Source organism: Cyrtonyx montezumae, unplaced genomic scaffold (genome assembly GCF_038088225.1).
Source record: "Cyrtonyx montezumae isolate F1298 unplaced genomic scaffold, pur_monq_1.0 scaffold_13, whole genome shotgun sequence".
Lineage (NCBI taxonomy): Eukaryota > Metazoa > Chordata > Aves > Galliformes > Odontophoridae > Cyrtonyx > Cyrtonyx montezumae.
In genome coordinates, this window is record NW_027071859.1 from 6071877 (window position 1) to 6292751 (window position 220875).

A 220875-nucleotide genomic window follows, 5' to 3' on the forward strand; every position below is an offset into this window, starting at 1 on the left:
TGCAGGAGGGCACAGGGCGGCTGGTGCTGTGCTGAGCGCAGGGATGCTGCGGTGGCGTGATGGTGCTGGTGACCGTCATGGTCACGGTCATCGTCACGATGACAGAGACAATGGCGGTCATGGTCTTGGTGGCGATTGTGGTCGCGGTGACAGTGATGGTCATGGCCATGATCATGGTTGTGGTCAGACTTGACAGACGTGGTGACAGGCAGTGGTGGACATGGTCATGGTTATGGTCATGGTGACATTGATGGTCATGATCATGGTTATGGTCACAGTGCTGGGCATGGTGACAAAGGCAGTGATAGTCATGGTGATGGTCATGGTCTTGGTGGTGATCATGGTCATGGTGTCGGTGATGGTCATGGCCATGATCATGGTTATGGTCACAGTGACAGTCATGATGGAAACGGTGACAGTCACGGTGTTGCTCTTGGTCTTGGTGGCGGTCACGGTTATGGTGATGGTCATGGTAATTGACGGTCATGGGGACGATGACAGTCACGGTGATGGTCACACTGATGGTGGTGGTCCTGAGGACAGCGATGGTTGTGGTCATTGTTGTGGTCACAGTTGTGGTCATAGTGACAGTTATCATGTCAGTGATAATCATGGTGACGATCATGGTGATGGTCATGGTCTTGTTGACAGTGATGGTGACAGTGATAGTCATGGTCATAGTCATGATCATGCTGGTGGTCATCGTGATGGTTGCGATGATGGTCATGATGATGGTGACGGTCGTGGTGACAGTCACAGTGGCAGTGACAGTGGCGAGGATGGCAGCCTGGCGGCAGAGTTCCGGAGCCGGGTGCGTTCAGCGGTGCTGCGGTGCGGATGGTGCTCAGCGCTCGGGAGTCGGGTGCGGTGCGCGGGGAGAGCGCAGGGACTGGTGCTAAGGCACGGGGGGGCCCCGTTGCCGTCTCTTCCTGTAACTGTGAAAGGGGGGGTCCCGTGCGTGGGGTGGGGGCCAAGACACCCCCAGCCCCCCCGTGCCACCACCGCCGCTGGCAGCTCGGTGCAGGGTGCTGGCTAATGCGCAGCGAGCCGGCTGGCGGCGTTGCGGGGTGCTCGGAGAGGTGCTCGTGGCAGGGGGTCCCCATGGTGCTAGGAGGGGGCCGAGCCGCAGGGCTGGGGCAGTGCTGCAGGTCCTGTATGGTGCTGGGTGCAGGGCTTGCGTGGTGCATGCCTGCAGCATGGCTGCAAAGCCCGCGTGGCACAAGTCCTGCGCCACTCTTCAATGCTGGGTGCAAATCCAGAAGCACCAAATGCAAACTGCGTGGCCCTGTAGCACTGTTTGTCCATCCCACATTGCACTGCAGCGCCACATGCAAGCCGTGCATGGCCCTGCAGTGTAGGGTGCCAATTTTGCAGGGTCCTGCAGTGCTGATCGCAGGTCCTGCACGACCCTGCAGCACCGTATGCAAACCTGGCATAGCCCGGCAGCATAGGGTGCAAGCTTTGCATGGTGCTGCAGCGCTGTTTGCCAGTTGTGCATGATCCTGCAGCAGCAGGTGCAGAGCAATGCATAGCCCTGCAGTGTAGGCTCCAAACTTCGCATGGCCCTGCAGCACTGCTTGCAGGCCCTGCTTGGCCCAGCAGCAGATGGTGCACAATTTGCACAGCCCTGCAGCACTGCTTGCAGGTCGTGCACGGCACTGCAACACCCGATGCAAGCCATGCACGGCCCTGCAACTTAGGGTGCAAACTTTGCACCAGAGCAAGCGATGCGTGGCCCTGCAGCATGCATTGCAATGCAGCACAGGGAAGCAGCAGCTCCTCCATTGCAGCACAACTGGAAGGCGCCCGCGGCAGCGGCCCCCACTACGGGGGATACGTGGGGAAAGAGTTCTGTTTTTAAACGTCCCCGACCCACAGCTTTTTTTAAGACAAACAGACACCTTTTGTTGCACAGCCCTAGATTTAAAAAATAAAAAAAATAAAAAAATAAAGAAAAAATAATAAAAATAAAAAAATAAAAAAACCGAAACCTAAATTCCTTAAGATCTGCCGAGGGATAGGTGACAAACACGGTGCTAAAACGTTTTATTAAGAATATATATTGTTAACTTAAGTCTGCTGTCTGGACAATGACTGTTTGTTTCGTTTTCTCGTAGTGGAGTTTCAAAGAGCACTATAATTTTACTCTGATATATTATTATTAAAAAAGTAAAAGGCAAAAAAAAAAATCATTTAAAAAAAAACGGAAAAAAAGAAAAAAACAAAAACGGGAGAAATGAACGAGAGGAAAAACAAAAAAAAATAAAAGAAAGAAAAAATGAAAGGAAAATAGAAAAAAAAAGAAAAAATAAGGGGAAAAAAAAAGGAAAAAAAAAAGAAAAAAAAAAGAAAAAAGCAAACTAACAAAAAAAAAGGCGTTCTAACGTTGTACTTGAAGCCAGCCGCGCTCGCGTGTTTCCGCCCCGCGCCGTGGAAGCAGCCGCAGCCGCAGCCGCAGTGCGGGAACGCCGCGTGCTCACCCCGAGGGATCGCCGCGTCGAGTTGGGACCGCTCCTCCTGCGGGCGCTGCCGCCCGCGCCACATTCCGCCCCGCGCCCGCGCCCTTCCCCCCTCCTCCTCCTCATCCTCTCTCTCTCTCTCTCTCACTCTCGGTTCGTTCCTTTCGTTTTTGCGTTGTTTTGGGTTTTTTTTTTTTTTTGTTTGGGGTTTTTTTTTTGTTCTGTTTTTGTTTCGTTTTTTTCTCGGTTTGTTTTTTTTTTAGGGTCGCTTCTCTATTTATTGCCGGGAGCTGTGTACATTTCACCGTACGGTTCGCCCGCGGCCGCTGCCCGGCGCTCTGTTGTATCTGTGTGAGTATTGCTCGTGACATTGCTGTTCTGAACTAATTAAGAGGTCAAATGCGTGCAGCAGGTGTAGGAAGTCTGTCCGTCCCGCTCCCATCCCATCCGCCTTTTTATTTTTTCTCTGGTGCCCATTAAGACGAGCTCCTTTCTAATGTACTTGTGCTGGAGAACACTTGAATAAATGTACTGTTTTTGTGCAAAAAAAAAAAAAAAGGAGAAAAAAAAGAGGAAAAAAAAAGAGAAAAATGGGTCTACGCGTGGTTCCGTGCGGCGCAGAGGGACGGGGACCAGCGCGTGTGGGGATCCAGCAGTGATGGAGAGCTTAATTGGTGGTGGGATCCCAGTGGGTGATGGGATCACAGTGAGTGATGGAAACCTCAGTGGGTGTTGGTGGTGGGATCCCAAAGGGTTGTGGCACTCCCATTGGTGATGGGATCCCATCGCATAGCAAGATCCCAAGGGGTGATGGAGTCCCAGTGTGTGATGGAGACCTCGGTGTGGGTAGTGGGATCCCAATGGGTGTTAGTGTCCCAATGGGTGATGGGATCCCAATGGGTGTTAGTGTCCCAATGGGTGATGGGATCCCATTGCATGGCTAGATCTTAAAGGGTGATGAAGTCCCAGTGTGTGATTGAGACCTCAATGGGTGTAGGTAGTGGGATCCCAATGGGATATGGGGTCCCAAAGGGTTGTGGCACTCCCACTGGTGATGGGATCTCAGTGGGTGATGGAGATCTCAACAGGTAATGGGATCCCAATGGGTGCTGGAGTCCCAGTGTGTGATGGAGACCTCAATGGGTGTGGTTGGTGGGATCTCAAGGGGTAGTGGCACTCCCATTGATGATGATGTCCAAATGGGTGATGGGGTCCCAGTATGTGATGGAGACCTCAGTGAGTATGGGTGATGGGATCCCAGTGGGTGATGGGGTCTCAGTGGGTCGTGGAATTCCCATTGGTCTTGGTGTCCAAATGGGTGATAGGATCCCATCACATAGTGGGGTCCTAATGGGTGGTGGAGTCCCATTGTGTGATGGAGACCTCAGAGGGTGTGGGTGGTGGGATCCCAATGGGTCATGGCACTCCCATTTGTGATGGTGTCCAAATGGGTGATGGGATCCCATTGCATAGTAGGATCCCAATGGGCGATGGAGTTTCACTGTGTGATGGAGACCTCAGAGTGTGGGTGGTGGGATCCCAATGGGAATGTTGTCCCAATGGGTAGTGGCACTTCCATTGGTGGTAGGGTCCAAACGGGTGATGGGATCCCCAGTCAGTGATAGGACCTCAGTGAGGAATGGAGACCTCAGTGGGTGATGACTTGCATTGAGGGATCCCAATGGGTGATGGGATGTCAAAGGGTGATGGAGTCCCAACAATGTGTGATGGAGACTTCAGTGGGTGTGGGTGGTGGGATCCCAAAGGCTGATGGGGCCCAATGGGTTGTGGAATTCCCATTGGTGATGCTGTCCAAATGGGTGATGGGAGTCCTAACGTGTGACAGAGACCTCAGTGGGTATGGTTGGTGGTATCCCGAGGGATAATGGCACTCCCATTGGTGATGGGGTCTGAATAGGTGATGGGATCCCAGTTAGTGATAGGACCTCAATGAGTGATGGAGACCTCAGTTTGTGATGGGATCTCCTTGGGTGATAGGGTCCCCTAGTAGGGGACTTCAGTGGCTGATGGGGTCCCAGTGGGTGATGGAAACTTCAGTGGGTAGTGGCATCCCAGTGGATGGTGAAATCTCAATGGGTGATGGGGGTCTCAGTAGGTTATGGGTTCTCAATGGGTGATGGGGTCCCACTGGGTAGCAGCGTTCCCCATCAGTGAGTGGGTGTCAATGAGTGATAGAAACCTCAGTGGATGATGAGATCCCAATGGGTGATGGAGACCTCGATAGATGATGGGATCCCAACAGATGATGGGGGTCACAATGGGTGATGGGGTCCCAATGGTTCATGCAGTCTCAATGGGTGGTGGGGCCCTACAGATTATCAATGGGTGATATGTTGCCATTGGACAGTGGAGTCCCAATGAGTGGAGGGCTCTCAGTGGATTATAGATTCCCATGGGAAGTGGAGTCTTGGTGGGTCCAATTAGGTAGTGACATTCACATTGGTGACAGGGTCCCAGTAGTGGTGGGGTTCCAATGGGTGGCAGGGTCCTTGTGGGGATCTCAATGATTGATGGAAACCTCAGTGAGTAAAGGGATCCCAAATGATAATGGAAAACCTCAGCGTATGATTGGGTCCTAGAGGGTTACAGGATCCTAATAAGTGAAGGAGACCATAATGAGTGAGGGAGACCTTAATGGCTAATGTGCTCTCAATAGGTGATGGGGTCCTATTGGGTAGTATTGTTACCATTGCTGATGGGATTTCAATGGATGACAGAGACTTCAGTGGGTTGATGGGATCCTGATGGGTGCTGAGATCTCAATGAGTGATGAGGTCACTTCAGATGGTGGGGTCTCAACGGGTGGTTGGGTCCCAATGAATGGCGGGGACCTCAGTGGGTGATGGATCTTCAATGGGTGTTGGTATTCCATCCAGTTATGGGATCCCAATGGGTGATAGAGACCTCCATAGGTGATGGTGTTCTAGTGAGTGGTGAGGTTTCTGTAGATGACAGATTCCTATTGGATGGTGGGGTCACTGTAGGTGATGGGATCCCTCCCAGTAGGTGGTGGGGTTCCACTGGTGATGAGGATCTCCATAGGTGATGGGATCCCAATGGGTGATAGGGACTTCAGTGGATGACGGGATTCCAACAGACTGTGGGATCCTAATGGGAGATGAGGGCCTCAATGGGTGGTAGTATCCCAATGAGTGGTGGGATCCTTATAGGAGGTGCAGCCCCAATGCTGGGTATCAGAGGAGGCAGTCTGAGCTCAGTCCCATGGGAAGAATATGTCAGAACACTGCTCTTGCAGCAAAAGACTGTGGGGCCCTGCACTGTCTCCCCACAAGTTGTGGGTCAAAAATCACCTGGCACAGCACCTCGCTCAGTTTTCTCTATAGGGTCTATAGGGAACTCTACAAGGAGCTACAGGAGGCTGTAGAGGACTTTAGGGTCTATAGGATATCTATAGAAGACTACAGAGGTATATAGGGGGCTATGGGAATCTGCAGGGGGCTTGGAGGCTATAGGGTCTATGGGGGGGCTACAGGGGGCTGCCAAGGTCTACAGGGGCTGTAGAGGGTTGGATGGGGCCATAAAGGATCTGTAAAGGACATGGAGTCTATAGGGAGCTATAGGGGGTGTATAGAGTGTTACAGGGGTCTGTAGGGTCTACATAGTCCACAGGAGCTATAGATCCACTAAGGAGCTGTAGGGAGGGTCAATAGGAGGCTATAGGATCTATGGGGGTCTATAGGAGTCTATAGAGGGCTATGGGGGCTATAGGGGGCTATGGGGGGGGCTATAGGAGGATGAATGGTCTATAGGGTCTGTTTGATATCTATTGCCTCTATAGGGTGTAAAGGGGCACAGGTCTGCCTAAGGGGCAATGGCACTGGGCCTTCCGGGGCGGGGCGACCGATGGGGGTGAGCTCAACCAATGAGATGCCGAGGGAGCTGTGTAGAGCCAATGGGATTCCGCGAGGCGCTGCCATCAGCCAATGGCATTTTACGTAGGACCCTGTGGGCGGGGCCCTCGGAGCCATCCCCACGGCAACGACAGGTGCCGCCGGGTGGGCGTGGTCTCACCTCCAGGTCCCGCCCATTACACCTGCCCATCAGCAGTCCCCGCCCACCAGTGCAAAATGTGGACCATGATTGGGCCAACGCCCGGAGGGACCCGCCCCTGGGGGCGTGGCTTGGGAGATAGCGAAGCGGAGCGGAGGGTGCGGCGGGAGCGGAGCGGAGCGGAGAGCGGAGGTACGGGCGGGATGCTCGGGGTGCTATTATGGGATGCTCGGGTGTTATTATGGGATGCGACGGGTGTTATTATGGGATGCGACGGGATTCTGTGGGAGATGGCATTTCTGCTCCCGTCGGGCCACGTTTGTCTCTCCCATATCGCGACAGGCGGAGCCTGATCGCGACAGGTGCGCGTATCGCGATGGGGAGGGGCTGTCGCGATATGCCCCGGGGTCACCCTCGCGCCCCGCACACTCTCTCCCTCGGGCGGCCGCGTCGCGACGGGGCCGAGGGTGGGCGCGGGGTATCGCGATAGGGCGGGGAACAATGGGGCTTTGTCTGCGGGGCGGTACCGGGGGGGTCAGGGGGAGGGGAGCGGCGGCGGTACCGGAGCGGGGGGGGGGACCCCCGGGCGTGGCCGCAGCACCGCCGCCTTTGTCCTCCGCGGGGCCGCGGCACAAAGCGGGGAGAGGGTGGGAGGGGGGGGACGGGCGGGGCTGCGTGGGATTTGGGGCCGGGACGTGCCCGGGGCGGTGCCCGTAGGGTACCGCTGTGGGATCGGGGGCCGGGGCGGCGCGGAGCCGTCGGTATCCGCTGATGGGGAGATGGGATTCGGGGCCGAGCTGTGTCTTGGGGTCGCACTCCGTGGATCCCACGCGCGGATGGGGACCGCTGCACACACACGCGTCCCACCCGCGCCGCCTCCCCCCCGTGGGTCGGATCCTGTCGGCCCCATCGCGCGGTGCTGCTGCAGGGCGGTGCCTCTCCCCGACGCCCCAAATCCGTCACCGCCGTCTCTTTCATCTCTGGGGTGCGACGCAGCAGCCGCTGCCACCCCGGGCGTCCCCACGTCCCCACCGTCTGCTCCTAAGGGTCTGCCCCCAGAGCAGCTGTGTGGGTAATGGCATTCCCGGTGCTATGGGGCGTGGGTCGGCCCCCCGTGCCCCCCACCCGTGGCCCCACCCCGGGCAGCTGCTGGAGTCACGGTGCTGGGATGCTCAGCTGCTGCAGGCTGTGGGGCTGGGGGCTATGGGGCAGCGCGCTGGGCATTCCCGTGGCAGGAGGCAGAGTTGTCCCATCGGATGTGGACCCATGGCTTATGGGGTTTGCATGGGGTTGGGGCTGCACGCGGGTGGTGCTGGCCCTACGGAGCTCCCCACTGACCCCCGGGGCACCCCGCTGCCCCGCGCCGTGCCCGCAGCGCCATGCTCGCCAACGCGGCCTCGGTGCGGATCCTGATCAAGGGGGGGAAGGTGGTGAACGACGACTGCTCGATGGAGGCCGACGTCTACATCGAGAACGGCATCATCCAGCAAGTGGGGCGCGAGCTGATGATCCCCGGCGGCGCCAAAGTGATCGACGCCAGCGGCAAGCTGGTCATCCCTGGAGGCATCGACACCAGCACCCACTTCCACCAGACCTTCATGAACGCCACCTGCCTCGATGACTTCTACCACGGCACCAAGGTGGGGCGCGCCATGGGGCTGAAGGGGGTGGGGTGGGGTTGGGGAGGGTCTGCTGGAGCCGTGTGGGTCGCAGCTGTGTAGAGATCACTGTTGGATCCTGCACCTGGCTGTGCCGTGCGTCTTGGTCATGCCCTGGCTCCCAGCTGTGGGTCCTAACCATACCGTGGGTCCCGATTGTGCTGTGCCATGTGTCCCAGCCATGCCACGGGTCCCACGTGTGCCATGGGTCCTGGCCGTGCTGCGTGCCCCAGCCTTGCCTTGGATTCCACCCACAGCAGTGCTGCGGGTCCCACCCCAGCCCCACTCCTCCCGGCACAGCCCCATCCCCGGCACAGAGCTGCATTGTGTGGGGCAGCGCCGTCTGTCCCTGTCCCTGTCCCCGCGGCGCACAATGACAGCGGTGACACCCGGCGCGGTGCTGCCGCCAAAGCAGCTTTGTGGCTTTGTGGCTTAGCTGCGGGGTGACGCGGGGCCATCGCCCCATCGTCTCCCCCACCATGTCCCCGCAGGCGGCGCTGGTGGGGGGCACGACGATGGTGCTGGGCCACGTGCTGCCCGCCAAGGAGCGCTCGCTGGTGGACGCCTTCGAGCGGTGCCGCGCGCTCGCAGACCCCCAGGTGTGCTGCGACTACGCCCTGCATGTGGGAGTCACCTGGTGGGCGCCGCAGGTGGGTGATAGCCCCTCCCCAAAAGCTGGGTTCGACCCCCACTGTACCCCCCCCCCGTGCCATCTGCACCCATCCTGTAGCGAGGGGGACCCCGCAGCACCGGTGTGCACCTCGATGCCGCTGTAAGCCCTGTGCCAGGGGGTGACGTGGGTCCTCACTGTGCCCACCCGCAACTGCATCCCACCCCATGGATGAGCTCCGACCCTATTCCAGTGCCCCCAGCTGCAGGTCCCCACCTGTGCCTCCCCCATAGCTCCACGTGCCCCAGAGCCACTCTGCCCCCATCCCACGGGGAGACATGTGGGTGCTGCCCCGTATGGCGGTGCCCGCAGCCGCTGTGCCCCCGCTGCAGGTGAAGGCAGAGATGGAGACGCTGGTGCGGGAGAAGGGGGTGAACTCCTTCCAGCTGTTCCTGGCCTACAAGGAGCTGTACATGCTGCGGGACGGGGAGCTGTACCAGGCCCTGCGCGCCTGCCGGGACATCGGGGCCATCGCCCGCGTGCACGCCGAGAACGGGGACCTGGTGGCCGAGGTGGGCGAGGGGGCATCATGGGGACGGGGTGGCACAGCGACATGGTGACCCCGTGACGCTGTGCTGTGCCCTGCAGGGAGCAAAGGAAGCTCTGGAGCTGGGAATCACCGGGCCTGAGGGCATTGAGATCAGCCGGCCTGAGGAGGTGGGTGTGGGGACGGGAGGGGGGGATGGGGGCCATCCCCGCTCTGTGCTCTGTTCCCATTTGGTGCCATACCCCACACCTTCTCCGCACAGCTGGAGGCGGAGGCCACGCACCGTGCCATCACCATCGCCAACAGGGTGAGTGCCGCGCACCGTGGGGGCTGCGGGCAGTGTCCCCGACCTGGGGTGGGGATCCCCGTGTCCCCGTGTCACCCCGTGGTGGCACTGCCTGCAGACGCACTGCCCCGTGTACCTGGTGAACGTCTCCAGCATGGCGGCGGGGGACGTCATCGCGGCTGCCAAGATGCAGGGTACGCCGGGGGGGCTGCGGCGGGGATGGGGGGTTGGGACACACGTGTGTAAGGATGTGGGCACACACGTCCCCGTGTCCTCCTCCCCCCCCCCCGCAGGGAAGGCGGTGTATGCGGAGACGACGACAGCTCACGCCACGCTGACGGGGCTGCACTACTACCACCAGGACTGGTTCCACGCCGCCGCCTACGTCACCGTGCCCCCGCTGCGCCTCGACACCAACACCTCTGCGCACCTCCTCAGCCTGCTCGCCAGGTACCCACCCCGTGTCCTTCAGGCACCTTGGGGTGTCCTGACCCCAGCCCCTGAGTGCCCTGCTGCCCAAGCACCATGCTCCGTGGGTCCTGAGCGCCCCTCTTATGGATGCCCCGTTCCCAGAGCACTTCGATGTGTGGGTGTCCCAATCCATGAGCGCCCCATTCCCCAAGCACCCTGCTCCCCACTGCACGAGTGTCCTCCTCCCCAGCCACCCCATTGCATAGGTGTCTCCCTCCCCAGGAACCCACTGCACACGAGCCCAGCTCCCCAGGCACCCCACTCCATGGAACCCCCACTCCCTGAGCACCTCAACACATGGGTGCCCCCCTCATTGATCCCACAGCCCCGCCAGGCACCCCTCTGCACGTCTCCCAAGCCCCCCATTGCACGGACCCCCTCTCCCCATGCCCCCCTCCGCCCGTGTCGGCCCCCAGCCCTGCCGTCCCCGTTCCCTACAGTGACACCCTGAACGTGGTGGCCTCGGACCACCGCCCGTTCAGCGCCAAGCAGAAGGCGATGGGCCGCGAGGACTTCACCAAGATCCCGCACGGCGTCAGCGGGGTGCAGGACCGCATGAACATCATCTGGGAGCGCGGCGTGGTGCGTGCGGGGGCCGCGGCCCCACGGGTGGCACACGGCCCCGTCACCTTGGGGAGGAGCATCCTCACCGCGCTCCCACCCCACAGGTGGGGGGGAAAATGGACGAGAACCGCTTCGTGGCCGTCACCAGCTCCAACGCGGCCAAGCTGCACAACCTGTACCCCCGCAAGGGCCGCATCGTGCCCGGCGCCGACGCCGACGTGGTGGTGTGGGACCCCGAGGCCACCAGGTCGGTGTGGGGCACGGCGATGGGGCCGGCAGCGAGGGGTGTCGCTCAGCATCCCGCTTCTCGCCCGTCAGGACCATCTCGGCCAGCACCCAAGTGCAGGGAGGGGACATCAACCTGTACGAGAACATGCGGTGCCACGGCGTGCCGCTGGTCACCATCAGCCGTGGGCGCGTGGTCTACGAGAACGGCGTCTTCATGTGCGCCGAGGGCACCGGGCGCTTCTGCCCGCTGCGCTCCTTCCCCGACTGCGTCTACAAGAAGCTGGTGCAGCGCGAGAAGGTGCGGGAGCATGCAGGATGGCACAGACCCATTCCGTTCCCATCATCTCTGTCCCCATCTCCATCCCCATCATCTGATCTCCATCCCCAGCGTCTCCATCTTCATCTTCATCTCCATCATCCCTGTCATCTCCATTCCTCTCATTTCCTTCCCCATCTCCATCCCCATCATCCCCATCTTCATCTTCATCCCATCGTCTCCATCCCATCTCATCTCCATCTCCATCCCCATCATACCAATCCCCATAATCTCCATCCTCATCCCCATCATCTCCATCCCTGTCTCCATCCCCATCATCTCCATCTCCATCCCCATCATCTCCATCCCCATCTCATCTCCATCCTCATCCCCATCATCTCCATCCCCATCTCCATCCCCATCATCTCCATCTTCATCTCCATCCCCATCTCATCTCCATCTCCATCCCTATAATCTCCATCCCCATCCCTATCCATCTCCCCCGTGTGTCCCCTGCCATGGCACCAGGACCATTGCTGTGGGGCGTGGGTTGGCGTTGTTGTGGGGGATGGCATCGCAGGGGGGCACGGGGCAGCACCACCGGGGCCGTCCATCTCCTCCTCATAAACCACCGACCACCCCCTCCCCCATCCATCTCCATCCCATGCCAAGGGGCACCCCATGCCCACCCCATGGCTGCAGGGAGACCCCGCAACCCCACGCCCACCCCGCATCCCCACGCCCACCACACTGCCCCCAGCCCCACGCCCACCCCATAGCTTCCCAGATGGGCGCAGCTCACGCCTCCCCCTGCTTTGTGCTTCCCCCCCCCCTCCCCAAATCTCCCGGCAGAGCTTAAAGCCGAAGGCCGTGGACCGCAGCCCGTACCTGGGGGACGTGGCAGCGGTGGTCCACACGGGGAAAAAAGAGACGGGGACGCCCCTGGCTGATACGCCCACCCGTCCCGCCACGCGCCACGGGGGCATGAGGGACCTGCACGAGTCCAGCTTCAGCCTGTCCGGTAAGAGGGGCCCGGCACCCCCAGGGCACCCCAATATAACCCAGGAGCTCCCCAGCCACCTCACACAACCAACCTGGAGCATCCCAGAACAGCCCAGTAGAGCCCTGAGCATCGCAGCGCGTCCTGAGAGTCCCAGTTTGCCCCAGTGCGCCCCCCCAGCACCCCATGCACCTCCTGTCCCCCCACCCCTCCCCTGTGTGCAGCACCCACAGCTCCTGGGCCGGGCAGGGGCTGACCCCACCCCCATCCCATCCCCATTCCCATGCCCATCCCATGGTGTTGGGGGGGTTGGGGCGAGGTGGGGCCGCGCTGCGGGGCCGGTCCACGCGTCCATCCGTCCGTCCCACGCAGGTTCGCAGATCGATGATCACGTCCCCAAGCGCGCCTCGGCCCGGATCCTCGCCCCCCCCGGAGGGCGATCGAGCGGCATTTGGTAACGCCGAGGGGCTGCCCCCTAAGTGAGGATGCAGGCAGCCTTCCGGCGGGGCCCCCCCCCCGTGCCCCGGGCCCCCCCTCTCAGCCGAGACGTGGCCCCTCCCGAGGAGTGCCTCGGTGGATGGGGGGACACCCTGGAGCTGTGCTGTAGGGCCGTGGGTCCGAGCCCCCACGCTGGGGCCGGGGCTGGGGGGGGGGAGGGGGTCGGGGCAGGAGGAGGGCCCCCCCACCCCCCCCCTCCCGCCCTATCCCCGTCCCTTTTCTGTTTGCACGTCGGGTTTGGATCAGTGAGCATTTTTTTGCCTCCTTTGTGCATCGCGTGGAAATGCCCCCAATAATGGTTCGTGTCGATAGCGGGAGGGGACGCACCGCAGGGCCCCCCACCTCCCCCCACCGCACCCAGCCCCCCCACACACGCGCGCACACACACGCGCGTGACCTCCCCACCCCCACCCCACCATCCCCCCTCACGCCATGGTGCTATGGGGCCGCCCCTGCCCCCGTCCCCCCCCGGGGTAGTGTGAGATGTGAAATGTGGCTTCGTGCACTTTGTCCCCGTAGATGTCCCCGTAGGCGAGGGGGGGCCGCTCCCGTCGCATTAAAACTGTTCTCACCGCAGTGCTGTCTGATGGGAGGGGCTGGGGGGGGGACACCGGGATCGGGGGACGTGGGGACACAAATGGGGAGGTGGGGACACAGAAATGGGGACACAGGGACATGGAGATGGGGACATGGGAGTGTGGGGACACAGCGGCTCAAGGGTGTGGGGATGTGGGGACTTAGAGCAGGGGGACAGCCGGATGTGGGGACGTGGGGATGCAGACATGAGGACGTGGGATGTAGGGACACAGAGCAGAGGCGACGTGGGGACATGAGGACAATGGAGGCACAGGGACGGGGACACGGGGAGGTGGGGACATAAATATAGGGACACAGAAATGAGGACATGGGGATGGGGACATGGGAGTGTGGAGACACAGGGACACAAGGACATGGGATGTAGGGACGTAGAGGGGACATGGGGACACAAATTGGGACGTGACATGGGGACATGGAGATGTGGGGACACCTGGATGTGGGGACATGGGGACACAAATGAGAACATGGAGACACAGGGACATGGGGACGTGGAGATGTCAGAATGCAGACACAAGGACGTGGGGATGTAGGGTCACAGAGCGGGGGGACATGAGGACACAGGGATGTGGGAACACCTGGATATGGGGACACGGGGACATGGATATTGGAATGTGGGGACACAGGGACACAGAGATGCGGGGACACAGATGCAAGGATGTGGGGATGCAGTGACACAAATGGAAATGTGATATGGGGACAGTGGAGACACAAGGATGGGGGCATGGCGTTATGGGGACACAGGGATGTGGGAACACAGCGAGAGGGGATACAGGGACTTGGGTACACAGAAATGAGGACATGAGGAGAGGGGAGTGTGGAAACACGGGGACATGGGGACATGAAGACGCGGGGATACGAGGACAGGGGACACGGGGACATGTGGACTTGGAGATGGGGATGTGAGAGAGTGAGGATGGGGATGCAAGCATGTGGACGTAACACCGTAAGAACACGGGGATGTAGGGACACGAAGGCACAGAGGGATGGGGATACAGGAACATGCGGGTGTGAGGAGCTGAGGACACCGGGGACACGGGGAGCAGCCCACGCGGGGCCGTGGAGCACTCCGCACCACCCGCACACTTTGGCGGACTCCCAGCGCTTCCCGCAGTCCTCCACTACCGCCGGCCGCCGGGGGGCGCTGTGCCGGAAGCAGCGGCGTAGAGAAGGGGGCGGTCCCTCCGCCCGTCGCCGCGGCGACGTGGGCGTGGTCAGTGCGGCCCCACCCCGCAGCGGTCGGGGGGGGGAAGAGACAGCGACGGCGGCGCACGCGCAGTGCCCGCCCGGTGCCGGCCCGGTCCCTAGAGCGCTGCGGGCGGCGGAGAGCGGCGGGGGCGGCCCCGAGCGGTGAGCGGCGGGGCGGGACGGGGCGGGGCGGGGGGATGCGGGGGGAGGGGGTATGGGGGGTCCGAACGGCCCCCAGGGATGGGGGCTTAAGGCGACCGTTGTGACACTGCGGGTTGGGGAGGGGGGGGGTGTAGCGGCGGCACCGGGGATCCCCGCGGTTCGGGGGTGGCACAGCGTCGTCGCTCCCCGTGACAGCGTCCCCCTCCGGTGCCACCTCCGCCACGCGGGGCACCGCCGGGAGCGGAGTGACGTGAGCTGTGTCCGCTCGCGTTTGTCCGTCCCGTCCCGCACCGCGTCCCGCACCGCGCGTCCTCCGTCCGTCCGTCCGTCCCGCCCCGCACCCCGCACCCCGCACCCTCCCGTTCCCGTCCCGCCGCTCTCCCCGGTGTTTTTCTGAGCTGTGCCACAATTGAAATGCAGAGGTAAGCGCTCGGCCTGCCCGCCCCATAGCGCGGCCGCGCTGCCGCAGGGCCACGGCGGTGGGGGGGCTCGGGGTTGGGGGGGGGAGGGGGAACGGAATGGATCCTGGGGTCTCCCCTGCTCCGGGAGTCCCCGATTCTGAGATCCTTCTGCCCCCGGGGTCCCCGATCCGGGTGTCTTACACCTTCTGGGGTCTCGCTGATCAAAGGAGCCCTCTTCCTGGGGTACCTGGTCCTGAGGTTCCCCCCTTCACCCCCCCGTCTCCTGAGGTCTCTGTTTCTGGGGGCTCTGATCCTGAGGTCCATCTGTTCTGGGGGTTCCTCCATTCCTGGGGGTCCCCCTGATCATGGGGATCTCCCGGGGTTCCCTCTATTCCTGGGATCCTTCCCAGCTCCTGTGGGCCTCGCTGCTGGGATCCCCCTGGTCGCAGGACCCCTCCTCCTGAGGTCCTCCTCCAATCTTGAGGTCCCTCCAGTCCTGACATCCCCCCAATCCGGAGTTCCCCCCCTCTCTCTTGGGGTCTCTGCTCCCCATCTCCCCTCCGCTCCCGGGCTCCCCACTCCTCCCCCAGTCGCAGCGTTCCCCCTTTCCCCCAGTTTTGGCGTGGGGTCAGCTCCGCACCGGAGGGCACCACTTGACCGGGACCCCTTCAGCCCCGGCACGGCGGCGGTGCCCACCCCGGTCTGTCACGCGTGGCACCGCGTCTGACGCGGGGTTGACCTGGATTCGCCGCCGCCGCGGTTGCGAGAGAAGTCCTTGGCTCATTTAAAACCGAAAAGGAGAGATGCAGCGTTCTCCCCACGCCGGGCATCCCCGGGGCACGGACGTGCCGTGTGCATCCCGGGGCCGTGGGGGTGTCCCGGTCGGGTCGGTGTGCCGGCAGCGCGGCGGCACCGCAGTGCGTGTGGCTCAGTGCCGTGCATGACTCAGCTCCGCTCCCCCCTGCGCCAACAGCTCCGGCCTGGGGGGACCCAGCGGGGCGGCAACAACCCCGGGTGATGGGGAGGAGGTGGCTCTGCTCCCCCCCCCCCCCACCCCAGCCCCTCCCGGCGGAGCGTGGCTCGCAGCTGGCCCCTAAGCCGTGATCTCTGATCTGCGCCGCGGAGTGAAAGCGGATTAATGCCTGGGGATGGGGGTTTGGGGGCTGCATGGGGAGGGAGGGGACCCCCACACCACCACCCAGCGCTGTTAGGGTTGCTTTCCAACGCCTTCAGCCGCTGCCGGCGTGATGATGGCTGCGTGTCCCCGCCCCAGCAGAGGGCGTGGGGTGGGAGTGCAGCACCGCGGCCTCCCCCCCCCTCGTACCCAGTGCTGTGCGGTGGGGCTGGGGGCTGCGCCCTGCCTCACATCCCATCGCCATCTGGGCACGGGATCTCTCGGCAGATGTTGCCCCTCTAAGCCTGGCTCCAGTGCACCCCGGGCAGATTAGGATGCAATCGAGGGCTGGGCCGGGCCGGGGGGGCTGTAAGCTGCTTATGGGGTTGGCGGCACACCCACAGCCCCCCGGCACCGTGTTTGTGGTTGGGGCATTGTGATGGTACCAGGCTGCATCCTGCACCCTCTGCCCCTTAACCAGGGGGTGGGACATCCCAATGGTTGTCCCAAGTCACATCCTGCTTTTCCTCCCCCACAGCTGTGCCCCCAGAGGGAGGGTCCCAGTGGCACTGGGCTGCATCCTGCCCCACAGCTGTGCCCCCAGAAAACAGGGGTCCCAACGGCACCAGCTCAGTACTCAGCAGGGATGGTCACGTCCTGCCCCACGTAGACAAATCTCCATGGGGAGGATCACATCCTGCCCCACAGCTGTGCCCTGCAGAGGGGGGTTCCTGATGGGAAAGGCTACTTCCTGCCCCACAGCCGTGCCCTATGGAGGGTTGGGGTGGTCCCACATGACTCCCCATCTCTCTGCAGCTGGGGCATGGCCGTCAATGTGTACTCCACCTCGGTGACCAGCGAGAACCTGAGCCGCCATGACATGCTGGCCTGGGTCAACGACTCCCTGCAGCTCAACTACACCAAGATCGAGCAGCTCTGCTCAGGTGGGGATGTGCCACACCCTGCGGTGTCCCCCTGGGGGTGTCACAGCCAGTTGACACCTGTCCCCCCTCCCCCCCAGGGGCTGCCTACTGCCAGTTCATGGACATGCTGTTCCCTGGCTGTGTGCACCTGCGGAAGGTGAAGTTCCAGGCCAAGCTGGAGCACGAGTACATCCACAACTTCAAGGTGCTGCAGGCCGCATTCAAGAAGATGGGAGTGGATAAGGTAGGTCTTGGGGTGGGCTGGGGTGGGATACCTAGGGGTCTGGGGCGGGGAGGGCGGCCCCCAGCCCATGTGTCCCCACAGATCATCGCAGTGGAGAGGCTGGTGAAGGGAAAGTTCCAGGACAACTTCGAGTTCATCCAATGGTTCAAGAAGTTCTTTGATGCCAACTACGACGGGAAGGAGTACAACCCGCTGCTGGCGCGGCAGGGCCAGGACGCGGCGCCCGCCCCTAACCCAGGTGATCACAGCTTCAACAAACCCAAGAAACTCATTGGCACAGCAGGTAATGCCCGGGACCCCCGCCTCCCGCGCCCCACATCGCTCTCACTGCGCTCAGTGTGCCCCCCCACCCTGCCCTGCCTGCGCTCTGCTGCCTGCGACCATTGGGGACAGGCAGGGGACACCGTGGTGGCAGGGGGATGGTGCCAGAACCCAGGGATAGCACCGTGACCCACGGGCGAGCTCCTGCTGGCTGCCTGCATGGCAAAGCCCCCCCCCAATCACAAGCACCACCTGCACAGGGGCTGCGGGCAGCAGGGGAGGGCTCTGCCTGGGGAAACTGAGGCACAGGGGCAGCTCAGCCTGCTGCTGCCGGGTGGGGGTTTTCTGCCATTAATGCTGCTCTCTGGCCCCCCCAAGTCCCACAGAGGACCTCCCCCACGGGCCCCAAGAACACGCAGCACCCGGCACGCCTGGGCAACGTCCCCAGCGGCATCCTGCGGAAAAACTCACCCGCTGCTCGCAACGGGGGCCCCGAGGCTGACGCACAGATCCTGGAGCTCAACCAGCAGGTACTGGGGAGGCAAGGGGGTGTAACACAGAACATGGAACGAGGGGAGCCCCCCCCACCCCCACCCCACACACACACACGTGGTGCTGACGTTCCCATCCGCCCGCAGCTGATGGACCTGAAGCTGACGGTGGACGGCCTGGAGAAGGAGCGGGATTTCTACTTCAGCAAACTGCGGGACATCGAGCTCATCTGCCAGGAGCACGAGAACGAGAACAGCCCCATCATCAGCGGCATCGTCAGCGTGCTCTACGCCACCGAGGTGCGGGCCGGGCCCCACTCCCTCCCCGGCTTGGTTTGGTGCCACGTGCCGTGCTGACGGTGTCATTGTCCCCACGCAGGAGGGCTTTGCTCCACCGGAGGACGACGAACTGGAAGAGCAGCAGCCAGAGGAGCAGGACGAGTACTGAGCCGCCACGTCCCACCCCATGTCCGACCCCTCCATAGACATTGAGGTCTGAGCCCCCGCACCCCACTGCCATCGCAGCTCCGTGGGACAGCGCCGATCTCCATAATAAACCAATGTCACCGCACAGTGGAGCGGGGCCGTGCGTCCGCCGGGGGGGGGGGGACGCGCCCCAGCCCCACCCCTCGCCCCTTTCACCCCATATTTATTTCAGTTCCTCTCCTCCCCCACTGTGCCATGGCTTTGCGAGGGGGTGGGGGGCGACCCGGTGCCCCCACTCTGAGACGGGGGTCCGTGCAGGGCCCGCAGCCCTGACAGGAAGAGGAAGAGGAGGAGGAAGAGGAGGAAGGCCCCGGCCCGGTGGGGACAGCGCGGGTCCGGGCGCTGGGGGGAGGGGGGAGGGAAAGGGTACCGAGAGCGGCCCGGCCCGGCCTTCCCCCTCGCTGCATCGCTTTCAGCGCCGTCACCGCGGTTGCACAGCGCGCATCTGTGTTCGGTTTTATTTAAAATAAACTTCGCGTGGTACAACGCTGCGCGCCCGCGTCTCCTTACGGGGCGGCACCGCGCAACGGGCACGGAAACAGCGGAAGTGAGGGGGCGGGAGGAGGCGAGGCGGAAGTGGGCGGGGTTATATAGAACGGAGCACGGCGCGGGAAATGGCCGCTGGTGGGCGTGGACATGCAGATTAGATGAGTGCGCGGCATGCCGGGAGTGCGACGTACCGGGAAAGGAACGCTCGTGGAGCCCCATGAAACACGCGTGGGTCGCGATGAGAGCTCAAGGAGCAGCGCGGGGCACAGGGCGTGGCGAAGGCTTCGGTGCACTTGGAGCCGTGGATCGCCGTGCGGTGCAGGCTGGTGTCGGGGCGTCTGGGTAGGGTCGGGTGTGGAGCAAAGCATACTTACCTGGCAGGGGAGACACCATGATCAGGCAGGTGGTTTTCCCAGGGCGAGGCTCATCCCCTGCACTCCGGGTGTGCTGACCCCTGCGATTTCCCCAAATGCGGGAAACTCGACTGCATAATTTGTGGTAGTGGGGGACTGCGTTCGCGCTCTCCCCTGGCTTTGCTGGTACAATAACAGAATGTTGCATCCAATGCAGTCCAGCGCATGCGAGCGGTGCGCCCCAGGGCTCGGGACCGGGGCCGCTCCTATTGACCGCCTCCGTCAGCGGTTGGATGAGGGATCGGTGCACCCTCGGTCAGTTGGTGGACGGCGCCGAGTTGGGAGGGAGCGCTGATTTGCTGGAGGGCAGAACGTGCTACAGAGGGATCTGGGCAGACTGGATCGATGGGCCGAGGTAAACTGTGTGAGTTTCAATGGAGCCGAGTGTCGGGTCCTGCTCTTCGGTCGCAGCACCCCCAGGCACCCTACAGGCTTCGGGAGGAGCGGCTGGAAAGCTGCCTGATGGACAGAGACCTCGGTGTGCTGACGGGCAGTTGGCTGAGCGTGAGCCAGCAGCGTGCCCGGGTGGCCAAGAAGGCCAACGGCATCCTGTCCTGCATCAGGAAAGGTGCTGAGCAGGGCTTGGGAAGTAATCCTGCCCCTGTACTCGGCCCCAGTTGAGGCCCCACCTCGAGTACTGTGTTCAGTTTGGGGCACCTCAGTACAGAAAGGACGTGGAGGTGCTGGAGCAGGTCCTGAGAAGGGCAGCAAGGCTGGGGAAGGGCCTGGAGAACGTGCCCTGTGAGGAGCGACTGAATGAGCCGGGGCTGCTCAGTGTGGGGAAGAGGCCGAAGGGTGACCCCCCTGATCTCTTCAAATACCCGAGAGGCGACTGCAGCGAGAGCGGGGTTGGGCTCTTCTCACTGGTGACAGTGACGGGAGGAGGGCACACGGCATCAAGCTGTGCCGGGCAGGTTGGGTTCGGTATCGGGAAGAACTTCAGAAGGAGCTGTTCAGCAGCGAGCTGTGCGAGTGGGGGCAGCAGCGTGGTCTTGGGTTGGAGGTTGGATCACGGGTGGTCGTGAACGCTTTTTCCAACGTAAGTGATGCTGCACAATCCTAGGGAGAACTGATGGATTCCTGATGCATTCAATCTGCTTTTGTGCTCTGCTCCCGCCGGGATGCACAGCAGCGGCTGCAGCGCGTGTGCGAGCAGGGATCGGTGTGGGCGGGGCCATGCAGATCAGCACGCAGATCGCCCCGCGCGTGGCATGCCGGGAGCGCGCCGCCCCGGGAATGAAATGCGCGTGGAGCCCCGTGGGACGCGCGTGGGTCGCGGTGCGGGGCTCTGAAGGGACGCAGAGCGGATCGGGGCGCGGGGAGTAGGTTGGAGCCGTGGGTCGCCGTGCGGTGCAGGCTGGTGTCGGGGTGTCCGGGTCGGGTCTGGTGCAAAGCAAAGCATACTTACCTGGCAGGGGAGACACCATGATCAGGCAGGTGGTTTTCCCAGGGCGAGGCTCATCCCCTGCACTCCGGGTGTGCTGACCCCTGCGATTTCCCCAAATGCGGGAAACTCGACTGCATAATTTGTGGTAGTGGGGGACTGCGTTCGCGCTCTCCCCTGGCTTTGCTGGTTCAAAAAGTAGAGTAAATTTACGCGTTATTGCCTTCCTCTTGATGCTCTGTGCCTTTAGCCTCTGCCCCTACTCGGAGGCCCCGCACCACGTCCCGGGCCCAGCCCCCCACCGTTCCTCCGTGCGCAACCACACCTTTCGTGCTCCGTTTTCTCGGCCGCAACGCGGAGTGCGGAGAACCGCGGCTGCCCCCAGAACTCGCCCTTCCCCGCCCCACCGCCTCCGGGGACGTCCCGAATCGATCGCGGCCGAGCGCTGCGTCCTCCTCTACCCCAGAGAGCAAACACTGCGCACACGAAAGGAGATGAGCGCCACTCCTCGGGCGCAGGATGCGGAGCAACATGTACGAAAACCGACTACTGCCTGTTATTGTACCAGCAAAGCCAGGGGAGAGCGCGAACGCAGTCCCCCACTACCACAAATTATGCAGTCGAGTTTCCCGCATTTGGGGAAATCGCAGGGGTCAGCACACCCGGAGTGCAGGGGATGAGCCTCGCCCTGGGAAAACCACCTGCCTGATCATGGTGTCTCCCCTGCCAGGTAAGTATGCTTTGCTTCGCACCCGACCCGCTCCCCACGCCCCGACACCAGCCTGCACCGCACGGCGATCCACGATCCTAATGTCTATCGCGCCCCGCCAACTCCGTCCCCATCCCTATGCCCCGCGCTGAGACCCACGCGCATCCTTCGGGGCTCCACGCGTGTTTCGCTCCCAGGGTAGCTCGCTCCCGGCATGCCGCGCGCGGCTCAATTTGCATATCCCCTCCCCCAAACTCCGGCCGCGGGCGCTCCGCTCGGGACCCCTCCATCCCCGCCCCCATGCAGCCCCAGCAGCAGGACGCACAGCAGGCATCGCGGCCGCACACTTTATTCAGCCCGTGCCCCGCCGTCCAGCCGCATCCCACAGCCCCGCAGCGTGCCGGCGCTGGGTGCCCCACAGTGCCAGGCTCAGCGCGGCTGTCACGGTCCCCAGCACGCTGCAGAAGAGTGACACCGGGAAGGCACCCTGTAAGGTGAGCACGGTGAGGACGCTGCCCCCTCTGAGCCCCCCCCCCCCCCCGTGCACTGCTGGCCCTATGCACGCACCTGCCGCAGGCACTTGTAGCCGTGGAAGGAGCCTGCACAGACGCACTGCGAGAGGCCGGGGCCATCCGGGGCACAGACAGCATTCTCAGGGCACAGTGGGGCTGGGGAGCAGCATGAGGGTCACGAGCTGCCCTGCCCCGTGCTGTGCGATGTCCCCACGAGGGGCCGTGGCTGAAGCAGGGAGAGCCCCCCTGCCCACCTACCCAACTCCTCAGAGCCGTTGCAGGGGTTCCTCTGGCTCTGGCACAGGCGGCTGCTGCCGTACGTTGTCACCTCCTCCCACGCTCTGCTGCCACCTGGGCACTGCACAGCCTGCGGCACCGCGCTGCGAACCGGAGCTCAGCACCGGGCACGGCCTCATCCCCCCCCCCCCACACACACACACACCCCTCCCATACTCACAGTTGCTGCAGATGTGTGAAACCCAGGAAGGAGCCATCAGGGAGTGCCGCCAGCGGGTTCTCCGTCAGGTCCCTACCAACGCACCACGGGCAGTGACCCCAGGAGCAGCACCGACACCCCGGGGTGGGATGGGCGGCCGTGCCCCACCCGCACACCTCCCCGTGCCCCCCCCACTCACAGCACGACGGCATCTGCTGCCTCACCAAAGGCGCTGGGGAGGGTCTGCAGGGAACAGTCGCTCAGGTCCAACCTGAGGGGACAGCACCGGGAAGCCCGCGTTCCCCCGCACCGTTCCCATTCCCCGTGCCCACGCCCCGTACCGTACCCAGTACCCATAGCACACCCTGCTCCCGTACCCGTTCCCCCTGCCCCTATTACCCATACCCCAGCAGGTGCTGCCGCCCGGACCCCCGCCCCACGCAGCAGCGGCCCCACAGCTCCGCATCGGCCCTGGACGCGCAGTACTGTGCCACGACGGAGCCGTTGCGCGGCGGCCCCGGGCAGCTCCCGCACATCCGTGGGGGGGTTCCCCCGGCCCCGGGCGGCGGCAGCAGGAGGAGGAGGAGGGAGACCACGGCCCCGCTTCCGGCAGCCCCGCCCCGCCCCGAGGCCGCTCCCGGACGGGCTCCTCCTGGCAGCGGGGCGGGGCGCGGCGGGGCGGAACGACCGCGCGGGGCGGTCAATGGCTCAGCCATTAACGGAGCTCCGCGGCCTGCACGCGCCGAGCCGCGGCGACCCGGGTCCAGCGGTGCCACGTGACGCGTTCCCGCGCACGGGATTGGTCGAAAGGGAGCTGACGGCCTCGGGAAGTCGGGCTGGAGGTGAGGGCAGCGCTCGGCATCGTGACGTCATCGGCGTGCGCCGCGGGGCTGTCAGGCGCACGTGGGCTGAGCCGGGCGACCGCCCGGTGAGTGGCGGGAGGGGGGGGGTGTGCGGGGCCGTGTTGCTACGGGGAACCGGGAGATCGGGGCTCGGGCAGCGGTCACCGGGGACGAGGCAGGGGATGAGGACAGGGCGGTGGGATGGGGGGCACGGCTGGGGTCGGTGGGGAACTTCACGCTGGGGGGGGCAGCGGGGGGAGAGGTTAAGGACGCCTTGTGTCGTTGGCCTGGGGTCGCGGCGGGCACCGGGACACAGGGAGCGGTGCTGGGACGTGGGAATACTGGAGGGTAGTGACGGGACACGGAAACACAGAGGCACCGGGAGCAGAGCTGTGGCGTGGGGTCACGGGGGCACCGGGACACAGGAAGCCGAGCGAGGACATGGGGACACCGGGGGAGTAGTGCGGGGACACGGGTACACCGTGAGTCGCTGCTGCCGGCGCGGGACACAGGTGGGACCCAGAGCCCGGGAGCGGCACTCCGGGGGGGGGGATGCCGGGGCTTTGCGCCAGGAACGCGGCGGGATGGTGCGACCCGTGTTGCGTCTCGGCACGCGGTGGGTGACCTTGGACCATGCCCGCTGTGCGGGCGGGGCGGGCAACGCTGCCCTCTCGCCTCCTTTCAACACCACCAACCCCCGCTCCTCGCTCCGGGCACGGCGGCGTAGGGTTAATCCCGCCGCATTCCTGCGGGGATCGGCGCTGCCCGCCCCGTCGTCGCGAGGCCCCATCCGGGGCTGTGCCTGCCCAGGTGCGGGGAGGGCGGCGAGTTCGGCACCCGCGGAGCCCGCCTGTCCCACGCTGAGCCCGTCCGTCCGGCTCCAGCCGTGCCGGTCTTGCCGGCTGCGGGGCCGGGGTCGGCGCCGGGCGGGGCCGCCGTGTTTTCCTTGGCCCGGGGACGAGCTGCTGGGGAGCGGGGAGGGGAAAGCTGCGGTGACCCCCCACCGGGTGCGTCCCCCCCCTCCAGGTCCTTGAGGCGGGCCGAGAGCTCCGGAGCGAAGGTCCCCGCGAGGACGAGCGGGGCCGGATCCGCCGTCGCCACCTCCCGCAGCGCCGGGCGCTGCCGGCCGGGCTCCTCCGCCCATGAGCCGGAAAAGTGGGGGCGGCGGTGGGGCGGCGGCGGACACTTGCCATGGAGTTCTCAACGGCGGACTACAGCATCTTCGTGCTGCTGCTGGTGCTGTCGGCGGCCATCGGGCTGTTCTATGCTCTGAGCGGCGGGCGGCAGCGCACGGTGCAGGAGTTCCTGCTGGCCAACCGCAGCATGAGCTTCCTGCCCGTTGCCCTGTCCCTGCTGGCCACCTTCCAGTCGGCGGTGGCCATCCTCGGGGTGCCTGCCGAGATCTATCGCTTCGGCACCGAGTACTGGTTCCTAGGCTGCTCCTATTTCCTGGGGCTGCTCATCCCTGCGCACATCTTCATCCCCGTCTTCTACCGTCTGCAGATCACCAGCACCTACGAGGTGAGCGGCGACGGGGTCCCCCGCCCCTCCTCGTGCCCCACATCGGGGTGGGGATGCATCCCTGACCCCATCCTTTTTCTCCCCCCCTCACTTCCCTCCAGTACTTGGAGCTACGCTTCAACAAGACCGTGCGCATCTTTGGCACCATCACTTTCATCTTCCAGATGGTGAGGGCTGGGTTTGGGGCCCCAGGGAGGGGGCACACTGTGGGGCTGCAGCACTCTGTCCCCGCAGGTCATCTACATGGGAGTGGTGCTCTATGCACCCGCGCTGGCGCTCAATGCAGGTAAGGGCTCCAGGGGTTGGTAGGGGGCCCCGTGGCGTGCTGGCCACCATCCTCATCCCTCCTTATTGGCACCCAGTGACGGGCTTTGACCTCTGGAGCGCAGTGCTCACCATCGGGCTGGTCTGCACGCTGTACACTACACTGGTGAGTGCTGTCACGGTGCCGCACGACCGCTCACTGTGTGTGTCCCTCCCCCCCACCCCCACAGGGCAGCCATGACAGGTGTGTCCTTCTGCAGGGGGGGCTGAAGGCCGTCATCTGGACCGACGTGTTTCAGACGCTGGTCATGTTCGCGGGGCAGCTGGCCGTCATTGTGGTGGGGGCACGCCGTGTAGGGGGCATGGCCCGCGTGTGGCACCTGGCTGAGGAGCAGGGCAAGATCTCTGGCATCGAGTGAGCGCTCCTGGGACCGCCCTGCAGGGCTGGGACGGGGCCAGCAGCACAGCTGGGACATTCACAGGGGAGGGAGATGGGATGCTGGCATGGCCGTGACTGTATGTGACCCCGCAGCCTGGACCCCGACCCCTACGTGCGACACACCTTCTGGACGCTGGCCTTCGGGGGGGTCTTCATGATGCTGTCGCTGTACGGTGTGAACCAGGCGCAGGTGCAGCGCTACCTGAGCTCCCGCAGCGAGAGGCAGGCAGTGCTGTGAGTGGGGCAGGGGTGTGCGGGGACCCCCCCGCTCTGCCCACCTCTGACGCTCCCGCGGTGCCCGCAGCTCCTGCTACGCCGTCTTCCCCTGCCAGCAGATCGTGCTGTGCCTCAGCTGCCTCACCGGCCTCGTCATGTTCGTCTACGATCGTGAGCATCCTCTGGCCCCCAGCGGCACCCACATCTCCCCCGACCAGGTGGGCGCAGTGCTCCTCCACCCCACAGCCCCCACCCCCCAGTGCCATGCTCACCCCGTGCCCCCTCCCCCACAGCTAGTGCTGTACTTCGTGATGGACGTGCTGCGGGACCTGCCGGGGCTGCCTGGCCTCTTTGTCGCCTGTCTCTTCAGCGGTTCCCTCAGGTGGGTGCCATCATGGGGGACAGTGGGCTGGGGGCATGGCTGAGCTCCTCTGCTGCTCCCCTCCCTCCCCGCAGCACCATCTCCTCCGCCTTCAACTCGCTGGCGACGGTGACGATGGAGGACCTGGTGCGGCCACACTTCCCTGGGCTGTCGGAGTCACGTGCCACGCTGCTCTCCAAGCTCCTGGGTGAGTGGGGTGCATAGGGTGGGGGAGGTGGGGGCAGAGTGGTCCTCTTAGGGCCCTGAACCCCCTCCATCCATCCATCCATCCATCCATCCATCCATCCATCCATCCATCCGTCCATCCTCAGCTTTCGGCTATGGGCTGCTGTGCCTGGGGATGGCCTACGTGTCCTCCATGCTGGGCCCTGTGCTGCAGGTAGGGGATGGGTTGCTGGGGACACCCCTGGCCACGCAGACCCTTTTTCTACCCCTTGGCCCCCAAACGGTGCCATCTCCCTCCAGGCAGCCATCAGTATCTTCGGCATGGTGGGGGGGCCGCTGCTGGGGCTCTTCTGCCTGGGGATGTTCTTTCCTTGTGCCAATCCCACTGTGAGTACCCCAGTCCCCTCCCCCCCCCTCATAGATACCCTGTTGGGTGCCGCCAAGGGGCTGAGCACCTCTCCCTCCGCAGGGCGCAGTGGTGGGGCTGCTGACAGGACTGGCCATGGCCTTCTGGGTGGGCATCGGCAGCCTGGTGGCCAGCATGGGGGGGGCTGCCCCCTTGGCCAACAGCACCGTGACCCCCCTCACCAACCTGACCACACCAGCCATGCTTGCCACCACACTGCTCACCCCCACGATACCCCCACCGAGGTGAGCACCGTGGGGCTGATGGGGGGGGGGGGTGTTGTGCGGGGGTCCAGCTCGGCCCGCCCCCCTCACTGCTTCTCCCCTCCCCCCTCTTTCCCCCTTCAGCCCCACCGGCCTGCAGAAGTTCTACCGCCTCTCCTACATGTGGTACAGCGCCCACAACTCCACCACGGTCATCGCGGTCGGGCTCCTGGTCAGCCTGCTCACGGGTGGGTGCAGGACGCGGGGCAGGGTGCTGACACCCCCCCCCCCCGGGTCCCACTCATCCCTGTAACCCCCCCCAGGCCCCACTCCACCCTCGGCTGTGGACCCCCGCACCATTTTCCCGGTGCTGCCGCGGCTGCTGCGCTGCCTGCCCGCCCGCTACCGCCAGCGGTTGTGCTGCGGGGTGCGCTTCCCCACGCAGGTTTGCACCTCGCAGCGGGACAAGGGGCTGTGTGTGGGAAGGGGGAGGGGCGGGCCACGCACAGCCCCGCTGCCCCCCACCCTCCGTGTGCCCGCAGGATGCCCCACAGCCGTCCCCCACGGCCGAGAAGCGTGTTCCCAACGGCGTGGGCGCTGCGCCGCGGGACAGCGCAGAGGAGCAGGGCTACGGGCCGCCTGCCTACGCGCTGCAGGAGACGGCCTTCTGAACACGGCCCGGGGGGGGGGGCACGAGACCCCCGCAGGGACGATGCTGCCCGTGGGGGGCCGTGGGACCACGATGCGGAGCGGTGCCACGCTGTTCGCTCCCCCACACACACCTCAATAAACCGTTCTGGAGAGCAGCGGCGGTCTGCGCGCAGGCGGGGTTGTGGGTGGGCGGGGCAAACGGTGGGCGGGGACTGACGTAATAGGCGGGGTCTAAAGATGGGCGTGGTATTGGGGGCGTGGCCAGAGGTGGGTGTGGCCGTGACGCGGCGCGCCGTTCCCGCAATGGCGCCGCGCCCGACGGAGCTGTACCGGGCGCCTTTCCCGCTGTACACCGTGCGGCTGCACCCGCGCCGCGGCCTGGCCATCACCGCTGGAGGCGGAGGAGCGGCCAAAACCGGGATCGGCAATGGAGTGGTGCGGAGCGGCGCGGCTCGGGGGGTGCGCGGGGCTCCCGGTGCGCGGGGCTGAGCGGCGGTGTCCCCGCAGCACTTCCTGCAGCTGGAGCAGATCGGGGGCCGGCTGAGCGCGTCGCTGCTGCACTGCCACGACACCGAGACCCGCGCCACCATGAGCATGGCGCTGAGCGGGGACATCATCGCGGCGGGGCAGGACCACAGCTGCCACATCCTGCGGCTCTGCGTGCCGGCTGCCGGAGCGGGCGGCGGAGGCGGTGAGAGAGGGGGTCTGAGGGAATGTGCGGGGCCACGGGAGCCGCGTGCGGGGCGCTCACTCCGTCCACGCACAGCGGCGGCGGAGAAGGGCCCACGCAGGAGGAAGGGAGCCGGCCCCGCGGAGCGCGGGGACACGCGGAGCGCCGGCGGAGAGATGACGGTGGAGAGCCTGCACCGCGTGCGCACCGATTTCAGCCCCGACGCGCTGCAGAAGGCCGTGCGCTTCAGCGCCGACGGCACGCTGCTCGTCACCGGCGGTGCCGATGGATTCCTGCGGCTCTGGGAGGTGGGAGTGGGGCAGGAAGGCCCGGGGGGGGGGGGTCGGTCACCCGCCGGGGACCTGCTGACAGCTGCCGCAGTTCCCCAGCATGAAGAAGGCGCTAGAGTTCAAGGCGCACGATGGGGAGATCGAGGACATCACGCTGGGCCCCGACAATAAGGTGAGTGGGGGATGGGGGCTGGGGGCACGCAGCCCTGCACGGCCCCTTGAGCTGCAGGGATGTGTGCCCGCAGGTGGTGACGGCAGGACGGGACCTGCAATGCCGCGTGTGGCAGCGGGACCAGCTGGTGACAGGGCTGCAGTGGAACGAGAACCTGCCCGGCATCCCCAGCACTGCGTACCGCTACCAGGCCTGCCGGTGGGTGCGGGGCGGGGGATGGCCCCGGGGCTGTGCTGTGGGACGGTGGCAGTGACCCCATGGGGCGGTCCCCTGGCAGCACGGCCACAGCTCACCCTTCTGCCCCATGGCAGCTTCGGGGTGGTGGAGGATGACTGCCGGGCGCTGCGGCTCTACACGGTGCAGGTGCCCCACAAGCGGGAGCGCCGCCCGCCGCCCTGCTACCTGACCAAGTGGGACGGGGGCACCTTCCTGCCGCTGCTGACACGGCCCTGTGGCTCCGAGGTCATCTCCTGCCTCTCCATCAGGTATGCGGGGAGCTTCCCCACCCCACACCCTGCTCCCAGCCCCGCTCACCACCCCCTTTCCCTGCAGTGACTCGGGCACCTTCCTGGGGCTGGGCACCGTCACCGGCTCTGTTGCTGTGCACATCGCCTTCTCGCTGCAGGTGAGCATGGCACAGGGAGGGCACAGGGGCCACTGGGGTCACCCAACCTCATGTCCCTGTCCTCCCACCCTCAGAGGCTGTACTACGTGAAGGAGGCACATGGCATTGTCGTCACTGACGTGGCCTTCGTCCCTGAGAGCGAGCGGGGACGGGAGCTGCTGGCAGGGAATGAGGCAGCACTGCTCAGCGTGGCTGTGGACAGCCGCTGCAAGCTGCACCTGCTGCCTGCCCGCCGTACGTGTGCAGGGCTGTGGGGCTGGGGCCCCCCCAGGACCCCACACCTCAGCTTCCTCTCCTCCCACCCCAGGCTCGCTGCCTGTGTGGATGCTGCTGCTGCTCTGCGCCGGGCTCATCGTGGGCAGCATTGTGGTGCTACAGCTCGCCTTCCCTGGCTTCCTCTAGGCACCCACCCTGCTGCACTGGGAGGGCGGATGGACCTGGCCCCAAGCACACTGCAGGAGTGGGACTGCCTTGGAATGCAGCACTGGGATGGCAATGGGATGCAGCATGCCAGGAGCTGGGCTGGAGCTGCTCCTTGGTCCCCACCATTAAACCCAGAGCATGAAGGCGTTGTCTGTGCTGGGGCCGTGGGGGTCTGACCTCCCCATGCACATACTTCCTCCTCCATGCCCCACTGCTGGCCGTGCTGCTGGGGCAGGAAAAGGGAAAGGGGCTATAGGGGTAGGAGAGGGATCAGAGGGGCTGGGAATGGGTTTATTGGAGTTTGGAGGGGGGTTCACGTGGGACATCAAGTGCTGACATCCTCGGCAGCCCCCTCCCCCTGCAGCCCCTGCAGCTCCTCTCCGTGCTGGAACACAGCAGTGACAAACTGCAGGAAGAGGCGCTCCATGAAGCCGCCGTGCCGCGGCAACATCCCCTCCAGGAATCCGATGTGGCCGCCGTGCGTCGTCACCAGCAGCGCCATGTGGGGCAGGTTCCAGGCGGCCGCCACGGGGATGGCTGCAAGGGGACACACGGGTTAACCCCCCATCCTGCAACACCACGGGGGTGGGTACGGCCCTCCCCAACCCCCCCCTCCCCCCAGCCCCACTCACCGTGCAGGGGGGAGAAAGGGTCATCGGCAGCGTTGAGGCACAGTGTGGGCACACGGATGTGGTGCATGCTGCTGGTGGGGCTGGCAGCACGGTAGTACTCCGTGGAGGAGCCGTATCCGAAGGCGGGTGCGGTGTAACGCTCATCAAACTCACGGATGGTGCGAGCCTGGGGTGGGGGGGCAGGGGTTAGCGGGTGGCACTCGGTGCAAGGGGGACTGGGGGGGGGGGCACGGGGGTGGCTGCTACCTGCAGGACGTGCTCCACGTCCACCATGTCCCCAATCATCGCACGGTGCCTGCAAGGACCCCAGGTCAGGGTGCGGTGATGCCCGCGGTGGAGGTGCACCCCCTCCCCACCTGGAGACCCGGGGTCAGGGTGGGGTGACCCCCCCACCTAGGTGTGCCCCCACCTGCGGACAAGGTAGCGCAGCCCAGCAGCCAGGTGGCGGTTGAAGAGCCACGTGTTGAGCGGCTGCTCCAGAGACACCATTGACTCCATAGGGTCCCAGCTCGGGGAAATGGCCATGGCGGCCACCAGCCCTGCTTCGTGTCCCATACGTGCCAGGTAGTTCAGCAGCTGCATCCTGCAGGGGAGGGAGCAGGGATGGGGGGGCTCTGCCGTGCCACTCCCCGGCAATCCCCCACTCAGTCCCATACCCTCCCAGGGATACACCAACAGCCAGCAGGGGGGCACGCGGGTACTTGCGGTGAATGTGGGCGATGGCCATCTCCAGATCCTCAGTATTACTGGCACAGAAGGTCCTGGGGGTCTGGGGAAGGCAGAGCCGTTTGGAGCCCCGCTGAGCCCAGCTACGGGGAAGGGATTTGGGGTTGGGGGGGAGGGGGGGCTGTCTCACCAGCAGCTCCTCGCCGCGGCAGCCCCGGTTGTTGAGCACGACGGCCCTAAAGGGAGGAAAGTGGCATCAGCGAGGGCGGTGGGTTGTGTTGACCCTCGCCCCGCCCCCAGTGCTCACCTGTAGCCGGCATCGCACGTCTCACGCACCAGCTGCAGTATGTAGGCGGCCTGGCTGTTCCCCGTCAGCCCCGGCAGCAGCAGCACCGTGGGGCACTCGTCGGTGCCGTCGTTAATGGCCCAGTCCAGAATGAACTGCCCGCCGTCGGGCGTGCGAATGGCCTCGGTGCTGGGGGAGGGGGCGAGATGAGGACAGGAGCACTGTGGCCGTGGCACCACCCGTCCCTACCCACCCTATCCCGTCTTCAAGCCCCGTCCTCACCCACCCCAGTCGCGCTCCACCCGTCCCGTCCGCAGTCCGTCCCCATTCCCATCCCCGTGCCACCCTCGGTCCCCTTACCCCCCTCCCCGTCCCCGTCCTCGCCCCACCTGCGGTACCCGAAGCGGGGCCGGCTCTGCAGCAGTACGCGGCCCACGGTCTGCAGCCGTCCCCCGCAGCACCACGCGGTGGGGCGGAACGGCTCCCGCACGGCCGGGCAGTGCCGCCGCAGGAAGGAGCGGAGCCGCGGGCCGCCGGCCAGCACGGGCGGCAACGGGGAACGGCGCGGGGATCGCGCCCAGAGGCAGCCGAGCAGCGCGGCGGCGGCCGCCAGCAGCAGCAACAGCGGCGGGGAAAGCGGGGAAAGCGGGAGCAGCGCGGAGGCCCGCGGCCCCCCCTCGCCCATCGCCGCCGCCGGGAGAGCGGCCCCGCCCGCCCCCGCGTGTCCGCGCCCCTATCCGGGCGGGAGCGGCGCCGGCGGCCATCTTGGTTCCGGGCAGAGCGGCCATCTTTGTGCCGGGCACAGCGGCGGGCGGACGCCGGTTAACCCCCTCGCTGCCGGCAGCAGTGAAGCCGCCGGTCGCGTCGCGAGGCGGGGCCGGCCACGTGGCCCGGGGTGGGGCGGGGAAGGCCGCCGTGTGTGCGTGTCCCGTGGCGTCCGTGTGCGAGTCGCGGCGTCGCCGAGAATCCTTCCCCGAGTGTGCGCGCGTGGCAGTTCCGCGCGTGGGTCCGCGCCGGCTGCGGGATGAGAGCCCCGCGGGCCACCCCATCGCCGCCGCTGCTGCTGCTGAGGCTGCTGCTGCTCGGCCCCGCGCTGCGGGCGGCTCCCAGGGACGGGACGCTCCGGTACGGGGCGCGGGAGAGGCTGCGGGGCTGCGGGCGGGCACGGGCGGGGCCGCGCGGGGAAGGGTCTTACGGTGCGGGATGACAGGTGCGGGTGTGACGCTGGTTGCACGCAGGTGCGGGATTGCACAACGGCAACGCTTGCACTTAGGTGCGGGGCTTACACAATCGCGGGCTTGCGTAAAGCTGCTGGGGGTCCGGGCTGCTGTGCGGGGACGTCAGAGGAAGGACTGCGGGGCCGGCGGGGGCGGGAGGTGCCCCGGTAATCCCCTCCCCCATCTCCTATTCGCCGTCCAGATCTGAGTCCCCTGCGGTCGTAGGAACGGATGCCGGCCCCGACCCGCTGAGCCCGGAGCACCCCGCTCTGCAGTGAGTGCCCGACCCTGGGGATGGGAGGGGGGGGGCGGAGGTGCCTGGAGGAGTGGGTGAAAGGACCCCCCCGGGGTATTTGGGGATCCCGTGGGTGACTGCGGGGCGGGCGAGCCGGGTCTGGTCGTGGGGCAGGAGCGGTGCGAGCCCCCTCCCCAGCCCCGCTGTTCCCAGGTTGCTCCGCAGCGCTGTGCGGAGTTTGGGACCATCGCGGCGGGACGTGGACGAGATGACACGGGAGCAGGGTAAGGCCGTGCGGCGGGAGAGGGAAGAGTGGCCGCTTTCTGGGGAGGGAGCAAGTCCTAATCCCTCACCCCTCGCCTCCTGCCCGTAGCTCTGCTCTTCCTCTTCGCGATGCACGACCACGACCGGAGCGGGCAGCTGGACCGACTGGAGCTGCTGCAGCTGCTGGGGGCAGTGCTGGCCCAGGGGGGAGCGGGGCAGCCCAGCCCCGAGGCGGTGCGTGCGGGGATTCGCGAGCCGCGGGGTTCCTGCGCTGAGCTCCGCTCTGTGTTCCCATCCATCTCCGTCCCTGCAGGTCGCCGTGCTGGTGGACCGCGCTCTGCAGCAGCGGGACCGCGGTGGGGACGGGCTGCTGGACCCTCCTGAGCTGCTGCTGCCCGCCCCGGCACGGGGACCTCCGCGGGGAGGCGGCGGTGCCCCCGAGTGGACGGCAGGGGGGCACACTGGAGAGGAGGAGGGGATGCCCGCAGTATGGGAAGAGACGCCGGGAGGGGACGCGAGGACGAGCAGCCCCCCAGAGGGTCAGAGTCTGCAGGGGGATGGCGGTGCCCAGGCAGAGGAGCAGGGAATCCCCGGGGCCGGAGCCCCCCCGGAAGAGGAGGTGGTGGTGGAATTGGAGACGGCCGTCGAGGACCCCCGGCTTGAGCCCCCCGAGGCTCCGGCAGCCCCCGTCTGGGAGGATCTTGGGGAGATGTAGGCGCGGCAGGGGGCTGCGGGCTGTTCCTCGCCCCACGGTTATTGGGGGCTGGGGGCCTCTCCACGTGTCTCCCCCCCGCAGCGAGCCCCGTGTGGGGGGAGGTTCAGGACACGCGAGTTCGCGCTGTGACGCGAGGGCGAGTAATACAGCCACTGCCACCCACAGTGTAAACAGAGCGGGGTGGGGGGGACACGCGGGGCTCCGGCAGGAGGCAGCGGCGGGGATCAGCGAGCTTTATTGGGCGCGGGGTGGGGGGCACCGTGCGGCTCAGACGATGCCGTCGTAGCCCTGCATCCCGCACTTCTTCCCTGCGATGCGGCAGCCGAAGGTGAGCGCGTCCCGCACGCTCTGCCCTGGGAGTGAGTGATAGACAACGGGGGAGAGGGGGGAGTTGGGGGAGGGGGGGTTCGCTCGTGAGACGCCGCGGGGAAGTGCGGGGCCGCGCCCACCTCCTGACAGCGCGAAGATGACGGCGGCGTTGAAGGTGTCTCCGGCCCCCAGCGTGTCCACCAGCCGCTCCGGTGGGAACGCGTCGACGTGCACCAGGGTCCCGTCTGGTTCCAGCGCGTCGGCGCCTTCCTCGGCCCACGCGCAGATCATGGTCGCGCTGCGGGGCGACAGCTGGGGCGGAGGCGGGCACGGCACGGCCCCGCAGCACGCCCCGCTCCGTCGCCGTCCCTTCCCCACACCTTACCCCGGCCGCACGCGGCCCCGCAGCCCCCGCAGCGCCTCGGCCGCCGTCCCGTAGCCGAAGTGCTTGGCCAGGTCCTTGCTGATGAACACCTGCGGGGCGGGGCGGGCCGGCGTTCCCCCGCGCCCCCACGGACAACCGCGGCTCAGCCCCCGCCCCCTCCGCGCCACACCCGAGCGTGACCACGCCCCCTATGTCGTTTTGTCCCGCCCCCCGTCCCCGCCCATCCAATCGCCGTCGGGGCGTGGCGCGGCGGGCGTGTCCGGGCCGTACCACGTCGCCGTGGGCCAGGAGCGGCAGCAGCTCGTCCCGCGGCTTCTCCACCTCCACCGACGTGCGGACGCGCTGTGCGGGCGGCAGCGCGCTGTTGTGCCGCTCCACGCGGAGCATCATCCGCTCCTGCTCCGCTGCGTTGCGGGCCTGTGCGGAGAGGGGCGTGGTGACGCCAAGCCACTCCCCCCCACCCGGAGCCCTCCCCGCACCGCCCCGCACCTCCCAGTGGATCCACTTGTACTGAGCCAGGTCGACCCGCGCGAAGTCGCGCTCGGTGACGTCGGGCAGGTTCCTGCGGGCGAAGGGCAGCCCCGCGCCTCGCCTCTGCCCCGGGCACCGGGCACGGGGCCCCGGGCAGGCGGGGAATGATTAAAGGGGTCGCCCCGCAGCCCTGAGGGAGAGCCGCTGATCACGGCGGGGATCTCGGGGGGAGGGGACCCACGTGTCGTGCAGCACGATGGTCCTCGAGCCGCTGGCGGCGCTGACCACGCAGCAGGCGCAGGGCACGTCCCCGTGGGGCTGCCACGCCACGTGGGTCACGTCCACGCCGCGGCGCTGGAAATCCGCCACGATGAAGCTGGGGGGCACGTACGGGGTCGGGGGGGGGAGCGCGGGGCGCCGAGGGGCTGCGGGCACCCGGCACCGCGTCCCACGGCTCCCCCGCCCGCCCCGCCGTCCCCACTCACTCGGCCGCGTGTCCTGGTGCCAGGGAGCCCATGAAGGCGCAGGGAGCACCCAGCAGCGCCAGCACCGTGCACGAGTTGGACGCGTTCCCCCCGCGCTGCCACCGCTGCGTCAGGCACCTGCGGGGGGACGGGGTCAGCGTGCGGGACGCCGTGCGGGACGCCGCGCGGGGCGCCGCGTGGGGCAGTACCTCGTGTCGCTGTCCTCGGCAGGGTACGCGTCCACCACGCTGATCACGTCGAGGCACACCAGCCCCACGCACAGGATCCGCTTCTCACCTCCCGCCCCCGCCGCCATGCCGCGATCCGCGCAGCGCTCCGCTCCTTTCCGCTCTGCCCCGGGCGACAGGGGGGACAGGGGGTGGCACCCCGCAGGCCCCGCCCCACTCCGGTGGCTTCCCGCAGCCCCGGCACCCCGCGCCGCCGCTGCTCGTCCATCGCTCCCACCCGCACGGCCCCCACGGGAACGCGGAGCTTGCGGGATGAGCTCGCGGTGCGCGCAGGACGGGTGCGGGTCACCGCGGGCTGGGAGCGCGGTGGGTGCGGGATGGATGAGCGGGGCTCGGGGCGGGCTCGGGGCAGGGTGGCTGCGGGCACGGGTCAGCACGTGCCCGGGGAGAGGTGGGGCGGGTTAATGTGTCACCGCGCGGGGTGCGGGGCGCTGCGGTGCTCCGCGAGAGGAACCGGTGCTCAACGCGGGGCCGGAGGTGAGGAAGGGCTGTGCGGGTGGGGAGAGCGGGGCCATGTCCGCGGCCGGGTCAGGGGGGGCCGGTAGTGCTGCTGGCGGCGAGGGGGGGGTGAGCACCGGGTCTTTTCCCGTCCCGTTCGGTCCCGTCCCCGCGGGGCGACCTTTGCTCGGGCACAGAGCTCCCTCGCAGCCCTCCCCGTGCCGCGGAGCTGTGCAGACACCGCTGGTGCCAGGTGGCCCCGTGCCCAGAACTACCGTTCCTCGCTCCGCGGGGCCGTCCCACACCCTCCCGCAGCCACTACCGGAGCGGCACCGGGTGACCCCGCATCTCCGCCGTCCCACTCCCGCAGGGATACACGATGGAGCGGCAGCTGCGGGAGCTGCGGCTGCAGGAGGAGCGCGCCTTCCTTCAGCGTGCGGCGCGGGGACCGGGTGACAGAGGGGACCTCCCGGACACCGAGCACCCCCCCAACTCCCCGCACCTCCGCGCCCCCGCCATCGTACCCGAGCCCCTCCAGGGCGACGCCGCCACGCCCCCGCCCCCCCCGGGAACCCACTCGCAGAGGTACCCGAGTGGGAAGGGGGGAGGGGGCTGGGTGGCCGAGAGTGGGTGCCACCCCACCGCCGTCCCCGCGCCCGCAGGGACCTGGCCCTGATGGCGGAGGCCGTACGGCGCAGCGATTTCTTGCGGCGTTTGGGCGAGGGCTGCCCCGAGGCGCTGGCGCGGAGCTTCGTGACCGTGCGGCGAGAGGACGGCGACGCGGTGGTGGCCGAGGGCGACGAGGGGACCGCCATGTACATCGTGGCAGGTGAGGGGAGGGCAGCGAGAGCCGGGCTGAGCGGCCGTGTGCGCACCCACGTGCGAGGCCGCCGCCCGCTCGCCCGCAGCCCCGCAGCCCCGCGCGCGCGTGTGCGTGTGCGTGTCTGCCGCGGTGCACGAGGGCGCCCGCACCCCGCAGAGGGACGGCTGAGCGTGACGCAGCGGGGCCGCCAGCTCCGCACGTTGGGACCCGGCGACGTTTTCGGCGAGCTGGCCATCCTCTACCACTGCCGCCGCACCGCCACCGTGCGGGGTAAGCGCTGTCCCCCCCGCTCCCCGCGTCCGGCCCCGCTCCCCACATCACCCCGCTCACCCCGCTCTGTCCCAGCGCTCGGCCCCGTGCGGCTCTGGGCTATCGACCGGCAGCGGTTCCGTGCCATCGCGACCGACTACGCCCGGCAGCGGCGGGCCGAAGTGCTGCGGGTCCTGAGAGCGTGAGTCCGGCCTCGGCCGGCAGGGGGGGGCACCGAGCGCGGGAGGGGTGTGGGAGGGATGCGGGAGGGATGCAGAAGTGCGGGTGGACTGCAGCACGCACAGGAGCTGTGCCCTCGCACAGGGTGCACTGGCTGCAGGAGCTGTCGGACAGCCACCTCTCTAAGCTGCTTGACGCCATGGAGGAGGTACAGATGCAGGCAGGGGCTGTGGGACAGGGCCCCCCACCCAGCACAGCCCCGAGCGCCCGTCTGTGCCCGTAGTGCTCCTTCCCACCTGGCCGTGTCATCATCCGTGAGGGTGACGAAGGGAAGAGCTTCTATATCATCCTGAAGGGCGAGGTGGGTGCTGCGCTGTGGGGCAGTGCCATGGGGCAGCACTGGGTGTCCCCCTCGCCCCACTCAGCCCCACATCCCCGCAGGTGCGGGTCAGCCGGTGCGAGGACGGGCAGGAGAAGCTGCTGCGGGTGCTGGGTGCAGGCGAGCACTTCGGGGAGCTCTCACTGCTGCAGTAGGTGCCCCGCAGGGCCGTGGTGCAGCACAGGATGTGTGCAGCTCCTGTGCACACGCATGCACCGGCTCTCATGTGCACAGGGCAATTCACACCTGCTCCTCCATGCAGGAACATCCGCCGCACAGCGTCGTGCCAAGCACAGGGACATGTCACCTGCATCACCGTGGCCAAGGAGTGGGTGTCCCTGTGTTCTCATGTCCCTGTATCCTCATGTCCTTATGTCCCCTTGCCCTCAAATCACCATGTCCCTGTGTCCCCGTGTCCCTGCATGGCACTGAAGCCTGCTCTGCCTCACAGGGACTTCTTGGAGATCATTCCCTTCTGTCCCCGTCACGACTCAGACGTGTGAGTGTCCCCATGGGGACGCATTGGCCCCAAGGTCCCCGTGTGCATCGCTGCATGGGTGGGTGCTGGGCACGGTGACGTGGCACTGGCAGCGGGTCCTGGACTCTGCCCCGGGAACACAGCACAGCCCCAGCACGTGCTTGGCATGGACTGCACTTGGCCCTGCACAGCGGAGCCAGAACCCCAGAACCCAGAACCCACCCTGTGCCCATCCGAGCCACCCTGTGCAGCTCTGGGGGCTGGGGGGGGCTGAGCTGGGGCTGCTTCCCTTTGCAGAAATGTGTCTGCAACAGAAGTGCCCTCCCCAGCAGAATCCAGGCGGTCAGTGTGGGATGGGTGGGGATGGGATGGGGGCAGGAATAGGGATGGATGGGAATGGGATAGGGATGGGATGGAAATGGGGATGGTGATGGGATAGGGATGGGGATGGGATGGGATGGAAATGGGATGGGGATGGGCATAGGATGGGATGGAAATAGGGATAAGATGAAAATGGGGAAAGGGGTGGGAATGGGATGAGATGGGATGGGGCTGGAAATGGAGACAAGGATTGGGGTGGGGATGGGATGACGTAGTGATGGGGACAGGCACTCTGAGTACAGGCTCTGCAGGGCAGTGCTCTCCCCACAGGAGCTGGGCTTCTCCCCGCTTGGCACGGCCCTGCCCAGCAGTGCAGCTGGAGGAGCTGGTGGCCGTGCACTATGAGGAGGGGCAGAAGCAGGGGCAGCGCGTCGTGCTGGGCACCGGCGGCTTCGGCAGGGTGGAGCTGGTGAGAGCCGTGGCCCATCCCGCGGGCTCCCCTTGTGCCATTACTGTCCCCATCCCGGTGCCCTCCTCCAGGTGCGGTGCCGTGAGCAGCTCTTCGCGCTGAAGCGGATCCGCAAGGACTGGGTGGTGCGGACACGGCAGCAGGAGCACATGCGCACAGAGCGACGGGTGCTGGCCCGCAGCCACTGCCCCTTCATTGTGGGGTGAGCGTGGGGCTGGGGGCTGTGCGGGGTTGGGGGGCTGTGCTGGGCACTGAGCTGCTCCCACCTGCAGGTTTTTCGGCTCCTTTCGTGATGCACGGCACATCTACCTGCTGCTGGAGTTCTGCCAGGGTGGAGAGCTGTGGACGAAGCTGCGTGAGGTGTACGGGGCCGGGGCACGGGGTGGGCAGCCACGTGCATGCTGCAGCTCTGGGTAATGCCATGCTGAATGCTGGTCCCACTCTGCAGGCGCTGCTTTGAGGAACCGCTGGCGGTGTTCTGCTCCGCCTGTGTGGTGGAGGGCCTGGAGTACCTGCACGGCCACGGCATCGTCTACCGGGACCTGAAGCCTGAGAACCTGATGCTGGACCAGCTGGGTTATGTCAAGCTGGTACTGAGGCTCGGGGGCAGCACTATGGGGCCTGATACCTGTGTGGGGATCTGGGCCTGGGGGGCTGAGGGGTGCTGTGCTGTAGGTGGACTTCGGCTTCGCCAAGGAGCTGGAGCGTGGGGAGAAGACGTTCTCCTTCTGCGGGACACCCGAGTACCTGGCCCCTGAGATGCTGCGCCACGAGGGACACGACTTCGCCGTTGACTTCTGGATGCTGGGCATCCTGGTGTTCGAGATGCTGGTGGGCAGGTGAGCCTGTGCCCTGGGGCCGAGCCTGACCCATGCCTCTGGCCAACTGTGACTCTCCCATGTCGTGCAGGCCTCCCTTCCACAGTGCCGACCCCCAGAAGATCTACAGCCGCATCCTGGATGGCATCTTCTCCTTCCCTGCCTTCCTCAGCGAGGCTGCTTGCTCCCTCATTTCCAAGCTCTGCAGGTCCAGCTCCACCCCCAGCCCACCCCCACCCCCACCCCCATCCCCAGCCCACCCCCACCCCATCACATCCCTTCACAGGAGGCGCCCAGGGCAGCGCCTTGGCAACACAGCCAGTGGTATCCGTGGCATTAAGAAGCACAGGTGAGGAGAGAATGAGGTGGAGTGGGGTATCTCATGTCACCCCTCTCCCCTGGCCCTTCCTGTAGCCCCCCCGTCCCCAGGTGGTTCGGGGCCATCCGATGGAAGCGACTCGCACTGCGGCAGATGGAGGCACCCACTGTGCAGCTGCTGAAGGAGGTGAGGATGGGGTGGGGGTGTGGGGTACTGGTGGGGGTGGGGAGCCTGGCACTAACCCCACCTCCCAGGGCCCCCCCTATGCCAACTTCAAGCGGTTCTCGGTTGATTCGACACCCGTGGAGGATGAGCTTTCAGGATGGGATGAGGAGTTCTGATGGCAGTGGGACAGCAGTGAGACCCCCTCCCCCCCGGAGAAGCAATAAATCGACGGAGCAAGAAGCAGGCAGGAGACGGGGGTACAAAACCCGGTGTCGCATCTTTATTGGGTGGGATGGGGCGTGGGGGGGCGGCGTGGGGCACGTGGCAGCGTGGGCTCGGGGACGGGGGTGCTGATAAATAACGGGGTGTGGAGGGGTCTGCGTGGTGGGGCAGGGGATCCTTACGGGGTGTCGTAGAGCAGCGCAGCGCTGAACACGGTGAGGGGCTCGTCGGGCGCGTGGGCCAGCCGCCCTGCCACCAGGTCGACGCACAGCGTCTCGCCCACCTCCAGTGGCACAATGAGGCTGAAGACCCCCAGCGAGCCGGGGCTGGGCTGCAGCTCGGCGATGGGTTGGTTCTCCAGACCCTCGGGCTGGAAGCCCCCCGAGTCCAGGCGCGCTATGCCCTGGTTGGAGCGCGACAGCACCGCCTCCAGCTTCTCGCCCTTGTGCCCTGTCAGCACCGCGCTCACCAGGTAGCGCCCGCTCACTGGCGCCGTGAAGGTCCCTGGGGGGGCAACAGCAGTGGGTGGTGGCCCCCACGGTGCCACAGGGATGGGCTCAGCCCCGCGGCCCTAATGGCCTCCTGCCCCACTCACCCGTCTCGGGGTCGTAGGCTCCGCCGTCGTTGAGCAGCACCCTGTCGAAGGGCACGGTGCCCGGCTCCGTGCGCTGCGTGCTCAGGGCGGCCGAGAAGGCGATGTGGGGCACAGAGCCCGGCTCCCCCACCGGGCCTGGGCAGTGTGTCAGCACGGGATCCTTGGTGCCCTCCATCCCCACCCCCACCCCCCACATTGTGCCCCCATACCTCTCTCTCCTGGCAGACCTGAAAGAGAAGGGACAGAATGGCACTGTGGGCACAGCCATGCCAACACAGGGCTGGGAGGGAATGGGGATTGCTCCCTACCTGGGGGGCCCACAGGGCCCTGCTCTCCATCCTTGCCAGGAGGCCCAGAGGGGCCAGAAGGGCCCATCTCCCCCGGGGGACCCATGGGTCCTGGAGGTCCCGGGGGACCTGAGGAGAAGGAGGAGCTTTAGGGCCCTTTGTCCCCATTAAGAGTCCCCACAGACCACATCCCTTGTCTCACACATCCCACACCCACAGGCTGCAGCTTCCCATCCCTGTGCTCCCACATCCCCTCGCACCCACATCCCCTCGCTCCTGACACCCCACAGCCGTGCCCCCATCCCTGTACCTCACGTCCTCCCACACCCACAAGCTCTGCGGCCATCTCCACGCTCCGTCCTCAAACCCACAAACCCCCACACACTTCACGGCCCCGCTTCCCCCAACCCCGCCTCCTTTTCCCCATCCGGAGGCCCACCTCATCCCTCCCTACATCCCCTTTTCTCCAACCCCGCATCCCTCTTCCTCCCTCTCCCAACCCCGGGTCCTTTCCCAGCCCCTCCCCCCGCCCCCTCCCCGCCGTCCTTGTGCCCCCTCCCGCACCGCCCCGCACCCACCAGCCGCGTGCTGCCTCCCTCCGCCGAGCACCTCGCTGCGCAGCTGCTGCACGCTGCCGTCGAGAGCCGCGAAGCGACGCGGGAGCTGCGCCTGCAGCTTCTCCAGCAGCGCCTCGTGGGTGCGGGCGGTGCCGTTCAGCTCCCGCACCGCCCCCCACAGCCCCGCCACGTGCCGGCCCAGCCCCTCCCGCACTGCCCGCAGTCCCCCGGCCACCGCCTCCAGCTGCTCGCAGACTCCCTCCAGTTTGGCCACTCGCGGTTCCAGGGCCGCCCCGCACTCGGCCGCGTTGTCCCCGCGTTCCTCGCTCCGCGCCGCGCGTTCCGCCGCTTCGGCCACGAGGCGGTCCAGCTCCGCGGTGAGGCTCTGCCTCGCGGCGTTCAGGTCCCGCAGCCGCGCGTCGTGCTGCTCTGTGGTGTCCTGCAGGCCCTGCACCGTGCCGTTCAGCTGCCCGAAAGCCAGCAGCGCGTCCGTCAGCTCCTCCCGCAGCTCCCGCAGCTCCCAGGGCGCGGTCCCGCCGCCGAACACGCTGAATCCCTCCAGCGGCACCTCCTCCTCCTCGCCGAGGTCGGTGGGCTCCCGCAGCCGCTCCTCGTGCTCCCGCAGCCGCCCCTCCAGCCCCTCCAGCGCTCGGCTCAGGTTGGCCACGTGGCCCCGCAGCACCGCATCCCCGTCGGGCGGTCCGGAGGCGCGGGACGCGTTCAGCCGCCCCTCCAGCTCCGTCAGCCGCCGCGCCAGCGTCGGGCCCGAGCCTGGCCCCGCTCCTCGTGCGGCCTCCAGCGCTCCCACGCGGCGCTCCAGCTCTGCCGTGCGGCGGAGCAGCTCGTCGGGGGCCGCGGACGGGGCCAGGCGGGAGCTCAGGGCGCTGACGTGCCGCTGCACCGTCTCCACCGCGTCGCGGTTGCGCTGGTCCACCGAGCCCACCAGCTTCTCCAGCGCCCGCATGCGCTCACGGTCCTCCGTCTGCTGCCGCCGCAGCCCCTCGGTGCCGGCCGCGCACGCCGCGCACATCTCCCGCAGCCGCTCCTCCTCCTCCGGCAGCGCGATCCCCCCCGGGACCCCCCCTCCCCCGGCGCCGTCCCGCGCCTCCTCCAGGAGCTGCAGCCGCTGCTGGATGTGGACGAGAGCTTCCCGCACGTCGGGGGGAGCGGCGTCGGCCGGGGGGGTCCCGCCGTCGGCCCCGCGTTGCGCGTCCCGCAGCTGCTTCTGCTGCTCCTCCAGCTGCCGGCTCAGCCGCTGCACCGCCTCCTCCAACCGCCGCACCTTCTCGGCCTCGTCCGGGCTCCGCGGGGCCGCCGATCCCCCCCGTCCCCCCCCTCCCCCGCCCTCGCCCCCCAGCCCGCTCAGCGCGCTGCCGAAGCCGGAGAGCGTGGGGCGGCCGGGCCGGGGCCGGGGGTGAGCGGTGGGTTGGGGGGGACCCGGCAGCGGCCCCTCGGAGCAGTCCTCCCCCGAGTAGCCCTGGCAGCACCGCCACTCGAGGTCCGACACCGTCTTCTGGGCCACTTTGTAGCGGGGCCGTAGGAAGCTGCGGTACCTGCGGGCACAGCGGTGCGGGGAAGTCCCGCGGCCGTGACCTCTCCACGCACCCCAGCGCCGGTCTGCGGCTCGGGGCCGGGAGGGACGCAGTAATCCGAGGCTACGGGCATGCCGCACAGCCGGACGGATTTGCCGCCGCCCCTTGCATGGTCTGGACCCCCCCCCCCTCCCCGCCCCACACACCCCGCGGCTGCCCCATAAGCGCGGGTGGAGCTCCCCGAGCTCCCGCATCGGTGCGGTGCGGGAAGAGCCGGACCGGGGCAGATCAGGCGCCGCTGCGACCGCGTTCTTGCGAAAAAGTAAACAGCGTTCCCAGGGCGAATAAACACGGCTGCCGGCCCCGAGCCTCCCCCAGCCCCGCGGCACTCACGCCAGGACGCGGGGACACTGCAGCTGCCCCCAGGCGCACGGCTGGAAGTCGGCCTTGACGAAGCTCTCCACGCCGTCCTCCACCACGCAGCTCACCGTGCGCGTCACCACGAAGGCGCACCAGTTCCTGCGGGGAGGGGGTCGGCACCGTAACGGCACCCTCGGGCTCCGCAACCCCCCTCCGCATCCCCCTTCCCCACCCCCCCCTCCCCCACGGTAGCGCCGTCACGGCCCGGTGCTGCGGGTTAATGGGCCGCATCCCGGCCCGCCGACGCCCTCTCCCGCCGGTGCCAACCCCGCAGCCCCGAGGGCACACCGCATCCGCGCCCGCGTACGGGGCCAGGGATGTGGAGGAAGAGGAACCCCACCCCGAGCTGCTCCTAGGTGAGGCGGCGGTGCTGCTGGGACCCGCAGACGGCACACAGAGCCGCGCTGTGCGGGCATCCCCGGTACCATCCCGCATCGGGGTTCTGCCGTCCCGCAGGGGCTCACCCCGCCCCGAAGTACACGATCGGGGGGCACAGACCTCGCCCCATCCAGCCCCGACGGCACGGAGCGAAGATGAGATCCGCGCCGCCCCCCTCCTCCCCCCGCTCCCATCCCACTCGAGCGAAGAGACGAGGCTCAGCCCCCCTTCCCCCGGCTCCGGGCAGGGCCCCCCGCCCGCCCCCCGCCGCAGGACCCCGGCCCGGCCCCGAGCTGCGCACGGCCATATATGGTCCGAGCCCTGCGCGGCCCCCCCTCGCCCCCCCCGGGCCGCCCCACAACCCCGCGGCCGTTCCCGTCAGCCCGGCTGGTTCCCCTCAGCCCGCGGCCGGATTCCAGCTCCTCCCCGGGGGCCGCCGGGAATTCCTGCGCCGAGGGCCGCGCCGAGGGCCCCCCCCCCCGCTTCCCCCCACCCCCATCCCGAGCCGACGCCGCCCGCGGAGCTGTGCCCGCACGCCGGTGCCGTGGGGACGTGGGCAGCGCCCGCACCGCTGGGATAGGGCTCCGCATCCCGCAGCCGCGGGATCGGGGAGCGGTGCACCCCCGGGACCCCCCCCCTGCGGTCTCACAGCCGCAGGTGAATGCCCCCCGGTGCGGCGCGGGGCCCGGGAGGCCCAGCCCGTATTTCCCTTTCAGCTCCGCAACCATATCCCGCGTGGAATGCGGTCCCCCGTGCACCCGCTCTTCCGAGGAGCCGGCGCTGGACACACGGCGCTGCTCCCCCCCCCCACACCCACTACAGTCCCGCACGGCCCCGCAGCTGCGTGCTGATGTGGCTGCGGAGAACGGAGGACCGCAACCCCGCACCGCCCGACCCCACAGCTGCCCCGCGCCCGTCCCGCCGCCGCACGGGGACCTCCCGGCGCCCCGCGCGGACGGGACCTCCCGGCGCCCCGCACCCGGCGCCGGGCCCACCCCGCCACGCTCCCGCACCCCGCGCCCTCCACGTGCTCCTCCGGCGCGGGACGGCCGCACCGAGCCCCGCACCGCCCCGCAGCCGTCGGAGAGGCACCGCGCGGGACGGCTCCTACCTGTGCCTGCTGGCGGCCCGCGCGGGGCCGTGCGGGGCGGCCCCCCCGGTGTAGAGGCTGTAGCGCGGGGGGAAGTTGGCGGCCAGGGCCTGAGCGGCCACGAGCCACGGCCACAGCCACGGGGCCATGCCGTCCCGTCCCGTCCGGTCCCGTCCCTCGGCTCTGCCCCGCGCTCGGCTCCGCGCTCCCCTCCCCTCGGCCAACCCCCGCCGCGGGGCCGCCCCACCGCAGCCGCCCGACGGCGTCCCCGGGGCCCCCCGCTTCCTGCCCGCCCCGCGCTGCCGATCCGCCGGGCACCGCGCACCTCCCCCGCCCCCGCCGCCACCGCCGCCGCCGCCGCACATCTGCTCCTCGTTAAGGCCCGGCGGTGGGGGGGGGGGGCGAGGGGCCGGGCAGGGGGCAGCGCGCGGAGTTCGGCCCCGGGCGGCCCCGCACCGCAACCGCACCGCCCCGCGGGGGTGTCCCGCACCTCGGGGACGTGGCACCGCTCGGCGGGCTCTCCCCCCAACCCCCGCCCCCCACCGGCGCCGCGCGGTGCCACGTCCCCGCGGTGACCCCGCGGTGACGTCACGGGCAGCTCCGGCCCCGCCGGGACACCGCGTTGCCCCCGGGCGCCGGCTGGCCGTGACGTCACGCCTCGACCCCCCCCCCCAATGCCCAACGGTGACGTCACATCGCGTGGGCGCGGAACCCCGCGGGTGGGGGCTCCCCGCGGCCCCGCCACGCCCCGCGCTATATTTGGCCGCCGCCGCCCGTCGGGGCGCGGCCCACGTGGGGCACAGCTGGCGGTGTGCCCGCGGCCGTGACGTCACGCCACCGACCGTGACGTCATCGGAGCGACGCCCCCTCTAGCCCCGCCCCCTCACCGTGGCTCCGCCCCTCGCGATCCCGCGGTGCCCCGCGACCGGAAGTGGCGGCCGGAAGTGGCGCGCGGAGACGTGGAGGCGGTGGCGGAGCGTGAGCGGCTGGAGGGTACGGGCCGGGACCGCGGGGCGGGCTCCGGGCAGCGGTACCGGGTTGGGGGAGGGTGGGGTCTCGGTGCCCATTGCCCATTGCCGCTGCCCGCAGGATGGTGACGGACGTGCAGCTCGCCATCTTCGCCAACATGCTGGGCGTGTCGCTCTTCCTGCTCGTCGTGCTCTACCACTACGTGGCCGTTAACAACCCCAAGCGGCAGGAGTGAGCCCCGAGCTGCACCGGTACCGCGCTCCCCCCGGCCCCGCTCCCCATCCCCATCCCAGGCCCTGGCTCGATCCCCGTTCTGCTCCCCAGCCCTGGCCCCATCCTCATCCTGCTCCCTGTTCACGTTCTCATCCATCTCCGTCACACGTGCCCCCATCTTGTCCTTGTCTCCGTCCCTTCACCCTCACACACCTTAGCCTTCATCTGTATGCTGTCACCATCCCCTGTCCTGATCCTCCCTTTGTCCCCATCCTGTCCCTATTCCTGACACCCCGTGTCCTGTCCTCATCCCGATCTCCATCCCACCCCCATCACTGCCCCTATGCCACCCTGCTCACAGTGCTCTCTCCCCCCAGGGCTGCACGGCACGGAGCCGCACCCCCCGCACCGATCAGCAGCACACCATGCCGGCTATGGAGAACCCCCCCTGCCCTCACCCCTGTGACACCCCTCCCTGTGCCAGCTCTGAGCGGGCTTTGACAGAAACATGATATGAGACAAAACCGTGTTATGTAAAAACGCCTCGGGGCTGAGCAGGGCGGCCCCCATCCCTCACGCTCGACCCCAGATGCAGTGCTGACAGCAGCTGTGGTTTTGCCATGCGGTGGCTCCTGGGTTGGGCACACAGCTGTGGTACGTGTGGGTCCGGTGCCTGCGGCCACACTCAGGCCTCAGCACAGAAGGACAGGAGCCGGTGGTAGGAGTGCAGCACGGGGCGGGCGGTGCTGAGGTGCTGTGGGCACTGCAAAGCAAGACAGCGGGTGGGGGGAGGTTGGAGGCGGAGCCCTCTGCATGTGCCACGCTCCCCCGCCATACCTGGGGCCGTACCTGGCTGTGCAGACCCTCGACCAGCAGCTGCTCCACGCTGGGTGCCCTGGTGCCAGGGACCGGGGCCTCCACGCAGGGTGCTGGGGACACAGGGAGTGAGGTTGGGGCTGGTGCCGCGCTGCTGTCCTGCACTCGGGCAGTCGGGACGGGTGCAGCTGGGGTAGACTGCATGGTGGAGGGGGCAGTGCAGCTGTGCACTGGGGCTCGGAGGGCTGCAATGCTGCTGGAACTGAGCTCAGGCAAGCTTGGGGTTGCTGCTGCCTTCCTCCGCACTGGGATCCTGCTGGGGCGGGTGGCGAGCCTCGCCGGGCTGCAGGGTACCACACAGGGTAGTGAGGGGCTTAGCAGTGTGCTGGGGAAGGGGTTGCTGTGGGCTGGGTCGGCACCATGGCTGTGCCAGCACCTACCCGGGCTGCTCCAGGGCCTTCCTGATATTCAGCTTCTTTGGGAACACCTGTGGGGAAGAGCACAGAACATTAGGGCTCATCCCTTCCCCGTGCAGCCCCAGCCCCACATTGCTCCAAGCCCGCTTTTACACAGCCATACCTGCAGCAGCACGGTGCTGTGTGCGGCCCCTGCCTTGCTGCCACCACCGTGTGGAGCCTCCCGCCGTCTGTAGCTGGCACCCAGCACCAACCCCTCACAGGCACCTGCCTGCAGGGACCCTGTGGGATGGAGGAGATGGCTGATTGCAGAGCTGCACAGCACTGGGGCCAGATCTCCCCGCTGCATGGAGAGCACGGAGCCCCTGGCACGGGATGCAGGGCAGGGCTTTGGCACGGGATCAGCCCCTGTGCCTGGAGGACTTTTTGGCAGCAGAGCCGCACTGGCTGCTGCCAAAGCTTTAGCAGCTGCTGGAACGCCGGCAGCGGGAGGGAGGGAACCGGCACAGTGCAGCTAATGGGAAACAGGACGCTGGAGAGAGAAGAAAGCCTTACAGCCACGCGGCCCCGCACCGCAGGGACAGGCTGCGGCCACAGACAAAGCCCTGGGCCTGCGCTGCATGTCGGCAGCCGTGATGGAGGAGTGCTGCTAATGAGTGCCTGCCTGCGGCAGCGGGCACCACCGACAGCAGGATGAGCCTGCTGGGGGTCAGGGCCAGCGGTGCAGGATGTCCCTGTATCCTGTGGCACAGGACACACAGGCTTGAGCCCTGACCCCCACATCCTGTGCAGGAGGCAGCATCTGGCCCCTTTCCACACAGCACGCAGCTGTGTGGGCAGGAAGGGGATGTGCCAGGGCAGCACCCTCATCCTGTGCCACCCTGCACCCCTGGATCTGAGTGCTTCCGTTTCGCAGCTGCATGGAGAAGGAAGAAGTAGCAGCAGCATCTTGGGCCCACGAGAGGACGGCAGCGAGGAGGCAGGTGGTGGTGGTAGTGGGGAGGGGTTGGCACGGTGCGGCCAGGGCCGGGCAGCCTACAGCCACGCTTCCAACAGACCCTGCACAAACACCAAAGTTGTCACCGTCCCTGTCCCAAGAGCGGTTCAACTGAAACCCCCCCAGCATCCCCCTGCCGTTGTGCTGGCCCTGGGGCCCTGCAGGCTGCTGTGGGCAGGCAGCACGTGAACGGCAGAAGGAACAGACGCCACAAGGTGCCCACGGGAACACAAACCTTTTATTTCCTCCCCGCTGCGCTCCTGCAGCAGAGGAGAACCACTACAGAACACCAGAAAAGCAACCACGGAGGAGGAAGCGATACGTGCAATGCGTGCAACACACGTAGAGCATGAGGACACACCAACAGAAACACAGTGGCACAAAGCCTGGACCCGAGTTCCATGCACACCCAGCTGCACCCGCAGCCCTCCTGTCCCAGCCCCACGGCCACATGCCTGCGGGGCTGGGAGCCCTCCAGCAGCCCTGGGCTGCAGCCAGGCCCTGCTGGGCCACGCACTGCTGCAGTACTGCAGCTCTGCTTTTTGCAGCACCCTGTGGCAAGGGGCATGGCCACCACCTTGCTTTGTTACCCCACGGCAGGGCTGTGGCTGCACCTCCTGGGCAGGTACCGAGCTGCCTGCACACCTGCAGCACCCTTGGCAGAACCCACTGCTGCCTGGGGCGCAGAAAGGCACTTCGGTGTATCTCCAGGAGTAATCTGGGTGGCAGAGGCTGTGGGGTGGGTTTTCACACTGCTCTGCCCTCTGCACAGTGACACTGCAAGCCCAGGGCACGGCGGGGCTGCGGCAGCGGGCAGCGAGCGCGGCCCAGATGTGGGGCTGGGCACTGTGCTGGCCCTGCAGCCCCATAAGATGCTGCTGTCTGGAGTCTCTCACTGCACGTCCAGGGCCCTTCCAAGGGGATGGGGCGGCTGCTCTCACACACACTTCTTCCACGCAAACCCACTTTTGTCACATCAAACCAAAGCGTTACGCCGGCACCGAGCGCTCCTCGGGTCAGGGCTGCGGTTGGGCGCAGCAGCTCGGCAGGCACTGCAGCATGTGCGCGAGCGGCCCCCAGCCCGGCTTACCTCGGAGCGGTGCCAGGGGTTGCATGCCACCCTTCTGCAGCCCCGGGGCATCCACAGCAGCAGCAGGGAAGCTGGGCGAGGCTCTGATGCGGGGCAAGTCCTGCTGGACGCTGTGGCTGCAGCCGTGCACGCGGGACAGGGCGCTCTCTGAGGCCGAGGTCGGGAGCCCGCTGCCAGGGGAGGAGAAGCAGACTTCAGCACAACACCGGGGGCCCAGCCCTGCCCCTGCAGCTGCAGCCCCCCCCCTCCCCAGGCCCTTACCTGATACTCCTGGGTGGACTGCAGCCACCTCTCCTCCGGGTGCAGCCTTCGTTGCCCCGCATGCCGCGCACGTGCTTCAGCATCCAGGCCCGCAGGTTGCTGAGGCAGCTGTGCTCTGACAGCACGATGCGCGGCCACGGGTTGCACTCTGCCATGTCCAGTGCCGCCACGGCCAGCGCTCTGCCCACCTGCGGGGGGAAAGGCCGTGAGACGTGGGCCCACTGCACGGCCCCACCACCTCGCAGCAGTTCTCACCTGCTCGAAGAGCTCCACGGTGTATTTGGAGGGGAAGGTGGGCATGGGCGGGGGGCTGGCACGCCCGTTGTCGTGGCAGGCCAGTGGGATGCTGTTCACCAAGCGGCCTGTGTTGTAGTTGCACTCCAGCGTGTAGCTGCAGGGCAGAAGGGAATGCAGCCATTAGTAAAGAGGGCCACAATGTAGGGGCTCGGGAGCGCAACAAAAGGGAGCAGAGCAGACAGCACAAGCACGGCCCTGGGAAGGGGAGAGCCTTCAGCATCTGTACAGGGGACACCTCGGGCCTCAGCCATGACAGGAGGTGTCCAGGAGGTTACGTTTGCCTTTTGAGCAGCTACAGAGGAACGAGCGTGGCTCTTTTCACAGCAGAGAATAAAAAGGGAGACTTCACGGGAAGACCTCCAGTGCTTTCCCCCATCCTCTGCCTCATTCTGCATTCTCAAGAAGTCTGCAACAACTTTTCCATTTGCCACATTATTGTTCTTTGTTCCAAGGTCTGACCTTTCTGTGCCCTCAGCATTTCCGAGCTCCGTGTAGAAGTAATGGCTTTTAATCAATGATTAACATGGCCACAGGCAGTACTCTGCATCTCTTGTACAGTACAAGAAATTAATTCATGCTCTGCAGCGACAGAAAAATAACTGATAGAAACGCTCAATGAGTTCTGTTTCTGTCCCAGGAGAGTGCTGGGGAACACCTTCCTGGGACAAGTACAGAGATGGGTAGCTGCCCCAGGTGATGCTCTAAAGAGAAGATGCCCATTAGCTGCGATACCTAGGGAGTGGGGGATCTGCTAAGGAAGTGTTGCACACTCGACTTCTTACTGCCCTTCCTTGGCAGCTCCTGGCAGCCCTCCCTTGGTTCCCAGCAACCACAATAGAAACAGTCCAAAAATACCACATTGCTGCTAAACAGAGGCATGTGGCTGCCACGGAGCAGAAAAATGCCCTCAGTTTGCATACCACAGCCATCTCGTGCGTGAGATCTGCAAACTGAACCTCTATAATAAGCTTTAATCGCAGCTAAATGCAAACAACGTCTACTTGGGAAAGAGGTCTCACTCTGGAAAGCAGCGAACATACACTACAAGTGCTTGGACAAGAACTGGGTAACAGAAATTCTTCCCAGCTGAAGCCATGCTGTAGGAAGCCAGAAGAGCTGCGGGAGGGACACAGAAGCAAGGAGAAAAAAAGCATAGGGGCTGCTGGCAGGATGCACCTGCATTGTGTCAGCGCTCCCCCATCTCCCTCCGGCAAACCCATCTCCTTGCCTGGACTTGGAGCCAGATCCATCTGCTGGAGGCCAGCCTGGCTGGCACAGCACTGCGCGATGCAGAGCTCTGCCCACCTGTGGATGATCCCCAGTGCTTTGTAGACGGCCACGCGCCCGCTGCCCTCCTTGGACTGCCCGTCCCGCTTGTCTTTGGCATACATGTTCTTCTCCGAGAAGTTGCAGCCCATGAAGTCAAAGTGAGGTGAGTTCAAGGAGATGAGCTTCGGGAACAGCATGTTCTCCACCTGCGGCACAGAGGGCAAGAGGTGAAGCTGTGCTCCAGCACCACCACAGGGGTGAGGTATCCCTGCAGGACGTGTGACCCCTGCACACAGCCAGCAGCAGGCACGGCTCACCCCACTGCCTTCATCCCTTACAGGGCACAGGGGCAGCTCCCATCCTTCCCATGCCAAGGTTACAGGTGGCTACAGGTCCCAGCACCGTGAGCACACCCCAGGGAAACCACAGCCCCAGGGCAGCTCTCCTGCCCTCACCTGATCATTCTCATCACTGAAGCTGTTGCCATACATGAAGCAGCCACGCTTGGAGGCGTGCCCGTGCAGGTCGACGTAGTACGCCAGCCCACTGTGCTGGGGCAGGATGGCTTCGGGCAGTGGCGGCGGCTGCCCTGCCTCCTCCTTACAGCGCTGTGCTGGGAGGATCAGCTCCACGGGGGGCTCACGAGAAGGGCCCCGGCTCCACGTGCCAGGCACATTGCGGAGGTTTTTGCTTTTCTCCAGCTCCGACAGCTTTGCCTCCAGGATGGAACGGTTGGAAGATCTGGTGCTGAGCACACCGGTGCTGAGTGGTGAGACGTAGGTCCTCCAGTCCGGGCTGCCCGGCAGCACACGGCTGTGCACGTGGTGGTAGAGCAGCACCGCCTTGGCCCCATACACGGCGGGGTGCAGCTCGGCGTCGGGGTTGAGGTACTGCCGGTTCAGGTTGACCCCACGAGAGTCAGTCCTGCAAAGGGCCGTGCTGCACTCAGCCAGAGGTCACCACGGCTCCTCCTGCAAACAGCCAGAGCTGTACGAGCCCCGGGATGGGACAGGAGAGCCCAGGCAGAGCCGCTCACCGGTAGTGGCCTCGCACCACTCCGTCCGGGTTCAGCATGGGAATGAGCTTAAAGACGAACATGCGGCGCAGCATCTGGGCACGGGGGTCCTCCTCACGCAGGATGAAGTGCAGGAAGCCGTTGAAGACGAAGCTGGAGGGCGTCTCACCGGGGTGCACACGGCTGCTCAGGAAGAACACCTGCAGGCCAGCAGAGGGGGGATGGGCAGCACTCCCACCTGAGCCCATTGCAGCTCCAATCCGGAGCAGCGGGCCACACCCTGGGGCCGTGCTCCCATGCCTTCGTGCAGCTGCTCACCCTCTTCCCTGTGAAGCAGCGTGGCCGCGGGGTGGCTGTGTCTGGGAAGAGCTTGTCGAGCCGTGGCTCGCGCCGCTCCTGCATGCCGTGGCAGGAGGTGACGGTCAGCAGGTCAACGCGCAGCTTGTCCAGCGAGTGGCACAGCAGCTCCCGGTGGTAATAGACAGAGTCCGGAGGGCTGTGGGGAGAGAGGAGTTCAGGGGACGTGGCCCCAAATCCTCAGTGCCAGGCTCTCGGGGCTCTCCATTCAGCTGAGCATCGCGGGGATGGGAATCAGAATCGCAGAGGGAGTGGTGGAACAGAGACAACCACACTTTCCCGCGGGCAGGGAGCAGAAAGGAAGCGAGGCTTTGCCTGAGAGAGCGCTCAGGAGAACCCCTTCTTCAAACACAGAAAGCAGTTGTGCTCCAGCCTGCAGCTCCCCAGCCCCAGCCCCAACCTGGAAGCACATGCAAGGCAGTGTGTGCTGGGGAGCGCCGTGCCTGCACCTGCTGGGAGCCATGTGCCGGCACTCCTCAAAGCGGCCATCCAGCTGCGCCAGCATCTCCTGGCACTCCGTGTACGAGAAAGGGTAGCAGAAGGCAAAGTACGTGGTGGTGCCGCGGTGCTCCAGGAAGCGATGCACAAAGGACAGCACAAACTGGGTCTCCACCATCTGGGAGAGACACAAAGCAGAGCCGAGCGGGCAGCAGCGAGCCATGCAGAGCCGCTTCCCGCGGCCGGGAGCCGGCCCACCCCGGCCCGCGTCCCCTCCCCGCCGCACCTGGAAGCAGGGCCGCTCTCGGACGCGCTCCCAGCGGGGCCGCCCGGGCACGGTGCGCACGAAGGGCGCCATGCCGTGCGCGTACAGCCGGCTCTGCCGGTTCATGTTGAGGATGTGCAGCTTGATCAGCTTCCCGGGCGCGCCGCCGCGCACGCTGAAGTAGAACCACGACCTGCGGGGAACCGGCAGTGCGGTCGGGGGAGGGCGGGCGCGGGGCGACGCGATGCGATCGCGCCCCGCCCGTTACCTGTTGCCGTTCTCGTACTCGGTGTGCGCGCAGTCGGGCCGCGTCCACACGTTGAACTCGTAGTCGGCGGCGGGAAGCGCGGCCCCGCCGGGCGCGGCGCGGCCCTCGGGCGGCCCCACCTGCTCCACTCGCTCCAGGTTGCCCGAGTCGAAGCGGGAGCTGAACAGCAGCCCGCCGCAACGCACCTCCATGGCCACCGCCGGCGCCCCGCAGCAACGCGGCCGCCCGTTGGACACCGCCCACCTAGCAACGCGGCCGCCCGTTGGAGGGCGCCACGGCAACGGCAACGCTGCTGGCCACGCCCACTCCGCTCGACCACGCCCACGGCGGTTGGCCCTCGCCCGCGGCCGTTTCCGGGGGTCTCCCGCCCCCGCGGCGCGAGGCGAAGCGCGGGAACACGCGTGCGTACGCCGGGGCGCATACGTACGGCTGCAACAAAAACTGGAGGATGCGGGCATCGATCCCGCTACCTCTCGCATGCTAAGCGAGCGCTCTACCATTTGAGCTAATCCCCCGCGCTGCTAGTCGTGTTTCACACTACCGCCCTTATCCCTGCGCTGCAGCGGATCGGGCACATCGCACGCAGTCCCACCTGCCCTTCATTCTCTGCGCCGCCCCCAGCAGCCCTAGGAAACAGAATGGGACAGCGAGCGCGGTCCCAGTGGCACTGATCTATGCCTCCATCAAATCCCTCTCTGTCTTTCCCCTTCAACCACCCCTCCATTCCCTCCCATCCCCACCACAGCAGCCACATAGAACAAAGGCACACAGACACAGGAGTTGTAGAGCCCAGTCATTGCTCCATGTTATTGGGGGAAACACCCCAACATCGCTCACCCCACAGGATGGGGATACCCACTGACACCTGCCCGCGCGCCTCCAGGACCCCCACCGTGGCCCCAGAGGGACAGGAAGCAGTCCTGGGTGGCAGCAAGCAGCAGCTGCACCACCCCCCCCCACTCGAGGGGCAGCTCAATGTCCAGAAATCATGGCCAGGGCCCATTTCTTGAGGGCAAGGGTTGTGTTCCTCAGGTAGATCCAGGAGGAATAGGTAAAGCTGCTCAGGTGCTCCCTCATGCAGTCCCACGACACTTCTCCACTGCCGGAGGGAGCAGAATGGTTACACGTGAGGCAGCACCTTAGCCACAGAAGACAGTACTCCCCACCCCCCCGGTAAGAGGTGGGCTGCAACCACACAGCCCTGTGCCCCAGTGCACCCAGCCCAGGAGCAGGACTGAAGGGCAGTGCTCACCTGCAGGCATTCACACAGTGCTCCCATCCCCGCTGCAGAGCAGCAGCCACGTGCTCCAGCAGCGGCAGCAGGCAGCTCCGCAGCAGGAAGAGCAGCAGCTCCCGCATGCACTCAGCCACGTGCAGAACAGCATCGGGGACCCGGGACTGGAGCTGTGGGGAGAGAGAGGAGGTCAAAGGCTCAGATGGGGCCTCGGAGCACAGCAGCCCCACCCTCCCTCCACCCCAGGGACACTGCTCATCCTCTCCCATCCTCACCCATTCCAGCAGCCAGGGCAGCCGTTCCCCGAGCCAGGAGAAGTAGGTGGAGCACTGCTTGCTGATGTGCAGGGCCAGCTCGGCCGCCTTCGCCCAGAGTGGCTGCAGTGTGGGCTGCACGAGAGCCACGGCATGGGAGCAGCAGGCGGGCAGCGTCCTCTCCAGCCACCTGCAAGGGAACGCAGGCTGAGGCCGCGCCGGGCGCGCCGGCACCGACGGCAAAGCCACGGGAGCACACGTGTACCTGGAGACCGCTGCCGCAGCCAAGGGAACGGGAGAACTCAAGAGCTGAGCAGAAAAGCACTTCCAGGAGCACCCGGGGAACGCTTCCCGAGCAAAAAGGGCTCCCTACAGAAATCACTTGGTGCTGCGATAGCCACTTCACACCGCTCAGTCGCACCGCTGCCGAGCGCCGGGGACACTGACCTGTAGCCCTCCAGGGAGAAGTGGGCTGCCTTGTGCCAGGCGAGCTGCCAGGCGGGCAGGATGCCGGAGGAACGGAGCACGTGGGCAGAGATGGAGGCTGCAAGAAGAGACAGCCCCTGAGCACACTGTGGTGCCCATAGGCGGCCACAGCTCTGCCCCGTGTAGTTTCTCTCTGGGGCGGTTCAGAGGGAAGCTCCTGCTCCCTGGCCATACCCTGCAGAGAGCCATGTGTCTGGATATCGTGTATGAGAAAACCAGCAGTGAACACCAGGACGATGAGCAGCAGCCGGGACCAGGGGAAGCCCCGGCCCTTCATCTTCTGCAGCAGCAGCTGGGAAAGAACAGAACAGCCCCATCACACTGCGCCTGCAGCTCTGGTGGGGAGTGAGCAGCCCCAGCCTAGCACAGAGGCACCACCCCTCGCCTACCTTGCAGGCAGTGTCACATGCAGCCACGTCCTGCCGGCTGCCAGGTCCCTTCGCAACCAGCTCCTCATTGGTCACCTTGAAGGAGTGAACGGTCTCCTGCAGGGCCTGGCGTGCCTGGGGACAGCGGAGCTGCAGTGGTCAACAGGAGCTCAGCACTGGGCAACCCAGCCCCTTGTGGCTCACTCCTACCTTCCTGCTGCTGTTGTCCCAGGACTCCAGCAGATGGTTCAGGAGCAAGCTGTAAGGCAGAAGGGAAGCAGGACACAGCTGGCACTGAGCGGCAACGCATGTGCTCCCCAGTGCTGTGCCAAAGCAGCCAGGCTGGATGTGGCAAGAGCCTGGAGTGCTGCCCACTGCATCCACCTGGACTGGGATAGGTGCTTGGTATAGAGCTGCCTCCAGACGCTGAAGCTCAGCGGGTCCACGCTCAGGCACTGGTTCATGGAGGTGAGGAGCTGCAGGGAGAACCATACCAGCTGCCATCACAGCACCCACAGGATGTAGAGACCGGGCACCCCCAGCCCTAAACCCCACTCACCTCCTTCCTCATGGCAGGCGGACAGCTCGGCGTGGCACGGGACAGGAAGGAGGGGAAGTAAGTGTGCAGCGTTGTCTCCGGCCTTGCTCCCAGTGCCAGCACCTTCAAGCGTGGGTACAGCCGCCGCAGCTGCTCCTGCAGGCTGGGAGAGGTGCTGCCTGTAGCCTCTGGCCCCATCCCCACACTGCCCCCCCATGTGCTCCCCACAGCATGACTCGTCTGAGCTGTCCCAGAATGTGACAGAACAGTGCAACATTCCCATCTCACCCTGCACTGAGTGGGAGCTCAGACTCAACCAGCTCCAGGAGCACCTGACACACTGAATGCTGCAGAAGCACTGAGGGTTGGCTGGGGACAGTCAGCTCCACCACGTGCAGTTAGCTGCCAGCTCCTCCCTCCCCGGTGCCAATGATTTTCTCCCACCTCCTGATTTTCCCACTACCATCTCACACCCATTCCACCCAGTCTTGCTCTGTCTCCCCCAGAGGCACTGGGAGCTACATGTCCCACACAGCCCCACTACAATATGGACAAGCAATGGCATTGGGATGCTGTCCCCACACTGCGCAGGGCTCTGCACGTCTCTGGGTGGCACAGCCCTACCTCGGTGACAGCGAATTGTTGGGCATGAAGGCAAAGTCCAGGAGGGGAAAGAAATCCTTGGGTCCAATCATGCCAAAGCCTTTTGTCAGATTTGGGTGCATCCTGCAAAGCAGAATGAACACATGCACGCTCCATGAGCAGAGCTGCAGCCCAGCAGGATCTGCCCTTGTCCAAACACAAACCCAAGGGGTAACTCACATCAGTAGGCGGTCCAGGTAGGAGACAGCATATGGGGACAGTGCCTTGATGCCGAGCACAGGGAGCATCACACCGAGCCACACTGTGGAGAGAAGTATCAGCCCAGTACTGGCAGTGCCAGGACTGCAGCCAGTGTGAGAGCCGGGTGTGCTCCGCTGTCAGCAATGGGCTCTGCTGGCTGAGCTCCAGCAGCAGGAAAATAATAAAGCACTTCTCAGTGTTTACAGTGGGGACACTGAATAGCTCTGTGTGTTTACACATCTATAAACATGCTCCCTCCACAATGGCAGTAGCAGCTAATGTTTGACGTATACGGCCAAGACACAGACAGCACGCAATGAGCCACTCCGGGCAGACAAAACCCCATCAGGCCACACGAGCTCTCACCTCTCAAGCCCTCAGCCAGGTCAGTGAAGCCAGCTTGCCCCAGCGCCCACAGGATGGTCAGGCACTTTGCTGGCCGGTTCTGGTGTGAACGCAGCAGCTCCAGGTACTGGGGAAGCAAGGAGGGGTGGCTCAGTGGGATGGCTGTCCATCTGTCCCACCCCAGCACTGCGCTGTGACGCTCGGGGACATGGCCACAGGGACTGGTGGAAGTGGGCAGAGCTGAACTGCCCAGGATCTCAGGTGGGCAGTGTGGATCCAGCTCACCTTGCTCAGGTTGGCAGTGGCAATTTTAGGCCGTTCCAGCAACATGGCCTGGATGCAGATCCTGTACCCGTGTAAGGATTCCCCTGGGACAGCAAAGGGATGAGGTTAAGCTTCTCCCCAGTAGTTGTCCACAGCCCCACTGCTGTGGATTCCTGTTGTCCCAGGAATGCTGCAGCTGCTCTGGACACCAGCTAAATGCCACTGGGCACTGGGATGGTGACCATGGTGACTCTGCCCCCAGAGTACCCTCAGGAAGTGTCTGCACCAAGTTCTCCACAACAGCACTGCAGGGCTCTCATCTTGCACCCACTGTGCCTGAACCAACAAGTCTGGCCCACAGCTTCCCTCCTCACCCCACACAGAAATGCCACTCTCAGCACAGGCGTGAGCAGCAAAAGCATTCCCACATCAGAGCTGCCACCAGCGCTGGGCTGTGCTGCAGAAAGCGCACTCACCATGGGTCTTGTCCAGCTCCTGCAGCATGGTGTAAATGCAATGATCAAAGAAGAGCTCCAGCACTCCAGAGGACTTTCCCAGCAGCGATCTGATGGTGTTTTTTAGCTCTTTACCCACCAGACAGTACGGATAATCTGCAGGTAATACAACAGATAAAGAGGCAGCTAACTAAAGAGGAACTCAGCGAGTGCAGATGATACAGGGTATGTCCACTGGGCGATGCATAAGAGAAAGACACAACAAGCCAGATGTCACAGCATCTACAAATGCTACATTATACTCCTGCAACACACAGCACTACAAAGGAGCCCTGGTGACCTCCCCCGTTGCAGCCACTGACCATGGGTGTGCTGGCTGAGTGCCGGGTCGCTCTTGGGTGCCTGCAGCTTGTAGTTGAGGCCACCAGCCAGGTCCTTCACCCAGACTGAGGGGTTCTCCGGGAACATGCTCTGGCTCTTGTCCAGCTCCTTCTGCAGGTCAGCCACGTTGAGCTGCGACGAGAGGCGGCTCTGAGATGTGTGGGGTCGGGGCTGCAACCCCTTTCCTGTCCCCATGCGCTGACTTCTGTGCTCCAAATGCCTTCACTTAAAGTTAAGGAAAGTCATGGGGGAACACAATCAGCGTGCTTATCACCTGCGCAGCCCTCGGGTGGGTGACACAGCTCAGCCTCAAGGAGCTGAGGCGCAGCGGGGCTCAACAGCTGCTCGTAGCTGTGCAGCCCAACTTCAGGGCAGCAGTGGGGTCACCGTCCCCAGGGGCAAACAGGGAACGCGGTCAGCGGGCACAGTGGGAGGTGAGATGGGGTCGGACTTGGGGATCTGAGCACTTCGGGAAACCTCCATCGGCAGTCGGACACGGCAGCGCAGTCCCAATGCTGGGGGTGCGGTTGGGCCGCCCCTCCCTCGCTGAAGCCATCCCCCACCCCCACCCCCACTCACTGCTTTCAGCGCCTCCTCCAGGGAGCGGAACCGCCCGGGCTTAGTGCCGCCATCCCCGGCCGCCTTCCGAGAGCCCTTCCCCGACTGCTGCCGCCGCTGCTGCTGCGGCTGCTGCGGTTCGGCCGCCGCCTCTCGGCCCCCGCGGCGCGGGGCGCGTTCAAAGCCGAGCTCGAAAAGGGTCTCGGTGGTGGCGATGGGCGCGGCGGGGGGATCCCGGGGCCGTCCCGCGGGGCGCCGCCCCCTGCGCACCACCTCCCAGCGGCCGCCACCCGCCGAGGCCGGGCCCGCCGCCGCCATCACCGCCCGAGGGAGCGGAGCGCACAGCACCGGGCCGCGCTCGCCGATTGGCTGAGCCCAGAGACACGTGACCCGCGCGCCGCTTGCCACGTCTGCGCCTTCCCCTCTGCTAAGTCACGTGGTGCGTGGAAGCTGACGCGACAGACGGACGCTACATAGGCGGGGATATGTAAATAAGGAAGCGCGAAACATGCCGGGAACGGCACGGCACGCTGACAACGTCCGGCCCGAAAGCACTCGGGGGCGCCACATAACCGCGGCGTGGGGCCCCGGCGGAGAGCGGAAGTAGGAGGGGGCGCGGGAATGGCGGGTGGTTGGTGCGCGGGACGCCGTGCGGTGCAGGCTGGTGTCGGGGCGTGGGGAGCGGGTCGGGGGCGGAGCAAAGCATACTTACCTGGCAGGGGAGACACCATGATCAGGCAGGTGGTTTTCCCAGGGCGAGGCTCATCCCCTGCACTCCGGGTGTGCTGACCCCTGCGATTTCCCCAAATGCGGGAAACTCGACTGCATAATTTGTGGTAGTGGGGGACTGCGTTCGCGCTCTCCCCTGGCTTTGCTGGTTCAAAAGCAGATTGAGTTCTAAAGCGTCCTATAAAACGGCCTCTGAATCCAACCTGCACTCCGCGGTCCGCGCTGCCCCACTCGCACAGCTCGCCGCTGAACAGCTCCTTCTGAAGTTCTTCCCGATACCGAACCCAACCTGCCCGGCACAGCTTGATGCCGTGTGCCCTCCTCCCGTCACTGTCACCAGTGAGAAGAGCCCAACCCCGCTCTCGCTGCAGTCGCCTCTCGGGTATTTGAAGAGATCAGGGGGGTCACCCCTCGGCCTCTTCCCCACACTGAGCAGCCCCGGCTCATTCAGTCGCTCCTCACAGGGCACGTTCTCCAGGCCCTTCCCCAGCCTTGCTGCCCTTCTCAGGACCTGCTCCAGCACCTCCACATCCTTTCTGTACTGAGGTGCCCCAAACTGAACACAGTACTCGAGGTGGGGCCTCAATTGGGGCCGAGTACAGGGGCAGGATTACTTCCCAAGCCCTGCTCAGCACCTTTCCTGATGCAGGACAGGATGCCGTTGGCCTTCTTGGCCACCCGGGCACGCTGCTGGCTCACGCTCAGCCAACTGCCCGTCAGCACACCGAGGTCTCTGTCCATCAGGCAGCTTTCCAGCCGCTCCTCCCGAAGCCTGTAGGGTGCCTGGGGGTGCTGCGACCGAAGAGCAGGACCCGACACTCGGCTCCATTGAAACTCACACAGTTTACCTCGGCCCATCGATCCAGTCTGCCCAGATCCCTCTGTAGCACGTTCTGCCCTCCGGCAAATCAGCGCTCCCTCCCAACTCGGCGCCGTCCACCAACTGACCGAGGGTGCACCGATCCCTCATCCAACCGCTGATGGAGGCGGTCAATAGGAGCGGCCCCGGTCCCGAGCCCTGGGGCGCACCGCTCGCATGCGCTGGACTGCATTGGATGCTACGATCTGTTATTGTACCAGCAAAGCCAGGGGAGAGCGCGAACGCAGTCCCCCACTACCACAAATTATGCAGTCGAGTTTCCCGCATTTGGGGAAATCGCAGGGGTCAGCACACCCGGAGTGCAGGGGATGAGCCTCGCCCTGGGAAAACCACCTGCCTGATCATGGTGTCTGCCCTGCCAGGTAAGTATGCTTTGCTCCACACCCGACCCGAACCGCACACCGCGATACCAGCCTGTACCGCACGGCGACCCGCGGCCCCAACAGTCAACCCACTCTCTCAGCCCCTCCTACTTCCGCGCTCTTCCACAACCCCGCACCGCGACCCACGCATGTTCCGCGGGTCTCCACGCACATTTCATCCCCGTGGCAGCCGCGCTCCCGGCATGCCGCGCGCAGGGCGATCTGCGTGCTGATCTGCATGGCCACGCCCCCTCAGCCAGACCTTCCCCGTCCGAGCGCTCTGCGCTCCGGGCCCCGACTCACAGCCGCCCCACAACCGCTGCGCGCGGAAACGCCACGGGGGGGCGGGGCGGGGCGGGGCGGGGTGGGGCGGGGCGGGAAGTGGGCCAGTGCCCTAGGGTGGAACGGCTGGGGCGTGGGAGCGCGGCTACGCACAGCAGCGCGCCGCTGGAGGGCTTGTGCGAGCAGGGATCGGTGTGGGCGGGGCCATGCAAATCAGCACGCAGATCGCCCCGCGCGCGGCACGCCAGGAGCGCGCTGCCACGGGGATGAAATGTGCGTGGAGCCCCGTGGGACGCGCGTGGGTCGCGGTGCGGGGCTCTGGAGGGGCGCGGAGCAGAACGGGGATCGGGGAATAAGTGGGGGCCGTGGGTCGCCGTGCGGTACAGGCTGGTGTCGGGATGTCCGATTCGGGTCTGGTGGAAAACAAAGCATACTTACCTGGCAGGGGAGACACCATGATCAGGCAGGTGGTTTTCCCAGGGCGAGGCTCATCCCCTGCACTCCGGGTGTGCTGACCCCTGCGATTTCCCCAAATGCGGGAAACTCGACTGCATAATTTGTGGTAGTGGGGGACTGCGTTCGCGCTCTCCCCTGGCTTTGCTGGTTCAAATATAGAATAAACTCACCGCGCCTTCTGCATCCCGCATCTCCCGTTTCCTTCCAAGCCCCCGCCGCGCCCCGCGCTGTTCCGTGTTATCCCATCCTTTGCCGCGCGCTGATTGGTCCCTCGCTCGAAGCTCCGCCTCCCCCCGTTTCTGGCCCCGCCCCCGCGCATCGCTCTCTAGGTGCTCCGGCCCCGCCCCTCCCGCACTCCTCGCGCTCCTTCGCTGCCGCTTCCCGCATTGCCCCGCACGTGGCACCGCCATGGGCCGCCTGGTGCTGCAGGACGGCTCCGTGCTGTGCGGCCGCGGCTTCGGGGCTACGGGCACGGCTGTTAGCGGGGAAGTGGGTGAGTGCGTCGTGGCCGGATGCGGGAGGGGTGCGTGATGCGCGGGGGCGGGGACGCGCGTGGATCCCCGCTCCGCGTTTTTTTCTCCCCGCAGTGTTTCAGACGGGCGTGGTGGGGTACCCCGAGGCGCTCACCGACCCCTCGTACGCGGCGCAGATCCTGGTGCTCACCTACCCGCTGGTGGGTAACTACGGCGTGCCCCGGGAGCGGCAGGGACCCTTCGGCCTCGGCACGGTGAGCGCGGGGCCCCCTGACTCTCAGGGCAGAGTCCTTCTCCCCCGCCCCTCTCTTCCCCCACGCTGCTCTCGGGTGGGAGTGCCCCGCGATGGGGCCTCAGATGGGGGCGGGACCGCTCTGTGCTGCGCCGTGGGGCTGCCCGTGACGTGGGTTTGCCTAGACTCACCTCCACGCGTGCGGTCGGTGTGTGGGGATGGGGGATGTGTGGGGAGCCCCGGCGTGGGATGAAGGTGCTGCTCCTGTGCTGTAGGGGCTCCCGTCCCATGGAGGTCCCTGGCCTAGGGGGTTTCCCCCAGCCCTGCCCCATGGCTTTTAGCCAGGCTTACATCCCCTCTCCCCGCAGTGGTTCGAGTCCAGCAAGATCCACGTGGCCGCGCTGGTGGTGGGCGAGTGCTCGGAGACCCCCAGCCACTGGAGCGCTGCCCAGTCCCTCGACCAATGGCTCAAGGAGCACAATGTCCCTGGGCTGGAAGGTGGGGCCAGGGGTCAGGGCTGTGGGTCAGTGCTGGGTGTGGGGTTGGGCATGGTGAGAGGGAGAATCAGGGATGGAGGTGGCCTCGGGGCTGGGGGCATCTGGGGGCAGTGGGTTTGGAGCAGAGCTAAGCTTGCACTGGGATCTGTGAGGCTGTGCTCTACGGGTGGGGGGGTGGGACGGGTTAAGGTACCATGGATCTGCGTGGCTCTGTGTCACCATCTGCCCATAGGGGTGGACACCCGCGCCCTCACCAAGAAGATCCGTGAGAAGGGCACGCTGCTGGGGAAGCTGCTGCCAGATGAGGTATCGGAGGAGAGCATCCCCTTCCAGGACCCGAACAAGCGACACTTGGTGCAGGAAGTGTCCCTGAAGGTATGAGGCAGCTGGTCCCAGGTTATGGTGGGGGGGCAGTGGGCTGGACCCCCACTCACCCTCTCCGCAGGAGCCATGTGTCTTTAACCCTGGTGGATCATTGCACATCACTGCTGTGGACTGTGGCCTGAAGCACAACCAGGTGCGCTGCCTCTGCGAGCGAGGGGCAGCTGTCACCGTGGTGCCCTGGGACCATCCTCTGGACCCCACAGGTAGGGGGGACTCTGGGGTTGGAGAGGGGGTTCTGGGGTTTGATCAGCGTTGTGGCCTTTGGGGAGCCTCATGCTGGGGGTCTCAGAAAGCCCCATCCTGCCCTAAGCTGGGGGGTTTGGGCATTGTGGTGTTCCTCTTACTGGGGTTAATAAGGGAGATGTGGTGTGGAGATGCACGCTGTGACTTAACATGGGGTATCAGCCATGGTGTGCTTTGAGCAGTGGGGTCAGAGACCCTGTGAGACCCCATCTAGGAGCTGTGAGGCTGCAGTCCCTGCTGTGACTCCTTCAAGTGGAGGGAGCCACGGGGTCTGCACCACAGTGCCCACCCTGACACTGCTTGCTGTCTGTGTGCAGACTTCGATGGGCTCTTCCTCAGCAATGGCCCCGGGGACCCGCGGCTGTGCCAGCAGACGGTGGCCAACCTGCGCGCCGTGCTGGCCGCCGAGCACCCCAAGCCCATCTTTGGGGTGTGCCTGGGCCACCAGCTGCTGGCCCTGGCCCTGGGCGCACGCACCTACAAGATGAAGTGAGCAGAATCCTAGCTCTTCTTGGGGGTGGGGGCAGTCTTGATGTCCAGTTGGTTGAGCGACGTTCTGTGCCCCATCCCTCCCTCAGGTATGGGAACCGAGGGCACAACCAGCCGTGTGTGCACGAGGACACGCGGCGCTGCTTCATCACGGCTCAGAACCACGGCTTTGCGGTGGAGGCGGGCAGCCTGCCCCCTGGATGGGCCCCGCTCTTCACCAACGCCAACGACGGCTCCAACGAGGGGATGGTGCACGAGCACAAACCCTTCTTCAGGTGGGCGCAGGGTCACCCTGGTGTGGGGCTGGGGACGTGGGGCTGGGTCTCACCCGGTCCCCCTGCAGTGTACAGTTCCACCCGGAGCACCGTGCCGGCCCCACAGACTTGGAGGGCCTCTTTGATGTCTTCGTGGAGGCAGTGAGGGACCTGCTGAGAGGGGACAGTGACAAAACAGGTGGGTATGGGGGAGATCTGAGCCGCCCAGGGTTGGGGGCAGAGCTGTATGTGGGGTGCTTAGGGCTCGGGTTGTGTGTGGGATTCTGTATTTGAGGTCCGGTGGTTGGGGGAGATACTTGGGGCTGGGGTTGGTGATTGCTCGGGGCCATGGTTGATGGGGCTTAGTGTTTTGGCAGATGCTTGGGGCCAGAGTTGGTGCTCAGGGTCTGGGCTGTGGTTGGTGCTCGGGTTGTACACGAGTGGCTATAGGGCTGTGATTGCAGGCTCAGCACTGGGTGCTGTACAGGGCTGTGGGGCTGTGCATGGCGCTGCAGCATCCCTGCCCCAACCCATCCCATCCCTGCAGTACGGCAGCGCCTGCGGGATCTTCTGGTGTACAGTGAGGTGCCGGCAGTGGGGCCGGAGGCGGCACGGCCCCGCAAGGTGCTGATCCTGGGCTCTGGCGGGCTCTCTATTGGGCAAGCGGGCGAATTTGACTACTCAGGGTCACAGGTGAGCATCCCGCAGAGAGCTGGGGTGAGCATGGGCCTCCACATATTGCTGTGACACCAATGCCCCCCTCCCTCCCCCCCTCCCCCAGGCCATCAAAGCACTGAAGGAGGAGAACATTCAGACAGTGCTCATCAACCCCAACATTGCCACAGTGCAGACCTCTAAAGGGCTGGCGGACAAGGTGTACTTCCTGCCCATCACCCCTGAGTACGTCACCCAGGTGAGTGCTGTGGGGGATGGTGGGGTACAGCAGCTGTGGGACCGCACCTCACTGCCCTGTTCCCTCCTCCCCGTGTAGGTGATCCGCAATGAGCGCCCTGATGGCGTGCTGCTGACCTTCGGTGGGCAGACAGCCCTCAACTGCGGTGTGGAGCTGACCAAGGGCGGCGTGCTGCAGCGGTACCGCGTGCGTGTGCTGGGCACCCCCGTCACCTCCATCGAGATGACGGAGGACCGCAAGGTCTTTGTGGAGAAGATGGAGGAGATCGGCGAGCACGTGGCCCCCAGCGAGGCCGCTGCTTCCCTGGAGCAGGTCTGGGGCTGCAGCATGGCGTGGGGAAGGATGGGGGGAGCCCCCAGGGGGTGCCCCATCCTTCACCCCCCCAAGCTCACTCTGTGCTCTCTGCAGGCGCAGGCAGCGGCTGAGCGGTTGGGGTACCCGGTGTTGGTGCGCTCGGCGTATGCTCTGGGGGGCCTGGGCTCCGGTTTTGCCTCCAACCGGGAGGAGCTGGCAGCCCTGGTGAGCCAGGCCTTCACCCACACGTCCCAGGTGTTGGTGGACAAGTCGCTGAAGGGCTGGAAGGAGATCGAGTACGAGGTGGTGCGCGACGCCTACAACAACTGTGTCACGGTACAGCAGCGGTGCTGGGGGGCAGTGGGAGCTCTTTAGGCCCTTTCCTTCTGCCAGCACAAGTGCTGTATGCTGGCACCAAGACCCTGGTGCCCTCTGTGGGAACAACGCTGCACTCATGGCGGTCCTGAGGAGCCCCAGTGGTCTCTGGGGCAGGGGAGGAGGTGGGGACCCCAGGGAGGCTGTCCTGGGGTGTAGTGGAATGGTGAGCACGGGTGATGGACCCTCCCAGTGCCTCTCTTCCCAAGGTGTGCAACATGGAGAACCTGGACCCGCTGGGCATCCACACGGGTGAGTCCATTGTGGTGGCACCCAGCCAGACGCTCAACGACACCGAGTACTTCATGCTGCGCCACACAGCCATCAAGGTGGTGCAGCACCTGGGCATCGTGGGCGAGTGCAACATCCAATTCGCCCTGAACCCCGAGTCGGAGCAGGTGGGCGCATTGTGCCCCCCATGTGCACCCCCCCTCATGGTGGTGGTAGCAGTGGGGCCTTATCTGTGCTCACGGTGCACCGCTCCTTGCAGTACTACATCATTGAGGTGAACGCACGGCTCTCCCGCAGCTCGGCGCTGGCCAGCAAGGCCACGGGCTACCCGCTGGCCTACGTGGCAGCCAAGCTGGCGCTGGGCATCCCACTGCCCGTCCTCAGGTATCAGGCTCGCTGTGGGGACACATCTCAGCCATTCTGTGTGCTCTATGCAGTGACGCTGTCCCACGTGTTCCGCAGGAACTCCGTCACCAACTCCACCACCGCCAACTTTGAGCCCAGCCTGGACTACTGCGTGGTGAAGATCCCGCGCTGGGACCTCAGCAAGTTCCTGCGTGTCAGCACCAAGATCGGCAGCTCCATGAAGAGCGTGGGTGAGCGCAGCGGGGCAGTGGGGCGCGGTGTGGGGCAGCCCGTGGGGCTCCGTCCGCTCACCACCTCCCACAGGGGAGGTGATGGCCATCGGCAGGAACTTCGAGGAGGCCTTCCAGAAGGCGCTGCGGATGGTGGATGAGAACTGCGTGGGCTTTGACCACACGGTGAAGCCGGCGTCGGACGTGGTGAGCGCCGGGGCTCAGCGTGGCACGTGGGTCAGGCGTGGGGGGCAGTGCCCCACTCACCCCTCAGCCCCCCCCTCTCCCCTCCCAGGAGCTGGAGACACCGACAGACAAGCGCATCTTCGTGCTGGCGGCTGCGTTGCGTGCCGGGTATTCCATCGAGCGTCTCTACGAGCTGACCAAGATTGACCGCTGGTTCCTGCACAAGATGAAGAACATCACGGACCACGCAGCGCGGCTGGAGGCGTTCCGCGGCGAGCAGAGCACCATGCCACCATCTGTGCTGCGCCGCGCTAAGCAGCTCGGCTTCTCCGACAAGCAGGTGGCCCTAGCCGTGCTCAGGTGAGCTTTGGGGGCGGCCCCCACCCTGCTGCTGCTGCCCCACGGCCAGCACTCACCCTGCCCCACGCAGCACCGAGCTGGCTGTGCGGAAGATGCGGCGCGACCTGGGCATCCTGCCGGTGGTGAAGCAGATCGACACGGTGGCGGCCGAGTGGCCGGCGCAGACCAACTACCTCTACCTGACCTACAATGGCGCCGAGCATGACCTGCCCTTCCGCCAGCCCCACGTCATGGTCATCGGCTCCGGCGTCTACCGCATCGGCAGCTCCGTCGAGTTCGATTGGTGCGCTGTGGGCTGCATCCAGGAGCTGCGCAAGGTGGGCCGGGATCGGAGGGAATGATGCAGGGATTTGGGGCGGAGTGGATTCAGGGGTGTCACTGACCTCACCGTGTTGCTTGGCCCCACAGATGGGCTTCAAGACCATCATGGTGAATTACAACCCTGAGACCGTGAGCACTGACTATGACATGTGCGATCGCCTCTACTTCGATGAGATCTCCTTCGAGGTGAGCGGGTGGGGGCTGTGTGCCACTGGGCAAGGAGTCCTGGCAGCTGCCCCAAAGAGATGGCGGCCGTGCCAACCCCTCCCAGCTGTCCCTGTGCCGCAGGTGGTGATGGACATCTACGAGCTGGAGAACCCCGAGGGCGTGATCCTGTCGATGGGCGGCCAGCTGCCCAACAACATCGCCATGGCGCTGCACCGGCAGCAGTGCCGCATCCTGGGCACCTCCCCCGAGGCCATTGACTCAGCTGAGAACCGCTTCAAGTTCTCACGCATGCTGGACACCATTGGCATCAGCCAGCCGCTCTGGAAAGAGCTCTCTGACACGGAGGTGGGTGCGGGGCTGCCCGGGGCTGTGTCCCCCACCTACTGCCCACTGAGCTGTGCGTCTCCCCACAGTCAGCCAAGCACTTCTGCTGCAAGGTGGGTTACCCCTGCGTGGTGCGGCCCTCCTATGTGCTGAGCGGAGCCGCCATGAACGTCGCCTACTCAGACAGCGACCTGGAGAAGTTCCTCAGCAACGCCGTGGCCGTGTCCAAGGAGCAGCCCGTTGTCATCTCCAAGTTCATCCAGGAGGCCAAGGTTTGGATGTGGCTCTTGTGCTGTGCCAGAGCTGTGCTGGATCGGGGTCGTGACCGTGTGCATGCTCACAGGAGATTGACGTGGACGCGGTGGCCTGTGACGGCGTGGTGGTGGCCATCGCCATCTCGGAGCACGTGGAGAACGCTGGAGTGCACTCGGGCGATGCCACGCTGGTGACCCCTCCTCAGGACATCACGCCCAAGACGCTGGAGCGCATCAAGGCCATCGTGCACGCCATCGGGCAGGAGCTGCAGGTCACAGGGCCCTTCAACCTGCAGCTCATCGCCAAGGTACTGGGCGGGGCAGAGCCACGCTGGGGGGTACTGGGAGCGCCCCGTGGCCTCAGGATGTGCCTCACACCATCTGCTCTCTGCAGGACGACCAGCTGAAGGTGATTGAGTGCAACGTGCGCGTGTCGCGCTCCTTCCCTTTCGTCTCCAAGACGCTGGGGGTGGACCTGGTGGCCCTGGCCAGCCAGGTGATCATGGGTGAGGACGTGCAACCCGTGGGGCTGATGACTGGCACGGGAATCGTCGGTGTCAAGGTGAGCGGGGTCCAGCAGTGGGGTGGGGGCTGCGTTGGGCGGCCGCTGACACCCTGTGCCCGCAGGTGCCCCAGTTCTCCTTCTCACGCCTGGCGGGTGCTGATGTGGTGCTGGGCGTGGAGATGACAAGCACGGGCGAGGTGGCGTGCTTCGGGGAGAACCGCTGCGAGGCGTACCTCAAGGCCATGCTCAGCACTGGCTTCAAGATCCCCAAGAAGAACATCCTGCTGACCATCGGCAGCTACAAGGTGCGCGGGGTGCTGGGTTTGGGTCGGGTGCCCTAAACACACTCTGACCCCTGCGGTGCTGTTGCAGAACAAGAGCGAGCTGCTGCCCACCGTGCGGACCCTGGAGAACCTTGGCTACAATCTGTATGCCAGCCTTGGCACTGCTGACTTCTACACTGAGCACGGCATCAAGGTGGGGGCTCAGGGTTTGGTGGGGAGGTGTGCGGTGCTAGCGCGGAGCGGTGATGGTGGCGTTGCCGCAGGTGATGGCGGTGGATTGGCACTTCGAGGAGGCGGACAGCACCGAAGCGGGTGCCCGTGAGACACAGCGCAGCATCCTGGACTACCTGGCAGAGAACCACTTTGAGATGGTCATCAACCTCTCCATGCGCAACTCTGGGGGCCGCCGGCTGTCCTCCTTCGTCACCAAGGGGTACCGCACGCGGCGCCTGGCCGTCGACTACTCCGTGCCGCTCATCATTGACATCAAGTGCACCAAGCTCTTTGTGGAGGTGGGACAGGCATGACATGGGGAGCCCCTCTGGGTGAGGCTGTGGGGTCTGGGCAGGCGTCCTCCTGGCCCTGCCTCGTGTGCCCAGCCTGATGACTGCTATGCCTGCAGGCACTGCGCCAGATTGGGGCCGCCCCGCCGCTCAAGATGCACGTGGACTGCATGACGTCCCAGAAGCTGATCCGCCTGCCAGGTTCGAGGGCTGGGGGTGATGTGGGGCCAGGGTTGTGCCCAGGGCAGCCCTGGAGTCAGATGTTCCACTGCACTTTATCCTCTCCGTGTCTGCCATATCCCCGTGCCCCAGCTGCTTCCCCAGTGCCCCCCATGCTGGTGCTCACTCCCCCCAGGGCTGATCGATGTCCACGTACACCTGCGTGAGCCGGGTGCCACACACAAGGAGGACTTCTCCTCGGGCACAGCAGCCGCCCTGGCCGGGGGTGTCACCATGGTGTGTGCCATGCCCAACACCAGCCCTGCCATCACCGATGCTGCCTCCTTCGCCCTGGCGCAGAAAGTGAGTGGGGGGCAGGCGTCGCCATGGGGCCAGCAGGACATCAGCCCCTGCCCTGCTGAGCCCACCATGTCCCCCTCCCCACAGCTGGCCGAGGCCGGGGCACGCTGTGACTTTGCCCTGTTCCTGGGCGCGTCAGCGGAGAACGCGGGCTCGCTGGGAGCACTGGCTGCAGCAGCAGCAGGGCTGAAGCTGTACCTCAACGACACCTTCTCCAGCCTGCGCATGGATGACGTGTCACTTTGGATGGAGGTGTGCTGCTGCTGGGTTGCTGGGGGCTGCAGGAGGGCCCTGTGCTGGTCCCAGCACCGGTCTCTTCGTGTCTTTGCAGCACTTCCAGCAGTGGCCGCAGCATCTTCCCATTGTGGCCCACGCAGAGGGGCAGACGGTGGCTGCTGTCCTGATGGTGGCACAGCTGCACCAGCGCCCTGTGCACATCTGCCACGTGGCACGCAAGGAGGAAGTGAGCAGAGGGTTGGGACCCCCCCCCGGCTGGTGGGGCGTGCTGAGGGGCTGCCCCTCACTGTGCTCCCCCCCCCCAGATCCTCCTCATCAAGGCAGCCAAGCAGAAGGGGATCCCAGTGACGTGCGAGGTGGCCCCACACCACCTCTTCCTGTGCCAAGATGACCTGAGGCGCCTCGGGGAGGGCTGTGGGGCCGTGCGCCCAGCACTGGGCACCTCCCAGGACCTGGAGGCCCTATGGGAGAACATGGACACTATCGACTGCTTCGCCACTGACCACGGTGAGCGCTGGGGGGCACAGGGTGGAGATGAGTGAGGCCAAGCATCGTGATGACATGCCCCACCCCGCAGCTCCCCACACTCTGGAGGAGAAGCAGGGCCCTAAGCCGCCCCCTGGCTTCCCTGGGCTGGAGACCATGCTGCCTCTGCTGCTGACTGCTGTCTCTGAGGGGAGGCTGACTGTGGAGGACATTATCCTGCGTCTCTACGAGAACCCCCGCAAGATCTTTGGGTTGCCGGCCCAGGAGGACACCTATGTGGAGGTGGGTCACTGCCCCACCGCCCACCCCACAGCCAGCCCCAGGCTCTGACTGCTCTCTCTGCAGGTGGACTTGGAGCAGGAGTGGGTCATCCCTGAGCGCACCGCCTTCTCCAAGGCACAATGGACACCTTTTGAGGGCAGGAATGTGAAGGGGACAGTGCGCAGGGTGGTGCTGCGTGGGGAGGTCGCCTACATCGATGGGCAGGTGGGAACCGAGTGCTGCTCCCCCACCTCCAGGGATCTCCAAGCACCAACTTCCCTCAGCTAGGGGTCTCTGAGCACTGATCGCCCTCTGTCTGTGGCCGCAGGTCCTGGTTCCCCCCGGCTACGGGCAGGATGTGAGGAAGTGGCCCATGGGAGCTGTGCTGGCGCCGCTTGTGGCCCCCACCAAGGAGAGTGTGAAGGTAAAAAGGGGTGCATGGCTCCAGGGGGAGGCTGACAACCCCTGCCCTGCTGCAGCTCATCTTCTCTCTGCAGACCCCTGAGCGGCCCCGGCATGCAGCAGTGGGTGAGACGCTGCGCAGCCGAGCCTCCAGCCCACGCCGTGCTGGCCCCATGCCCGAAGGCCGCTTCCACCTCCCACCCCGCATCCACCGTGCCTCCGACCCCGGTCTGCCAGGTGAGGGGGAGCATGGCACGGCACAGGGGGGCAGAGAGCATGTGGCCGTGCGGGGGCCGTGTCGGGGCTGGGTGCCGTGCTGACCCTGCCCTTGTGTCCCGTTCAGCATTCCAGAGGCTGGGAGCTGCGCACCGCCCGGGCGCCCGAGGCACCGGTAATGTTGGGGGGGACTCACTCAGCCCCGCGTTATGGCACTATAACTGCAGCCAATGAGTGCAGCCCCCCCAGGTGCCGTGCCAGCCCCGGGCTCCTGTGCTGCCCCTGTGAGGGGCTGGGTCCTTGGGACGGGGCGCTGCGGTGCTCCCCTCCCACTCAGCCACAGCCTGCCCGGCACCTCAGGGCCCTGTGCCTCCCAGGATCAGGGCTGTGTCCCATTGGGTTGCGTGGGGTGCATGTGTGGCACAGCGCGGGGGCTTGACCCAGCTCATCTGGGGACAAGCATCGCTGTAGCGTCGTGTCTGCGGGGCTGGGGGTGCCAGGAGCGCTGCGCTCTTAACACTGCGTTCCCCTCTCGTGCTCAGCTGAGGACGCCCGGGAGAAGGCCGGCAGGAGGGCAGCAGAGGCAGGTGAGTACATGGGGCTGGGGGCTCCGCGTGCTTCCCGCGTGGGCTCACTGCGCTCCCGGTGTTGCAGATGGGATCGCCGCTCAGGACAGCCACCCGCACCTGCTGGGCCCCTTCCCACGCCAGGCATCCCCCCAAGGCTTGCCCCATTTCTCCATCTCGCTGATGCTGCACCCCCTGATCGGGCAGCACATCCTGTCGGTGCGGCAGTTCTCCAAGGATCAGGTGTGTGCCAGGTTGGCCGCAGTGGGCTCTCGGCGCTGGGCTCCCCCCACTGATCCGCGTGTCCCCACAGATGTCTCATCTCTTCAACGTGGCGCACATGCTGCGCATGCTGGTGCAGAAGGAGCGCAGTTTGGACATCCTCAAGGTGAGCAGGGAGCGAGCGCTGCGTGCCCCCACGCCGCGCCCCACGCCTGACACCACGTCCTGCAGGGCAAAGTGATGGCAGCGATGTTTTACGAGGCGAGCACGCGCACCAGCAGCTCCTTTGCGGCCGCCATGTGCCGGCTGGGCGGCTCCGTGGTGTCGTTCTGCGAGGCCACCTCCTCGGTGCAGAAGGGAGAGTCGCTGGCTGACTCCGTGCAGACCATGTGCTGCTATGCCGACGTCCTGGTGCTGCGGCACCCGCAGCCTGGCGCCGTGGAGGTGAGCGGGGGGCTGCGTCCTGCCACGTGGCAGTGCTCTGGTGCTATCGCTAACCCTAACCCTACTCTGACCCTTAAACTAACCCTAACCCTAAACAGAAATCTAATCCTCAACCTAACACTAACCTAAATCCTTATCCTAACACTTAACCCTTAACCTAACCCTACCCCTGTCCCTAAGCAGAAATCTAATCCTAAACCTAAACCTAACACTAACCCTAATCCCTACCCTAACCCTGACCCTAGCCCTAGACCTAACTATAACCCTAACCCTAACACTATCTCTAACCCTATCCTTTTCACTAACCCTGACCCTAATACTAACACTAACACTCAATCCTAACCCTAAATCTAATCATAAAACTAAAACAAACCCTTACCCTAACCCAAAACCTAACCCTAACCCTAGTACTAAACCTAACCTTTAACTTAACCCTATCCCTAACCCTAAAACTAACCTTAACCCTAACCTGAATCCTAAACCTAACCTGAATCCTAACCCTAACCCTGACCCGAAACCTAACCCTAATCTTAATACTAAACTTAACCTTACCCCTAGCCCTATCCGTAACGCTAAAATTAACCCAAACCTTAAACCTTACCCTAACCCTAGTACTAAACATAACCTTTACCCTAACCCTAAAACTAACCTTAACCCTAACCTGAATCTTTACCCTAACCCTAAACCTTACCCTAACCCTATTCCTATGCCTTACCCTAACCCTAACCTAGTCAGGTGCGTGTTGGGGTTTCAATGTCGGCCCGCTGTGTTCCCAGCTGGCCGCCACGCACTGCCGCAAGCCCGTGATCAACGCCGGAGACGGGGTGGGCGAGCACCCAACGCAGGCACTGCTGGACATCTTCACCATCCGTGAGGAGCTGGGCACGGTCAACGGGATGACGGTGAGCTGCTGCGTGCCGTGCCGTGGGGCGGTGGGGGCCGTGCCGTGGGGCGGTGGGGGCCATGCCGTGGGGCGTGCTGACCGCTCACCCCACAGATCACCATGGTGGGTGACCTGAAGCACGGGCGCACGGTGCACTCGCTGGCCCGCCTGCTCACGCAGTACCGCGTCCACCTGCGCTACGTCACGCCCCGCGGCCTCGGCATGCCGCCCGACATCACTGCCTTCGTGGCTTCCAAGGGCATCTCGCAGGTGAGGAGTGGGGCTGGGGCTGTGGGGCTGTGCCCACCCCATAGCCCCGCTGACTGTGCTGCCCCAGGAGGAGTTTGGGAGCATCGAGGAAGCGCTGCCTGACACCGATGTGCTCTACATGACCCGCATCCAGCGGGAGCGCTTCGAGAGCGCTGAGGAATACGAGGCTGTGAGTGCGGGCTGGGTGTAGGGCTGGGTGTAGGGCTGCCAGGGTCCCCACCCCTGGCTCAGGGCTGTGGCCCCGCAGTGCTTCGGGCAGTTCATCCTCACGCCCCACATCATGACGAGGGCCAAGGAGAAGATGGTGGTGATGCATCCCATGCCCCGCGTCAACGAGATCAGGTGGGGTTGGGGTGGGCAGTGTTGAGGGAGGGGAGGATGGGTAATGGGGGTGCAGGTGTGGGGTCCTGGTGCGGGGAGTGGGAAGGGAGAAAAGGGGACGAGGAGGGAAAAGGGGTCCTGGGGCAGGAGCTGCAGCTGCAACCAGGTGATGGGGTCCCTGGGGAGAGCTGGGATGGGTCCTGTCCCGGCAGGGTGGGAAATCAGTAAATGGGGACTGGGGAGGGGAGGTCGCATACACGTGGGGCGGAACATCGGGAGTGGGGCTTTGGAGGAGGGAAAATGGGTCCCTGTCCCGACCTCTTCACTGCCCGGGCCCTGAGGGGCGGTGCGGGAGGGTGGGGTGGGGTGGGGGGGGAAAGGACTTTACTGACGTCACTTCCGCAGCGTGGAGGTGGACTCGGACCCGCGCGCCGCGTACTTCCGGCAGGCCGAGCAGGGCATGTACGTGCGGATGGCGCTGCTGGCCACCGTGCTGGGCCGCTACTGACGTCAATAAAGTGTGACGGGGCGCCGCCTCGCCTCAGCCAATCGCGCTTCGCGCTGTTGATGGCGTCATCACTCTGCGCCGTGTCACGTGGCCACGCGGGCGCTATGGCGGCGTTGCGGCGGTTCGCGGCGCGGCGGCCCGGGGCCGTGCAGGCTCTGACCGCCGGTAAGGGCCCGGCCCGGCCCCGCCGCACCGCACGGCGACCCCGTGGGCCGGGGCTGAGAGGGGGTGGAGCCTTGGAGGCGGGGGGAGATGTATGGGCCTTGGGTCTGATCGGTCCCGGCGCCTGAGCCTGCAGAGGTCCTTCCCCCCCGGGCTCCGTAGGCCGCTCCTCGGTCCGTTCCGTGTCCTTCGGGGCTTCTCCGTATCCGGGACGGGCGGTGCCACGAGCCCAGAGGGCTCTCCCCCCCTGTGGTGGATCCCCGCAGGTAACCCGGAGCCCGCTGAAACGCGCCGCCCCGGAAGGGGGGGGTGGGGGATGGGAACGCCTCCAACCTCCGCTGCCCATCCCCCAGTTCTCCGTGGGGTGACGGCAGCGTCTCTGCTGCCAGGCGCTGCTTGGGGGGTGTGCCAGGCGCTGGGGCTGTGCCAGGCCACCTCACCGTTCCCTTTGTTATTTTTATCTCCTTTGATGGAATTCACTGCCTGGCGCCCGCTGTGGGGCTGTGCCGCCACGATGTTCCTCCGTGTCCTGGAGGGAGGCCAGGCAGAGCCGGGGGGGCCCTCACACTGGGCACACGCTGCAGTTCGAGACTTGCTCTGTGCTCCCCCTCACCGTTTCTTCTCCGCATTGGGTCCGGTTCTTCTGCAGTGTGGGGCAGCTCCTGGGTGCTGGATAGAATTGGGTGGCCAAGGAGGAGCTCTGTCCTTTTGTCCAGGCATACCTGAAGGACTACAGCCCTCCACGCTCCAGCCCTGAGATCCAGCCCCGCTGTGCTGCTGAGATGTTCCCCCCAACACAGACATGCAGCCAGGGCCAGGCCAGGGACATTTCCTGGCAGCTGCTTGCACTGGGGGCAGCCAGCAGTGGTGAGAGCTGCGGGGCAGCACTTTACCTCCTGCAGCCCGGGCTAGGGGCCAGGATGCCAGCAGAGCCTGGGTTCGGCAACAGCAGCACGTGCCCGCAATGGTGACCTGGTGCCCTCTGCCTGCAGTGAGCAGCCCCGCAGCCAGCGAGGCCCGCGGGGGCTGTCTACACTGTGCCCTACTTAGGCTTGAGTGCGCTCCAGGGCCCCTGGCTACAGCGTGTGGGAGCGGCAGACTCAGCAAGCAGGACCTGGGAGGACTGGGGGCTGGGGAACACAGCGGTGAGCTCCAGCCCTGGGTTATGGGTTAGGGTCAGGGTTATCTGACCCTCTTGGGCCACCCCAGCTGCACAGTCTGCCCCTTGCTACTCAGGGTGGGACACTGGGAGTGGCACCCCCTTGCAGGTGGATTCAGGCCTTGGGGTGCTGGGCACACAGTTTTGTGGCTGTGACTGTGCCCTTAGGCTGGAGTCTGCTTTGTGAGGGGCTGCAGGGGCTGATATGGAGGGGTTGGGGTGCCCAGCTGTACTCCAGATCCTCAAGAAAGGAGCAGAAGCATGGGGGCTGGAGCACTGCCTGGGAACCAGAGTGCTGGGAGTGAGCAGGGAGCCCATGAGGGCTGGGGCACGGAGCGCCGAGCCAAGGGAGTTGCGTCGAAGAGGTCAGGAGGGCAGGACGGGGCAGGGGCTGCCAAAGACCCGCTGAGCTGCACCCCACCGAGGGCGTGGGCACGCAGCTAAGTGCTGCACACTGATATGGAAACACTGCTCTGAGCTGTGCCAGCGGCCGGGAGGAACCAGGAGCAGTCCTGGCACCGAGCGACCAACAGCACAACTGGGGATCAGCTGCTTGTGGGGCCGGGGCCTGCACAGGTCCCCAGCTCCATGCCTGCACGCCCTGAGCTCCGTGCTGGTTGCAGGGGCCCTGATGGGAGCTGGTGATGTGATTGCACAGCAGCTGGTGGAGCAGCGCGGGCTGCACGGGCACCACGGCCAACGTACCCTAAAAATGACGGCTATCGGTTTCTGCTTCGTGGTGAGTGCCCCGGTATGGGGGGGTTCAGGTGCTGAGCTGTGGGGCAGGCAGGTGGCTGCCCAGCTCCTGTGGGTGCCCTGTGGCCTGGGCACTGTGCTCAGCACGCAGCTCTCGCAGGGCCCCGTTGTGGGAGGGTGGTACAGGATCCTGGACCGGCTCATCCCGGGGGCCACGAAAGCTGTGGCTGTGAAGAAGATGGTGCTGGATCAGGTCAGTGCCACGTGGCTGTGGGGGTGGGGTGGCACAGCGGTGCTGCCTCCCTCCTGCTGCTGCTCTCGGGTGCTCCCAGATTTGCAGACCCCATTCCTACAGCTGTGTGCTGGGGGTGCCCGGGGCTGCAGCTGGGCTCGTGCTGCTCTCTTGCAGGGTGCCTTTGCACCGTGTTTTCTCGGCTGCTTTCTCACCATCACCGGAGCGGTGAACGGGCTGTCGGTGGAGCAGAACTGGGCCAAGATCCAGCAGGTACGTGCCTGCCCCAAGCGGCGTTGGGGCCAGGATGCTTGCTTGACTCTTAGTGCTGCCCTGGCACTGGGTTTGCCCCTGAGCCACCTGCTCCTTCCTCCCCTCCTAGTTGTTGTGTCCTCAGCCCAGAGCTGGCTGCTGCTGCCCCACAGCAGCTGTGGGGCGATGGTGGCTGTGGGACACAGAGCAGCCACTGTGGGGCCAGACCCAGGTCAGTGCTCAGTCTACAGGAGGTGATGAGTGTGGGTGCCACCTCTTGGTGCAGGCCACGTTGTGGGGTCCCACGTGGGCTGGATGTGGTGCCCCCAGCTCCTTGTGTGCCATCCGTCCCCTCTCCTGGCCACGTCTCAGAGCCATTACCGAGATGGTTCCCATTAGCAGCGATTGCTGGAACCCAGCGCAGGCGCTGAGTCAGCGCGGCCGGAGGGTGACTCACTGGGGAGCGGGTGCCCACCCGCCATGGGACGTGGCACGAGGGGACGAGGGGTGCTTGCCCATCTGCGGGGATGCAGCAGGGCTGTGGGTGAGGTCCCCAGCCTGAGGGCTGTAACTGGGACCAGGTGCCCCAGGCAGGCTGGGTGCCCCAGGCCAGTGGCTGCTCTGGGGACACATTCACCCCAATTCGGGGCACATCCACCTCTCCCTGTGTAGAAGGAGCGTCACAGCGCATCCATCACCCCAGCGCCCGCTTCCCCATTCTGGGCCGCCAGCCAGTGCCGGGAGGAGGCCGGATCCTGGCTGAGTCACAGCCAGGCTGGGCAAGGGGATGGGCAGCGTGCTGTGCTCCCCCCTCGTCCCTGACATCCGTGACGCTGGGGACTGCACCGGGGCTGGCGGCAGGAGTTGTGCCCCAGAGCTGCTGCAGGGCTCCTGGCTGCCTCCTGCCCTCACGCTGCCACTGCTCCCAGCCCTACACGGGCACATGCCCAGGGAGGGGAAGGGGGACTACAGTCCCTGCACAGCTCCTCTGCCCTCAGCTGTGCAGGGCTGTGCGTGGGGCGGTGTGGCTGCAGGGCTGTCCCCTGTGCTCACGGCCTCTACGTTCCTCAGGACTACGTGGATGCACTGCTCACCAACTACTGTGTAAGTGCTGAGGATGGAATCCTTGGTTGGATTCCCCGATCCTGTGGCACGGAGCCACCTGTGGCCCCTCACGTCACTTCTCCCCTCTGCCCAGATTTGGCCGCCGGTGCAGATTGCCAACTTCTACTTCGTCCCTCTGGCCCACAGGTAGCAGCACTGCCCCGTGGCCCCATGGCTCCAGCTGCCTGTGGCTGTGGCTGCTCATCCATCCATCCCTCTGTCCCCAGGCTGGCTGTCGTGCAGTGCGTTGCCATCGTCTGGAACTGCTACCTGTCCTGGAAAGCAAACCGTCTGTGAGTGGGGAGCCGTGCCCCAGATGCCCCCACCCATCTCCGAGGCCTCAACCGGGGGATGCGTGTAGTTCTGAAGCACTGTGCAGTCCCCCATGGGGGCACGTTGGCAGCCCCACGGGGCTGCGGGACCGCTCCGTCCATTCTCCATGCCCTGCCCCACAGGGGGCGTGCTCCGTCCTTCCCCAGCCCCGCTGTGTGTGCGGCCACGCTCGACGATACCTCCACCCAGATTTGTGTCGGGCACTTCAGGAGCACCCAATAAACACACTGCTCCGCTGCACCTGGCGACGCATGTACTCTCAGCCCTTGGCCCGTCGGTCCCCCGCTCTCTCCGGGCGCGGTGCCGCGGTGCCGTACCCCCGAGCCGCATGGCACCGCGCTCGCCGCTATGAGTCACGCCGTTGGCCACCGCCGCTTCCTCGGGGCCGTCTGCAGCGCTTGGCCGCGGCGTGCGGGACCGGCGCGGTGCCAGGGGGGGTGCACCGTGGGGGGGTGCACCGTGGGAGGGAGGCTTGGAAAGGGTGACGCGGGGGTGCGGCACCCCATCTCCGACGGGAACCGCGGCCCCGACGGCGCCGAGCCCCGCGCCGTCCCTTCAGCACCACGGAGAGCGGCACCGCGAGAGGGGCGCGGGGTGCGGGTGTGAGCGGTGCGGGGTGCGTGAGGGGTGAACGGGCACCGGAGCGCTGCGGGTCCCGGAGGGGCCGCTCTCGGTCCCGGTGCGGTCCGGACCCGCCGTCCCCCGCAGCCCCGCACCCCCCGCCTCCGCCCGGTGCGTGCCCGCCGCTGACGTCAGCCCCGCTCCGGGCCCCATATAAAGCCCCGAGCACGGCTCCGGCTCAGCCCCGCGGGGACGGACGGAGCTCCGCGCAGCGCACGGCGCCCAGAGCTCAGCGCAGCGGTACGGGCGGTGCGGGACGGGGCGGGGCGGGACGGGACGGGACGAGGGGCACTCGGCCCCGGGGAAGCCCCCGGCGGGTGCGGACCCCGCGCTGACCCGCGGTCCCCCAGGTGCGGACGAGCCGAGATGCGGCGGGCGCTGCTCACCGTTCTGCTGCTGCTGTGCCGCCCGTTCCCCGCCGCCCCCCGCCCCGCCCGCCCCGACGGCCCCGACGGCCCCGGCTCGGGGGTCCCCGCGGCGGAAGGGACGTCCGAGGCGTTGTGGCCGCCGCTGCCGGAGGGTACGTGGAGAGCGAGGAGGGACGACCCGCCGCTCTCCATCGACCTCACGTTCCATCTCCTGCGGCACCTCCTGCTGCTCGCCCGCGCCCAGAGCCAGCGCGCCCGCGCCGACACCAACCGCCGCATCCTCGACGCCGTGGGACGCTGAGCTGGTTCCCGCACCGCCCCGCACCGCGCCGGGACCGCTCCGCCGGGCGCGTGGCTGCGGGACTGCTCCCCGGGACGGCCCCGCGCCGATTTTGTAATAAAACGCTGTGGAAAAGCTGTAGTGCGGAGCTGAGTGCGGGGTCCCCCTTCCGTCTCCGCTGCATCCCCCCCTTCGGATATCTGCAGCCCATGGTAAGACCCTCCCCGAGCCCCCCCCCCCCGTGCCAGGCTGAGTGACCCCGACTATGGCCCCATCCCCATCGTGCAGCCGCCCCCGGTCCCCTTCGGCTGCTGAAGTCCCGACAGCCCTGGGGATGGCACTGGGGACACCCAGTCGCTGTCCCCATGCATCAGCAGTGACGTGGGGTGGGTGACGCGGCACGGTGCGGCAGTGGGGTGGGGGCACGGGCTGTGACCCACCGGTAATTGAGGTGCTGTGTGCTCAGCCTGGCACTGTTTGCTCGGTGCACCCAAGGGACAGTGCTGCCAGACGGCACCGCGGGGATGGCAGACGTGGGTGCTCCCCCCAGACATGGGGCTGCGGGTGCAGAGCCCTGGTGCAAGGGGCCCCCATGCACACTTTCTCCCCACACGACACACCTCGCAGTGTCCTCTCATTCGGTTTAATGAGGGCTGGGGCAGCCCCACTGTGTGGGGCTTCGTAGCAGTTGTATGGCTGGAGAATTTGCTGGTGCCAGTGCTGCACTGTGAGTCCGGATCAGTGCTGACCTGCACCAGACACTGGCCTCAGTGCTGTGCCCAGCACAAGGTCCCCATCCCATCTTCCTCATTCCATCTCTCTCCCCATCCCCATCGATCCTCACCCCATGCCACCCCACCTTCATCCCATCCCTCTCCCCATCCAAACCCATCCTAACCCCATTCCCATCCCATCAACATCCCATCATCCTCACTCCATCCCCACTCCATCCCACACCACCCCACCTCCATTCCATCCCTCTCCCCACACCCACCCATCCCCACAGAGCGTCTCACCATGGGGAGAGCTCAACAGCTTCTGCCTGGGCCCCACATCTGTGGAGAAAAAGCGGTGGAAAGATGGAAGGAGGGACACGTGGTGCTGTGGGACCATGCACTATACACAGGCACAGTGCAGCCACAGAAGCACCACGGTGGCTGTAGCACAGCATGGCACAGCACAGCACACACTCACCCTCGGCAGCCTCAGCTACCTCCAGGCTCTCCTCCTCTCCTGCCCCCTCGCTGCTGTCCGTGGGTCCGTCCCCATCGTCCTCACCCAGCACTTCTATGGGGCAGGGGCACACCTCAGTGTGAGGACATCCCTGCAGCAGTCCCCCCCTCCCGGGGAGTGCCCACCCCACACTGGTACCTGGCTGGAAGTCGATGGTGCGCAGCATCTCGGCCACATGGTCCACGTTGATGGAGAAGTGGTCCATGCTCTCATAGCCGGGTTCAGGGCGGCTGCTCATCGACACCTTGGACATGTCTGTGATCCTGGGGGCACAGCAAGTGGCACGAGCCTTTCCCACACCATCCCCATCCCATCCCAACCCATTCCTATCCCACCCCACCCTCACTCACTTCTTCAGGAGCTCCTTGGAGTGCTGTGGGGGGAAAGCAGAGGGCCATCAGCACCCAAGGAGCAACGCACCGAGCCGCAGGGCGCAGGGCAGAGCCCCCCACACTCAGCCCCCCCAGACACCTGCAGGTACACGGCCATCTGGGGCTCCTCCATGGCCTGGATGGCCGTCTCCACCAGCTTGGAGGAGGCCTCCAGGTGGTCCCCGTACTGCCGGATGAGGCCACGCACGCGCTGCACCTTCGCCTCCTGCTCGCGGGCGATGCTCTGCAGCAGCTCCTTCTTGCGCTCCTCCAGGATGCTGCAGAGCGAGTCGAAGCGCAGCCCCACGTGCTGCTTCTGCCGGCGGCCGTTCTCCTGTAGGACCACCCCCCCAGGGCTCAGGGGGCTGCCGTGCTCCCCCCCCAGCCCCACTGATAACATCACCCCTGGGACACCCGGGCTCCATGGCTGCCACTGCCATGGGGAAAGGTTTGGTTCCCCTCCCAGGTGGGGGTCCCGAACAATACGGACTTTGTGTCCAGGGCTGGAGGGGGGAGGGGGGGTGGGGAATGGGGAGGATGGTGCGGCCCCACCTCGATGGTGCGGCAGATCTCCTCCATCTGTGTGATGATGGCCTGGATGCGGTCGTTCCCCGCCACCAGCATGGCGATGCCGTCGCTCAGCTCGCTCTGAGGACGGAGCAGCATTGGGGTTGCACCGGGGTACACCCTTCTCCTCCCTCCACCCTGGGGTGGGGTCACCCACCTTCTGGCGCTGGTACACGGCGGGCAGCGGGGCGACCTCGCAGTCCTTGTGTGCCCCGAACACCTTGCAGAGCGAGCAGGTGGGCGCCTCGCAGCGCAGGCAGTAGATGTTGATGCGCTCGTCCTCGTGCTCCTCGCACATCAGCTGCTGCTCCGCCTTCGCGTGCAGGGGGCTGCGGAGGGGGAGGGAGAGGGCTCTGTGCCCCACGGCATCCTTGTGCCCTGTAGCATCCCTTGCCTCACTGCACCCCCACGCCCCACCGCACCCCCAGCCCCACAGGAGCCCCTTTAGCCCAAATTCCCCCCCCCCCCCACCCACACGAAGGTTCCCTCCCACGCGTGTCCCGCCCCGCACCGCGCGGACTCTTGCTTGTAGATGTCGATGATGTTCTCCACCAGCAGGTTCCGCTGCAGCCCGTACACCCCGTGCCGGTCCAGCACCACCTCGTGGCGGCACGACGGGCACCGGAACCGCCCCCCCGACGGCCCCGCACCGGAGCCCCGCGACTGCCACAGCGGGTTGGAGGCCTGGGGGAGACAGGGGGGGGAGGGGACAGAGGGGCGGGGGGGATCAGCGCACCGATCCGGCCGAAATCTCCCCCCCCACACACCCGCCACGTCGCTCCGGGCACGGAGCAGCCAGCCCCAGGGCACAGAGCGTCAGGTCCCGGCGCCCCGCCCCGCCCGGCACCGCACCGCCCCGCACCTGGAAGACGTCGTTAGCGCACTTGCGACAGAGATTGTGCTGGCAAGGCAGGATGACCACGGGCTTGGTGAACATCTCCAGGCAGATGGGGCAGATGAGCTGCTTCTCCAGGCTCTCCATGCTTCGCGCTTCCGCCAGCAGCGGCTTCAGCCCCACCGCGAAATTCATCGCCGCGGTCCCGGTACCGCTCCGGCCCCGCACTGCCCCGTTCCGGCCCCGCACTGCCCCGTTCCGGCCCCGCACTGCCCCGCTTCGGCCCCGCAGCGCTAATTTTAGCCGCCCCCGCCCCGTCGGGGCCGCGCAGCTGTCGACGGCGTCGGGTGACACTGAGTCACGGCGGGCGGCCGTCCCACCGCCGGGGTCACCCCGTCCCGATGCCCACCGGGAGCCTCAAGCGACGCGGAGCCGCATCACGGCACGGCCCCCACCCCCTCCAGCCGAGCCTCAGAGCCGCCCCCCCCCCACTTCCCGAGACAGAGACCACGCCGCCGAGTTCCCCCCCATCATCCTTTAATGGTGCCCATAAAATCTATACAAACCCACAGAAAGTGCCTGAAGGGTCCCAGCCCCGCAGTGAGCTCGGTGCGGCCCCGCGATGAGGCAGAGAGGGGCGGGGCACGGCGGGTGGCTCCCCCTCTTTCCACCCCCCCCCCCCCCCCACATAGCCCCATAGCAGCGTTTGGCACCCAGCGCCCATCTGGTGGGTCCGGCCCCGGGGTTACAGTGCTACCGGTCTTGGTCACAACGCTGTGGGACGGTTTCACCTGAGATTGTGCCCCCCCCCCCCCCAGGTTGGGTCCTGGGGAGCAGCGGTGGTCCTGAAGGAGGCTCTTCCCCCTCCCTCCCCCCCCTCTGGCACAGAGGCCCTATGCCTCGCTCCTGGCTCCGGCAGCAGGCAGGGGCTGGGCGCTGGTGGGGGGGGGCTGTGCTTCCACTGGGTTCTGTGGGTCTGGAAAGGAAAGGTATGGGTCAGTGGCATGGCACTGGGACGTGAGGCCAGGGAGTGGGTCTTAGGGGTCCCAGCAGCAATCTAGAGCTGCCCACTGGCACCAGCACAGCCCTCGTGTCCCAGTTGCAGACCCCAAGAAAACCAAGGGAGCCCCCACCCCCACACGTGGCCCCACAAAGCCCGATGCCCCCCTGAGGCAGGCCTCTGTGGGCCAGGAATGTTGGGAGGTGTCACAGTTTTGGACCCCGACTCACCGCCACCATCATCCGCCTCCAGGTCCTTGGGGTCGACGTACTTGTAGGACTCGTCCTCGCGGGGCGGGCAGCACCTCCCACAGCAGAAGAAGCAGCAGCAGAAACAGCAGCAGCAGGTCAGCACGCCGCAGCACAGTGCCAGGGCCTGCGGGATGGGATGTCAGACCCCTGGGCTTCCCTGAGATCCCCAGGACCACCATGAGACCCTAGATCCACCTTGAGACTCAGTGACCCTTCTGAGACCCCCAGGGCCAGTCTGACAGTGCCAGGGCTGCCCTGAGACCCCAGTGACCAGCTGCCTGAGATCCCCAGCACCACTGTAAGACCCCTGGATCCACCCTGAGACCCTGGGGCCCTCCTGGGACCCCAGGCCCAGATGCTGTGAGACTCCAGGGCTGCCTTGAGACCACTGGGGCCACCCTAACATCCCAGTGTCCAGCTGCCATGAGATCTCCAGGGCCACTGTTAAGGCCCCAAGGCTCTCTTGAGATCCCATATCCAATGATCTGGGCTGCCTCAAGACCCTTGGGGCCGCATTGAGACCCCCAGGGCCACCCTGAGACCCCAGTGTCCAGCTGCCATAAGATCTCGGGCCATTGTAGTACCTCTGGACCCACCCGGAGACCCCAGGGCTGTCCTGACAGCCCAGACCCAGACCCAGCGAGATCCCCGCGGCCACCCTGACACCCCAGTGTCCAGCTGCCCCAAGATCCCCAGGGCCACTGTAGGACCCCTGGGGCCACACTGAGACCCCAACACCCACCCCCCCCCGGATCGGCGCCCACCTGGAACCACCACTGGGACATGAGGAAGTAGTGGCGGACGGCATCGTCCCCGAACTGCTCGGCCACGTAGAGACCCAGGGAGCCGTACTGGTCGTACAGCTGCCTCCGGTCGGCATCGCTGAGCGTGGCGTGAGCGCTGTTGATCTCCTTGAAGCGCTCGGCCGCCGCCGGATCGTCGGGGTTCTTATCGGGGTGGTAACGCAGCGCCAGCTTCCTGCGGGCACACGGGGACACGGGGCGCTCCGGTACGGCCCGGTACGGGGCGGTACGGCCCGGCACGGGGCAGCACAGCCCGCCCCACGCCCCGCCGTTACCGGTACGCCCGCTTGATCTCCTCGGGCGAGCTGCCCTTCTCCAGCCCCAGGACGCGGTAGAGGCTCTCCCCTACCCGAGACAGTTTCCGCTGCGGCCTGCCCGGCTCCGCCATGGCAGCGGGCACGGGGCACGGCCCGGCCGGGCCGGCAGGGAGCGCGGGGCCGCGGCCGTTTCCGTCCGTCCGTCCGACACCGCCCCGAGTGGGCGGAGCCTGTGCTGCGGGGCGGCACGGCGGGCTGCGGGCACCGGGAAACCGCCCCAGCACCGGGCACCGGCACTAGACCACAGACCCCGGCCCTAGCCCCAAGCGGTAGCCCCCAGCCTCCAGCACTAGCCTCCCACCCTAGCCCCCGGCCCCTAGTCATTAGTCTCCCACATTAGCTCCCAGCCCCCAGGACTAACCCCCCCGACTCCCAGCTAGCCCCCACGCACTAGTCCCCACCTTCCAGCACTACTTCCCAGGCACCAGTCTCCCCCGCTAGCCCCCAGCCCCGAGCACTATGCCACCCAGCTGGTGCTCACCCCCAAACGGCACCCATTGCCATCCATCCCCCAGCCCCCCCCCCCCTCCAGCTACTCAGTGACAGCCACACAGCGCTGTGCCCCCCAGCCTCACCCCCTTCTCACTCTGAGCCATGGGCAGTGGCTGCCCCGCTCCTTTATTCCAGTACAAAACGAAGGCGGCCACATACAGTACAGAGCGGGCGGCAAAGCGGAGGGGGGGCCCCACTGTAGGGGACCACTGCCCCCATGGCCCCCGGCCCAAAGAACCTGAGCAAGAAGCATGGCATGGCCCAGCCCTGGGGGGGATGGGGGGCCTGAGGAGCAGCCCCTGCGCGTGGTCCCCTCCCCCCAAAAGGGACCTTTGGGGGAGACAGTATGGCCCCACCACCATGGGGCTGGAATGCAAAGGAGTGTTTGAATATCAAACCCCCCGTGCCACGTGGGGGTGATGGAGTGCAAGGAGGAGCTCCCCAACGTCCCCCCCCAACAACCCTGATGGTCTGCAGCAGTGCCGGGGGGGGCAGCTGCTCAGAATAAATACAAATAAATACAGATTCCAGCATCGCAGGACCCAACCCGAGATCCTGCTGGGCGGGGGGGGGAGCGGTGGCACTGTGCCCCCCCCAGAGCTGGTGGGCTCAGCAGTCCACGGCTTCACTGTCAGTGCAGGCGGGCGGCGCGTCGGTGCCAAAGTACCTGTCCCCAAAGTTCCCTGTGGGAGAGAGGGAGGGGGTGAGCAGTGTGATGGAGAGGGACGCCCCCCCCCGCCCCCCCACTCCGGCCCCCCCTGCCCTCACCGATGCCGGGGATGATGTGGAACTCCTCGTTGATCCTCTTGTCCACAGCCGTGGTGATGATGCGGACGCGGGGGAAGGCGTAAGCCACCGAGTGCACCCCCATCTCGGCCATCAGCAGCGAGAGCAGGAAGATGCGCTCCTCCGGCACGTCGTGGTCCTGAGGCACGGCACCATCAGAGCCGCCCCAGCAGGTTGTGAGCCCCCCCACCCTGCCCAGCTCCTCACCAGCAGCACACGCACAGCCATCATGGCAGCGGCACCGGTGGACACGGTGCTGTCCATGAGGATGACGTAGTCCTCGCTGATCTCCTTGGGCAGGCGCAGGTAGTGCAGCTGGGGGAGGACAGATGGTCAGGCATGGCAGCATTGTGCTGGGGGCTCGGCCTGGGGGCTGTGGGTGCTGCTCACCTCGGGCTCTCCCGTGTCGTGGTTGGTCTGGATCAGGATCTTGCCCAGGCGGATGTCCTTGCAGACGGCTGTCAGAGCTTGCTCCATGGTCTCCCCAGCCCTCAGGATGGACACGCCGGTGATCTGGGATGGGGCAGGAGCCCTGTGTCATGGCTGCATCCTCTCCACTCAGTGCTCCCTGCCCAGCCCTGCTGAGCCTTTGCCCCCCCTTGCTCAGAACCCAGCTGCACCCTTGAGAGCTCCCACAGGACCTGGTAGGATCCACATCCACCCCCCAGGGCAGGGGACAGCCCCACAGCTGAACAACAGTTGGCCAACAGTTGATCAAAAGCTGACAGCTGACCAACGGTAATCCGACCAATGGCTGATCAGCAGTTGACCAACGGTTGACTGACCATTGACCAATGGTAACCCAACCAACGGCTGAGCAGCGGTTGAACAATGGTTGGCCAACAGTTGACTGACCATTGACCAATGGTTGACCAGCAGTTGGTCAACAGCTGACTGGCAGTTGACTACTGGTTGGCCAATGGTTGACCACTGCACTCTCTCAGATGGTGGCCAGTGGACAAGGGGCCTGGTAGATCTCACCCGCTGCCTGTGGAACCGCTTCCCCTCATAGGTCGTTCCCTGCGGTGTCTCCACTGTCACTGACTGCAGAAAAGAGAGGGGAAAAGAGAGTGAGCAAAGGCATCCCCATGTGGCCCCACTGCCTCTGGTGCGATGGGGACAGAGGGTCAGGGCTGTACCTTCAGCGGGAGGAACGAGAGCGCATGCTCAATCAGCAGCCGCATCAGGCGCTTGGAGTAGAAGATGAACTCATCCCTGGTGGTGTCCTTGTTCCTGTGGGAAGATGGGTGCTCAGTAGCTGTGTGGCCAACGAGGGATGTGAGCACAGAGCAGCCTTCATGGCTGGAGCCCGGGGATACGCTGACAATGTGGGAGGAGGGCTGCAGAAGTGGCGGGGGCCCAGAGCATCGCAATGGGGAACGGCTGAGAGCCCTGGGACCATTCAGCCCGAGGAGAGAAGGCACAACTGTGGGATTCTGCGAAGTCGTGAGAGGCGCAGCGAGACTGCGCCAACGCTGCAGTGCTGAGGGAGGTGAGAGAGAAAGTAAATAAACTCCCCACAGCACGTTACTTTCTTGAGAATGCAAGGGAGACAAAGGAGCCTTAACAAATCTCAGATGGTCAGCAGATGGAAGTGGTGGCATTGGCAACAGTCCCTGAGAGGCAGAAGGATATTAGATATTTTTATTCTGTATTTTGGGACATCATCTCCCACTTGTCACATCGCACGGTGCAGATGACAGACAGCCCACCAACAGCAGTGCTGGGGAAGGGCAAAGCAATTGCTTCTACCTCAGGGGTATTTCTGCTGTCAGATGTGGGTACCTTGCAGCCAGGAGCTCTGCAAGGACCAGGAAAGCCCAACAAACCTTAGCACAGACTGGGCAGTGTGTCCTGCCAGGGCACAAAGTCCAGAGCTCAGGGCAGAGCTGACCCAAGCCCTGCAGCCTCAGCTGCCAGCACACATCCTGGAGCCCTTCCATGTGTATACGGGGACTGGTGTGCAAACAATGGTAGAGAAAGGCTGTTCTGTGTCCACACAGGACTACTTTCTGCTCCCCACCTCTGCACAAGAGCTGAGGATTGCCCTGGAATCTCCTTCTCCCCGAGATGCCAAGCCTGGATTTGCCATGACGCAGCGAGCTGCTCATCTGCTGCCAGCTCACAGTGCTGAGACAGATGGCTGCGGCACGGGGAGCCCCAGCACCAGGCAACAGAGCTGCCAGCGCCTGCTGAGTGGGAAGGCAGACCCAAAAGAGGAAGGCTGGTCACCTCTGAGCACCAAAACCAAAGCCACCAAGCCACCCCCAAACACAGCGACCTTCCACCAGAAGAATTTCTCAGCCCAGGTTCCTAAGAAGCGCGTTGCTTTGGTTTCCCTGCCTCCCCGTGGGCTGCGGTAGGATGCGAGGGGGAGGCTGACGGGCCACGCCAACGCCCCTCGTAAATGTGATGTTTTTCCATTTACCATCTGGAAGAGGCAAAGTCCGCCTCCCCACAGCCCGGGCTGCAACGCAGCACTGCTGGTGACGGGAGATTAGCAGGGCTGATCCCCTCCTCCCGGGCAGCTGAGCCAGCACCCAGTGCTGAGCAGATTAAGGTTATCAGATGCTTGTGGCCTGGGAACAGGAAGGCTACAGACAAAGCAACGTGTCAGAGGTCCTGCGAGATTTGGTCTCGACCTTACAAGCGTGCTATTGCCACCTAGAGAAAGCAGAGCATCGGCAGGGAACAAAAAACAGAGCGAGGGCAAAACCGTGGAGCAGCAGCCAGGTCCTGGTGGAAGCACTAAGGGATGGGACAGGCAAAGCAACACCAGCCTTCGTATGGTGACCCTACAGAACAGCCCTTCTGGGGGGGACTCACCTGATGATGGTGTGCATGCCCCGCACCTGCGGTGTGTTCTCCAGCACACTCAGCGTCGCCGGCAGTGGCTGCCCCTGGTGGGCTGAGGCCAGAGCTGCCCTGCAGCAGAGAGCAGCGGTCAGAGCCACATGCTGTGCACATGAATACGAACTTCTGCCAGCTCTGGGCAGCTCTGCACAGCCACGGTGTGCTGGGTGGTGCCCTGGGACACCGCATCGCAGCACGAGTTCTGCCCAGCTGCAGCTGCCCACGTGATGTACCCAAAAAACAGGGGAACCTACAGCTCCTTTCTATGGGAGCAACTGCCAACGTTCAGGGCAGGAATCATCAGGCTCCAGAGGACGGCAGCAGCACATGGAGGCAGTCCTACAAATGCAGCACAGCTGCATGCACCCCAAATGAACTGTATACACAGCATCCACCCGAGGCTGAGGAACAGCACCTGCACTCAGACAACCTCACAGAGCTTCACCCAGCAGGAATAGGGGAGAGGCAGAAGAGGACAGCAGGGGCTAGCAGCCATCTCCATGCCCAGAGCTGCCTGTAGCCCAACCAGCAGGTCCCCGACATACCTGACAGTGATTTCACGCTGGGTGGGACAGCAGATGTTCAGCGTGGCAAAAGGGGAAAGAAAAAAAAAAAAGGGATGTTTGGTCACTGTGCCAGCAGCCCTGGCCCAACTCCCATCCCTTCTCCTCGGGCTGGATAGGGAAAGGGAAAACCCTGCTGTGAGCAGGCTGGAGTGCCAGTGACACCAGGGACAAGCGGAATGGCAAGAGCTGCCTGGGACCGAGGGGTGCAATAGAAGAATGAGGCCAAGGAATGAGCAGGCTGCTGCCCCATCCCCACTTCCCAGCCCCTGTCTGCTTTGAGTCACATAAAGGGGCAATACTGAGACCCATAGGGCATATGGCTGCAAGCAGCCCTCTTCTTCTCCAGCTCCCTGCCTTCTGCCAGCCCCTTACCTTCTCCAGCTGGCTGTGCACGTGCTGCACAATAAGGTCCAGTGCCACAGAGTTCTCCCCACCTGCCCAGAGAGCAGAGATGTGAGGTGAGAACGTGCACCCACCGCCGCAGTGGGGTCAGGTGCAAGCGGCACATCTCACCCCGGGGCACCACGATGTCTGCCACCTGCACGCTGGGCTCGATGTACTGCTCGAAGGCCGGCTTCACAAACTTGTGGTACTGCTTGATGACGCCCACGATGTCGCGCCCGCGCTCCATGATGTCACGCTGCAGCCGCCGCACCAACCGGATGTCCGAGTCCGTGTCCACAAACACCTTCATGTCCAGGAGCTGGAACACTGGGAGGGGTGAGCAGCCCCTCTGCAGCCCCCCTCCCTGACACCCCTAACGCAGCAGCACCGCGCCAGCGGGACCCCTCTCTTGGGATCCCCCATGCAGCAATACCTTCAGCAGCTCCTTGTTGGCAAACGCCAGGATGCCCTCGAACACGATGACGTTGGCCCCGTATACGGTTTTCTGTGGGGAAAAAGGTGCCACCCTCACCATGCCCTTCCACTGCCACATCCCACCCCCTCAGCCGCCCCACAGCACGCAGCCATCAGGGGCCTCTATGGTCACTCATCACAAAACCCCGTGCCCTCTGCCAGCCTCACGTCCCAGCCCCACGTCCCCAGGGCACCCACCCACTCTCGGCGCCGGCTGTGCGTGGTGAAGTCGTACACTGGCACCTTCACACTCTTGCCCTTCTTCAGCTTGCGGAGCACGCTGATGAGCAGCTCGAAGTCGAAGGCGTCCGGGTGGTCAAAGTTGTAATCGCTGCGGGCCGCCAGCGCCTGCTGCCCCTCGTCCAGCACCTGTGGGTGGCACAGCTCAGCACCGTGCCGTGCCGTGCTGTGCCATAGCGCACGGCCCTCACCTTGTAAAAGGAGTCCATGGAGAGCAACACGACCCAGGGCACGTCCAGCGCCTCGATGATCCGTGTCGCCACCGTTGTCTTACCCGAGGCGCTGCCGCCACACAGCCCTGAGATGAGCGGGCACCGTCAGCACGGCTCAGGGCCGACTTCACACCCAGGACACAGCCCAAAAGCAGGCTCGGATCGAGCCTGGAACCCCAAACCCTGGACTCGGGATGCCAACCCTGGCCCAGCCCCAGAACTGAAGCTCAGCTCCCAGAACCAGGCCCAGCCCCAGCCCTGCTCCAGACCCCAGACCCGTCATCCCACACTCCACACCTCCCATCTCACTCCCACGCCACATCCCAACCCCAACCTCAGCCCCACCCTCCCGCCCCGCACCGATGACGAAGGCCTCTCCCACGGGCGCCCCGGTCTCGCTGTACCAGGGCGGCCGCCCGGCCGTGTAGATGGTCCGCTTGCTGGTGCGCAGCAGCGGCGGCTCGGGCGGGCCCTGGCCCTGGCTGGCCGTGCGACGGCGCGGCGGGGCCAGCGGCAGGCGGCTGAGCAGCGAGCCCAGCGAGCCGGGAGCGGAGCCGCGCTCAGACCCCGCCGCGCCCCACGGCCCACACCGCTCCCCCGCGCCCAACGCCGCCATCACCGCGCGGCGCCCGCGGGGGCTGGCGGGAAGGGGCGGGGCGACGCGCGAGACCGCGCCCACCTTCGTTCTGGTAGGGCGCGGCGCCTCGGGAGGGGGCGTGGCCTAGGCGCAGACGGGCTCTGTCCAAGCACGCCCCCGGGGGCGTGGCCAGGGGCGGGGGCGTGGCCAGAGGCGGGGTCCGGCGCCGCGCGGTGCTGCCCGGCATGGAGCGCCCGTCCGCGACCGGCACCGAGAGCTCGCGGCTGCTGGGAGCGCGGGGACGCAGGTACCGCCGGGCCGGCACCATCGCCGGCACCGGCACCGCCACATCAGCAGCACCGCATCATCCCCATAACGGCGTGGGCGCCCGCGGCACCGGAGCCCCGTCGCCGGCATCACACCATCAGCATCCCCGTACCGGCGTCGGTACCCCCTGCACCGGCAGCGCGTCGTCATTGACATCCGCACCCCACCATTGACATCGGCACTCCATCACCGGCACCGCATCACCGGCATCGGCATCCCATCATCGGCAGCCCCGTCGCAGCACTCCGTCAATGGCACGTCCTTAGCGACATCCCCTCACTTCCCCTCCACCCCCATCACCTCCATACCGACACCTGCACCCCCAGCCCCACCACCCACCACCTCACTATCTCCATCACACCCCGCTTCCAACCCCCCTCCCCAACCCGTCCCCGGGATCCGCAGCCCCCGCACCGCCCTCATTCTGCTTCCACCCGCACCTCTGTGCCCCCCTCGGGTCCCTCCACAGGTGTTCATCCGACACCGGCACCGCACTGCCCGCACTGCCGCCCCCCCTTCCCCCTGCACCGCTGCCACCCATCCATCACCCCGCACCGGTACCATTCCACACCCCCACACCGGTGCCACCCCCCCGCCCCAGTCTGTTCCCAGGCCCCCAGGATGCCCCGGCCCCACTGCTCCCTGGGAAGGACACGCAGGAGCCGGGGGGGGTCCCACTGTGCCCCTGCAGCCCGGCCCCCCCCGGCCCCATCCCGGAGAGGCTCCAGGCACGGCGGCAGCTGAGCATCGCCTGCAGCGTCTGCTGCGTCTTCATGGTTGGGGAGGTGATAGGTAAGGGGATTTGGGGACGGGGTTGGAGGGGGTGGGGAATCGGGGTAGTAAAGATAGGGACATAATGGGGCGAGATGGGATGTGATAGGGTGAGGCAGAGTGGGACAAAATGGGAAAGGATGTGATGGGGTGAGATGGGATGTAATGGGATAGATGGAGAGTTGGGGTGGGATGGGAATGAGATGTTGGGATGGAGTGGGAATGGTGGAGCATAATGGGATGCAATGGGTTGAGATGAGATGTGATGGAATGGGGAGTTGGATTGGGACAGGATGGGACACAGTGGGATGGAGAAGTTTGAAAGATAACGGGGCAGGATGGGATGGGGCAAAACAGGAAAGGACATCATGGAACAGGATGGGTCACGATGGGGTGGACAAGGAGCTGTGCTGGCACATAACAAGATGAGCTAGGACACAATGGGATGGGATGTGATGGGACGCAGTTGGGATGGAACAGAAATGGGATGGGGCATAATGGAGTGGAGCTGGACTGGGACAAGATGGCACACAATGGGGTGGGACGCTGTGCCAGAGCCCGGTGCCGCCTGCAGGTGGGTACCTGGCACACAGCCTGGCCATCATGACGGACGCAGCCCACCTGCTGACGGACGTGGGCAGCATGGCCGTCAGCCTCTTCTCGCTCTGGGTGTCCGCTCGCCCACCCACCTCCACCATGACCTTCGGCTGGCACCGCTCGGGTGAGGGGGGCTCGGCCCCGGGGCTGCCCGCAGCGTGGGGACCCGCTGACACCCCCACCCCACAGAGACCCTGGGTGCACTGGCCTCCGTGCTGTCCATCTGGGTGGTGACCGCGGTGCTGCTCTACCTGGCGGCCGCCCGCATCCTCAGCGCTGATTACGAGATCGAGGCACGCACCATGCTGGCCACCTCCGCCTGTGCCGTGGGTGCCAACCTGGTGTATGTGTGTCCCCCTCTCCCCCCCATCCCCGCTCCCTCCCAACCCCATATATGCCCCACAGACCTGGCACTGAGCACTCCCCTCCCCACAGCATGGCCTACGTCCTGCACCAGGGCCACGGGCACGGCGTGGGGGGCTACGAGCAGCTCGGGGGGGGCTGCCTGCCCGGCCGTGCCCCCCTGCCTGGCAGCACCAGTGTCCGCGCCGCCTTCGTGCACGTGGTGGGGGACCTGCTGCAGAGCGTCGGCGTCCTGCTGGCCGCCACCATCATCTACTTCAAGGTGTGGGGCTGGGCTCTGCCCCGCGTGGGGGGCACCGCGGCCCTGCAGCCTCACACTGTTCCTCCTGCTCCCTCCGCAGCCTCAGTGCAAGATCGCAGACCCCATCAGCACCCTCTTCTTCTCAGTCTTCGTCCTGGGCTCCACCATCACCATCCTCAGGGATGTCTTCAGGGTTCTCATGGAAGGTGAGGGTGATTCCTCGGGGTTGCAGCCCCTATTACCCTACAAGCCCTTCCCTGTCCGCCCCAGACCCCAAAGTGAGACAGGAGCTGGGGGTGACCCCTTGGTGCAGGAGCCCCGCGGGGAATGGCAGTGGCTGTGGTGACGGAGGAGCTGCTGGCAGTCAGCGGGGTGAGGGCCATCCATGACCTACACGTGTGGGCACTGACACCGAGCCACCCCCTGGTGTCAGTGCACGTGGCTGTGGGTGAGTGCCCCACACGCTACTCACACCCCATGCATGGCACAGCCAGGGCCCATGGGGCTGAGCCACGGTGCCCACCAACCCACAGATCCCACCAACCCACAGATCCCACTGCTGACCCCGAGATGGTGCTGCGGGATGCCACGGGGCGGCTGCAGCAGAAGTTTGGCTTCACGGGGTGCACGGTGCAGGTGGAGCGGTACCAGGAGGCAGCAGGGGGCTGCCCACACAACCACAGCCCTCCAGCATGAGCCCCACCTCTGCTGCCCCCAACTGTGGGGCAGGGAGCAGGGCAGTGCGGGGCTGAAGCTTGGCCCCTTCCCTCTTTGTGTGTGTGTGTGTCTGTCTGTGTTTGTCTCAGCGCGCGGAGCTGCCACCCCCAATAAAGGTGTTGGAGAGCATCTGAGGGGAACCCCAATGACACCGCCGTTACAAAATGCACCACTTTACTGCACTGCTGCCACCACAGCTCAATGTGAGCGATTCCAGAGCCCCCAGCACCGGGGGGTGGGGAGCACAAGCTCAGCCCCACGCACGGCCTCAGCCCAATCCCACTGCCTGCCCCGCACCAGCACAAAGCGCAGCGCACAGCACAGAGCCCTCTGGGCCCCAAGGGGACAGCGGGAACACCGGGTCCCTGGGGGAGGAGCACCAAGGGGGGGGCACGCAGCTCCCACAGCCAGCAGCGAGGGGTCAGGGTTACTCAGAAGGGGGCCTGGCAGGAGGGCCAGGGCAGGAGCTGTAGCGGGCACGGCTCTGCGGCAGCAGCTGTGGGTCCACGGCGGCTGCCAGCCCTGCCAGGCAGTGCAGGCGCACGATGCCCGCCTGTCCTCCTGACACCAGCCAGCCACACGCCTCCAGGTTGGGGCTGAAGCGCACCTGCAGGGAGGGGGGGTCAGAAAGGTGTGGGTCCCACCCCCTGGAGATGGCACAAGGAGCGGGGCCGGTAGGGCTCTCACCTTGTGCAGGGCTTCCAGCTGCAGGCGGTCGAGGCTCAGCTCTGCCTTCCCCTCCTGCTTGTGCATCCGGCGCATGGGCTCACGGCTGGGGAAGTTCTTGAAGCTGCGCTGTGGGGGGGGTTAGGGGGAGGCAGGCACCGTGAGGTGCAGGGGGTGGCACCCCCAGACACCTCTGCCACAGCCCCCAGGCTCCGTTCTCGTGCTGGGTGAGCTGAGCTGTCTCCAGCCCACACCTCACCCTCAGAAGTCTGTACTCCCCCATGCTCACAGCCCTGGGACTGGGCATGGGGTGGGGGCCACACCAGCACCCCTAGTCCTGCTGCTCTCATTCAGGAGAGCCCAGCTCCCCCCCCATTGCTCATACCAGGTCAGTGTCCCGGAACCGCACGTAGGCTGTGGCCGCCATCTCGCTGTAGTGCCGGGTCCTGGGCAGCACTGGCTCGTTGCTCCCTGGCACTGCAGGGCTGCAGGGCAGCAGGTCAGCTTTGTACACGGGCTAGGGGAGAGAGGAGGCTGAGGGCAGGGGTCCACACCCCTCTGAACAGACAGTGCCCAACTCTGAGGCACCTGAGGAATGAAAGGAAGAGGACAGGGCAGGGAACCCAGCCCCAAAATCCCACTGCAGTGACCAGCTGGGACAAAGGGCAGCACCTTTCTGTTGGCAGCCCAGCCCCTTACAAATCTGCGGTCCGAGGAGCGCTTGACATTGAGTTGGTTGACAGCCAGGTCGGGCAGCACCGCAGCCACCAGCTCGCCTGTGATATCCCCGGCAGCCACTGTGTTCAGCCAGTCCGAGCCCGAGATGCTCTGCGGGAACAGAGGAGGGATGGTACCGTGCCCCAGCAACCTGTGGGACTGCTCCATGGGACGGAGCTGTGTCTGCCCCTTACCCACACGGTCCCCTTGCGAGGAGCCACAAAATACGCCTTGAAGCCCAGGTACCCAGCGTCAATGTAGTGGATCCCACAGAGACCATAACTGCAGCAGAAAAGGGCGAGGGCAGAGCTCAGAGCAGAGCTGTGTCCCGGCCCTCCTGCCACCAGTGCCATCAACGCATCCCCCACCTGGAGAGTAGGAGCCCACCGATCAGCCAGAGATCCCCCAGCACTCACGAGGCATAGCAGTTGTCCTGGGCCACGGTGACGCCGTTGTAGGGCAGCAGCCAGGCCACCTCAGTGCTGAGGAACCGCTTGATGCTGTTGATGGGTTCGTAGAGGCGCCGCAGGTCCCAGAATTTGATCTTTCGGTCGTTCCCTACCGTGACCAGGAAGTTGCTGAGAACCAGGAGAGAGGCTGCACTGAGACCCCAGGGCTGAGCAGTGCCACCAGCTGCACGGCTCCTCATCCAAAACCACCCTAAGTCTCCAGTGCCGTTAGCTCAAGCCCAGCAGCAGAAGCAAACCCCTGGCCTGCAGCAGCTCCATGCTCTCACCTGTTGGCTTTGCACCACTCGATGCTGCGCACAGCATGGTCGTGGGCCAGGAAGCACTGAAAAGGGTACAGCTGCAGGGAGCCATCGGCGTGGGACACGCGCTGCAGTGGGGATGTGGTCAGCAGGTTCCAGATGGCCACAGTGCCTGCGGGCAGAGGGGTGCTGTGGTGAGCTGCCCCATTACCCCAGGTTGGAGCACAAAGAGCAAGAGCTGCTGCCTGAAACCAGGAACTCACCGTCATAAAACCCCGCTGCTAGGTGCTGGTGGGGCCGGGAGGGCATCCAGGAGAGGCTGAAACATTGCCCACACTCGGCTGCGCTCCCTGCCTGGATGGAGCCCACCTGCAGCACGGTGGTATGCTGCACCTGAAGGGAGAAAGGACACAGGTAAGGACATGTTCCAGCACTGCCTGTCCTGGGAGCGGGAGACACACGGGTGGGTGGGAGCACAGTGCTAGGGGCAGTGAGCTCTGTGGGCTTCCTGGTGCCCCCTAGCTCCCTGATGCAGCAGGCAGGGGGCACACGGGGCAGCAGCAGGCAGGGGGCACACGGGGCAGCAGCAGGCAGGGGGCACACGGGGCAGCAGCAGGCAGGGGGCACACGGGGCAGCAGCAGGGACACTGACCTTGCAGACCATGTGCTTGTGGGGGGACCCATCTGGAAGAGAGCAGAGGAAGGTCAGGGTGGGAGCTGCCAGCAGCCTTCAGCTCAGCACAGCACTCCCACGTCCCTGCCCCTGTCCTGACCAGAGCAGCGTCCCCACTGCAGCCCAGCAGAGCTCTCCTGCGCCCCAATGTCCCATGCACACACACACAGGATCCCCAGCACCAGCTGAGAGACACTCCACCAACACCACAAGCACTGGGGGAGGGAGGGGGGGGGATTGGGGAAGATAAGCTCCATGCCCTGTGCTCAGCAGGAATCCAGGCCATGTCTGCACCCCGCGCAGCGGAGGCAGTAAGATGCAGACAGCCATGCATCATCCCCAGCACCGCAATCACTGCGGGGTCACAGGGGTGGGAGCGCCGAGGCCCCGCACTGCACCAAACCCACGGCAGCGAATCGACACCGGCACCCGACGCCACGCACGAGGCTGATGGGACGTGCTGCCGCAGCACGGCTGCACCCGGCTGCTGGCTGGGGAAGGATCCAACCCACCCCACCCACGTGGGGCTGCGGCAGCAGCGCAACCCATCCGGAACCGGCGCACGGAGGGGAGGGCTGGCGACACGGGAAACCCATTTCCCATTGTCGGCAGCGAGCGGATGGATGGGGGCTGTCAGCTGCGGCTGAGCGGCCACGGGCAGCTCATCAATCTCACGCAGCTGCCGGCAGATGGGAGCATTACAAGGACCATTGGGCAGCGCCAGACCCGATCAGAGCTCTGATCCCAGCCACAGCGTACAGCTCCCGGCCAGGAGGAAGGAGCGGGCAGCTCTGCCTCAGTGGGGCTGCAGGCTTCCCAGAACTCTGGGCACAAAGGGATGAGGGCGGCGCGGCTCTTCCTACCTTTTACCTGGGTTCTCGTGCAGCTCTGCAGTGCACCAGGGTGAGGGAGGGCGTACAGCACCACGCTGCCATCTGAGAAGGCAGCAGCCAGGAGGCCGAGCCGGCTCATCTGCGGGTGCTGCGGGACAGGCACAGGCTCTAAGCCTCCTCCTGGTTTTCAAAAGGAGCCTCGGGATCACCGCGCTCTGCCCGGAGAAGGCAGCGCTGTGGCACAGACACAAGGAGGGAAAACCCAAGGCCAGGCTGCACACCCACCTTTGAGGAGCTGCTGGGAGGCTCCCAAGCACCGCTGGGGCAGAACTTCATGTCCCAGACACAGCCGTGGTCAGCAGCGATGGCGTAAGCCAGCCCAGCTCTGTCAGCAGAGCTGTGGGTGGAACCGTGAGAAACGCTGGAGCTGGAAAGCAGCGGCCCCACCACTGAGACACAACAGCCCTGTGCTGTCCCCTGTTCTCCACCACTCACCCCTCCTGCAGTGTGCCCAGGCCCCAGAGCTGCAGTAGGGCGGGGCCTCGGTGCAGCCCCACCACGCTGTGAGTCTCCTCCATGGTTCTGTGGCAGTACAGAGCCACGTACTGCGCAGCCACTGCACCCTCTGGTGTTGGGCACCACTCCATGGCCCATACGGGGCCACCCACAAAGAAGGCTGCGTCACGACGCTCCTCGTGGGGCTGCAGGGAGCTGAATCTGTGGCAAGGAGGAGTCAAGGCATCGGGTAACAGAGGCTGCACGTGGCAGGACTCCCAAGATGACCCACTGACCTGTTCAACTGGTACAAAGCACCGCCATCCTCAAGGCCCTCCCGCTGGATAGAGAAAAGCGGAGACTTCTCCTCCACTGGCAGGTACGGGGCAGCTTCACTGGGGAGGAATGAGCTTGAGAGGTGCATTGTGCCCCTAACAGGGGGTGACCTATGCCACAGCCTCCCCGCAGCACTGTGTCCACAAGCCCAGCCCCTCCCAGTACTGCCCACAGTACCTTTCAGAGAGACACGTCCAGTTGTGTGCCAAGGGGATCCAGTCAGGGAACTCCCACTGCGAGTGCACCTGCTCCCGCCTGCAGGGGATGCCAAGGGCATCAGCAATGATTCTGCTCCCTGGGTCCTGCCACACATGTGGCCCCTGGGAGAGACTGTCCAGATGTGGGGACGTCCCCATACTGTCCCAGTGCCCACGGTGCTGTACAGAATGGCACCACGCCCCTCCCACCTCACTCACAGGCTGTAGGTGAGGCTGGAGCACTTCTCCACAGGGGCCATGATGGAGTTGTGGAAGCCATTGGGAGCAACGCCGCGGCACAGGGGCTTGGATCTCTGGGAATGAGAGCAGAGTGAGGGGAGGATCCAGCCAAAGGGCTGCCCCCACCTGCCCAAACATCCCAGTACGAATCTCTCTGTAGTCATCCAACACTACATCACTGAGCCAAGAATCCTGACACCAGCTCCAGCAGCAGCCCAGCAGCGGGTGCTCCCCCAGGAGCACACACACCCTCTTCCCCACCCACTCTCACTCTCAGCTGCCTCTCCAGGAGCTCACAGCTGGCCTCACACCGCACACGGCCCTATATTACCCCAGCAGAATCCTATTTCAGGGCAGATCTGACCAAAAGAGCTGGAGTGAGAGGGACACACACACACGCCCACAGCCAATGACAGCTCACCTCATGACACTTACAGCACACAAAGCAAGCAGCAGAAGAGAAAAAGCTCCTCTCCTCACCCTCACACTGTGCCCTCGTAGTGGCTCCGACTCAGACTCCTCACTGAGCGCCGCATCGCTCTCCTCCTCCTCCTCTGCCTGCAGCAGTACATCCTTTGAGGGCACAAAGTCGGCATCCTGAGTGGGGTCATCACTGTTGGCATCCTCCTCCTCCTTCTTCCTCCGACGCTTCCTCTGGATGCGCTGGGGCTCCTGAGGGCCCTCAGTAGAAGCTGGGGGCTGGCACACAGATGTCAGCTCCTCTGCCAGCTCCTGGAGGTACAGCAGTGCCCTGTGACAGAGAGGCAGTGCCTGGCAGTAAGTGGAGGTGCTCCAGCAGTGTAGCACAGCGGCAGCCAGCCCAGCCCCAGGGTCTGTAGGAACCATTGGGAAGGACCAACACAGCCACACGGCTTCTTGTGGGCTCAGCAACCACCTCAGAACCAAGAGGCTGTGTAGCTCCAGTGTCTCTATTCACGGAGTGCTGCTGTATGCATCACGCAGAGCACCCCCCGGGACACCTCAGGGCACACACGCATCCCAGTGAAGCCCACAGAGCTCTTTCTGCAGCCGCTGACCTCACGCAGCCGGAGCTGATCCCCGCAGCCCTCTGCTTCCGCAGCCCCACGCTCTCCCCTAAAGCGGGCCAAAACCCTCCAGGACCGGGACCCAAAGCCGCCCCCCCCCACAGCCCCGGCCCCGCTCACACTTTGGCCGCCCGCCGCCGGGGCCGCCCTCCAGGAGTCGCGTCAGGGCCCTCCCGGCCGCCCCGCAGCCCCTCGGGACCCTGCAGGCCCCGGGACAGCCGCAGCAGCACCTCAGCCTCGGGGCTCCGCGAGGCCTCCCCGCGGCCCTCCGCCTCCTCCGGGCCAGGGCCCTGAGGGCCGCTCGGCGCCTTCGGGCTGCGGGCGGGCCTCTGCCGGGGCTTTACGGCCGCCTTCCCCCGAGCCGCGGGCGGGGACGGCTCCCGGGGAGCGCCGCGACCGCGGCCCCGGCGGCTCCGCTCGCGGCAGCGCGGCCCGCGTGCCCCGGCGGCGCTGGACGCCATGCGGGGCAGTCCCGGAGGCGCTCCCGGTGCGCTCAGGCCGGCCCCGCCCGCATGGCTCCCACCGCTCCGCCGCGGGCAACGGCCGCGCTCAGCGCCGGGCCCGGAGCCCGCAACATGGCGGCGCGCGGAGATGACGTCCCGACGCCATGGTGTTCCGTCACGTGACAGGAGGCGGGAAGACTCGGACCGTATAATTTGTGGTGGTGCGGGAGGGGGGGGGGGGGGAAGGGTAACTGTGTGCGCGCTCTCCCCGGTCCTCGTGCTACAACAGCAGGCCGTGCTCCTGTGGGGCTGTTCTTCTCTACTCTCCTCCCGGTGCTCCGCCGCCACCGCCGTGTCCTCCTCGCGGTCGGGAGCACGGAGTGCGGCGTTGGGCCGAGAGGCGCCGCGTGCGGGACGGGCGGGGCCGGGGAGCCGGGGGAGCCGGGAGCACAAGAGAACGGCGCGGAACAGCGGTGCGAGCGGAGCTGGGCTGCGACAGCAGGATAACTGCACCTCGTACCGCACGACAGCACTGCCACGATTGATTTCCATACCACTGTCGCACGTTCATTCTGTTGTTGAACCAGCAAAGCCAGGGGAGAGCGCGAACGCAGTCCCCCACTACCACAAATTATGCAGTCGAGTTTCCCGCATTTGGGGAAATCGCAGGGGTCAGCACACCCGGAGTGCAGGGGATGAGCCTCGCCCTGGGAAAACCACCTGCCTGATCATGGTGTCTCCCCTGCCAGGTAAGTATGCTTTGCTCTGCTCCCGACCCGCTCCCCACGCCCCGACACCAGCCTGCACCGCACGGCGACCCGCTCCGCAGAACCCCCGCCCCATGCAGAGGCTCCGCACCACGGTTCCTGCGCACGATTCCCGCACGGAGTCCCACGCGGGTCCACGGGCTCACGTTGTCGGGCCGCTCCGCTCCCGGCAGCCGCGCGGGGCGATCTGCATGGCCCCGCCCGCGGACCGCCACGTTCCCCATCGCAGCGCGGTGGCCGTGACGCGGCTGCTGCTGCCCCACTGCCGGCCCGGCGCATCCCGTCCCTGCTTGCTTCCGCTGCTTGGTCTCCAGAAACATTCAGCGAGCTCTGATGAATGTCAGTGATTGCGATTTTTTTCTGCACAGAGAAATTAAAGCCCACATCTTTGCTCCATGTCAGGCACCATTCTGTCAGAGTGCCCTTCTGTTGCCATCTGTCCCACGGCAACAACGTGCAGTAAAGTATTGGCGGAAAGGTTCAGCGTCAGCTGCTATCCCACCAACATCTGCCTAGGGCATCACAGGCTGACACAACAAAACAGGAGGCACTACTTTCGGAGCAGCCCTCATAAAATGCACACTGTCATTCAGGTAGAAAGTGTGAAAGTCTTCACCAGCTAGGGTTGTAGCACGGTGCCCAAGCTGCAGAAAGCAATGGTAAGAGCTTGGAGAAGGCAGATCTGACACTGTAAGTAAAGATCAGGTTTGAGACCATCCGAAGGTGCACGAGTCCATGCAACCCAACAAGATCCATCCCTGGGTTCTGAGGGAACTGGTGGATGAGGTTGCCAATCTATCCATCATATTTGAAAGGTAATGGCAGTCTGGTGAAGTACCACTGCATGGAAAACAGGAAACGTTACCCCCTTTTCAAGAAGGGAAAAAAACCAATCCATGGAACTACAGGCCGGTCAGTCTCACCTCTGTGCCTGGCAAGATCCCAGAGCAGATCCTCCTGAAGGCCCTACTAGGGCACGTGGAAAATAAAGATGAGGTGATTGCTGGTAACCAACACAGCTTCACCAAGAGCAAGTCGTGCCTGACAAACTTGGTGGCCTTTTATGATGGGGTTACAGTGTCAGTGGATAAAGGAAGAGCAACTGATGACATCTGCCTGGACTTGTGCAAAGCGTTTGACACTGTCCCACATTACATCCTGGTCACCAAATGGGAGACAGATGGATTTGCTGGATAAGGAATTGTCTGGATGGTCGCACTCAGGGAGCTGTGGTCAGCAGCTCAGTGTCCAAGTAAAGACCAGTGACATTCCTCAGGGATCAGTGCTGGGACGAGTGCTGTTTAATGTCTTTGTAGGCAACACAGACAGTGGGATCAAGTGCACCCTCAGCAAGTTGATAGATGACATCAAGCTGAGCAGTGCAGCTGACGTGCTAGAGGGAAGGGAGGGCATCCAGAGGGAGCTGGACAGGCAGGAGAGGTGGCCCATGCCATAACCTCGTGGAGTTCAACAGGGCCATGTGCAAGGTCCTGCACCCAGGCTGGGGCAATCCCAAGCACCGGAGAATGGCTTGAGAGCAGCCCTGAAGAGAAGCGTTTGGGAGTGTCAGTTGATGAAAGTTTGAACATGGGCTGGCAATGTTTGCTCACAGCACAGAGGGCCAACCCTATCCTGGGTTGCATCAAGGAGAGTGTGATCAGCAGAGCAAGGGAGATGGTTCTGTCCCTCTGCTCTGCTCTCAAGAGACCCCACCCAGATTACTGCATCCAGTTTGGGAACTCCCCATACAAGAAGGACGTGGAGCTGCTGGAGCAGGACCAGAGGAGGGCCACGAAGATGATCAGAGGGATGGAGGACCTCCCTTACAGGGACAGACTGAGAGAGCTGGGGCTCTGCAGCCTGGAGAAGGCCTTACAGCGGCCTTCCAGTAACTGAAGGGGCTTACAAGAAAGCTGGGAGGGTGGTGAGACACTGGAACAGGTTCCCAGCGAGGTTATGGATGCCCTTCGCTCCCGGCCCCTCCCGGTGCGGTGGGGAAGAGAATCGGGGACACAAAGTAGAACGCGCGAGCGGAGTAATCAGCGTTGCTTTTCTACCGAAGGCGAAGCACCCAGCAGAGGGCGGCACACACGGTCAGGAGAACAACAGCGGCGTACTGCGGGTAACCAGTAACTGCGGGACGGCCCGCAGCCCCTCCGCCCCGCGGGCAGTGCCGAAACGCGATTGGCCCAAGGCTGAAAGGGGCGGGACCATGCAGATCAGCATGCAGATCGCTCCGGGCGCAGCATGCCGGGAGCGCGCTGCCCCGGGAATGAAATGCGCGTAGAGCCCCGTGGGACGCGCGTGGGTCGCGGTGCGGGGCTCTGAAGGGGCGCAGAGCGGATCGGGGCGCGGGGAGTAGGTTGGAGCCGTAGGTCGCCGTGCGGTGCAGGCTGGTGTCGGGGCGTGGGGAGCGGGTCGGGAGCAGAGCAAAGCATACTTACCTGGCAGGGGAGACACCATGATCAGGCAGGTGGTTTTCCCAGGGCGAGGCTCATCCCCTGCACTCCGGGTGTGCTGACCCCTGCGATTTCCCCAAATGCGGGAAACTCGACTGCATAATTTGTGGTAGTGGGGGACTGCGTTCGCGCTCTCCCCTGGCTTTGCTGGTTCAAAAACAGAATGAACGTGCGACGGTGGTGTGGAAATCAATCGTGGCAGTGCTGTCGTGCGGTACGAGGTGCAGTTATCCTGCTGTCGCAGCTCAGCTCCGCTCGCACCGCTGTTCCGCGCCGTTCTCTTGTGTGAAAGACAAGAAACTATTTTCCTTTGTCTCAAAGTTTGCTTCGTAAGGCCTTTTCTGGTGACAAGACTGACTGATTATCTGGTTATTATCTGCCGGTTACCTGGATGGGTGTTATGATGCCATTGTCTCTGCTTATGGTTGTAAAGATAAGCAGAAATAGGTGCAAATAATCTTTTCCGTGGGAGTACGGCTTGGAGAAGCTGACCACCACAAAGACAATGATCCTGCATGGCAATGAAGGTGACATCCGCTGCTGGCTTATCTGTTGGGCCAGACATGTCACACAAAGAGAAAAGGAAAAAACACCTGAGAAATGAGGGATAAAAGGCCTTCACTGAACTAAGGATTTTGGGGGGAGAAGAACTTTCAGAAATGAACTTTGGAGAAGAACTCCCAAAGAAAAAATCTTTGAGGAGAACTCCCGAAGAGACTTAGGACGGACCGAGGCCTGCTTGCTGCCATCTCCCATCCCCCGCGGTGACCAGACAGGTTCCTGAGATCAACGGACCTACTACGAACCTCGCTGGATCCACGGTGGTGATTATCTCTCTCTTGCTTTCTGCCAAGTCTCCATGCTTTTCATCTCTTTTCTATTGCCCACCTTCCCCTCCCCATATCCCTAAGCAACTAGGATTTGTAATAAACTGGTTGGGCTAACATTTGACCCGTTGTGTCTTAATCTCGCCATCGGGTATACATATAAAGAACCTTGTCTCCCTCCTTTATATTGGAGCGTGATATCTTGTGCTCCCGGCTCCCCCGGTGGCCCGGCCCCGCCCGTCCCGCAGTGCTCCTGCGGAGCACGGGGCGGAGAGTGGGAAAGAGCAGCACTGAGAAAAGCATCGTCTGTTATTGTACCAAAATAATCAGGGGAGAGCGCGAACGCAGTCCCCCACTACCACAAATTATGCAGTCGAGTTTCCCGCATTTGGGGAAATCGCAGGGGTCAGCACACCCGGAGTGCAGGGGATGAGCCTCGCCCTGGGAAAACCACCTGCCTGATCATGGTGTCTCCCCTGCCAGGTAAGTATGCTTTGCTTTGCTCCCGACCCGCTCCCCACGCCCCGACACCAGCCTGTACCGCACGGTGACTTATTATCCCCAAAGAGCTCTCCACTCCGTGGGTCACCCTTTCCGGATCCTTTCATCGAGACCCACGCAACGCCCACGGGTGTCCACAGAGCGACGATTGCTGATACTTAGTGCTCCCGGCATGCCTTGCTTTCGTCCTTATTTGCATACCCCGCCCCATCGCCGTGGGTTTCATCATTCTAATTTTCATGGCCACGCCCCTCTCCTTGCCCCCGCGCTTCGGTACGCGTGGGTTGCTGCTGTTCGATCTTCAGCGCAGCTCTGCCCGACTCGGGGTCCTTCTGTGACCCCATCCCCGGCCACGTGCCCTCCCAGCCCCGCGTGGCCAGACTTAATAGCCCCCTTACACCTTCTGCCCCAGGCTCCCTGCACCTGGGGTTAGGTTACTCCTACGACAGCTGTGGGCTGGAAGCTCACTGTCTCAGGGTCACGCACCCCAGGATGGTGCACAACTGAGCCCGGTGTGCCGCAGGCTGCCACAACGTGCCTGGACTTCTGCCACACCACACAAACGACACAAGCTGTGACCACGGGGCTCGGTTTATTAGGGTCCATGCAGCTGCCCCTACTGCTGATCCACGTTCTTAACACGCAGGACGACAGGCACCGAGGTGCAGGGGATCATGCCCAGGTCCGTGATGACCAGATCCACCAGGTCAGGCGGCGTCACATCATACACCAGGTTAAGCAGACGCAAGGACTTGTTCTCTGTCCAGCCGCCCAGCTGGGCCTGCCCCTTGCGCAGCACAATCAGGTCATCGGGGTCATCTGCGGAGAGAGCAGCGGCCACGGGATCAGAACCTCCGAGCAGGGGAACGGCACAACAGTTCGGCCCATCCTGACCAGGAGCAGGATGAAGGAGCGGACCACCAGGTGGGAAAAAGGGGGCAGGAGCCATACCCAGCTCGTTGGAGACGAAGGAGTCCGTCTGCACCCGCTCGCAGAACTTGTACGTCTCGCAGCACACCAGCACGGGCACGTTGTAAGCCCTGGAGACCAGCGCGATCTGCGACGTCCCCACGCGGGACATGACGGAGCCGTTGGCCAGCAGCGCGTGGGCTCCCAGCAGCACTTTGGACACCTGCCAGCAAAGCACGGGGATCCAATCAGCACCGCAGATCCCACTGCAGCCTTCCCCTCCCCCCCCACCCCCAAACCCCATCCCCGCTCGCTCCTCACCTCGGGCAGCACGTAAGAGATGGCGTTGATCATGACGTAGGTGCAGTGGATGCCGTGGCGCACCAGGCGCCGCAGCGTGTGCCGGCCCTCCAGCCGCGGCCGGCTGTCCACCACGATGACGCGGAAGGTGCGGTCCTTCTGCGTGTGGGCGTCGCACAGCGTGCGGTTCACCAGGGACGAGCTGTTGGGCACCTACCTCAGGAGGGCTGCTCTGGTTGAGCGGAGCTTTCTCCCCTTCCCCCCCCTCCCAGACCCACTCCATCCGCCCCGATCTGGGTGGAGATGAAGTCTGCCCTCACTGATAGTGGTGTCATCCCTCCAGGTGCTGTCTCAACACGTTCCCATCTGTTTTTCCCACCTTAGTGAGGCTTCTCGTGTTCATTCCACATCCGGCCTCCACCCACCGTGGCCCGGCTGTGCTCTTACCATCCGTACACCAGGATCACATCATTGTCATTTATCTTCTCAAAGGCAGATTTTGAAATGGCTTCAGCTGCCAAAACAATCTTCTCCCGCAGGTAGTTGTCAATAGTGCCCTGCAGCTTCTCCTTTGCCTGGGGAGACGGGACCATGACAAACAGCATCATTTTGACCTTTGTGACTTGGGATGCCTGCGAGCCCCATCCTGCTCCCAGCCTGTTGGCTGAATGGCACCTCCACTTCCAACAGGGGTTCTGCAGAACATGCAGGGCCAGCTCCTACCCCAGCACAGGGCTGCCAGCATGCTGTAGTGCCTCACTATGCGTTCCACATGCTCTTCTTGCTGCAGCTTCCCCCATTTTACACCCCTGCTCCCAATGAACTCCAGCCTATCAGCCTACAGACAAGAGCAGCCCCACTGGAGCCTGCAGTTCGTGCGCAGCCACTCACCTCCTCCTCCCTCAGGGTGTCAGGGAGACATGAAATCTCCTTCTTGAGGAACTTAATGGCATTGCCCATGCTGACTGAGAGGGGCCGGCACTGGTTCAGGAAGCTGCAGAGAGGAAATGATCTTAGCTCCAGAGTAGCCTGGAGGACAAGAATAGAAAGAGGGAAGATGCAGCTGGGCTGGGGACGGCAGCCAGAGAGGCAGAACCGAAGCCCCACAACAGCTCCAGTGGAACAGAAACCCGGAGAGATGGCTGATGGACCACATCAGTCTCTGTGCTCTGGCACTGGGTCCCCTCACCTGATGTGTGGTTTTAGCTTGGCCACTAGGTCCCTTGACAGCTCCTCATTAGGGGGAGTAGAGTAATCCCGAATCAGCTGAAACAAGAAGAAAGCATGTGAGCTATGCCAGGCACTGCACATGCCCAACCTTTCCCAGCAGTTTGCAGATCAGACACTGTGTTTACTGAACAGCTTTTTGCATTTTTGCAGAGGGGATAACAGGGTGCTCTGGGACTCAAATGTGCACAACTAGAACAGGAACCCAGCAGGATGGATGCTTGAGGCCAGAGAAAAGAGGGGTGGAGGGGACTGAGCAGAACCACAGTCCCAGTAGTAGCTGGTGGAGAGGAAGAGATGCTGGCACCTGGTGTAACATCCCTACTGCCTGGTGGGCACAGGCAGCCCCCATACCTGCTTGAAGACTTCCAGCAAGGCAATGCAACGGGCATTGGAACCATTGATGATACCCTGGGAGTACTGGAGGCCGAGGCGCACCACAGCTGGGTGAATTACCGTGGAGGGAATGCTGCAGGGACAAAGGAAAGAGAGCTGTCAGTTCTGCTGCTCCGGAGCCCACCCAGGAAAGGCTCCTCCACAGGCGGTCTGAGGGATGCACTAAGAAGAGCTCTGTCAGCCCAGCCCTGCTCGCTCTGTGACCATTTTCCAGATGGGATGGCTGAAGCAGAGTCATGGGCCTGGGCTGGGGAGGCCACATACCTCATCTGCTGCGTCAGCGGCTTCTTCCGGCTGTACTGGTGCAAGTGGGAGAACAGGTTGACCTTGGTACCATAGTCCTGCCTCAGAGGGACCTAACGCCAAACAGCATCAGTGACGACTTGTTCAAAGCTACCATCCAGCCCTACTTGTTCCAGCACTGCTGATTACACCTGGCACTTACTGGTAGCACATCAAAGGTTCCCTCTGCCCAGTAGAGGGCAAACCCTACTCCCCATCATGCCTGGACGCCCAGCACACATACCCGAGGCACAACTGCCCTGCAGCAGCTCGTACCCTGCTGCCCAACCCTCCTCCTACCTGCTGGCGCTCCAGCTTCTTGGCCAGCTTCCTCTGGGCAGCAGGGTCATCCACCTGCACGTGCTCTGGCAACCGCTTTACCACTGTAAGGATAGCAAAGAAGGCGGCATGAGGCAGCACTGAAGTGCCATGGTCCACGCCCTGCTCAGAGTACCCCGATTAAAAGGCACAGTGGTGGGCAGGACATCTCAAAACGGTGCCAGGATCGGGCACACCCTGCAGGGTCTGCTCACCCAGCATTGCCCTCTGCACCCCAGCAGTGACATTTACCGGACGGCGCCTCGGTGGGGGTCAGCCTGGGCTTGGCTGGCACAGCTGCCTGCCCCAGCTCTGCTTTCTTGGCCTGTTTCTGGGCCCGCTCCGCCTCCTGCTTGGCCCGGCGCTCCGCTCGCAGCTCTGCTTTGCTTTTGCCCCCCGTGGGCTTCTCGCTGTCGTTGGGGACATTGGCCAAGGCTGGGGGGGACGCGGGGTGAGGAGTAACTGTAGGAGACAGAAAGGAGAGCCCTGTTCCCAGCCTTCATCACCGCGAGACGCAGCCCAGCGCGTGGCGAGGAAGAATCAAACCTCTCTGTAGCCGCATCCCCGTGGGGAGAAGGGGGAGGAGGACTCTGGCACAGAGCCATAGGATGCTCAGGAGCTCCCACCCGCCCCGGGGCCGCCGTACCGCAGCGCTGCCCTATTCCCGGGAGGGCTCTCACCGCGGGGCTGCGCGGTCTCCGCCGCCGTGCCCGGCTCCGGGGGCTCCGCCGCCGCCCCTTTCTCGCTCCTTTTCTTCTTTTTCTGCTGTTTCTTCTCCTTCCGCAGCAGCAGCTTCTCCTCGCGGGACAGCTCGGGTCCCTGCGGCCATACGGTGAAGCGGCCGCGTCGCCCCCTACCCACCCGCCGCCTCGTCCCCGCTCACTCACCTGCGCTACCACCGGTACCGACGGGGCCGCTCCGGTGCCCGCACCTGCAACGGGGTGCGGGGGATGGGTGCGGAACGTGAACTCACTCCCCGTCCCGCAGCCGCCCCACGCGCCCGGCACAACCCGCACTCACCGCCCGGCGCCTCCCGCTCCGCCATGCCACCCAGCGAGCCGCGTCCCCGCGCTGCGTAGCGCCCCCTGCCGGCCGGAGGTCGCCGCGCAGCCCTGGGGCGGGCGGGCCGGCCGCGGGGCGGTTCCCGGGGCAGCGCCATCGCGTGGCCCCGCGGAGCGCCGGGCCCGACATGGCGGCGGAGCGCGGCCGGTAGCGGCGGGCGCACACCCCGCCCCCGCTCTCCGCTTCCGCGACCCCGCCATGCACTTCTCCATCCCCGAGACCGAGACCCGCGCCGGCGACGGCGGCGCCGCCTACGTGGTGAGCGGGGCGGCTGCGGGGCCCGGCGGAGGTGCGGGGGGTGGGGGTGGGGGGGTTCGCAGCCCACGGGAGCGCCGCGCGGCGCTGCTCGGCCCCGCCCGGGGTTGTGGGGGCGGCCGGGGGGGGAGCACGGGGGGGGGGCACCCGGCCCCGCTTCCTGTTGTGCTCCGTGCGGGGTGAACGCCCTGCGGGGCCCGGAGCCGGCGGTGCGGGCCCGGCGCTTCCCGCACACTTTGCTCTCAGCGCCGCGAGAGTTGGCGGGGGGGGGGGACCCCCAGTCCTTCGTGGGGTGAGGGGGGCACCGGCTGGAGGGGCTCGGAGTTTCGGTGTTGGGTGTTAGGAGCGGTGATGCAGCGGCACGGGCTGCACAGGGGGGTGGTGGGGGTGTGAGGCTGAGGGTCACGGGGCGCGTGGTGGGATGGGTTGGGGTTGGGGTTGGGGTTGGGCTGGATGGTCGCTTTTCCAACCGGAACGGTTCTGAGAGTGCTGCTCGGTTCTGAGCCGCTCCTCTCCCCACCGCAGGCCTACAACATCCATGTGAACGGGGTGCTGCACTGCCGGGTGCGCTACAGCCAGCTCCTGGGGCTGCACGAGCAGGTAGGGATGAGGGCAGAACGTGGCACGCTGCTGTGGTGTGACGTCCCACCTTGGCTCCTGATGGTTGCCAGCTGGAGCGGGCAACAAGCTGTCTGCTGCCCTTGTCACAGCCCCTGAGGATCGCCGTGGTTGGGTGTCGGGGCTGTGCCCATCCCTCCGGGGGCTCTCACAGTGCAATGCTCCTTTTCCAGCTAAGGAAAGAATATGGCACAAATGTGGTACCGGCCTTTCCCCCAAAGAAGATCTTCACGCTCACCCCAGCAGAGGTAGAGCAGCGCCGGGAACAGCTGGAGAAGTACATGCAGGCTGGTAAGCACGGTGCTGCAGCCCAGGGTCACATCCCCAGCTTGGTGCCTCTGAGCACAGTGGCACTTCCCAGCTTACCTTCCTGCAGCCACCCGGGCCCAGCGTTGGCCCCTTCCTCCTGCAGTGCTGAGCTTGCAGCCGTCCGTCTCAGTGTTCCTGGCTGTGCTCTGATAATAGCTGGCATCGTTCCCTGAGTGTCAGCCTGCAATACACAGCACTGCCTGTGCTGCTCCTCGGTCCTCAGCCCCTTCCCTTTCCCTGCATCAGCAAAAGCGCACCTCGCAGTGCCCCTCTCTGCAGGGAACACGCAGCTGTCCACGTGCACACCCTGCACCCAGCGTGTGCTTCATCTGGGTGTGAATGCTGAGGGGCTGCAGAGCAGGTGGGAGTGGATATGGGTCCCTGTGTTTTCCCAGCTAATGCTTCTCCTTGCTTGTCTTCCACCCCAGTGCGGCAGGACCCAACGCTTGGAGGCAGTGAGACCTTCAACAGCTTCCTGCGCAAGGCCCAGCAGGTGGGAAGGATCTGCCGGGCCGGGGTGACATGTGGAGGGCCAGCAGACCCTGGGTGGGTGGTGGATGGGGCCAGGCTGTCAATCTCTTTTCTCTCCAGGAGACACAGCAGATCCCTACGGAGGAGGTGGTGCTGGAAGTGCTGCTTTCCAACGGCCAGAAGGTCAATGTCACCATCCTCACCTCAGACCAGACGGAGGATGTCCTTGAGGTGCTAGAGCTCTTGTGCTTTGTCCTTACCCCAGAGCAGGATTGTCCTTAGGAGGGGGCTGGGAAGTGGTGGAGCTCTGTGTTGGGATGATCCCTTGGCTTCTCCGTTTGTTCCCCCTGTCCCGTACCCCGTTCAGCAGAGGTCCTGGCTCTCCATAAAGTGCCTGGGCTGGGTCCTGCTAGGGGGCTGCAGGGCGATGTATGGAGGTGCTGTAGCTCTTAGTGATGACTTTCTGCTCTCGCATATAGGCTGTGGCCTCCAAGCTGGATCTGCCTGATGACCTGGTCGGCTACTTCAGTCTATTCCTGGTGCGAGAGACCAAGGATGGAGCTTTCTCCTGTGAGTAGAACACTCTGTGGGCAGTCCCACGAGGACCTGGTAAGTTCCCCAACTCCTGAACTGCTGCTAAGCTGCTGTTTCCCTGCAGTTGTGCGGAAGCTGCAGGAGTTTGAGCTGCCATATGTGTCTGTCACCAGCCTGCACAACCCTGAGTTCAGGATCATCCTGCGCAAGAGGTGAGCTTACAGCCACGTGGAACCTGGGGGTGGGTGGTGTCTGTGACTCCCCGTAGTGCAGAGGGACTCGTGCCCTTCTGCCATTGCTGCCTGTGTGGTGCTTTGACCCCACCTGGGAACGCACTGTGTCCCCACAGTGACCCTGGGGCTGAACTGCCCCACTGGGGTTGGTCCCACATCCGTTTTCCCAGACATGGCACTTGTGGCAGCCCTGTAGAGGAGGACCTGGGTGTGCTGGTGGCCAGCAGGTCTCCATGAGCCAGCAGCGTGCCCTTGTGGTCCAGAAGACCAATAGTATCCTAGTTGACCAGTGGCTGATCAACAGTTGACCATAAGCCAGCAGGGGTTCTCCTCCTCTCTGTTCTGCCCTGGGCATACTGGGCACTGGGGCCGGTTCTGGGCTCCCCAATCCAAAATTACCCTGGATGCTTTCCTGTGTGATGTGCTGTAGGGAACCTGCTTTAGCAGGGAGTTGAACTGGATCATCTCCAGAGGTCTGTTTGTTCTGACCCCTGTGGTTCTGTGAGTGGGATGTGGTGGCTGAGGGCTACTGAAGGGAGCAGGCTGTGGGGGCAGCCCAGCTCTGCGTCCCTGCATGCAGGACGGTGTTCTCCCCATCGCTGTCAGGAGCTGGGGAAGAAGCTGACTCGTGTGGTTACCTTCCAGCTACTGGGATTCTTCCTACGATGATGATGTAATGGAGCATCATGTGGGGCTCAACTTGCTGTATGCACAGGTGAGGGTCTGTGTGGCCCGGAGGGGTGGGGAGGGGGCACTTCCCCCCTAGTGACGGCCCAGCTGCTCACCAGCCTCTGCTTCTTGGTAGACGGTGTCAGACATAGAGCACGGATGGATCCTTGTCAATAAGGAGCAGCACCGGCAGCTCAAGTCTCTGCAGGAAAAAGTCTCCAAGAAGGAGGTAGGGGAGGGCACGATGCTGTGGTTGGAGAAGTCCCAGGCACCGAGCTGGCCCCGCTGCCCCATGAGAGCCCCAGGGCTGAGCTCGGTGCCCGCTCTGTGACTGACGGAGCTGCCTGTGGGTGCTGACCTTCCCTGGCTCTGCCCACAGTTCATCCGACTGGCGCAGACCCTGAAGTACTATGGCTATCTCAAGTTTGATCCCTGTGTCACGGACTTCCCCGAGAAGGGATGCCACGTGGTCGTCAGCGCCGGCAACAACGAGCTCAACTTCCAAGTGCGGCTGCCCAGCGAGCAGATCAAGGAAGGCAGCTTCAAGGTTACGCGCATGCGGTGCTGGCGGGTCACGTCCTCGGTGAGTGCCTGGCTCCTGGGCACGAGGAGGGCTGCTGGGACCCTGCTCTGACAGCCTGGGGAAGGTCTCAAGTCATCTGGGGCCTGGGAAGTGGCAATGGTGAAAGGCCCGTGTGCCTCAGCTTGTGTCTGTGCAGGTGCCGATGAGCAACGGTCCCTCAGGGAGCAGCCCAGGGAAGTCGGAGGTGAAGTTGGAGCTAGCTTTTGAGTATCTCATGGGCAAGGACCGGCTGCAGTGGGTCACCATCACCAGTCCACAGGTAGGGCTGCCTGCTCACCAGCACTGGAAAAGGGGGGAAAGGAGAGGGCAGGTCTGGGCTTGGCGTGGTGCGTTGAGAAGGTCACAGGGTATGTGGGGCTGCTGTCTCACAGTGCATCTCGTTTGCAGGCCATCATGCTGAGCATCTGCCTGCAATCCATGGTGGACGAGCTGATGGTGAAAAAGTCTGGTGGCAGCATCCGCAAGGTAAGGGTTGGGTCTGCGTGTTGTCTGGGTGGGTCCCATCCTGTCCCTGTGACTTTGTGAGGTCTAGGCTTGGCCCTGCTTGCCCTCCTCAGTGTGGGGCCAGCCAGGGGGAAACTCAGTTCCTGGGGCTACCCCTGGGGACCCTGCTGCTGAGTCGAGCTTTTCCCCTGCAGATCTTCCGCCGACGGGCGAATGGGGCCCTGCGGCGCTCGGACAGCCAGCAAGCTGTGAAGTCACCCCCACTGCTGGTGAGTGGGACTGTGCCCCTGTGGGGAGATGAGTGCAGCTGCAGGCTTAGCCATGGGTCAGGTAGCAGAGCCAGGGAGGTTCCACCAGCAGGGCTGCTGCCTTGCTCGTGTAACCTTGGGTTGAGAAAAAAGCAGCCCTGGGGCCTGTTGAAGGGGAGGGGATTGCGGCTGGGCAACCTCCGACTTCACCTTGAGGGTTGGCAGCTCTAGCTGAGGGCTGGTGCACAGAAGAGCAGTGAGCAGCGGGGTGACACGTTCGGGTGCCTGACTGTGCTGTCCCTGCAGGACTCGCCTGATGCCTCCCGGGAGCCGATGGCCAAACTCTCGGTGAGTTGTGTGTGTGCAGCAGGTGCCATCACCCTGAGAGCACGTGGGGGGTCCTCCCTAACACATCTCCTCTTTCCTCAGAGCAAGCTCACCTCTGTCAGCCTGCGAGGGATCAGCCACTCCAGCTCTGCTAACGATGTGGGAGCTAACGACTTCCATGGCAATTATGCCTTTGAGGGCATTGGTGATGAAGATCTGTAGCCGCTCCCCCTTCCTAGGACAGCACTGGCCTGAGGGCCCCAGGGCCTTCGCTGAGGAATGTACGACCTGCAGACAGGTTGCAATCAACGTGCCTCTCACCTGCTACCATCCACCTTCCCCTGCTCCCCAGGGGCTGGGGAGTGCATCCCCGACCCACCATTGCCTTCAAGGCTGGGGGCAGCTGAGCTCCTCCTGCTGCTGGCTTCCCGCCGGGCAGCCTTGCCAGGGCCGAGCCCTGGAGCACGTGTCACGGAGCCCAGCCCAGCTCCGGAGGGGCAGAGCCCCCCCCATCTCCCACCCCGGGAGGACCTGGGCCTGCATCAGGCCTGGCCCACTGCGTGGGCAGGCAGCTGTCCCAGGGGGTGTTGGCAGCAGCCCGGTGGCACCGAGCGGCCCTCGCGAGGCTCCATAATGCCAAATTAGCCTTTAGGTTTCTGCTCAGAGACAGAGTGCAGTAAGCTGTCTCTCCAGTGGGGCTCTGCGCAGAGCCCTGTCTCTAACCCGCTCGTAGACTCCAGTGTAATCTAGGCTTGTAACCACCTATCTCCTGCTGCTCAGACCGACCAGAGCATTAATGGACAGTAACCAATGTTTACATACTGCAATGATGATTAAAATGGATCCTGATTGGTATCTGTGCTGTCTCTTGGGGGGTGGCAGCCAGCCGTCCCCTCCCACCTCAGTATCCCCACATCCTCTCTTGAAGCAGAACAAGGTCCCTAGGGAGAATACCGGATAACAAAACTGACTGTTTAATGCTTTTATACACAATATAAATTACACTGACCGGTATGGCAGCAGCCACAGAACCAGTCCTGTTCATCCCCTCCTCCCTTTCCTCAGACACTGGTGGAAGAAGGCTCTGACAGGCAAGAGGAACAGGCTGGTGCTACCCTGCATGGTGCCAAGGGTATGGCCCCACCACAGGCAGCGTAGGGCTGCAGAAGACACCCCCCTCCTCCCCCCAGGGCTGTGGGCCCTGCTTAAGGCAGCCCTGAGCCCAGGGGAGCTTGTTGCCCATCCCTCCCCCAGGGAGGGCAGGGTCCACGGCTGGGGAAGAGGCTGGGGGTGCCCTGTGGTTCCCCCAGGGCCCGGCAGGGGGCCAAGGCCCTGCAGTCAGGCTAAGTGCTGTTCAGGGCAGGGCCGTGTCCACGGCAGGAGGAGCCAGGAGGGCTTTGGCGTTGCGTGGGTTGACCCAATTCTCAGCCGTGTGGCCGTGGATTTTCTGGTGGCGCTTGTAGTTGTCCCAGTGGCCAGTGGTGTAGGTGCAGTTCCGGCACTGGAAGGGCTTCTCACCCGTGTGTCGCAGCATGTGCCGCTTCAGGTTCATGCTCTGGTTGCAGCTGTAACTGCAGAGGCTGCACTGGAAGGGCTTGTCGCCCGAGTGGATGCGCCCGTGGCGCTTGAGGTTGGCCAGGTTGCCACAGGCGTAGTCACAGAGCTGGCACTTGTAGGGCTTCTCACCCGTGTGCACGCGCTGGTGCCGCTTCAGGTTGTCGAGGTGGGCGGAGGCGTAGGGGCAGAGCGGGCAGGCGAACGGCTTCTCCCCGCTGTGCGTCTTCATGTGCCGTGCCAAGTGGTTGGGGTAGTGGGTGACAAAGGGGCAGAGGCTGCAAGCGAAGCCTTTGTCCCCGGTGCCTTTGCGGGGGCTGGCGCCCGGCTCGGTGCCCAGCACCGCCAGGCTGCAGCGCCCGCAGACCTGCTCGGCCAGGCCCTCGTCCTGCGCGAACCCATCGTCCAGCACCAGCCCGCACATGCGGCACGTGAAGGGGAAGAGCAGCTCGGGCAGCGCGGCCGTCTCCTCTCCCCGCAGCCGCGCGCAGCCGGGCAGGAAGGGGCCAGTGCCGCTGCCCATGTGCAGGTTCAGCTCCGGCAGCAGCGGCTCTGCGAGACAAAGAGAAGCAGGGATGTCAGCAGGCAGCACGGCACAGGGCCCTAGCTCCAAGGTAATGTAATGGTGCCCTGGGGCTGGCAGCCGCTAGAGGATGTGCACCGGGGATCGGCAGGACAGGACGGGGATCAGCAGGACAGGACGTGCTCCTTGCCCATCCCCAGACTGCACTCCAGGGCAATCCCACTGCAGTTTCCCTCCCGACCCCGCCTTACCTGTGTCCTTGTCCTGCTGGTGCTGCCCCTCGCCTTCAGGCAGGCGGTGGCTGAGCATGTGCCGCTTGAGGTTGCGGCTCTGGTTGCAGCGATAGTCGCAAGCGGCACACTGGAAGGGCTTGTCCTGGCTGTGGACACGTTCGTGGCGTTTGAGGTTGCCCAGGCTGCTGCAGGCAAAGCTGCAGCCCGTGCAGCGGTACGGCTTCTCCCCAGTGTGCGTGCGCAGGTGGCGGGTCAGGTTCACCAGCTGGGCCGAGGCGTAGGCGCACTGCGGGCACGCGAACGGCTTCTCCCCGTTGTGTGTCTTCATGTGGCGCTTGAGGTGGCTGGAGTAGTGGGAGGCGAAGGGACAGAGCTGGCAGGTGTACACCATGCGCTGGTTGCGGCCGCCCTCGGTGCCGGCGCACTGCAGGCAGCTCTGGCCCAGGCTGGAGGCCAGCTGCAGCCCGCACTGGCGGCAGGGCAGCGCCGCGGGGCCCGGCTCGCCGCCCTCCTCGGGGTCGCTGTCCACGCTCAGCTGCTGGTACCCGGAGGAGCAGTCGTCGTCGCTCAGCGCGTACGCTGGGATGGCGATCTTCCCCACCAGTGCCTCTGCTGAGAAGAGCATGGGGATGGGATAGCATCGGGAGCTCGGCTGGCCCAAATACAGCTCCGGTGCCACCGGTTCCAGGACAGGGACTGCAGCCAGGAGGGGTCAGGCAGCTGTGCTCACCCTAGCGGCACCCAGGAGCCCACCGCAGTGGTTGGACAGCAGGGAGAGGCAGCCCAACCTGCCCCCAGCCCAGCTGGGCCAGGTGGTGGTGGGCACAGCTCACCAGGGTGCTGGTGTTGGTTCCAAGGACAGCAAAAAAGATGTCCTCTGGCCTCATACAGTGCTGCTGCCCCACAGAGGTGAGGGAGGAAATGGGTTCTGGGTTCTTGGAGGGCATTTTTGCTTACCAGCTGGACAAGGACATGTAACACCTATGCCCTAGCATGGGATGGCAGAAGCAGAGCCACTGACCTGCAGCCACCCATATCTAGCCAGGACACGTGGAGCCCCTGGATGTGTCCACAGGCTGCTGCTCAGGACAGAAGGGTAGTGGCACGGAGCAAAGCCTTGCCACCATCAGATTCAAGCCATCTCCATCTTTTCCTGTGTTGTGCCAAACTCAAGAGTCCATGCAAGAGACTGCAAGACCCAGCAGTTGGCTATCGCCCTGGATTGCCCCCTTTGCCCCCTCACCCCACGGGGTCTGTGTCCCAGGGTCCCTGGGCGTGGTGAGGCTGCTCCAAGCTCCCTAGCATTTCCTAGTCCCAAATTTCACAGACACTGGGAAGATGTGATGCCAGACCAGAGCATCCTGCTACAGCTTTGCTATTGCTGGAGGAACATCTTGATCTGCAAACTTGGTGCACGTGGCCCAGCATCCCAGCAGCTCTGCCCCTCTGGGACAGCACAGCTCATGGGACTGAGAACATGACCAGCATTGGCTCTTCAGGAATCCAGACCCGCCTGACACTGCTCCCCAGCTGGGCCAGAGCTGTGGGAGGAAGGGATGCTTTTCTACTTGCAAAGAGCTGCTACAGAGAACAGCTTTTTGTAGCACAGGCAGTGTCTGGCACCACAGAGTTAGTTTTGTCCCAGCACAGGGCTGTGAGCATGCGCTGCAGGGAGGTGCAGCCCTCAGAGCAGAGCCCATCTGCCAGGCAGCTGGGGCCCGAGTCCCAGCACAGAGCACAGCATCCCACACCCAGAGCACGGCCCTCATAGGAGCAGCTGTGGTGCAGGAGCTGGGTGGTGTGCATTGCTCTGTGTCGAGCACATCCCCACCTTATTCGCCACCCAGCATCCGAGGGCAGCGAGCCACTCTCACTGCTCCCTATGAGGCACTGTAGCTGAGCAGAAGCAGTGTTACCTCCTCTATGTGGCTGCCCCGGAGCACTGGGGCTGTGCCAACACTGAGCGGCTGCAAACAGCACAGGAGCAGGAGCGTGGGGCAGCAGTGATGTGAAGAACAGATGCTGGAGAAAAGGCGGCCCTAGCACCGCTCCCCCACCCCAGGCACCTGAAGGGGGCGGTGGCACTGCCCCACGTCCTGGGTAGGAACCGCAAAACCCCGCGAGAGCGGCAACTGACGGCGCAGCTCAGGGTACGTCCCTGCTGCCTGCCGGGCCATACGGGCGCAGCCCGGGGGAGGCCCCGGGGTTCCCGGGGCAGAGCAGTGCCGCTCTGAGGACACCTGGTGGGGACCGGTGGCGGACTCCGCAGCCCCAGAGCCCGGGGGCGTCAACGGGAGGTACAGGCCCTGCGGGGGTACCCGCGTTACCGGGGAGGCAGCTCTCCCGGCGGATGGGGATGGAGGCCACCGACGGGGGGCCGCTGCCGGGGGTCGCGGCGGGGCGGCGGCACGCACCTGGCGGTCCCTTCTCGCAAGCTAGGCCGCGGCCCAGCAGCAGGTCGCCGGGCAGCACCAGCGCCGCTCCCGCCGTCTCCTCAGGGCCGTCTTCGGCTTCCGCTGCAACACACCGAGCGCCGCGGGTCACCGCCGGGCTCCGGCCGCCGCCCCCCGGCCCCGCCGCGCACTCACCCTTCACCGGCTGCGGGTGGCTCTGCTTCCGCCGGGGCATCGTGGCCGGTCCCGGCCCCGCCGCCCTCCGTCCTGCCCGCGGCCCGCCAGCCGCCCCCCGCCAGCCCGGGGCGGCCGCCGCCGCCCCGCCTCGACCGGGCACTTCCGCTTCCGGCCGCCGCGAGACGAGACCGGCGCCGGAAAGTGGGGCAGCGCTCCGGAAGTAGATGACGAACCCGGAAGTGTGCTCGCGGTCCGCTGCCCGCCCGCCCCGCCGCCCCGGTGCCGGTGCGGGAGAGACGCAGGCGGCGGCCGCCGGGGCCGCGGCTTCGGAATGCGGCGGGGGAGCCGGGCCGGGCAGCGAGGGAGGCAGGCAGGGACCGGGCGGGTCCCCGTGTCCCCGCGTGGCCAAGGCTGCGCGCGTGTCCCCGTCGCTCTGAGGCCTCGGGCCCGGCCCCAGGCCCGCTTCCCGCCTGCAGGAGCTGTGCCGCCCGCTCCGGGGCTCCGCTGGAGGTCTGAGCGATCCTCGTGATCCAGCACTGAGAGGTCACTGAGGTACGGCGCAGGGTGGTCCGGGCGGGGTGCTGGAACCACGGCGTCGTTCGGGCTGGAGGAGCCCGTGCCCACCGTGCCCACTGAGCGCGGCCTGCACTGCTACATCCCCACGGTTCTAGAACACCTCCACGGACGGTGACCCCATCGCCTCCCTGGGTAGCTGTGCCACTGCATCACCGCCCTTTTGGAGGTTCAGCTTTTTCTCGTAGCCAAGCTGAACCTCCTCCCCCGGTGCAACTTGAGGCCATGTCCTCTACTTAAAACAACAGTGCTCCTCCCAGGGAGTGGGGCAGCACAGAGGCTGTAGTGTGGGCATTTCTCACTCCTGCTGCACCTGCTCTGCAGACAGACTTCAAACAGAAATCGTGTTTAGTGGGCGTGTTGGATCTGATGGTCTGAAAGGTCTTTCCCAACCTTATTGATTCCGTGACTATAAAAGTCTGTGGTGATGGCAGCAGTGACCTGAGATGCAGAATCCAGTTTCCAAGTTTCCATTGGTCATGTGGTTCCCACCTGACCAATGTGCTTTGTTACAGTGGCATAGTGCAGTGCCGTGCAAACTCCTCAGTCTTAACCTGAGTCATTGCCAATATCTGCCCCTGCCAGCGTTGGGGTTTTACTTGTCTAGCTGTGCTCAAAGGGGAAAAAACAGCAGAGGTTGATGGAGAAAGAAGGATGCAGAAGAGCCGTGGGTGTGAATTTTTGGGGTGTAGAGAGGGAGGGAGAGCATGGGGAGCAGTGGATCCACTGGCCCTGGGGTCGGGAGGGGTTATGCTGTGGCTTCAGGTTAATGTGAGCTGTAAGTAAGGGAAAACTGACAGATTGACCTCAACTCTGCTCTCATCCCTCGATTCCTGTTCACTTGATGAACTGGCTTTTGGGTCTCTTAGCTCTTTGCCTATTTTATGTAGGCAGTAGAAGAGATTGTAGGCTCTGTGCTTGCAGGGCTTGTGCTGGGAGATACACCTGGCCTGCAGGAATGGGTGCCAGTTTCTGTCCAGTCTGGAGGCAGAGGGGCTCTGCAGGTCCCCCTTGGCTCCTGTTCTCCTCAGATGTCCCCTTAAGTGGAGCTCTGTGACTCTCCCAGACTGGAAAGGTGGGGAGACTGATGCTGCAGGTCTGTTTCTGCGCCCAAAAGGTAGTGGGGTCTCATAGATGATGAGAACTCTGTCCCACCTCCAGGGACACTGTGCTCACATGCACTTCCTTCACAGGCTGAGCAGTGTGGACTGCAGCAGGAGATGGTTTGGCCACAGATTGTGGAGATGCTGGCTCCAAGGTGCAGGTAGGATGTGTCTGGCCCACCATGGGCACCGTGATGGGGCTGCCACCGCCCCTCTGTCCTCCGTAGCCTGCCAGCAGCACGTGGCTGCCCTGTTGTGCCACCATGGAGCAGCCCAAGCGAGAGCCTCAGCCCCCACACATCCTGAGCTCCTGTGGGCAGAAGGCAGAGCCCAGCAGGGAGATGCCACCAGACCCGGTGCAAGAGCCAGGGCACCCTGAGGAGCTGCATATTGCCCTGCCCTTGGGCGAGGACGGGGAGCTGGTGGAGTGTCCCCTCTGCCTGCTGCCCCAGCCACCCGAGGCCTTTCCCAGCCTTGCCTCCTGCTCCCACCGCTCGTGCCAGGCCTGCTTGCAGCAGTACCTACGCATCGCCGTCAGCGAGAGCCGTGTGGGGGTGGCCTGCCCACACTGCCCTGCTGCACTGCAGCCTGCTGATGTCCACCGCCTCCTGCCTGAGCCTGCCCTCCGAGACAAGTACGAGGAGTTCCTCCTGAGGCGGCTGCTGGCGGCCGACCCCAGCACCCGCTGGTGTCCTGCGCCGGACTGCAGGTGACTGCCATCCCCTCGTGTGGATCCCTTCTTCCTGGCTATGGGCTTCCCCAGCTAAGTCACAAGCGTTTACAGGCTTGTGACTTGGTTCTGTGCAGGGCTGGGTTTGTTCAGAGAGATGTCCTGATTGTGGCTGCAGAACCTCCAGTTATGGCTGGAGCCTTTGGCCGTGCTGGGTCTAGCTGTGGGGACCCAGAGGGATTTTGTGGGTGCCGGTGGGGAAGGCTTTGCTGTGGTCACTGGGCTGATGAGAGCAGCACCTGGCTCTTGAATGCCACTCACTGCTCTGTCACAGCACAGAGCTGGGACCTCTCAATGCACAGCCTGGCTGCCATGCTGGGATACAGGGGGAGGCCGTGGGGACCAGCGGCCCCAGCAAACTGTCTGTCTTCTGCCCACAGCTATGCTGTCATTGCCTACGGCTGTGCGGAGTGTCCTCGCCTCACCTGCGGGCGTGAGGGCTGCGGCACCGAGTTCTGCTACCACTGCCGGCAGCTCTGGCACCCTGATGGGCCCTGCGCAGGAGCACCGCTGACCTCTGGCCTAGCCAGCCCCTCAGCACAGCTGGTTTACCCAGAGGAGTCAGCCAATGGTGAGACCCTGGTCCAGGATGGGAACGCAGGGGTTAGACACATTTGAGCCAAATGCTCTTCCAGTGGTACCCGTCTGCTGCCTGTGCATGGAGGCGTGCAGCCCCTGGGCTCGGGTTGTGGAGCAGAGCCTTGTGCTGGAAGCACCCAGACACCCACGGGGTGGGCTGCAGCCTCGTGGTGGGGGCTGGGGGAGAGCTGCACTGTCCTGTCTTGTCCTCAATCCCAGTCCATCTGCCTTCCCCCTGCCAGTTGAGGCTGAGGACATCAAGCTCTGTCCCCGCTGCAGTGCCTTCATTATGAAGATCAACGACGGGAGCTGCAACCGCATGAACTGCACGGTGTGTGGCTGCCTGTTCTGCTGGCTCTGCCTGCAGGAGATCTCTGATGTACACTTCCTGAGGTCAGTGTGGGGCTGTGGGTTGTGCTGGCGGTGCTACCGGGAGTTGTGGGGTCAGTGGGGTCCTGCAGAGAGCCACAGCCATGTTCTGTTAGGTGTTATGCCAGGGGCCCTTAATGGGGTGAGGGAACTGGGCTTTCTGCCACGCTGGAGTGCAACAAGCGCAGCTGTCTGCCTGCTCCTGTCCAGAAGCTGTTGGCCCTACTGTACGCTGTCCTTGCAGCCCATCTGGATGCACTTTTTGGGGTAAGAGGCCCTGGTCAAGGACACGGAAGATCCTGTGGCAGCTGGGCATGGTGCTGGGGGCACCTATGGTGATTTCCCTCGTCGCAGGCATCGCTGTGCCTGTCATTATCATTGGGCTTCCCATCTACACGGGTAGGAAGGTACTGGCCCTGGGGTCTCTGTAGTCTCGCTCTGCATTGAGCCTGACAGCCTCTAGCCTCAGGCCTGGGGGGCATGTATCTGCAGAGCCCATTCACCTGCCTTCTCCTCCAGGTGCTGGGTCAGAGCCGGAGGAGCAGCTTGTCAGCATGCCAGCAGTGCTTCTCTGTCGCTAGTGGTGTCCTCCTCTCTCTCTTTGTGTCCCCCATCATAACAGCTGTCACGGTGGGTAAGTGCACCTGGGGGCTGGTGGCACAGGGCCTCTGATGGAGCAGCTTTAGGGGGATGTCAGAGACCTGCGACAGAGGAGCTTTGGAAGGAGAGGGGCTGCCAACACAGGCTGGGCAGTAGCTGTATTTCTGCCCACAGGCATTGGTGTGCCCCTGATGCTCACCTACGTCTATGGAGTGGTGGTGCTGTCTCTGTGCCGGAGCCGCAGTAGCTGTGGCCGCAGCCAACCTGGGGAGCTCGGTGTGGTGGAGCTGGAGAACCTGAGCAAGCGTGAGTCCTGCGCTGCCAGCTGTCCCCTAGCAGGGACCCCTGCGTGGTGCTGCACAGGCTGTGGTCCTGCAGCTGTGACAGCTCCGGGGCCTGGGGCTTCCTGTTGGCCTGGGGCAGCAGGCAGGTTGCAGGTCGGTGTCCATGGGGGCTGTGGGTGCTGTCCAAAGCACTCTGCCACCTGTGCATGTGCCTCCCTGCTGAGCTCTACGAGCTGTTCTGCACCTAATGTTGAAGTGCTCCTCGTGCACAGGGGTATTCAGTACTGTCTCTCCCTCTGCTAGTGAATGAGCTGTGGTCAGTGCTGCCCAGCCCCAGGGGCGTCGAGGACGGAGTCCCGGACACAGCCACCTCTTTCCCCAGCAGCAGCCACAGCCCACATCCCAGGGTGGTGTGGAAGGAGCTGGACAGCCACTCAGCCAGCACCATGGCCCTCGCAGGGAGCACGCTGAGTGACACATCCTACCGGTGAGCTGAAGGAGACCTGGGAAGGAGGGAGGGTGACATGGCAAGTCCCCTTTCCTAACTGCCTTCCTCATGCTTACCCTACTGCTGGATGGGGACTCAGCACTGTTCCCGTGTTGGGCTGCTGTCCTAATGTGGGTCTGTCAGCAGAGAAGGCATCAACATCGAGGTGGAAGTGGCGATTGAATCGGTGCCACGTCCCGGCCCAGAGCAGAGCCTGTGCAGTCCACTGTCAGGGCAGAGCCTCTCTGGGGACTCCCTGGGAGGCACCAGCGACAAGTGCAGCGTCACAGGCGTCCCAGCAGAGCGAAGAGGACAGAGCAGCAGTGAGCTGAGAGATCCCTGAGCTGCAGAGCACCTATTTCAGCTCCCAGCAACATGAAGAGCCCGTGCCCTCCTTTGGCAGCCCTGGATGCCCTCTGCGTGGCACCAGCAGCACTAAGGACTGGATCCTGGCCGTCCCTGGACTCTCACCCTGCGCTCAGCACTGCCTGCTCCCTGTTGTTTCCATCCCATTGCACCTCCTCCCTGAAGGCAGGCTTGAGCATTGGCACCACTGAGAAATAAAGCAGCGCTCCAGGTGTCACAGCAGGCTCTGATCTGTGGTGCCCCCTAAGGCCGAGCAGGGCGAGGGACCAGGGGCACAGGCTGCGTGGTGCCCTTTGCTTTGTGCTCTGTTTTCAACCCCAAAGCTCCTGATGTTATCCTGATAGCAGACTCATTAGTATTAGAGCCCCAGGCCTTGGATGTGGCAGGTGACATACCACAAAGCATTCTGATTCACATTCTTAGGGTAAAACACAGACAGCACGCAGTAGTGCTCTGAAACCAGTTACATCTCAGTGCAAATGACCAGTGTGGGATCACTGCCAACCAGACTCTGCGGAGTCTCTTTAATAACCAGCAAGAAAACTGAAAATTGACCCTCCTGAGGCCGACACCTCAGTGCAGGCAGCAGGCAGCTGAATGCCAACCAACCCTGAGCAGGGCTGCAGGAGTCTGCTTTGATGACACGAGGATAAAAGCAGTTCCAACTCTGGGCACATCAGTACAGAGGGCCTTCAGGTCAGGGCCATGTGGGGAGGAGCTTACCTTGTCGCAGAGATGTGTGCTACACTCTCTGGGCTGGCGAAGCCTGGGTGGAAGCTGAAGGGACACAGCAGCAGGGAACAGCAGCATCAACACAAGCCATACAAAGCTTCCCACAACCCAGTGACCCCTCAGACACGGGGGAAGAGATGTTCTCTTCTCCCTCCCCACCTTCCTCGCCCCCCTCCTGCAGGAAAGGACCAACGACCAGAAGCACAGCTATGTTTTCCGGGCTTTTAGTTTGAAAAAATTATTGATTGAAAGTGTACAACAGAACGAGGTGTGGCAGCAGCACCACAGCCGGATTGTTTCACAAATAAAAACAGAAAGGGCCTTAAATAATCGGGTGCAGATTTAAAAAACCTCAACAGTGAAAAAGTTCTTCCCTCCGAACAGAAAGTCACAGGCACAGAAATGGCGACAACCACACGGAGACAATGGGGGGGGGACATCCTTCTAACCACAGGGCTCTGTGCTAAGAGGCTGCCGCCGATGGCGGGCTCCCACCCGCGGCCAGCAGCTGCTCCCACGTGCAGCTCTGCCCTCGGCTCTTTGGAATGGTTACAGATGAACAGTGCCACATGCCCTCGCTAACCAGACCCGCCCCCCACCCCCCAACCGGGACACGGACAAACAAGGCCTCTGCTAAGGCTAAAAAAAGGACAAGACTTTGGAGTCTTGAGTTCAGCATGTTTAAGAAACGAGTCTGGTGAGCGCACAGCACAGTCCCTGTGCGAGGCTTGCTATTCCAGCTTGGCCTTCTTCTTGTCGCTGCCGTTCTCCTCTGCTGGTGCTCCCGGTGCTGCCACGTCCTCCAGTTTCCGCTTCCCACTTTCAGCAGGTGGGTGTGTGTTGCGGGGTTTAAAACTGATAATGATGCAGGTCATGTTATCGCAGCCAGTGCCGTCCCCTGAGGTGTCTGGAGCCAAACACTGATCCAGCAGCTGAGGAGGGATGGGACAGGTTAGCAGAGAGCAGAGACGCAGCACTTACAATATTCTGAGACACTGGGCCCCTTCTGATAGCACAGTAGGTGGGGGCTGCCAGCCCAGGATAGCATGGGCTGAGCTCAGATGGTGTTTACAGCCAGACAAAGGGAAGTGGAGAGAAACTCCTTTGGCTTGACAGCACCTTGCTCAAGGTGCCAAAGGAAATGGACCCTAATTCAGATGTGACTCTGCACCTGTAACAGCCAGCTCTGCAGCCTACGTGCTGCCAGATGCCTCAAGCTCTAAACAGACCGGCCCGATGGAGCTGGGGTGCAGAGCCATTGTGTGCTGCTGGGATGGTGAACAGGCTGATGGGGTGAGCTCTGGACCTTACCTCTTCTACAATGGAGGAGAGCGGCCTCAGGACTCCATTCTCATCCTTCTGGGTGATCTTGGACTGGATAAAATCCACCACCTCCTGGCTGCTCATCACATTCCTGCAGAATAGGAAGGTCAGAAGGGTTACTAGCTAAGGGAGCAGTCATGCCATGCTGTCCTGAGAGAGAAAGATCAGGGCAGTGATGGTCCAGGACACACAGCTGCTCCCTCACTACCTACCAGATTCCATCGCAGGCAATGACCATGAAGTCGTGGTCATCGTTTATTGTCAGCACTTTGATGTCAGGCAAGGCAGAGATCATCTGTTCTTCTGGAGGCAGATTCTTGTTCCGCTTGTAGAAGTGATCACCTGTAGAGAGAAGGATCAATTTATGCAGCTGCTGGGCACTGGCAACCCTGCCTACCCCTGAGCAATGAGGAATACTGCCCAGCCCCAACAGAACTGACACGGGTACTCCCACAACGGAGCAGACAGCCCACGTGGCACTGCGGTGTTTGGATCTTCCCAACCCTCAGGAAGCTAAAGCTCACTTGAGAAACACAATCCTCAGCTCTAAGGGGCTTAATTTGGCATTACACTGCAGGAATACACTTCTAGGGCAAGCACAAAACAGTAGGCAGTGGTTTCCTTACATAAACAGACCCCCAGATTTCATCCTATGTGTCTTTTCGTCACGTTACCCCTGGGTAATCATTTCAGTGGCTTGGGTCTTTCCATACAAAAGCTCTTCACTTCGACTCTTACCTGCTGACATTTCTTTCCCTTTTCTGTGCATTTCCTAGTGTATTATCAGTGTCACTGCCTGCCCTTTCCCTAATGCCCCCCAGCCTCTCATCTGCTCAGACTGTTGGGCTGCTAGCAGACACGCCCAATCTCCTGAGTTATTAACAACTCCCACGCTGCTCCAAAGAGACTGAAAGATGAGAGGAAGCAGCAGTCAGGTGCTGCCTGAAGCAGTGCACAAGGGAAATACAGCTTGTGCAATTAAAAGACAAGTCTGGCTCAAAAACAAATGGGCTCAAACTGGTATGAAGTTAGGTCCCTAATAAGCGACATACCCAAGATACTTCAACAGCATCCTAACAAGAGCAGTAGAAAAGATTAAATCTTTCCTATTGGAAAGTCAAGTTATTTTTTTTGAGATAGTTGATGCGGGGTGGTTTCTGACAACCCAGCTGCAGGCACAGAAGCCTTGAAGGCCTCACATCCTGCATCCTGTGCCAGAGCCTGGCAGGGGCTGGGCGTGCTTTCCACTGACATCTGCCAGTTTTAATGGCTATTTTCTCTTAATTAGACTGAAATCTCACCAGATGAAACTCTGAACAGATTCCAAACATCATCAAACTGAAAACTGTTCCTTAAAATTAGTGGTTGTTAAGTGCTGGAGGCGTACCACCATTCACCCCCAGTTTTGCTCACCAATTGCCCTGGAGAGGTTGAGGCCACCATTCACTCTCCCATCCATGGTGACCTTGCCACCAGCGTTCTTTATCCTGGCCAGTTCTACCTCATCCTCTGGCTTGTGGTCATATGACATGTCGACAGCTTTGCCACCTTCTGACACCACGCAGCGAGAGTCTCCAGCGTTGGCCACAATCAGCTGCTTGCCCCTGATGAGGGCCACGACAGCAGTTGTCCCACTGTCAGAGCCAGGCTGCAAGAAGAACGTTTTTGCTCAGACCTCTTCCTATTGCTCTAGAGCAGGACACAACCATCACTAACCACCACAGGCCCCAAACTCTGAGGTGCTGCATCTCAACCCTTCTCCCCATAAGCACACAGAACAAGGAAGAAAAGTGAGGGAAGCATGAAAAAAGGCAGTTGTGTGTTCATCGAGAGGCACATCAAACCACACCTCCACTGCATCCTCTCAATGACCAAGGATTCTCCAGTGTTCAACACATCCTGCTGCACCCTCAGCTCTAATGCAGCAGTTCCAGCTCCCACCCAACTCAAGCAGATGACTCGTAGCAAGCCAGGACACTTCTCCAAAGAGAAAAGGTTGGCACCTTGGAAGCTGTAACCCTCTTTCCTTGAGATCCTGGACCCCTGGCCGTCTGCCATGGGCTGAGGTGCCACAGCCTTGCCTGGCCAAGGGCAATGTACTGCCTGAGAGCAGCTGTCCCGCTGCTGTCACATGTGCCCTTTCCATGCCAGCTCTCCCCCAGCAGTTTTTAAGCACAACAGTGGGGCCTCAACCTGCTGCCCAGATCCACGCCCTACCCCTCCATCTTTTGCCTCGAGTCAGGCTGTCAGCAGTTGTCTTCAGCCTTGCGAAAACTGAAGGAATATTCTCAGCTGAATGCTAAAACTCCCTGCTGAGCTTCATCCCCACCCCCTGCCACGTGCCCTTGGCTCCACACTATGCTGCAGAACACAGGAACAAGGTGTGCACCTCCTCTTTCCCCTCCATGCCTGGTAACAACATTTCCTCCTCTTCATCCTCATCCTCCTCTGCTTCTTCAGTGTCATCTTCATCATCTTCATTCTCTGCCTCTTCACTACTGTAACCATCCTCATCTTCACTGCACTCCTAGAAGAAACAAGAGATACCAGTGAGAGTCACACGGGACACCTTCAGTGCCCTCCCCAGACAGCTAGTCCCTCCACCCTGGGGACAGAGGACCACTTTGCCCCAGAAGAGTGAAATGACCTGGCTGGTGTTCCCCAGACCTGATGTCTACAAACAGAGCGGCTAGTTTCAACTACCACAGTGAATGGAGGGATGGTGCATGCAGCAAGACCAATGAGTATCCACTATGGCTGCTGTGCAGGTGAGGGTGTGCTGCCCTCAGAATTATCTAAACAATCCCCAATGAGATGGTCTCGTAGTATCAGCCTGAAAAACCTACTCCTAGGGCACACCTAGGATGAGCCTCGCAGCTCAAGTACCACAGCAAGCAATGCATTTTGCCCAGCCAGAAGGCCACTCTGTCCCAGTGCTGTTTCCTACCTCACTGTCTTCCTCCTCTTCCTCAACCTCATCTGACTCATCCTCACTGTCCTCAAAAAATTTGGATTTGGTTGTGCGCTGGGGCTTTCCCGTGGAGGAGCAGGAGGGCCCGGCCTCCCCAGTAGAAGAGGTGACGGCCTCGTCACCTTTGCCTAGTTCAGGCTTCTGCAGAGCAGGGCTGTTGCCTCCAGTGCTGGCTTTGTCTGAGGTGGAGGAAATACCCGTGAATTCTTCATCTGGCTTCCCATTCTTCCTCTCCTTGTGGTCGACAAGGTCCCCTGGGTCAGCCTCTCCGTTCATATTTGACTCCCCATCGTGCTGCTTGCCTGTTCCCTCTGCAGCATTCTCCCCAGCTGGAGCTAAGGACTTGTGTTTGAGGTTCTTGGTGCAGTTTTGTCCATAACGTGTGAGAAGTTCCTCAATGGTCATTGTGGCTTCTTCGTGCAGAAGAGCAGCTTCCTCATTATCCACTACAAACGGAAAGGGGGAGGGAGGGGGTGAGGACAAAGAGGGTCAGAAAAGCAGGACACATCACCATAGCAGCAGCTGTGCAACACACTGTGCTCAGCAGCGAGTTGCTGTGACTGGAGGTTGCTATTTGCAGACGTGTTTCAGCAGTGCTCAGCATGCTTGCTGAACACCAGCAGGCACAGACAAACACACCGTCCCACCGTGCTGCAGATGAACCATATGCAGATGGCACGGGAAAGGCTCCTGCCCACTGCCAAGGCAAGCAGTCTGCAACTTATCATAGAGCCTCGAGCTGCTGATGCTATCTGGCTGACTTGTAGGCAGCACAGAAGTGTTTAAATTACATGTAAAGGTTGGGGGGTAAAGAGCTTCGTATTACACCAGCGTGAGCTCGAAGGAAGCTGTGGGGGAAAGCACACAGACCACTTTCATGTGCAGATTTGCTCATTAACACTGCAACTGTGAACACGAAGTTTTTGTTACAGAAGTTGCTCCACAGGGCTCATGCACAGAGATCCCAAGCATTTGGGATCTAGACATTTAAAATCAGATCATAAAATAGCTTCAGGTACAAAGGACACTAGACAGAAAATAGGATGGCTTTTCCTGTACTGTGAACCTGGGACCAGAAACTCTTCTGGTCTCAGCTAACTTTCACCATTTCCCTATTGACAACCCCTTGGTTATCCTTTTCTTTGCTATTTAACATCAAAATAAAAGGAGACAGCCATATCCCAAATGATTCTGAAAAATACAGGACAAAAAGAACCCAACAAAATGTTTCGTTGGCTGGAGAATGAGGGCCAGCAATTACAGATCCACACAGTTCAGGGTGATGGCATCCTTTTCCATCTGCTTCAAAGCTAGCCACAAGCTATTGAGCCAAGAGGAGCCCAGGGTCCACCCTGGGATTCACCTTCTAAGCTGGCTTCATGATCTGGCACCTACACACTCACAGAAAAGCACGCTCACTTCTTGGCAAGAAAGAATAGCTGAAAAGATACAAGAATCTCATTCAGTACTGCCTACAGCAAGTCTGACAGCAGCCCAGCAGAGACAAGCACCACATATTTCACTTTTACAACTTAGCCCACTTCCCAGCACGATTTCTGCCATGTCCTAGAAGTCTGCACGTGGAGGATATCCTACGGGTACAGGTTGGTTTGCTGCCCAGAGGATGAAGCTGCCAAATGAATCAGCACACTCCTAGAACCAGCTCAAAGCAATGGAGGGAGGTGGCAGCTTCACCTGAAACTGAACTGGGTGATTTGGACAAGCAAACCTTCTGCTTAATGGAGACCTGATCCAGCTGCTCTCAGTCCCTGGCCTGGAGCTGCAGTCTTATCTTGTCAGTGCCATCTGACTTACCATCATCTTCATCAGCAACTTTCTCCTTCTCATCTTCATCATCTTGGGGCCGCCCAGCCATCTGAGAGAGCTCTTTAATCACCTCCTCAGTGGTAAGCTTGGCATCTATGGCTAAGAAAGCATCTTCCAGGGCCTAGATATGAACACAGACGTAATCAGGAGGCACAGTATCATCGATACTATAGGATACCTGCTGTGATGAAACCTCTTCTAGAACACACCACACCGAAGTGGAGACCAAACTGGTCAAGGCAGGTGGCATCTATCGGGTCCACCTGGTCCAAACCAGATCCCAGTACCAACCCTGGGGATAGCCAATGCCAGATCAGCACCACCAGAGGGAATTATACAATAGAGGAAAGTGGGGCAGACAGGTCCTGGAGGGACGGGGCACTGTGTATGCCCTGGGTACCAAACAAGGGCTTTTTGCTGCACTGGTACTCGTGCTCATTCTAGGGCAGAGCTTTACTCATACCTTTTGCAATTTGCCTTCCTTGTAGGCCTTCTGATCCTTGATGATCTCAGGGAGATACTTGGCACAGTACAGGGCAACTTCTTCTCCTGAAAGACAACAGAAATCACTTAAAGATGCTGGTCCTCCCAAAAGCAGAACCTACACTTAAGCAACTGAGTTCCTGAGGCAGATCTTGGGATGTAATCAGAACCAACCCAGATGTGGAGAAAGCAAATCAAATGGAACAGACTGCCATGCTTCTCACGTATACTTTGATTTGCTGACAACCCCTGGGAAAGCTCAATAAATTCTCACTGCTCAGAGTTGGGTAATGCCGTGAGCTCCCATGGGCCCATTCTGACCACAGGACAACTGTTCCATGTAGGCTCATTGTACACAGAGAGGGAAGCTGTGCAGAGGGAATGCAGTGAGAAGTAAAGAGGGGGTGAGATTGGAGGAAAAGAAAGAAACAGCAGACAAGGGGCTTTTTGAATGTGCTCGCTGAAAAGGGATTAAGTGGCCTTTGACAAAGAGCAGAAACCTTGCAAAACAGCTGCTGTTAAAATAGCACTGCAGAAAAGTTCAACGCTGTGGAGCTACGCAACAAAGAGACTGTGTGGTGGAAGGAAGAGGGGAGAAAAAGCTGCAAGGTCACAGAAAAATAAACGACGCAAGAAATGACCCCAGTGCTTTTAATGAGAACTTGGAAGGAAAACCAAGGCAACCTGACAACAGACCTGGCATAGAAATAAAAGATTGGCTGGGTCTCACGAGGTCCTACACGGAAAGGACAGACAATTCATGTCCATTAGGGTAGGCTTATGGAAAGCAGAACTTGTGGATCCAACTCAACATCTGCTCACAAAGATTCTACGACAATTGTTGACAGAATTGAATGTAGTTTAGTTTAGTGTGCACAGTGGTGATAGGTGGATGGCTGGACTAGATATTCTGAGGGTCTTTTCCAACCTGGACGACTCTACAACTCTATTTAGGGACACCAGTTAGCAGTCACGGTGGGGATGGGCTGATGGTTGGGCTTGGCTGTTCCTGGAGGTCTTTTCCAACCAGAATGACTCTGTGATTTAGGTAAGAATGAGAAGAAACACCAAGAAGACTGCAGGAACAGCTTGTCCAAGGCCAGAAACGACAGCATGGGGCCACTGAGATGATTGCCAGTTATGACCACCATCTCCTCCAGTTTCTCTTCCAACTCAATCAGCACGATGGCCCTGACACCTGACTTATCTGCTTTCCAATCTTGTTTGGATACTCTGGTGAAGCCCCATTCCTGCCCAGTACTCTGGGGTGTGTGCTGCTGGAAGCAGCTGACAGATCTAATAATACCAGTGTGGATATCTGATCCTCTGCCAGATGGAGATGACTGAACAGTGCAATCTTTGCACCAGCTAAAGACAAGGAATTTTCTTCAAAGTAACAGGTAGCTTGATCTCAGTAAGTCACCGACAGCTTTACAGTCATGGGCTCAGTGCTTCCATACTGTCTCTGTAAGCTTATAAGGCATGTGCTGGTACCCAGCCTGTAGGAAAAAGGTGCTCACTTACAGTGTCTTAACCAAAAGGCCCAGAAAAACAAGATTCTCCTGCAGGGTCTTCTGCCTGTGGAGTATGATTTAACAAAACGAATCCTTCAACCCCATTTACCCTGTCAGGTCAGCTACTCAAAACCCAGCCAGAATCATGCAGTATGATTGCTCCATTTCCAGGAGCACAGGTCTGAACAGGACGTGTGAAGACAGGAGCAGGCAGCAGCCTCGAGGCAGGAACATGGAAGCCCAGGCAAGACAAAGGCCTCAAAGATCAAGGTTCCTAAATGAAATCATCGTCAGTACATGGACATGCACAAACCCATCCCCTCTCGTCTCTGTGAGACTGCAAGTAGATCTGACTGTAAGATCTGGTCTTTATTTAGACACATTCAATTTGAATTTATAATGAAGCAGCTTAGAATCAAGTAACAAATAAGTTGGCTACCAGCAAGCACCATGGAGTTCCCAGGGAGCAGTGGGCATGGTGGTGATGGGTTGGTGGGTGGATGTGGTAATCTAAATCCTATGACAATGTTGGCCTCCCAAAGAGAGGAGCTGCATGTAAATAAAATCACTTATTGGGAAAACAAAGTGTGGAGTAAAATGGAAAGCTCAGTATGGAAAAACTTCATGAGGAACACAGCAATAAAACTTTTCCCACGTGGAGCTGGGAGATTACTGGTGACTTAAGGCTTAGCTAGCTTAAAGCTGCCAGATGAGCGAGGTACAGAAGAAGAGCTAAATTAATTCTCTCCACTGACAGATGATAAATGTTGGAGAGGCCTTAAAACCTGCTTTGAATGGAAGGTGTTTTGAACCAAAGAAGTAATGCGTCAATAAAACTATACAAAAGTAGAAATGGACAAATGTTGGTCTTCCAAGAGAGGTTCAGTTTATCTGTGTCTGCCCTGATAAGGTTTGCCAAGGAAAGGCTGGAGAAATTCAATCCCCAGAAAGGTGAAGTACAAGGTAAAAATCTAAGCCAGTGCTTTGCCATCCTGATTAAAGGCTTTCCCCAGTGACTACCACCAATCTTTTCTATAGTATTGAAAAAAAAGAAAAGTAAAACAAAAAAAGAAATCCATAAGCAAATGAAGAGAAGAAACAAAAACACAGATCACTTCCTATCCTACATGAATGTGAACGTCAAATAGTGTCAGAAGTCCTTCCAATACCCAACACATGAAAGAAATGCTTTCAGCTAACGAGGTGTATCACACTGATCTTAAGGAACACTCTGGCTCCACGTTATTTGTTCCTGACCAGTTTTTGCTAGCTGCTACTTCATTTTCCTATTTGTTAGGTGCTTACAAATGGTTTCTGTATTTCTGTAAGAAATGCCATTAAGCTTAATAGTTGCTAAATCCTCTTCTTTGTCCTTCTCCACCTTTCAGAACCAATCCATCACTCAGATGCTCTCAAAGATAATCTTGGGGACACAAGCAGGTGCTCTGCCCAGTTCTCTGCATACTCTGGAATCAAGTTCAAGAGGAAAAGAGTTTCAAAACATTCCATCTAAACACTCCAGCTGATACCATCTCTTTTGGGTAACTATTACTTTGTCAGTTACTGACTCACACCAACCTTTGTAAGACTGTCAGAATCAGATAACTTGATCCTAAAGACAATCACACCTGCAAGTGAGATGGCAAGTACTGGAGCAGGTAACCTCCTCCTCATTTGCTCCACTATCAAAGACTGGAAAGGAAACTGGCTTTGCAGAAGTATGGAGCAGCACATCTGGTATCTGAGCCCTGCAAATACACAATATTGGCAGATGAAATTCCTCACTGACAGACATTAATAATAATCTGTGGAGCAGATCCTCCTGGGAACTCTGCACACAGAGAACAGAGAGGTGACTGGGGAAAGCCAAGATGGCTTCAATAAGGGCAGTCCCTGAGAAATTTGGTTGCCTTCTGTAGTGGGGTTACAACGTCAGTAGATAAGGAAAGAGCAACTGATGTTATCTACCTGGATGTGTGAAAAGTATATGACCGGCTGAGAGAGCTGGGGTATATCTGTACCTTTAAAGCTAAAGGCAATTCTCACCTGCCTACCTAAAAGCACACAGCAGAGCTAGAATACATCCAAAACCAATAATCATAACCAGAGCTATGGAGCAATATAATGCCTGGAACATGTGGTTATGTCCAACAGAAGCAGCATAAATACTCCTGTGACCCGGGTGTTTCATCACATAGGCTAAAATGACCAGAATAATCCATGGTGCACTTTTAGCATAAGCCAGTTAGCACTCAAGTGACTTCTGGATACAGTTCAGGAGATAGAAGGAACCAGACTAGCAGCCAGACTGGATGCAGCCACACTATTCTAAGTCAGGTTAATAGCATCAGTGGGTCCACACTGTATCAGCTGGCCTCAAGGGCCAGAAAACAGATGCTGATTTCATTTAATCTAACAGTCCAGATTTAGTGCTCTTTCTACTAAAAGAGCAGAGCCCAAAATTATGAAAGCAGAAATGGGAAGCAGTGATTATGTACCAATTTCTTGCAATTTAAGTGTACAATATGGCAGTGAAATTATTGGATAGCAGTGCTAGATCAAACTGCACTTTCAAACAAAAAAAACCCGATTTACTTACATGCAATACACCCTACACAAACAACCACTGAACTTATAAAGCTGCCATCTCTGTGACTGTCCTAACTTAACCAACAAGAAAATAGACGTGCATTCTTAAATTAGGTTTAGGAGGTGGAATGTAAATCTCGTTGCAATTCTGTGTCAATCCATGACCTTCCTTCTAGAAACCCTAAGAGACTTTCAGAGCCTTAGTCAATCTACGTAAGAAACTGCTTTCTAAGAAGGAGCAGGGTTTCTAAAGCTAGGCAGAAGCTGGCTCCAGCTGCCATGCCAGAAACCACTTTTACTGAGCAGCCACGGTGAAGAACTGTGGAGAGAATATGGGTGCAGTTACCTCCGTGTCCATCGTAGACTGAGAACATGGCTGTTTCACTGTCCAGCTCGGGAATGCAGTTGTGTGCATCCTGAAAGAGAGAGCAGAAGCCTGGGATGAGCTGGATTGCATTGGCACTTGTACAGAGAGGAACAAGGAGGCTGTGAGTGCTGACGTGAGGAGTCTTGAAGCTGGAGGAAGAGCAAGAGCATATTCCCAAGAGTTTACCTGGTGAGAACTCATCTTCAGAGAAGGAACACAGATCTTCAACGCTGTGGTGCTCTCTGTGCTAGAGCAGTAGCCCAGCCTCATTATGAGATCATGCTGTAGACTGCTTTAATTCCTCAGTATGGCTCCAGATATTGCCACATTCACAATTCCCTCTTTTCGAGATACCTTCAAGGCCTGTCTTACTGTAGTAGTCCTTCTCCCCTGCTTCTGCCAAACAAGTTCTATGTAAACTGAAAAGCCACTCTGACACACAGGTGAAGCCAGAAGGTGACATATGGAACCTCCCGAGCTTGTGCCTTCCACACGGCCACAGGCTTTGCTTCAGCTTGTCCTGGTGGATGTGACCACAGATGACAGCAGCTGCCTATCCCCAGCAGGCCAAGGAAAGGCAGCCTTGCTACACACAGGACTACTGCAGCTACCAAGAACAAAGAACTGGGCTGGAAAACCTCCTCTTGGTGCAGAGGCTCCTATCATACAGGATATTCCTGACAGCAAGGCAAGGAGCCGAGCATCTGCCAAGCATCTTTTCAGCAGTGAAGAAAAGGAGATGCAACAGCAACGTTCAAAATGAAGTACACAACTAGATATCACTTCTTAAGGTAAGACAGACATCTCTGTTCTGCCAGCTGACCAAAAAGCTGGCAATCTCCACAGACAAGCAGGAGAGAAAGTCCGTCTCAGGGGCTTTGACCTATGACTGTCAGAATCTCTATCTCCACATGGTCTCAGGAGCAGCAGACCTGGAAGAAGACACTGCTCAGATCTTACAGCCACCGTGTGACCTCTTTCACCCCGCGAGCAAACCAAACTTCTGTTAGCTAACATACATAGGACTGTTTAAACAAGGTGATCTTGCCTCCTTGCTGTGGTTGAAGCTCATCACTTTGAAGCTCAGTGTGCCACAGATGCCCCAGAAGAAAATGCTGTGCTTGCTCCAAGTCAGCTGGCTCTAGGTTTGGCTGCCACACGCTGCCAGCCATCCCCAAACAGTTCTAGACATACACTCATCCATGTTGAGAAGCTTTTCTGCTTTTATCCTCACTTCTCATAGCATTTACAGAAGCCTGAGAGATAGCAAAACCATAATAAAGTAACTGGGATAAGTCCCCAGTGACTAAGCAGCTGCTTAATTAGAGCAAGTAACCAAATGGGAGGAAACCCAATGCTGGCAGCAAAAAAAAAAATCTCTCTACACCATTTGTACAACTGCAACACATCCTGATCCCAAACCAAGGCACAGCTGTCAAGGAAGCAAACAGGTAAAGGACCTCACACTCTAGAAGGAGCAATGGAGCTCACAAAGCCTTGCTGCCAGCAGCCCCTTTCCTATCAGCCTTCTGCCCAAAGCATTTCCTCGTGCATGAAACCACCTCTCCAGACTAAAGATGGATTTTTAAGAGTACATTTCTTTAGAACTCCTTACACCAGTCTCCCTTGGAGGCTCCTAAAATGTGACCTAGAGGCAACAGTCAGAACTTTTAACAGGATCTGTTGCTAACTGAAAACATCCATATCCTCCCACCACCTCCATACGCACTGCCAAGCTTCACCAACAAAAACTATAGCTAAAATCTTTAGTATTAATTAACAAAACACACTTTTGCTCACAACTTTTTCTGAGTTCAATGGAAGAGTGGAAGTACAATTAAATGTGAAAAAAGGGTAAAAATCCACCCCCCAAAAAAACACCCAATGCTTGGCAGCAACCTGCAGCAGGTTCAGTTTGTAACACAGCACTCCCACTGTCTCATTTCTTGTGATAATGCAGCTGAACTGTGTCTACACCAATGCCCTCAGCATTGCTTTTCCCAGTGGGGAGATATGCCAAAGAGGTTGGTTAGGGCAAAAATCACAGCTGCAAGCTCTGGCCCTCATCCAATTTCCCGAAAGGTCAACAGCAGTGAGAAGAGGCTTCAAATTAGCAAAACTGAGCCAGCTTCCCACCTGTGGGAGGACTATGGTGACCCACCAACAGTGCTACAGGCAGCTGCTGCTCTCTGCTCTCCCCCATCCTAGCCTACATCCTTAAGAAGTTTCCAGCCTCTGTGCACCAGAACACTGCCCACATTCAGCCTCTCTCCACGAGCTGATGGCTGCATGTCACCCCAGTGCTCCAGTCATGTCTCTGTGCCACCATTCCACACATGTAAAGGTCAAAAAAATGGAGTTATTGGTCACAGACAAGACAGCACAAAAACAGAGTTTATCTCAGGAGCACAGGCACCAATTCTCCTTTCCACCTCTTCTACTCTACAAACTATACCCTGCAACTGCATAAAGCTCTGGTGCACACAGAAAGGAAAAAAACCTCAGTCACTGCTTTGCCACCAGTGAAGCCACTAAAGCATTTCAGAAGTGATGAAGTGTCCAACCATGACTGGTGGAAAATCACGCTGGCAGAACCCATCCTCTGATGCTGTGAATGGGACATCCAGACCAAGCCAAAGGGCTGCAAACAAGGTGCTCTTCCTCGCTCAGAGGAGATGCACCTCTGGGGCTGTAGGGCTGCTCCTTCCCTAGTTCCCCTTGTTTGCTAGCTGCCTGCAAGGGAAAATAAACTAGGATGTGAATAGTATTCAGAGTCACAGGATGGCTTAAGTTGGAAGGGACCTCAAAACATCATCCAGTCCCAACCTCCTGCCATGGGCTGGGCTGCCAGCCACTGCATCAGGCACCAGCCCAGGCTGTCCATGGCCTTGAGCACCTCGAGGCACAGGGCACCCTCAGCTCTCTGGGCAGCACTACCAGCGTCTGACTGCCCTCTGAGTGAAAAATTTCCACGACTCCTCATGCAAAAATCCCCTCCTTCAGTTTAAAAGCGTTCCCCCTCGTCCTATAGCCCTCCACTCGAGTGAAAACTTGACGTCCCTCCTTATCTCTAAGCTCCAAGGGCCGTCACCTACCGGGCGGGAATCCCCCCAGTGCAGCGCAGGGCTGAGGGGTGACACGGAGAGGGGGGATGGGGGAAGGAAGGAAGAGAAGGAAGAAGGAGCAGCGCTCCGCTCCCGCCAGGCCCAGGCCCAGGCCCCGCTCACCTCCATAGAGACGCGCCAACCCTGCATGGCGCTGAAACCGAAGTGCAGCGGGCGCGGCCCGAGCCCGGCCCCATCCCCGGAGCTCTTCACCGTGTTGGGCTGCGAGAGGTACGCGCCCATGGCGGAGGCCGCCGCGGAGCCAGCCCCCGGCACGGCGGCCGTGCGCGGAGGGGCGGTGGCGGCGGGCGCTGAGGCGGCCGAAGCGGAGCGGAACGGAGCGGGCAGCACCTGAGGGGCGCGGGCGGTCCGGAGCGGGCGGTGAGGGCGGCGGAACCACCCACCAACGAGCCGCCAGCGGAAGTAGCGCGGCCGGAAGCGCGGGCTAGAGAGTGGAGGAGGGGGGGGGGGGGGGGGGGAGGCGCTCAACCCGCGCGGCCGAGGCGCGGGGACCGGAAGTGCGGACCATAGAGACGGGCGGCTTCTAGAGCGGCGCGGCCGTGGGGGCGCCCCGCTTAGCGACCTCGAGGTCGCCCAGCGCTTTTCAGCGGCGATCCGGCCCGGCACTGGGGCCTCCCGCCGTGATGCTGCTCAGCTGCAACGGCTCCTTAGAGGCGGCGCTTCGTTCATGCACGCGCGGGGAAGGAAGAACTAAGGACTCAGAACTGATGGCGCTGTTAGTGCTTAACGGGGAACACCTGCGCCAGCTACAGGGGCGCTTCAAACTTAGTCCGAAACAACCTGAGCTCACAAAGCTGAACACAAACCACACAGCACGGAACCGCTACACTCTGCGTACGCTGCCCCCCGCCCTATATACTCCAGGCTCTGTCCGGCGACCAATCAGCGGATGGCGGCAGCTCGCCCCGGGGCTCCCATTGGTCGCTGTGCTCCCCGCTCCCGCCCCATCCTGCCTCGCAGGTGCGAGGGCGCCCTCTATTATTCCTCATATCCCGAGCACCGCCCACTGGCCAATCCGCTCTGTTGAGGGTCCGTATCTGTGTTCTGATTGGCTAGCGGGAGGGCGGCCCCGCCTCTGACGGTGCGTTACGCAGCGCGGCGGTTGGCGGCGGCTCTCGGCGGAGCTGCTCCGCGCTCAGGGGCCGGGAGGTGCCGGGTCGAGCCCGGTAAGCGTGGTCCGCGCTCCCCGTCAGCGGCGTTCTCCGGCTTCGGGCCGTGCCCGGTGGGGGTCGGGTATCTCCTGTAGGCTTAGGGGGAGGCTTTGGTTGACAGAACCGGGGGGTGCGGCCCGGCCCGGCCCCCTTGGCCTGCTCTGAGGGCCTGCTCTGCCCGAGGGCCGCCTGACGCCGCGTCCTGCCCGCAGGTGGAACGACGCAGCATGTCGGAGGGTGAGGCCAAGCAGGCGCCGAGCGGCGGCTCCGATCCGAAGCCGGAGTCTGCTTCGTCGGGGCCGGGGATGACCTCGGTGTCTGCGCCCGTAACTTCTGCGGCGCCCCCGGAGGAGGAGGAAGAGGAGGAAGAAAGCGAGGACGAGTCCGAGATCCTCGAGGAGTCCCCGTGCGGTCGTTGGCAGAAGCGGCGTGAGGAGGTCGGTGCCGGCGTCCCGGGCTGAGCCTCTGCGGCGCGGCGGGGCGGGCGCTGCCTGCCCGCAGCTGTCCTTACTGGGGCTGGGGGCTGCCCGCGGGGTGGGAGCGGCCTTTCCGGGCTGTGCGATGGCCTGAGCTCCGCCTGCTTTCCTCCCTGCGCGTCCGTAGCGTTGGAGGCCCTTCTGAGCTGTCGGTGCGAGGCCGGTACTGCTGCCGCGTTGAGGAAGGGCTGTCCGCAGCGTTTGTTCACGCGTCTCGTTTCCTAGCTCTTTTGCTTGGGGAATAATGAAGCGCGCTGATCGCACAGCGCAGGGAGTGTGAATGGAGCGGGAGGCGCCCAGTTGTGCAGATTCATCAGCTGCACGTTTGGCTTTGCCTTGAAGCCTTCAATTAGCACAAAGCGTGGCTGGTTCGTGCAGGCTTCTAGGCTTGTCTGATTTGCATTTGTTTCTTGGTGTATTGGGACCATCCTGTACGATGGCACGAGTAGATTAGATCTTGCCCTTTCAGAGCTCTTTCCAGTTCTCTCTGTGTTCTGCTTATCGTCTCAAGGGGCTGCCTCCAGAGATTGGTTTCTGCTTCGCGTTGCCTTAGTGAAATCTGCTGTGGTTGGGCAAGTTGTGTGACTGAGGAAATCTTACCTCTAGTGCTGCAAGGCAGGTGCTGATGTCTTACTCAGCCAACTCGAAACAAGCACGGAGGTGTCTGCATTAACAGATACATTCATGGAGCAATGCAAACTCTGGTAGTGGTGAAAGAGTCACTTGTTTTGATGTAAATCTGGAGGTCGAAATAAGGTCGAGGATTCCCTGCACCTCCTTTCCTTTACTTGTTTGAAAGCAGTCCTCCTTTTGTTAACGTATTCCAGTTCCTAGCACTGTGTATTAAGAATGTGCCTCCAGTGGTGCAGCTATAAAGATTGGATTGTAAGGGGTGACATACGTGTAAGACTCTAATTCTGTTCTCTGGAACACATTCTTTATGACAATCTGAAACTATTGTTAGAAGTAATTCCCCCCTCCCCCCTCCACACATGATCAGTGCTGACTCAGTGCACTGGAGAGGCTTGGGAATGAATGAATCACTGAATACTCTCAGTTGGAAGGGACCTTAAGCTCTGTCTTAATCCAACCCCCGTCGTGGGCAGGAACACCTCATGCTTGGGAATGAGGGTGACCAGTTGGTCTCATTGCAGGTCCCCTCTGTTTGTTGGATGCCTGAGCTTCATTTTAACTTGACAGATGTTGAAGTGACAATAGAATGGTTGTTGGAGGCCACAAAAGGAACTGCTGGTTGATTTGGGGTAGAAATGTGGCCTCAGCCCATTGTTGTCGAGGTGGTACTGTTCTCTTGCAGAGATGCTGAGCACTTATGGTCTGTCTGATACGGCTGCAGTTGTGACATGTGGCTTAATTGGATCTAAACTTGTATGACACTGCCTCTGCCTGCTTGGACTGCTGTGTACCATGCAGTAGATGTTCCAGGGTGGAGTTCCAGAACAACACCTTTGCTTTTGAACATCCCAGCATGCCCAAACGCTGCGCTGTGCTGCAGCAGTGTCCCTGTGAGTGCTGTCAGTGGGACGGAGCAGCCAGCACTGGTTATTCCGGTCCGTGTGCCCGTGCAGACAGCTCTTATGCACTGCCCCCGGGCTGCGGCGTTACTCCACGGGGAAGGAATGCTGCGGCCTCCGCTCCCACCGTGATGCAATCGATGCTGGACACGGGCGGGTCCCCATGTCTGTGCGCTCCTGCGCTGTGCGTGTGCTTCAGGAGCTGCCTCGCGGGTCTTCAGGGATGCCTCTGTTTCTGTGGTTTCCTGTGATGATGTGATTTTCCTTCAGGTGATTTCAGAGCCGTTTCCCCCTTCGCAGAAGCTCACTTCGGGCTCCTCCAGCCCCTCGCGCGTGGAAGGAGCCCCTCCCGCCGGGCCGCGGCCTTCGGAGCCGGGAGCGGCCCCGGAATGACAGCCCCTCTAGCCAATGGCTCGTGGAACGGGAGCATTACATCATCCACGGGAGCTCCCATTGGCCGTTTCTGATCCCGCCCCCTGCCGAGCCGCTTCCGGTTGGCGCTGTTTGGCTCTCCCATTGGCCGCGTGCGGTCCCGCCCCCTGCCCTGCCGCTTCCGGTTGGAGCTGCTCCGCGGCCTGCGCTGGGCCGGGGGGGGGGTGGGGGTGGGGCGGTCCCGGCGGAGCGGGGCCTTGTACTCAAGCGGCCAGGCAGAAGTTGTTAAGACTACCGCCTGCTCTCCGCTGGAAGCCGGCCAAGGTCTCCCGCTATTCATTCTGTCTTTGTTTTATGACAGTGGTGAAATCACATGGCAGTTGAGGGTTTGTGGTACCCTGGGTTTGCATCCAGGGTGAGCGAGCGAGGCTGTGCTGACGGGTGGCTGTCCGTCCCGAAGGCAGGGAGCTTCTGTTGCACTAAGCATGCAGTTACCACCAGAGTATGGAGAAATCTTTTAAAGCAAGGCCTTCTCACGCCACCGTGAAATCCTAAAGGTGCTATTTTAACCAGATCGAGGATGATCATCTTCCTCGGAACACTTAATGAAGGAAGGTGTGGTCTTCTGCACTTCCCCTCCTGCAGAGAGCAGCAGAGTTGTCTCTGGGCCTCCTTCAGACAGACCCACTCCTCCCAGCCTTGCTGGCAGCTCTGTGCCCTTCTGTGGGCAACACTGCAGAACCTTAACAGCCTTTGTATGTTATGGAGCTCAGAACTGAAAACAGTCAAACAAACTTGGGTTGGATGGGATCTTATTGATAATCCTGTTCCAAACCTCCAGGGTGCCCTCTCCAGCTCAGGCTGCCCAGGATCCCTTCCAGTCTGACCTTGGGCACCTCCAGGCATGGAATGGGTAATGAAGTTGTAGGAAGAAGCTACATAGGCTGTTGGGTTCTTCAGGACCTGGCTCTCCAAGCTTGTACTTTCCTTGGTTCCTTTTATCTTTCTGTCAAAACAAAACACTTCTGTTGCTGCCCTCATATTATTCTACATTTTTCTGTCAGCTCACATAAATATATTACTTTTTGAGGTTGTCCAAATATCTTCAGAATTATCTGCAGTGTTTAGACTGTACCTCCTGGGATCAGGAGCTTCTTATAGAGATGGATGGTAGGAATGTACACGAGGTACATTTTCAGGCTCCTGCTGCTGGTAGGTGTTAAACCTGAAATGTTGGAGCTTGGACTCAGTACTATCCCCAAAAGATATGCAGACCAAGCAAGAACTGTCACAGATACTGTTGTAGGAAGTCTTGTGCATTGGTGCAGCAGGGTATACTTTAGCTTATCTGTTTGCTGGCGTTTTCAGCTTGGTATTAGTGTTGAGCTTTGTAAGTGCACGCTGGGGGAGGGTCTTTTGAGACTTCTGAGATCCACAGGTCCTTTCCTGTCTTATCCCTGAGGGAGATCTCCTATTAATAAGAGTCTGTGCAGCACAGTGGTTGCTGTGTTGATTGATTCTTATTTTCCTATTTCTGGTATTTTCTGCAGTCAGGTAAGCTGGCTGAACAGTGCAGTCCTTCATTGCTTCCTTTACTGCGGTGTGCAGAGTAGACTGATTCCAGAAATTCCATGTGGATATCAGATCATGTGCAAAACATGAGGACCAATATTGGAGGCAGTGTAAGTTTTTCCTATGGGTAGGTGTGAGATTAGTGTTTGATCCTTGGTCTTCTTCATTGTATCTTGTTACTGAAAATTCATTTAGGCAGCAACGGTGTCTTTAGTACCATAGTGTTGTTGAGTTTGGAAAAGACGTGTAAGGTCATCTAGTCCAACCATCAACTCATCATTGTTGTGCCTGCTATACTGAGTTTCTTTATGGTGGAACATGAGGCATGTCCTTAGAAAGGCTGCATTACAGGTGCTCTGAGCTCTGCCTTCTGCTGCTGGAGAAAGGAGGGGTAGCAGAGACCTTTAAAGCAAGCTGGTATGAGGAGGCTGCCAGCTTTTTGACTGGCTTTGGCAGTGGATCCTTTTTCCAGCTGATGGTAAAAAAAACAACAACAAAAAAACTAATACGTGCTGTAGTTTTACTTGACCATTGGGAACTTATGTATTGTGCAGCCCTTTAATGCTTTTATTGGCTCGTTTAAGGATATCCTGGAGGGAGTGAACCTTTGAGATACACTTGAATGAGAACAGGGGCACTGCAGAAAGTAGAGGGAATTGAGCCTTTGTCTGGAGCCCGTTGTCTACAGAGCCATTGTGTTCTTGCTTATTGACTGTAACTGACAGCTGGCAGCTTTCTGAGTGCCTCATCAGCCAGCAGCACCTCTCAGCCTTTATGCTGCCTCAGTGGGGGGAGCAGCTGTCTGCTGCTTTCCCAGCTTTCCTGGGTGGTTAGGAGTGCTAGTTACACTCCAGCTGTCCATGGCTGAAGTGTAGGGTTTGCTTTGCATTCTTGAAAGAGCTGGTGTAAAAAGAAATACAATCAAATGCATTCCATGTAGCTTATTGGCAGCACCAGAGCTGTACTGTGTTCAGATCTTTGTGCTATAGAGAGGGAGCATGCTTGCACAGAAAATAGTAGTTGAAGAAAGGGCTTATAGTGATAATCAAGCACAGGACATGCCTACTGATTCGTCCTGACTCCTCTTTCCACTCTTTCAGTGTCCCTCAAACATCTCAGCACCCAAGTACTGCCCCCAGCTTTTCTTCTTCCATCCCCAAATTGCCCATTCTTGACGTTCAAAGTCCCATGTTCCTTCACACAGCATTTCCACTTGGTTTGAGTAGTATTGCTGAAGGTGTTTCTCCCACTGAATTGCTTATGTGGATTTCCTGAGGGTGATGACTTCCTTGCTCACCTTTCTGGACGTGTTTGGGTTCAGTGTTGCACTCACCACTGATTAGGTTGTCTGGATTCTTCCTTCTGGTGTGGTTCTTCTGATCGCTGGTGTAGTTGTTTCTATTTTGAGGAGCCCTTGGCCATAGACTTGGAGTCTGCACCCTCCAAATTTGAGATTAGTGGTTACAGTTCTGAATTCTGCTGCAGACTTTAATGTGCAGAAATTTGTTGGTACAGAACTTTGATAAAAATACTGAGCAGAGCTTCTCCCAAGGTTGAGCCCCAGGGAGTGGTGCTAGTGGCTGGCTGCCATCCAGATGCACTCCTGTTCCCTCAGCCCTTTGAGCCCTGCTGTTCAGCCTGTTCTTCACCCAGTGTACCTGTTCATCTCACAGTTGGATGGTTTGTGCAAATGAATACCTCCAGGACAGTGATCAAAAGCCTGGCTGAAATTGAGGGAAAACTACATCCATCATCTTCCCTGTGTCCACTGAGCAGATGGTCTTATCATGGGAGGGTTAGTGAGACAGGAGTTTCTTCTTGTGAGTCCTTTATGTGCCTTTCAGTACAGCTCAGGTCCATCTTCTCCACGAACTCTCCCAAGTACTGAGGTTAAACTAACAGGTCTGTAATTGCCAAGATTTTCTCCTCTGCCCTTCTTGTAAATTGGGGTGTTGTTGACTAGTTTCCAGTCAATGGGCCCTCCCAAGACCCTTGGTAGATAACTGAGAGAAGTCCTGCTATATCACCTGCTATCTCCCTCAGCACTTTCAGATGAATACTTTCAGGACCAATGGACTTACATAAAAATGCTCAAGTGATAGAACTGGTTCCTTACAGCGTGATGCCAATAACTGGGAAGTTGCTGCTCCCCATGTTGCAGTCCTCCAACTGAGGCCTGTCATTAATATTAAGACTGAGGCGAAAGAGACATTAAATGCTTCTGCCTCTCCGTGTTCAGCCAAGCTGGTCATGTGCTGCTCATGCTTCAGGACACAGTAGGATTGCCTGCTCCCGTGCTTTTTTTCAGGTGATTCTGAAGAAGTAACCAGCTCTTGTTGACCTCTCAGCCCTCAGAGGCAGATTCACAGGGGACCCTGCTGAGTCACTGCTCAAGCAGGTTAATGTTTGCTCTCTTAAAACCAACGGTAATAACTCTGCTGTCTGCTCTTCACCTTGTAGGGCAAAGGAACCCAGGCTCTGGGTCTCTTAGGGTAGACAGCTGATTCAGTGTGGTTGAGAGAAAGTAGGGAGCACTTCACACCTCCTGTGTCCAAAGGTAATTTGTTATTGCTTTCTTCTTGTATCAGCCTTGCTTAATTTATTTATTTTTAAGATCTAATAGGGCATGAAGAATTTAAAGATAGGCTTGATAAAGTTAACTCCTTATAGGAGCTTCTTTGATGTAGAGAAGGTAGCTTTCTTCAAAACGAACCTCACTGAAGATCTATGAGGCATTACCAGGCATGATTTCTTTGACTAGTGAGATGACCTGTCAGTGATGTGAAGTAGCAGGTGATATTGAAGAGCTGCTCAGTGAGAGTTAATGTTAACCCTTCAAAATGATGTGTTATCATTAAGAACACAGGATATTGTGTTTGAGCCAGTCTTGTTTCACCAGCATAGTTCACAAGCACTTGTCTTTGGTTTGGGTCATCCAAAGACTGCTGAAAACTGAACAAGTTAAAGCAGTTTTCAGTTACTTGACAAATCCTGCAGGGTGAGAACTTCCATCCCCTTCATCTGCTGTTAATGCCCACATACTCCTTACCCTTCAGAACAAGGCATGGAAGACACCATCTTGGACTTGCCTTTTTTTTATTTCTTCTTGCTTGGTTAAGTTTGTAGAGAAGTTGAACTTTATATTCCTACAGCCATACCTGTCTACAATGTTATTAGCTGCCTCGTTGCTTCTATCTTAAGTTTGCACTGAAAATTACTCTCAGTGATGTCATGGGGGTTTGGTGTTGTGAATCATAAGTGATGCCCTAGAATGTTGCCTATGAGTCATGGAAATAATTTGCTTTAGATGAGTTGCCCAGAACAGAAGATACAGTAAGTTCCACTGCCTGCATTATCAAGGCAGATTTTGAGTAGTTGTCAATATTTGAAGGCTCCACTAATTAATCCAGTAGTCGGGAGCTCTCTGTAGGCAGTGAATATAACAAAAGAAGAGAATATTGAGGAATGCACAGGCATTTGGTGTTGGAGTCATGGCAGTATCTTGTTGCTGTAGTACTCTGTTGACTGGAGTCTTACTTAAATTTCCTCGAGTTAAAGCCTTTGGGGATTCAACTTTAAGAAAGCAGGGCACCATTAATATACTGTTGTTGTGCCTGAGAATTTTCTCCTACTAAATATTGCATGAATAAACGTGTTATCCTTAGAGCCTTCAATCTTTCAGCATTCATAGAATCATTAAAGTTGGAAAAAACCTCTAAGATCGAGTCCAACCATGAATCCATCACCACATGCCCACCAACCCGTGTCACCCATGATCCAAGTTTTATTTGACAGTGGAAAGCAGCAGGCCTCATGTAGTATTTTGATGACTCTATCAGTGTGTATATACAGAGAAAATCACTTTCTTGCATTAATTACAATGAATGTTGTATTCAGCTGAATATAATGCCAGACATTTCACTCCTCAGTTATGCAGTGATAGGTAGGGGAGGGATGGGATCATTCATGCTCAGCTGCTTCTCTTGTTGTTGTTTTCAATGGTTATTTGCTGTAGCTAAGGATGTCTTTATGTAACTATGATCTGTACTCTTTATTCCTATCTGCATCATGCTATTCCATCTAGTTTTATCACAATCTGTGGCTCAGTCTACTGAGCAGTCTGTATTGCTCCAACTGTACTGTTCTTGTGGTCATTTATTGCTCCCAGATGTTATCTGTAGTTTGACAATGTTGAATGTCCTTAGAACTCTTTTGATTCCCTTGGAGGATCTCCAAAGAAACCAATCCATATTGATTGGCTATTGTTGAATTACTGATGAAGTATCCAACAAGATGTTTATATGCTGGTAGGATCCTGAGCGAGGGGATGTGGTATTACTAGGAAAAGCTGTGAAATGGACAGCACTGAGTCTGGAATGCAAACCAGATCTCTGTATTGACTTTTACCTCAAGGCGGGAGTCGGATCAGCTGGAAGTTGTGTAAGCCAGCTGATGGTGAATTACTAATCTAAAGTTAATCAACAAAGTTCATAATACTTGAAATGAAGGATGCAAAACAGTGATCTAGTGTGCTAACTTGGATCTCCTGTCTGTCTCTCACCTTCCTGTTCAGGTAAATCAGCGCAACGTGCCGGGCATTGACAGTGCCTACCTGGCTATGGATACAGAGGAAGGTGTGGAAGTTGTTTGGAATGAGGTTCAGTTTTCGGAACGAAAGAACTTCAAACTTCAGGAGGTATGTTGATTTTTATCCCAACGTGATATGGGAGACACCACAGGATCACAGGATGGTTAAGGTTGGAAGAAATCTCTGGAGGTCATGTGGTCGCACCCCACTGCTCAAGCAGGGATACCTGCAACAGATTGCCCAGGACCATGTCCACGTGGCTTCTGAAGATCAATGAGGAGCAGCAGATGACTGCCTCTCATGGCAGCCTGTTCCAGTGCTCCATCACCTGTGCAGTTAACGTGCATTGCAGCAGGGTGACATGCTTTCCATCAGGGTGGAATTTTGGGCATTGGTTCGTGTGGGCTGTTGGCTGGATCTGTAACTCCTCCTGTTTGGAGTGCTGTGCTGCTTAAATGTAGCAAATTCAGCTTAAGCCTGACCTGTGCAGAAAATGTAACTGAGAACTGTTGGCATAGTCTTGGTGATGAAACAAGGCAGTATAAGATGAAATCAGATGCTGTCTGTTCTTGGTATAGAAGCTTAAAGTGTATTGCCTTGTTTCTGGGCTCCCAGAGCCACGAAGAAGGTAAGGTGTGGGCCAGCATGGTCTCTAGTGTAACGTGGCTTTGTCTTTATGTAACAGGAGAAAGTTAAAGCAGTGTTTGACAACTTAATTCAATTGGAACATCTGAACATTGTAAAATTTCACAAATACTGGGCTGACGTGAAGGAGAATAAAGCCAGAGTAAGTAAAACAAGCAATCTGTTGGGTTTTCTTGCTGTGTATTCTGTAGGTAATTAGTGAATCAGAAGGTAATATCTTATACTGCCCCATAGGTAATTTTCATCACCGAATATATGTCTTCAGGGAGCTTGAAACAGTTTCTGAAGAAGACAAAGAAAAACCACAAAACTATGAATGAAAAGGTAACTTGTTTTTTTCTCTGTGCATATTTTTACTGAGTGCTTTCAGCTTCTGAAAGGCCTTTCAGCAAAGGTTCCTAATGAGAAAGAAGCCTAGTGATAACACGTGACTGGAACTGTTTTTGTTACTGTGAGCTAGTTTAGTGTTGCAGTTATTCTGGGATGTCTTTTCTATTCTGGGATGCGTTTTCTGTGCTGCTTAGCTTTGTGTGAATGGTGTGACAACTTATCTTTTCTCCATGTGCTCATACAGGAAAGGAAAGTGGTCTGTTCAAAAGAGGAGCTGGGAGGAAAGGCATGAGTGTATAGAAATTAAACAGAGTGTGGGAGTACTGATCCTTAAAGCTTTAACTTCCTACACACCTTTGTTGGTTAGATGCTGTGACTGAGTGGAGGGTATAATCTTCCACGTGAATGGGCTCTGAATCACAGAAGTATGGATTAGTTCCTCTTCCTTGAATGATCCTGTCCTTCTTGCTCCTGTCTGTAGGCCTGGAAGCGATGGTGTACCCAGATCCTTTCTGCTCTCAGGTATGTGAGTTAGTGATCTCAGGGCCTAACCATCTGTTTAACTGTGGCATTTCTCATGCTAGGATAGTATAAGCTGTAAATGTACATGTTGTTAAAGGTGAACAAACTTCACTGAATGGAACCAGAAGAGCACTTTCAGCCACCCAGCCTGATTCTTATCCCAGTCGTAGTTTGCAGAGGGTCAGCTGCACTTCCTACAAGAGTAGGATCAGAGATATCCCAGAGTCTCTGTGATACATAGCATCACAAAATGGCTTAGTCTGGGATGGCCTTAAAGCCAGTTCCAAGCCCTGCTGTGGGCAGGGTTGCCACCCACTAGATCAGGCTGCTCAGGGGCCCTTCCGGCCTGGTCAGTTAGATAAAACTAAAGCTTCTATGATAAAGAAATGGGTGCAATATAAGTTTTGGATTCTAACATTTGTGACTGATATGATGGTGAGTGTGTGAACTAGGCATCAGGGAGCTTTCCCAAATATCCAGCTTTATAACCTGGCTTGGACTATTTTCAAGAGGATGTTGCAAAGAAATCTTAAAGAAATAAAATTCTATGTGAGTGAAATTTGGAAGACTTTCTTAAACTTGGCAGCCTGCAGCATACAATGTGTTCATAATTATTGTGGTGTGATATTGTTAGGAGTATATATGAGTCTGTACACATTTTGGTGATGCAGATCTGCAGCCATCCTGATGCAGTATGGCTGAACAGAAAGTGGAGAGGATTTCTTTTTTGTCTTAAAGAATCTTCCCTACATGAGCCAGATTTGGTGTGTGGCTAAAAATGGCCTTGAAAAGAAACTAATAATCCCAATGTCAGAGCAAGACTCCCCCTCCGTAGTGAAAATTCCATTGCAATGTATCTAAGTATAGCTGCTGAGGAATATCTGGTGTTTTAATAAACTTGTGGGAGCTAACAGTCTTTGCAGAGTGAAATGTGGGACCAACCTCAACTGTTCCTGGAGCCCCAGCACTGCAGTGTTCTATCTGTGCATTATGGAATACATGTTTGTACATGCACCAGCACCAGGCACTTTTGTAGTGCCCTGTGAAGAAGGACAGAATGAGACTTTGATCCTTTGGTCTAAAACTTAACTCTTTTAGCACTCAATTTGAGCTATCAAGTAGATAATGCAGATCTGGTATCCTGGATTTTTTAAGAACTGGTTAGAAGAAGCTTTCTTTCCTTCCCCTCTGCCCCCAGTTTTGGAGGTTGTTATTCTGCTCTTGCCTAAATACTGATGTACAGAATTATACCTCCCTGCTGTCATAACTCCTTTGCACGTGCCCTTTGCATTCCTATTTTCTTCTGATGTATTCAAGGGATGAGGGGAGGGAATGTTGCCTCAACCTGGGTTTGTCTCCTGACCACTCTTCTGTTCTGAATATCCAGCTACCTCCACTCCTGTGACCCTCCAATCATCCACGGCAACCTGACCTGCGACACCATCTTCATTCAGCACAACGGATTGATCAAAATTGGGTCAGGTAAGGCTTGTTGGAGGTGACCCCTTGCCTACGAGGCAAACTGCTCAGTGAGAACAGGGCATCTAATCCTTGCAAGTCCATCTGGCATGGTAGGCTTGTGTGTATACGTTCCTTCACCTCTGCATCATTTGGACTGGCAGTTTCACCCTTGCCTAGACCACCTTTAGATGCAGGAAGGGCTGATACTGAGTAGTTTCTCGCATTGCCTCCCCCTCAGTGTTCAATCTCAAGGGACTGATCTCAGAAAAGATGTTGCAACTTTCAAGTTCTATAGGTGTGTTATTCTTGAAAGATTCATCAGCTCTGCCATTTTTTTTTTTTTGTTACACATGGAGCTTCCTGCCAGCTTTGTGAAACGTGGAGAGCTGCATCCACTGAGAGCTTCTTGCACTACCCAGTGTATCACAGTTTTGGGCTCTGAATCCAGCAAGCTGCTAGTCTTGACATCCTCACCCAACATCACTTGCTTTAGCTTGGACCTCAAGATGCTAGCTTGCACTGTGCCTGTTTGGCAAAGACATGACCTGTAAAGGCATCTGCTTGTGCCAAAGTGCTTTGTTTCAGAGATAAGATGTGGATTTGCTGGTGGTGTGGTGCATCCTTGCTTATTCTTTTTTTTCCATTTGTTGTTGTTCTCATTGTCTCCAAAAATGCTTGCAGTTCAGATGCATTCTGTGGTACCTTGACATACCAAGTGACAGCAGTCTGTTGTTTGGCTGCTGTGAGTGTTCTTAACCCTGAGGAGTGGGCACTTGCCATCCTTTAGGCTTTTGTGTGTGTGAATCCTTGGTTTGATATAGGCAAGGTGCAGGCAGTGCTTTACCTGTCATCTAAAAGTACTCTTTTCAGAAACTGTACGCTTCTGTAACTTTTTCTTTCCATCGAAGATCTCTTACGTTGTTTCTTTGTTACATAATTGGGGTCTCTGTTCTCTGATGTGTACTTGTACTCAAGGAGGGTGAGCTGGGACAGAAAGAACACTCAGCTATCTGCCTGTTAACATCTTGCTCTTCACGCTGACTGATCTCATTATAGGGTTCACTTAACTTTTTCTCAAGCTGTCTGGGTAGGAGGAGTTTCCAGGAGTTGCATGCATCTCATACCTGTCTGCTGGCAGAGACAGCTGGCTCTCTGGCATTAGGTTCAGGCCACCTGTGAGAAGTCTACTGTAGCTTCTACTCAAGGAGCATGTAAGAGATCCTTCTCTTTCTGCTTAAGCTGGAATCTGAGTGGTAACCAAGGCTTTGTTTGTAAAAGCAAACCACTTTAAAACGGTATCTGGAGCAGAGGCTTTAGCAGAGAGTAGGACTGCAGATCACCAAGCATGGTGTGCTCAGGAGCACTCCCTCGTCAGCAGTGCCACTCAGACTGCGTAGAAAGGTGGTTCTTTGTGTGTAGGTCACAGTTGCCTCAGCAGCTCTTAATTTCTCAGAGGTTTGGTTCATGGTGGAAGGAGCAGAGGCAATTGGGAGTTGGATTGATGTGCCTCTTGCAGAGAGCAGGGGTTTCTGTGCTGTAGTAGCTGTACCCTCACCATGACTTTTTGTTACTCCTCAGGAAGCAAAACCAAGGAATTCATTTACTACTGGAGTAGACTGGGTATAAGGAAAATGTTGTTTTATAAGGGTAGTAAAGCACTAGCACAAGTTGCTCAAAGAGGCCAAGATGTCCCTGCAGACACCCAAGGTCAGGCTGGATGGGGCTCTGAGCACTGATGGAGCTGTAGGTGCCCTGTTCAGTGCAGGGGAGTTGGACCAGGTGGCCTTTGAAGGCTCTTTCCAACTCAAATGATCTATGATTTACCAGCAGGCAGGTGCTCAGCCACTTGCAGGAAAGCAGGGCTTTGGCACACGTAACAGCTGCTTGGGAAGACAAATGCCATAGCTCTGAGTGTCTCCTGCACTGGCTTCCCTTATCTCAGCTTTTATTGCTCAGCATGATGTCACTTGGGATCAGCACCTCATCATGCCCACCTCAGCTTCTGAGGTACCCCTGCCACTCACTGATGGGGTAGCAGGAGGAAGAGAAAAGGCTTTGTCTCTGTGCTAGTGCTTTCCAGTAACAGCTAAAACATTGGTGTGTTGTCTGTTGCGGCCTCAAATCCCAGGCACAGAGGTATGTCAGTTACTCTGAAGAAAATCAACTCTGTCCCAGCCCCAGCTGGTTTAACTCCACAGCTGTACACTGCCCTATTCATTCTGTGCTCAGAAGTGAAGTGAATCATGTAGGAGATTTGATCCTTTCTTAAACCTGAGAAAAAAATAATGAGGTGAGCACGTGTGTTCTTGTGATGCAGAGACAGTCCTCGAAGTGTAACAGCTGCAGTTTCAGCATAGGCTGCAGTTGAAGTTGCCAATGTTGCAGAATGTATTCCCATTCCTGTAGTACACACCAAGCTTCAAATGTCTGAACTCTGCCATCAGATACTTGTGACTCCCTATCCCTGCTGGCTGTGCAGTAACCAGACAGGCTGTTTCCACATTCAGACCTTAAGAGAGTGTTGTTGTGGGATCACTGACAGCATTAAGACCATCTTTATTGCTTCGTGTAATTACTTCTCAGGGCTGGTGATATCTGAAGAGTTCTATGTGTACTTAGAAGAAGTGGGGCAGTAATCCTCATGGATTTAAGGGGAACAGTGATTCAGTGCAATACGATCTGCTCTTTAGTGCTGTCTCTGGCACCATTGAGGACTGTGCTCCTGAAAGCTCTCTTTCCCTCTGCTTTAAATAAGAGAAAATACTGCTGGTTGTGGGCAGAAATCTGGGGCAAGGCAGCTGCTAGGTGGATCCCACAAAATGCTCATCCTTCTGCTGAGTGAAGGGATACTGGAAGAGTGGTGGCAGCGAGGAGTTGTGATAACTAACGTGTGGCACTTGTTCCTGTAGCACTCCTTCAGGTGTTGGAGCAGCCCTTCTGTCGCTTCCTGCTGCTATGTGAGATCTCAGAAGCATGTGTTACTTGTAGGATGCTGTCTAGTTCTGGATGAGCCTTTTTTCCAGAGCCACCTGTGAGTTGTAAAAAGGAAAAAGATTCATTTTCAGGAGTGAGGCACGCTGAGGTTTGGGGATTGGGTTGAAATCTTCTATATGCTGGGAGTCATCTGTGGAATAAACAGAGCTGGAGAGAGAGAGGATGTCTCGTACTGCTTGATGCAGAGGCCATGGATGATCCATTTGTTTGAAGTGCAAGGTTAGTGGAGTTGAGAAGAATTTCTTTCAGAGCGTGCAGTGGGGTTGGGAAGACCTTGCCACTGTTGTTCTGGAGATAGGAGTGCTTTCTGGAGTTGTGGTCAGTTGGAAATGCTCCTTGTGAGATGCATTGCTTTCTCTGTGCTCTCCCATGGGATCCCTGTGGAAGACCATGTTGCATCTGTGCAAGCCTTGACTGCCCAGCCATAGGGCCTGTGAGGGGAGCAGTGCATTGCAGGGTGTTTTACTGCAACAGGTCAAAATAGCTACTGTGTGTTCAGGCAGGATGTCGGCTGCTGCTTTGTGCTCGTGTTCGTGGTGCTGAGCCATGTTTCTTATCATTGGGAGTGTAAGAACCAGTAACAGGTGAACAGGGACAGGAGAGCACTCACAGAAACAACAGAACTTCCAGCTCCTTTGCCTTAGCTGTGATTTCCTACTTGACAGATGCATCTTCTCTCCCTTGCCCAGCCTGATTCTCGATGAGGAACACCAACATGTCTTAAACTTATTTCACAAAGATGACTGGAGGCCAGGGCAGCTTCTCTGTCCTGTCTGTGTTTGGCAATGACTCTGACCTAGCTGTCTGTATCAATGTGAAGTGCTTGCTGTTTCATCAACTCATTGACTTCTATCTTGTTTTACTCCCCGCTCACGGGCTGCTCTGTTCCCAACAGTCTTTCATAGGATATTTGCTAATGGTGAGCAAACTTCTCCACTCCTGTGATGTGACTGCCACTATATATGTAACTTACATTACTTGTGTGTGTATATATATATTTATATATGTGTATATATATATATTTGTACTCCACATGTGCACACACACGTTGTACTTCATTAATGCAGCGTTCCCTTGCTGTAAGGCTGATGTGTAAAACTTGTTTGGCTTAGGGGTCTCCTACTTTGAGACAGTGTGTTCTGTGCTGGGATGGAAACAGTTCCTCTCCCCCAGAGCCTTACAGAGAGGGAGCACTGCCCTCTGTGAAGTCTCCTGGTTGTTAGTTCCTCTCCTTGTTCTTAGCTGCTAGTTGATGGACCCTCGTGCATGCTGGCTCCTGCATGTCAAGCCAATGGGATGCATTCTTCTGAGCTCTCCTGGCTGAACTTGCCACCAACATTAGGCTGTTTCCTGCTACTGTTCTGCTAGACTTAGCTGAGCACCCAGCCTGGACTAGCCTTTGCTTTGTGCTTGGATATCCAGCTGCTTGCTTGTAGTTCTAACTCCATAGCTGCTTTGTTTTTAAGATGAATGTTTCACTGAGATGCCTGGCTCCTGGTGGCCAGAGATCTGCCACCCAAATGAGTCCCTGGTCGTGACACGAGGTTCCCTATTGGTTTCCCCAGAGAGAGCTCTGTTTCTTGGAGAAACCTGGGTGTTTGAGGAGGGTGTTGGGCTGTAGAGACTAGAGAAGGATTTGAGTGCTGAACTTTATAACCATATTAAATAGATACCTGCATTTAAATTCTAAGTATTATTTTTGCCATTGGGATGTTCTCAGTATTTAGAACTTGTTTTGGCTGAATGGTTGGCAGTGGATCAACCATCAGTCAGCAGTGGTGGAAAGGGAAGGCCTGTCAGACAGCCTTCTATATTTTGTAGCCATTCAGGTCTTTGTTGACCCATTTTAGTGTGGGTGCAGCAGTTGCACTTAGTTTCCTTTTGGAGCCCTTTGGTGGAAAATAAGTGTTCTAGAAAGGTCCACACACTTCTAAAGATTAAGTGCTAAAACCTTTAAAGTACCTCCTTCAGAGCCTGCATACCAGCAGGTTTTGGCCAGGCCTTCCTTATCAGTTCCCGTGCCTACTGTTCTGTGTTTCTTATTCTGCCAGCTCCCACTTTCTACCTCCATGAACTGGGTGTAGTCAGACGTGACAGTTTAAAAGCATGAATGCTTTTTACTCAAGAGGTGGATGATGTTTTCTGTTTAATTGGGCAGTGGCAGGGCACAATTGTTTCTCTTACCATCGTTCATCTGTGTCACTTCACATCTACGTGAGCCAGAGATGGCACTCTTGCAGTAAAGAAGGCTGAAGGTATCCTGGGCTGCATTAAGAGGACTGCCACCTGCTGGTCAGGGAATGCCATTGTTCCCATCTTCTCTGGGTTGCATCCTCCCTAATAAAGACACATTTGTCATCTTGTGCTGCTGAAATGAGAGGTCAAGTGCAGTTCTTTGCAGCCTGTACCTTTTTGCAGCAGTGAAGGAGAGGATAATGTGTTCTGATTTCCATCCTGGCCCTATTGCCACCCTTTTACAGTTGCAGACGGATGCTCTTGCATTCACTTGAAGATTTTGAGTTCCTGTGATGCTGATACAGTAAGGTAAGGTGGTATCCTCTGTCACTAGATTGCTTAGCAAGCCTGTGCCTAATCCAAAGAGTGAGTTATTGGCCCTTCCGGATATCATCTTGTTTTGCTTTGCTTTCTAAGCCTGCTGAAATCTGGAGTGCTGTGTACTTGAGCACTTTACTGGAACAGTGGAATCACATTCCTGCTTCAGAGGACACTTAGACATGTGCAACTGACAGCTGAGTGGTTCAGTTCCTCCTCCAGCCCCTGTATTTTTTAAAAGGGAAAGGAAGGGCAGCTGGGCAGATCCTTTCCTAGATGTGAGAAGCAAGGGGTGAATGCAGGAAAAGTGAGTGTGAGCTGGATGTGTGGCCAGAAGAAATGTCTTCTGCAGCATGTAGAGCTTAAAAAGGCAGGTCACTGTGAGAGTGGGTGTTTGCTTCAGCTTGACATAAGTGACAGTTGGGAAGTAATACCAAGTGAGTTCTTGGCTGGCACTGCTAATGACTGCCTTTCTGATAAGCTGTCTGCAGAGAGGGTGAGCTTTTTGTGGTAGCTCATCCTTGAGGGTCTGAGAAGTCCAGCAGGGCTCTGTGTGTCCCTGTAGTAATGCATATTGTTCCAGTTTTCATGTCAGGATGATCTCAGCTTGCCAAAGATGAGTTGCTTGTTCCACTTTCTACTGCACTTGATGTCTCTTCTCATCGCCTGCTCTTCATGGACACCATATTTGGCGTGAATCCTTCTCTAAAATCAATTTCTGCTTCACCAATTCCCTGCCACGCTGATGAGTTGTGTGTGGCACGGTGTCTTACAGTCTGTCCTTTGCTGCCTTCCCCTTCTTTGTGACCGAGGAAGGCACACTCGTTGTGATCTGGCTTTTGTTTTTTGACCTTCATTGTTTGGCTTCCTTATCGTGATTTTTCCCTAGCCACCACGGATCTGATTCTTCACATAATTAAGTCATCACTTCATATGGCAGTGGGTGGCAGGTAGAAATGATGAGGGTTCAGAAGAGATCATGTCAGAGGTATCTTAAAGTCCTTAGTCTTACCTTCTATGGCTATGAATGTTTCACACAGGTGAAGCTCTTCTCAAGCCTCCCTCTGTGCTGAGTTGCTTATATACCAAGGTGCTATGTTCCTGGGAATACACCTTGTATTGTGGTGCCTGAGGACGTGGTTTAGTGGTGGGTCTGTAGTGTGTGATGGATGGTTGGGGATCTTGAAGGTCTCTTCTAACCTGAGTGGGCCTGTGATTATTGCTGCAGGTTGGGATTCCAGAGAAGTTTGCTTTTCTCATATGAGGCTGCCTACATTATGTCTCTAAGTTTTAATGGCTCTTTTGGTGATGGATTCCCGCCTCTTCCTCCCTCTTATGTATGATGTGGGAACAAGGGATGGCATGACTGGATGGATGACTTTCCCTTTCCACCCAGGCAGGACAAACAGGAAAATGAAGCTAATCTGAGGTTTGTTTGGAAAAATGCTTTGAATGTGGCTGATTCTGCTCCAGTGTTGGCAGGGAAAAGTTCCCTGGGGTAGTAACACACCAGATTTCTTTTCTGAGGACATAGGTCCAGTGCTTGATGGCTTGTCTGCCTGATGGAAGGGAACTGGGATTAGTGAGTACAGAGAAAGGGAGGCTGAGTGGAGACTGCACTGCTCTCGGTGATGACCTGAAAGAAGGTTGCAACAGGGAGGTGTCAGTCTCTTTTTCTCAGCTGACACATGTTAGGACATGAAGTGGCCTTGAGTTGTGCCAGGGAAGGTTTAGGTTGTGCATTAGGACTCGCTGGGTCTGGCTGCTGGTTGGGCTCAGCTGGAAAAGACCCTTGAAGATCACCCAAGTGATTCTGTGTGCTGGATTCCTGCAGCACTATCACAGACTCATAGGGGTTAGAGGGGATCACTGGGATCGAGCCTGACCCCATGCTAAAACTTACTGTTAAGTAAGTTGTATGAGAACTGAGTCAAAGTAAGAACTCTCCTATACACAGTGTGTTGGGGTCACTGATGTGCTATGACTTGGTTACAGCCCGAGCCTCAGGGGAATCCCAGAATCTCACTGGCATCAGCCAGTCTGACTCGGTGAGAAGCTTCATTCTTCACTCCAGACTTTTGCAGGGGAAGATAGTTCAGCAGTGTAAAATACAGAAGCCCAGAGCTCATCATTTGGGAATTAGAGAGGATCTGGGCTCTGTGGCCCTGGCTAGAGCTCCTCTAGAGCAGCCAGTGTTCCTGGGAAATAAGCAGGTCTTAAAAGGAAGACCAAGAATTTAGCTCACTTCTCTTAATGCTGTGAAGCTGAGAGGACCTGTTGGTATCTGTAAGGCTGTAAACAAAAGTGAGGGTCCATTCTTGTGTTCTCCCCACCTTTCTTGTTGCTTGGAGTTACTCCCTCTCTTCACCTCTGAGTGGTTTGTACTCAAGGCCATGAGGGGCTGGCTGCTGCACACCTGTGCTGTGGATGCTCAGGTCTCATTCAGCAGCTCTGTGTGACTTTTGCTCTCGAGGAACCTTGGCACTGGTGTCCTGCTGCCACAAGGCAGGCTCAGCTAGGAGAAGTTGCCTCGTATATCTTGTTCTCCTGGAGCCCTGAGGTAGTGGCTGTAACTGTAGAGATCTGACTGTTCTTAGGGCTGCTGTTACAGCTGGACTGCTCCTGACAACTGCTGTGACTGGAGAGGCACTTTCAGGGCGTGCACTTCAACAAGGCACTCCTTAGGACATATGTGGGGATGGGCTGAGGTTTTCTGTATCCTAAGCATGGATTACTTTCTTCTAGTGGCACCAGACACAATAAACAACCACGTGAAGACGTGTCGGGAGGAGCAGAAGAACCTGCATTTCTTTGCCCCGGAATATGGAGGTATGGTGTGGCACTGGTTGTCCTGTCTCACTAAGGCCCCAGGCTGATGTGCATCTTGTATTATTTGCCAGTTTAATTGCTCCAGTTCCTTTGCCTCTTGATGGCACAGGAGGGAGAGAAAGCTGCAGGTTGTCACAGCCTGATACAAAGGTTGTCCTGCTGCTGAGTGCAGGAGGAGGCTGATAACAGCATTATTTCTGTGTTGCAGAAGTTGCCAATGTCACCACTGCTGTGGATATTTATTCCTTTGGGATGTGTGCCCTGGAGGTGAGTTGGGAACGCTTCAATTATGGGACAGGGAGAATAAAAGGAGGGATGTGGCTGTATGGAGTTGCTGGAGTGATGGGTGTGTTAGTTTGGTAACAGGTGCTTTTTATTTGCCTTGTTCTCCCTCTGATATCTTGAGGAGGGCAGCACTCTGTAACTGGCCCCAGCCTGTCCCCACCTGATGCAGATTCTGGTCACTGTCAAGCACAAGTGTGATGCCTGTGGCTTTAGCAGCTTAGTGGCTGTCAGGACTGTAGGGTCCTCCAGCCCTTCCCTCAGTGGGCCCAAAAAATGGGAGTTGGTGTGAGTTATCCAGAGAGAGCTGTCAGAGCCAACGCAGGATGACAATCCTATGCTGCCCATCCCATAAGTGAAGCAAGGAGAGAACTGAGAACAGATCCCTTTCAGAAAGATGAGCTTGAGCTCAATCTTCAGACGTTCTCTGCAGGCCTTTCCCGACTGTTGGGTTTGTGGATGTGTTGGTTGGAGTGAGTTGTGGGTGGCATTGAGTGCTTGCTTTTCTGCTTGTAAAACAGAGCTGTTCGTGCAGCCTGGAGGGCGCTGCCAGGTTCTGGCAGCCATCCATGTACTGCTTCATTAGAGGATGGGAATTGTCAAGCAGAACTACAGGCCAGCAGCCCGTGAAATTCAGAATATAGAGACTGACTGTCTAAGGAGGTGCTGGAAGAGTTTTAAGGACTTCTTGGCAATCTGTCTGGGTGCTGCAACCCAAGCCATCATAATGAAGCTGTTTTTCTCTCTTCCTCCCCAAACCTTCACCTTAAGTAACACCAATTAAGTTGGTCATTAGGATCTCATACTTCCCAGCAGTGATCTTAATCACTTCTCAGTGAAGTCCAACGTGCTGCTTTGTGCTTGCAGATGGCAGTGCTGGAAATACAGGGTAATGGAGAGTCATCTTACGTGCCCCAGGAGGCCATTAACAGTGCCATCCAGCTGCTGGAGGACCCCTTGCAGAGGGTGAGTGCAGAGGGCTCAGTGCCCACGTGGACCTGTCGGCCTCGTGCGTGGTCTCATGGCATCTTTGTCTTACAGGAGTTCATTCAGAAGTGTCTAGAACAGGACCCAGGCAGACGTCCTACTGCCCGGGAGCTGCTTTTTCATCAGGCATTGTTTGAGGTGCCATCACTGAAGCTGCTGGCTGCACACTGCATCGTTGGGCACCAGCGTGAGTACGGGCTCCCAGGGTGCCACGGTGTGTTATGCAAAGCTTTGCTGAGTGATGACTCTGGTTTTTGTTTTTTTATCTTCTTAACGTGGATAAGAAATGCTTTAATGTTCAAGCTTTAACTCTTTTATTTTTTCTTTACAGATATGATTCCTGAAAACGCTTTAGAAGAAATGACCAAAAACCTTGACATGAGTGCAGTGTTGGCAGAGATCAACCACGCGGATAGGGAAGGAGTCAAAATGATGTGAGTGCCCCTTGGTGGGCTCAGAGGGGTCTGCTCTGGGCACTGGGTGAGCACTGCAGGATCTCTTGCTGCTATCTGCCCAGTGGGAGAACAGCTGGCACAGATTCCACTCAGTGGAGATGTGCTTGTGCAGCCTGGGCTAGGGAGCTGCTTTGGCAGGGGGTTGGACTTGATCTCTAGAGGTCCCTTCCAACCCCTACAGCTCTGATTCTGTGAATGCTTACCACTGGCCAGCTCTCTAAGGGGAAGTGCCACCTGTTTCTGCCATTATTAAAACATTTGCCTTGCCCTTTGTTCTATGAGCTGGTGTGGGAAGAGCAGAGTGCGTCTCACTGGGACTGTACTTAGCGTGCTGGCTTATGTAGCTGTAACCTATTTGAAACTGCACCTGAAGAGACACGAGGGGATGGTTCTGTTAATGACTTCTCACTGTGGTACTTCTCCCCCTCCAGCTTCTCACAGTCTCCAGCACTGGAGCTGGACAAGTTCCTGGAGGACGTAAGGTAACAGAGTTCATTTGTTGGTGCCTTTGTTTGGTTTTGCCACGGTGTGTGTTTGTTTCAAAGTGCCTCTTTAACACTGTGCCAAACTGGAGTGATTTTTAGGAGCAGCATAACCTCCCATCCCGATTCTTTGTTGTAGGAATGGTATCTACCCCCTCACAGCTTTTGGGATGCCACGGCCTCAGCAGCCCCAGCAGGTGGTGGTGAAGTCTCCCATCGCTCCACCATCAGTGAAGACCCCAACTCCGGAGCCAGCGGAGGTGGAGACCCGCAAGGTGAGACTCGGCACCTCCATTCCTCCCCACACAGCTGTGCTGTGGGCAGCAGTGGGTCATGGGCTCTCTCTGCTTCTCTTCCAGGTGGTGCTGATGCAGTGCAGCATCGAGTCAGTAGAGGAGGGAGTGAAGCATCACGTACACGTACGGTCCCACCTTCTGGCTGAGCGTGCTGTGTGTGTGGAGGGGATGTGCTGAGCATGTGGCGCTGCTGTGTTGTGCTGATGTGCTGCTGGGGCCTGGCGTGGCCTGCTGCTGCTGCCAGGGCTGCAGTCCTTGGGGCACACAGCCAGATGGAGGCCCAGCTGGGGTTGGAAGGGTCCTTTAAAGGCCACCTTGTCCTGTGGTGAGCAGGGACACTTACAGCCCGTGCCTATAGATGGCCTGCTGCTTAGCTAACACGGCTTATCCTACAGATTCAGCCTTAGGGCACTCCTTCCACATGGCTGTGTTGCTGGTGAGGGTTGGGGATGGAACTGGATGTGTTTTTTTTTCATCTCACTGGAGTATTTTCCTGCAGGGGGAGAGGGTGATCTCTATCCCAATAGGGATTTTGGGGGAGTGTTCCTAGCTGTGCTGGCTGCTGCCTGTGGGTGGCAGCTGTAAAACTGCACGTGCTCACGAGACCTTCTCTCCCCTGCAGTTAACACTGCTGCTGAAACTGGAAGACAAGTTGAATCGACACTTGAGTTGTGACCTACAGCCTGGTAAGTGCCTCTCCTCCTGCACTCTTGTGCACTGGAGTCAGCAGTGCAGTGTGGACCTGGGATTTACATGCTTCCCTGCGTTGCAGATGATAATATCCAGGAACTGGCAGCTGAATTGGTCCAGTTTGGATTCATCAGTGAGGTAAGCAGGGATGTAGCTCTGCCTTTCTGTCTTTCTCAGACTGAATTATCCTAATCTGCCTGGGGGGGGTAGGAGAAGCAGCAGGTGTTCCTGCCCTCGTACCCTGGCAGGTGTTAAGCAAGCTCTTGGCTTCACACCTTCTGGGCCCACTCCTCACTGTGGCCTGCTCCCCCCCAGGCTGACCAGAGCAAACTTACCTGTTTACTTGAAGAGGCGTTCAGCAAGTTCTACTACACCCGGAACGGAGCTCTGACGACAGTGACTGTGTCATCGTAGCATCCCTTGGCTCCAGGGAGGCCGGTGCAGCTTTGTTGCCTGTGACCCCTTCTGTGTCTGTCCATCACCGTAGGGCATCAGCAAGCCCCCAGCTGCAGTGCTTGGAAGCTCATCCTGCATGTGCTGTGGCTGGGCCCAGCAGCAATCCTCCCTGCCCGCCTATTAAAGGGGACTTTGCGCATCAGTATTATTTCCAGCCCTGTTTCTGTTGGGATTTGTGCCAGGTGGTGCTGGGGAGCCAGGTCCTGGCTCGGGGTGTTCTGGAAACCCCGTTCATGTGCATGGAATTTGTTCTGTTTGAATTGTACAAAGTGTCTTTTTTTGCACAGCACAGAAATGGTTTTGGTTTTTGTTTTTTTAATTTAAAGGTAAGCAGAGGGGAGCCCTTAAGCCCCGTTCCCTCTCTGTACCCCCCCCCCACCTCTGCAACCGCCTGCGGCAGCAGTCACGAGCCTGGGCCCCGGGCAGAGGGAGCCAGCACCAGCCTGCCCCCTCTGCCTCTTCGCTCCCCATCGGCTGCACTTTGTTTACTCGTTTTGCACGGCCCTGCACGTCGGCCTGTGCTGCAGGTGCAGGGCTGTGCTGCGTGCTCCCCTGGGCTGCGTTCCCCTGCTGCAGCATCCCGGAGCCGAGCTTGGCTCCCGTGCCGTGGACCTCCGCGTGCAGCCTGGAGCCTCGTGCTGCCGGCCCGGGCATCTCCTTTGTGTCCAGGGCTGCTCGGAGGGTCCCCGGGGCCGGGCGCGGCGCTGCTCCCGCATCTCATTTCTATCATTTCCTATTTTTAATAAACTGTTTTGTAAATACCCGAGTGCTGCCTCTTTCCGGGCTGTGGGGAGGAGTGGGGCTCCGCCTCGGGGCGGCCCCAGCTGCCGGCGGCCATGGCAGGCGGCGGAGCGGGGCGGTGGTGGCCGGGTCCCCTGGCTGAGCCGCAGCGGTTGATGCGTGCCGGGCTGGGGCTCATCGTGCTGGGCCACGGCAGCCTGGTGCTGGGGGCCATCGTGCACGGCTCCGTCCTGCGGCACGTGGCCGGGGCCAAGCGCGCCGTCACCCCCGAGTACGCGGTGGCCAACGTGGTGTCCGTGGTGTCCGGGCTGCTGGTGAGAGCCGTGCGGTGCGGGCGGGGCACTGTGTATGGCCGTGGGGGGGTGGGAGTGGGAGGGAGTGGGAGCGGGGAGGGCTGTGCTGTGTGTTGAGTGAGGGTCTCTTCCCTGCAGAGCATCACTGTGGGCATCGTTGCCATCTTGGCGTCGCACAATCTGTCCCGGGCTGCGCTGGTGAGTGTGGGGCCGTTGGGGGGTGGGAGGAATGGAGCTGCTCGGGGGTGTCAGTGCGGCTCTGTGTCCCTGGGCCCCACCGGCAGCCGCTCCCTTGGACCTTGTCCCCAGCGGCTCCTTCCGCCTGTGCTAATGGGGCCGTGGCAGCTCCCAGGGTGCGGGCGCTGGGGGAGGGTGGGCAGCAGCCCGGACCCTGGGTGGCTTTTTGGGACAGGAGTGTTCCTGTTCATGGGTAAAGCTGCAGCCCAGGTCTGTGCAGGGCCGGGGGTGCGTGTGGGGCAGTGCTGCCAGGGGACGCCATCCTCTTCCCCCTGCTCCGGCCGCTCTCACACGCTCTCCCTCCCGGCAGCACTGGGCCCTGCTGAGCGTGTCCGTGCTGAACTGCCTGCTGTCCACGGCGTGCAGCGTGGGGCTGGCTCTGGCCATCGCGCTCACCATCCACAGCCGCGGGCTGCGCCTGGTCACGGGCTGCAGCAGCCCCGCGCTGCCGGCCGATGCCCGCGCTGCCATAGCCACCAACGACTGCCCCTTCAACACCACGCGCATCTACGTGAGTTACATGCGGGGCCGGTGCTCGGCCCTCTGCCCCATTTCTCTGTTTTCTGCCCTTTTCTCCTTTCTCCATCTCTCCCCTTCCCCGCTCTCTCTCAGCTCCGTGCGGGCACTGCGCTCTGTGCCCCCCCCCAAGCAGCCCCCGACCTCCTGCCCTGCAGGACACGGCCCTGGCGCTCTGGTTCCCCTCCATGCTGCTGGCGGCCGCAGAAGCTGTGCTGTCTGGAAGGTGCTCTTTGGCGGCCCTGGTCCTGCAGGGCATCGGCCCCTGTGCAAGGCCCTACGGCAAGGACCAGGTGCGTCCTCGCTGCGTGGACTCTGCCTGAGCTGCTGCGGGGCCAGGCCCGGGCCCTCCAGGCTGAGGGCTCCCCGCCCTCCCCCAGCACTCCCTGCTCCTGTGGGGCCCTGCAGCCCTCCACCTCTTCTCCTCCAGGTGGCCCGGCCCGGTACGGTGAAGGAGAGGCAGCTGCTGGTGGGGATGGCTGAGACGTGTGCCTGAGCGGGAGAGGTGAGTGCTGCGCTGTGGGCTCGGCCGTGCAGCGCGGTGCTGCACTCACACACGCTCTCTCCCTGCAGGCGGTGCTGCACGAGTGCTGTCATGCAGTGGGGCGATGCTGCAGCTGTGGGCATGGGGCCGTGCTCCTCCCCACGACCCCTCCACCCCCACTGGTCCCGGCTATGAACTGCCCACAGCCAGCAGCCTTCAGCCAATAGGTGCTGTGTTTCATGAACCCCCTCCCTGCCCCTCCCCGGGCCACAAGGCTCCTCCTGATGCTCCAGAAGCTGTCAGTCTCTTACACTCACCGATGTGGGGAGGAGAGGGACTGGGTGGGGGCAGGAAGAGGAGCTGGGGGGCTAGCAAGAGCCAGAGTTGGCCTTGGTGCTGGCAGTCCATGCGCAGAGCTGGTGCTCAGAAGCAGGACGATGCACAGAATGTGAAGCACTCCTTTCTTGTAAGCCTCTCTCGTTTCCTCAAGTGAATAAAAGTTTTTTACACTGACTGCAGTTTCCTCAGGGTGGATGCCTGCAGGGAGCTGGATCTGCTCCTTGAAGGATAGCACGAGGTGTGTGTGTGTCAGCCCTTCCTCCCACCTCCCCCAGCTCAGGCTGCAGTGTGATGCTTCACCCCTCAGTGTGGTTTTCTCTCAGTGAGAGGTGTTTATTGGAGGGTAGGAGCAGAGGGGGCTGAGGAGCAGGACGGAAAGCTGTGTGGCTCATTGGAAGGAGAAGCTGGTGCTTGGGAGCCCCCCGCACCACTGGCTTAGGAACTTGAGCACGTCTTGGCACGCGGGGCTGTGGGATGTCTGCAGAGCAAAAGAGGTGTCCCTGGGACTGGCACTGGGGCAGTGCAGCTGCCTTCTCCCCAAGGGCAGCTGGGAGCTGGCAGAGCTGCACCTGCAGGGCTTGTTGTACCCCGGTGCTGTGAGATTAATTCCCACCCAGCAGCACACGGGGGAGGGTACAAGGAAACGGCCCTGGGTTGGTGTAGCTCCACCTGTGGGACAATGCTTAGTTATCAGCGCGGGGGAATGAGTGCCTGGCTCACCTTGACAGCCATCAGGAACTTGTTCCACGTGTCCTTGTTGGCCTCTCGTCCTGGCCGCTTGAACTCGATCTTGTTCCTCAGCACAGGGTACCCTGGCCACACAGTGACACCCTCAGCCACGAGCCGAGCCCCGCAGCAGCCCTCCTCTATCCCTCCCTGCAGTTCCTCACAGCAGGGCAGCTTTAGCTCACCTGTAAGCACACAGGGCAGGGAGTGCACCCCTGTGCCTGCAGCCACCAGGGAGGCTTCGTACGTGTCACGCTCGTCCTGTGGCAGCACCTGCTCCAGCCTCTGGTCCATGGACATGGTGAGCACCCAGTCCCTGACCTCCTCCCGCTTCTCCTCCTGCAGGGCAGAGGGCAGGGACAGTGCAGGTGTGTGTGTGTGTGTGTGTGTGTGTGGTGGATGGTGCTGGCTGCTTTTCCGTCTGCAGTGCCACCCTTGTACCGGTCCCTGTTCAGAGAGCCCTCGGGCAGCATTTCTGGGGGAGCTGATGAAGGGGAGTGATACTCACAGGCACGTGCTGGTGGGCTGGGAGTGGCACTTCAAAGGGAATGTCTGTGCCTTGGAAATCTGAGTGGTCCAGAGCATCCAGGTTCCCTTCTTCAATGGCCTGAGAAAGGAGAGGTGGTGACGGGGTGGCAGAACCCTCCCTGGCGTTCACACTGCAGTCTGTAGCATAAAGGTGGTGATATCTGCATCCCCTGGGTGTGCACAGCCCTACAGCCCACTGTCACTGGGTGGCAGCACGACAGACCCCCCCCGTCAGCACAACATACGCACGTCTGAGAAGTCCAGGAAGCGGTTCAGGAAGATGAAGGCCATGTTCTCCCAGTTGACCTCCTGGTGTTGAGAGAAACCCCAAGTGAGACCAGGCAAAGGTTTATTTTCACAGCCACAACTCCCCCACGTGAGTGACGGGCTGGAAAGCCAGCACCAAACAGTGAGGACACGCTGCTACGCTTGCTGCGTGTCATTACGTCTGGGCAGGAGCTCAGAGCCCGTAGTCACAAGATGACAGTTAGGAGGTAACAACTGGGAGACCGTGCAAGATAAAATTCAGAATCCCTGAGCCTCTCTGGTTGCAGACAGCTCTCACCTTGGCTGCTGTCCCAGCTTCATAGAAGGCTTTGTCTGCAGGAAGAAGATCAGTGTGGCGCAGCAGAGAAATGGACAGCCTGGCAGCCACGGTGTCCTGTAGGCACAGGGGACAGTAAAGCCACAGCAGTCAGCACGTGAAGGAACCAGGTTGGAAGAGCTCTCATGAGGTCACATAACCTCACAGCAGGGCTCTGCAGCCACCCTTCCTGGGTTCCCACCTATTCTAAAAGCCTTCACTGAAGGAGCTCTTTTTTTTCCCATGGCCACTACAGACTGGAAGTCCCAGCAGTTATTTTTTGTCACCTGTTCTTTGGTCTTTTTCCCACTGACTGCACACCTCCAGGCCTATCCTTCTCATCTTTGCTGTTCTCTGGCCGCCTTTCTTTTTTCAGTCCCAAGTACAGCACACACTAACTGAAGCCTCTCCCTCACCAAGATGGGACCAATTCCTTCTCCCTGTGAAGCACCTCTAGATCCTCCTGCCCCAAACCTGCACGTCCCCACGGAGCTCTGCACTCACAGTGCTGGCTTGCTGAAGGAACCTGAAGATCCTTACCAGCTGCTTCACACCCTGAGCAGCGGAGCGGGTGGCGTAGTAGTGAGATATCAGCAGCATGGTCTCAAACTCTGTATGTGCTGGAGTGTTCCCCTCACTTGACTTTGCTAAATTTTCACACTGGAGAAGAGAATAATAGGGAGCACGTGAGCACGAGGGCACTTTTCATCCGCTCGAGGCTGTGGAAAAGCTGGGAGAAAGAATGATTTGAATTATCCAGATGCCTCGAGGGGCTGGGAAAGGTCTGAGTGCTCCAGGTGCTGCAGAGTGCTGAAGTGAGGAGGCTGTGGGGAAAGGGAGAGCAGCAGGCTGCACTGGAAGGAGGGGAGCTTGGATCAACAAGGGATCGTTGGATTTGATTGGTTTAGTAGAGACCTGCTGCTCTTCTTTCTCCCCTTGCTAGGAGCCACCAGGATGTCAGATTTAACGGGCAGTGGTGGCTGTGGCCCACGCTCACCAGACTGAAGAGGACATCACGCAGGTCAGCCCAGCTGGAGTATGCCTCAGCACAGTTCATGCCGGGTGCGTTCACCATCTCCACGAAAAGACGTTTGTAGATGTTGAAGTTCTGCACAATAAGAGGAGTGGCAGAAGTTTGGAGCCCTTCTTGCTGCCAATCACAGGCCAAGGGAAGGGCAGCTCTGCTCTCAGGCACATGGAGCAGTGCCTCTGTGGAGAGTGGGAGAGGACAAGGCAGGGAAACAGGGAGAGAATGTTTCCTCCAGCCAGGGCTCTCAGAGAGGTGGTTTGGACCGCTGTCTTCATTACCTGTGGGTTGACAGGGGCTCCATGCTGCACGTACAGGCTCAGGGCTTTGTCCCAGCTGCCCTCCCGGATCAGGTGGGTTGCATACAGAGCTACGTACTTGTGCAAGACTTTATAGTTCTGGAGAAGGCACACAGAAAACAGAAAAACTGACAGCATAAGATTAACGAGCTGAGCGCTCTTCACTCAGTAGTGATGGTTTCAGATGCTTGTGTATAAATTGAGCCTGGGAAATCAACACTGCTGCCTCCTGAGCATCACCACAGGACTCTCCAAGGTAACAGCTGCTACAACAACAACCATTCATATCAACAGAGAAGCCTGAGTCAAAAAGAAATCAAGTTTACTCTATTAGAGACCAAACTCAGGTTACTGCTTATTGCATTAGAAACAACAACAAAACCAACAGCACAACACTATTTGCTTGCCCAAATTGCCAGTGTTTGCCTGAGGGATTAACTGTGATATCTGCAGTTACTGCAGACCCTTTTCCCAGGGGCTGCCCTACTGTTACTCAGTCTGAAGCAATACCTCACTTTAGGGAATGAGCACCTGCCCTTAGTGTGGCTCATTTATCAGTAGCCACTGAACATGAACAAACCCCCAAAGTAGATCCTGGATTAGCTCTAAAGCAGTTTCATTTTGCTTTTCTCTGTTTTTATTACTCTGATAGGGTCATTTTGTTGGCTTGCAGTCAGTAAAAATGCAAAAAATGTCAAACTTGCTTTCATGACAAAGATGTCTAATTTCAACAGACACCAGGCTTCTGAGGAACACGTAGAGAGAAAGCTCTCTGTTTCCTTGGTGCCAATTACTTTCAACCCAAAGAACTCATTTAGCCTTTGCAGTGTTCCATCAGTCACAAAGTTCAAACACAATATGCTTCTGGTTTCTAATGCTTCCTTATTAGGTGTGGTGGGCCACGATGGGGGCAGCAGAGAGGTGGTTTCTAAGCTGCTGCAGTGAAGGCTGATTTGCCTCTGCCCATTCATTCCTGCTGACACTGCTTCAGAGAGCCAGGACCCCCAGCCTGCTCCTGAGGGCCCACACAGGTACTCACCTGCTTAGCTGCAACCTCCAGACACTTCTCCCATTGCTCCTGCTCTGCATACATATCCAAAGCAGCCACGACGTCTACTCCCACCAGCTGAGGATGGAAACAGCATAAATTCACTGTGAGGGCAAGGTTTCCTATCCACCTCCATCTTTTCTTCACATACACACAGTCCCTCCCCTCTCTATGGAAGCAGAGATCCAACGTGACCCATCTGGTAAGCAGAAGCCATGATTCAGGCGTGCACAGAATTCTCTCCTATGGACATGAGGCCCCGTAAGGAAGGCTGCAGAGACCTCTGTCCCTGTCCTGTGGGACACCCCAAATACATACCGAATCCACCTTTCCTTGGTTCCTTAAATGCTCCTTGTAACGCTGGTCCACATACTCCTCTGACCTACGGGGTAGAAAGAATCTTAACAGACAGCAGGACTAAGAGCACTCTGCATCAGTGCAGAGGCTGGATTCAACTTTGTCTGCTTTGAGATAAAGAGGATTTTCACATCTTTCAGGTGTGCTGCTGGGTACACAGGTAGAAGGGGGAAGAAAGGGGCTGGGCAGCTCTTCCCAATACATGTGAGGAGAGAAAGGGATGACAGGCCTTTCAGAAGGAAGTATATGCACTTATATAAGGAATATAACAAGAAGAGGGAAGATAGGGATATGATAAAGAGAATGAAGATTTCCATGGGGTCTGTGGCAATGGGGCCAAGAGAAAAAAGTCCGGATGGTAAAAGGATGGTGCAGTTGGGAAGGGCAGATGTGGGGAATGTCCCCTGTCAAGGCTGGGAATATCACTGTGGGGAGAATCCAGAATATCCAGGGGCAGCAGGACAGGACAGGGCAAGGGACCCCACTAGGGTGGGAGGGAAAGTCAGAAGAGTCTCATCTGAGAAGCTCAGGGCATACCTGGGGTCCAACTCCTTAGCCACATGTTTGGCTTTGCTCCATTCTTCCCCTTCAATGAAAGCATCAATAGCTTCTCGGATGAGGTCCAAGTTGAGGTAGAGCTCTGCTGCCTGCAGAGGCAGAGATAGCCTCATAAGGAACAGAACTCCAAAGGCAGCCTGCAGCCCAGGCTGGAGATAGCAATGTTGAAAGTGCCTAACACACAGCAGCAACAGAAAGTCTCTTCCAAAAAGATAACCCCCTTCTCTGTCTCCTCCCAAGGCCTGAGTCCCTCGTGCCATTCCAGAACTTGATTCCTTTCCCCTCCTTCCTTCTTTCTGATGACTCAGCACTGCCTGACTGGAGCAGGCCACCCTCCCACCACCCCAGGATGTGACTTGCCCTCCTCCCCATGGATACAGCTCTCCTTTGTCACTGCTTCTGCAGTGGCAGGAGACAGCCCTCACCAAACTGTATTTCTTCATGGCCACCAGCTGAGGAGCCACAGTCCGTGTGACCTCCATGCTCTGTGACTGACTCAAGAACTTAACAGCCAACTCAGCAGCCTGCAAAGAGAAACTGTCAGCAGCAATAAGAGCTGTTTGAGAAAGGGATGAAGCTGGGAAGAGCTCAGTCCCAGCTAAAATAGAGTCAGGTGCACTTGAACAATGCAGAAGTCATATCTGGGGGGTGCACTATAGGTTCAAGGAAGCCTCCTAGATAGTAGAGCAGATGAAGGAAATCACACCTTCAGCAAACACTTCTCCATCAGGATGCTGTTGCTGGAATCCTGCACCTTCAGATAGCAGTCCACTGCCCTGGCATATTCCCCTGCCTGTTCCCACTCCCGTGCCTGCTCCAGCAGCCCTTTTGTTCCTCTGCAGAGAGAAACACAGGCTGTAAACAAGGCTGTGATGGTACCACGGAAATCCTGCAGACAGTGTGTAGTGCATAGGCAGGGAGCTGTGAGCAGAAGTAAGTCAGAGATCTTAGAAGGGAGATGGGGCTGCATGTGTGTCAAGGAATGCACACAGCTAACACTGAGGAGAGTGTTGATTAAGGAGAAGCACTGGCAGTGCTGGAGACCTGGCAGATGAATGGCCCGAGGAAAGAGCAAGCAGCCTGTTCCCTGCAGCCTGAGCACGACCCTTACCCAGAGCCCTTCTTGGCAGCCTCCCTACCACACTCCTTCTGCAACTCCTCGAGCTGACCGGGCACGTACTCCTTGCAGATCCTCAGGGCTTCACTCCACATGTCAGCCTCCTGCAGAAGCACACCAGAGAGGAGAAACTTTCACCAGTCCACCAAGGTCCACTGCTCTCCTGACATGGCAATGCATCTAGCCTTGCATGTCATCTTGCCAGAGGATCCACTGGGAGAACAACCACGGCAATGTCATCTAATTCTGCCAGCCAAAATAGCACCTTTCACCCAGGCAACTTCAGGGGAAGGTTCTGCATTCACCCTAGCTACCTCTAAGGAACAGGCATTTACAATCTTCAAACTCACTCACTCACACCATCCCTGAGGCCTACCCAGAGCTTTCTGGCAAGGTACTTTCTCCCAGAGCTGTGGGAGAGCAAAGATAGGCTGTGAAATTCTTGCCAGTTTAGCTTTCTAAGAAAAGGCCAGATTTAAGTGATACCAGCAACCACCTGTGTGAATGTTTTTCTTTGGCTTCTGAGCTGACAGGAGCTGGATTTTACTCCTCCATAGGAACTGGGCTATCAACCAGTGACAATGATTTTGCCACAGTCGACACTCACCTTGTAGTACTTTATTGCCAGCTCAGGTCTCTGTGCCCGCAGGAGGAAGGCCTCTGCTTTCTGGAACTCTCTATGCTCAAAAGCAAACCGTGCCTGCCCCACAAGCACATCAGCCACGCTGTCTGGGTCGTGAGCCTCAGCCACACGCTGTGCAGCATCCCAGTTCTGGTTATGCACAAACCTAGGAGGATTGACAGGAGATGTAATAAGAGGCACGGCAGGAGGCAGAGCAGGGCTGGAGAAGCCATCAGGTTGGCACCACACAGGGAGATGCAGCAGCCCGAAACCAGGAAGACTACATACATTAGCACTGCTTCCTTGGGTTTTCCAGCTTTAATAAATTCTGCTTCAGCCTCTTCAAATTTGCCCTAGAAAAGAAGAAGGAGTTTTTGTGCATGCTCTCCTCTCCTGATACCGGCACGTGACCTCTACTTACCATGAGGAAGAGTGGATTTATGAAACAGAGAGGTGTGTGGAAGCTTGGGGCTATGGCTGTGGAGGTAAGCAGTGTCTGCAGCCACAAAAGTGCCTTATGCAGCAGCCCTTCATGAGAACTGTTCAACCACCTGAGTGGCCAGGGAGCTTCTACCTGTTCCAAGGGGTAAAATTACCTCATCTTCCAGGAACATAGCATATTTTAAGTGGATCTCTGGCATCTTCTGCTTCATGGAGAGGCGAGCCAGTTCAAAAGCAAACTCAAAGATGCTGAAATGAAAGAGAAAATGGGGTCACAGCAGGACTGTGTGCTGCGAGGGCATGCTTTCATCAAGAGTGAGACATCAAACAGAGCACAAGACACAGGGAGAGGGGAGGGGGGAAGAGAGAGGATTTCAAGTCAGGCCACTACTCCTTGATCAAAACCTAGGAACTTTTTCAACACTCACTAAGGAGATTCAACCCCTTCACATTTGCTGTAAGCGCCAGAGGTCCTTTGCTGAGCCCTAAAGAATGGTCACAAAGCTCCCAGGAGCCCAGTAAAGTAGGGGAGATGGGGCAGAGCAGCATTGTGATGGCAGTGCAGACACATGCCTGAGCAAGTGCAGAATGGGACCAAAACACTTCTGGAAAGCAGTTACTTATGGTGACATGAGGAATACCTTCTCATAAGATCTCTCTGTTTAAGTTAAAGGGAAAATTTCTTTTGTCTGCCCACCTCAGACTTCACATCTATAGACTAACAGGTGGACAAGACTTATCTGTTAAGCCCTCTGTGCCAAGGACAGAGTGTGAGGAAGCACAAGGTATGAGCAGGGGAGAACATGAGGGAAGGTATGCCATATCCTGGACCTGCAGCTATCACACATATGTAGTTACTTATCTTAGGCCATTCCATCTTTCTCAGGTCATGCAGGTGGAAGTGTTGGGCTGAAGGATCTGCTTACCCGCTGTCAGCTGCATGGTCAATGGCCATCTCCAAAAGTCCAAATTTACTGAGGAGTTTCACAGCTGGCTCTCCTCCCAGACTCCTTGCCCACATGTAGGCCACTTGCTTGTAAGAGTTTGCCCCACCATGTGCCTTGGCCACCTATACAAAGCAAAGAAAGCAGAAAAACCACAGTGCATCTATTTCTACTTCAGCAGGCTGAGCCACGACTTACCCTCTTGCACAACTGCTCTCTCCTGAGGAGCCCTTCATTAGCCATCTCTGAGGGCAGGGAGAATGAGACAAAGGCTTAAATGGCACCACCCAGACTGCTCTTAGCTCAGCAGAAGTGATCCCTACAGGTTCTGCTTGAGAATCTATATGTATAGTAGAAGAAGTAGTATTGTGGGGGCTCCTACAGAGTGGAAGAGCAGTAGCTCCAAGACACAATGGAGACTGGAGAAGGCTACTGGGAAACTCTGTTGCAGCCTTTCAGCCCAACCCAGGCTGGGGACTTTAGGTACTCTTATCTAATGAAAGATGTCCCTGGCCATGGTAGGGTGGTTGGACTAGATGATCTTTAAGGTCTCTCCCAACCCAGATCATTCTATGCTTGAACACAGTGCAGCGGTTAGGAGTGGAGCAACACCTGGAGGAAGCAGTGCTGCACAGTGCCTAGGAGCCCAGGCCTGCTTTTGGAGTGCAATACTGCAGAGCAGTGGCACAAGGGCCTTCATTCCCTATATATAGTTAGATAGTCCATTCCATATATATAGTTAGATAGTCTATGTCAAGTCTGCACATTTTGTGGTGAATACACACAGGGCAATGCCTGCTGGGATCCTGCAACCCTGCGTGGCAGCATCACTGTGATCATTACCCTGTAGGCTTCCTCCCACATGTCATTCACTCTGTACATGTTTACTGCAGCCTTCCAGTCCTTAGCTTCTAGGTAGTGGTACTCAGCCTCCTGTAAACGTCCCTCTACCTCCAGCTCCTGCAGTAAGAAGCAATGGATTAGTGACACTCTTATCCCTGCTTGCCCTAGCAGATCCCTGGCCATGAGATGCATTCACCTTGCCCAGGTGTAGATGGGTGTCACTGAGTAAGTCCTTGTGGTACTTGGCGACCAAGCGAACCATCTCATCATACATCTTACACTTCTTGTACATAGTGATGGCCAAATCAGGTTCATCTACAGTGATGTACAGCCTGGGAACACAAGCACATTCACAAGACTCAGCTGAGGACATACTCAGTCCCTGTACTCTCTCTGCACAAAGCTGGGACCATATCCTAGGCCCACTGTCAGAAGGCATTGCTGGAGGACCACGAATGCAAGAACAATAAATTCACAGCCAACACTGAACCTGTGCAGGATTTGCTGCTCCAGTTGAATGCATGCAAGTCTGTGTGGCCTGATGGAATCATCCCAAGGTACTCAAAGAGCTGGGTAATGCTATTGTGAGAACTTTCTCAATTATTTTTCAACAGCCCTGGTAATCTAGAGAGTTCTCAGTTGACTGAAAGTTGGCAAATGTTATCCCAGTTTTCAAGAAGGGCAAGAAAGAAGAATCTGTTAATTACATGCCTGCCAGTCTCTCTTTGGTGCCTCATAAAATCATGGAGATTATTCTGGAAGTTACTGAAGATGCTTGAAAGACAATACAGTCAGTAGTCACAGTCAACAAGGGTTCACGGGGAGAAAGTCCTGTTTCATGAACTTTTATGAAAAGGTTGGCCATCCAATTGATTAAGGGAAGCCAGCTGATGTAACCCTTTTGGATTTCAGCAAAGCTTTCTGCACTGTCTCTCACAGTATCCTTCTGGACAAAACGTCCAGCATACATCCAGACAAATACATAATATGATGGGTGAACAACTGGCTGACTGGTTGGGCTCAAATGGTTACAATCAGATTGGCAGGCAGTCATTAGCAGGGCTCCTCAGGGCTCCATTTTAGGGCCAATTCTCTTTAATGTTTTCATCAATAACTTAGGTACAGGACATGAAGGTATACACTGGGTAAGTTTGTGGATGATACTAAATTGGGAGGAAATGCTGACTCCCCTGAGGATTGAGTGTCCTTACAGAGAGATACTGACAAATTGGAGGGCTAACCACCAATCACATGAAATGTAACAAGACCAAGTGCAAGATTCTGCAGCTGGGATGAGGCAACCCTGGATATATGTACAGACCATGGGGTGAGAGGCTGGACAGTAGCCCTGAAGAAAGAGATCTGAGTGTTCTGGTTGACAGCAAGCTGAATATGTCACCAGTGTGCCCTGGCAGCCAAAAGGGCCAACTGCACTTTGGGGTATAACAGGCCCAGCACTGTTAGCTGGTATATAGCTGATATACAGCACTGGTGTATGGCATGACTGCTGTACACTGCATGGCTGAGCACTGCTTAGATAGGGACCATCTGTTATGCCACCATCATCTGCTGAAGGGTGATGTTATTTCCTCCATCCTCACTGTGCCCTGACTTGGAGGGACCCTCTGGGCTTCTGTGACCTGCTTTCATCCCAGCCTCCAAGCTCAGGTTGTCAGTCCTGGTGGGATGGCAACATGACAACGTCAGCTCAACTTATATATGCCACCAAAAGGATTAAACTCCATGTGACCTTTCCAGCTGTAATGCTGCCTTTCATGTACTGGCATCCTTGAGATCAGGTGCCATGGCATCAGACAGCTGCGTGTGTCCCTGTACCTACTAACCTGATTGTGTTATTAATCCAGAACTGACAAAAACAGTAACCTGGCTGGAAAATACTTCCGTGGCCATGACAGACCAGATGTGGTATGCTGGTAAAAAGCCCTGCCCTATTTCTGCTATGTGAGACACCTTAATCTCCTTTTTGTCCTGGTGGATAAAAATACATTAATAGTTCGCTGAGTTCTCCTCCTGTGACCTCTGAAATATCAGCCCCAATGTGGTGATACAGTACATGGGATCTTTCAAAATCCTAGTCCCAAACTCTGCTCCTACTAAAGCAAAGGGCTCCTTCTCACCATAGCCAAACTTTCAGAGCTCTGTCTTGAACCAGCACTGAGGATAATGCTCACCTCTCTGCTTCTTTGTACTTGCCCTGTTTCTCCATCTCTTGGGCTTGGGTTACGTAGAGAACAGACACATCTTCCTGGCTCATACACTTGATTGCCAGCTGTCAAAACAAACACACATTGGACAAGCAATTTCTTTATACAGAGTAGTGAAGTAGAAGGTGAAAATGAATCTCCTTCCCACTTCAAACACGTGCATACACTACATGCTCTGCAGAGAACTGGTTGTCATTTGTCACTGTGATCAAAGTACACAGGACCAAGCCCTCTGAAGAGCACCACTTGTGACAGCTGCACCCACCTTGGGCTGCTGTAGTGAAGTGGACTGTGGATACAAGAGACTGAATTCTTTCTTGCTTTCAGATGCCCCTACACTGATCCTTTAGAAACAGTGCTTGTTGATATTGGCACACAAGGCCACTTGCTGATGAAGGACAATTCAGCAAGCACGATGAGGTCCCTAGAAGCTCTGGTTTCTGATTTTACCTTGTGAGCCTGTTCCCAGAGCCCAGCCTGGGTGTACATGTCAATGGCATCTTTGGTCTGGTCTCCTTTGATGTACAGCTCCTCTGCAATCTGTAGTGAGATGACTATAGTCAGCAATCTCAAAGTATACAGAACAGCAATGATTGTGTTCTGTGGCCTCACCTGATACTCCTGTAGGGCTGCATAGTGCTGGGCAATCTTGGGATAATATTTAGCTGCTGTCTGTTTGTCCTGCAGGTCCAAAATGTAGACGGCCTTCTTCCACTGCCGGGCTCCCAGAGCTGCTTCTATGGCCTTAATGGAGCACCTAGCAACAGAAACATTACTTTTTACAGTCAGTCAGCAGTCATCTCCTTCAGCTGAGCCAGAGAGTCCAAAGCAGCCTGCTGCTCGATTCTTCTTCCAGGGTTAGAGCAGCAAGAAGGACCCAAATAACTTCACAGTATCAGTAGAGAAGAAAGCAGAAAGAAGTTTGAGAACAAAGGTCTGGGATACTGGCAAAGCTAGGGGGAAGAATTAAGAATTAGGACAGTAGAGAAGACTAATTAGGGCTGAAAGATCTGGGAAGAAAAGTAGTGAGGAATTCATGGCTGGGCCAGCAGAGACTGCATGAAAGTACCAGGGGCACTGGCAAAGCAAGGCTGAGGGCTTAGTCAGAAAAAAAGCCCTACTGATTTAAACAAATAGTATCAATTCCATAACCTGCCAGGTTATGCTGCTGTTAGTTATACAGCCATCACCTGCCCCCACCTGGCTTCGATATAATGGTTAATGGCAGCATCCAGCTGTTTCTGCTGCACCAGATGGTCTCCCCATGCCTCCTCCAGCTTCACAACTTCTGCAGGAAATGCCAGGCGAGCCAGCTCCACTGCTGTAAGGGGACATGAGAGCTGTTATGCTGAAACCAGCAAGGAAGCAGAACTGTGAGGCAAACATGGGCCTTGGATAGGGGATAGAAGTGGGAGGGTGGTTGGTGACTCCCTTGATCAGTCCAGCTCCAATGGGCTACCTAGCAACCCAGACCCTGTGGAGGGCTGGATCAAACCTATGCTGGTGCAATGAGCATGATCAAGGCCCTGGGGAAGAAGATCTTGTTGTTGAGCTGTGTGTTACCATGTGAAAATACATACTATGAGGTAATACATGGAAGTTTCAGAGCATCTAGGCAACTCTGAGCTTATTCAAGACAACAGCTTATTCTGCCACCAGGCCAGAATACCCAGGATCCTGCTGGGGAAAGGTGAAGCTAGGGGTAGAACATCACAGTTAGCACAGTACCTTTCAAGAAGGCATTGCCCTTGCAATAGCACTCTAGAGCCTTCCGTGCGTTCCCAACCTTCTCGAACAGGTCTCCTGCCTAATGACAAACACAAATCACCAGTTTTCAGAGCTCCTGTCTCCCCACAGTATCCACCCTACTGCTCCATCAGCCCCACCTACAGAGCTGTCAGCCTTTACCAAAATAGACTTTGCCACAGAGATTTCTTCATCAGCTGTGCCTTCTTCACTAACCAAGACTAATCTAGATAAAGGGGACTTCAAGGAAAGATTGCACATGCTGAGATCCTCACCTTCTCTGTGGACCCACACTCTCCAATTATTTATCTGGAGTGTCACCTATTAATATCATTGTTGTGAGGTAACTTCTCTCTGCATACTGACGAGACACAGTGGATGTCTGATCTAGCTGTCGATGTCCCTGTTCATCGCAGGGGAGTAGGACTAGATGGCTTTTAAGGGTCCCTTCCAACTCCAGTGATTCTATGATTCCAGGAGAAACATATATTTCTTTTGGGCCAAAATGAAATGGTCAGAAAAGGCCCAAAGTGAAATGAAACTGGAGAAATGCAATTGAAGCAGGACGTGTAAAATAGGCAGGCAGAAAGAAGTGGTTGTTCACACAGTGCATAGCTGCACTGGGTAACTCACAGCCAATGCTGCAGATTCAAAAGTACATATCGTTAAACTAATAATCTGGCAAGCTCTTAAACCTAAAAATAAACCTTCCCAGACCAGGTAGACTATAGTCTGCAAACTGCTGGTGGCCACAAAAGTGCACTACAGGAAGTGTCAGCATGTATTTGCCTTCCTTGTTCTTTATAGTTCTTTCTCAAGCATCTGCAAGAGGCTGCTGCTGGCCAGGATACCAAGCTGTATCTGGGTCAGACTCAGCACTCCTTTCTTACATTAACATAATTATGAGCTACATGAAATACACCCTTCTGTTGTAAAAGTGTCACCTAATGATAAGTAGTTACTAATTTCTTGTGTTACTAGATATCATCACTACCCTTCTTGGACATTCATAGTGTAGGAGTGTCTTTATAACCTCCTCTGATTTTTCTTCTTTAGCTTTTCCATTTAGATAATCCTTATCTGAAAGCTGTATCATCATTTATTTATTTTTTTAGCTATGAGGAAGCACTGTACATTTCTGTTTTCTGTTTCATTGGCGACTCCTTTTCCAGTTGGTTCTTGGTTTCCCAAACGCCTCCTTGGCTGTTACTGAACACTCAGCTTTGGAGACATGCCATCAGTGAGTTGTGATCTTTTCCCTGACTAATAACAGCACTTCTAGGCTTCTTCTGCATATGATGGATGCAGTTAGGATTTCCTACTGAGTGTCAAATGTCAATTTATCAACACAGAATTGCATCTGCTACATTCCAGCTCAGTCCTCTCTATCTCACAGATGCAGAGGGCAGGCTAAGAGCTTTCATACTACTCAGTAAGAAGAGGGCCCGAGATGGGGTGGACCACTTACCTGCTCAAACAGTTCTCCTCTGATCAGTGCCGTGGAGATCCTATTGATGACATCCCCATTGGTCATGAGCTCATCTCTGTTCATGGCCAGCCGTGCTGCCTTAGCTGGCAGCCCTGCCCGCAGGTACAAGCTGACAGCTGCCAGATAATCTCCCTGTCCTTCCTGGACCTCCCCAGCCTTCTCTTCCTGCTGGGTATCCAGCAGCCATTGGTAGTAACCCCGACGTAGCTTATCCAGCATCGGGTGTCCCTGTTGAAAAATGCATCACTGGTTGATCTGAACAAAGGCAAGATGTTGTCCTGCTCCTCCTGCAGGCTCTGAATAGCTCATGGCACCAGACATCTTGCCACCCAGTTAAACTAAGCAACTGCAGTTAGCAGAAACCAAAAGGCAAGCCCAGTGTGCCACTGTACTACCCATTCCTCTACAAAGCCTACTCCTAAATCAATCTCATTATCCTTTCTTCCTCACTATTCACCAAGTTGGTAATTCCATCAAAGCAACCTCCCCTTACATTCCCCTTTTATCACATTTAGACATTCCTTGATATTTTATTCCTTGGCTGTCAGTTGCACGATCATGTAGAACCCGCAGATTTTATTCTTGTGTTCTTTCTCATGGACAAATTGGGCTAGCATAATCTTGCCTAAACCACATTTCTAATGCACTCTGGCCCTCTAACCATGCAAAACTGTACTCCATAAAATAAAAGCATGTGTTTGGCATCAGCCCAAACATCTGTCTATCCCCAAACCTTGTCTTTCTGCCATTCACAGCTACCTTGCTGATCTCTGCACTTGCTGTGTCTTAGAGACATCGTTTCCTATTCAGCACTATAATGAATTATCTCTCATAAGCCAGGTGAAGTGCACCTAGACCCTGACTGGACTCCAAACCAGGAGGCCTGCCAAGTAAGCACAGACCACAGTCTAGTGAAGCTATACTCTGTACCTTGGCCTCTGCAACAACAATGCATTCATCCCACATGTGCAGCTCCTGGTACATGTCCATGGCTTCTTCTGTGGCATTCTGCATTAAAGAGCAAAGTGTCAAGCTGAAGGATCCATTAGCAGACACACTGCCATTGAGCTCTCAGAACAGGCAGGGTTAGAAATGTAGAAAACACTTGAACATGTGAACCATGCCCTTTAAATGGATATTGATCCTTCCTCACTCTCTTCCAGCCCCTCAGAGCAATCCTCCACTCTACACCTTGGAAGACAGAACATCTCCTTCTATTCCAGGGCAAGAAATTTTCTCCCAGGCACAAGCAACCTCCTGCTTCTCAGAAATCCCCCTCAGCACACAGTTCTGCTCAGAAATAAAGAGATCTTTTCAGCTCCTTGTTCCTTTACTCACCTGTTCCAGGAAGATCATCTCTGCCAGCTTGTAGTTCTTGTCTAGCATGGCCAAGCGGGCACGCACCAGGTAATGGTCTGTACCATCCCCACCCTGCAGGCAGTTACAGTTAGCTCAGGTTTTTTATATTGGGTGAAACAAAAGGCTCTGGATATGGTACAAGGGAAGGGAATACAGGTAAGGTCTGAGTCATCACAGAAACTGAAGAAGACAGATGTGAATCACAGAAGTGAGAAGAGAGGTGCAGCATGGCATGCAATGACCAGCCAGAAGAGGGTCCTGGCAGGCCTGGATGGAGGAGTATGTCAGTAGATTCTACAAGACCAAGTCCTGGTCTGTAGCAGCATACAGTGGGGCTTGGACACAAGATAACATGTATGCAAAAATTTACAGGGATGTGACTATCCTGAACAGCAGGAAAGGTTTGACGTACATGCTCTTGAGCTGCCTGGTCAGCAATAGCATTGGTTTCATGCAGAAATCGAGCCTTTGCCACATTACCCAGAGCTGCAAAACACCTGTGAGAAAACAAAGCAGTTGGTCACTAATGGGTTTGTCGGCATCTTTGGTTTAAGGCAACAAAATCAGAACCTCAGCAGCAAAATCATGCAGTGCAAGGTGGAGAGGTGGGTAGCCTCACCTCAGTAGAAAGATTTTGTCAAGGTTCAAGTTCACATGTGCCCTCTAGCCCTGGTTTGTAGAGAAGCCACGGACACGATCAGCATCCAACCTCCAATTCCCTGCTCTTCAGAGATGTGCAGAGTTTGTCCGTGTCCACCAGATCCCTGAAACCTTGCTATTGCCTTGGGTTGCCATCAGCAAAAATTTATGCTACGAAGTGATACCTCCCTGTCCTTAGTACTATCATTACTGCCAAAGATTAAAGGGCAAAGTCACTGCCTGGAATAGAGAACACTTCATTCTTCAAAGCAGTAAATTTTCCAGGCCATACAAAAAATCACTTCTTTAGTTAGGCCCTGGATTTTGCGAGGGATTCAGCAAAGAGAGTGTTCAGGACAGAAAGATGGCTTAGCTTGTTTCCCATACCTCTCTGCTATATGCAGCTGTCTAGCTTCTAAAGCTAGTTTGCTTAGGGTCTTCCACATGGCTTCAGTCTCTGCTGACATTTCCAGTGTCTCCAAAAACGCAGTAGCCCTTGAGACAAAGAGAATTGTAGACTTTCAGTAACAGAATAGAAGAGCTCTTTAAGCTGAGACTAGAGCTTTCTAACAAGAGATGCCCTGAAAACAGATGGCTAAGAGTTCTGAAGAAAACCATATAAAATAAGGCTTGACATACGAGGAAAAAATCATTGAAGATAACAAAGCTGAGTACTCACTGCTAAAGGGCATTACAGCCATGCCCTGCATCAAAATTACACTCAGCACCTAAATTTCAACTCAGCATGGAAAGCTGTGCTGGTGTAACTCATGGATTACAGACCCTCAGGTGTCTGTTAAGTGATCTGGAGTACCTCCCACAACCACATGGCTTATCTAGCACTTACCTGTGATAATCCTCATCATCAATGGCAGTTCCAAACTCTATAAGACCTTCATCTAGTGTGTAGGACACAGTGCTCACCCCTTCAGACACAATCACTTCAGTCTTCCCATCGTTCCGTTCCAAGTTCACAACATCTCCCTAAAAAGAGTACCAATTATCAACATTCCCATGTTGCCTGGGGATACATAGGGTTGTATGTAGGGTTGTAGAGGACAGTTCTACCAGACTAAAATTCTGCTGAGTGAGCTCACACCTAGCAGACACTGTCCTTATCACATCAGAGGAAAGAGACACTGTGCAGCTTCTCCTATCTCCACATTCTGCCAAAATCACCCACCACAAAGCATTTCTGGCAGAGCAATACGAGACAGATGAGCTCGTATTTTATCCAGGAGAAAACAGTAGACCCCTTCTGTCCACTTTCTGCAATATCATCCTGCCTATTCCCACACATACAAGCAAGATTTAACAGAAACTGATGGAGGAAATCAAAGCCTCCAGAGTTTTACCTTCAGAGGAAACATGGTGACTCGCTCTGGAGCATCAATGTTATACCAAATGCAGAGGTTGTTTCTGCTCTGAGCCACCACCACATCACTGCCAGGGACCCATTGCACATAGGAGCAATAGTTCAAAATGGTAGTCTTGGTGCTGCTTCCAATGTCATACAGCTGCAACTAGATGGGAAAGAGGAGAAAAAGGCTCAGCATGGCTCAAGGCTGGGCTGCTAGCTCACATGAACTCAGTAGGAACAGCTAAGCAAGCATATTGTAAATAGAAATCACCAACCAAGAGTTACATTTTCCAAGATACATTGCTTGAACTTTCACACTCCTTTACATATTACTATTCAAGACTTAAGATTCTTTTTAATCCTTGCACATTTTAAGCAGCATGTTCAAATCCTGCCTTCCTTATTAATAAGCTCATAAATATGGAAATCTAAAGATGCCTTTTGTAGAGCTCCAACAGGAGAATGGTCTTTTAAATCCTTCATGCAAACAAGGCTAGGGGACAAAGAAAGCCTTACTCTGCAATTCTGTGTTGAACTGTCTGTTCTGGGTAAAATCTTACTGCAAGAACTGCTGCCAATAAGCAAAAAGGGCATTTGCTTGTGAAACTGTTTCCACCACTGAGGGAATAACTTTGTCCTGGGCTTACTAATACTCTCCCAGGCTATGTTCAGTCTCAGTCTGGGAATTAGCACAAGCCAAAAGTCATACCAGACATGCTATTTGTTTGTGACTAAGCTGTTTTAGAGAATTCAAGCAGAGAATACCTTTTTTAATTGACATGTGTAAGTACAACATTGGAGTCCCCATCCTGAGATTCACTCACTTGCCCCCCTCTCCCAGCAAAAGAGTATAGAATCTGTATTTTAAGGAGTAATGAGATGAAAGAAGATGTCAAGTAACTAACTTCAGAGTTAGATATGACTAAAATCCAAACATACAATGCTGCCAGCTCATGCAATCTGAACACGGTCTGTTTTTCCTAAGGAGTGCTCAAAAAATCATGAGTACTTCATATGTTGATCATTACTCTCCCTGCATTCAGGCATACCTGTCTTTACTTCTCCCAAGGTGTGCCACCATGCCACACTCCCCTGCCTGGCCTTACCCTCATCTTCTTGTCCCTGAAGAGTAGTTTGTGGCCTGTTTCATTCAGCTCCAGCCAATCAATCTTGCTGTCGTGGCTGACAGTGCCAACACTGTAGTTACCAACAAGGTCCACTTGGGGAAGAAAGAGGAAAAATGGCATTAGTACCTAATGTGTCCCAGGGTGCTGAACACCCAGTGTTGCCCCATGGGGATCAGGTACCTGGGACTTAAATACCTTAGGACCCACTAGCAAACACACTGTGACACAAAAAGCAGACTGCAGTGACATTTATCTTGGTGCCTTATCAACAGCAGTAACTCCCTCCATCCTCCTACGAGCATGCACAAGATCACAGGCAGTACAGAACTTGGGTGCTGGACACAGTGACAGCCACTCCACAGCTGTGCCCACACAAGGCAGCTAACCTGCCAAAAACAGGGAAGCCTGGTGTCTAGTGACCTGTTGAGAGGCAGAAGGAATGTGAAATGAGCCTTCAGAAATCTGCTGCCTGACAGTGTGAATGCAAAGAGGGCCTTCAGGGACATGCTGCCTGGCACGGTGAATGCAAAGGAATTGGGAAGGCAGGCAAAATACAGGGGAGTGAGTGATGTTTATATTCACCTGTTGCTATAGTCTTGATGTCTATCAAGTAAGCCAGTCTCTTGTTCTCCTCCACGCCTCTCTGCTGTCTCTCATTGATACGGACACTATTATTTGAAAGGGATGATTACTGTTACCTTTACTGCTCTCTGAATTCAAAGGACCAAATCCCATCCTCCCCCTGCAAGACTTACTTGCAGTTACCCTACATGAACCTTCTTGTAGTTCTTCAACCTGTGACTCTTGTGCAATACCTACAGATGCCTCAAATGAGAACAATGCTTCTGATTCATGGCTTCATTCCAGAAGCTGCCCCTTTGGACCCATGGTTCCTAATAGGAAATTATGATGCTTTCACCTCTGAGTAGCCCACGATCTTTCCTTCTCTCCTCTTGAATTAGCAAAGGGCATATGATATTTTAGAGAGACAGAAGAGGTCCCACTTGCACTTGGAAGTCCCCAGTCATGCTGTACTAGGACCAGCTGGATACAGAGATGCCCAAGTACACGCACAGGTTCTTCTGCAGGCAATAGCCAAGTCAAGCTTGAACACATATTAGAGGAAAATGGGCTCTAAAGTGTTTCTAAAACATTACAACCCTTAATCACAGCACAGCAATTGAACCCCACTGTTGGTGATTGCTAGATGATCACCCAGAAAACATGCAGTGATGTGTGCTCAGGTCCCATTGCCTGTGAGTTACATCCTACAGAAGGGTACACTTCCAAATGTATATATCTGAGGTCACTCCCACAAAACGTCAGTTCTGGCTACACAGGCAGGTATGACACTTACCTGACAAGATGGGGATTCACAAACTCTGTGCGGACAGACCCTAGGATGTCATTGCTTCCATATTCTACCAGTGTCAGCTCCCCTGCATTAAAGATCATGCAGACCTGTAAGAGAGGAAAATTCTCTTACAGAAATGCCAGAATAGCACAAAAACCTACCAGTGAGGTGAGCAGAAAAGGACTGCTGCAGACAAGTATAAATTCAAACCCACTGGGATGAGCAAGGAAATGTTCTTGTCTTCTGTTCTGATTGGCTGGTGATTTTAGTTCTGGGCCTACTACTCCTGCAGGAGGAGCCAAGCTGTCACTCTGAGAGCTATCAGCCAATAAATCTAAACTTGTCCAGCTCTTCCTGCCTTGCCAGAAAGCACAGAATTCCAGACAGTTAACACACTCTGTTTTCTGTGCCTCTAACATCCTCTCTGGCTGTTTTTCTTTTCTCTCTCCTATGTGATTATGACACAGTGTTCACACTGGATTTGCCCTGTACCTCAGGAAACAGATGAAAAACCCTACTTTCCAAGAAACGTGTTTGTCACTTTTTCTGCCAGAGCACACACTGCTTTATTCATCATTTATGAGTAGCACCCCCCCATCCAACTTACATTCTCATTGTCGAAGAAGAACTTCTCATTCCCTCCAGATCCTTGCCAGGCTACCTACAATGCAACAGCACACAGTGAGCAGTCCATGCCGACAGCTCCAGGAGGGAACCACTTTGCAGGCACTGTGGTGGGTGGTAAAGCTCTCACCTCCCAGGACAGATAACAAGAACTACACTGCACAAGTGATCATGTTCCAGCAGTCCAGCTGTTGCTCACCCAGAATTTGAGAAGAGCACTGGGTAATGCAATAGTTGCTGTGATTACAACAGGCAAGTGGACAGTTAAGCAGAAAACTGAAGTCATTGCTTCAGTAAGATAGCAAGAAGGTAAACAGACTATTCACAGCCTTGTTCTTTATAGGAAGTTATTATAGCAAGTGCAAGAAGCCCTCTGTGCAGTATGATACAGAGGCAGTCTGCCTAAGTTTTCAGTGGTATCTTCCAACTCACATCTACAATCAGGAACTACTGCTCCCAGCCAGATTCACGAGCATAGCATTAGTCTGAATAAAATTACACACTTGTGCAAACAAAGCAAAAATGTCCTGGGGCAAATTTAATACTTTTGCCAGATATCTAACCCACAGCCTAGGTTTTCCAGGCTTAGCATATAGTCTCATCACTTTGCACACAGGTTCAAGGCATTGGACAGTTTTGTCTGGACTGTTCTGTACTGGAAATGGTACTGGCACAAGCTGTGGTACTGTAATCATGAATGGATTTTTAGTATATATTTTTATTTTTATTAAGAAAAAGCACAATAGGATTCATACTTTCACATCTGGAATGTGCAGATGTACAGCATCCAGTATGGTCCTCCCCTCTCCACTCTTCCGGCACCAGACAGTGAAAACACTGATACATCATAGTATGGATTGGGTTGGAAGGGACCTCAAAGATTATCTAGTCCTGATCCCCCTGCTGTGGGCTGGGTGCCCCCCACAGCTCAGGCTGCCCAAGGCCCCATCCAACCTGGCCTTGAGTGCCTCCAGGGATGGGCCATCCACAGCTTCTCTGGGCAGCCTGTGCCAGGGCCTCACCACCCTCTGAGTGAAGAATTTCCTCCTAATGTTTAATCTAGACTTCACCTGACAGACATGACTTCTAATATAACAGAATGGCCTGGCAACCACATCAGCCAGCTCCTTCAGTACCCTGGGATGTGTGTCATTGGGTCCCGTAGATTTGGACACATTCAGTCTCCTCAGTTGGTCTTGAATTTTCCCTTTGCTAAAAGCACGCCTTCTTTGTGTAAGTGGTTTGAGAAGGTATCTCCCAAAATCCCTTCCAACCTGAATTATTCTATGATTCTTTGAAAATGAATGGGTAAATAACTTGGTAATATTTTTTTTTCCATGCAGAAAACATATTCTGGGAGTTGCAAAGTTAAGCATTTGACATTCATGAAACATCATAGATTTTCCATTACCTCACTGAGCTTGTTGGAGTTGATGTCACCCAGCAGTAAAGTGTCTGATGTATGGGCCACCAGATATCTGTCTTTCCCTAAGATCTTCACCTCATCAATCTCATAACCATAGTGGGATTTCAATACAACACGAGTTCCTGTTGAGAGGTTCTTCACAATGACCTACAGAAAACAGGAAAAATATGAGGCCTGCTTTCCACACACACAGGAAGAGCATCCCTGCCCTATGAAAGATTACGTAACATGATATTTGGTTGCTTAAATATCCCCTCATATCATTTCTCCCTGTTTTTTACAGAAATCTTACTGTTTATTTTTTATGGGATGATGACTGTAGAAGTGTGGCATTCTCACTTCTACCACTTGGAAGTTTCTAGACTAATTGGAGGACTACTCAGGCTCTCAAGGACAAGTCATCCTCTAGGAGTCCTGCTCTCTCATCACTAACTACAGAGGGATGCCTGGATTGCCTGTGCACCTTTACTACCTGATTTTGAACCAGGTAAAGCTGAGTAAAATTAAACCACTTAGGAAGCTTGTATTTTACTCAGAGGTACCTCAAACAAGTTCACAAGCTAGGAAATAAACTCCACTGTCTTTGCTCCTATCTAATTTCCACACAGACTTGATCCTGTTCCAGGAATATTCTCTATGTCCTTCCCAAGAAGTTGCTGTGGGCAAAACATGGATGTAAATGTATACCTAAAATGCTTTGGTAACTTGCTGATGATTTTGGCGCATGTTTTTCAAGGAAGTGCAAGTGCTTTAAAGGGAGGAGAGAATGAGGTAGTGGACTTAGAGAAATACACCATTGCTCTTAACTCTTTCAAGTACAGTTGTATAGTTGTGCTGGGGATGATGCTAACTACTACAGAATTTACAGAATTCTCTCAGCAGAATATGAGGAATCTGAATGGTGGGGACAAGGAGTGGAGGCAGATTGTGGACAGGAAAGAAGCTGATGGCACAAAGAACTTCAAACACATTTAGTTTTAATGAACATCTCATTTTCACCAAGAGACACAACCTTGCTGGATATCCTCTTACCTGGCTTGGTCCCACATAAGTCATTTCAAATTTATTTTTGTAAATGCTTCTACGAAGGCAGCAGTCAAACTGTTCAACACCTCCACACAGAGTGCCCTAGGGAAACAAACACACTTCTTAGTTAGTCAGTTCTTTAAGAAGAGGTATTCAGACCCTATTCACGCAAAGATTAGAGGTGGAACAGAAACCCACACATCCTTGCTCCTCTGCAGAACCAGCCCCCAGATGCATAAGGACCAGCCCTACTCTGACTTTCTTAAAAGAACAGGAAGATGGAAAAATTCTAGAGAAATAGAGCTCACCCACATATTGGCACATACACAACAGAGAGTGTAAAAAAAGTAGTAAATCACCTTTATCACCATCTCCTTTATTTCCCATTATCACTATTTTCCACAAACCCCTCTTCTAACCTCCCAAACTCTCCTCTCTTCCAACAGAATCCTTCCACCTTTATCTCTTTCTTTGTAACACCTCCACTCCTTCCAGCACTCACCTATTCCTTATTTCCTACCCCTTCTCTGCAAATATTTGTTCTTGTTCAATTAGTAATGAATAAGATTTTAAGGATTCTGGACTTCATTGAACATAAAAAGATGCATAAACTATCACAAAGAAGTTGTAAATTAAAACTCATTAGATTATGTAAGGAGATATTTAACTTAATAAAGAAGCATTTAAAGAAAGATTAATTTAGAACAATGGAATATCCTGGGCTGGAAGGGACCCATAAAGATAATTGAATCCAATTCAACTCAAAACTCAATTTAAAGAGCTTTGAAGAATTACTTAATAGAGAAAGGCAGATCAGAGCCCATAGGCTGGAAGTAGAAAAAGACAGCTCTGAAATGAAAACAGCACACAGAGGATAAGAAACAGTTCAGTTTTTCTGGAACTGGTACTCAGAGGAAGCAATGCTCATGCAACTGCCCTAGGGAAGCCACGCTGACATTACTTGCATTTATCAAAAAAGAAGTTGGTACCACCGAGCCATTACACAACCATTCATGCTGTTTTCCAGGTTCATTGAAAATATACAGAATCACAGAATGGTTAGGGCTGGCAGAGAACTCTGGAGGACACCTGGTCTGATTCCCCTTCTCAAGCAAGAGTCATCTAGAGAAGTCCAGGGCCACATCCAGATGGCTTCTGAAGATCTCCAGAGAGGAATATTCCAAAACCCTCTGGGCCAATCTGTTTCGTGGCTCAGCCTCCTGCACAGTGGAGAAGTGTTTCCTGATGGAACCTCTTGTGCTTCGGTTTGTGCCCACTGCCTCTTGTCCTCTCACTGGGCACACTGGACACTGACTTTAGCAGTGGCCCCTGCACGAGGATTCAGCCTAAGCACCCTGCATCACAGTCCTAGGTGATGGTGACTATTCTCATGAGCCCTCTCTGTATCACAGAACTCTGATCTCAGGGGAATGCATGAGATTACTCCTGGCATGTGGCTCGTGGGCTCAAGGCTGCTAATTCGTGATACAAACCACACAGATCCTTGAACCATCCCTCTTCCATGCTAGAGCTGTGATGGTGTAGAGGTGAGGTATTTCTTTGGGCTTGGCTTCTTCCCAGGCACCACGGCGTGGGCTCCAGTTCAAAACCCTTAGCCTGTGAGAACAGATGAAGAACACTGAAAAAATGAACACAGTTGAAGGAGAGAACACTACAAAGGGGAGACTTCACCGCACCTGTCATAGCTTCCAATGACAACAGCCTGGCCACCAGGACTGGCAGCTGCTGTGGTGAACTCCTTCTCTGTGGAGTCTCGGCTATAGTCAAAGGTTTGAATCACGTTGCCCTCCTTCCCATAAGCCACAATCTTCTTATCACATCCTGCAGCCACAATACTGTTCAAAGCCCAGGCAAGGGCATAAGGAGGACAAGGATGCATCACCAGCTTACCCTACATAAGAGAGAAGATAAGATCTTGAACACACCATTGGTTCTGAGCTCTCAATTGAGCTCTGCAGTCTACCACAATGAGACCAGTATGATGACTTTCCTTAAAGACCAGTTCATGAGTGTTGCTTTGTCTGCATGTCCTAGGCTGTAGGAAGGCAGACAGAAGCCAGAGCTGAGATATAAGGACTATTCCACTCATTTAATTAGGAGATAAGACTGCTGATGTACCTAAGAAGACCAGTACTATTGACTAGACTGGGATGCATGATTAAGCTGTCAGAATACATTTGGGGCCTTTCAGTTTATCATGCCAGAAGGCAGACGTGATCAAACTGCTTCAGTTAGAAAGAAAAGATCTGATTAGGAACATCATTTCTTCATCACAGCTTAAAGCAGTGAGACTGCTCCTGCTGGGGAGAAGCAGAAGGCTTAGCAGAAATGCTGGGTGCCCATAGTATTCTGTCCACAGATACAATGTGAACTTGGGACTGTTCCCTGAAAACCCTACCCATTCAAGCATCATTCTTCCAGATAGTCTAACATGAGATCTTCCCAGACAGCTGAAAAAACCTCGTGTTTCATATACAAATTCATCTCTTACTACCACACTAGTAGTAGTAGTAGTAAGAGTAGTTTAGTGTATCTCATTACTCTAGAGTAGTTTAGAGTATCTCATTACTGCTCTGACTACATCAGTGCTCCATAAAACCTATTTTAGCAAGCACAGACTGCAGCTTCTCTCCAGACTTGCACTCTCTCTACAGCCTGATCACTTTGTAGAATTATTGAGCTGGGGATTAAATTGTGTATACAGGAATTTTGCACACTGAATAAGGATCTTTGATACCTGTGATTCACCTGAGCCCTCATCATCAAAGAAGAAGCGTACTATGGTTCCATCTGCATGGCCAGACAGGATTCCCTTCCCCGACACACTGTGAAGAAACAGACAGGATGATGTAAAGTTGCAGTAAGAGTTGCACCTTTGTTTTTCTATCCCTGCCTACAGAAGCCAGTTCCAGGGACAGGGCTGATGCTCCTCATCAAATGAACCTTCACCAAAGAGAGGTTGGGTGGTAAACACAAGAAGATGTAGTTCTGTACCAATGACTGTAAAAAGAAAGCTGACAAAGGTATGGAGAGAGGAGAGAGGGCAATTAAGTGTCTTCATCGTGCAAAAGCACAGTAATTAACTTACTATAACTTACTATGTTACTAAAACACTTAGAGGCTAAGGAAACTTAAGTGGAATAATAATAATTTCTCATAATAAGGTGTTTCAAACCATCTTTTCACTGAAACTCCTCTAGAAATGAGGACGGGTATTGTGACACCAGCGATCCCTAAAAGCAACAAATTTGGGGAAAAAAAAACAAAACATCTGGACAAATACTTCAAGACAAAAGCCATTATCTGCAGCATTATTGTATTGTGTACTTCTCTATGCAAGCAGGGAAAAGAAGGAGGAGGAAACAGGCTTAACGTGATGTGTATAGAATGAATACTGTTAATGATAATTAATATATGGAATACAAATTCTATGAACATCACCTTCTGTCTCTTTCAATCCCACATTTGTCATTAACACCTATCAGTAACAGTGTGAGCTTTGTTTAGAAATATGAGGAAAAGAGAGAGAGGGAGGGAGACTGGGAAGGAAATAGGGGGGAGAAGAGGGTGTGAGAGGCCAGGTGTCAGATTTTAGAAAGTAATTTCTCCTGGAAAGGACTGAATCATCTTGACAAGAACCAACAGCATAAAGACACTGCCAACCTCTCCCAACCTCTAGGGCCAGTGGCTGGGCAGGAGAATGAGCCAAAGTAGCATAGTTAAAGCAATTCCATACTCACTTGGAAGCTAGTGAGACCACATAGGAATCCGTCCCATAAATGGTGGATGACTTGTTGTTCTTTGTATTTGCTAAACGAACCTGAGAAAGAGAATGATCACTGTTGCTTCTGGCTCCATACAGAACCATGGATTTCCTGTACTGTAACATAGAATCATAGAATCATAGAATCATAGAATCATAGAATCATAGGGGTTGGAAGGGACCTCAAGAGATCATCTAGTCCAACACCCCTGCCAAAGCAGGTTCCCTACACCAGGTAACATCTCCAGAAGCTTCCCAGTTTGTAAGCACCAGAAGTAATAGCAAGCTCATTTGTTTATGATAGGTTAGAGAACAAGCAGAAAAATCAGCACTGCAGTCACACTTCCACATTTCTAGGAAGGCTCAGGAAAAGGACCCAAGGATCCAGGAAGACCTCCAAGGACTAACTGGGAACCAAAACCAGAAAACTTAAGACAGTGGTGTAATACCCTCATTTCTCATCAGTGTCTTAAGCCCAAACAGTAATGGTTTCTACCCTGAAGCATGGGTGCTTGCAGGCTTTCATAGACCTTGCATGGATAAGAAAATCAGGTAAGTAACAAGTTGCTGTACCTTCCCTTCAGCAAGACCAAAGACAATGGTGTTCTCTGCTGGCCACAATAAGCAGGTCACAGCACTCTGCCAAAGAGGATGAAAAAAGAGGTGAAAGCTCCACCCTACTCAGAAAACTTCTCGTCCCACTGCTACATAAGGCAGCTCATGAAAAGTAAGACCACTCAGACCAAGAATGTTGTGGATGTGGGCATTGGAATGGACCTTAATGTGGGATTAAGACCCCCCAGTGACATCTGAAGTAACTAACAGTGAGCTAGGGTAGAGTAAGAGCCTGACAAAACCCAAAGCTGAGCATCAAATAGAGTTTATTTATACTATTTTTTCATTTACAAACCAGATGGTTATGAGATGCTGCCAAGTAGGGCAGGCAGAAGCAGGTTCACTAAATCCAAATCAAAGGAGTCCTCAAAATCTGAGGTGTGGAGATTAGGTGAATAAATCTGACCATGAAACCTAATTGTAAGTGAGGACCAAAGAGAGTTCAACTGCTTCACATTTAAACTGAAAAATTTCAGTCAGTAAGTTCGGGTAGAGTGCTCTCTGACACACACAGGTAGAACTAGAGAAGCAGAACACTAGAAATGCCGAGGACATAGCCTGACTGAAACTACAAACCTGAGGTACTGCAACACATGGAAACTGCACATTATAACTGCATTCTGCATGCCATCATTATTATTATGGTTAATGAGGAATCTTGGGGTAATGATGCACCTTAAAATTATGAACCATATGAAAAAAGCAAAGCACATTTGGCTGGTAACATGTAAATCCAGTGTGAGTCTGCCACACTATAAGGCATTTTAACATGTCAGAGTGGGAACATACTGCTGACTGCAGAACTACAAGTTACCCTCAGGGAGTCTTGAGCCCAAGAGCCCAAAACTCCATGCACAGGCTATCAGTAGCCCATCTGCAATCCTGTGACAGTGCAAAGCTTAGCTACCAACCTATCCCCTCTGCTGCTGACCATCCTTTGTAGAGATTATCTTAGCTTCTGTCCATGTCTTTGAGTAACCAAATACCACTGACAGTCTGAGTATGAGCAGAGCGACATCCAAATGTTGCCTCTACCCTACCTCTGTGGGAGAAAATGGAGCTAAATGGGAGTCTGGGTCTCACCATTTGGATGAACTTGTTGCATATCACCTTCTTGTCACCCCTGCAGAAAAAGGCAGACAAAAATGACTATTGGTAAAGCTGGTATTCTGGCTACTCCACCCTTTATATTCAGCCCATTTTAATATTGCTGAACACAAGCTGTTCAAGTTTTGTATGCTTGTTAGGATATCTGCTTGGCTGCATCACAAGCCAATTTTAGGCAGAACATTTTCAGAAAGAAAAACAAGTTTACATATTTTCCAAGACTAACGCGAGAGGAAAACGTGGGAATTCTCTGAGCTTCCAGAACTTTGGTGACACGCCTTCCTGATCAGCACTAGCACTATACACAACAGCAAACAAGTGTGAGGTGAGGCAGGTGTGTGTCTCCATTCCACATCTATCAAACAGGGGACAGCAGTGTCAGCTTTATGACTACAGCTCCACAGAAGTTGGCACATGCTCCCACCAGGTTCCACAATGGCTGTATCCAAGGAAATCCTATCTGCTGCTCACCATGGAAAGATCTGAGTGAATCACTGCAGGTTAGATGACCTGTACCACTGCACATTCTATGCTGATGAGCAGGCTTGGATGAGAACCTACACCAGCACCCAGAAAGCACAGAGAGCATCACTTCCTTCACACACAGAACTGTAGGGGTTGGAAGGAATCTCTGGAGATCACATAGTCCAACTTATTCTGAAGGTTTCCTATAGTAGTTGCACAAAAAAGCATCCATGTGGGTCTCGAGTATCTCCAGAGAAGGAGACTCCACAACCTCTCTGGGCAGCCTGTTCCAGTGCTCTGTCAGTAAAATTCTTTCTCATGTTTCTATGGAACTTCTTGTGTTCCCACATCTGCTTGTTTCCCCTTGCTCAGTTGCTGCACGCCACTGAAAAGAACCTGGCCTCATTCACTTATATGTGAAACTTCTCATCTGAATGATGAGATCTCTGTTTTCTCTTCTCCAGGCTGAAGAGCCCCAGGGCTCTCAGCCTTTCCTTGTACAGGAGATGCTCTAGGATCTGATCACCTTTGTGGCCATCTGCTGGACTCTCTCTAGGACATCCCTGTCTTTTTTTAACAGAGAATCTCAAAACTTTGCTCCAGATGTGGCCTCGCCAGGGCAGAGCAGAGGGAGAAGATCACTTCCCTCACCCTGCTGACCATGCTCTCTGCAGCACACCCCAAGGTACCATTAGCCCACTGGTGTCTTGCCCACAAGGGCACACCACTGGCTCATGGTCAACTTTTGGTCGACTGTTGGTCAACCAGGTCACCACTGGCCTTCTCAGATCAGACCTTCTCAGACCAGGACCCCTAAGCCCCTCCCGTGGCTGCAGCACTGGACACTGCAAGCAGACTCACCACTCCTCTCCAATCCTGTAGACGTAGACAATGTTGTCTGTTTGGCCAATGGCGATTTTGGTGGAGTCCGGGGAGAATGCCATGCCTTTCACCACGTAGCTCTTCCTGCCATACTGTGGGCAGAGTGCAGCCTGAGCCCCTGGGGAAGGTCACCGCGTCCCATCCACACAGCCCACAGGCAGCAGCCCGGGACCCTCACCTTGGCATCGGCAGGCTTGGTGGAGAACTTGTCACGCCGCTCACCGTGCTCGTCGTACAGCAGCACCACACGCTCCGCGGTGCACACAGCGAAACGGCCGCTGTTGGCCGACCAGGCCACGCAGGTCACACGCGCGGTGCCGTCCTGCGAGACACACACAGCTTCAGCGCCGCGGCAGCCGAGACTCCACCCCAAGCTCCCCCCGACCCGACCACACCCGACCTGCGGGGCCAGCAGGGTCCGCACGTGCCGCAGCTGCATCGCGCCGGAACCGAGAGCGGCAACAGCACCGAATCGCACCGCCCCGTTACAACCCGCACCCGTTGCCTAGCAACCCCAGGGACGGCGCGGGTGATGACGTCATCACTCCCCCCCCCCCCCCCGCGCTAGGTCGCGTCGCCCCGCCTCTTCCTGTCTCGATGTCTCCGCTTCCTGTCCCGCCCCGTCCCAGTTCCGGCGCGGCTATGGAGGCGTTGCGCGCTGCGGGTCGCGCGGTGCTGCGGAGTCCGCGTCTCGCCCGGCACGGTCTGGGGCTCTGCCGACGGCGCAGTGAGTGCGAGACGGGGGCGGAGGGGCCCGAGCGTCGGGGCGTGTCCGTGGGGACGGGGAGCGCTGATGTGGGCCCGGGTCGGGGTGGGGGTCCGTGGGGTCGGGCCGTGGCCGCGGGCCCTGTGGGGTTGAAGCGCTGCGTGAGCTGTGCTCGGAGCGAGGTGCTGACGTGGCGCTGAGGAAGGCTCCGCGGTAGCTGCGGCCTTATGTGTTGTGCGGGTGAGGTGTTCTGATTTCCCCGTGGATTCAGGTTGCTTCAGTTGTGGGTCAGAGCGTTCTATAAGCGTAGCGGGAACGTTCTGGGAGCTAGTCCCAGGGAAGAAGTGAAAATAACCCTGAGAAGCATTGTCTCAGTGTAAACTGATGCCTGATTCCTAGGGAGGCGTTGAATTCTAATGGTGTGCCAAGTTCTTTGATCCAAGTCCCTCCTCTATGGGGGTGAATCCACACAAGTTGACTCCTAGTACTCTGACCCGACCTGTGCAACACTGGTGAGACTGCACCTTGAGGGCTGCGTTTAATTTTGGGCACCTCACTACAAGAAAGATAGAATCACAGGGGTTGGAAGGGACCTCAAGAGATCATCGAGTCCAACCCCCCTGTCAAAGCAGGTTCCCTACACCAGGTAGGGAGGCCCTGGAGTGTGCAGTGAAGGGCAGCAAAGCTGTGAAGAGTCTGGAGCACAAGTGTTATGGGGGCTGGCTGAGGGAAGTGGAATTGTTCAGTCTCGAGGAGGATCAGGGGAGAGCATATTGTTCTCTGTACTTGAAAAGATGTTGCAGTGAGGTGGGGATTGGTCTCTTCTCCCAGGTAACAGCAATATATCACGAGGTGGTTGCTTCACATTGTACCGGGGAGGTTCAGGTTGGGTATTAGGAAGCATTTTTTCTCAGAAAGAGCAGTGATGCAGTGGCACAGCTGTACAGGGAGGTGGTGGAGTCACCATCCCTGGAGGTGTTTGTGAAGAGGGGAGATGTGGCACTGAGGGTCATGGTCAGTGGGCGTGGGGAGGTGGGTTAGATGGGTAGACTGGATGATTTTAGAGATCTTTTCCAGCATCAGTGATTGTGTGATGATTCTACAATCTTCTCTGTTCCCATCCTTCTTCTCTCTTGAGATTTGAGGAGGTAAATGTGTGCTCAATTCTGTTTCATCTGTCCTTGAAAAGTATCCCCAGAGGAAGTGCTTGGTATGAAAGGAGCGTTCCTTTGTGTATGGTGATGATCTCATCAACGGTTTTTGTCTTTGATGAGAGTGAGCTTTCTATTGGCTTCATCTAGTGGGAGCAGAACTTGCAGTTTGCTTTTACAGTGCTTGTTTTGTGTGTCCTCTGTTAGTAACAGTGGTTTCAGGACTCCCTCTACCAGCACATGCAGAAAGTGAAGTAAATCAGTTTCTGAAGGAAGCTGAATGTGCCGAGAGCCCTCCCTAGGGAACTAAGGAGACTGACTAGATGATTATCCACCTCTACTCTCTTCTCGTGAGACCCCACCAAAATTGCTGAGAACCCCAATGTAAGAAAGGTGTGTAAATGTTGGAGTGGGCCCAGAGAAGATGACGAAGATGCTCAGGGGGCTGGGGCACCTCCCCTATGAGAACAGGCTGAGGTGTTCAGCCTGGAGAAGAGAAGGCTCTGGGGAGACCTCACTGTGATATTCCTGTACCTGAAGGCCTGTGGGACAGCTGAGGAGGGACTCTCTTAGTGAAGCACTGACACAGGTTGCCTGGAGAGGTGGTGGATGCCCCTGCAGACAGCCACGGTCAGACTGGATGGGGCTCTGAGCGCTGATGGAGCTGTAGGTGTCCCTGTTCACTGCAGGGAGTTAGGCTAGATGACCTTGAACGTTCCCTTCCAGCTCAAGCAATTCTATGATTCTTTGTCAGAGAGTGCAGGACAAGGGGTAACAGCTTTAAAATAAAAGGGGAGGTTTAGATTAGACATTAGAAAGAAATTCCTCACTAATGAGGGTAGTTTTTGAACAGATGCTCTTTGTCTTTTTTTTTTTTAATAGACCAATAAAGCACATGGAGTTCTTTTCCCTCTGTGTATTGGAATTCATCCATAAGGTACATTCTTCTGGAAGCTGTCTTGCACCCTTTAGATGCCAATCTAAGCTTTTCTGTAACACAGAGCCTATCACCTCTGTGTCAGCTGTGAGTGCTGGACAGTCTGCCCCTTTCCTGGCAGCCTGCTGCTGCAGCTGGGGATTTTGATCTGAGTTGGGCAGCAAATACTGCTGTTCTTGAGGTGGGGCAGTGCCTTAAGAGGATGAGGTGAATGTAGTATGTAGCTTATGCTGCTTGCGGTGAAGGAAATGAGTCCTGTAAATGTTAGGTTTTGAAGGATAGCATCTGAGGCCCTGTGCAGATATGCAGGAGCTTACTGTCTTTGCAGCCAGAGCTTATTCCCCCAGGGCCAGGGGTGTAGGGCTTTGAGGGTGATCTCTCATTGTGTTCTTCCAAGATGGTCACAGAGCCAGGAGAGTGCTGAAGCTGCAGAGAGGTGAGGTGGCACTAGCCACAGGGCTGCTGGTACGTGGCTTCTGCTGCTAAATCATTTTGTCTTTACAGAGCTTCCTGAGAGCTGGGCTGACATGCAGGAACCTCTACTTGAAGGGATGTGCTTCACTTTGAAGTATCTAGGCATGACACTGGTAGAGAAACCCAAAGGGGAAGACATGGCAGCTGCTGCTATCCGCCGGATCGTTGCCACGGTGAGAGCCAGCTCTGTGCTGGGGTAGAGTAGAGCCAGTTTGTAGCTGGCCACTAGACTTGGGAAACATCAACATCACAGTCTTGAGTTCTAACTAGGGACTGTGCTGTTCCTAAGGGGAGGGTAGCTTGCAAGTGGCAGGCTGGTCTCCACCACAGTGCTTTGGAGGAAGCTGTTTCTTCAGGACAGCCACCACTGCCTGTTTCCTCACAGCTGGGAGCAGGACTTTGTCCCTCTCCTCACAAAGAGGAGGGCAAGAATTTGGGGAGGTGAGGTCTGTCCTTTCCCATGTGCATGGCCATAGCATGGAGGAACTCCTGGGGTGTCCTGCACGTGGCATGCCTGATCTCCAGGCTCTTGCTTTCCTGTCCCTGTGGCCCGAACCTCTGCAGCATGGGTCTGAGTGAGCGATGCTCTGTACAGAATCTATGGGGTTTCTGGCACCAGGGTGGGGTGAGGGCCCTCGCTGGGTCTTCAAAGATGTTTTGTGTCTCTCTGCTGCCAGGCACGGGTGGGAGCTCGGAAGTTCCAGAAGGTCATTCTGACAGTGTCTCCAAGGGGCATCTCACTGCAGGACGCCGACACGAAGGAGATGGTTGAGAGCATCTCCATCTACAGGTGGGCATGGCATGTAGGAGGGCCTGGGTGAAGAGGGTGATCCTAGACCTATGATTCTGGGTTTTCCAGAGCAGCCAGCAGGAGATTGGTGGGATCTCAAGCAGCGAAGGTGGGCTGGGCCTTGTGCTGGCCCCCACAGCACTGCCTGGGTCTGAATACATTCAGGGACAACCTTGTGTTCTCAGTATCTGACCTTTTCTGTGGACCCTGCTTTGTCTCTTCTGCATCCTGTGTCAGACTGGAGCTGATGGATGGCAGATGGAAAGTCTGAGGCTGTCCCTCCTGCTTATTGGTGCACTGGGGGCACAGCAGACCTGTGCTGGGTTCCCTTGTTGCTCTCAGCAGCTCCTCTCTGCCCATAGGATCTCCTATTGCACAACGGACAAGCTGCAGAACAAAGTCTTCGCTTACGTTGCGCAGAGCCAGGAGAGCGGGGCGCTGGAGTGCCATGCCTTCCTGTCACCCAAGAAGAAGATTGTAAGCACTTCTCTTTGGCTCTTGGCTCTTTGAGGTAAGGGTGGGAACGAGGCCCTTTCTTCTTCCCCTTCAGAGAGAGCAGACCCTTACACCTGGCTGGAAATAGAGCCAGGGAATGCACGTGTCCTCACGTTGTGCAGAGGTGGATGGTGTGTGATAGGAGATTCTTCTGTCCCAGCTCCTCTGGGATCAAATCTTGGCTATAAGTTCATAAGTTCATAAGGTTGGAAAGGACCTATAAGATCATGTTGTCCAACCATCCTCCTATCACTATCTCTACCCAACTACTAAATTAAGTCCTTTAGCACCTCATCTAAACGCTTCTTGAACAGCGCTAGGGATGGTGCCTCAACCACCTCCCTAGGCAGGCCATTCCAGTGCCTGACCACTCTTTCAGAAAAGAAATGCTTCCTGAGGTCTAATCTAAATCTTCCCTGGCGCAACTTGTGGCCATTCCCTCTCGTCCTGTAATTACTTATCAGGGAGAAGAGGCCTACCCCCTCCTCACCACAACCCCCCTTCAGGAAGTGGTAGAGTGCAATAAGGTCTCCTCTGAGCCTCCTCTTCTCCAGACTAAACAATCCCAGCTCCCTCAGCCGCTCCTCATAAGACTTGTGCTCCAGGCCCCTCACCAGTTTTGTTGCCCTTCTCTGAACACGCTCCAGGGCCTCAATGTCCTTCTTGTAGTGAGGGGCCCAAAACTGAACACAGTACTCGAGGTGCGGCCGTACCAGAGCTGAGTACAGGGGGATGATCACCTCCCTGCTCCTGCTGGCTACACTATTTCTAATACAGGCCAGGATGCTGTTGGCCTTCTTAGCCACCTGTGCACACTGCCGGCTCATGTTGAGCCGAGCATCAACCAACACCCCCAGGTCCTTTTCCTCTCTACATTCTTCAAGCCATTCTGCCCCAAGCCTATAGCATTGCATGGGGTTATTGTGGCCAAAGTGCAGGACCCGGCACTTGGTCTTATTGAACCTCATCCCATTTTGCTCAGCCCAGCTGTTCAGCCTATCCAAATCCCTCTGAAGGGCCTCCCTACCCTCAGGCAGATTGACACATCCTCCCAGCTTTGTGTCATCTGCAAACTTACTGAGGGTACACTCAATTCCCTCATCTAGGTCATCAATAAAGATATTAAACAAGATGGGCCCCAAAACTGACCCTTGGGGGACACCACTCGTTACAGGACGCCAGCTGGACTTAACTCCATTAACCACTACCCTCTGGGCACGGCCCTCCAGCCAGTTCTCCACCCAGAGAAGAGTGAACCTGTCCACACCACGGGCTGCCAGTTTCCTTAGGAGAATACTGTGGGAGACCGTGTCAAAGGCCTTGCTGAAGTCCAGGTAGACTACATCAACAGCCTTTCCCTCATCTACCTGTCTGGTCACCCAGTAACACTAGTAGCACTATGTAACATAGTAGCACTATGGTTAACATAGTAACACTAGTAGCACCCAGTAACATAGTAGCACTATGGTTGGCCCATGTGCACAGAGTGGCAGAGCGCTGAGCCCTGGTCTTCCACATGAGCATTGCACAGGGAGATGTGGCAAGGGAGGCCTGGAGCACCTCTGTTCTTGGGCAGCACTATTGCCTTGGCTTGGAGACAGAGATGGAAGTAGACATTTGCCCTCTTTCTTGTACGCAGGCCCAGGCTGTGACGCTGACAGTGGCCCAGGCCTTCCAGATGGCACTGGATCTCTGGGAAGCAGCAAATGCAGGTAGGAGGAATTTATCTGACGTTTCCCTCTGCCTAGTCCTGGGATTGGGGTCTGCAATGCCAGATCTTGTTTTGGGCTGTGTGGAGGAGAGATGGCTTGCTGCTTGGGTAGTGAAATGCACCAGCCAGGTTGCTGTCCTTGCTGTTGTGCTCTCTGCTGCTTCCCCACATGGGGAGCCCACCCTGCCTCTCTCTGGGGGTGTCCGTGCTATCCATGCTGACCTCCTCTGCACTGCTGAGGGTCCCTGTAGGACCTGCCCTGAGCAGCATCCCCCCTCTACCCCCATGTTTGTTTGCACTGTCCCCCAAGCACAGCAGGGGCATCGGTCTCTTGCCCACAGTTCTGCCTGTACATCCCCTGCTGGGCCTTGTTCAAGTTCCAGGCGCTAACTGTGCTGCTTTTGCCCTGTCCCAGGCTCTAGGCAGGAACAGCCCCTTCACCCTCCATGTGTCTTGGAGCGCAGTGAGCCCAGCAGAGCAAGTGAGCCAGCTCCCCCGGGGAGCCCTCCCTTCAGACACCAGTTTGGGGTACAGTATGTGCAAGTCTGGCCCATGCCCAGGGCTGTCACTCATTAGGGCAGGAGAAGAGTAACCCTTATGCATCTCCCTCCTCCTGGCCTTTCAGGCTCCTGTTGGTATCTGCACAGCCTCTCTTATATGTGGGGGAGCTTACATAACAAGCAGCACCTCGTGCTCTGTCTGGTTCACAAGGCAGGAGCTGCAGGTGATCTTTGCTCCAGGAGCAATCCTGTCAGGCCCAGCACTGCAGCAGCCAGCCCTGTTGAACAGGGAGCTGGGACCTGCTCTGCAGACCTGGTGCCATGCTTTGGGGTGAGACAGCTACTCTCAAGGGGAGGAATCTTTGTCTGGTCATCATCTTGCCAGCCTGGGATAAGGCTCAGCCCTGCCCATCTGCACAGCACCCACTGAATGTCCAGAGCCAGTCACAGCATTTCTAGTGTTGCAAGTCTCTGTTGTCGTTGTGTCCCTGCCCAGGAGCCTCTGAATGCTTGCTTCTTGACTTCGTGCTTCCAGCATTGGCCCAGTCTGGCAGTGGTTGTGGCCATCATTGCTTGCAGCGTGCTCCAGGTGGTTCTCTGCCTGGTCCTCCAGCTGGGACATGCTCACCCTGCTCCAGTCTCTAGGCAAAGGTGTGCTGTGTGCAGCAGCTATCTCAGCTTGGTGGCTCATCCCCAGTTCACGCCCTGTGTTTGGTGCTCTGCTGGCTTGGGGAATGTGAGGAGAACCTTGGTCTGTCTCTTCCCTTGTGTGGCTGTGTCTGAGCTCCAAGGATTTCATCAACCCAGTACTGCAGGTGCCATTTTTCCCCTTCCTGCTTGTAGACGAGTCTTGTCCTTGTCATGCCTGGTGGGTGACTGTCTTGTGAAGGTGCTGCCCCAGAAGAGGCTCTGGGCATCCCAAACTGGATCCTGGTAGAGACCTACTTTTCTGTTTGTTTGTTTGCTTGCTTGCAAGGAGGAGGAAGAGGAGGAGGAAGATGAAAACCTCGATGAGACTTTATCTGGGTAGGTGGTAAGCTACTGCCTGTGTGTAAAGAGCACTCTGGTGAACCCTGTCTTGTTTTCTTCTGCATGTTCCAAGCAAGGGGAACTGCTGAAGCTATGAGCATTGTGAGATCTTGGATGAAATCTATGGGGAAGCTTTCTGCTGCTTTCTCTGTCTCTGTCAACTGAGGCTGAATGTAAAGGGGGATGAGTTTTGAAAGGGCAGATCTTGCAGTTCAGCTCTTGCAGTGGGGGGTAGATGCTTACCCCTCAGGACAGACCAAGAGACATCTCTGGATGTGTTTCTGCCACTCTTTGCTGAGGACAGCCTGTCCACGTGTGCTTCTCATGTGGAACCCAGAGCTGGCCCTCTCCTTCCCCTGATTTCTGTGGGCTTGGGCCAGGGTGGATGCCTGATCATGCTAATGGTGTGGACTGGGAGCTGGGACTGAGCCTGGGAGGAGCGGGTGGTGACAGGCTAGAAGTGGAGGATTAACCCATAGGTCTTTGCAGTGGTGCCTGTGGTGGTGGGTTTGATGAACCCATTCTGTTACAGGTCTACTCATCCACCTGGCAAGCCAGTGCCCGATGGCTCTGGTGATGCCAGCAGGCTGAGGCTGCTCTGAGCAGGTGTCTGAAGGTGTGTATGTGTCCCTTTGATGAGGCCACTTGTTCCTGGTGGGATTCTTGATGGGGAAGAGATGTGGCCTTGCTGTGTCAGCACTGGATGGCCTGGGGAAAGGGTTTGGTTGGAAGTAGGCGAAGGCCTTCTGCAGTCTGAGTGCCTGTTACTGCTGGGCCAAGTTGCCAGGGTCATGAGCATGGGTCTCTCAGCAGGTGCTTGCTTGGAGATGATGGGTGCTCTGTTCTCTTCCAAAGCTGCATGGAGGAGCTGGGGAGGGGAGCCCGTGGACCAGCAGGTAAGCTCTCTCCCTTTATGTTGCTTTTCCCCCTCCTCCCAGCGTGGCAGCTGCAGAGGGAGGAGGCTGATGGCTCTCTTGGGAAGGTCTGCTTCCCCTCCCTGTCTGTGTCAAGTTCCCAACCACAAACATTATGGACCAGATCACCCTCCCTCTTGCTTTTCAGAGTTGGCGCCTCCTGTGCCCGGAGCGAGCTCATCTACTGCACAGCTGTTGCTGAGCTGGCCCGGCCTGGGGCAGCCCCCAGGCAGCTGGAAGGAGCCAGGAGGAGCTGGAAACCCCCCCACAGCTGGCCCTGGGACTGAGTGCCCTGAGAATCCCCTGGGCTAAGCCATGTCTGCAGCAACAGAGCAGCCACTCAGGATTCACCCTGTGCCTGCACCCAGGCCTGCACTGTCTCCAGGCACAGGATCTGCCGGCGCAGCACGTGGGCTGTGCCACCCTCTCCTTGTCCTGCTGCCCACCTGCATGATCTGCCTCAGACTGCAGTTGCTCCCTGCTCTGCTTTAAGGCCGATGGACTGATGTTCATTGCTCTGCCTGCTGTCAGTGCAGGTGCAGCCACCCCATGTGCCCTGAGCCTGCAGGGATGTAGGTGGTACACCCAGGGCTGTGCTGATCTGACTTTGCTCCTTGCAGTGGCAGCAGGGACCAGCTGGTGCTGAGCTGCCCACTGGGCACAGGGCTTGCTCAGCAAATTGAAGGTGCGTGTGACCCTCAAAGCCATAGCTCTTGGCCTGGAGGGGCCTTGCCCCTGCAGTTCAGCCCTGCACCCTCCCACAAATGGAGCGAGCTGTTTTTGAAAGGAAAGCTCAGCATTTGTAGGGAAATAAACTGAGGGTTGGTTTTTTTTTTGGTTGATTGGTTTTGTTTGACTGTTGTCCATTTGCTTTTGAGTGCTCAGGGGGACCTTGTGCAAGCGTGTGAAGTACTGTGTCCACTGTACTACCTGCAGTAAGGCAGTGCTGGTGCTGTGTCAGAGGGATGTTGAGGAGCCTTGGAATCTGGCTTGTGCTGTGCTGGACCAGTGCACCAGCAAATGTTAGCACAGCAGGAGCTGAAAGTGGGCCCTGCAGAGCCCAGGGATGGCACATGTCCCATGTACCAGCAGGTGTCCACCCATTTCAGCCTAGTGTGTACTCTGCTGCTGCTATCCTGCTGCACTTGGTTTGCCCCCCAGCAGGATGCCAGATTTGCAGCTGATTGCTTTCCTGGTTGTGAACAATTCTGCTTCCCCATCTCCTGCCCCTGGGGAAGGCAGTGGGCTGTACCTATTGCCTGGGTGCTGCCACACTCTGGGCAGTGTAACTGCCTCTGTCTCCCTGAAGCTCAAGGTTGCTGCAGTATGCTTGTGCTGTCAGTACAGCCCTGTGTGACTTCTTGCAGGACTTGGTGGGTGTCAGGGCTGCAGTTAATCAGTTTTACCAGCTGTTGCTGCAGTGAGCAGCTTCCAGCTCCTTGTGTCAGCCCCAAACAGCTGCTGTGCCTGCTACATATAACGTCAGGGACACTGTGTTCCTTTTTTCATTTGGCCACAGCTTCTGTATTCTGATGTTTTGGTTTTGCTCTCCTCACCTGATGGGGAGCAGCACAGCCTCCTGCCAGCAGCCTGCTGAGACCTGGTGTCATCTTCCTGCACTCTGCAGTGTATTTTGTCTGTGAAGAGCAAGCAGCTGTGTGTCCTACAGCACAACGGGCCAGCATGCAGCACTGGTACTCTCAAAAAGCCAGAGAGAAGTGCAAGATGGCCTTAGAGGACCTGATGCAGAGCATGATACCCCGTGCCAAGAACAGAGCTGTGCACATTAGTGCAAGAAGTGATAGTACGTGTATGCTCCCCTCCCCCCCCCCCCCAGCCTGCAGTGCTGCAGGGACAATGCTGTTTTGAGCCAGGATGCTTTTATTGAAAAGACCCCGCCACAGGAATTGCTTACCCTGTCCCTTCCCAATCCAGTCCTGCAGCAGAAGCTGAACAGCACCTGGAAGTGAGAGTCCTGAAAGTGATTTGCTGGGAGGTTTATTCCTGGAAGACGCTGGATCCTGTGATGCGTGAGTCCAGGGCTGCAGTGCCCAGCTCGGTGACCGGCCACAGAGCGGAGCACGGAGGGAAGAGCAGCAGCCAGGGCACCGGGCATGGCCTCTGTGGCAGCAGGACTCCTCGTGTCACCCTGTGTCCCCTGCCTCTGGCAAGAACATGGCTGGGCCAGGCCTCAGCCGTGGCACGTATCCCACCAATCCAGCCGGGATTGTGCATGCAGCACGCAGGCACAGAGAGCCCTGATGGGGAAGTGGCAAAGCCACAGCCGTGTGCTGGCCATACCTGCTCCCATGGCTCTGTGATCCTCACCCACGGGACTGATGCTCCCTGCCCTGCTGCAGCCCAGCCAGGCACTGCAGCAGCACTAACTCCTCAAGCTCTCATTTGTGTTTGTTGGGACCCACTCTCACAGCCCAGCCCCACAGACCCATCCCAGCTGCTTGGCCACGACCACGCTGGCAACACTGGGGCCAGCGCCTGCACTGCACCCTCCCCTCAGTCTTGGGGCAGTTCCTCCCCCCCAGCACAGCAGAGAGCCAGGTCTGCCCCAGAACATCTCCTGGGCAGCAGTCAGGTGCCACATGGCTGTATGCTGGCCAAGCCTGGGCTCTGGGATGCTGCCTCCCCCCAGGGCTGCACACAGGACAGGGCAGCAGCCCCAGTGCTCCCCCACGGGCTGGTGCTGTACCCACACTCTGTCGCTCAGCTCCACGCTCCGTGGCAGCAGGGAAGTGGGGCCAGGCATGCGGGACGGACGGGAGCCAGCTCCATGCACACCCCCAGACAGGTGCCCTTGGGAAAGCGTTAAGTTCGGATACGTGGATCTTCGCATGCAGAGTTCCAGGCTGGCTGCCTGGTGCTGCCTCCTCTTCCAAGGCCTGTTGTAGCTCTGACACGATGCCCGGGGGCCCAGATGCAGAGCTGGTGCTGCACTTACACCTCGATTATGTTGACAGAGGGAGACTTCTTCTATGGGAGAAAAAAGATGATGCTTTAAGGCTGTGCTTTATGGAGACTTTGGGATGGGAAATCTGGAGGAGGAAAGAGAACTTCAACCTTGAAGTCCTGGAAATCAAGGAAACAGGGAAACAGAGGTTGGCAGGGAACGTATGAGTAGAGTTGACACCACAGATAGAGGAGACAGATGAGAGCCAAGGGAAAAAACTAATGCAATGTGCCACCAGAGCACATGCCATCAAGGTTATACATCAGTCTTTGCTGAGCAATGAAGAACAAGTCAGGTGCTGATCTCCCTGAGATGCAGAAGAGGTGCAGCGTCAATGCAGGGTGGTGAAGGAGCAAGGTAATGGGGCAAGCACTGGTTGTTAACAGGGAGAGGACAGCTACCATCCTGCAACGTGGGAGCCATCCCAGCAGAGGTGTCCTGCCACTGCTGCTGGTGTTTCTCCTGTGTTCACAGGTGGGGCACACAAGCTGCCCCAGGGCTCACTGCAAGTCCTCAGCTTTTGGGGTGAGGACACAAACTGTGGGGTGTTTCTATTTATGGAGAGAGCAAGAAACTGTCCAGGCACTAAGGCACAGATGTCGCATGCCAGCCCTCCTGCCAGCCCTCCCCCTCACCTTGCTCCGCAGCAGTCCTCCGGTGGGTCGCTCTGGAGTGCTGTGCTCTGAGGATGGCTTCGTCTTCTCCTTATTGTTGTTGGAGTCGTTGTCCTTGATGATGTCATACTGTCTGCAGAAGAGGGCGATCACCGCTGCAGAAAGAGGAGGGGTGAAGGACTCCCTCACGCCGGCTGCTCCCTGCTCCCCTCCCCATTGTCACAGCAAGAAAGCAGGGGTTGGGGTGATGGTTGGATTTGATGACCTTAGAGGTCTTTTCCAACCTTAATGATTCTATGAAAACGGAGCCAGGGGCACCTACAAGGACCAGACCCAATGGACTTGAAAGGAAGGAGGATGCCAGGACCGTGCCAGCATTCCTCTGCACTCTCTGAGCCCCATCCTCTCTGTGGACCCAAGACTGTGCCTCTGTCCCAGCCTGCTGGACCGCTGCTAGTGGCACTCACCTGCCCACATGAGCAGCACGGCCACGATGATGATGATCTCTCCTGTCTGCAGTTGCCTGTCTTTGTCCAACCCTTCCATGGTGATGTCACCTGTGGAGAAGAGCAGCCAGGCAGGGCTGGCAGCGCTCACGCTCCCAGCAGAGCCCACCTCAGGACCAGCATCGTTCAAGGATCTGAGGAGCCGTAGAGAGAGGCTCCCCTCCCCTGGACAGACAGACACTGACTGGGCAGAAGGCATGCAGCCAACAGCTTTCCATAAGGACCCACGCTGCACATCATCTCTTTTGGTGGACAGCCCCCAGGCAACGGGCACAACGTGGCTGCAAAGCGGAAAGGAGATGGCCCCACGAGTGGCACTTGGGCAATGCCCTCACCTTGGTTGGAGCTGTTGGAAGGGAGGCGGTCGGTCTCCTTTAGGGTCCGGAAGTGGACACGCTTGCTGGCCTGGCTTTCCCCATAGAGGCCGATGCTCTGCACCTGGATGATGTAATCGGCGTCTTCCGCCAGGTCCCACAGCACACAGGCCCGGTTGGTGGTGTTCACCTCCCGGATGAAGCGCTGCATCTGCCCGTCCTGCCGCTGTTGGAGTGAAGAGCTGTCATCCCTCAGTCGGCCCGCACCCTGCCTGCACCCTTGGGAGGCAATCCTCCACCCCAGGGGAGGGCCAGCACCTCCAGCATCCCTGTGCAGCCTGAGGAACCCCTGGGGACACGGGCTGGGTACCTGCTGTAGGATGGCATAGCCGATGACCACGTCTCCTTCTGGCACGTCCCAAGAGACGGTGGCAGAGTTTGCCTTCAGCTGTGTCACAGTCACGTTGACGGGGGACGGAGGCCTGTCTGGGTGAGCAGAGGTGGACCGAGGCGAGGCAAGGGAGAGAAGCAAAAGATCTGTCAGAAATGGCACTCGTCCCTCCCTTTCCCCCCCGACCATGGGGGTTTTCTCCACCATTCGCCCACTGCAGCACATTGGCTGGGACTACAGGGAGAGCAGTTCATCTGCTATCGAAGCAATTTAACCAGACCCTGCAGAAGCAAATGACACGAAGAGGAAGTCCCCTGTAGACTGAAGCAAACCTGCCATCGGAGGGGACAGCGATACTCACGTCAGCTCTTTGCTAGGGCAGCTGCTTGCAGATCAGCAGCGCGTTGAGGGCTGAGCAGAGTGCTGCTGCTCAGATTTTTCATTGTTGCAAAGCATCCTGCAGAGCAGCAGCTGGGCTGCCTGACATGGCATGCTGCTGCTCAGCCCAGACACAGCAGCTTCTTGGTAGTTAAGTCCCACGCTTCTGTGGGGCTCCGTGGCCAAATAAGCCCTACATGAATGCAGTACTTCAACCACAACTGTGACAGTGAAATGAGGATCCTCCAGTCTCTGGGGCTGCCCTGTGCACGTGCACATCGTGAATGCCTGGCACACCACCCAGGGCTGCGTAGGAAGCAGCACAGACACAGTATTTATATATCAACTGTGACAGAAAAATGGGGCAGCTTGGAATAAACACACTATGGAGCTCAATCTGGGTACCTCATCTGCCAGGCACTGCTCCCTGCTCCGAATGGGGGAGGAAAGCCCAACGAAGAGGGCAGAGCTGACTCTGAGTGCAATGCCATCAGCTGCAAACCGACAGCAACACCCAAGCCATTGCCATCCTTTGGATAGACCCATAGGCCGCAACAGTGCTATTTTGTCATTTCAACCCCTGGAATTATTGAGGTCTGAACTGAGCAGCACGTGCCCAAACCCCTCAGGGATGTGGCTCAGGAATCAACACGAGCCAAGGACCATTCCCAGCACGTAGCCCTGATGTGCTCCGTGCTCTCTGGAACATGTGAGCTCAGCGCTGTGGATGTGGTCACATCGTGCTGCTGTTTGGCCTCAGGCCAAGAACGAGACCTGGTGTTTCACCACTATAACAAATCAGGTGGATTTTTACATCTAACAGAACGAGAGAGGCTCTGAACCTGCCCAACGGAGAGGCAGGGAAATTAGAGGTCTGACATCTCGGCAGTGCGAAAGTCTGTGTTTGGAGCCTGCAGAATTTTCTAGGTTCTGCAGGGGATGCTGAGACGTGGGACTGAGTCACTACGGTTTGAGAGCAAGGTCACTGCACTGATCCGTGATCCGTGCTACTGGGTCCACGTCACTTGGTTGGTCTGATGTAGAGAACACATGATGAGCAATGTGGGATTTGCACACGTAGTAGGAAAAGTGAGGACAGAAAGCTTCAGCTGTTGGAACTAGGTACTAGGATGGAGGTAACGGCCTCAAGTTGTACTAGGGAAGGTTCCAGCTGGGTATTAGGAATACTTCTCAGGATGAGCAGTGATGCAGAGGCACAGCTGCACAGGGAGGTGGTGGGGTCACCATCCCTGGGGGTGTTTGAGAACCGTGGGGATGTGGCACTGAGGGACGTGGGCAGTGGGCACGGTGGGGTGGGTTGTACTTGGGCTTGGAGATCCTAGTGGTCTCTTCCAACCTGAATAATTCTATGAGTCTATAAGTTTATTCTTGGGGATGATGTTAAACTCCAAGGATACGCAAGATGAAAGTCACTGGGAGAAGACCTCCAAAGGAGAGCTCACACCACAGGGAGATCCCCACATCATACCCACGTTCTCTTGCTGAGGTCAGAGCAGTCCTGTGCCAAAAAGACCCGAGTGCCAGGGCTCCAAAACATCTGCACTCTGATATGGCTCTTGAAAGCATCTCTTTAAAGCTAAGCTCCTCCAAGACTGCTGTGCTCTGTGGCACGCTTTTCCCAGAGCTAAGCCCCACGCAGTGCGTTCAGCACTAATGATCCTGCATCATTTATAAGCCATTCAGCTTCACTTTTGATTAAAACCCTATGAAAGAACGGGGCAGCACCACAGAAAGAGCAATCATGGACTGACGTTGCACCCTTTCCTGCTGCTGAGGAGGTGTTGGACTGATGCACCTCTGGATCAGCACGGGAGGACGTGGCTGGGCACAGGGATGGGGCACAGCCCCATGGAGGTGTCTCCCCGTCCCGCTGTGCCTCTGGAAGAGGACCCGTGCCCTTGGCACTGCTGCTCAAGGGCACAGATGTTGGTCCAAGCCGTCCATCCCTGCGGCAGGGCAGCCTGCCTGGCACCGCGCACCTGAAGACGGGCGGGCACTTTTTTAACTGCGTTTCTTCCCAAATCCCACGGGCTCCCGGAGTTCCTGTTGTGCAAGGAGGCTGCGTGGGGACAGCAAGGGACAGCAGGGGACGGACACCAGGCCGAGCTCAGAACGAAGCAGCCCATTCCGCCGTGACGGGCTGCCAGAACGTAGCAACGCATCGCATCGCATCGCATCTCTGCTGCGGGAGGGGGCCAACAGAGAGCGGCAGGCACTGCCAGGGAGGTGAGACGGGGAAGGAAGGAGAGCAGCGCCCGCGGTAAAGCGCACCGGGCAGCAACGCCCGGAGGGATGCGGGCACGGCAGCCACAGGGACCGGCTCACGGGACAGCCCCGCTGCACCCCTGCCCGCCACACCCGTCCCATCCCCACCTCCATCCATCCCCATCATCTCCGTCCCCATCCCGTCCCCCGGCGGCACTTACTGGCTCGCACCAGGCACAGGTCGCAGCTGAAAAGCACCAGCACGGGGTTGAGGTACGCCGAGAAGCGGGCCATGGCGGCGGGGCCGGCCCCGGACCGCAGCCCTGCCCCGGGCGGCAGCCCTGGCACCGGCCCGCTCCCTGCGCCGGGGGACGGAGCGGGGCCGAGCCCCGACCGCAGCGCGGGGGGGTGGGGGCGGGGCGGCCCTCCCTCCCCTGCCCGGCTCCGCCCCGCAGCCCCGAGCGGCACCGCAGCGCCCTCGGACGTCGTGGCCCGGTTCGTGCCTGGGGCTGCTCCGACCCGAGCGATGCCGTCCCACCAGCTAACGCTGCGCGGGGCCCAGCCGGGGGTGGAGCAGCTCCAGGGATGGGGCACTCACGGCTCTCTGTGGGTGAAGGATTCCTTCCTCACGTCTGAAGGAAATGTCCCTTCTTTGGGGCTGCAGAAAGACACTGAGGACATGGAGCGTGTCCGGAAAAGGGCAGTGAAGCTGTGAAGCACAAAGCGGGGGGGGGAGGGGAAGCCGAGGGAACTGGGATTGCTTGATGTGGAGGAGAGATCTCATTCTTCTCTATACCTGAAAAGATGTTGCAGTGAGGTGGGGGTCAGGACGGGTGACGGACTGAAGTTGCTCCAGGAGAGGTTGAGATTGGATATTAGGGCCAATTTCTTCTCCAAAAGAGTGGTGATGCAGTGGCACAGCTGCACAGGGAAGGTGGTGGGGTCACCGTCCCTGGGGGTGTGGGGATGTGGCACCGTGGGCACGGTGGGGTGGGGTGGGCTTGGGGATCTCAGAGGTCTTTTCCAACCTGACAAGTCTACGATCTAAACGTGTGGCTTGGCTCTGCCACCTGGTTGTAGATTGCAACTCTTTGAGATTATCATCTTTATGAAACACTAAGTCCCTCTGCTAGTCACTAATAACTCCCCATCTTCCTTTCTTGGTTCATTTGGAGATGGTAATTTTTTACCATAATTGGCTTGGGGGATGTTCAGCGCTGCCCAAGAACAGACATCAATACTTTTTATTATCACAGGGTACGGTGAAGCCAAGAGTTTTGCTATGTAATTATGTGCAATGTGAAAAGTAATTTATTCTGTTGGGTTTAGACCAGCTGCCCAATTACTTCCTTTGGTGCTTCCCAGTTTCTATTGTAAGAGAGTTAATAATTATTCTTTGTGTGTGCGCACTGCACCATTTGTGTCACTCTGGATCCTCGCTGTAGCTCCTAGCTGACCATTTCTTCTCTGTTCTTTTAAGATGGGCCAACTGCACAGCATGTGGCGTTCCCATATCATTTCACAGAATGGTTTGCGTTGGAAGGGACCCTTGAAAGTCACCTGGTCCCACTCCCAGCAGTGAGCAGGGACACCCACAGCTCCATCAGTGCTCACAGACCCCACCCAGCCTGACCTTGGCTGTCTGTAGGGACACCACTGCCTCTCTGGGCAACGTGTACCGGTGCTTCACTGCTCATATTGTAAAAAACTTCTATATATCCAGTCTAAATCTCCCCTCTTTCAGTTTGAAACTGTTTCCCCGTGTCCTGTTACAACAGACCCTGCTAAGGAACCTGTCCCCTCCTTTCTCACAGCCCCTCTTAGATGCCATTACACCACGTGAAGGCACTGAAGCTGAGAGCCTGATAAAATGAAAAGCAATCTGACAGGAAAGCATTACTGTGAAAGTATTACTATAAAACGAGAGGGTTATTCCATTGCACTTTTAAGTAGAAGAAGACTACAAAGACAGAGGTGACTGAACACTGGGAACGGCTGTTGAGGCCCTTTTTAAATATGCCAATTTTTATGACACTTTAAACACTCAATGGCATATGTGTCAGAATTCAATGTGTTCCATTCAATGCGTTGCTTTCACTGAGAGCTTAATTGCAACAGAGAATGAGAAACAGCCTCTTCACTGCAATCTTTAGCTCAGAACACAACTGGCAAAGCAAAAAGGTAAAAAAAAAAGAAGAGATGTGGTGGATGCCCCATCCCTGGGGACTTTCAAGGCAAGCTTGAGCCATCGGGCTCTGGGCAACCTGGTGGAGGTGTCCCTGTCCGGAGCAGGGGAGTTGCACTACATGGCCTTTCAATGTCCCTTCCAACTGTAAGGATGCTATGGCTCCAAATCCAGATTCAGGCAACTAATCTGAAGAAAAAGGTTCACTTTTGCTCAACAGATCATAAAGATCTGTCTTGAGGAGGCTAGGAGGAGCCAGGCCCCAGGTTGCAGTACCTTGGGGCAGACCTTTTGCTTGAGGTACAGCAGTGCACTGGAGTTATCCATCATCTTTCAGCTTGCTGGTGCCCATGCTGGTCCCCCACTGGGGGGATCACTCAGGGGCATTCAACAGCCAGGATGATTTGACTTCAGTGCCCAGAAACGGTCTCTGGCCTTCTCTAATTTCTTAGTGTAGGCAGAGCTGACATGTTTTGAAGCAGGCTGTACCTGCAGACGAGCCTGCGTCCTGCAAAGCAGTGCCTGAGAAGGATTCAAGGGCAGCAGGGACACGCATCATCCTCTGTGGTTATGTAAACCATGAAGACGATTTTCTGTCTGTAGCTGAGAAAAACAGGCATGGGAGATGTGGAAACTGACCTGGGACCTCACCTGAAAAAGAACACAAACGTTTGGGGAGTACAGAGAAGACAATGACCTGTGGACTGGGAAACATCCCGGGGGGAGACAGAAGGAGTTTGAGCTCTTAAAAAGAAACCTAAAGGTTATCATTCAGTGTGCACACAGCTGGGAAAATGAGCTGAAGGTTAAAGGCCCCTTAGGTCTACACAGGGGGGTTGTGTAAGACTCAAGAGCTAAGAATAAAATCAGAAATGTCCTAGTTAGAAACTAGGTATGAAATTAACTCTTGGCTGAAAAGGACTCATTCCCCACACCGGCCAGTGCCACCCAGTGCCACCCAGTGCTGGGTCTGGTCAGGAGCACCTCCTGTTGTGGGTTAACACTGGCAGGTGGCTCAGCACCACCACACTGCTCTCCCATGTCCCATTCATTGGAGTTGGAGTAGATGACCTTTACAGGTCCCTTCCAACTCCAAGTGATTCTATGGCTCTGTGATTTAGGAAACCTCTGAGGGTAGCTCAGATGGATTTCTGGAACGGATACAACATGCATAAAGAGACACTGCACTAATTAAGAAGCAGAGCTGTTGAATTTCTGCCCCCCACCCAAATCTTGCTGTATTTTAATTACGAAATTGACCTCCTTGATTTTGAAGAAAGCTGGCCCTCAGTCAAGCAACACTTTGAGAAATTGATAATGCTGTGCTTAGTGGTGTTGGTTTTATGCCCATTATTCCAGCCAGGCACCGACCCAGGGTGACATCACCCATCCAGCCACCTACCATGCAGGTCACTGCCATCTCTGAGCTCCAAGAGGCTTCAGGAACTGCTCCCAGGCCCCAGCTCTGCTCCCAGTGACAGTGCACAGGGAAACATCCAAGTTCTACATAACACCTCTGCAAGGAACCCATGGAAGAGCTTGTGTGGCACAGCGTGCTGTCCTCGCCATGGGAGATGTTAAGGAACAAGTTGGAAGTGCTCCTTACTGATACAGGAGTGAGCATATGATGTGTGCTGCTGTGAGCTGACTGCCATTCACCACAGACTGCAGTCGGGCTGCTCCATGCAGGCAGGAGCCATCTCTGAAAGGCACATCTTTTGGCATCATTGAAACAGCTTTAAAAACTAAAGGTGTTGGAAAACTGTGAATAAATAATGTCCCAAAGAGTTCTCTTAATTGTTATTAATGGCTGTTAACACTCCTTGGAACAACGGAAGAATCGCTGAGGATTAAGGAAAGCAAACAGGACAGAACAAAAAACCAACCCTCAAGATGTTCTGTCTTCCCACTTCCCAGGACAAGGAAGGAAACACAACTCCAGCATCGTACCAGAACTTAAATAATGGCAAACAGAGCACTCATAGCTCATCAGCCTGAAGTCTCCCCACCAAACCAACAGCTGAACTGACACTGAGTGACACTGTAAGTAAAGCCAACCACTGTGGTTTCCCAGAGAACAGATTTCTGTAAACATTTTTTAATTAAATTACAAGTCTGGGTTGGAAAAAGTAGCTATAGACACAGTCAGTTTGTGTAAGGCATCGTTCTTGGCCCCGTATGCCATACAAGTATGGGTGGAATGTATTAAATGCTAGTTACTAAATCCCTGTAAACAAGGATTTGTTCCAGAGATTGCCAGTCTGCAGCTAGCTGATAGATTTTTAACAACATGCTAATGAAAATACAAAACAACTGCAATGAAAATCTGCAGGGTAAAGAAAGCTGATGGAAAATGAAAGCAATGAGAAATTATACAACCAAGTCATCCCAAAGAGTGGCTCAAGCAAAACCACACTGAGTTACGGCCTCTGCTGTGCACTGAGATGCACTGTAGTGTTGGACAGAGGACAGATCAGTTGATAAAAGTGATGCCCAGATGGAAGCCTTGCAAACTTGTACTCCTAAAAGCAAAGGAAATAGGCCCTGCAACCAAATCCCAGAACTGAAAACTGTATTTAATAGAGCAGATTGCAAACTGAATGTGAACAGCGTCATGAAACAGTTGTGAGGTGAAAAAAAAAAGACAGCTGAGGATACAGCAATATTATCATTGCATTCTACATTACAAAGACTATTACAGAGTACTTCATTTGGTTTCTGTTTTCTGTCCCTATGCTGCTAAATACATAAAACATCAGAAAGAACAACAAAAAGGAAAGAGAAAACTATTTTGACTGAGACTAGAAAATCTCTTGAGCTCGTATAGAAAATTACATGGAGTTATTTATGACCGAAAATATGAAGAAATTTCCAATACTGTAAAGGCTATTTGACTTACTAGGATGGAGCAATACAAGATGCAGAAGCTGAAATTGAAAACAATCCCAATGTGAAGTAAGGCACATTGCTTTTAGAGTAATGAGTCACTGCAACAACTACTCAGCAACCGGCTGGTCTCCCCTGTCACTTCTTCTGCACTGAAACAGAACTCTTTCTTAACGAACTCGTGCTCAAATACTATTTGTAACTGCCAGGGCAAATGTGCTGGGGGAGGGTTTTTGACCTGGATTTGCAGAGGGCTGAGCTGACTGAACCATCGACAGAGGAGTGAACAGTCGGCCCATGGGTGCTTAAATAGTACATCTTAGCATGGTAGGCTGCAGTACAGTTTTTATACATTATTAGCCCTGGATCCATGTGACAAATGTGAATTCCCCACTTCCAGTCCCTTACTTGAGGCTAGATTTTCCCATGGCTCCAAGCAGTGTGCTGCATGCATGCTGGGCAGCCTGCCTTAGTTCACCTACAGGAGGAAGCAGGAGCTGCTGTGCAGATCACGCTCCTCAGAAACAGTGCCACCAACTCCTATCAGCTTGAGTCAACACAGCAAATGAGCTGCCCTAACGTCGACAGAGCTGAGAATGAACAGGCTGTGGATGGACTCCTGGATGATTTTTTCCCCCACATACCATGTAATGTGGAGGAATACATACTGGATATAACTACAAAACCCAGATAGTCGCAAAGAAGTACCCACACCTAGAAAACAGGGCTGATTAATAGCTTATAAGTGACAGCAAACTGGACTAGAGACCAAAGCCCACTAAGGAAAGCCTCCTTGAATGCATGGGCTTATCTTGGTGGCCATCAGTAAGGCAGTAAACATGATCAAAGCACTGAGGAGGAATGGAGTGGAGAAATGCACAGCATCAGTCAGCATGCATGACAACCAAGCGAGCAGGCTGGGGTGTGCTGTGCAGGTAGGGATGGTGCCAAGAACACCACACGGACAAGAAACCACATTCTCACACTGGTGACATTTTTATTTTGCCCCTCTGGCTGCAAGCCTTGTACACCCTGCACAGAAGCCCACAGATTTATACTTTTGGTGCAGTACTGCAACCAGAGTGACAATTGGTTTGAAAAAAAGCAGTGTAACCACTACATCAATCACAATGGAGCACTGTGTGCTCTCTCACTACTTTCTGCTTTGCTTAGTGCACGGAAGGGGCAGCTCTCAAACACACCCTGGCCATACAGTGCTTCCCACTATCAAGGCCATCATGCTTCTGGTAGTAACACGCATGTATAAATCTGCCTGTTCACCAGGCACTGCAATGGCTTCCCTGTGAACTTCAGCA

General features: G+C 58.4%; 31 protein-coding genes and 10 non-coding genes across 59 annotated transcripts; 21 read left to right on the forward strand and 20 right to left on the reverse strand.

Moving 5' to 3' along the window:
• Window positions 1-6637: 6637 nt before the first annotated feature.
• Window positions 6638-12968, forward strand: DPYSL5 (dihydropyrimidinase like 5). 3 transcript variants are annotated; one of them, XM_065730581.1, is made up of 13 exons: window positions 6638-6683; window positions 7867-8131; window positions 8641-8799; window positions 9152-9331; window positions 9408-9476; window positions 9569-9613; window positions 9711-9786; window positions 9886-10042; window positions 10504-10645; window positions 10732-10874; window positions 10946-11153; window positions 11964-12132; window positions 12484-12968. In XM_065730581.1, exons 2-13 carry the CDS (start codon window positions 7871-7873, stop codon window positions 12567-12569), a joined length of 1695 nt encoding a protein of 564 aa, XP_065586653.1. In that variant the 5' UTR covers window positions 6638-6683; window positions 7867-7870; the 3' UTR covers window positions 12570-12968. The 3 variants fall into 3 exon arrangements, with proteins under 3 accessions (XP_065586653.1, XP_065586651.1, XP_065586654.1); XM_065730579.1 differs by having other exon boundaries at window positions 9711-10042; XM_065730582.1 differs by lacking the exon at window positions 11964-12132 and having other exon boundaries at window positions 9711-10042.
• Window positions 12969-14463: 1495 nt separating this feature from the next.
• Window positions 14464-18768, forward strand: MAPRE3 (microtubule associated protein RP/EB family member 3). Of its 3 annotated transcripts, none has more exons than XM_065730600.1 (7): window positions 14464-14553; window positions 16885-17012; window positions 17090-17235; window positions 17317-17518; window positions 17875-18026; window positions 18135-18287; window positions 18367-18767. In XM_065730600.1, exons 2-7 carry the CDS (start codon window positions 16892-16894, stop codon window positions 18433-18435), a joined length of 843 nt encoding a protein of 280 aa, XP_065586672.1. In that variant the 5' UTR covers window positions 14464-14553; window positions 16885-16891; the 3' UTR covers window positions 18436-18767. The 3 variants fall into 3 exon arrangements, with proteins under 3 accessions (XP_065586672.1, XP_065586670.1, XP_065586671.1); XM_065730598.1 differs by lacking the exon at window positions 14464-14553 and adding an exon at window positions 14904-14975 and having other exon boundaries at window positions 18367-18768; XM_065730599.1 differs by lacking the exon at window positions 14464-14553 and adding an exon at window positions 14905-14975 and having other exon boundaries at window positions 17317-17473; window positions 18367-18766.
• A 560-nt stretch (window positions 18769-19328) lies between these two features.
• Window positions 19329-19492, forward strand: LOC136045343 (U1 spliceosomal RNA). Its single transcript, XR_010621907.1, has one exon. It is a non-coding gene; the product is annotated as a U1 spliceosomal RNA (small nuclear RNA).
• A 1283-nt stretch (window positions 19493-20775) lies between these two features.
• Window positions 20776-20939, forward strand: LOC136045344 (U1 spliceosomal RNA). Its single transcript, XR_010621908.1, has one exon. It is a non-coding gene; the product is annotated as a U1 spliceosomal RNA (small nuclear RNA).
• A 394-nt stretch (window positions 20940-21333) lies between these two features.
• Window positions 21334-21497, reverse strand: LOC136045345 (U1 spliceosomal RNA). The gene has a single exon (XR_010621909.1). It is a non-coding gene; the product is annotated as a U1 spliceosomal RNA (small nuclear RNA).
• A 323-nt stretch (window positions 21498-21820) lies between these two features.
• Window positions 21821-23132, reverse strand: ATRAID (all-trans retinoic acid induced differentiation factor). The gene is made up of 6 exons (XM_065731082.1): window positions 22822-23132; window positions 22616-22687; window positions 22438-22509; window positions 22239-22360; window positions 22036-22136; window positions 21821-21955 (listed from the first exon to the last, which is right to left on the reverse strand). Exons 1-6 carry the CDS (start codon window positions 23130-23132, stop codon window positions 21821-21823), a joined length of 813 nt encoding a protein of 270 aa, XP_065587154.1.
• A 148-nt stretch (window positions 23133-23280) lies between these two features.
• SLC5A6 (solute carrier family 5 member 6) lies at window positions 23281-27653 on the forward strand. The gene is made up of 16 exons (XM_065730578.1): window positions 23281-23344; window positions 24285-24779; window positions 24881-24946; window positions 25014-25065; window positions 25142-25209; window positions 25304-25458; window positions 25576-25716; window positions 25787-25916; window positions 25992-26080; window positions 26155-26267; window positions 26392-26459; window positions 26546-26632; window positions 26715-26896; window positions 26999-27102; window positions 27178-27299; window positions 27397-27653. Exons 2-16 carry the CDS (start codon window positions 24450-24452, stop codon window positions 27523-27525), a joined length of 1836 nt encoding a protein of 611 aa, XP_065586650.1. The 5' UTR covers window positions 23281-23344; window positions 24285-24449; the 3' UTR covers window positions 27526-27653.
• A 133-nt stretch (window positions 27654-27786) lies between these two features.
• Window positions 27787-29845, forward strand: PREB (prolactin regulatory element binding). Of its 2 annotated transcripts, XM_065730593.1 has the most exons (9): window positions 27787-27940; window positions 28013-28196; window positions 28272-28483; window positions 28557-28637; window positions 28711-28835; window positions 28949-29122; window positions 29190-29262; window positions 29337-29496; window positions 29570-29845. In XM_065730593.1, the coding sequence occupies exons 1-9, from the start codon at window positions 27809-27811 to the stop codon at window positions 29662-29664; spliced, it is 1236 nt and encodes a 411-aa protein (XP_065586665.1). In that variant the 5' UTR covers window positions 27787-27808; the 3' UTR covers window positions 29665-29845. The 2 variants fall into 2 exon arrangements, with proteins under 2 accessions (XP_065586665.1, XP_065586664.1); XM_065730592.1 differs by having other exon boundaries at window positions 28013-28483.
• A 98-nt stretch (window positions 29846-29943) lies between these two features.
• ABHD1 (abhydrolase domain containing 1) lies at window positions 29944-32085 on the reverse strand. Its single transcript, XM_065730591.1, is given in 9 exon segments — window positions 29944-30222; window positions 30318-30483; window positions 30564-30612; window positions 30727-30900; window positions 30974-31086; window positions 31174-31219; window positions 31291-31458; window positions 31659-31981; window positions 31983-32085. Coding segments are annotated over 9 exon segments (1326 nt in total). The 5' UTR covers window positions 32058-32085; the 3' UTR covers window positions 29944-30010.
• Window positions 32086-32246: 161 nt separating this feature from the next.
• On the forward strand, window positions 32247-33883 carry CGREF1 (cell growth regulator with EF-hand domain 1). The gene is made up of 5 exons (XM_065730601.1): window positions 32247-32394; window positions 32689-32760; window positions 32935-33005; window positions 33095-33219; window positions 33299-33883. The coding sequence occupies exons 1-5, from the start codon at window positions 32294-32296 to the stop codon at window positions 33698-33700; spliced, it is 771 nt and encodes a 256-aa protein (XP_065586673.1). The 5' UTR covers window positions 32247-32293; the 3' UTR covers window positions 33701-33883.
• Window positions 33884-33915: 32 nt separating this feature from the next.
• KHK (ketohexokinase) lies at window positions 33916-35645 on the reverse strand. The gene is made up of 8 exons (XM_065730596.1): window positions 35539-35645; window positions 35351-35467; window positions 35107-35241; window positions 34884-34956; window positions 34665-34811; window positions 34395-34483; window positions 34150-34307; window positions 33916-34053 (listed from the first exon to the last, which is right to left on the reverse strand). Exons 1-8 carry the CDS (start codon window positions 35643-35645, stop codon window positions 33968-33970), a joined length of 912 nt encoding a protein of 303 aa, XP_065586668.1. The 3' UTR covers window positions 33916-33967.
• Window positions 35644-40441, forward strand: LOC136044999 (cGMP-dependent protein kinase 1-like). Its single transcript, XM_065730603.1, is given in 22 exon segments — window positions 35644-35730; window positions 35733-36021; window positions 36024-36057; window positions 36385-36600; window positions 36678-36844; window positions 36995-37108; window positions 37184-37289; window positions 37412-37475; window positions 37551-37628; window positions 37709-37797; window positions 37909-37974; window positions 38098-38145; window positions 38422-38466; window positions 38776-38914; window positions 38986-39116; window positions 39187-39276; window positions 39363-39504; window positions 39590-39753; window positions 39824-39940; window positions 40019-40081; window positions 40162-40237; window positions 40306-40441. Coding segments are annotated over 22 exon segments (2412 nt in total). The 3' UTR covers window positions 40393-40441.
• A 33-nt stretch (window positions 40442-40474) lies between these two features.
• EMILIN1 (elastin microfibril interfacer 1) lies at window positions 40475-45553 on the reverse strand. The gene is made up of 7 exons (XM_065730560.1): window positions 45319-45553; window positions 43803-43928; window positions 41899-43430; window positions 41342-41449; window positions 41243-41260; window positions 41034-41168; window positions 40475-40942 (listed from the first exon to the last, which is right to left on the reverse strand). Exons 1-7 carry the CDS (start codon window positions 45444-45446, stop codon window positions 40617-40619), a joined length of 2373 nt encoding a protein of 790 aa, XP_065586632.1. The 5' UTR covers window positions 45447-45553; the 3' UTR covers window positions 40475-40616.
• Window positions 45554-46348: 795 nt separating this feature from the next.
• On the forward strand, window positions 46349-47003 carry OST4 (oligosaccharyltransferase complex subunit 4, non-catalytic). The gene is made up of 2 exons (XM_065731122.1): window positions 46349-46517; window positions 46857-47003. The coding sequence occupies exon 1, from the start codon at window positions 46388-46390 to the stop codon at window positions 46499-46501; it is 114 nt and encodes a 37-aa protein (XP_065587194.1). The 5' UTR covers window positions 46349-46387; the 3' UTR covers window positions 46502-46517; window positions 46857-47003.
• A 118-nt stretch (window positions 47004-47121) lies between these two features.
• On the reverse strand, window positions 47122-54164 carry AGBL5 (AGBL carboxypeptidase 5). 4 transcript variants are annotated; one of them, XM_065730606.1, is made up of 14 exons: window positions 53987-54164; window positions 53722-53893; window positions 53447-53613; window positions 52959-53136; window positions 52662-52840; window positions 52081-52549; window positions 51662-51831; window positions 50315-50450; window positions 50060-50247; window positions 49799-49968; window positions 47875-47993; window positions 47736-47782; window positions 47329-47638; window positions 47122-47242 (listed from the first exon to the last, which is right to left on the reverse strand). In XM_065730606.1, the coding sequence occupies exons 1-14, from the start codon at window positions 54157-54159 to the stop codon at window positions 47165-47167; spliced, it is 2556 nt and encodes an 851-aa protein (XP_065586678.1). In that variant the 5' UTR covers window positions 54160-54164; the 3' UTR covers window positions 47122-47164. The 4 variants fall into 4 exon arrangements, with proteins under 4 accessions (XP_065586678.1, XP_065586677.1, XP_065586676.1 ...); XM_065730605.1 differs by having other exon boundaries at window positions 53969-54164; XM_065730604.1 differs by having other exon boundaries at window positions 53447-53893; window positions 53969-54164.
• A 246-nt stretch (window positions 54165-54410) lies between these two features.
• TRNAA-AGC (transfer RNA alanine (anticodon AGC)) lies at window positions 54411-54483 on the reverse strand. The gene has a single exon. It is a non-coding gene; the product is annotated as a tRNA-Ala (tRNA).
• A 301-nt stretch (window positions 54484-54784) lies between these two features.
• On the reverse strand, window positions 54785-60043 carry TMEM214 (transmembrane protein 214). Of its 3 annotated transcripts, XM_065730609.1 has the most exons (16): window positions 59716-60043; window positions 59118-59268; window positions 58777-58911; window positions 58322-58404; window positions 58058-58163; window positions 57671-57752; window positions 57473-57574; window positions 56870-57011; window positions 56695-56786; window positions 56521-56569; window positions 56332-56445; window positions 56117-56234; window positions 55904-56000; window positions 55478-55646; window positions 55221-55372; window positions 54785-55067 (listed from the first exon to the last, which is right to left on the reverse strand). In XM_065730609.1, the coding sequence occupies exons 1-16, from the start codon at window positions 60010-60012 to the stop codon at window positions 54941-54943; spliced, it is 2016 nt and encodes a 671-aa protein (XP_065586681.1). In that variant the 5' UTR covers window positions 60013-60043; the 3' UTR covers window positions 54785-54940. The 3 variants fall into 3 exon arrangements, with proteins under 3 accessions (XP_065586681.1, XP_065586683.1, XP_065586682.1); XM_065730611.1 differs by lacking the exons at window positions 54785-55067; window positions 55221-55372 and adding an exon at window positions 55722-55825 and having other exon boundaries at window positions 55560-55646; XM_065730610.1 differs by lacking the exons at window positions 54785-55067; window positions 55221-55372 and having other exon boundaries at window positions 55560-55646; window positions 55722-56000.
• A 355-nt stretch (window positions 60044-60398) lies between these two features.
• LOC136045329 (U1 spliceosomal RNA) lies at window positions 60399-60562 on the forward strand. Its single transcript, XR_010621894.1, has one exon. It is a non-coding gene; the product is annotated as a U1 spliceosomal RNA (small nuclear RNA).
• Window positions 60563-61509: 947 nt separating this feature from the next.
• Window positions 61510-61673, reverse strand: LOC136045335 (U1 spliceosomal RNA). The gene has a single exon (XR_010621899.1). It is a non-coding gene; the product is annotated as a U1 spliceosomal RNA (small nuclear RNA).
• A 704-nt stretch (window positions 61674-62377) lies between these two features.
• On the forward strand, window positions 62378-62541 carry LOC136045330 (U1 spliceosomal RNA). The gene has a single exon (XR_010621895.1). It is a non-coding gene; the product is annotated as a U1 spliceosomal RNA (small nuclear RNA).
• Window positions 62542-62811: 270 nt separating this feature from the next.
• On the forward strand, window positions 62812-75628 carry CAD (carbamoyl-phosphate synthetase 2, aspartate transcarbamylase, and dihydroorotase). The gene is made up of 45 exons (XM_065730612.1): window positions 62812-62896; window positions 62991-63130; window positions 63477-63606; window positions 63838-63980; window positions 64051-64192; window positions 64550-64721; window positions 64811-64996; window positions 65065-65174; window positions 65523-65668; window positions 65757-65888; window positions 65967-66200; window positions 66297-66518; window positions 66767-66955; window positions 67048-67172; window positions 67251-67384; window positions 67458-67570; window positions 67659-67909; window positions 67980-68226; window positions 68318-68416; window positions 68519-68743; window positions 68812-68994; window positions 69066-69284; window positions 69371-69538; window positions 69604-69786; window positions 69854-69958; window positions 70029-70277; window positions 70388-70469; window positions 70624-70790; window positions 70875-71039; window positions 71119-71250; window positions 71330-71531; window positions 71602-71792; window positions 71856-71996; window positions 72100-72195; window positions 72269-72410; window positions 72517-72564; window positions 72932-72976; window positions 73044-73198; window positions 73269-73343; window positions 73409-73621; window positions 74398-74523; window positions 74619-74774; window positions 74842-74943; window positions 75022-75116; window positions 75501-75628. Exons 1-45 carry the CDS (start codon window positions 62812-62814, stop codon window positions 75601-75603), a joined length of 6768 nt encoding a protein of 2255 aa, XP_065586684.1. The 3' UTR covers window positions 75604-75628.
• A 60-nt stretch (window positions 75629-75688) lies between these two features.
• On the forward strand, window positions 75689-79789 carry MPV17 (mitochondrial inner membrane protein MPV17). The gene is made up of 7 exons (XM_065730613.1): window positions 75689-75768; window positions 77548-77663; window positions 77781-77873; window positions 78030-78125; window positions 79176-79208; window positions 79303-79355; window positions 79436-79789. Exons 1-7 carry the CDS (start codon window positions 75708-75710, stop codon window positions 79503-79505), a joined length of 522 nt encoding a protein of 173 aa, XP_065586685.1. The 5' UTR covers window positions 75689-75707; the 3' UTR covers window positions 79506-79789.
• A 275-nt stretch (window positions 79790-80064) lies between these two features.
• Window positions 80065-80932, forward strand: UCN (urocortin). The gene has a single exon (XM_065731123.1). The coding sequence runs from the start codon at window positions 80529-80531 to the stop codon at window positions 80829-80831; it is 303 nt and encodes a 100-aa protein (XP_065587195.1). The 5' UTR covers window positions 80065-80528; the 3' UTR covers window positions 80832-80932.
• Window positions 80933-81439: 507 nt separating this feature from the next.
• On the reverse strand, window positions 81440-84070 carry TRIM54 (tripartite motif containing 54). Its single transcript, XM_065730614.1, has 10 exons — window positions 83844-84070; window positions 83493-83665; window positions 83139-83310; window positions 82967-83062; window positions 82515-82748; window positions 82394-82416; window positions 82182-82306; window positions 82005-82097; window positions 81827-81865; window positions 81440-81559 (listed from the first exon to the last, which is right to left on the reverse strand). The coding sequence occupies exons 1-10, from the start codon at window positions 84009-84011 to the stop codon at window positions 81549-81551; spliced, it is 1134 nt and encodes a 377-aa protein (XP_065586686.1). The 5' UTR covers window positions 84012-84070; the 3' UTR covers window positions 81440-81548.
• Window positions 84071-84345: 275 nt separating this feature from the next.
• Window positions 84346-86351, reverse strand: DNAJC5G (DnaJ heat shock protein family (Hsp40) member C5 gamma). Its single transcript, XM_065731125.1, has 4 exons — window positions 86146-86351; window positions 85832-86045; window positions 85047-85191; window positions 84346-84792 (listed from the first exon to the last, which is right to left on the reverse strand). The coding sequence occupies exons 1-4, from the start codon at window positions 86256-86258 to the stop codon at window positions 84710-84712; spliced, it is 555 nt and encodes a 184-aa protein (XP_065587197.1). The 5' UTR covers window positions 86259-86351; the 3' UTR covers window positions 84346-84709.
• A 435-nt stretch (window positions 86352-86786) lies between these two features.
• Window positions 86787-92814, reverse strand: LOC136045006 (uridine-cytidine kinase-like 1). Its single transcript, XM_065730615.1, has 14 exons — window positions 92555-92814; window positions 92174-92280; window positions 91941-92111; window positions 91702-91773; window positions 91398-91587; window positions 91257-91318; window positions 90864-90880; window positions 90292-90390; window positions 88605-88698; window positions 88447-88509; window positions 87856-87978; window positions 87673-87780; window positions 87448-87604; window positions 86787-87362 (listed from the first exon to the last, which is right to left on the reverse strand). Exons 1-14 carry the CDS (start codon window positions 92808-92810, stop codon window positions 87289-87291), a joined length of 1593 nt encoding a protein of 530 aa, XP_065586687.1. The 5' UTR covers window positions 92811-92814; the 3' UTR covers window positions 86787-87288.
• A 202-nt stretch (window positions 92815-93016) lies between these two features.
• Window positions 93017-95852, forward strand: SLC30A3 (solute carrier family 30 member 3). The gene is made up of 8 exons (XM_065731083.1): window positions 93017-93218; window positions 93711-93890; window positions 94444-94590; window positions 94656-94809; window positions 94902-95091; window positions 95171-95276; window positions 95384-95518; window positions 95621-95852. Exons 1-8 carry the CDS (start codon window positions 93017-93019, stop codon window positions 95764-95766), a joined length of 1260 nt encoding a protein of 419 aa, XP_065587155.1. The 3' UTR covers window positions 95767-95852.
• Window positions 95853-95959: 107 nt separating this feature from the next.
• Window positions 95960-102175, reverse strand: GTF3C2 (general transcription factor IIIC subunit 2). Its single transcript, XM_065730616.1, has 18 exons — window positions 101820-102175; window positions 101122-101404; window positions 100901-100903; window positions 100633-100727; window positions 100394-100471; window positions 100177-100275; window positions 99881-100102; window positions 99671-99782; window positions 99416-99533; window positions 98532-98563; window positions 98143-98272; window positions 97907-98051; window positions 97587-97748; window positions 97365-97452; window positions 97153-97281; window positions 96839-96970; window positions 96475-96582; window positions 95960-96394 (listed from the first exon to the last, which is right to left on the reverse strand). The coding sequence occupies exons 1-18, from the start codon at window positions 102158-102160 to the stop codon at window positions 96215-96217; spliced, it is 2457 nt and encodes an 818-aa protein (XP_065586688.1). The 5' UTR covers window positions 102161-102175; the 3' UTR covers window positions 95960-96214.
• A 560-nt stretch (window positions 102176-102735) lies between these two features.
• On the reverse strand, window positions 102736-102899 carry LOC136045331 (U1 spliceosomal RNA). The gene has a single exon (XR_010621896.1). It is a non-coding gene; the product is annotated as a U1 spliceosomal RNA (small nuclear RNA).
• A 2446-nt stretch (window positions 102900-105345) lies between these two features.
• On the forward strand, window positions 105346-105509 carry LOC136045332 (U1 spliceosomal RNA). The gene has a single exon (XR_010621897.1). It is a non-coding gene; the product is annotated as a U1 spliceosomal RNA (small nuclear RNA).
• A 1013-nt stretch (window positions 105510-106522) lies between these two features.
• LOC136045334 (U1 spliceosomal RNA) lies at window positions 106523-106686 on the reverse strand. The gene has a single exon (XR_010621898.1). It is a non-coding gene; the product is annotated as a U1 spliceosomal RNA (small nuclear RNA).
• Window positions 106687-107269: 583 nt separating this feature from the next.
• Window positions 107270-111174, reverse strand: EIF2B4 (eukaryotic translation initiation factor 2B subunit delta). The gene is made up of 13 exons (XM_065730627.1): window positions 111149-111174; window positions 111025-111059; window positions 110809-110947; window positions 110381-110590; window positions 110111-110193; window positions 109793-109884; window positions 109487-109601; window positions 109095-109171; window positions 108797-108899; window positions 108353-108480; window positions 107927-108107; window positions 107648-107828; window positions 107270-107515 (listed from the first exon to the last, which is right to left on the reverse strand). The coding sequence occupies exons 1-13, from the start codon at window positions 111171-111173 to the stop codon at window positions 107313-107315; spliced, it is 1572 nt and encodes a 523-aa protein (XP_065586699.1). The 5' UTR covers window position 111174; the 3' UTR covers window positions 107270-107312.
• A 119-nt stretch (window positions 111175-111293) lies between these two features.
• On the forward strand, window positions 111294-116617 carry SNX17 (sorting nexin 17). 4 transcript variants are annotated; one of them, XM_065730622.1, is made up of 15 exons: window positions 111294-111448; window positions 111971-112045; window positions 112237-112354; window positions 112801-112865; window positions 112964-113074; window positions 113323-113413; window positions 113502-113589; window positions 114256-114325; window positions 114416-114508; window positions 114659-114862; window positions 114984-115121; window positions 115250-115327; window positions 115501-115575; window positions 115861-115902; window positions 115984-116617. In XM_065730622.1, exons 1-15 carry the CDS (start codon window positions 111389-111391, stop codon window positions 116101-116103), a joined length of 1428 nt encoding a protein of 475 aa, XP_065586694.1. In that variant the 5' UTR covers window positions 111294-111388; the 3' UTR covers window positions 116104-116617. The 4 variants fall into 4 exon arrangements, with proteins under 4 accessions (XP_065586694.1, XP_065586696.1, XP_065586692.1 ...); XM_065730624.1 differs by having other exon boundaries at window positions 114999-115121; XM_065730620.1 differs by lacking the exon at window positions 111294-111448 and having other exon boundaries at window positions 111895-112045.
• A 57-nt stretch (window positions 116618-116674) lies between these two features.
• Window positions 116675-120856, reverse strand: ZNF513 (zinc finger protein 513). Of its 3 annotated transcripts, none has more exons than XM_065730619.1 (3): window positions 120780-120856; window positions 118210-118803; window positions 116675-117987 (listed from the first exon to the last, which is right to left on the reverse strand). In XM_065730619.1, the coding sequence occupies exons 1-3, from the start codon at window positions 120817-120819 to the stop codon at window positions 117236-117238; spliced, it is 1386 nt and encodes a 461-aa protein (XP_065586691.1). In that variant the 5' UTR covers window positions 120820-120856; the 3' UTR covers window positions 116675-117235. The 3 variants fall into 3 exon arrangements, with proteins under 3 accessions (XP_065586691.1, XP_065586690.1, XP_065586689.1); XM_065730618.1 differs by having other exon boundaries at window positions 118210-118800; window positions 120606-120856; XM_065730617.1 differs by having other exon boundaries at window positions 120606-120856.
• A 1675-nt stretch (window positions 120857-122531) lies between these two features.
• On the forward strand, window positions 122532-125947 carry LOC136045011 (E3 ubiquitin-protein ligase RNF19B-like). The gene is made up of 8 exons (XM_065730625.1): window positions 122532-123146; window positions 123548-123738; window positions 123989-124139; window positions 124360-124522; window positions 124635-124749; window positions 124890-125021; window positions 125303-125486; window positions 125634-125947. The coding sequence occupies exons 1-8, from the start codon at window positions 122701-122703 to the stop codon at window positions 125827-125829; spliced, it is 1578 nt and encodes a 525-aa protein (XP_065586697.1). The 5' UTR covers window positions 122532-122700; the 3' UTR covers window positions 125830-125947.
• Window positions 125948-127100: 1153 nt separating this feature from the next.
• PPM1G (protein phosphatase, Mg2+/Mn2+ dependent 1G) lies at window positions 127101-141169 on the reverse strand. The gene is made up of 10 exons (XM_065730626.1): window positions 140886-141169; window positions 137638-137707; window positions 133169-133254; window positions 132694-132826; window positions 130855-131324; window positions 130297-130434; window positions 129321-129555; window positions 128120-128249; window positions 127896-127998; window positions 127101-127516 (listed from the first exon to the last, which is right to left on the reverse strand). The coding sequence occupies exons 1-10, from the start codon at window positions 141003-141005 to the stop codon at window positions 127316-127318; spliced, it is 1686 nt and encodes a 561-aa protein (XP_065586698.1). The 5' UTR covers window positions 141006-141169; the 3' UTR covers window positions 127101-127315.
• Window positions 141170-141891: 722 nt separating this feature from the next.
• On the forward strand, window positions 141892-165598 carry NRBP1 (nuclear receptor binding protein 1). Its single transcript, XM_065730628.1, has 18 exons — window positions 141892-141949; window positions 142147-142371; window positions 150460-150582; window positions 151160-151261; window positions 151354-151443; window positions 151931-151971; window positions 153359-153453; window positions 161725-161808; window positions 162017-162075; window positions 162958-163056; window positions 163132-163264; window positions 163409-163511; window positions 163964-164014; window positions 164154-164289; window positions 164374-164433; window positions 164933-164996; window positions 165083-165138; window positions 165316-165598. Exons 2-18 carry the CDS (start codon window positions 142162-142164, stop codon window positions 165412-165414), a joined length of 1605 nt encoding a protein of 534 aa, XP_065586700.1. The 5' UTR covers window positions 141892-141949; window positions 142147-142161; the 3' UTR covers window positions 165415-165598.
• Window positions 165599-166144: 546 nt separating this feature from the next.
• Window positions 166145-167803, forward strand: KRTCAP3 (keratinocyte associated protein 3). Its single transcript, XM_065730630.1, has 5 exons — window positions 166145-166511; window positions 166629-166688; window positions 167038-167238; window positions 167402-167536; window positions 167674-167803. Exons 1-5 carry the CDS (start codon window positions 166293-166295, stop codon window positions 167737-167739), a joined length of 681 nt encoding a protein of 226 aa, XP_065586702.1. The 5' UTR covers window positions 166145-166292; the 3' UTR covers window positions 167740-167803.
• A 615-nt stretch (window positions 167804-168418) lies between these two features.
• On the reverse strand, window positions 168419-198851 carry IFT172 (intraflagellar transport 172). Its single transcript, XM_065730629.1, has 48 exons — window positions 198788-198851; window positions 198566-198709; window positions 198367-198479; window positions 197017-197056; window positions 195892-195957; window positions 195296-195375; window positions 194293-194380; window positions 193232-193446; window positions 193028-193151; window positions 191541-191636; window positions 190494-190655; window positions 189066-189119; window positions 188462-188565; window positions 187687-187772; window positions 187084-187196; window positions 185973-186140; window positions 185465-185601; window positions 185005-185112; window positions 184391-184475; window positions 183958-184050; window positions 183550-183627; window positions 182599-182847; window positions 181113-181191; window positions 180585-180705; window positions 179997-180141; window positions 179835-179924; window positions 179352-179449; window positions 177356-177491; window positions 177160-177276; window positions 176299-176441; window positions 175528-175621; window positions 175220-175284; window positions 174917-175097; window positions 174304-174413; window positions 173899-174028; window positions 173618-173716; window positions 173172-173281; window positions 172596-172659; window positions 172269-172355; window positions 171212-171328; window positions 170901-171011; window positions 170444-170563; window positions 169886-169981; window positions 169570-169629; window positions 169301-169399; window positions 168978-169131; window positions 168787-168878; window positions 168419-168544 (listed from the first exon to the last, which is right to left on the reverse strand). Exons 1-48 carry the CDS (start codon window positions 198824-198826, stop codon window positions 168455-168457), a joined length of 5250 nt encoding a protein of 1749 aa, XP_065586701.1. The 5' UTR covers window positions 198827-198851; the 3' UTR covers window positions 168419-168454.
• Window positions 198852-199005: 154 nt separating this feature from the next.
• On the forward strand, window positions 199006-207610 carry LOC136045018 (low density lipoprotein receptor adapter protein 1-like). Of its 3 annotated transcripts, none has more exons than XM_065730631.1 (9): window positions 199006-199114; window positions 201686-201828; window positions 202333-202445; window positions 202808-202922; window positions 204580-204652; window positions 205067-205179; window positions 206128-206177; window positions 206991-207076; window positions 207243-207610. In XM_065730631.1, exons 1-9 carry the CDS (start codon window positions 199030-199032, stop codon window positions 207404-207406), a joined length of 942 nt encoding a protein of 313 aa, XP_065586703.1. In that variant the 5' UTR covers window positions 199006-199029; the 3' UTR covers window positions 207407-207610. The 3 variants fall into 3 exon arrangements, with proteins under 3 accessions (XP_065586703.1, XP_065586704.1, XP_065586705.1); XM_065730632.1 differs by having other exon boundaries at window positions 206994-207076; XM_065730633.1 differs by having other exon boundaries at window positions 207036-207076.
• Window positions 207611-209633: 2023 nt separating this feature from the next.
• Window positions 209634-214818, reverse strand: FNDC4 (fibronectin type III domain containing 4). 2 transcript variants are annotated; one of them, XM_065730635.1, is made up of 6 exons: window positions 214710-214818; window positions 211864-211979; window positions 211515-211719; window positions 211141-211230; window positions 210695-210806; window positions 209634-210082 (listed from the first exon to the last, which is right to left on the reverse strand). In XM_065730635.1, the coding sequence occupies exons 1-6, from the start codon at window positions 214780-214782 to the stop codon at window positions 210058-210060; spliced, it is 621 nt and encodes a 206-aa protein (XP_065586707.1). In that variant the 5' UTR covers window positions 214783-214818; the 3' UTR covers window positions 209634-210057. The 2 variants fall into 2 exon arrangements, with proteins under 2 accessions (XP_065586707.1, XP_065586706.1); XM_065730634.1 differs by having other exon boundaries at window positions 210695-210828; window positions 214710-214797.
• Window positions 214819-220875: the final 6057 nt, after the last annotated feature.

Bases quoted from the DNA above. Each gene is read 5' to 3' on its own strand.
- DPYSL5 (XM_065730579.1), top strand. From the start codon at position 7,871: ATGCTCGCCAACGCGGCCTCGGTGCGGATCCTGATCAAGGGGGGGAAG. The intron at 9,477-9,568 runs GTGGGTGTGGGG...TTCTCCGCACAG, and splicing joins AGATCAGCCGGCCTGAGGAG to CTGGAGGCGGAGGCCACGCA. The intron at 10,875-10,945 runs GTCGGTGTGGGG...CTCGCCCGTCAG, and splicing joins TGGGACCCCGAGGCCACCAG to GACCATCTCGGCCAGCACCC.
- MAPRE3 (XM_065730598.1), top strand. The intron at 17,013-17,089 runs GTGGGGATGTGC...CCTCCCCCCCAG, and splicing joins GATCGAGCAGCTCTGCTCAG to GGGCTGCCTACTGCCAGTTC. The intron at 17,519-17,874 runs GTAATGCCCGGG...GGCCCCCCCAAG, and splicing joins GAAACTCATTGGCACAGCAG to TCCCACAGAGGACCTCCCCC.
- ATRAID (XM_065731082.1), bottom strand. From the start codon at position 23,132: ATGGCTGAGCCATTGACCGCCCCGCGCGGTCGTTCCGCCCCGCCGCGC. The intron at 22,510-22,615 runs GTGAGTGGGGGG...GTGCGTTGGTAG, and splicing joins GCAGCAGATGCCGTCGTGCT to GGACCTGACGGAGAACCCGC. The intron at 22,361-22,437 runs GTGAGTATGGGA...TCCGGTTCGCAG, and splicing joins TTCACACATCTGCAGCAACT to CGCGGTGCCGCAGGCTGTGC.
- SLC5A6 (XM_065730578.1), top strand. From the start codon at position 24,450: ATGGAGTTCTCAACGGCGGACTACAGCATCTTCGTGCTGCTGCTGGTG. The intron at 25,459-25,575 runs GTGAGCGCTCCT...GTGACCCCGCAG, and splicing joins GGCAAGATCTCTGGCATCGA to CCTGGACCCCGACCCCTACG. The intron at 26,081-26,154 runs GTGGGTGCCATC...CCCTCCCCGCAG, and splicing joins CTCTTCAGCGGTTCCCTCAG to CACCATCTCCTCCGCCTTCA.
- PREB (XM_065730592.1), top strand. From the start codon at position 27,809: ATGGCGCCGCGCCCGACGGAGCTGTACCGGGCGCCTTTCCCGCTGTAC. The intron at 27,941-28,012 runs GTGCGGAGCGGC...GTGTCCCCGCAG, and splicing joins CCGGGATCGGCAATGGAGTG to CACTTCCTGCAGCTGGAGCA. The intron at 29,497-29,569 runs GTACGTGTGCAG...CTCCCACCCCAG, and splicing joins GCACCTGCTGCCTGCCCGCC to GCTCGCTGCCTGTGTGGATG.
- CGREF1 (XM_065730601.1), top strand. From the start codon at position 32,294: ATGAGAGCCCCGCGGGCCACCCCATCGCCGCCGCTGCTGCTGCTGAGG. The intron at 32,395-32,688 runs GTACGGGGCGCG...TTCGCCGTCCAG, and splicing joins CCCAGGGACGGGACGCTCCG to ATCTGAGTCCCCTGCGGTCG. The intron at 33,220-33,298 runs GTGCGTGCGGGG...CCGTCCCTGCAG, and splicing joins GGCAGCCCAGCCCCGAGGCG to GTCGCCGTGCTGGTGGACCG.
- KHK (XM_065730596.1), bottom strand. From the start codon at position 35,645: ATGGCGGCGGGGGCGGGAGGTGAGAAGCGGATCCTGTGCGTGGGGCTG. The intron at 34,308-34,394 runs GTAAGGTGTGGG...GTCGCCCCGCAG, and splicing joins CGGGGCCGCGTGCGGCCGGG to CGCGACCATGATCTGCGCGT. The intron at 34,054-34,149 runs GTGGGCGCGGCC...ACTCACTCCCAG, and splicing joins CATCTTCGCGCTGTCAGGAG to GGCAGAGCGTGCGGGACGCG.
- EMILIN1 (XM_065730560.1), bottom strand. From the start codon at position 45,446: ATGGCCCCGTGGCTGTGGCCGTGGCTCGTGGCCGCTCAGGCCCTGGCC. The intron at 43,929-45,318 runs GTAGGAGCCGTC...CCCTCCCCGCAG, and splicing joins CGGGCCGCCAGCAGGCACAG to GAACTGGTGCGCCTTCGTGG. The intron at 41,450-41,898 runs GTGGGTGCGGGG...CCTTCTCCTCAG, and splicing joins AGGGAGGCAGCACGCGGCTG to GTCCCCCGGGACCTCCAGGA.
- OST4 (XM_065731122.1), top strand. From the start codon at position 46,388: ATGGTGACGGACGTGCAGCTCGCCATCTTCGCCAACATGCTGGGCGTG.
- AGBL5 (XM_065730604.1), bottom strand. From the start codon at position 54,159: ATGGAGGTGCGTTGCGGCGGGCTGCTGTTCAGCTCCCGCTTCGACTCG. The intron at 52,841-52,958 runs GTGAGCAGCTGC...GCTGGCCTGCAG, and splicing joins GCTGCTTCACAGGGAAGAGG to GTGTTCTTCCTGAGCAGCCG. The intron at 47,994-49,798 runs GTAAGCCGGGCT...TCCATCCCACAG, and splicing joins ACCCCTGGCACCGCTCCGAG to GGTCCCTGCAGGCAGGTGCC.
- TMEM214 (XM_065730609.1), bottom strand. From the start codon at position 60,012: ATGGCGGCGGCGGGCCCGGCCTCGGCGGGTGGCGGCCGCTGGGAGGTG. The intron at 57,575-57,670 runs GTGAGTTACCCC...TCTGCTTTGCAG, and splicing joins TACCTGGACCGCCTACTGAT to GATGCACCCAAATCTGACAA. The intron at 56,787-56,869 runs GTGAGTGGGGTT...TTCTCCCTGCAG, and splicing joins CGCCTGCCATGAGGAAGGAG to CTCCTCACCTCCATGAACCA.
- CAD (XM_065730612.1), top strand. From the start codon at position 62,812: ATGGGCCGCCTGGTGCTGCAGGACGGCTCCGTGCTGTGCGGCCGCGGC. The intron at 68,995-69,065 runs GTTTGGATGTGG...GCATGCTCACAG, and splicing joins AGTTCATCCAGGAGGCCAAG to GAGATTGACGTGGACGCGGT. The intron at 74,944-75,021 runs GTGAGTGCGGGC...GTGGCCCCGCAG, and splicing joins GCGCTGAGGAATACGAGGCT to TGCTTCGGGCAGTTCATCCT.
- MPV17 (XM_065730613.1), top strand. From the start codon at position 75,708: ATGGCGGCGTTGCGGCGGTTCGCGGCGCGGCGGCCCGGGGCCGTGCAG. The intron at 77,874-78,029 runs GTCAGTGCCACG...GCTCTCTTGCAG, and splicing joins AGAAGATGGTGCTGGATCAG to GGTGCCTTTGCACCGTGTTT. The intron at 79,209-79,302 runs GTAAGTGCTGAG...CCCTCTGCCCAG, and splicing joins CACTGCTCACCAACTACTGT to ATTTGGCCGCCGGTGCAGAT.
- UCN (XM_065731123.1), top strand. From the start codon at position 80,529: ATGCGGCGGGCGCTGCTCACCGTTCTGCTGCTGCTGTGCCGCCCGTTC.
- TRIM54 (XM_065730614.1), bottom strand. From the start codon at position 84,011: ATGAATTTCGCGGTGGGGCTGAAGCCGCTGCTGGCGGAAGCGCGAAGC. The intron at 83,666-83,843 runs GTGCGGGGCGGT...TGTCTCCCCCAG, and splicing joins GCGCTAACGACGTCTTCCAG to GCCTCCAACCCGCTGTGGCA. The intron at 82,417-82,514 runs GTGTCTGGGGGG...TTCCCCCCACAG, and splicing joins AGATGGCCGTGTACCTGCAG to CACTCCAAGGAGCTCCTGAA.
- DNAJC5G (XM_065731125.1), bottom strand. From the start codon at position 86,258: ATGGCGGAGCCGGGCAGGCCGCAGCGGAAACTGTCTCGGGTAGGGGAG. The intron at 85,192-85,831 runs GTGGGCGCCGAT...CCCATCCCGCAG, and splicing joins TGTCCCAGTGGTGGTTCCAG to GCCCTGGCACTGTGCTGCGG. The intron at 84,793-85,046 runs GTGAGTCGGGGT...TTTCCTTTCCAG, and splicing joins GGAGGCGGATGATGGTGGCG to ACCCACAGAACCCAGTGGAA.
- LOC136045006 (XM_065730615.1), bottom strand. From the start codon at position 92,810: ATGGCGGCGTTGGGCGCGGGGGAGCGGTGTGGGCCGTGGGGCGCGGCG. The intron at 92,281-92,554 runs GTGCGGGGCGGG...CGCTCATCTCAG, and splicing joins GGGAGAGGCCTTCGTCATCG to GGCTGTGTGGCGGCAGCGCC. The intron at 87,979-88,446 runs GTGAGATCTACC...GCCCCATCCCAG, and splicing joins AGCGGTTCCACAGGCAGCGG to ATCACCGGCGTGTCCATCCT.
- SLC30A3 (XM_065731083.1), top strand. From the start codon at position 93,017: ATGGAGCGCCCGTCCGCGACCGGCACCGAGAGCTCGCGGCTGCTGGGA. The intron at 94,591-94,655 runs GTGAGGGGGGCT...CCCACCCCACAG, and splicing joins CTTCGGCTGGCACCGCTCGG to AGACCCTGGGTGCACTGGCC. The intron at 95,277-95,383 runs GTGAGGGTGATT...CCCTTGGTGCAG, and splicing joins CTTCAGGGTTCTCATGGAAG to GAGCCCCGCGGGGAATGGCA.
- GTF3C2 (XM_065730616.1), bottom strand. From the start codon at position 102,160: ATGGCGTCCAGCGCCGCCGGGGCACGCGGGCCGCGCTGCCGCGAGCGG. The intron at 98,564-99,415 runs GTAGGAAGAGCC...GCTCTCTTCCAG, and splicing joins CACGAGAACCCAGGTAAAAG to ATGGGTCCCCCCACAAGCAC. The intron at 98,052-98,142 runs GTGAGTTCCTGG...CTCTGCCCGCAG, and splicing joins AGCAGCGGGGTTTTATGACG to GCACTGTGGCCATCTGGAAC.
- EIF2B4 (XM_065730627.1), bottom strand. From the start codon at position 111,173: ATGGCGGAGCGGGAGGCGCCGGGCG. The intron at 111,060-111,148 runs GTGAGTGCGGGT...ACCCCGTTGCAG, and splicing joins GGAGCGGGAGGCGCCGGGCG to GTGCGGGCACCGGAGCGGCC. The intron at 108,481-108,796 runs GTGAGTGGCTGC...CCGTCTCCCCAG, and splicing joins ACACCCTGAGGGAGGAGGAG to GCAAAGGAGAAGCTGCAGGG.
- SNX17 (XM_065730620.1), top strand. From the start codon at position 111,899: ATGGTCGCTTTTCCAACCGGAACGGTTCTGAGAGTGCTGCTCGGTTCT. The intron at 113,590-114,255 runs GTGAGCTTACAG...GTTACCTTCCAG, and splicing joins AGGATCATCCTGCGCAAGAG to CTACTGGGATTCTTCCTACG. The intron at 115,576-115,860 runs GTGAGTGGGACT...CTGTCCCTGCAG, and splicing joins TGAAGTCACCCCCACTGCTG to GACTCGCCTGATGCCTCCCG.
- ZNF513 (XM_065730617.1), bottom strand. From the start codon at position 120,819: ATGCCCCGGCGGAAGCAGAGCCACCCGCAGCCGGTGAAGGGTGAGTGC. The intron at 118,804-120,605 runs GTGCGTGCCGCC...TGCTCTTCTCAG, and splicing joins TTGCGAGAAGGGACCGCCAG to CAGAGGCACTGGTGGGGAAG. The intron at 117,988-118,209 runs GTAAGGCGGGGT...TTTGTCTCGCAG, and splicing joins CCAGCAGGACAAGGACACAG to AGCCGCTGCTGCCGGAGCTG.
- LOC136045011 (XM_065730625.1), top strand. From the start codon at position 122,701: ATGGAGCAGCCCAAGCGAGAGCCTCAGCCCCCACACATCCTGAGCTCC. The intron at 124,140-124,359 runs GTCAGTGTGGGG...CTGTCCTTGCAG, and splicing joins TCTGATGTACACTTCCTGAG to CCCATCTGGATGCACTTTTT. The intron at 125,022-125,302 runs GTGAGTCCTGCG...TCCCTCTGCTAG, and splicing joins GCTGGAGAACCTGAGCAAGC to TGAATGAGCTGTGGTCAGTG.
- PPM1G (XM_065730626.1), bottom strand. From the start codon at position 141,005: ATGGGCGCGTACCTCTCGCAGCCCAACACGGTGAAGAGCTCCGGGGAT. The intron at 128,250-129,320 runs GTGAGCAAAACT...TTCTCTCTACAG, and splicing joins CAACCTCTCCAGGGCAATTG to GTGATCACTTCTACAAGCGG. The intron at 127,999-128,119 runs GTAGGTAGTGAG...CCTATTCTGCAG, and splicing joins ATTGCCTGCGATGGAATCTG to GAATGTGATGAGCAGCCAGG.
- NRBP1 (XM_065730628.1), top strand. From the start codon at position 142,162: ATGTCGGAGGGTGAGGCCAAGCAGGCGCCGAGCGGCGGCTCCGATCCG. The intron at 142,372-150,459 runs GTCGGTGCCGGC...CTTCCTGTTCAG, and splicing joins GGCAGAAGCGGCGTGAGGAG to GTAAATCAGCGCAACGTGCC. The intron at 161,809-162,016 runs GTATGGTGTGGC...TCTGTGTTGCAG, and splicing joins CTTTGCCCCGGAATATGGAG to AAGTTGCCAATGTCACCACT.
- KRTCAP3 (XM_065730630.1), top strand. From the start codon at position 166,293: ATGGCAGGCGGCGGAGCGGGGCGGTGGTGGCCGGGTCCCCTGGCTGAG. The intron at 166,689-167,037 runs GTGAGTGTGGGG...CCCTCCCGGCAG, and splicing joins ATCTGTCCCGGGCTGCGCTG to CACTGGGCCCTGCTGAGCGT. The intron at 167,239-167,401 runs GTGAGTTACATG...CCTGCCCTGCAG, and splicing joins TCAACACCACGCGCATCTAC to GACACGGCCCTGGCGCTCTG.
- IFT172 (XM_065730629.1), bottom strand. From the start codon at position 198,826: ATGCAGCTGCGGCACGTGCGGACCCTGCTGGCCCCGCAG. The intron at 193,447-194,292 runs GTATCAAAGATC...TCTCTTATGTAG, and splicing joins AGGGCTCAGGTGAATCACAG to GGTAAGCTGGTGATGCATCC. The intron at 187,773-188,461 runs GTAAGTGTCATA...TTCAAATAATAG, and splicing joins GTGAATCCCCATCTTGTCAG to TGTCCGTATCAATGAGAGAC.
- LOC136045018 (XM_065730631.1), top strand. From the start codon at position 199,030: ATGGAGGCGTTGCGCGCTGCGGGTCGCGCGGTGCTGCGGAGTCCGCGT. The intron at 202,446-202,807 runs GTGGGCATGGCA...CTCTGCCCATAG, and splicing joins GAGAGCATCTCCATCTACAG to GATCTCCTATTGCACAACGG. The intron at 202,923-204,579 runs GTAAGCACTTCT...TCTTGTACGCAG, and splicing joins TGTCACCCAAGAAGAAGATT to GCCCAGGCTGTGACGCTGAC.
- FNDC4 (XM_065730634.1), bottom strand. From the start codon at position 214,782: ATGGCCCGCTTCTCGGCGTACCTCAACCCCGTGCTGGTGCTTTTCAGC. The intron at 210,829-211,140 runs GTGAGTGCCACT...CTCTTTCTGCAG, and splicing joins CGTGCTGCTCATGTGGGCAG to CGGTGATCGCCCTCTTCTGC. The intron at 210,083-210,694 runs GTGAGGGGGAGG...TTTCTCCCATAG, and splicing joins GAGGACTGCTGCGGAGCAAG to AAGAAGTCTCCCTCTGTCAA.